At 43.2% G+C, this 260,063-nt stretch overlaps 6 protein-coding genes across 21 annotated transcripts; 4 read left to right on the top strand and 2 right to left on the bottom strand.

The window, feature by feature from the left end:
- The first annotated feature begins 1,854 nt into the window (after positions 1 to 1,854).
- On the top strand, positions 1,855 to 20,458 carry CFAP206 (cilia and flagella associated protein 206). Of its 3 annotated transcripts, none has more exons than XM_063330027.1 (13): positions 1,855 to 2,057; positions 2,455 to 2,563; positions 4,576 to 4,659; positions 4,979 to 5,069; positions 6,162 to 6,347; positions 6,615 to 6,773; positions 7,739 to 7,947; positions 8,779 to 8,898; positions 11,456 to 11,654; positions 12,367 to 12,504; positions 14,468 to 14,661; positions 15,751 to 15,894; positions 18,789 to 20,458. In XM_063330027.1, exons 1-13 carry the CDS (start codon positions 1,981 to 1,983, stop codon positions 19,017 to 19,019), a joined length of 1,941 nt encoding a protein of 646 aa, XP_063186097.1. In that variant the 5' UTR covers positions 1,855 to 1,980; the 3' UTR covers positions 19,020 to 20,458. The 3 variants fall into 3 exon arrangements, with proteins under 3 accessions (XP_063186097.1, XP_063186098.1, XP_063186100.1); XM_063330030.1 differs by lacking the exon at positions 1,855 to 2,057 and adding an exon at positions 2,098 to 2,279; XM_063330028.1 differs by lacking the exon at positions 4,576 to 4,659.
- Positions 20,459 to 21,478: 1,020 nt separating this feature from the next.
- On the top strand, positions 21,479 to 35,990 carry SLC35A1 (solute carrier family 35 member A1). Its single transcript, XM_063330026.1, has 8 exons — positions 21,479 to 21,580; positions 25,093 to 25,270; positions 28,185 to 28,344; positions 28,712 to 28,864; positions 29,670 to 29,736; positions 32,877 to 33,053; positions 34,008 to 34,142; positions 35,452 to 35,990. The coding sequence occupies exons 1-8, from the start codon at positions 21,565 to 21,567 to the stop codon at positions 35,580 to 35,582; spliced, it is 1,017 nt and encodes a 338-aa protein (XP_063186096.1). The 5' UTR covers positions 21,479 to 21,564; the 3' UTR covers positions 35,583 to 35,990.
- Positions 35,991 to 37,580: 1,590 nt separating this feature from the next.
- Positions 37,581 to 76,071, bottom strand: RARS2 (arginyl-tRNA synthetase 2, mitochondrial). Of its 3 annotated transcripts, none has more exons than XM_063330022.1 (20): positions 75,895 to 76,071; positions 74,636 to 74,709; positions 73,936 to 74,041; positions 70,485 to 70,568; positions 69,503 to 69,600; positions 68,362 to 68,417; positions 66,764 to 66,847; positions 61,092 to 61,168; positions 57,602 to 57,757; positions 55,624 to 55,730; positions 54,916 to 55,011; positions 53,070 to 53,130; positions 48,856 to 48,932; positions 47,414 to 47,538; positions 44,627 to 44,694; positions 44,423 to 44,532; positions 43,325 to 43,420; positions 40,080 to 40,154; positions 39,088 to 39,151; positions 37,581 to 37,702 (listed from the first exon to the last, which is right to left on the bottom strand). In XM_063330022.1, exons 1-20 carry the CDS (start codon positions 75,931 to 75,933, stop codon positions 37,616 to 37,618), a joined length of 1,740 nt encoding a protein of 579 aa, XP_063186092.1. In that variant the 5' UTR covers positions 75,934 to 76,071; the 3' UTR covers positions 37,581 to 37,615. The 3 variants fall into 3 exon arrangements, with proteins under 3 accessions (XP_063186092.1, XP_063186095.1, XP_063186093.1); XM_063330025.1 differs by lacking the exon at positions 75,895 to 76,071 and adding an exon at positions 75,521 to 75,636; XM_063330023.1 differs by lacking the exon at positions 37,581 to 37,702 and having other exon boundaries at positions 39,041 to 39,296.
- Positions 76,058 to 114,861, top strand: ORC3 (origin recognition complex subunit 3). 2 transcript variants are annotated; one of them, XM_063330020.1, is made up of 21 exons: positions 76,225 to 76,304; positions 78,378 to 78,432; positions 80,363 to 80,529; positions 81,157 to 81,254; positions 85,819 to 85,963; positions 86,803 to 86,907; positions 87,685 to 87,839; positions 88,773 to 88,909; positions 91,046 to 91,205; positions 91,982 to 92,095; positions 93,903 to 94,036; positions 94,498 to 94,561; positions 97,809 to 97,925; positions 98,810 to 98,889; positions 103,001 to 103,134; positions 105,581 to 105,663; positions 106,149 to 106,246; positions 107,160 to 107,301; positions 112,234 to 112,350; positions 113,428 to 113,507; positions 114,719 to 114,861. In XM_063330020.1, exons 3-21 carry the CDS (start codon positions 80,427 to 80,429, stop codon positions 114,822 to 114,824), a joined length of 2,172 nt encoding a protein of 723 aa, XP_063186090.1. In that variant the 5' UTR covers positions 76,225 to 76,304; positions 78,378 to 78,432; positions 80,363 to 80,426; the 3' UTR covers positions 114,825 to 114,861. The 2 variants fall into 2 exon arrangements, with proteins under 2 accessions (XP_063186091.1, XP_063186090.1); XM_063330021.1 differs by lacking the exon at positions 80,363 to 80,529 and having other exon boundaries at positions 76,058 to 76,304.
- A 5,760-nt stretch (positions 114,862 to 120,621) lies between these two features.
- AKIRIN2 (akirin 2) lies at positions 120,622 to 138,356 on the bottom strand. Of its 2 annotated transcripts, none has more exons than XM_063330019.1 (5): positions 137,655 to 138,356; positions 126,334 to 126,477; positions 125,597 to 125,731; positions 121,710 to 121,781; positions 120,622 to 121,379 (listed from the first exon to the last, which is right to left on the bottom strand). In XM_063330019.1, the coding sequence occupies exons 1-5, from the start codon at positions 137,857 to 137,859 to the stop codon at positions 121,369 to 121,371; spliced, it is 567 nt and encodes a 188-aa protein (XP_063186089.1). In that variant the 5' UTR covers positions 137,860 to 138,356; the 3' UTR covers positions 120,622 to 121,368. The 2 variants fall into 2 exon arrangements, with proteins under 2 accessions (XP_063186089.1, XP_063186088.1); XM_063330018.1 differs by having other exon boundaries at positions 125,597 to 125,746; positions 137,655 to 138,353.
- An 86-nt stretch (positions 138,357 to 138,442) lies between these two features.
- LOC134513396 (uncharacterized) lies at positions 138,443 to 226,780 on the top strand. 10 transcript variants are annotated; one of them, XM_063330016.1, is made up of 8 exons: positions 138,448 to 138,891; positions 143,767 to 143,851; positions 147,727 to 147,779; positions 149,197 to 149,528; positions 151,580 to 151,656; positions 159,226 to 159,345; positions 168,607 to 168,720; positions 169,814 to 170,280. In XM_063330016.1, the coding sequence occupies exons 4-8, from the start codon at positions 149,403 to 149,405 to the stop codon at positions 169,821 to 169,823; spliced, it is 447 nt and encodes a 148-aa protein (XP_063186086.1). In that variant the 5' UTR covers positions 138,448 to 138,891; positions 143,767 to 143,851; positions 147,727 to 147,779; positions 149,197 to 149,402; the 3' UTR covers positions 169,824 to 170,280. The 10 variants fall into 10 exon arrangements, 5 of the variants coding, with proteins under 5 accessions (XP_063186082.1, XP_063186084.1, XP_063186086.1 ...); XM_063330012.1 differs by lacking the exon at positions 151,580 to 151,656 and having other exon boundaries at positions 138,443 to 138,891; positions 149,197 to 149,299; XR_010070415.1 differs by lacking the exons at positions 151,580 to 151,656; positions 168,607 to 168,720; positions 169,814 to 170,280 and adding exons at positions 151,722 to 151,856; positions 160,976 to 164,799 and having other exon boundaries at positions 138,447 to 138,891.
- Positions 226,781 to 260,063: the final 33,283 nt, after the last annotated feature.

Here is a 260,063-nt window from a genome sequence, read left to right as displayed (position 1 = left end):
GTGTGGGTGCTTTGTTGGTGGCTGGGGTCAACCCACCGCCATCCTTTATGGCACCCAATGTGGGTGCTTGAGGAGGGTGTTGAGATAACGATGGATTTGATCGGCGCATGTTAGACTGAATTTATAGCTGTGTGGCGGTTACTTGGCAGAGATTACTAATGGCTGCTTCCAGCCTCTGCCCTTTGGAGTGTTGCTGTGTTTTGCCCAGGGAGACCTATGATAAAAATGGCCTTGAGCCTGGTGTTTGGCCCCTGCAGTGCTGCTGTCCCATTGCTCCGGGGACCATCTCATGGAGGTAATTGTTGATTTCACCTTCCTCCTCTTCTCCACAGGGGCACAGGTCTTCCCGACCATGCTGCAATGGACCCCCAGCTTCTCCGGCATCTATGCACAATAGGGACACTCGTACTGCTGTGTGCCATCAGCCCAGTTTGGAAGCTGCTCACTGCTGATGAGGGTAATGACAGTGTCCCCATGATCCCCCACTTTCACCACCTCGGACCCCCAACACAGCAGTCCTGCTTCAGGCCTCGGCAGTGCCTCTGGGGACCGCCCCAACGGAGGATAAGGCAGAGGGATGCACCCTGGAGCAGCCGATTCCTGGGTGGGAAGGGGCGGGGGGGGCTTGGGCAGGTGCCTGCAGCAGTTTTCACCCCCAGGGTGTGGGAGCTGGCACCCGAAAAGAAGTGGAGGCCTGCTGAGGTGGTGGAGCACCTAAGGGCCAGTTGGCTTGTCCACGCCAAGAAGAGACAGCAGCTCCCGGAGCGGGCCTGGGGCCTGGCCTGCTCCTTCTGGGCCCTCCTCCAGCAGCCTCATGGGGACAAGCCGGCCTCTGTGTCCAAGCATGTGCAAATGGACATGGCGGCCGAAGCACAGACCCGGCTGTCGGCTACCACAGGGACAAGGCTGTCATTGCTCTGCTCTGGGTGTGAAGCAGAACTATCCTTCCAAGGAGGATCTACCAGGGGAATTGGACCACCATGCAGGAAGGTGGTCTACAGTGACCTAAATAATGACCGGGTCTCCAAGGATGTGGATGATGTCTGGTGCTTGTAGGCATTGTGGTGGCAGCTGATGCAGAGCATGATGCTGGCCTACACCTGCACCATAGTGCCGAGGGACTGGCTGCCGAGAGACTGGCTGGCCACCCAGGCACCCGTCATGGAGGAGCTGTCCTGCCACCTCTCAGGAGGAACCTTTGCCTGCCGCAACGCCTCCACCAGGCTGCCCTGCCACTGCCAGCAGCTCCAGACCCAGGAGCTATAAATACATTGGAGAAGGTACACAGAAATAAATCATAATCAAAGTCCATCCCTGGAGGTGTTCAAGGCCAGGCTGGATGGGCCTTTGAGCAGCCTGGTCTAGTGGGAGGTGTCCCTGCCCATGGCAGGGGGGTTGGAACTACATGATCTTTAAGGTCCCTTCCAACCCAAACCACTCTGTGATTCTATAAAGCTGTGCCTGCTGCTCGTCCTGCTTCCACCTACCCTCACAAGCTTCTTCGGAAGGTATCTGTGTGTGATATACATATACATGTATATATACATATATGGCATATATGTGATATACATATACATACATATATACATATACATATATATACACATATATAGAGAGAGCATATATGTGTACTTTTTTTTTGTATATACACATATATGTTTGTCTGTATATATCCAGACTTACATATCCCATATATATGTTTTGCATATACACATACACCCATATACACATTTTCCCTATTCTCATATATATATATATTATATACGAGTCTATATTTAGGTACATATACCTATGTATGGTATATATGCACGTTCATACATAGTTATGTACGTATCTTTATATGTATATATGTGTATTTATGCATACCTACATATACCCATAGATGTCCCCATACATGGTTTGTATGCACATATAGATGTTTATGTACCCATATATCCCTATGTCTCTGTATACATTTGTTTGGTGTATATACAGGCACGGATGTATGTCTGTTTTGCACGTACACACACGTATATATTCTATATCAAGATGTATTTCTCTACGTGCACCCCTTTGTGGTAAGTAAGCTCGTGTTTTGCGTTCCCGGATCTGTACCTATACACACCCCCGCCATCCATAGGAGCACCTCACCGCTCCCCCGCGGCCAGGCCGCGCCGCGTCCCCATGGCAACGGCCGGCGCCTGGGCCCGGCTGCGGGCCGCCATCGCCCTTCGCCGCCGGCCAGGCCGGGCCGGGCCGGGCAAGGGAAGCCGGGGGGCGGCCAGGACGGAGGGGGGCAGGTGAGAGCGGGACGTTCTGGGGGCCCCCGGGGTGGCGGGAGCGCTGCGGGGCCAGGAGAAGGGTGCCCCGAGCAGCGGCCGGCGGTACCGGGGTGAGGGGGACCCTGCGCCACACAAGGGCTGCACCCCAAATCTTACATCAGCGTGAAGGCCGTTAACGTGTCCGTTTGTCCAGTATGTCTTGCGTCCAGGCAGAAAGCGTGCTCAAGAAAATCGTTCGCAAAATCGGCCAAGAATGTGCCGCCCGGGGACAAACCGTTTCTGAAACCTTGGTGGTGTTCATGGTAAGCGCAAATTAAATGCTTAGGGTGGGTTTTTTTTAGTTATTATTTCATCTGCGTGTTTTTCTAATCACGTTCAAATTCTGTTGTCATCCGTAAAATATTAAGATAAATATGTATTGATAGAATCATAGAATGGTTTGGATTGGAAGGAATATTTAAGACCATCCAGTTCCAACCCCCCTGCCATGGGCAGGGACACCTCCCACTAGACCAGGCTGCTCAAAGCCCCATCCAGCCTGGCCTTGAACACTTCCAGGGATGGGGCATCCACAGCTTCCCTCGGCAACCTGTGCCAGTGCCTCACCACCCTCACAGTAAAGAATTTATTCCTGATATCTAGCCTAAATTCACCCTTTCAGTTTAAAATCATCACCCCTCATCCTATCACTAGACTCGCTGATAAGGATTCCCTCCCCATCTCTCCTGTAGTCCCCCTTTAGGTACTGGAAGGCTGCTATAAGGTGTCCTTGGAGCCTTCTCTTCTCCAGGCTGAACAACCCCAACTCTCTCAGCCTGTCCTGATAGGAGAGGTGCTCCAGCCCTAACTAGCATATTGATCAGGAGTTTCAAGCCTGGGTGCCCATAGCTTGGCAGTTCAAAGTGGTTTTAAGGCCTTTGCGAGGCCGGGGCTTAATTTTACACATGGTGAATAGTTCCCCCGAAGTCACTGACTGGCACTGCTCAGGCTGAATGACATGAAGCGAGGACATCGACCATTCCTTTGGTCTTAAAAGTCAACAAACTTCCCTGCCCAGGCTGGGATGGCGGCAGCCAAGGCTTTCTGATTACCCGCATTGAGAAGTTTTAGAGGGGCATTCAGTGATATTCGATATAGGGTCCAAAAAACCTGAACGAGTATTTCATTCCTCTGAAATGCTATCCATGCGAATATAAGGCCCTGAAAAGGCTCCAGATCCTGAGTCCTGGGAACTTTTTGAACCCCAACTTAAGAGTTCTCCCTCAGCTTTCTCCCACAGGCAGATAAAGTGAAAACGAGAAGTGTTCTCAAGTTTTAATAACATTTCTTCCCACTCTCATAAATGAACAAAAAGGCATGGTGCATAGGTGAATATTTATTGCAGCAGCTATATTTATTCTTTGATGTTTACTTCTTCTCTCTATTGTGATGGATTCTTTTGTTTGTTTTTCTCTGTGGGCAAGGCCAGGTAATATAAATGGGCTGAATATTTGAAGGAGCGGGCTTGGATCCCACTTAAACTGAAAATGAAATGGAATCAATCTCAGTGTTGTCCTTGGTAGACAACTATAAGTATCCTATTATCCTACCCTATTATATGCTATAATATAGTCTGAATGCATCTGCAAAGCTGTGTCTGAAGAAAGATGGAGCTAGGTTCTTTCTTTATTGATGGTGTAAGAACAGAATCAGCTCTTGGTAAACTTATATGTGAATGTAAATGTTTCACAGCAGTACTGTTAGTCTGCCATTTGTTTTTCCAAAAGGTGACACTGTGGCTTTAAAAAATACATTCGGCTCAAAAGCAGTATTAATTAATTAAGCATGAAAATTTTAATGAGTAAAAAACTTGTATGAGTGGCTGGCAAGATACCTAGCATGCATACCAGTTGCAAACATGCATATATTTCCCTGTATGCAGAACACTATGATTCTTTTATCCAAATGGTAAACATTTAGACTGATGCATATAACACCAACTGAGAAATTTTTAAACGACCATGATAGTTTTTTATAACATTTTACTTAGAAAAATATTTTTCCAGGACATTTCTAAAAGCGCTGTATTTAAATATTTCTCTGCAAAGTTTGCCTCACAAATAGATTTTTTTTTCCACTTACATCCGAGAACTGAGATTGAAACTGGCAACACGTGAAATGAAGTAACTTTGTGTCACTGTCAAAGATTGAAATGGAAAAAAAAGAATAGTAAAGAAATATTGACTGCATCTGAGATTTTTCAGAAAATAAAAGGTTAGTTGCAAAGAGTATATGTTGAGATGTAAATTAATAGCTTTCTTTTGGCAATCTCTAGGTGAAAGCTGTTGTTTTAGATCCAAGAAATGACTTTAATGTGGATCAAACCCTTACAAAAAAAGATGTGCAAAATCTTATCCAGGTAATTCTGACATGATGTTGAGAGTCAGTACTTAGCTAAGACTATAGCATTATTTGCTACCTGTTCCTGTAACTAAAATGCCGTTTTATTTTGATATGAATACTTTCAAAAATTTAATGCTACTTTATTCTCTTGGTTTTGTAGCTAATGACTGGACTGTGTGTTTCCTCATGTTTGCTTATACTTATAGATGCCTTATATAGAGAGAATGGTAGCGAGGGAGCTCTACTGCTGTAGTGAAACCTGTAGCACAGCTACTCTCGGTTCAGGTGTTTCCACAGTGATGACAAAGAACTCACTTGTCTGTCTCTCTTCTTAGCTCTGTGTTACCAGACTGCTTGACACAACAAACCCATCCCTGAGCACAATTAAGATGCAAGTTTACTTTGATATGAACTATGCAAATCGAGGTAATTTCAAATATGTTTTCATAGAAGAATTTGATGCCGAGCTTAGGTTTTAATATCTCTTTCTGCGGGGATAATAGTGATTCCTGTTAAATGACTGCTGGCAGTAAAGCAAAATAAAAAATGCTGGAAAAATATACTATAGAGGAGTATGGTGTTTCAGTACGGATATAGTAGGGAAAAAATGTACATTAGATTTGAGAGTACAGTAATCTCATCCTATCCAATGTACTGAATGTAATGTCAGATCAATTATGCTTTCAGGTGCAGTGGCTAGCTGCCTTCAGCAATAAAAACTTGCGCTGCACCTTTGTGTCTGAAAGAGAACCAGTACCCAGAAGTGCACTCATGAATCTGAAAGAGAACTTGATGTTTTATCAATATCCCTAATTGACAGATATGAGCAATCTTGAACCATCAGTTACAGTTTTAACCAAGTATGCTTTGGTCTCATCAGTGGTAACTTCATATAGCCTGAGAATGGGAATGTGTAAGAGAACTGAGATGGGGAAACTGTCTCTGCTGTAACTGTAACTTCAGATCTCAATGGGACAGTGAAGACTGGCTGGGACACAGAAGACATAGAACAAGAGTAGACAAAAAATAAACATTTCTGTGCGAGGAGGTCATGAAAACGTTTTCTTGTTAGCATGGATTAAAACCAAAAATTAGCAACACTAAGAAGCTGCTCCAAAGTCTTCTGGACACAATTAGCTCAATGACCTCAATAAATCCAGTAAGATTCTGATTCAGAATTTAGGCATGTAATTTCAGGTGTGTATGAAATAGGTGCGTTAGGCCCTATGGTAGTCAGAGGAGTCCAGAGAGCCACAGACTTGCTGCTTAATTTGGCCTGAATAGTTCTCTGGACTCTACTATGATGTTGACTTTATGATGTTAATCATGCTAATTATGTTAATGGTCAACTCCACTGTTGTTAATTATAATGGTATGGTACCTTGAATATCTCTTCCACATATCTGTGCTTTAGAAATGTTAAGTTGGTGCTCTGACGGTGGAAATTAATTGCTCCCTCTGTATAAGCCAAATTCCAAAGAATTTAGATAGCACTTTCTAACTGTCCTTCTTTCCTAGCTGAATTACTCAGTGAGCAGCACCGTGTTCTGGAGGGAAGGCTGGCTCCTGTAGTCAGAGATATCACAGAGAGTCGCCCTCGTGTACAAGAAATAGAGAGTGTGTATCAAACGATCGTTAGCTATGTGCTGCTGAGCTCCGGCCTGGGATCCCCAACAGATATTGAAGTTGTCAGGGAGGTAACAGGTCAGTAAACTCCCAGATGTGAAAGCGGGCTTTTCTTATTGAAAAATAAAATTTCACCTTCTCTTTGCTGATCTTTAGATACAGATATGGTAAACTGTGATGAATGTTTACTACTCAAAACTGTCACCACTCAGCCTTGAAGTCTAAATTTGCCATGGATTTCCTACTTTTTGCAGTTGTTCAGGAGAAGGTATTTTTGCTTGTTTAATGATTTTCTTTTCTGTTCCCTCCTATTGAGGGTTTTCTCACCCTTTGTAATGCTTATAGCTGGCCTGCAAAGTGTGTTCCCCCAGAGAGAGATGATTACTTTCATCTCACTCAGTAAGAAGAACAAAGAACAACAGCTGAAAAATCTTGCCAAGCTAGTCACAGGAATTCGTTTGTACAACAAGGAATGCGGGAAAGGAGGAAGCAGCATTGATGACTGTAAGTAGACAACTGCATTTGGGCTGTGTATTCCCAATTAATTCTTGTGGCTTTCTTCACTGGAGCAGCTCCAATAATATCCCATCTCTCTAGATAAACAGCTTTGACTCAGGGTCTGTAAACCTGAGGGAAAAATACATATTTGGTATTTAATTATAGGTTTCCATGTAGGCTACCACGTTTTAGCTAAGCGGGAACCCAATGTGGTTGATATGGAACGATTACATGTATTAACCTAATGCACTAATTTACCTCATGATAACTTGTTCCTTGATCCCTTGCCATTAAGTGAATTAAATATGTAATGTTTACCTTTAAAAGCACTTAATTAAAATCTTGGAAGGACACTGTCAATCCAATTACAATTTTCTGTTGCATACGTGTAATGAGGAGTAATAAAAGTTGCTGGTGCATTATCTGTATTCTGATAATTTAGTGTAACCTCTCCTGATTCTTAACATGTTCTCAAAAATCTTTTGCATTTTGAATCCTCATCAGCAGAAATGTTTTTGTGAATATGCATGTAGTATTGAAGCTCAGACTTTGTAAGGAAGGTCTGCAGCCCAGTTTTAGAGGAAACGGAGAACTGAAAATTGTGCTAATTGCCTCAAGTGTCTCAGGAAACCCACGTCAGAAGTATCAACTGAGTTGTATCTACTATAAAGCAAGTTTTCTCACAGTCCTTGACTTGACTGTGGTATTTCCTCACCTTTAATTCTGACTATTTATGAGATGATCTTTAAGGTCCCTTCCAACTCTAACCATTCTGTGATTCTATGATTCTATTTGGAACCACTTGACTAGTAAGATACAGTGGCTGAATCTAGTATGCAAGCATTTGGAAATGCATGAATATAAGGACAAAATTTAGAAATTTTATTGGAATTCTACTTTGCTTGAATACTGCACTGTAATCTTTTGCTATTGATTAAATTAATGTTTTTATATGTATTCCGTATAAACAGTGCCAGCCATTCTGAATGAATCCATTCCATCAGCTACGCAGACTGTTGATGAAAGACTTAATACTTGCCATAGGCTTGCCCACCAGTACACAGCTCTGTTGGAATCCATGCAGGAAGACCAACACAGATATGCACAGCTTAGTTCTTTTAAATTAAAAGAAGCACTGTTCAATGTGAGACAATACGAGGCCTTCCTTTGCATCCTTCTGGTGAGATACCATCATGTTATATCCTGTGGGTTTTTATTGCAGGTGGAATGTATTCAAGTTACCTACTTGTACAGGACAGAAATATAAGAAAAATGATTCAGAAATAAATGAAATAAATTTAATCTCAATATATGAGAGCCTATATCATCTGTCATGCTGAACTTTGTACCTAATTTACTGGGACTGGTTACTGTCAGGTAAAAGACAAAATCTATTGATTGTTTGCTGCAGTGTAACTGTGCTTCCATTTCATTTCTGGAGGTTTCCTTTTGTGGTTAAGTTCATTAATGAAGGACTGAAAAAAGTAGGACTTTTTTCTTGTTTGCATACTGATGCCAAAAGGCATGAGAGAAAAAAATCTCCTTGCTCAATCTATAAATCATATTAACTTTAGTCTGCAGACATCCCAAACACATATGGAGTTATCAGAAGTCTTTGAAGAATACAATTTAAATTCTTTAATTTTTTTTTTTTTAATGAAGACCTTTTCATTTGTCTGTTGAGAAACCACTGAGTTTTATTGTTTTTTCCTGTATATCATAAAATTTGGGAAAATATTTCTCTTTTACCTTTTTCATTTCTCTTTGTTATAAAAAACATAGAGGTTTTCTATAGAAATTACTAGCATATGTTTGAGAGAAGCACCTGGTTTTACAGCTGAACACTTAAGTAAAAATGTATTTTATGGAAAGTTAGGGTGCATTTCGTTCCTTAAAACAGTTGTCTGAAAATAGTTGAATGAAGAGGGCGGAGTAAATACTTATTACTAAATACTAAATAAATTGATTTTTTGACTGTCATACTTCTTACCTGAAGTAGTTCTCTTTGCAGTCTGATGCAATTACAAGTGCTCAAGAAGTGGAAAACATGAATGTGCAGTTTGCAGCAACAATGGAGCAGTTGAAAAACACAGTGCAGAATAAGGTTTCCATAGATACCAAAGACGTTTTTGTAAGTGTTTTGAATGGAAAATGTATTTCTTGTTAATTATAAAGAATTACTGAAGTATTACAAAGTACTTTACCAGTGTATTTTTGTATAGTTTGTGTTAAGAAAAGGCCTACTTTATTTTCTATTTTAACAGCATCTGTGATTTTTGAAGGGGCAACTAAACTAAAAGACTTGATCTCAAGATAAAAGCAAAGCAAGGTACAAAAAGGGAGAGAAGGAATTAAATAGTATTTTACTATAAGTGTCAGTATTTGTAGATTTACAGTGATATTTTCCATTTTGTGCAAATATTCTCTCCTGTTCCTTGCAGAAATAGTAAGAGCACAATGATGACAGATAACAGCACATCAGAGTGTGATTCTTTTAAAGACCCTCCAGAAAGCAATTCCTGTAATTATAGTATGACTCCTTGATATAATTTTTCTAAAGAAATCAGGTTTCTGTGATGGAGGTTTCAGCCTCTTTACCCCTCCCAATAGCTTTTGAGCCTGTTGGCCAGTTTCAGTCAAATTTGTCAGGCTGGAGATCTCAGAGTATGTTATTTTCTGCAAGTTTTGTGAAAAACCAAGCAATTAGAGAGGCACAATTAGAGCCCTCCTAAGATGAGGTCTGAAGTGGGAATGCCACAGCTACCTGCTGGTTTGTGTGCTGTCTGGCCAGTGAGTGACCTCTGCGCAGTCGATGTTCCGTACTGTTTCACCCTTAGTTGGGAGCTACAGGACATGGGAGGGAGGAGTTGGAGGAAAAGGGAATGAGTGATGTGAACTGCAGGTATTGTGAAGGAGGGTGCTAGGTGACCTTGTGAAAACCTGGGATTATTATGATGGCATGGTGTAAAGGAAATGGGAGAGAAATGTATCGAAAATCAGCTTCATTTAATTTGCTTGTCATGGAAGAGCTCATTATTTCGTGTGATATGTCTATCATTTTGGTTCCTTGTCGTTAGCTGCTGAACTAGCATGCAGTTAGGTATGTTAGGTTATATTTCATCCTTCTAAACAAATAATTAGAAAGCAAAATAAAGTCTAATATGGAGGCGGGAGGAAGGAAGATCATGCCCCTGCCACCTACTCAGGAGTATTTTTTACACTTCCTGTAAGGGCATCTGAGCTGGAAACTCTTGGGAACAGAATTTTGACTGAGGTGCATCTCAGATGTGATCTGACACTTCAGTTTATGTGCACTTGTGATTTTGTAAACCAGATATTCTCATTTGGAGAACATTTCCCCCTCTTTTCCAGCTTTTTTTTCTTCATCGTGGGTCTTAAGTCACTGATACACACATTACCCTTTTCCCTACAATCTGTCTGCTGTTGTCCTCCTCCTTCCTAGCTTTTCTTCTCTCTTTGGGTTGGTTAGTTGTTTTTTCTTCTCTGCTGAGGACAGAATATGTAATGTGTCTTTCAATTTCAGGTCTTTTGGAGGTAGAGATTTCCCTATTACAGCACTATTTAAATAGTTCTTTTTTTTTGGCTAGTTGCTGAGAAGCTGGATCCTGAGGGACTGTAGAGAAGTGGGTCATTCTGCCATCTAAAATCTGTAGGATAAGGCCTACATATGTTGTAAACATTTGTTTTAGGAACCATAGTAGATTTCATTAATATTCTTTGTTTATTCTAGTAAGAATGATTTTGATCTTGCTGCCTCTCCTTTAGTTTCTTCCATTTTTGTAACCATAACATTTCCACAATGTTAGTGATGCAGATGAATTACAGAGCTGACTCTGTTGGCTGTTCTTATAATAATGTTGTTAACATGCATAAAATATAATGTTGTTAGCTTACATTTCAGGTTTGTTGAATCTCTTCCCATAAATGGTCTGTGTGTTTAGATGTAACAGGGCACATTTTATGTCACTGTCATTGAAATCAGCATTTATACTCAAAGCTCATAGGCTTCTTCTATGTTGTGGTTAGAAAAGGCTTAATTGAAAAGTAAAATTACGGAAAAGAAAATTGGTTCCATTTTACCTCAAACCAGGACATTCTGTATGTGTGTACACCTGTATGTCAGCATCGCTACTGGGAATGGCAGCTTCCAGTTTTGTCCCGAACCCTGTACCATTCTGAAGAGGCTTGCACACCATTAATTTGACACACATGATGGCCTGGGGGCCGTAGTAGCCAGTCACTCTGGAAGCAGGGCAGACAAAATAACAAAACCTCATAGTTCGTGTGGTTTTACTTCATTTGGTAGTTAAACAGGTGCATTTCTTGTGGTCCTTCTCATTCCCCTACACCTTATTTTCAGTTATAAAACTGTACTGCCCAATTCCAAGGATGGTCTCAGAGTAACGTATTTGGGAAGGGCTTTGGAGTAAAATGTAGAAAAGTACCATTCTGGCCAATGGCCATACATGATGGACATACGTGCTTTGGGTGTATGTGATGGGAGCTCCTCTTACAAATCCCAGGAGTTCCCCTGGAATTTCCAGGTGCTGAAAGCTTTGGAGATCAGCCTCACTTTGTCTGTAGCAGGTTTTGTTGTGTGCAGGACTTGAGTTATGCTGCAGACATAAACTAGTTCTGGATTTCAGATCATTTTCTTTATTTTCTAGCCTCTCTTTGTTGCACTTTCTAACCTCTGGAGTGGCTTTCAGAATGAGATACTACTGCTAAGCTTCCTCACAAATATGACTAACAATCTGCAACAGTTCTCGGAAATCCAATCACAGCTTTTTCCTGAGGAAGTGCTAACATCTCTTCTGGAAGGAGTGACTGTGAAAAGCGACGAGGAAAGGATAAGAGAAACCATGGGTACTGAAAGTTATTACTTTTCTGTTTTCCTTCATTTTCCATGATTCTGTGGTTTGAATTTTATTTACAGAAGGTGCTACACATTGATCTTTTTTAATAATCAGAATTTACACAGTAGATTGAAATGGGTTTTGTAGTGTGTGGGTTTATTTTCATGTAGTGTAGTTTGGGCTATTATTTTTATACATAAAATTAAAATATAGCTACTAGATACAAACATACCTTATGAAAATGGCAGAATGATCAGAGTAGAATATTTCTACATTATTTTTTTGTACATTTCTTAAGTTTGCTTATGTCTTTTTATGCCTTTCAGAGCTTCTGAAATGGAGGGGGGGGGATAAAAAAGCTAATTTAATGATGCTTTGGTTACCAGAAGTATTTGTTCATAAGATGGTATCCCTAGTAACCAAGTTGTACTCCAGGGTGTTTGTATTGCGTGTGTCAAAGCAAAATAGAAGAATAAGATACTGCCTTCCTGTTCTTGCCCCCTGTTTCCAAAGTAAACTAATGCTACTAAAGAAGGCTCATGCAGGACTGATTTTTCAGTAGGATCTCTCCTAAGGCAGGGCTAACGTTTGGCTTTTGGGATCTGGGCATTGCAGGTCATCCTGTGAAGACCACAGGAATCCATTCATCCTATAACATTATTACATTTTAAACATCTGATGTTTTGTTACTGTAATCCTTCCTTTGTTAAACCTTTTCTTAGGAACCAGAGTGAATGTTTCTGATTTCAAGAACCAAGAATGGCTTTTTCCAGAAACTACTGATAATTTTGATCAGTTGCTAATCCAGTACCATGGTTTCTGTGCACATGCGATTGGTGTGAAAGGCCTAACCCTCCCAGGTACGCTTTGCAGTTAGGTCTTTTTCTTACTTTATCTGTACAGAAGTACTAGTGAAAATGTAAACGCATGTTCTGAATGTATCTTCTTATGTCAAGGCTGGAGTAGTGTATTTTCATGTTTGTAATTTTCACCCCAGCTAACTTATTTCCCCTGTTAGAGCATTTTTCTTTTAAAAATACCCAAATAAACTGTCCTAAATAGAAGGTAGAAGGTCTTCAAGAGAAAGCAGGCATGAGCAAGCGGAGGCAGAAACAAGATGGGATGGATAAATGTTTCCTCCTGGTATATGTGCATCTGTGTAACCGACACTGCATCTGAATGCAGGTTGTTAATGTGTTTTAATACAGGAAGAGGAAAATGGTCATTCCTTCTATTTTGCGTGTCTGCCTGTTGCAAACACACCCATTCATGCCTATGTCATATGTATTTTTAAACAGCGGTTATAAAGTACCAAAAATCTCTGAAAAGAATGCGAAAGTGCACTTGATTAAGTCAACTAATCATAGGAAATTTTTTGGTATCTTTGAGGGTCATTTGTCTTGAAAAACTTATTTCAGCTACCCCATAAGTTTGTGTTTTCTGTCTCCCTATCCTTTAGAGAACCTATATAGAATTTTTTTAAACCTACAGGACGTTGGAAGAAAAATATTGCCATTACTTGGCAGTATTAAAAAATAGGTATTTCAACAGCAATGTAAATTACTTGCACTTATTTAGTATTGCATATGAGAACAGCTGCCCTGTGTTGGACTGAAGGCCTCTCTAGCCCTGTATCCAATTTCTGGATGTAGTCAGTCATGAACACATGAAGATTATGAGAAATCAAGGAGGAATGATCCTTCCTTAATTATATCCTTCTCTGTTCTAGCAATCAGTGGTATGGGATTTCCTCAGGTAAATATTGTGTCTGTACCCTTCTGTTGAATAATCCTTGATAGAGGTTTTTCATTTACCTAATTGCTTTTTGAATCCATTTAGAGTTTTCCATGGGATATTCTTATTGTCAGGAGTCCCACAATTATACTTATATATATTATGAAAAGGTACCTCTTTTTGAGATGGTTTTAAGCTCTGGCTTGATAATTTCATCAAAGACCTGATAGTCTCTCTATTAGGAAAATTAGCAAATAGTAATTTTATATTGCACACAATTTGTGGTTTTATAACCCTGTATCATATTATTTCTCTTCAATTGCTTCTTTTTAATGCTGAAGGGGCCTCTTTCTTCAATTCCTTCTTCTGTGAAAGGTATTCCGACCCTCTCATCGCTCCCAGCTCCCTTCATTTTACTTTTTCTTATTCTGCTGTGTTGGAACAAAATGTAGTGTTACAAATGTAGCATATAGGTTGTTATAATGTTGGGGTTTTTCTCCCCCTCTGTTTGCGTCCTAATAATTCCTGACATTCTTTTTACATTTTTGATTGACACTGAGTAGTGCCATTTAATATTTTCAAGGCACTGTCTATGATGATTCTAGGTCTTTCCTGGGCAGTGACAGCTGAAGCAGAGCCTGCCACCGACTTTGAGCTCAATTTGTGTTTTCCTGTATAAGTTATTTGGCCTTTATTGACATTTAATTTTCTCTCTTAATTTATTGTCCAACTTCTCAGCTGCTTCATCTGCTTCTTCAGTTAATTTCAGTGTTATGCCCTTTGGTGTAAATGGACTGCTGACCTGCAATCAAATATTTGCTGGAGATTATAGGGGAAACATTTGTGGGTATGGGCTGTTTTCCTATGCCTTTGCTATAGGTGTTTTATCTGATGTTTTTCTGACAGACATGACTGACCTAACGAAATAGACTTTTCTGTATTTAAAAAGCTTGCTTTCAGGGATTTATTATGATTTCAGAAAAAAAAAGGAAGTGAAACTGACTTGAGGGAAACATAGAATGTCTTTTGTATTGGATATCATACTGTTCAGTATTTCATTGTGTGGTTTGTTTTGGGGTTTTTTTTTAGGAAATCCTGCTATTGGAATTTTAAAGCACAAGGAGAGATGTTATGTTTTCAGTTCCAAAGAAGCTGCATACGTCTTTGCTCAAGATCCAGATAAGTTCATTCAACTGAACGTAGAAAAAGCAAAAGAACATGCAGAGCTAATTCTGCTGCTTGAGCTTTATCATCAGTTTGAATACCTTGCTCTGCATAAACAGGTACATATTGCCCATGCCTTTTGCTGAAGAGTTGTTGGGTCACTCGTTGTTCTGTCCTTTCTAGAACGTAAAAAGAATAGATGATACCCAGCTTTAGAAAAGAAGTATAATCATCTGTCTATCATACTGAATATCTGAAGGTCCATCTTTTCCAGATCTTCACAGTGTTGATAAGAAACATTTTCCTTAAGGAAATTATGTTCTCACCTTATCTCTTCACAGGAGACTATGTAGAGACAAAGGATTGTGGCAGCGATAAAAGCTGTTTGTCCTTAGTCTAGAAAGATCCTGTGTCCGATGTTTCTTTTCCTCGTTTTTGCAAAAGTAACTTAAAGAAACAGTAAATAAATGCAACAGAAGATAAGCCAGATACCATATTAACCGGAGCTTTAGCTCAGCAGTTCATCAGTATGTGCTGGATGAGGGTGTAGTGATATCTGGGGACAGGAATTATGGAATATATTACAAAATGAAAGGGGACTCATTAATAATGAACACGACAATGCTACCATGTGAAATCCAAAGACTTGATTTGGATTCATAGGCATTTCTCTGATACATTGTGAATTCTAGGTCCCCAGCAATGGAAAGAAGGTAGTCTTGAACTGGGCCTTGGTGAGAGAGGTATAGTTTATATCCTGGCTCTGGCAGAGATGTACCCACTTCTCCCAATTATGATTTGTGATTTTTAGTCCATCCATAAAGATAAACTGAGGTGCCTGCATCATAAAATACTGATGGTGATAGTGGGATCCCTTTTTACCAAAATCCAATGACTGAGCACTCACTCAGGATATGAGAGTCTGAAATTCACCTGTGGCCTCTGCCTAAAGGGTTTTCTGTCAGAAATTAAATACATCAAATACTTAATGGTTTCTTCTTTTTAGCAGGGGGAGGGGGAACAAAAATATTGTTGAATGTAAAAGTCATTAGCCATTTGTGGTTTGCAGGTTTCTATTTGCTTTTAAAAAGTAGCATATTTTTCTACGTATGTATGTATTTTTTCTAAAAATATGCTATTTTTCTTAGATGCCTGTATTCTTCTCATTAATGCCTTGCTTGCTTTTGCGTTGTTTTTTTTTCATCCAGGCCAGAAATGCAGGCAAATATTTGATGAAACCAACCACAAAATGTGACAGTAGTACTCAAACTGATACTCATATCTTGCCTCCAACAATTGTGACATCCTATGAATGGAATGAATGGGAACTGAGAAGAAAAGCTATAAAACTGGTTTGTACTGTTATTACCGTATTTTCGTTATTGGATAACAGAGTTCAAAATAAATTATTGTAAACTTTTGTTCCTTGCATACATCTGATTTTATTAGATTTTAATATTAGATTTTTAATCTTATTTGAAGATGCACACTTCTGTTACAACTGGCTCAATATTTTTTTTCCAGGTATTTTCTCTCCTTATTTCTAGACTTTCTTAATCTCACACTTTTTCCGTATTTTTCCCCAGTTTTATGAGCAGTACTTCCACTGCTAAGTCTATTAATTCCAAATTTTTCAGTTGCGTTCTTTAAGTAATAAGAGTTTGTTGATTAGCGTTTGAATTTTAAAATTGTTTCTCTACGCTGAAATAAATTTAACAGGTTGAAGATATTGCTATATACTTTCTTTGTAAAAAAAAAAAAAAGGTTGCAGAAAGGTTTGCATCAGGCAAAACTTTATTGCAAGTTGAGCAATTTCTATTAATATTCCTCACCATCAAGTTAGAGGAGGAAAAATGTATTAACTTGCAGACAGGATGGTTAAGAATACCTTTGGAGGTGTTTGACCCTGCAGAAGATTTATTTATCCATCCTTGAAAGGTATCAAAGCATAAGATTGTTTCCTTTTTTTGTGTAATGAAATATTTTTCATTTGATCATGATTCTTCATGTTTGCTAAAACCAATTCTGCTTTTTTTTTGGAAAAAAACCCAAACCAAACCATAACAAAAAACCCCCAAATTTTCCCTCTTTCCTGTAGGACCAATCTGGAGAGGTAAGAAACAGAGCAAGTAGGTTTTGTGTTGTGTATATAATCCAGAGGAAGCGTTTGTTATACTATCATGAAGATTTTCTGCGAGACTGGAATATCAACTGGACGCAGAACACTGCAGGGCTGATTTTTTTTTTCTGTGAACAGATGCACTAGGCAGGCCTGTGGTCTGCTGTGCAGCCTATTTCCTTTCTGTTGTCCTTTTTGCCATGAAATCTCCAACATTATAAAAGGAAACCAAAATTTTGGACTGAGAAGTCTTGCCAGTGTTAACTGGTTTATAAAAGATTCTAAATAATAGTTGTTACTGAGGTGTATGGAGAAGCCAATTAGGTTTACAAGAGGCCTAGCTAAAAGCCTCCTTTGCTTCTGTAATGGACAAAAGTACATAAATAAATGTAAGATGTGGTCAGTGGTTTACCTGTAGCATAAGCAAAGATGGATGTTTATTAAGAGCTGAGCATGAAGACCATTCACAAGCAAATTTGTAGCTCATTAGTTTGAAATATTTACAGAAAGTACTTTAAAGTACTGAGGGTGTTTTAGCCTCAGATGTCCATATGGGAGATTAGCGATGCTGAGTTGAAACAAAAAATCCCAGATGCATGCAGAAGTGTTTTGTCTACGGCAACTATGCTGAATTTGTAATATGGAGGTGATATCAAATGCTAAAATAACAGAAACAGCTTACCAACGCATCTGTGAATTTTATACTTTAAGGGGAGCATCGGACATACTTGTGGGTTTTGTTAGAGGATGAGCTCAGATCCCTTGGGATTTTTTTCCGTTGTTCATACTTGGCCAGAAAACTTGTAGTGATATGAAGTGTTAAAATGTGACTTTGTTGGAACACCTATTTGATGTTAGAAGTAAAATTTTCAGCTCACGTTTGTTTTTCTGTGCAAGCACAGTTCCTTGCAATAGCAGTCATTCAGTTCTCAAGAGGGACAAACTTAGCAGAGAAACAATACCTCATGCTTGCTCTTGTTTTAATTCTCAGCAAAACCCTTGGGAAAAAAAGACTAAAATATAGTCTGTCTTTCCATGCCATCTCTTCTGTAAATTCCTGATTGTTCTTTTCTGTGTTTTCCATGATGACACTGTGCATAAGATTCAACTGTAGATTAAGATATCAAAATGTGTCTACATATGGGTGCTTCAACTTCCATTCCAGGTGAGAGAGACCGAGCTAGTGGAGTCTGGAGAGTATTTTGGCTCACACTGATATAAACACCGAATTTGGCCAACTTAATCACTCTCTCCAGCTTCCACTGACTCCAGTCTCCGCCGACGGGACTGGACTCCAGGGACTTTCTCACTTACATGTATGTAGGGGTCTGAATCCTACCACATAAGACTGGATTTTGTATATTTTGATGACAACTACACGTCACATGATTTACAGTGTTTTACCTCATTGCTGACATAGAAGGCTCACTGGAATAGGGAAGATTTTGTTGTTTCAAGTGCTGACTTCGTAACTTTAACACTTTGTGAGAAGTGGGAGTTTTGTTGTATCTACAGCAGTTTCTGTGATTAAACAGAGCTTTAATCCTAAATTACCTTACCTTTTGCCCCTTGCCAAGGGGTTAATGCGCAATGTGTGGAAAGAAGGCTTTTTTTTTTCCTTTTTATCTGATACTTTGTGACACCAACACCCAAACATTATCGCATTCGGTAGAAACCAGTCCAAGGCTTGATCCTGTAGTTTGGTTATCCACAGTATTCAGGATCCTCAAACTTGTTTTAGGTTGCAGATGCCCAGAGAGATTTATCCACCTACCACCACATTCAGATTGACTAAAATTAGTTTGAAGCACTGGAAGAGCTTACCATGAAAGCATTTTATTCTAACAAAACAAAGGCTTCAGCATTTAACAGAACATGAAGCACAGTGAACAAAGGAAAATACGAAAGCAGTAAGAGGCTGATTTAAAATTGTGTGTTCACATGTCCTATTAGTTCAGGAGTTATCAAATCACAGTTGCAACCGTGTACTGACAGTAGGGTGAGGTGGGCCGTGTGCCAGGTTTGTGAAGCCCATAGATCTAAAATAAATCAATGCAGCGATGTACACACTAGTGCTAAAACGTTCAAACAAAATTTTGCTTAATCTGATTCTTTTTGTGTCTTTAGGCCAATTTGCGCCGCAAATTAACTCATGCCATGCAGACTGATCTCAGCCATATGAGAAGAGAGAACTCCACCCAAGTGTACTTGCCAAAAGATGTCAGCACCCAGACGAAGCGTGACAGCTCAAGCAATGTGCCCAGACCACAGGTTTTCTTGGAAGGTCTCCGAGGAGGATCATCACCTACTACTCATATGGTCAAAGTGGACTTAACAAGACCAGCAGATGAAAACTAAGCAAAAATGAGAAACCTAAAGATATGTATTGAATGTGTATATAAAAATCCCTGCATATATCTGAATTAAGATACAAAAGATTTTACTATGTCTGTTGATTCCAGGAGCAGTTGATTTCTTTCATTTATCTTATCTGTTAGGGCTGATGACAATTTAGAATCAAGTGCAACTTAGAATCAAGATGTTCCCAAAGACTTTAACTTAAACTAACATTTAAATGTAAAGTGTGTGTTCTGGGGTTTTCTTGAAGTTTTAATACAACGATTGCTTGCTGAAACACCGTCCTTAAGAGCCACGTCTTTGGTACACGGAAAGGATGATGTAAGATAAATAGCTTTTTTAAGATACGGGGCCGACACTGCAGCTCCTACAGAGGCGTAATTCCCATTGGTGTGAAATAAAACTGACCCCAAGGGGGAGTCACAGGAATGTCACAGCTCCACCCTTTAGAGCAGAATCGTCAAGAAGGTCAAACCAGCAAAATGAAATCCATCGAGGTCCTTGGGCCTGTCCATCCGTGCTGTCTCTGCAGGGTAACAGGCGTCAGGGTAATAAGCGTAGGCCAAGGCAGGGAGCTCGAGAGGAGGGAATCCGTCTCGGGTGGCTCTGGCAGCCTTTTAGGTCTCCAGTAATTTCTGTATTCATTGGCTAACCAGCATGCTGGTGGGAACACTGGAAACCACCGGAACTTGACATTGGGCCACCTTTTTGACAGCTCTGTTTCACTTGTGTTTGAAAAACTAAAGCACAACAGGAAAAGGTCTTTAGCTTTATTTCATTGTGGCAGGGAAATATGTGCCAGCTCTGATAACACAACCTGAACCATTTGAGCTTTAAGATGAAAGTTCTTCCCAAAGTAGGGAGTACTTTAAACAGAGATACTTTCAAAACAACAAAGAGCTCCACAACTTATTATCTGCAGAACGTCCAGGTGTAAACTGTGATTGCACAGGGTGTGCTACGCTTTCTAAGTCTCTTTCTTTGGCCAGGTGCAGCGTGGTGCATCGTGGTTTCCTGGGTCATTGTTACACAAACTTGTGATGACGAAGCTTGAAGATTCAAGCTGCTGGGTGATTTTTCTGCAGCGTTGTGTGAGGTAGCATTCTCTTTCCGTTTCGCTGTCTCCAAGGCTCCACTTTTTATTTAAAGTTATACAACTGGGACAAATCCACAAGGCGTTACACAATAAAAGGACCAGGAGAGGAGCACAGCAAAACGTTAGCTAAAGTAGTTTCCAGCAGGTGATTTTCTGTTTTGTAAAAAACTAATCAGTGGCAGCCAGATGTGCCACTCCTCCATGTTTTTCAATGATGAGCTGGCACCGATTTTTAGATTTATTAATAAAAAACCGCTGTTACCAGCTGCAGCGTTTTTTGTTCAGAGAAAACACCCTGTTGGTGCTTAATGAAATACTTTCTGTTGCTGTCATCTCCATGTATTTTTATCATCATTTGCTTTGAACCTTTTATGTTAAAGTTCTTACTTTGAACCAACAAACTGGTGTTTTAAGAATACATAAACGCATTGATTTAAAAGAAAACTGATGAGTGACAATCCCTTTTATCCCACTTACTCTTTTCTGTCCCATTTGGAGAAGCTACTGCAGTATTGTAAAATGCTGGGGAATACAGTTGCAACCCACATCTCAGTTTTGTCACGGCAGAAACACATCAGTACCGACGGGGATTACTCCGGGCAATGAGAAACGCAAGCGTGAGATTTCCGGGTGTTTACTGCAAATAAAATAGTCGGGGGGGAAGGAAAAAAAAAAAGAGGAAAGGCTACTTCTCAAAATGGGTTTATTCATGTGAAAGGTGAGACAACACTCAGTTGACGCCCATTTGAACTTGAGTTTTTCTTTATTGGAATCTGGTTCCTCTGCTCGGTGTGGATGTACGACGGCAAGACCACGCGATGTATTGCCAGGGGCTGGGTAACAAAGTGCAGCGCCTGCCATCGCCTGGCTTTAGGGTTATTAAGCGGGTGGCCGAATGTCGCACACCGGCGTCCTCTGCTTTCGCAGCTGGTTTGGGGGCTTTCTCCTCTTCAGATTCTGGTTTGGGGGGCACCGGGCAGGTACACAGAAGAGACGCATTTGAGGTGAATTCCTTAAGCTCTACTCAATAATTTGCGTGCATCAGTAGAGTCGTCAAAATCACCCTGTGGTTTTATGACTGTTGCTGCACAGACTATTAAGCACCGCTCCGTTTCCAAACCCCCACCGCCCCCTCACCCCGCCGCAGCCCGACCCCTCACACGGCCCCGGCGTCGCAGTGAGGCCCCCCCCACCCTCATGGAGCTGGGGCCGCTCGGACACACCGCCGAGCTCCCCTTTTTTTCTTATTTACAGGTTAAAATCGGCAAAGCCTGAGAACAACCGTCTCCGACTGACCCCGGGCCCAGCCGCCGCCCTCCGTCTCGATGGTGAGAGGAGGGAGGCGGGGCGCTCTAGGCGGCGCCGCCGCTCTCTATGGTGTGATGGGAGGAGCGGCGGGGCACGGCGGGCGGCTCCGGCCCGGAGGTCTCGGCGCCTTCTGCGGGCACCATGTCGGCTCCAAAAGGTGAGGGCGGCGGGGCGAGGCGAGGCGAGGCGCAGTTAGAGGGGAACCGTGGCGCTCGGAACGGGGTACGGCCGGAGAAGGCCGGCGCGACGAGGCGCGACCCCCCGCCTCCCCCTCCGCCGCGGAGGGGGTGGAACTGTCCGCCTCGCCGGGGGCCGCGGCGCCGGACGCCACCACCATGGGTGCGGGGGGGGGATGGGGGGACCGTGAGGGGGCGCGGGGCCGCGCCGGGGAGGGGCTCTGCCCCCCGCCCCGCCTTCCAGCTCTCTGCGACCGGCCGTGGCCGTCGCCTGTTCGCCGTGTGGGACTACCCTCGGCCGTCTCCGGAGCGGTGGCGACTCTGTCGCTGGTTCCCGCTCTGGGGGCGCCTGAACGTGGCGCGACGTTCTGGGGGGTTTGGCCCCAGGCCGTGGGGCCCAGGTCGCCAGCGCAGCCGGGCACCCGCCACCCCCGCACCGAGTGGCGTCCCGAAAAATACCGCTGGGCCCCGGCAGTGAGTGCAGAGATGGTAAAGCCACCGCCGGCTCCGAGCGAGAGCCCTTGGGCAAGCCGGGCGGGTGTGAACGCTTCAGGAATAGTGTGTCCAGCAGGAGCAGGGAAGCGATCGTCCCCCTGTACTCGGCACTGGTGAGGCCCCACCTCGAGTGCTGTGTCCAGTTTTGGGGCCCTCACTACAGGAAAGACACTGAGGTGCTGGAGCGGGTCCAGAGAAGGGCAACAGAGCTGGTGAGGGGTCTGGAGAACAAGTCTTATGAGGAGCGGCTGAGGGAACTGGGGTTGTTTAGCCTGGAGAAAAGGAGGCTGAGGGGAGACCTTATCACTCTCTGCAACTACCTGAAAGGAGGTTGTCGAGAGGTGGGGGTCAGTCTCTTCTCCCAGGTAATAGGCAATAGGACAAGAGGAAACGGCCTGAAGTTGTGCAAGGAGGGGTTTAGATTGGATATTAGGAAAAACTTCTTCACGGAAAGTGTTGCCAAACATTGGAACAGGCTGCCCAGGGAAGCGGTGGAGTCACCATCCCTGGAGGTATTTAAAAGATGAGTAGACGTGGTGCTGAGGGACATGGTTTAGTGGTGGTTTTGTCAGTGTTGCGCTGATGGTTGGACTCGATGATCTGAAAGGTCCCTACCAACCTAGACGATCTATGATTCAAAGACGATGCCTGTCCCCACAGCGGGCCTTGCACGAGGCTGCTCAGCTCTTGGCTGGGTGGGGAGGAGAAGGGCTGGGGGCAGGAGCTGCCGTCCCTCAGCGTGTGTAGGGCTGGGTCTGAGGTGCCCAGTGCCCCAGCTCCTTTGGCAGGCTGCCGGGCTGTGCTTTGGGTGCCGGGCTTGGCCTGGGGCTGCCGTTGGAAAGAGCCCTGGCAGGGCGGTGAGACGAGCAGCGGCGATGTGTGGGAGGCCCGCGTTTGTATCCTGAGGCTTTTGGCTTCTCTGCTCCCTTTTGCTGGAAATCGTTTCATTCGAGTGGGATTTACTGAAGCCAGTGAAAGAAACTGTGGGAGAGAAACAACAGCTTCTTTCAGCTCTTTTTTTTTTAAGGCTTTTTTTTTTTTTTTCAGGCTTATCAGCAGAAGGTATGGGTGCCCCAACTATGCTTTCCCTCTGCCCCCAGTGCTGCACTGGTACTGATGCAGACGCGTGAGCCAGGCTGGAGAAATATTCTGGCTGAAATCTAACTACAGATAGCTTTTAACGTAACACTAGGACTATCTAGTGTACTTACTTGATTCATTATCATGTCCTGCTGCGTTTGATTTGCCCAAGTTTGCAAACTGTTGCCAAATTGGAGCATTCACTTATTTTTTTAAGATTAGTCAATATAGGCAAGTGTTTAATTTAGTTTTAGTTCAGTAGCACCTAGACTTAAAATCTTAATGTGTAAAAGCACATTGTTAATGATATTTTAGTGCTGATGGAAACGATACGAGGAAATACACTTTTGTAAAACTGGACTGGGTTAATTTTATTTCTTGGTTGTTATGTCCTCGGATTCCCACCGCCTCCGCCCTCCCCGCAATCCAAACTTAATTCAAAAATGGATTACAGTTTGTAAGTCTCTTTTAAGCATTGTTAGTCCAAAAACTAATTGGCTCTACCTTTTAAAAGTGGTTACTGACGTGGGTAAGATTTTTATCTGTAAGGAAGTAGCTAATTTAAATGATTACAGCAGCAGGAGGTATTAACCGTACCTTGCAGAAATGTTATGCAATAGAAGACATCCCTGGCTTGAAAGAAAAATGAACCAAAACATCGGTCGCACTGGATTCGGCAATTCATTCTCATATTAAATGAACAAAGTTATTACAAATCTGGCCGGAGCTTATCTGTTAGCTCATTCCCTAATCAACTGCATAAATCCCTAATCTCTCTAATCAGAACACAAACTTAAACCAATTAAAGTACACTTCTTTAGGATATTCAGAACACAACAGATAATGCCCCAAAGATGCTGCTGAATGACCAACATCCACCCATCAGGCACCATGCATGACGAAGAATAATTCACCAGTTCGAAAAATAGTTTTGTAGACACCAGACGCTTGCTGATGTCTCATGTTGGACCTGCCTTCATGCAGAGCCCTGGTTGGAGTCATGCCCTGTTCTCTTTGCTGGTACAGTTGCAGCTCAGCCATTCTCTGACGTGGGGCTGAACTGGCCTGGCCACGTCTGCCCGATGAAGCTCTCAGGCCTTGGAGGAGGGCGGCTCTGGGAAAAACTGCCTTTCACCAGCGGACGTGGAACAGGCCGACTGCCAAATTGTGCAGGATAGTAGTGGGTCCAGGGCAAAACAGTTGCAAGAATTGCTACTGTTGTAGGAGGATAGGAGGGGGGAAGATAGAGGGGATAACACAGACGATACGTAGTCCTTCCATGGTTTAATTTACTTGGAAGAGCATAGTCTTGGTGTTTTCTACAGAGAATTATTTTTCAAGAAAGCCCTTTGTGTGAAGTCCTATCACCATTCTGAGCAAGACTCTCTTCTCTTACTAACTTAGGTGGAAAATAAGGCTGAAGGAAATGCTGCCTTATTTATTCAGATTTACGACATTGATTCCCTTCTTTGCTGATACTGAATTTTTCCTCTCTCTTTGCTTTTACTAGTCTGCCAACGCTCTTTGTGTTTGACCTTAGTATACTACGTGGAGAGGATCAGCTGCTGTTGTGAGCAGTTACTGTCAGCTAAAGAGCAGGAAAGCACAGAAAGACCTTTTGATTACTATTAGATAAATATTAGTCTATGATTAGTTTTTCTTGAATGAAGGATGATTATGAGGGCAAGAGTATATCTTATTTTCAAACACCTGGCATTCCTCTACAACTTTCTTTGAGAAGAGGCTTTAAAATTTAACTTAAACTTTTTATAGCAAGCATTTCACAACATTGTAATTATTGTATGCTGCCACAGTAGTATTTGATACAGTCCTCTGGTTGGAGGACACCCTGCTTCAGTTCTTAAATTAAAACCAACGGCACACTGAGTCCTCTGTCCTCGTCTTTGTTTTCTTTCAGAAAATGTCAGCTTACTGTTCAAGTTGTACTGCCTCACGGTGATGACCCTCGTTGCTGCAACGTACACGGTGGCGTTGCGGTACACAAGGACAGTGGAGACAGAACTCTACTTTTCAACCACGGCTGTGTGCATTACTGAAGTTATCAAGTTGTTCCTGAGCGTGGGCATCTTGGCTAAGTAAGTATGGAATGCTAATCAGTATTGGGAAAACGAGTGCCAGCTTCTAACCTCAGAGTCTCAGGCACTGAAGTACAGATACATTCGAGAAGGTGGCTGGATAGTCATGCTGTGGAAGAGTTGTTTTAGAGCGGGTTAGAGCTTGTGAGTCCTCCTCAGATGAAACTGCTTTGTAAACACCACAATGTTCAGGTGTGTCCTTTCTGCATATTTTCTGGTTTTGTGTGCTTTGGAATAGGTTCAAAATGTCAGCATGGATTATCAGTGATTTTTTTGGGGTCTTTAAAATACTGGTGTATACGAAAGCTGGACTGTGAGCCATTGTCTGCTGAATTATATAAAATTGTAATGTTCCTACTCATAAATTTTTCCCAAACAGTGCTACAGACACACATTTTGCTGTCTCTACTAACCTGGGGAATCAAAGCTGAAAGGCTGCGTGGTCAGAAAATATTAGAGTTTCTGTAATCCCAGGCTGCCTCTAAGAGCTAGAACTTCAGTCCACACGTGAGCATCTGAAGTAGGGAGGCCATCAGTCCTCTGTCTTTCCTCTCAGCTTCCCTGTACTACGTCCTTCCTTGAAAGAATCTTTATATTCTGGACTTTTCCAAAGCCCAGTTCTTGCTGTTGTGGTAGAATTTGTTCTTTTAGGGTCTCTGCCTATCTCTTTGTGGCAACTATTGAAAGTTTCCTTTTGGTTATCACATGTGCTTGAGTATAATCAGCAAAATTTGCCAGTTTCCTAGTAATCTCCCATTTTAGATCACTTGCGAATATGCTGAACAGCATAAATTCCAGCATAGTTTCCTTCAGTATCTCCTTTACAACTTCCTCCAGTTCTAAAGTCCTAACCAATTTGTCTCACCCCAGGCAAGGTGCCTTTGTAGTTTAATAACCAGTGAGAAAATAGAATACAATCTGGTTTTTTTTCTGTACAGCAGGATATATTTGGGTGGGTACCTTTTCTTTTTGAAACAGCCAGCATTGATTAGTGCAATATGCAGGATACTGGAGTATGACTCTCGCATTGTTCTGGCTGCAGAATTTGTTTTCTTACACATTCTTACACTCTGCCTTCGCTGTGTTTACTTCTAACGTTTCTGCTGGAAGGCATATTGAATGGATGAATGCCAAAATATTGTCTGTCGAAAGAGAAGTTTATGGTAGTTGTGTTAATTGTTTACTCAACGTCTCATATTTAAAGTCCAGTTCACCATCTGATAGTTACATTGTCTACATTGTTAGATGGTACATAATTACTTAGCAATGGATGAAGAAAAATAGAGCTGATTTGCAAACTCTAGGTTCAACTTCAGCTTTTCTAACAAATGCACGTTTCTGTTGCATCACTGATTGTTATTACTATCACTTATTCAGACCTTTGAAGAAAACAGAATATGTTTTTTTAAGTCGAAGCTAGGCCAACATCAAGAATGGTGAATTCAAGCTAGATGTTTTTTTATTTTCTCATTTGATTTTGCAGTGTACATCTTTGGGCACCTTATTTGCATTATCAGCTGTACGCAGAGGCTTGTTTTAAACTCTTTTTTTTATGTAGATTTAAATCTGTCTCTACATGATCTTTGTACTGAATTCAGCTGTCAGTTAGAGATTCTTGATAAGTGCGTGCTTCAGAAAGCGCACCCACTGCAAAAATGAACTATTAGATAGTTACATCTTCTTGTTCTCAAAAACTCGATTGAAAATGGTGCTTACTGGACATCTGTTATTCTTCACTGCTAAAATTTCATGCTGGAAGTCCAAGTAGACAGATACTGCTGTGGAAGCTACTATTGCTGTTCTGGAACAGAAGCGGGTATAGTTTAAGTATAATTTTCTCGTTCGACAGCCCACCTTAGTATCAGCAAATAGAAGAATGATGTACATTTGTGAATAAGAAAGAAGTCGGGGTGCGGGCGAAATATGGGGAATTGGGCTCCTGGAGCACTGAGGAGGATGTGAGCCATTTGTTCATACACGTGTGTAGGGGAAGCCAAAGGAGTGTTAAATTCAAGAGTAATACAGGTGGCAAGTAGAGAGGCCTGTGGGAGGGGACAGGAGTGATTTTGGATGTTGGTATTTGTCAGTGGCCAAGCAAGAGAAGAAAGGAAAGGGGGAACATGGGACTTGGAGAGGGCTGGAAAGGGAACTGGAGGACTTGAGCAGCAGCCACAAGTAAGCAAGAAATGTCAGATTGATGTAGAAATGATAAGAAGAACTAGCAATGTAGAGGTCAGCTTTAATAAGCAGAGGAGCAAGCCACAAAAGCAGACAGCAGCAAGAAGCAACACGTTCTTCCCCATTGCCTGCTCTTGTGTGCGCCGTAATTACATGAAGGAGACGTGTGAAGGTGCGAGGTGACAGGGAGCCACCGCACACCCGCCAAACCTCTTCACATGTGTGCTGGTGCCGGTCCAGCATCTCCCGCAGCACAAGCGGGAAGAGGAACCCAGGGCTGGCTGAGGAATGAGAGGCGTTTCCAGCTCAGTAGTGCGCAAGGGCACAACCTTTCGGCTGCACTGTGAGGTCTAGTTTAAAGGGGATCTGGAAAATCACGGGCATTCGACATCACACACAAATATTAATAGCAAAAAAATAAAAAGGGACACACAGACACGATGACAGCCTTCTGTGCCGCTGCCTGTATACTTACCGACTTATCCCACTGTTTAGTGTTCATGGCTGTTTTTTCATTTGTTGCACATTAATGCATCTAACCTCCTGATTGCAGAATGGTTTCGACTTGTTGATAACCTCACTGTTATTCCCCAGTTAATTTTTCTTCAGCGAGCAGTAGGTACAACTGGGTGTTGAGAACAAATTTTCATCCTTCCCAAAGGATCCATTGATTTGATTGCTGTTTTCAAATACCAGTTGAGAGAGCCCTCAGTTATATTAATATTTTATTTTGCAGAGAAACTGGAAGTCTGGCAAGGTTAATAACATCTTTAAAAGAAAATGTGTTTGGAAGTCCTAAAGAATTGCTAAAATTAAGTGTTCCATCTTTGGTGTATGCTCTGCAAAACAATATGGCATTTGTGGCTCTTAGTAACTTGGACGCAGCAGTCTACCAGGTAATACAATTTTTTGTCAGTAAATACATTTCTGTCTACTGTTTCATGAGACGTGTGCTGGGTATGTGTCTGCCTAGCGTGCAGTGCTCTCTTTAGCCTCGGTGTTAAAAGCCAAATGATGTTTTGTTGTATTCAGAGCTTAAACTCTGTTGCAGAGCTCTGATTTTCTGAGCTAACCCACTCACTGCTATGGTCACTTCACATTCACTTTGTTGTAATTGGTGATGGTACAAAACCCCAAGGATCTGTAGGAAATCAATGAATATAATTTTTTGTCATTCTGTAGTTGAATTCTCTATTTTATGTTCTTGTTTTGGAGGAGTTTATAAAACCTCATCCTCTGTGCTCCTATTCCCACCTTCTTTAGGTGACGTACCAGCTGAAGATCCCCTGTACAGCTTTATGTACAGTCCTAATGCTAAACCGCACCCTTAGTAAGTTGCAGTGGTTCTCTGTCTTCATGCTGTGTGGTGGTGTCACCCTTGTTCAGTGGAAGCCTGCTCAGGCTACAAAAGTACAGGTAAGAGTTTACATTTTGCCGCTTCACGACGAAGAATAAACTGCCTTGTACTTTGTATTTCGCTTCACAGCAGCTGGGATTAAGGTAAGGTCTCTTATGTTCCATACAGCAGTACCCGTTTTCTATTTCCAGACCCTCCATCTACAACGTAAACAGATCATTCACTTTCACATTTATTGTACACCAGTTCAGGCAGGCTTGCGGTATTGCTCCAGTCTCACTTGTTGGAAAGGCACCTGATTGCTACAATTAGTATAAATCACCACAGCCGTCATAATCAGTCTAATGCACCGTCGTAGGAGTATCTGAGTAATATATTGTTTCCAGCAGTTGGCCCTGGTATCATCGTAATTGTTGGAGCAGAGAACTTGGAATCGAAGCACTTGGGGCGGAATTAGGAGTGAAGCTCCAATGCCTTGTGGGTGTGGGTATGTCATTTCAACACACCCTTCGGAGGCACTGACCTAAGCCTGTGCTAGGAAGAAACATGTGTCTTCTGTTTCTTGGGTCTTAGTTGTTGGCCAGCGGCATTAGCGGGCAAGGCAGGTCACGCAGCTGGGAGGAGAGACTGGCCACAGCCAGGCAGACGGTGCCTCTGAGCACTGCAGGGGTTGGTAAGAGCACACGCGGAACGCCACACAGCTACACCCAGCTAATCTGAAGGGCAGCTCTAGCTCAGCAAGTACATTTTATACTGTAATGAAATGCTAATAATTTTGCTGTACTTAACGAAGTAGCTCTGGAATTGATTATTGTAAATTACTGAAGAGTTGCATCCTTTTTAAAATAACGGTTGGTGTTGCAGGTGGAGCAGAATCCATGGCTAGGGTTTGGAGCGATTGCTGTTGCTGTATTATGTTCAGGATTTGCAGGTATAGTATTATTTCCGTACGCAGGTCATATCAAAAGGAATGGAGAACTCATGATGTTTAAAATAGAACATTCTACATTAGTTAACTGTCTTTGATTATAAGATAAAAAAGGACTTTATCTCCTCTGCCCCTAATTACCTTGTACTTATAGAGATTATGACAGATTCATGACACAATTACTCCAGTTGTCAAGCAAGTGACTAGGAGCACATATTGCTGGGTTTAGGTGATGCAACTTAGAAGTTTGGTTTGCAAGTGGAAGTGTCTTTCAAATGCTTAGAGTAACACTTGGGGAACATCCATAATGACTCACTCGGTAAAATTAATTAATGTACATCAATTTTATAAAGTTGGCTTTACAGTGAATAGCTCCCTTATGGTGATCACGTGAAATACTTGCATTTTTCCATACGGGGGACTGAGCTCCTCACTCAGTTCTTGCGCATGCTCATCCCCGAAATATACATTGCCATAGTCCTGTAGGTGGTAAATCTAACTGAGATGCAGAGGGAGCATAAGCAAGGCAGAGAGGAGGATGAGTAGCAGGAAGCCTAGATAAACTCCATGAAGGACTTTGGGGGTGGGTTTTTTTTATTTTGTTGGGGTTTTTTGTTTGGGTTTTTTTACAAACAGCATTTCCTCTCAGAGTAGTTTTTCTCTGGCTTCTGCAGAAGGAGACCAGAAATGGAGGACAAGTGATCTGGTACTAAGAAATAAGGAAACGTAAATTACTACTTAATTTGAAACTTGGCTCACAGGGGCATATTTTCCGGTCTGTAAACTGGATTCTTCCCCCCTCCCTCTGTAAGAAAACAAGGTACTATCACCCACCTGCAGTACCATAAAATCCTGCAAGAATAATCTTGTGCTGTGCATACACGCTTGGTATTCTTCAAAAACATTCTGGCTGGCAGGGAGGAAAAGGAGGAGGATGTCGTTCTTGTTTGGTGTCTTTTCAGTGAAATGGGCACTTTGAAGCAGAAATACTAAATAAAACTGTGTGGAGCTCCGTCAGCTTTTCCTGGGAAGTTATAAATTTACTCATTTCAATAAATGCTCCCAAGCCATGAGGCAAAATACAGCATTCACAGTGAAGCCTTCACAGTTTCCAAAAGCTCTCCAGCTTTCTCTGATAATGTGGGGAGAGAGCTGTGCTTCTAAAGGCCTGCAAATTCAGGCTGTTGAACGGGCTGATGCAGGCGGCTCTAGAGGATTTAGACACACACGGCTTTCTTCTCCCACAAAAGGATCGCAGCTTGTGTGTTTCCTCACTGACAGCTGTAGCTTTGAGGCAGCTGGGGGGACAGAGTGTTTCATCTGTGGAGCTCCTTGTGGCCTTGGGGCTTTACATATTGAAAACATAAATCCTATTCAAACTCTTTTCCTCTTCTTCCTTCCCCCACCCACATGAAGAAGTTATTTTGGCATTAAACCTTTCGTTTCTGGACTGACCATGTTAAGTGTTTTATATTATTCCATCAAAGATAAAAAAAATACACATTTTTGTCCCTCGGAGTTGGAAAAAAGTTTTTTCTTCAAACTGATGATCCTGTGATAATTTCCAAGTATCTGGGAGCCCAACAATGGGGCTCCATATATATAATGGCAGATCCTTTGTGACTCGAAACAGTACTGAAGAATAATTTCTCCTAAAGAGCACACATTCTTTCCTTCATGCTGCCTAGTGGAGCGATTTTTATGCCTTTTTGGGAATCTGAAAGCATAATTTCATTGGCTTACTTGTTTTATAACAAGTTCTAGTTCATAAAGTTTACAGGTACACTTCATACTCAAGCCAGATTTCTGGTACATTGGTTACATCTGGTTGTGCTCTGTGGGTCTTCCCAGCGGGCAGAAGACTCGAGATCAATTACTTTGGGTTCTTTTAAGCACTGTCATTGTCAACAAGACTGTTTTTTGTTGATGTTGTTGTTTAGACTTTAAAAATGTATATTCGTATGAGAAAAAAACCAAGGAAACTCAAATTATTATTTGAACACCTCAAATATAAATCTCTTCTCTAATTTATTCACTATAAATATTCTATATACTGTATTAAATTATAAATTGTTTTTCATGAATAAAAGAGTAGCAAGACTTTCCTTGAAGCTAACTCTGCGATTTCAGGAGGAGGAGTCTGTGCCATGGGCTTCTAACCCACAGGTCATCTTTGTCAGTTCCATAGACTCTTCTCATACCGTATGAAAGATCCTGGGTGACATTAATCAGCAATAAGCATTTAGTCAGCAGGACTCAAACCAGGAAGTCACAGAAGTGGCTGAGAAGAACCGGGTCCTGCAAACTGTTGCCTGTGTTTTGAAATGTGGAGGAAATTCCAGAGATTAGCAGAGTCCTGGCGTGGGAGCGATGGTTGAAAAGGCAGCTAGTGATGGCCTTGTCAAATGTCGGCCTTTTTCAGTGTGACATACACCTCCCGAGTAAAATAATGAAAAAGTATTTGGGGGATTTCAGTAATGCGAAGCGTAAAAGTAATGCTCGTCAGCGCGGCACTGTGCACAAGAGCTTTAGATTAAAATGAAATCCACTTCCTCAAAACCAATCTGTAGTTTCAATTAGCAGAAGGCATCGGTTTTGATGTGCTCTTGTAATCCCCTGAAGCTGTAGTTTCAGAACGTCGCCACTCTGCCAAGTACTCTGCAAACACAAGGGTTCTGCGGAATTTTCAGTCTCAGTACTGAGGTAATATAGTTCCCACCCCTCTTTTTAATTTTTTACTGCTAAGTATCCCAGTGTGGGGAAAAAAAATTCTACATCATACTAAAATACATAAATACTGTCCTGGGTATAAAATACCAGGTGCTAAGGTGAAAGGACTGAAGCCAGGCAAATCAAACAGAAATGAGTAGTTTCAATTGTTGATAAGGTTTGTTGTTAAAACAACTGTAAAGAAATAGAATCTATTTTTGATGTTATGTACCCAATAAAATGATCCTGTCCTGGAAGACACACATTAGCAGGATATGTTTTTGGGCCTTCTGCATTAAGAACTTCGTGCAACGTAACAGTCTGTATGACAAGATGATTCCAGTCTTGTCTGGCTTTAAAACACTGTGATCCATGAATCATTAAGGATGACAGTACATCTCACTGAAACCTTTTTTTTTCTCTTTTTTTTTTAGGAGTTTATTTTGAGAAGGTCTTAAAGAGTTCAGATACTTCCTTGTGGGTGAGGAATATTCAGATGTACTTGTCTGGGATTGTGGTGACTTTATTTGGTGTGTACATGTCAGATGGAGCCCGAGTTCTTGAGAAAGGGTTTTTCTATGGCTATACATACTACGTCTGGTTTGTCATCTGTAAGTATCTTGTGGTTTTAGGGTCTTGTTACATGATTTTGCTTTTTTAACTATGATATAGCTGATTGCATGAAGCTACAAATTCACTCTGACCCACTGTTCCTTACTGTGTTTTGAGGTGGGTTTTTTAATGTATTATTATCTTAGAAATCATTCATAGAATCACAGAATGGTTTGGGTTAGAAGGGATCTTAAAGATCATCTAGTTCCAACCCCCTGTCCTGGGCAGGGACACCTCCCACTAGACCAGGTTGCTCAAAGCCCCATCCAGCCTGGCCTTGAACACTTCCAGGGATGGGGCATCCACAGCTTCCCTCGGCAACCCGTGCCAGTGCCTCACCACCCTCATAGCGAAAAATTTCTTCCTGATATCTAAATCTACCCTCTTCCAGTTTGAAGCCATTAACCTTCATCCTATCACTACATGCCCTTGTAAAAAGTCCCTCCCCATCTCTCCTGTAGGCCCCCTTTAGGTACTGGAAGGCCACTATAAGGTCTCCCCGGAGCCTTCTCTTCTCCAGGCTGAACAACCCCAACTCTCTCAGCCTGTCCTCATAGCAGAGGTGCTCCAGGCCTCTGATCATCTTCATGGCCCTCCTCTGGACCTGCTCCAACAGGTCCATTGCCCTTCTTATACTGGGGTCTCCAGAGCTGGATGCAGTACTCCAGGTGGGGTCTCACCAGAGCAGAATAAAGTGGCAGTTCAGTTGTTCAACTTAAAATTGTGCTGAAACAGCAGTCTAAATGACTTGAGTAGTGAGTAGATCATCTTTAAATGCATCTTAGCTACTCTACTAGATGCCGTGTAGACATCCCATTTTGCTGAATGTTGCATTAAATCACTAATTAGGATGACGTAGCCCAAACAAGAAGTACACCAGTGGAGTAAAATACATCATTTCAGGAGTAACCTACTGCACCTTTACTAATAGAAACACATTATCTGCTTTCCAGTTCTCGCCAGTGTAGGTGGCCTCTACACTTCGGTCGTTGTTAAGTACACAGATAACATTATGAAAGGTTTTTCTGCAGCGGCAGCCATTGTTCTTTCTACTGTGGCATCAGTCATCCTCTTCGGCCTCCAGATAAGTAAGTGCCTTTTTGCCTTTGATTTGACCGTACACGCGTGTTTCCCTCCTGGCTACCAGCTGTACGCAGTTCACACCAAAGCCAGCATTTATACCTCCTTTGAATTTTTCTGGTTTTAACTCCAGGACTCCTATGCACTAATGCGTCGTCCCCCTTGTGTTACATAAGGTGCCTGATGATGCCCTGCTTACAAAGGCATTCACAGTCTTCTTTCAGAAACACCACCCTACAGCCTCAAACGGAAAAGTTCTTTCCAATTTAAACAGGTTTGGAGTTTGTACAGCTTTGTTCATGAACCGCTTCCTGATGCAGTTTAGCATGTGATAGAGCTGTTTACCTGAGACTGCTGTTGATAAGTTATCATTTCTTGTTGGTTTTAGTACAGCCAGTGCCAAATTAATTCCTCAGCTATTTCTGCAAGGACTTTACACATCCTTGTGAAGTTATACCCATGACTGCCTTAACTTTTACCTTCCCTATTTGCTGGGGCCAACGTCACACGAGAGCGAGTCAGACAGCAGCTGGGGTCGTGACTGATGGGGTGAATTTTTGAGAGGAAACGGCAGATTGCTTTGGCCTGTTCTACAACTACAAAGGACTCAATTCTGTATCTGGTACTGCGCCCAGTAGCTCCTGTTCAGTCCTTAACTGTTTAGTTTTAGGTGTTTTTTACTTTTCTACTGTAATCCAAAGATGGTATGGTGCGATGGCGGAAAAACGAGCTTTCTGATGTGGCATTAGTCAGATGAAACTTAAGGAAAGTTTACGTAAGGAGAAAATCATCAGTGTTTGTCTGAAAAAGAGCACCTTAAAGCAAGCGATGAAAAACACAGCTGGTGTTCGCTTGGGCAGAGCGTTTTCTTGATGCTTGACACAAATCAAACTGGGATCTTTCTGTGAAAGCCTCATTAATGGTATTTCTTAACCCTAGGAGTGGAAAGGCAAACAAAGTGTGTTATTGCAGGCTGCTTTACCCCATCCCCTGTGTCGTTATTGTTAAGTTTATTGTAACGTAAGCCTGTTGGACGGCATCTGGAACTCCAGGAGATGTTTCACGCTTGCTTTTCTGACCATCACCATGTTCTTCCTGATATGAGACTAACTGAAATGGTGTGGGGATTGTAAGCACTCAAGGGTTCTCAGTGACAGAGGAAGTCTAGATTCTGTGAATTATTAACATCTTGTCCTGTTTAGTTTTCAGTAACTTTAACACCGTCATTCAGGTATCATCATAACTTATACAGCTTAGTCTTCTGGAGGTTTCTTCTTATACAGAGGTGTTTATTTAAACTGTTTTGTCTCCTTTCAGCTGTTACCTTCTCCCTGGGTGCTTTCCTGGTGTGTATTTCTATTTACCTCTATGGATTACCTCGACAAGACACCACAAAAATCCAGCCAGCAGAGACTAAGAGCTCAAAAGAGAGACTTGCTACTGTGTGATGTTGTCCATAAAAATGGATAGACAAGAGAAAAACATGGACTTTAAAAAAAAAATGCATTTTTTTAAAATTAGCCTTAAGCTAGTCATGAAATGGTTTAAGTGGGATAGGCTAAAAGCAGAAGTTAGTTCTGTTTTACATGTGAAGTTTCCAGTGGCTGACGCTACGTTACGGCCAAGGAGCTGGACGGGCATTTTACTGAAGGTGTTCTTCATTCACATCGGACAATGAAGAGTCCCATTTACAAGGAAAGCAGAATGAAGGAACTGAACACTTAATTGTATATAATGTACATAATGGAGGGGAAATTGGTTCTTTGTGTATTTGATAAACTGTCTTGCCCTTTGAGGGCAGAAATGATCAAAAGCTTCATAAAAATATATTAAAAAGAGCAATTGCTGCCAGCATTTCCTCTTAAACTAGTTAGCGATTGCAGTGTGATCAACGACAGGAAAAGTTTCTCTTCTAGGTGATACATGTGAGATGAACAGAGTACTTCTCCAGTGTTTTTATGATGACTTAATAGTGGGTTTTTTCCCTCCATGCAATCAAGTCTTGCGTGTCCTGACACAACTCCACCAGGAGTAATGGTGCTTCAAGACTCACTTACTGGACGTGATTAGAAGCAGCACTCGCTCTTTGGTTTAAAAAGTCAGAATGAAAGACTGTTGCAGATTTTTCTTTCACTTTTCAAATGTTTTTTTTATACCTGCTGTAGCTGGTATAGGGATATTTTATTCTATTCTGTGTGTTTTGCCAAACCCCAGTTGTACGGGGGCAGGTTCATATGTCATCTTGTATCTCTGGCTTAAGTATGAGTGAGTCAACTCAAAGTGTCAGACCAGAAGATTTTTATCTGTACATTTTATCTCTAAAACTTTTTATGCGTAACAGAGAGATGCTTGAAAAGAGTTCCTGTAACACGTTAGGCTTTGATTTAATTTATGAGTGACAACTGTGTAATTTCAACCTCCTCCCTCATTTTCTAAGGCCTCACTCAGTTCAACCCTTCCAGAAACTCCAACTGTGCATTGAGGGAAAACTTACTTTGGTGCTTTGGGCAACTCATTTACATTCAAAGTGGAGTCAAGAATGTGACCAAGTTTATATTCTGGTGAGGTTCCTTCAGCCATGAGTTAACCAGCTGGGTTTTTACTTGAAAGTGGGGCATGTTAAATGCAGCAATGACAAACATGCATAAATTCGCTCCTTTTTGCCAAGTGCTCTGTGCATTTAAACAGCATGTCACCATAGTGCTGCTCTGGTGGGTATTGTCAGGCATTTTAGTGGCTGGAGTAGCCACCTACACTACCTTACAGATGATGCTCTACCTTTCTTCAGCAGTATGATGGCTCAGGGGTGTTGAGCAGCACCTACCACGTCTGACTGTGTGTACAGTGCTCAGGGAGCACCGCAGTTCCTGTTCCACCAGCTGGGCAGCAAACCCTCTTCTCCCCAGTCATCACACTGGTGGGACAGAGAAATGGGCGAGGAACAGGATGCGACAGAGTTGGCAGTTAGTCTTGGCTAGTGTTACTGAAAGGGAAGTGCAGTACAAGACGCAGGAAAAAAAATTCCTCTGGCATGGTCTAACTCAGTTTGTTACAGTCTAGAACCCGCCTGTAAGCTGTTTTACCATTAGGGCTAAGTACACAATGGCAGCCGCAGAAGGGGAGAACTTTGATTGCTTAGGGCAGCGCAGGTAACACTGCTTCCTCTACCAAAAGGATGTTATATTTACAAAGGTAAGCACACACCAGTTTGCTTTTATGGGAAGACACTAGTCTACCTGGTATTTAAGTATGCTACTCCTGCCAAGTGCCTGGGAGAAAGTGATTGCGACAGCCCTGGCCTCCCCCAAAGCACTGTGGCATGCGTGCCCTTCTGCAGTTGGTATGATGGAGGATACAAACCTCGAAGAGCAGACAGCGAGTTTCCAGACTGCATTAGCCATGACACACAGGAGAGTATTTATATTCTTTTGAAAACAATCCTTTTACTAGGAGATGTGACTTTACATTGCGTACGGCCTCGTTACATTTGAGTTACAGGTGTAATGCCAAGAAGTTCCATGCCGTTGGCTAGAACCGAGCGTGCAGCTTGAAAGAGGCAGAGCCTTGCCTGGAAAACAAGAATAGCCGTCAGCTTACAGTATCGCTACAGAATAAGGCATAGTTCTCAGGGCAGCAGTTAGGAGCAGCCTGTCAGAGGTGGGAACACCATGTGCATCCTCTGTCCCCTTGCAGGGCATACACACACACAGAGTCTGAATACTGAATAACACACCAATGCTGGCAGAATTCACACCTGCTGTTGACAGCCTATTGCTGTGTCAACAGAGGGACACTTTTGTCAATGAAGGGAAGCTGGAAAGCCCAGTCTAGTACCCTCAGGGCAGAGCGACCAGAGGAGATGCCTGCAAAAGAGTAGTGATGACTAAAAAGTGAAAATCTTTCATGCACCACAGGCTGCTACAGCCTGAGGATACTGCTGGAATCTCACTATGCCTGGGTTAGAGGCTGTCAAGGAACTATGGGCTGCTTTGAAAATTTCACTCTTCCTCGTCAATGTCTTAGCTGTTACACAGCCGGCTGTTTGGGAAGGGCTCTAACAACATTGCCCCAAATAAATAGTTTCTGAAAGCTGTCACAGTGTAAGATATTTAGAAATATTTTTTTTTACAAGATAAGGAAATGAAATTTTCCTTGTAGCTTGGGCTGTCTTAGTTGTTCTTCCCAAGAACGCATGGAACCGTCTTCAAAGGCAGGAATACCTGTAGCATCTAAGCTCAACTACAGAGCGCAGCTCCATCAATTCCACTGAAATTTTTTCCCCCCACAACCCACCTCAACACTTAAATGTGATTTCCTCCTGAAATCAGATAGGTAACTGCTTTTGAAATAGATGAAAAAGAAAATAAGGAGGGCAGTGCAATTAGTGGATCATTTATGGAGCAGTTAAGGGGTCAAACATTGCCCGAGAGATCAGTAGAAAATAATTTGCATCTATTTGGAACTGCTTATTAACAGTTGTCAGCCTCAGCACTTTAGAAAGGCAGTACAGACAACTTGGGATATGTATGTGGCGAGAGGGAGGAGAAAGAGTCAGTTACCTCCTAAGTCTCTTGTCTTCCCACATAGCCACTAAAGGAAACCATCAGAAATTAACCAGCAAATTAAATGCTCAAATGTTTAACTTTTAAAAAGCTCCGAAGGAAAGGTGATGAGAAGGAAAGAGGTTTGACTGGGTTTGGTGCAATTGTCCTTATGGAGTGTTCTGTTTCGGAAAGATAACGCAGAGCAGCCCTTTCCCGAAAGCGCATCCCTGAACAGCAAGCTCTGCTGTCCCGGAGCGGTGCCACCCACGGGACAGGCTGCTGTTGGCTCATTAGCCTGCAGGTGCAGATTCACCCCGTGGTTACACAGCTGGCTTGGCAAAGCCCTGCTGGATCATTCCTCTGGGGTGCCCTACACAGACTCAAGACACCTAACGATGCTGTGCCATACCTGGGCTACTTCAGAAGCGCTGCCTTTCACAGGAAGAGTTTTATGCGCCACGGCTGCGAGATGGCTGAAATGGAAACCAGGGTGAGAATGGTGAGAACCAGCATGTCTCCTGACAAGAGCAGCGCTACAGGCTACGGAAAGCAGCAGAACTGGAAGAGCCACCACTGCAGTGTGCCAGAGTCGTCTTTCCAACAGCCTCTTCCACCTGGCTGAAGGAGGACATGTTTTTCTGTAGCCTGCATGTTGTCAGGGCATGCCATCAACAACTTAATGCTCATAAAAAAAACCAAACCACAATCAATCTCTCCGCTCCCCCTCCCCCCAAAAAAAAACCAAACCAAAACTGGTCTGGAAAGATCCTTGAGAGCCTGCCCTGTCATTCCCAAGGTGCATGATTCCTTATACAATTTTCCTTAACTTGTTAAAGCCTTCCCCACACAGGCTCTATAGCTTCATCCAGCAAGTCTGCTCCAGCATTTCACTGTGCTGTTAAATCAGACAGGTCCCTGTGGGGACCCTCCCTACGGAGGTCACACGCAGTATGACTTACAGTCATAATATGCTTTGTCCATCTCAACACTTAGGCTGAGATCAGTGGTTAAAAGGGGTTTGGACAAAATTTCCTAGCTGAAACGTTGAGATTTGAGAGCATATTATCAACTGAAAACTGCTCTTTAAGATACAATTAGTCCAGCATGATTTTGGGTTCAGACACCGGGTTACGGCCAGGTGATTCTTTTTTCTTGAGAGCGATTCATTTCTGAGGAGGCTCCTGGCTCCTTTATTCCTGGTTCCAACCTCAATCTCTACTATTTATTATGTTATTTGCTATCACACTTTATACCTTTCCTGCTCCAGAGAAACCGTCCCACAAATTTACATCTTCCCACTATTTTTACTCTTCAAAGCAGAGCAGACGTGAGGGCTGCAGAGCCAGCTCAGGAAGACCTGTCCTTACCGGAGACAGATGCCAGTATCAGCAATCACCTTACCTAAGTGTGAGGAGGTAGCTGACAATGTGCTTGGGCTGCAGATCCTGAGAAGATCTATACAGCACCTCATCATACCTGTGAAGAAAGACAAGGGTTGTTTGGTGTTAAAGTGGTAGGAAGGTGTACTCATATGTAAGGCTCATCAGACTTGCTTCAGTCAGAACAAACGCGCAACCACAACTGCAGAATTTACAAAGATAATCTTCTGAACCAGACTTAAGCCATGTAATTAACACACAATTCATTATTTCTTCTTTGTTCACTTATTGTTAAAGGAGATTGCTTCTGCTCCTCTTCATGCAAACACTGTAGATAGCAGAGCTCAGAGAGGCAGGTTATAGCAAAGAGAACACAAGAGCTATATTTGCTCCTGGAACATTATGTCTGGTTTTACATTTCAACACTAATTGTAAGTTCCTAGGAGCAAAAAACATGTATTAAATAACCAAGGCAGTCAAAATAGTCCCTTAGAGGATGTTGCCTTTAGTAAACGCAGCTTAGAATTTTAAGTAGCTAAAGGGAATCTTATAACATTAGAAAAGACAAAAACAAAGTGGGTTTACATAATCCTGGAATAAAATCAACTTATGTAAGACACTATTAATTAAACTGGATAATACAGGCCGAGTCATGGAGATCCATGTTTTTTCTTCATGTGTTTTGGTGTCCACTTGTGCACACCCTCTTTTTCACAGCCTGCAAGAAGTTACCAACGCCTCTGGGGCTGAATAGATTTCAAATTCAAAGTGGGGAGTGGAATTCCTGGTCTTTGCTCAGCTCCCAGGCCCATTCCCACCAGCATGCCCATGCTGAACTTCCCGGGATCTTCCTTCTTTAAAGGCAAGCTTGCAGGAGAACTGGGGAGCACCATCAAACAGCAATAAAGCAACAAAGTTGGTATCAAATGAAGGGTCCTTCTTTTGATACCAACTTTGTTGCTTCATGAAGCTGCCATTTCAGTGTTGGCTTATGACAGCTTGTTAGATTATTTTATCAGTTAAATAAACCCACTTTTGCAGGGATATGCATGCTACCTTCAATCTACTACTCATTAGTCTGAAAAGGTAACAGTATTCAGAACTGGTCAGCTAATTTTAAAGGAAAATGTTTGGTAGCTTTTCAAACAGCAGAAGCAGAGCCATGGGAAGTGGGCTTCTGACAACTCAGGAGTGTTCATCGTGGAAACTTTTCAAGAAGCATCTACTCATGGCAACTCACAAGGAGGGCTGAACACTAACTGTTACTCACGAAATCATGGGATATTTAAATGTGAGTTTATTAACCACTGAGTACCTGGTCTAATGGATAACCTAAATGCTGCTTTCTGCTGGAAGTAAAGGCCCCAGGAGACGTTTCATGCAAATTCTATATGGTGCTTGGTCAGACTTTGCAATAAGCAGACCTGAAGCTCTATAAAAGCCAACAGCCCTGGAGTGCAGCAACAACCTCTGTTGGAAAATGGACACATCTGGGATGCAGTGATCCCTGCGAATCAACCCGAAATACATTAACCCTGTCAGTTTTCACACATAAGACAGGCAGCTATACGCTAATCTGATAAAAGCCAAGAAACAACCCACGAGCTTTCTGTGAAATACAATTGCATTGGATAAATAAGACACTACTGGTCTTATTTAGAGTGCTGGCTGGTCTCGCTATCCCTCAAGAGAGCACGCAGCATACGATAAATAACAGGCAGCCCTTGAGATAATTACAGTTAATGGTAGGACTCTCCAACCTATAGTCGCAGGCTGGAAGGAGCCACCTGGGACTCTGACAGGAATTTTCAAAGTCTGAATTTTAAACACACGCCCTCAAGAAGGCCTTAGCGTGGCCAAAGGAATTAATTCTTCAGCACTGTGCAGTGTGCAATGCAGTATACGGGACCTCTCACTAGGAATTCTGAAAGCCTCAATTCCAATTCCATTACGGGCTGCGCAACATGGACAACTCCCCTGCCTCTGTATTTTAAGTATTTATCTATCTATGTGATAATGAAAACAGAAACTGCTGAACTTTAAGACTGAATTAATGAAGAACGTTACTACTATTGACAGGTATTAGTTGTGCATGTTCAGTAGCTCTGAAGGATGTTGAGCTACTCAATGTTCATGCACATACTCACTCCATTTCACTGCTCCCAGAAGCACTTCCTCTCCCCTTTCCCACATGACAAAAGCAGAACAAGAGGGACTGCGATGATGTGCTCTCCCCCCATCCCCAACCTGACCTTTATCTCCCCTAACCCTGCCCAAGCGATAACCACCCATGGTGGTCATCATGGGTGCATCTAATCATGATGGCTGCATCTGGACTCAAAGGTGGTTTCCGGGAGACATATAACAACACAATAGCCAAGGACTAACTTGAGCAACGCTGGTACTGTGGCTGATACGCAAATATGACTATAAGTCAATCTTACCCCCATAAAATGTGAACAGCCCAAGAGCCCTTTGAGCTCTCCTGCACGGAAGTGGGCGCGCGCCAGGATCTCCCCTTGAGTAGGGACACATCTCAAGGTTACTTCCCAAGATAAGAGGTTCCTTGCCACAACAGATCCTCGGTAAGTGGTTTATAGCATGCTAAACTTTAAAATCTTAGCCAAGTGACATAAAGGATTGACTGCCCATATATAATCCTTTAGACATAAATCGTTGACCGAGTCTGGGACTAGGACGGGATCCAGCCACACCTAGACTCCTCTCTGAGAAGGAGTTCAGAAAGCAAGGGAGTCTTTTCTGAACCTCAGCTCAATGGGAGGGTCTCCCTGACAGCTCTGTCTGACCCTCTCCCCTCTACAGTAAATAACCAAGTGTGCCTCACCATTGAATCTTGTTAAAACACTGTCACATTTACTATGAAACTTTGTTAAATCCCTGGTTTATAACACTAAATGTCTTGCTGCTTCTCTCACGAGTGAAGTGCATCACTCCATCCATGACAGGGACGGAGCAAATCTGCAGCTAGTATTTGTATAGAGCTTAGCATATTTTTGTGAAGAGGCTCATGTATGCAGAGTACATTCCAAATATTGCCTTTCCCTCATATGGCTTCTAGAGTCCATGAAGATTTCAAGGGAGGGCTACCGTTGCAATCAGTGTGACCCAATAGACAAGCCATTGCCTGAAATAGCCATTTTTCCTCCTATGATCGTGCAATCTGTGCCTGGCCTGCTCAACAGGCTGGCAGCAAATCCAGAAATTTATTTTAAGGGAACTGGTATTTGGAAAGAAAACTAGACAAACCTGAGAAGATGCTGAAGAACAGAGATGGCATCTGGCTCTTGCAAGCACGCCACATTAACGTCAGTTAGCTGCTTATTCCCATGCATCTGTTCTAAACTAAAAGGTAAGCATGAAAAACAAAGCTTGAACAAGAAAAACAGACATTTGTGTTCTTAAGGAAAAAGGCTAGGCATCTTCTGCTCAAGCTGAATGGAACACTGAGACACACTAGCTGACTTCAAAAATTAAAATCTGTGATAGCCATTCAGTATCAACAGGATTAGAGAAATGCATAGACAACGGGTTCAGAAGCTGACGCTAAAAGGATTAGGGAGGTAGTTAATACCCTAGTAATGGTACCCGAGTACCATCAATACCTAGATGATAGAGGCGTACAAGAGGAACAGACTACAGAGAGGGCTCAGGCTTGCACGCTCTCCCTGAATACCATCTCCCTCTTACCATCGCCTCGGACAGAATACCAGGCTGTACGGACCTTTGGCCTTATCCAGGAAGGTATCTCACATGCTTTTATGCAAATACACATCCATGTGTGCATTAAAAATGCTCTGAAAGATCACTATAATTGCTAAAACTGTTCAAATTGGGCTCTTCTAAAATTCTTTTAAAAAAATAATTAAACATGTCAGGTGTTTGACCTGATTCAACAGGAAGGGGTCTGCTTTTAAACTTGGGAACAGTGGGAAGTAACAGAACGTTAACAAAAACCCACGAGCCACAGTGGTAGCCAAAACCATCTAAGTTCTGTGATTTGGTATATTTTATGAGTACGGGCATTTTGTTTTTTACATCAGTTTCCTTAATCCTAGGGCCACTGTTCTTCATCACTGACACCAAACACATAGAGAGGCTGTTCCTAGAACTGGGAAAGTACACAGTTAGCTCAGCCCTGTGGAAATGAGGTGGAAATTTCATTTTAATTGGCTTGCTCTTCTGGAAAGTCGCAGTGATTCCTATCATAAACTCACACCTCTGCTGAAAACATGAAGATGTGTCATATTTAGGGAAGGAGTTAACACTACTACTTAACTAAGCAGTAAATTAATAAGGTTAAAATACCTGTCAAATAGTACTTCTGCATACAAACACTCCTCTTACCTGTGGAGTCTGGCATGGGTGTACTGCAAGAACACGCCTGTATCTCCACGACTTTGAAGAGCTCGATCCCAGCTAAACTGATAATCAGATGACAGAAGGCCCCGGAAGTCCTGGAAAAATAATGTCACCTAAATATGGCTCTTCATCTCAATTTTTAACTTTTCACAGAAGATGCAAACATCTCACGAGGCAGCTCAGACTCACCTGAATTATTAGTGCTGCAAGACCAACTTTCTCTGCTGTCTCCATAGGGTCTTCTATCTCTTTGGTTGCTGAAGAGAAACAGAGAAAAAGAAATATTAAGTCTGTAATAGCATAAGGACTCCCTTGCTCAGACTTGGAGATGCCAATAAAGGTCCAACAGGTCCATGTCTTTCCTGTGCTGAGGGCTCCAGAGCTGGAGGCAGAACTCCAGGTGGGGGTCTCACGAGAGCGGAGGTGCAGAATCACCTCCCTTGACCTGCTGGCCACGCTTCTTTTGATGCAGGCCAGGATACAATTGGCTTTAAAGGCTGCAAGCGCACATTGCCAGCTCATGTCCAAGTTTTCATCCAGTAGTACCCCTAAGTCCTTTTCGGCAGGGCTGCTCTCAATTCCTTCATCTCCCAGCCTGTACTGATACTGGTGGTTGCCCTGACCCAGGTGCAGGACCCTGCACTTGGCCTTGCTGAACCTCATGAGGTTCACACAGGTCCACTCCTCAAGCCTGTCCAGGTCCCTCTGTATGGCATCCTGTCCCTCAGGCATGTCAACTATACCACTCAGCTTGGTGTCCTCTGCAAAGCTGCTGAGGGTGCACTTGATCCCACTGTCTATGTAATTGATTAAGACATTAAATACTATTGGTCCCAGTACGCACCCTTAAGGGACACCACTTGTTACTGGTTTCCACCTTGGACATTGAGCCACTGAAATCTAACACTTTGGACATGGCCAACCAGCCAATTCCTTGTCCATCTAACAGTCCATCCATTAAATCTGTATCTCACCAATTTAGAGGTAAGAATGTTTAGGGGGACCATATCAAAGGCCTTACAGAAGTCCAGGTAGACAACATTCATAGCTCTTGCACTGTTCACTGATGCAGTTACTCCATCACAGAAGGACAGTAGATTAGTCAGGCATGATTTACCTATGTAATCTATTAAATCTGCAGAGTTCAGCTTACGATTTGCTGTCCCAGCTGATTTCTCACTAACAGCAGAATTGGAGAATTCAGCTGTTCTCTTAAGGCACTACTTAAGCTCAAACAGTTTTGCAGTACAGTTTTAGTATACTTAGATTTCTGTCTTTCACTTTGCTACTTCTTTGTGCTAGGTCAGCAATGCCAACTGACACAACTTTGAGTACTTCACACACTCATACCTTTGCTATTTACAAAATTCAGAAAGGATTAAGCTTGAAAAGTGTGGGCATAGTTTGTAGCAGCCAGTCTCAGACTGGCTATTCATTCACAAAGACTTATGTTTAGATTACATGGTTACATTTCATAACTGAGATTTGTTTCAGAACACAACAACTGTCTCAGAATTCAGGCTTTCGTTTAGATGCTTGATGAGACGCTGACAAAGCTATCTAAGAGAAAGTAAAGCAGCAAAGGAAATAACAGACATTATAGAGAGGACTTACATGGACTGCAGGATTCATTGCGAAGAGTAGAAAGAAAAAATATGCCAATAATGGAAACTTAAATAGCAGAAGAGCTGTGTATAGTTAACAGCAGAGTTTATACAAAGGTATTTAATGAACCAGCTTGAGCTCCACATAGGTGTGATTTTCAAAGCTAGCATTGGCTGTTAGATGCCCAGCTCCCAAAATCTTTTCAATGAGAGTGAGGCATTTTGACGCCACACACAAGTTTGTAACATCTTCCACTGTGTATCCAAACACTTTACAAACATTGAAGACATTGCTATGAGTCGGGGATTTAAGATTTCTAATTTAAGAAAGGCAGGAGTTCAAACACAAGGGGGGAAAATTCTACAAGCACAGGTAGGATTTAGGATCTAATGGGTAAGCTCTGGGGAATACTGCAGTGCCATCTGAACGCATTACTTCTTTTAGCTGTTCTTCTGCCTATTGCTTGTGCAATGGAACATGGGTCTGTACCTCTGCCTTGTCAGTTCACTCCAGCATAAAAATAAATTTGCTTTGCACTCAGCTACAATACTGACCTTTAAACTGAAGCTCTAAGCTCCATTCCTCTCTTCACTAAAACTGGTTTGGATCGAGGGTTACCCTTCTATCATTCTGCCTGCCCTCCCTTCTCCTTGTCCTATCTACAAGCAAAATCACCTGGATTAAAAAAGGTGAGGAGGCAGAGCAAGGAAGACGCATGCTACTTCACCTGATCAGTTCATTGATTCAGTTCAGCACCTAACCCCAGAAAGCACAAGAGGGGGCAGCATTTCACCGGGAACTGCTTGAATCTTTACTGCCTCAAGAGGAAACAGCTCTAGAGCCACAGCCCGAGGTGCAGGTAAACATCCCCTTCAGCAGATTCTGCTGCAGAGCAGTGACCTCCTGGGGGCTCTGGAAACAGTCATGAAGCTGGGAGGGTGACAAGGCAGTAGCTGCAGACAAGCTACAGTCAATTTTGCCAGAGAAAACTGTCAGAGCTACAAATCCTTTGGATAAAATCTGACTGTTCCCTGAACTTAAGTCTCAAACCCACTATCGACTAGTTTGTCCCTCCAGAAAAAAGCAACTGTTGTTCCCCAAAGGCAGGTACTTCTTTCCCAGGGCAAAAGCATGGTGAAATAATTTCACTGAATGTTAAAATTTGCAAATCTGTAACTTAGGGAAGTTCACAGAGTTGCAAAGGATTATTTTAAACACTTGTTTGTGTTACGTGAGACAGAAAAAGTGCACAGATCAGGGCATATCCCTGTGGTCAGTATTATGCAGGGAGAAGTGAAAGGTAGAAAAGATGACACATTTTTGATCAACACAGAACATCAAAATAAATTAATAAGACCTGAAATAGCTAACTTTTTGCGGAAGCCATGTTTTGTAACATCCTTGAACGAACTTCATTTAAAACATCTTCCAGGAAAATTACTTGTCCTCTCCGAGTCTTCATCCCTTGAACTAGACCAAAAGACACATGCTGGCACCTGTGTTGAAAAGCAGCAGGACCTAAAATTACATTTTAATCAAGAGAAATGTTTGCAGTGTTTGTTCAGAGCTGGATTCTTACCAGGAAACAGCAATAACAGCTGAATAAATAGTGCGCCAACGTGGGAAGCTTGGTGATATAATCAGTAACTCTCATTTCAGCAACCAAAGCTCCACACTTATTATATAATGGGAAAATTATGATCAGAATTATGATAACCTGGTCATTTGCGTGCTCTTGGGAACCCCTCTTGCTACTAGCTTTAGTACAGAGGACTCAATGCAATAAATTGCAATAAATTGAGGAGAGGCAGGATGTAGACAGATCAAATTACTGTGGCAACGCAGATTTGTTAATAACATTAGAAAGGGAGTAATAATAATCCTATTGTGGCCACATTATACTAAAAGTGTAATTAATCATTGCTAATAATAAAGCATTCATTGCTTCTGCTCACAATAATCCCAAGCATTATTTTGGATCTATAACCTAAGGTAATTTTAGTGCAACTTTAAGCATTGTGAAAGGAGGCAGACTAATATTCCTGAAGGCTAAAATCCTATATTTAACCACAAAAGACATGCAGTCTGTCAGAGAGGAATACAATTTAGTCTGCAGATCCATTATTGACCTTTGCTCAGATTGCTAACAAGACTGGTAACGACAACGAATAAGAGTGGGGATACGTTTCCCTGCAAAAGATATTTCAAGCCTGAAGCGTGACTCAAACTTAGATTCAGATCTCTGCTAAAATATCATACTTCAAGAAGTAATTGTTTCATATGTGATCACAAAATACCCCAGAAACTATGCCATAAAGTCTCTGAAAAATTGTTTCCTTTTTCCCATTTTTACATCAAGCAGCTATGAAAGACCCGTTAAATGAGAGACAGGTCTGTTTTTCACACCCTGAACACATGGCATGTGTCCCTTTGCAAATAAAGCAGGCCAGCAGGAGCAGACATATAGAGTGAAAAGGTTGATGCTGAGGACCTGAGGCCCACATTGCACACAATTCTGAGAGTTTTGTTTTCTTATTTTTTCCTTCTTATTGGACTAGCATTAGTTGGGTCCTACAGGCCAAATATCTGCTTGCGCTCTGGCGTTCATTAGCTGCACACCAGCAGCACATCTTGTAGCATGGTTTCATCCAAAATGCCTACATGATGGGTGCTATGGTGTGGTGGCAGGCAAACACAATCAGGAGATTCTCTTCAAAAGACCACTGAAAGAGCACTGAAATTCCAATGTACATATTACAATGCTTAAAAGAAAAAAGAAAAAAGGTATATAATTATGATTCATAAATACATACCTTTCTGCCCAGTCATAACCCATGAGCTTCAGTATTTGGAACAACTGTTGGAAGTGATTACTTTGACTTTTATCTGTCTAAGGAATAGAATTGGTGCATGTTAGAAAACACTCCAAGTTTGACAAGGATTAGCTTTCAACACACAAACACGCACCACTGCAGATACTGTGCAGTAAGTCTCTGCAAGGAGAATTAAGACCTATGAAGACAGGCAAGACTTGAAAAATGTAACACCTGGAATCTATGGCAATGGGATTTTGCATCGTGTCAGAAAAAGTAATCTACCTTTTCAAAAATGATTATTCCTAGGTCATGAGTGTAAAGCCATGAACTGAAATGAAACCACGATGTTCTTTAGTTTCACATAATCTGTGAGCTGCCCATCAAACAAAATGCCTCCACTTCAGAACTTTGCTACTCTTGTTATATTTCCATGTTTTACATGACCAAACTTTAAGGTTCCTTTGGCTTAGAAACAGAACACCTCTTTAAGCTCTCCGTCTCCAGAACCCACTAGTTTCTTTTGTCTCCAGCATGACTTGTGGAGCTTTATGTCATGAGTCAGGTGCATCATTTTTAAATAAAAAAAAGAAGTATACATGATTACATTTTCATATTAATGATGCATCTTGTGCTCTCTTCCACTTCCAATTACTCTCTCCTATGACTTAAGAGTGTTTCTGATGGAAGTTTCTTTATGTCTAACAATGATCTTCGTTTGTATGTCTAGCTACAGCTGTTGCTATGAAATTCACTTTCCTACCTAGTTGCTTTGACTACATCACTCAAAAACTCCTTCACCCCTCCTTAAAAAACACTGCAGTGACAACCAAATAACCACTATTTCCTTATTTGCTTGGTGTTCCAAGACAGGGAGTGAGCAGCGAGTGAAGTGCTTATCTGCATTTCTTTCTGAACTCTACCATTGTATCAAGCCTCAAGCACCTGCCTCCTCTTTCGCAGTTCCTCATAGCCTGCTCCGCTTCTATGCATCCCCTCTCCCTGTGCCAATTCACAGGCAAGGCTGATAAATGGACAGCAGTGGTCATCATTTCTAACAAAGCCTTCCTTTCCATGCGCCCTACCTATGAGAGAAGCTCTCTGTACCTGTAAAACAAAGCCTGATCTCTCTCACTAAAAGATCTCACAATAAACTTTATAAAGTTTAGATTAAGGCCAGCTCACTGTACTGGTCAATGCTGCCTTGCTGTTTCCCCTCCTTCCCTCTAGGTCTGAATTCATCTCTATTCTCCTGTTTTACAAGAGATTATACATTCTATGACAGAAACTGTTTTTGTTTTGCGCGCACAACAGCATGTCCCTCACCACCTGGACCACAATCACAGCATTTAAAAGCCTCTTTGAAGGACTGCAGTCTTTTGAGAGTAGATATCATGACAAATCATGACAATACTCACTGACAAAAGACTCCATTTCTTCTGAACTTAATTGCTTCTTTGCAACTGTTCACCAAGCAGAATATTCAGCTAAAACTAAACTAAAAGCTGACTTAAATTTGTAATTACTTGTCTTGACCAACATATATAGAAATAGCATACAGAAGAATATTTAAAATCATTAACAGAAAATAATCTAATAATAATCTAATAGCTTTTTTTTTAATAATCCTTTAAACTCCCATGGAAATAAGAACATGAAAAGAGAGGCCAAGATAAGAATACCAATCAGGCAGTACAAACTGAATTTCAGGCTTCAGCTGGCCACCTGAAAACTAAGCATCAACTCCTGTGGTTTTGGGATGCTGTATGATACTGCGAGAAGCATAACAATGAGTGTTTATTATGCTTGAACAATCCAGACAATTAAAATTGTATGAAAACCAAATTTGTTAAGAAGGACGCAAATAAATACTAGGAGTACCACACAACTTCATCTCTGCCTAAAAGCAATACTCAAAAGATGGATGTGTAAGTAGGTTAAAAAAGATGAACCTGCAGACACCACCATTTTGAAAACTACTTTTTTTTCATAGCATGGCAAAAACAACACAAATGCTCAAAAAGAAGATTCGTATTGTGAAGAATGCCAGGTTTTTTTCCTTACAGGCCCCAAAATTGTATATGTCTAAATGCAGTCTAAGTAGTTAACTTTAAGAGAGAAGTTTGCAGTCTGACAGCGTGGATTATATTTAACTCTTCATATTTAAAAGTGTGTTCATCTCCTATTTTCAATACAACATCCAATGGAATCTTAGAACCTCTTTAATAATAGCTGTCATACATTTTTAAATGTTTTGAATATTTTGCTCATATTGCTGCATTTTTATGAAATAAGTAGGATATTTAAAATATAAATTGGTGAATGCACTGACTTACAGCATTACAACTAATACACCAATTTAATACTCTCTTAAACAAGTTGATCCGATTAAAATAAGATGATCTTATGAAATAAGACTCAAGAGCCTCTAAATAATTTTCTTGTAACAAGGTCAGGATTCTAAAATACATTTGAATTTAATAATTAAAGACTAAAATCATTGGTGTTCTCACTTAAATCCATGAAGTCTTCCCACCTCTTGTAACCATGAATAAAGTCCTAACCCACTATAAAACACTGCCACAAAACAGCAGCAAAACTCAGCAGGGCTGGCAGAGTTTTGCCATCCCACAAACCCTCTTAGCAGTTCATGTCATCGCCCTTTCATTTTATGACCCACTTTCTCAGTCCTCAGAAAGTCAGAAATGGTAGAAATACTAACCATGTTATCCAAAAACTATGCAACCTTAGCAAGGTTGAGAGAACAGGACTAGACAGGCTAATCTGTCATTTCCAGTTTGAATGGGACATTGATTATAATGGTCACATTGATCACACCACAGTCCGGTTTTGATGCCTATCTATTTGGACTAGGAGTAGATCAAAGAGGCCCAGGCGAGGAAGTGAACAGTTACTGGAGTTCATCTATGAGCAGCCGGTCAGCTCAAGACTATGGCTTCTGTACTTGCTTTAGCATTAGCTTAACATTCAGTCCCCATCCTCATTTGTGCAAAATACCCACCCAGTGATTTTCTTTCTCTCTAACTGTTCCTTCTGCCTTTGTCCCTACCATCTTATGGTATAAAAAATACAAATAATTACCTACCCCCGTGAACTAGGCAGGAGGCTTCCTTAACTCCTAATGCATTGCGCTTTCACAGCCACACTGCTCTTCAATGCCAGCAAATCTACTGTGTTCCAGTCAGTAGTGGTAACCAACCCCCAAAAAACACAACAAAACACCCGCCCTGTTCTATGACCACCTGTGGGAATGACAAGTTAGTGGAAACTTCCTGAAGACTGAAAATAAAAAGAGGAATGTGACTTAACTAAAAGTCAGACTTTAAACTACCTGGGTATTTAATTTTATGCTTACTGATTCCTTCCCTCAGTCATGGTATTTGTAACATTAGAGTTGCGCTGGAGAAGATTTATGGGCATTACCAAACGCATCACAAAGAACATGCCAGAAACCTACAGATTTTTTCCATGGGTCATTAATTGACTTCACATGACAGAACATGAGTTTAAACATGGGTTTTTTTTTCTAAATCTGGGAGAAAGAAAATTTAAAAGCATCATGTGATATGTCCTTGTTAAAAAAAAGTTTCACACAAGTGAGGAGATAATCCTGCCACTCATTACTAATACTGCTGGAATTGTTAAAGAGCAAAATAATCAATCCAAGAAACGATAAAAAGATTCCCTGTCTACAACTGCTCGAGATTGATTAAGCAGTACTTTATGTGTGATTTCTACGTAATGAAATCGAGACATTGTTCAAAGCCATGAAAATTTACATTTCAGATAAGATACCAGGACTTGAGAGTAGACTTAGATTCATTTTAGAATATTAATTTCTAAATTAAAATTTCACAACCCCTTATAACACTAACAGCTTTTTCTGACTTTTTTAAATATTAATTACAACATTTATATAGAAAATACAATGTCAATTGAGTAAAAGTTCATTTAAAATGAATTGTAATGAATTTTTAAAACAGAGAATAACTCCAGAACTGATTTTTCAACTGTTCTGTGGGTCATGAACTGAAACAAAACCAAGAAACACTGCCACATTGAGGCACAGTTTCTGGCCAAATATTTTACTGCCAAAAATACCATGTGCCAAAATCATAAGGGGAGTAAGAGGCTCCCTGGGTTATTGGCGAGAGTCAGGCTCAAAAGCGTTTGGTGAATCTAGAATTACTTACCACATAAATCATAGTATCCCAGCTATGCTTATTCATTCGGTCTATAGCAGCAGCAAGATCTCTGAAAAAGATAACGAGAAACTATTTGGACTTTCACTCAAACATACCTCATTATTTGCCTCTTGGGAAAATAATCTACTCTTCTGGAGGGAAGAGGACTGACAGATTAGAGGGATCCACATATGTCTTACACAGAAAAGAGGACATGTCTACTTTGTTCATGACGTGTTTGAAATGTTTTTTTAAACCACCAGCTATGAAAGTTACTGAGGAAACAATTCTTATGCACAGAGTAAGTCTGGTTTCTGTCAGCCTACTGGGAGAATCAATCAGCTGGGAGATCTGAGAGAAACAACCCTCTCCTGGAAAACTAACCCAGTGCTCAGCACCAGGTTATATGATAAAAAGCTCATCTTCACACACACAAAGTAGCACAGAGAAAGAACCTGCTCGAGCCCCTCCCAGGGCTGTCACAGGAAAGCCATCAGCCCCATGTCCCCATCTGAAATCAACCTCAGGGGTCACCAGGAACCACCTTCTGACCGAGGGAGGTTACTGCCTAAGGCACATGGGACACACGGGATGCAAGGGAAAAGCATTTTGCAACTGCACAAGATTTATTACGGGGTGCTTAGGGGAGGAACCAAATATGGGAATAGAGAGGGAGATGACGATAAAAGGGACAGGTGGCTTGTAAGCCGATTGCTGGTTAGTATGTTTTTCCGGTTGTGCCCTGCACCTGATCAGCGCAGTCTATCCTGTCTTCTCATTAAAGTCCATTTCAAACTTTTCCTGGGTGAGGGCATCTCTCCTCTGCATGCACGTAAGTTTGGAGGTCTAAGTATCAGTAACTGGAGCTGGGGACTACAGCCGATACAAGACACACACCTGTGGTGCCAGCAAGCGAAGGGACTGAAGGTCAGTGAAATATATACACATACTTATATATATGTATACACAAACATACATACGTGTATATTTCTTCACACTAATAGATCTTCATTCTAATCATCCGGAGGGGAAGAAAATGAGGCTATTTGCGCTGTCTGAGTGCAGAGGGGTTTTGTCTGCATTGCCCTGTTTGGTTGGTTGTGTGTATATACATGTGTGTGCCTACTGGAAACAGCCGCTCAGCCTTACTACTGGTTGGACCTGCGGGCATGCAGCTGTGGCAGTCTTGCCTCTATCTGGCTACAGGATTCAGCTGCTCCCTAACGTGCAGGACTGACTGCAGCATCTCTCTAATACTCTTGTGCTGAAAAGCCGTACACAGTTTACCCTGAGGGCTAGACATCTGATTTATTTACATTACTGGCACAAAGAAACCGTTAAGACTTCCATATTAAAATACCCAAGAGGAATTTTAGGATACTGATGAGAAGGCAGGAAAACAGTGATAAAATTGATGTTACAGTGCTGGTGGTCCACTGATTGAATGAAGACATGGCTGAACAAGCCATTTTTTTCTGCATCACACTGTCAATAACATTTTAAGGAAAGGTCTTTCTAAAACCTTCATTATTTGGCAAATGTTTATTAGATGAAGAGATCCTAGCTTTGTTTTCAAAGTCAATAGCTGGAGAAAGTATTATGATTTATGGAAAGAGAAGATTTACTAACAGACTTCTTAAGGGGAGGAAAAGTATTTAAAAGCAGTTGTTTTTCCTGAGCCATTTTCATCCCATGATAGTTACATTACTAGTTCCAGTTACAATTACTCATTCATCAAGGTGTTGCATCCCAGAAATAAAGAGCTTCAATATCTGTACTACCAGTTACAAACGTACTCATGTACAAAAGATAACTGGCAAAAAAAATGGCAATAAACACAGATAGACTTACTTGCCTTGTTATATAAAGAGATGTCCCATCACTACGCATGACGGTGGAAAACGATGAGAGGTCTTTCTTTTCTGAAAGATCCACAATTCCTGTCCCTTTTCTATAAGTTAAGAGAAAACACTGAAGTAACTGCAAGCCAGATCCGATATACAGGTAAGTTTACATATGACAGAGGTCAGAACCAAAACAAAGGCCCCTTACCATGGAACCCCCCCTTACTCTAGACAATCTCATTCTCTTCTTTGAATGACTGTCTCTAAGTCTTTTTGAAGACTGTTCCTTTAAGTTTGTTGTCACCACTGCTGATGCCAGGGAATCGCCTGTCCACGTTCTGGGGCGTTCCATGACTACAGCTTCTGTCCCAGTTCAGCCATGAAGCTCCTTCATCAAGGCAAGGATCTCATCTAACTCTGCTCGTTAAATGGAACATGCAGCTACCAAACTAATTAACAGCCTAAAAGGTCATTAGGAGTTGAACACTGTCATTGTATCTAATTTGTCATGGCCAGGCTTCTGTGCTAGCTACAGAAAAGGCAAACTTAATTTTTAGCTGTGAGTGCCCAAATCCTGTTGGACAGGAACAGCTACCAAAACCACCTAAAGAAAACTCTTCCCCTTAGATTACGTACAAACCTCACTCATCATATCTCATTTGAAATGCAACTGAGATGTTAAGTAAACTACACCAATAGATTGAATAATGAGTCCATACGTTGTTTTCTGAAGAAGTCCTTTATCCTCCAACATCTTTAGAACTTCCTGGGACTTCTCTTGGTAAAATGATTCTCCAGAATATTCATCAAAGCGCACTCCTAGACGCTGAAAAGTTCCAAGAATATCAAAGATGGGTAACATTGTTAAGATTGAGGCTGATAATTTCTTCAAATTAAGTCAGATGATAGGTCTGTGTCACAGGTCACACAGAGTGCAAAAATTAATTTTATTCCAGGAAATGTCACTTCATTGTTAAAAAGAAAGGATGTATGGATTTTGATTTAATTGATTTCTGCATTAAAATTAATCTCCCTGAGTTGAATACAGTGTTGGATACAATATTAATGAGAAATTAATTAGTACAAAAATTCTGAGGTAGGCACTTGCTGTGCTGGAGGCAAAACCAGTGGACTTTAGAGAAGTTACTTGGGCATGAACCAATCCTATTTTAAAAGGATGCTAAAAGAAATTAAAAAAAGCAGGAGCTCCTCACTGAGCATACAGAAATCACCATTACTTGAAAGGCTGAGAGTACACCTAGGAGAGATAGAATGACTTTAACTGTCAAAAATGAGTGAAACGTAATGGTACAAAAGACAAGGTTTTTAACTAAGGGCAACAAAGCTGTCAGTCCATCAGCTCGATACTTATTAGTTTGAAAAGGAATTGGGAGAGAAAGATCTGGCTGAACCAGTCATCATGTGATCAATGATGAGTAACCATTGTGATGCAGCTGCATACACAGCGCAATACTCACGTACCTTAACAGGGCAACTTTCCCCTAGAATTACCAAGGCCGTGTCTCACTTAGGAGATCTTAACTTAGAGTACTTGGCACGAATCCAGCGATATATTTCAGGGAAGAAATTAAAGCACAGCCAGGTTATCTGGATTACTGAGGAAGGGGCAGGCCACTTCTCTTTTAACTTTGCAATCAAGGTTGAAAGAAGACATGACCAATTTCTACAAATACATTAAGAGGAAGGAGATGGAAAAGTGGAATTTTAAGTGAAGTGGTATAAAACGAGTCACAAATTCTTCGGTGCAGCAAGTTAGGAAAAAAAGTCTAAGCCCATCGAAACTGGGCACCCATTCCAGAATTTTATTAAAAGAATTTGGGAAAGAAAAATACTAGCTGTTTTTCAGATGGACTCAGTTGGTTCTTGAGTAAGATTATATAGTATTAATACCAAGAGACTGGATTCAGTGACAGGTGTATCTCACTCCTGTTTCCCAAATTCATAAGATTCATTTTATGGTCAGTGGCATAAACATCTCACACAGAACAGTGGACACCAGCTCCATTCTCGAGATCACAGTATGCAACAGATGGCTGTACATTAGCTCAACTCAACCTGCAAGTAACTTATGCACTGATTACTATTATAAACTCCTGCTGCTATAATATCTTACACTCGATTTAATATGCAACATACACAGCTCTGCATTATAACATTAGGTCAGAAAAATGAAAACAGAGTTATCTCCTAATAAGATTTATTACATGGAAACTGTTAAATTTAGCTGGTTGTTGCTGACTTCAAAGATAAAACAAAACAAACAATATTTATCTAACACTGATTTGCTTTGTTGCTTAGCACCGTACTCCTAGTTTCAGGGCTTCTGAGAAGCGAGAATTAGTCTAAGGGTCAATTATATGGACTTCATCAAATAAAATGTATTCAGGGCATCAGCAACTAAAGTGACGGCCTGCTTGGATGTTAAATCAACTACCGTGGTTTTTCCAAACAGAATGGGGCACAACCTGGCATGTTGAGAAACATCTTCCCCACAACACTGTAAAGTTTACTGAGAAGGCAACAAATTGACAATGTTACAGCAACTTCTGTTCCTAGGTCAGTTTTGCAGTCTCTTGGATGAAATGGTACTGTGCACTGTCAATTTCATTGATGGAGCAATAGATAAAAAGAGACCATTTTACCAACAACACAGAAAAAGCAGTGTATGATTTGTACCTTATAAATTCGGATGTATTCTTCAATACTCAAGTCTCTAAATTGTTTCCAAAGGGACAATGTCTGCTCATCATGTTCCTCCAGTTTTCTAAAGAAATCCTTAGCCAGCTCTTTCGTGTTTTCATCTTCTGCTGCTTTATTAATCTGCACATACACCTAAAATATAACAGCACCAAAAATGTTGAAGTATAATCCTCTCCAATAAAAATAAGCAAAGTTCCACAAGAACAATACAAATACATTTAAAGATGACATTTCTAACATCAAAATTTTAAGGATGTTTTAAAGGAACACATTTCCCATTTAAAGGATGAATGAGTAGTTCAAACTCCAATAGGAAAATGTGCCTCTTATCTTGAAACAAGACTAACGCCGTAATTCCTTACTGCTGTCGCTATCGTCCTCTTCATAACCTTGAAACACCTGCAGCAGCAGACGATGGAAGAACTAATTTAGGCATAAAAGGGAAACTATCAGACTTTTAAACCACAGACTTTTCTTCAGAGGACTACAAAATTGATACTTATAACAACCGCATTGCCTAAAACATGAGATGACAGTTGAAGAAGCAAAATCCTAGATAGACTCGATATTTTACAAGCTCAAAAGACCTCCCCCAGTTCTGAGCCAAAAGCCACCTATAGTACTCTGCACCCATACTAATACCTGCTGTCTCTCTGTGGCTGAAGTCAAGCATATGAATGGCAGCATCTGACACACACACACACACACACACACGTGCGCTGTCAGTTTGCCAAAAGCATTACAAACTCTTGTATTAGCCAACTTTACCTATGTACAATTTTGGCTCTCCTGTTCACTAATGTATTCCTTTATATCTAAAGGCCAAAATATTCACCCAGGTAATGATTCCTTGCTTTCCACATGTAGCATCTTGAAAGCCCATGGAAGAATTTAAAAAAAGTTATAGTACTATGTAAAAATAATTAAATTAACTAGTGGTTATGCTACCTATTTAGACCCAAATAATTCAACGCTGTGTAAGTCTTTGTAAGAGTTTTGATCCCCAAATCATTGCAATCTTGATAAAAATAAGTAATTATAAAAATTTAGCTCCTGCAATGTTCAGACAATGAGTTTGCCAACAATACCTTGCTCAAATGGGTTCCGCCTATTGGAAAAAAAAAAAAAGAAAGAAAAAAAAAGAGCTTCCACAGCAAAACTCTTGAACTTTTCCCCTTTCTTTTAGGTGCCAAGATTTTTACAGATTTTAACAGGCGGTACTGCTGACAAGCATCAAGATTAACGTTTGCTTAGTTCTGCCACAAAAAAGACATTTAAAGTAGAGGGAAAAATTCAAACCTTTCCAAGAACAATGTTCCCCTTCCCCCATTAGTAGCTTCACACATTATAACACCCTTCTGCCCCCAATCTTTGATGTTATAAAGCAAAATTAATGCAAAAGGCATATTTGCATTTGACTCTTGACCAGAAGTGCAAATATGTTTGGAAAGGTACGTTTGTCTGTACATTTATTTATATAGAAACTGTGCTATGAAAATTTTTGTTTTAAACAAACTACTGGAAAGACTAGTTTCACACAAGAGCAGAAAAAACACCATTTTGAAACACATCTCAGTTTTTGATATAAACTATGAATACAGCTGAACAAACAATTAAAAATTTGAAATATTTGAGAAACTAAGTTCATCTCAAACAACTACTGTTTTAGAACCTTTTGCAGCTTGACTGAATACTGTTCTCTATACTTGAAGGCCATTTTTTAAGGTCATAAAGCCTACATGCTACTGCAATATATAGTATTTTAAAGCTTTAGTGCAAAATTCAAGTATTTGAAATTTAAATTTTAAGAACAGACTGAAATTATAAATAAATTTAAATAATACACAGCAATGCACAACCATGAGAACATGACTACTTTTTCTCATCTCTTTAAATTGTCCTACAGCTCTAAAACACCTCCATGTTGACAATCTATTGATTTTATTGAGCAGGCCTCAGGGATGAGGGAAGAAGCGAACAAAATTTATCTATATCGAAGAAGCTGTCAAACTCAGAAAGAAGGAGCCACTCTGCCACATAAACAATCTGCCTAATATGCATTCAGCTGTAGAGTATCCAAGTATTCAAAGACAGTTTGTTCCTTTGCCAGTAAACAGATTTATGCGAAACAATTATCCTGTGACATACTGTCTGAACACCAGCATTAGCAATAGTTCCCATATTCAGCTCAGAGGGTGAAGCACAGCTCAGCTTTGTAGTAAGTGAACACTTGAGAGCGCCACACAAGAACCCTAACAAAGCCCCATTAACACGTGAAATCTTTCTTTTAATGGATGAGGGCTTGAACATTAGCCATTCAGAAAATTTTGTCCACTTATCCTTATGGCTGTTGGATTTGTGCAGGTGAGTACATAAGTCACGTTCTCTTGTGCATCATATGCGCATTACACCAGCACAGTTGTCAACCAAAGATCACTTAGAAGTATCAAAACATTGACAAAAACCTTTTTTGCTCATTGCACTGTATGAAACAAGAAGTGACATAGGAACTGGCAACGAAGAAGAAATGAATACTAACTCAGATGTTATTAGGTATATTTGAATGGAGTAAGCCAAAAGCCCAAACCTGGAAAAACAAAACTTCTTAAACTACCTCAATCTTTATTGCTAACCTGGACAGTCCACCAAGTCGGTTTTGTTCCTGACACACAGAAATGCAACATATAGCACTTGCATCATGCTGGTGGGCATGGTGGGCAACCGAGAGGGCAACCTCCTGCAATGAAACAACCTTCCCTACGGCTGAAAGGCATTTCCTGAATGCCTGTCAGCAGAAACTGCACCTTCTAGTGCTCCTGGTTCTTTCACACTCATGGAAGAAAGGAGAGCATTCTGCAGAGCCAGAACAGTATTCTGGAAAGTGATGGCCACTCCTCCTTAACCATATATGCTAAGGCTCCATATTAGATACAAAACACTTTAAAGATCCTTATCCCCAACCACAGTAAATTGTGTAAATTCCACCAGCAATGGAAATTAAATATTATTTATTCTAAAAATATTAGCAACAAGAGGATTTTTATACCATACATGCCTCTTCTTTTCACAACTTTGGTAACCAACATCCTACAGCATCAGATGTGAGACTCCATTTCCACTGCAGTTAACACAGTGAGGTCAGTGGTCACCTACGCCCAGTTAAGACAGTTGATATCGGTCAAGCTGGCTGTGGTGGTAGCAGCAATCAATGCAATCTAAGTATCCATATGATTACGTCCCTTATGGGGCGTATTTTTCAGCCTAATGAAAACTGTCTCTGCTGCTGCGGCCTAGTGAAAACTGCCTCTGCTGCTATGGCCCAGGCTAGCACTGGTCCTTCAGGCAAGGTCATTTAAATCCAACATGAGTCTCATGATGTTCCTGCAGACATACCATTCTGTACAAAATTTACAGCTAAGTAATGAAATGTCCTCTGAAGTCCCTAGTTAGTCTTCTCTGAACTTACCTCAAAAAGATGTTGTAAAGGACTGGATTTTAGCTTTTCTTTGTTGCCAAAGCGTTGGAAACCAACACCCAATAAGCCTTGAATAACAATTAAATACAGAGTTAGACAATAGCCCAGAGTACATTGTTTTGTTTAGTTGCTTTCATAAGCAAGTCTAATTTTAACACGGTATGTAATAAAACAAATGCCTTACATTTTTAAGCAACATAATAGTGCATGCTACAAAACCAAATCCACTGCATGGAAAAAAAAAAAACAACCACAAAACTATAATAGCTAGAAACTAGTAAGAAATACTGTGTTGATTTTCTCAGTTCCTCATAAATGGAACTTGTGTTTCTGGACTCATAGAGAAAATTATCTATTACACAGCAACCAGCTGTAAATGAGAAGCCACACGGTGGAAACTGTCCAGCAACAGAACATGCTCAAAACTCCTTGATTTGCTTCCTCCCTTAGTAGTATTGTCATTTCAAGGACAATAAAAACTGGGACACAATATGGTATTCCACATACCACTCGCAATATTTTCAACGAACTTTTTGCTGCGCACTGAGAATATGCAGCTTTTTTTCACGTATCCAATTTGGCTTTAGCACATTCCAAAAGTCACCTGAAAAGGCAAAAAATCCAAATCCCAATCTTTTTGTCTAAAACAGAAGAGCCCGTTAACTCCTTCAGTAATATAGCAATATTAACCCTGCAGGCTCTTAGATTTTCTGAGGCTCCTTTTAAGGCCATCTCATTCCTCTGAGCTGACAACGAGCAGGACTGATGAGGCAACATCCAAAGAATAGGGAGGCAAGTATCCCCTTTGAAAATCCCACTGCAACTAAACCAATAGTACTGTCTCAAGAACTTCCCCCTTACAAACACTGAGTGCGATAGAAGCTGTGTCAGAGTTAGGTAAGAAAAAGAAGTTAGAGTTTAGGAAATAAAATGAGTCTAATCCTATTGAAAGGGAGTTTATTTAAGGACAGCTTGTTCTATAAGCAATCAGAGCTTGATTTCCTAATGACTTCTCCTAGATATTAATGTACCTACAGATTCCACTTTTCAATGCTGGCTTCACACTCCAACCTCCAGCAAGACTGACAGTTTTTATCCAACCCAAACACATCCTTCCACACATTTCTGTCTTCCCTAAACTATCTCCAGCTCTTGTTACACTCACCAATTATTGGCAAGATCCAGCATGTGTTGGGACTGATTCTGACTTAGATGCACTGAATGGTTAGCCAGAAGGCTAAACACACAAGTTAACTTTCCCATAGGGCATTACATTGTATTTCTACTCTTACTCAGCTGCCAGCTGCCACAATATCAAAAGAAATTCGTTTTCTTGGACACATTTTTCTTTGTCAGATCTGGATGAAGTTGGCCAATGGGTTCAAAATTTATTAGGAGCAGAGTGACAGGAAGACAGATGGACAGACACTGTGACTGCATAAGCTTTGTTACCTTAAGAAACCTGCCCCAGAACTGCCTAAAGGTTGAGGACTTCTCTGCCAAGTTTCAGCAAAATATGTTTTCACTTACTACGTTTCAAAGCCTCTGACAATAGCAGTTGTAATAGAAATGCTGACAGATCGTTAATTATAGCACTGCTTCTGGGAAAGGACCATTATAATAATATTCCTATGCTATAATTTTGTGAAGCATGACTATATTATTTGCCGTAAAACCTGTCATATATTTGAGCTGAGCCAGCCCAAATAAAGAGGGGAGCACCCATTTTGAAAGAAACAGTTGGAACCACTAGGTGAAAAGCATGACTCTGACAGCTGTGAGCTGGACAACAGGTACACATGTAAATAACAGGCAATGTGATTTTTATACCTTCTGAAAACTTTGTATTAAAATCCATAAAATTCCTGATATTCAGACTTAGGAGTACAATTTAGTATCTTCAAAGACAGAGTGAACGAGGTCAGTTGAGAAGCCCTTTAACCACATTGCATTTCATTGCTTAATTGTCATTGCCACATTCATTATACAATAACATAGTGATAAAATCATGTCTAAGGGGCAAAAATGAATGAAATATACAATGATGAAACATATTGAATTTTAGGTGAACTCATTCTGAATTCAGTTCCTATGAAACAAATCCTAAGTGAAGAAAAGCTCTGCTACAAACTACTCTCTGATCAGAAACAGGATTAGGAAAGATGAGCTGTGGAGGAAATAATTTAACAAAGGAAAAAATATTCTATTACTGTTCTCACAGTCATAAGAATGTTTTACTCAACTGTCTAAAACCCAGGAATTTACTCTAGAAGGAGAACGAGTAGAACTGAATACATTTTAATTATGTTATCTACACTGCTGAATCTCAATACACAAATGGAGTAGAAGTACAGTATTTACACTAAGGTTCATAAAGTTTCATACAACTCTGTCCCCATAAACAGCGGTGTCGGTGAAACTGAAGGGGGCAGCATAAGGGTTGGAATGAGCAAAAGTGCTTAACAGACATTGTACTTTGTGTTTGCCATTTAAAAGTAAATATACGGACACTGTTTTCAGAATGTACTGCAAAAGATGTGGGGGAGTTTTACAGTTTTCACAGGTGTACCAGATTTCAAGGATGAAGTGGGCATGACTGTATTTTTTTAAATGCCTAAAAATATGTCAAAATCAGCTTTTGAGGGGAAATTTGAAAAGGTGAGGAGAATATGGATCAATTTAAAATGCAAGACTAACGACAGAAAACAACTAAGTTGTGTCCTATGGACTGGTCAACTGCCATATGAGAGGAATATGTGCAGATCCAGTAATTGGACATAAATCATCTCTGGTCAAGTAATAAATATCAACCCATGCTGGGCTGCACATGAGATTTTTCAGTCCTCACTTATCTGATGGACATTTCAGAAGAGCTAGGAGTCTGTATATGTGTGTATGCAAACGCACAAGCATGCAAGATTGATAATCTTCTATGGCCTATTCATTTGCACATTCTCCACCTACACATCTCTCTTTTGCTACATTTTAAAGGAAAACAGTATTTTGTGGTAAGTGTTGGGATATCTTTAAAGATAAAAACTCTATGGGCATCAACCTGCCAAAATTTTACCACCTTTGGAAGAAGGGACAGGCAACTCAGGAGGAGTACAGAGATCTCGTTAGGTTATACAGAGAGAAAATTAGGAAGGCAAAAGCCCAGCTGGAGCTCAACTTGACCACTAACATTAAGGACAACAAAAAAAGCTTTTATAAATACATCAACAAAAAGAAAGCCAGGGAGAATCTCCATCCCTTACTGGATGCGGGGGGGGAAAGTTGCAACCAATGACAAGGAGAAGGCTGAGATACTGAATGCCTTCTTTGCCTCTGTCTTCAATAGTCAGACCAGCTATCCCCAGGGTGCTCAGCCTCCTGAGCTGGAAGATAAGGATGGAGAGCAGAACAACCCACCCATAATCCAGGAGGAAGTAGTCAATGATCTGCTTCTGCACCTAGACGCACATAAGTCTATGGGGCCGGATGGGATTCACCCAAGAGTACTCAGGGAGCTGGCAGGAGAGCTCACCAAGCCTCTCTCCGTCATCTATCAACAATCTTGGTCAACAGGGGAGGTACCAGATGACTGGAGGGTGGCTAATGTGGCACCCATCTACAAGAAGGGTTGGAAGGAGGATCCGGGGAACTATAGGCCTGTCAGCCTGACCTCGGTACCAGGAAAGATCATGGAGAGGATCATTTTGAGTGAGCTCTCACGGCAAGTGCAGGGCAGCCAAGGGATCGGGGCCAGCCAGCATGGGTTTAGGAAAGGGAGGTCCTGCTTAACCAACCTGATCTCTTTCTATGACCATATGACCCACCTTCTGGATGTGGGGAAGGCTATGGACGTTGTCTATCTGGACTTTGGTAAGGCCTTTGACACCGTCCCCGACAGCGTTCTCCTGCAGAAGCTGGCGAATCATGGCATAAACAAGTGTACCCTTTGCTGGGTTAAAAACTGGCTGGATGGCCGTGCCCAGAGAGTTGTAATTAATGGGATGAAATCCTCTTGGCAGCTGGTCACCAGTGGTGTCCCTCAGGGTTCAGTTTTGGGGCCGGTTTTGTTTAATATCTTTATCAATGATCTGGACAAGGGGATTGAGTGCACCCTCAGTAAGTTTGCAGACGACACCAAACTAGGTGGGAGTGTTGATCTGCTTGAGGGTAGGAAGGCTCTACAGAGGGACCTGGACAGGCTGGATCAATGGGCCAAGGCCAGCTGTATGAGGTTTAAAAAGGCCAAGTGCTGGGTCCTGCATTTTGGTCACAACAACCCCAAGCAACGCTACAGGCTTGGGGAAGAGTGGCTGGAAAGCTGCCTGGCAGAAAAGGACCTGGGGGTGCTGGTGGACGGCCAGCTTAACATGAGCCAGCAGTGTGCCCAGGTGGCCAAGAAGGCCAACGGCATTCTGGCTTGTATCAGGAATAGCATGGCCAGCAGGAGCAGGGAAGTGATCGTGCCTCTGTACTCGGCACTGGTGAGGCCTCACCTCGAGTGCTGTGTTCAGTTCTGGGCCCCTCTGTACAAAAGGGACATCGAGGTGCTGGAGCATGTCCAGAGGAGAGCTACCAGGCTGGTGAGGGGTCTGGAGACCAGGTCATATGAGGAGAGGCTGAGGGAGCTGGGCATGTTTAGCTTGGAGAAGACGAGGCTGAGGGGAGACCTCATTGCCCTCTACAGCTACCTGAAAGGAGGTTGGAGAGAGGTGGGTGTTGGCCTCTTCTCCCAGGTGAATACTGACAGGACCAGAGGAAATGGTCTGAAGCTGCGGCAGGGGAGGTTTAGATTAGATATTAGGAAGAATGACTTTACTGAAAGAGTGGTCAGGCACTGGAACAGCCTGCCCAGGGAGGTGGTTGAGTCACCATCCCTAGAGGCGTTTAAGAAACGTCCAGATGTGGCACTTGAGGGCATGCTCTAGTGGCAGAGATTGTAAATTGTTTGGTTGGACTCGATGATCTCAAAGGTCCTTTCCAACCATGAAGATTCTATGATTCTATGATTCTAAAATGCAGTTGCTGAGGAAGTTAGTTATGGTCTATGAATAATGAACTAGTTTCCAGAGCGAACAAAAACAAAACAGATAAAAAAAATGCCACAACACACACAAAGACAACCAACTACAAAATATACATTTTCATACAATTATTATATTGTTATGTACAGGTATGGCATAGGTGTTAGCAAGCTTACTCTTCCACCACTGTTAGAAATACAAAACCTGAATAAGGAAGACAGTATCACAGTAGACATGGAGCAGCTATGGTAATATGTATGCATTTTGTCTGGAGGCAGCAACAGAAGTCAGTTCAGCTATGAGAGCTCCACAGGTATAACCAGCACACTCAGAAAATATTTATACTGTCCTTTAAAAACTACACATACATAATCTGAGAGAGGAGCTACTGAGGGACTGAAGCACTGTTGGCTAAATTTTCTCCTGTCATTTCTTGTACAGTAGTATAGGTCACACTGCTGATGAATCAGTCTGGATTGTTTTGTTCATATTTTAAGGAGATTAACTACACTTCACATGCATGGAAACACAGCATTACCCTTTATGAGCCCAGAGTGAATCCAATGGGCCTGCAAAAACTGAAGCTGGAAACCTAAACCATACTATACAGTAGAAAAGGGATCAGGAGAAACATATATCAAAACATACCAAACTGCATGCCCCAGTCACCAAGGTAATTTATTCTTGTTACTTCATGTCCCAATGCAACTTTGAGATTTGCTATAAAATTCCCTGGTAAGGAAAAAAAAAGGTATTATTATTCAGTTGTAGGTATCAGAGAGAGGTTCAGTCTCTCATCCCAACAGAACATTTTCAGTTTGTGTATGATCTGTATTCAAAATGAAGAAGAAAAGCAACCAGATGAACTACTCCACAGAATTTGCTAAAATAGTTCACGACTAAAAGCAATAGCATTCTGAGTAGGAAAAGAAAGGCTGGGCATTTGAAAGGCGCCATAAATGATAAAAACATATACATGTATGTGCATGCACATACTGCAAAGTATATGAACATGAAAAACACTTTTTAAAGTCTTCTTGCATTCTCACTAATATACATAATTCCCATACACAAGTATACATAATTCCCATTACAGTCAGGCAACCTCATACAAGGTTAAGCAAGTACTCAAATTCACAAACTGCTATGTCGTTAAGTAGAAAACAGCAAGTCCTGAATCTCTATATACTGTTAGAGCTGTACTGAGCTCTGCACTTATCACACTATGTGTCTAATATGCTCCAAACTTACCATATCGCATAAGCATGTCTTGGTTCTAACTGTTACTACAACAAAAACCCTTCATCTTTCTCCTGAGCTTAGCCACAACCATGGAATTACAAAGATGAAATACCCGCATCATTTCCTCTATTTTCCTCTGCTTCATGGGTACCTTTTAATTACTGACATGAAAGGATGCAGAAAGCTTTCTCTTCTTCTGTTACTATAACACCATATTATAGCTTGCAATTACCATCCATTCTCTTACTATTGGACAAACATTGATGTACAGAACTATTTTTGAACATGTTTTTTTTCCTATAGCAACAGGTCCAGAAATTGAACCAAAGAGCCAAAAATATGTAATTTCACTCAGCTATCAGCCCATGAAGAGGGAGAATTATTAACTTTATGTAATTAATAATTATACCTGATACATTAAATATAATTTAAAACTAAGACATTATTAGCTGCACAGATGCTGTAGCATCTTCTGGTAATAACCTGTTGGTTTTTATTGTGAGAGAGAGGAAGGAAGGAAGGAGAAATAATGTTTTTCATTAGAGTACTGCACAATAAACATTCATTATTCCATTACAAAAGACAGCTACTATGTTAATAATACCGGCATAAAGTAATTAACATACAAAAGCACGCTTTTTGCAAGACAGCCACCAAGATATAACTATCTGACTGCTCTGCAGTCTGGTGCAAATTGGAAATTTAAAATTCAAAGGACTCTCATAACACCTCAATGAAAACTGCCCTGGGTGTCTTTGTCAAACAATTTTAAACTACTTTATTTAATGTTCACAGTCATAAAACTATATTACGTGTGACTTAATAAATCTATCAGCAACACATCACGCTCTTTTCTTCACTGTGTAATGAGCAAAAGGTTTTTAATTAGCAACTCAAGCCTGACGCAGCCACTCCACTAGAGTGAGAGGTTAGCAATGTTCCCCAGTCCAGTGAAACAGGAAGACCAAGAAGCCCTTTTAGGAGGCAGATAAACACATACTCACCTACTATTGTGGAACGCAAGTGTCCTATGTGAAACTTTTTGGCAATATTAGGGGAGCTGTAACAAATTTTCGCAAATAACATTTGTTCAATGTACCAGACTGTCAGATCAACAAGTCAAAAAAGAATTCAACTGATGCATATAGCAGAACTGAAATAAACCCACAATTTTCAATTTTCCCTTTAAAATTCCCTGATTAGCTGACAGCAAATTTTCCTATACAGCCAGTTTTTCCTCCATTATCAGTTAACAGCCAGCGTTACAGGGAAAGAAAATCAACCCCACACCAAAGAACTTCCCAAAACCCAACTATACTAGTGGCAAAGGACTTACACTACCTTCTCACTCTTTGCATGTTTTGGACATATGGATCATTCTTATACCTTTATTAGAGATAAATTTCATACCAGAACAGAAGACCTTGTGTACAAGAATCAGTAACTAAAATCACATCTTCTTCTACCAACAGTTGCCCCCTCAAAAAAACCCTGTACCCACAATTATTCACCGCTGATAATAAAATGGAAGTTCAGCTATGAAAAGTCACCCTCCAAATTAAAGACAAGTGCTTACTTTCTGTGACTATGGAAGCCTGCAGGAGTATAAGTGAATAAAAATATTTATACATAAAGAGGTCTGAGTCAGCCACTTTTCATTCCATGAGCAGATGACCATAAACAAAATTGCACTGGACAAATTTTGGAGCCAGCAACTGAGAAGATTTAGCAACACAAATGCCTGGCTGCCTTAGCAAGTTAGGGAGAAAGGTATTAAGGTGAAAAAAAGAAGTGGGTTAGTGGCTGAAAATTCAGATGATGTTTCTTGATAACGAAATAAAAGAAGCCTACTTAAAAACTGAATGCTGTTATGCACTAAATGAGAATATTCTTAGTGGAGGGCAGTGTGAGGCGTGAACTCTTTAAACACCAAAAATATATTCTGCGAAAAAGCCTCAATTCCCTAAACATCACTTATATTCTATACTTGGCAAATGTATCAGAGTATCAAATACAGCTGAATATAATACTGTAAATATGGTTTCACTTCACAGGCATCATGTATTACAGCAATGAATATCAATCAGCAAAATATCAATCAGTAGACAAGGCAATTTTCTCAAAGGACTCATCACATGTGCTTACCTGAACTCAATCACTGTCTTTTGTCTAGGCACTGTAGAGAAAAGTTCACTTTTCACTCCATACTCTGAGCCATCTTTCAAGACCTGCTGCAACACTGTCTAAATCACAAGGAAGACATAAAAAAAAGGAAAAAAAAAAGGAAAATATGTTTCAACAACAGAAAGCGTGATCAGGAAAACTGTTTAACAATCACACCAAAGTCTGATCCCACAGCCTTTATGCACATCAGCAATTAGGTGGCTGGTCTGCCAAGCAAACAAGATCTCATATGCATATGAAAATGCCATTAACTTTTGAAAGATGCATCTGATCACTTAAAAAGTTAGAGAAATTATAGGCAGAGATTTTGGTGGAAACTTAAAAGGAAGTGGAAAGGCTAGGATTTATCATTTTTTAGTTACATAACATGAAAGGGCAAGAGACTAACCCGGGGATAATTGGTGGGAAAGGAAACTAAGTCCAAAAGGGTGGGTAGAACAGTGAACTCATGTAAAATAAGAGCGTTCTCATGTAAACAGGATTCTACCCAGGACCCTCTGAATTTAAACTGCTTTCATTGTTCATCCAAGAACATAAGGTAGATTAATGTTTCAACCTTTTCCCAGCTTTACATCACTGTCCACTGTATTTCTTCATTAAGCCTTTTTAGGAGTAGTATCTGTCTAATATTCTTTTGAGTTGTACACTGTAGAAACTCAAAGCAGGTGCCAAGCCTGCCTTTTAAAGCAGAGAGAGAGAGAGAGGAAGAAGAAGAATTACAAATTATCAGTGAATGGTAGATACTTGTTTCCTCATAAGGATAAGCTTTTTTGAGCCTCATTCCAAAATGCAGGTCTACATAACAAATCAGCAACAGGGATCCTCAAGGAGAAGTTACAAAAGTCTTATATATAAAATACTTTTCTAAGACAACGTAAGTGTTCTATAGTTTTACATTGAGGAATTTATTTTTACCTTAATGCATCTGAAATATAGCACTCACCTTTGCTAATAATTCCCTGTTTATTGTAAAGTTCACTGTTCCTGGACCAGCGCTGATTTCACTCACTACGGCATCACATTTTAGCTAAAAGAACAAAACAAAATAGAAACTCTACATGAAAACAACTAAATTGGAAAACTGTAATTCAATCCATTATAAATATTAATTTAATCCACTACAAACATAAAATGTTATTTATTGGTTTGAAGCAATCACAAATGGATCATTTAACTAACCCTGTTGGAAAAGGGATGATTTTATTTTTTCCAATCCGTGCTTAATAGCTCTGAACGTAACTCAGCCTGAAATGTCACACATGTTTTACTTCAGTCCCTGCATGTGTAAAGTCTGTTTTATTTTCACTGGGAGCAGTAGTTGATCTCTTTGTACACAAAAAAGCTGAGATACATTTGGCAACTTACACAGAACCTGATAGCACTTAAAAAAAAAAAAAGAAAAAAAATCAAGATCAATGTTTTAAAGAAAAACTGAGACAGTTTTGGACTGCTGTTTCTTAATGTTTCTGACTTCAATTACAATGTTCTGTAGTACCCAGTGATAAAAAATAAAGGTGTTAAAGGCAAATTTATTAAACATTTCATTTACAATTTCCAAAATGCACATGTTTTGAAAATTCTGAACCCGTAAGAAATATTTGGGCACATATCCCCTAATGTCAACCTCCTCTCTACACAAATTTTGTTCTCTTCACAGGCTGAGTTTTGGATTTCAACCTCTCAGGTTTGAGAGTGTCTTATTAAACTAGCTGTCTTTCATAGCCAAGAAATTGTCTCAAAAAAAAAAAAGGGGATGGAAAGCACATAAAAGAGGACACAATCACTTTATCACTTGGTTAATATCTTTGAGAGAGGCAAGTTATACATTCCTACTGAAGCTCAACAGCATGAAGAAATTCTACCCCCATGCTAGGTCTCCAGCTTAGACAGTAACTTAACCAGGAGATGAAATCATAGTTAGCCTTGAAGTTCTTTAACCTTCACAAGCTACAATAACAACAAATTCCAATGTTTAATCACAAGTTGCATGAAAAAATATTTCTTGTATTGACTCCGAATTTCACACCTTTTCATTATATGAAAGGTCCTTTTTACTTATGTTACAGGGCAGAGAGAAAACAGAAATTCCCACTGGATTTTCTCCATACCATTTGTTCTGCTAAACGTTTTTTCTACATAATCTGTCATTTGTCATCTCAGTGTCTTTCACCTCTCTTATGAGTGCTTATCTGGCCTCTCCATAACTTTAAGTCTCCTCCAAGTGCCCTGTGGTTCTTTAGTAACCAGACCTCCCTATGCCTAAGGCTTGGACCAGAATGCCACTATGCTATACAGGGGCATAAAAACCCCACAACACAATGTTCCCTCCACAAGGAACTAACAGTCCAGAGATGAAACAAGAATCAGCCAGCCAGATGAAATCAAAAGCCCACGGAAACACAACAGTTCTGACCTTTCTGACAAGCAATTCTCATCACGTTAGAGCACATTATGTTTCATGTAGTATCATGTTGCCTTATTATTTAGGCTATTTCAGTCAACAAGAAATATTTCCATCTTTTCTGTCTAACCTAAATATCTGTATTTCAAGTATTGTGACCTATTTCCTCAGGAGCGACTAAGAACGTACTGTTGAACCTTGAGGCACTCATCAACTGTTTATCATGACAAAAACTGATAATTGCCTACATTTTTCTCTCTGCTAGTTTTTGATATGTGGTCATATTTTGCTAATTTCTACACTACTTACCTTTTTTTTGGATTACATGACCAGTCTAAACAAATTATACTAAATTCATCTCCTTTATCCACTACTCAACAAAAAACATTCTAAGAGATTAAAGTATTTTTTTTCCTGTGTCTAAACAGCATGGTCTATTCAGTTATGGGACTTATATTGATGGTCTGCTCTTCTTTACTGCTACAACTGCTCTTCCATTTAAACATGTGGGGATAAGTGCCCCAGGTTTATTTAATGAGCCACAAACAATAAAGGAGAGAGACAATTTATTAGCTTTCTAACCACTGGGAACAGCGACTGTTTTTAAAGCGACAGACTAGACACACACAAAAAATAAAAATAAAAAAAATTGTTACTGTGATGTTACAGTCTTGAACCAGACTGCTCCGGGAGGCTGTCAAATCCTTAGAAGCTTTTCAAAACCTGATAGGATTTCAAAAGCCCTGAGCAACCTCATCCAAACGCCCTCAACAGCCTGCACTGAGGAGGAGACTGGAACAGGTAACTTCCTGAGATCCTTTCCAACATGAATTATTTTCAGGTTCTAGATCAGGTACAACCTGAGCAACCTGATCTAGTTGAAGATGTCCCTGCACATTGAATGAGGGTTGGACTAGATGACCTTTGAAGGTCCCTTCCAATTCAAACCATTCTATGATTCTATCATCTTTAAGCTGTTTCAGAACTTTTGATTGTACATCTGTACACCATCAGTTCTTCTTTCACCTGAGTCAGAATATTCATCTGCTACAAGAATTCATCTAAAATAATGGATCTTTTCAACACGTCAGCAGTGAAGAATGAAATGAAGAAATAGTTTAGCTTCTCAGTAGTATTATAACCGGTTTTATTTGTCCTTTTTAACTCCTGATCATATAGCAACCCAACTGATTCCTTCTCAACCTTGCTCTTTCTGATGCAGATGAAGAATCTTTTTTGCACTTTTATTATGCAATGTAGCTCCACTTTGTAACTAACTTTGCAACAACTTCCGAGTTAGTACTCCTCCTCTTTGGCATCAGCAATTTTCAGATTGTAAAGGATTTTTTTTCAGCTCAAACACTCCCTTAAACCTCAGCATGACCTTTCTGATCCCACTTTTGTTCAATTTTATGCACGCCAGCTCCTCCAAATTTTTATTTCCTTCCCTTCCTTTGAGGTTTATGTTACTTCTGTAGACCTTGTTTTGCATGCTGCTTCTTTTTTATGCCGTAGTTAGTCTTAACACCTCAGCTACTACCATTTCCCAGACTAACATACCTGAAAAAATTGCTGTTCTAAGAAACCTCAATTTCAAGCATTAAGGATTTGAAAATCTGGCCTGTCTGACCCACAAGCTAAATTTCTCCATTGCCATCCTGGTGCTGGATTTTGCTGTCTTTGATTTTTCAAGCCAGTACACACTCAATTTTTTCCTGAGTACAGACCATGGCATACCCTTTAGATACCCTCCTAACTTCACAAATATTATTTACTCTCAAACTATTTGAAAACAATAACTTCACAAGAACCTTACCTAAAACTGCTTCTCCAATTCCCTGTGAAGATTCTGTGTACAATTATACTAGGTGCAGTCATTAAGCTACTCTGACCCAAGCAGATGTGTGGAGAAAGAATATACCATTTCTTGTTCAACCTCTAGTCTGTAAGTTTGTTATTTCATCAAATATGTAAGATTAATGCATTAGCATACCCTTTCAGCTAGCTTCTGAGCTTGAAGCTGAGGATCTTGTGCTAAGCAATTTCGAGAACTGTCTTCTGTCACAGAAGCAATGGAAAGCTGGAAATCAGCAACTTGCCTGAAAAAAAGAACAGATGAAAATCAGAAAAGAACCCTGTTGAAATGATGGGGAGATTTGGCAGATTCAAGCTCACTCTGCATATGACAAGTCTACTTGGCAAACATAAACCAGTCACAGATACCTAAAAGTTCACTATGTTTAGAAAGCTATAATATAAGGCCAAACATTACATTTGCTTTAACTAATACAATCAGGAAATAGATATGGTAGGAACACCATTTCAGAATGAACAAAATTTATGCTCACGAATAAATGTAATTTACTTGCTAACACCATTACACCTCTTAAGCAGGACACTAAAAAAAAGCCCATAATAACTTCACATTGGTTCCAAGCAGTTTTACAGCCAGATCTGAAATATCTGCCATTCAACAGCTTCTTAAGCAATTATTTGTTTTGAGCTTGGTTTAAAAAAATACATCGATTTAATTAGATTTAGATATCTTCTTATAATTGGATGGCTACATTTGCTTTGGTTTGTTTTTTCTGTATTTCTTTTTCCCTAAAGTCCTGTTAAGCTCTTGCAATAATAAGCTGAACAGAAAATAATAAAACACAACATAATATTGTATGATAAAGTGTAAACACTACCGTTTTTTGGAGACGGGAACTGCAGATATGGACTTTATTAAATTTTCTGGTGGCAGATCCAAAACCTTTGAAAGCTAAATTCAAAATAAAGAACAGAGTGGCATAAGCAAAAACATCCAGGAAAAATACTGCTCCCTGTTTAAATACTGATGGGGGATGCATCATTATATCTGAAAGCAAATTTCAAACCAGATGAAAAAGCAAGTATTTATTAGCTATTATAAGCAAGACAATAAAAAAACCCATAGAATGGCTAGATTTGGAAGGGACCTTAAAGATCATCTAGTTCTGACCTCCCTGCCATAGGCAGGGACACCTCCCACTAGACCAGGCTGCTCAAAGCCCCATCCAGCCTGGCCTTGAACACTTCCAGGGATGGGGCATCCACAGCTTCCCTGGGCAACCTGTGCCAGTGCCTCACCACCCTCACAGGAAAGAATTTCTTCATAATATCCAATCTAAATCTACCCTCTTCCAGTTTAAAGCCGTTACCCCTCATCCTATCATTATACTCCCTGAGTCCCTCCCCATCTCTCTTATAGGCCCCCTTTAGGTACTGGAAGGCTGCTATAAGGTCTCCCTGGAGCCTTCTCTTCTCCAGGCTGAACAACCCCAACTCTCTCAGCCTGTCCTCATAGGAGGGGTGCTCCAGCCCTCGGATAATCCTCGTGGCCTCCTCTGGACTCCAACAGGTCCATGCCCTTCTTATGCTGGGTGCCCCAGAACTGGACTCAGTACTGCAGGTGGGGGTCTCACCAGAGCAATACAAACCCAAGAGATGTTAAAGGAGCCTTATAAAAAGCGAGACAAAACACCACACATATAGCTTGCTTTTTTTTTTTTTTTCCTTCCCTCCATGAAGGATCCCATCGAACCCTCGCGTGCCTTTATCGACTTATCCAGCCGCGGCACCCCACTTAAGTTTTCCCGCACGTCGTAAGCGGGGGACGAGGAGGCACCACACCACAGCCTCACTAATAGGCCACGAACGGCCGGATTCTTGCCAAGATGAAGGGGAAACCGCATTAAGTCGGTGAAGAGACCACCGTCCTCCCACGCCGGTCCCCTCACGCCTCCCGCCAAGGGCTCCCCTCACCGGCCGCCAGCGAGGGGCGGGGCGGAGCAGCCCACAGGCCGGGCCCACTGTAAGACGCTCGGGGGGGGCGTTGGGGGAGGGTGTCCGGGGGAGGTTGCAAATGGAGAAGGCTCGGTTATGGCGCACCCCTCCTCCGAGCAAGCCGAGGGAGGGAGCGGCGTACCTGAGAAGCGATGCTCCTCCGAAAGGAACAGGCTGCCATGGCTGCGCCGCCAGGCGGAAGGTCGCAGCCGCCCCTTCCCCTCGCCCGTCCCCCCCCGGCTCGCCGTTCCGCCCGCCCAGGGGCGGGCTGAGCCGTACCATTCTCAGGACGGGGGTGGGAAGGGGAGGACGAGACTGCCTGTCCCCCTTTGCGCCCAGGAGGTGCGCAGAGGCAGAGGGCTGTCCCACCGCGCAGGGGAGGGGGGAGAGCGGCGAGGCGAGCCCAGCAGGCCGCGGCGTTTCACTGGAGCCGAGCGGCTGTTGCCGGTGGGTCCCGCCCCCTGCGGCTCCGGCGGCGGCGAGGCGGCCTGTCCGGTACCGCTGGGCCTGCGGCTCCAGAGAGGCGACATGAGCACGTGCTCCGTCTCCAAGGTGAGGGGGGTAGGGGCGCCCTCCAACCGCCGCACCGGGAAGGGGAGGTGGGGGGTGTCTGCCGCCGGGTTTCGCTCCAGCCCTGCCTCGGCGGCCCGGGGCCTCGCACGGCGGGCGGGCGGGCGTACCTAAAGCACTGGGTGCTCCCCCGCCTCGGCGGGACTGGGGTCTTCGCCCGGCCTCAGCGGCCCCTTCGGAGCCGTCCTCACCGGGCCGCCTGAGGGGAAGAGGGCGGTGGTGCGGGTGCTGGAGGAGCTGACCCGCAGAGCTGCCCTGTCTCTCCCGTCGCGTCCTGCTTCTGCTCCGCTCCCTAATCCCCATCCGCTGCCGTTTCCCTCATCCCCTGTGCCTAGGCTTGGTTGTCCTATCCCGCTGTTTGTTCCTTTCCCTTGCTGTGCCAAGTCTTGGTGGCTCTTCATCCCTCCTGCTTGACTCAGGGCACTTTTTCTCACCGCAGCCAGGCCTCCTGCCTTGCTCCTCTGTCCTGCTGGCAGAGGAAAATCGCTCGTACTTGAAGGGAACCGCACCTAGAAGTGAGCAGTAGCGTTGTGGCTGTAGGTTTTGCCACTTCTAGCTGAATTCTGGCGGCATCGCTTGCTGCCACTTTGCAATGCTCATTGTGTCTTCTCCCAAAACAAATTTAACAGAGAAATAAAAATAGAAGCCCTGTCACTCACGTGTAATGTTAAAATATCTATTGTCACCTTAATATTTCTGAGCTGAAAAGCTTTTATCTGGCCTCTAGTCAGGGTTGGCAGTAGGTACAGCGCATTCGCCAGAGCGTTAATAGGTAGTGAGACTTAAAATGTTGTATTGGAGCGTCTAACTTCCTTTGACGCAGGAAGGGATGCTTTTATCATCGGAAGACTCCTCTCCTTTATATTGTTTTTCACTGAATTGTGACGTGCAGCTGGATCCTCCAGTGTGGAAGTCACTGTGCAGGTTATTACTTTTAGTAGTAAAGGGAAGTACTTCCAAACAAAGTTAAAACTTAACCCAAAACAAGTGGATTTCCCTTTCAAAAATGGCCGTTGCCATTAAGTAGTTAGGTAGTGAAAGGTGTGTCCCCCCCTTGTCTCCCATGTCTGATATGTAGTACTTTTTTGCCATTTTATATTCTGGTCTCTGTTGCATTCAGTGGCGTAGAGAAATCCAATGCTTGTAAAGCATTAAATAATATTTATGTTTCATTTGACTTAAGCATACATTGTTTCTTCTTTTATATATGTGATTTGTAGTTATTTTGGCCAGTTTCAGGAACCTCACAGTGAGAGTTGGGGAATGCATGTGATTTCTGATCTATAGGAAATTATTATAACTCTTCAAAATGATGAGTTTTTATTGGAGAGGATGAGGGAAGAAATTTCAGATTTTCTAGAGGAAAAAGAAAAAAATCTTCAAGAACTCAAAGCTTAATACTTGTGTTTTATTTCCTCCTCCTTTTTGATGAAACTGATCTAACTGGGACATGACTTCTGTCTGGAGGACTTCCTTGGAGCCAGGGTTTTTATTTATCTGAACCTTTTCCAATCCATTTATCATTCTGCTTTGAACCACCTTTACTCTTTTTGGGATGCACTCGTCCTCTGTAGCTAGGGTGTGTCATTGACTTTTGTAAGTCACTTAATAATACTTGCATTATTCTGCCTCACCTTTTCTATTCCTCCCAGCATTTTGCTTTTTTTCTTTTGTTGTGTTTTTAGCTGAAACTGTACTGAGAAAACACTATTGATGTGTCCTCAGGGAATCGTTTTCTCTTAATTCTAAACCTGTTGGAGGTTATGGGAAGTTTAAAGAATCTGCTGCTGTTCTCTTTGATGGTTGAATTTAAGAATATATCGGAAAGGTGAAAAAGTTCCTACCAAATATGCTGGGATGCTGCTTCCACTAGTTTTTCAGCTTGAAACAGAAACATAAAGGGACGACATGCAAACTGATATCCTTAAGATGCTGGCAATTCAGTTCGAATTGTTGGTTTAATGGAGCACTGGAATTAAAGGAGACTAAAGTGGCCTTAGGCACCCATCAGATTGACACTTATGTTGAAGTTTATATTTTTTTGCTATTCTCTAGGGATGCTTTGTTTTTAAACCAAGTCCCAAGAAGAGAAGGGTGTCTCAGAAAACAGGTTAGTGCATTTTGATATGTGTTGCTATGCTTGGGTTAATCCTGGAAGGTTCACCGCATCTGATTGAATTCTGTCATAGTTGTGTGAGAATTTCTGTTGCTGCTTGATATCAATATTGCTGAAAACTCATTTCTTCAGAGGAACCCCAGCAAATTGTTGGCTAGTGTAAATGTGGGGTTTTTTCATCTTCATCAATCAAGATCATATAGCTATGTTTGTCTTTGCAGCTACCATAAATTGTTTACTGACTGACAAACTATTTATCTGAAGAGTCTGATTGAGCCACTTCTAAGCTATGGTAGTCAGAAATTATATCCCATTCATAAGTCTCATCATATTCTCAGTAGTTTGCCTAAGTTTCTTGAGGAAAAGAAGAAAGAAAAGCCATTTGTGAAGATTCCATGGCTTCTGTTCAGTAGTGTTTGTTATATATTTTTTCTTTTCTCCAGCATATATGCTGTGCGTACAGGTCTCTTGTCATTAGAGGATGGCTGAACAGGAGTGACTCTTATTGGAGACACAAATAACGCTGCTTAAATAGTTGCTGTTTGAGACTCAGTTAGGAATGTCCTTATAAATGTCCTCAGTTAATGTCCTTATTCCCAGGTTAAAGTTTCTTGGGCAGCACCAGAGCTGTCAAAAGGTGTGACAATTTGTGTAAAAAAAGTGGAGGGGAAAGTAATAAGGACAGATTTTTGTGGAAATCACCACAGGCTCATTCATTACCGTAGGGATTTGCTGTAACACCTGCTTTAAAATTAATCCCAAATTATTTTTTCTGTGAGAGTTGGAACATCTGTAGCTCAGGGAATGAGAGGCAGGGAAATAGAATCCAGTCTGTTATTCCAAGTCACTGCAAGTCACAACAACCAACACCTGTGCACTTAAACCCCATTTAAATTTTACCCCTTACTGGATATTATGTTTTCATCTCTGCAAGATCAGTAATGCTTGTATAAATCCTACTAAACATGTTGCTCTACTTAGCAAATGCTTTGAGACAGAAAAATAAATTTAACTGAACTACCCCTAAAAGAGAGGCAGAGGTGAGCTAGTCTGGCTGCTCACAGCAGTGAGTTAAAAGGGTGTTCTAAATAAACAGTACTTTGACATGCAGCTGTCCAGTTTGGAAGCCCAAACCTGTCAAGTGTGAAGTTTCAGTTGTGAAACTTCACAGCATTGATAGTTGATAACACTCTTGCACCCTGCAAAAAACCTTCTGCGCGCATTTGCACCTGTAGTTTGAGTTTTGGTAGTACAAAAATAATATTCTGCTTTGGTATATTAGCAGTAATGTGGTGGCTGGATTTTCTTTGACTAGAAGCCTGGGACCTGTGTAATCAGAGTGGGTTATGTATTTAAAGTGATTTTTCTTAGGAATACAAATGAGGTGTAAGTTTAGGGGAGACAATGAGAATGGAGGATGAGAAGTGCCTCTTCTTTGTCATTTAAAGAGCTGTTTTGGGTGGTTTTAATGCTTTAGGAGATTGAATGCATGCATCAACTGGCACTTTTGTAGAGACCAGACCATTGCTGATGCTCCATTTAATGGCCACCAAATGAACATTAATGGATAGCAAATTAAATTTTTTATATGCATATGTTTAGAAAAAAGCAATTGTTATGTTTAATGACACCTTGTAGCAACAGTTCACAGGCTGTTTACTTAATCTACAGTCTTTATGTTCTTACAGGTGGTGTTAGTGAAGCCTTAAAGTTACACCAGGCCTGCAAAATGTATGCTGGGAGTAGAAGGATGGTTCCAAGCCCATGCTTTTCTTTTTTTTTCTTTTTTCTTCTTTTTTTTTTTTTAAGGGAAATGTAGACTGCGTGAATGTGGGAGGAAAAAACAGTAAGAAAAATCTCACTCAGTTATACTAGTTTCTGTTTAGTCTCCCATTTTACTCCCAGCTCTGTCTTTCCTTTTTAGTTGGAAGCTGGTGGAGAGATTCTGTACGCACATCTGTGAGGCAGAGCAGCACCTGGGAAGACAGATGTATTCAGCAAATGTGCCAAGACACTGTTTTACCAAAAAGGATCTGATTCTCCCTTTCTTTTTCATAAAGAACACTTATAGAAGTAAGAGGCAGTTTAGAGGTTAGCCAGAAATGTAGGCCTGGTTTGTGCTTAAAAGTTTTGCTGGCGTAGTTGTGTCGTTTAAATGTATTTGAAAAAAAATGACTAAATCTGTATTTCATGTAACCTGACAGTCCCTTCCCAGGGACTGGGAATAATATACCTTATTATTTTCAGGAAATGTGTCTTAGCTACATCGTACCTGGGGAACAGAAAGGATTTTCATGTATCTGTTCTTGCAGGCGTTTATGGTTCATATCTGACTGTAGTAGTGAAGGAAGATGGAATATTTAATAGGTGAAAGAAACCCACAAAACTTTCTGAAATAAGGGAAAGATTATTTTTTTTTTTTTTTAATTTTAATAATAAAGGCTGTTTGCTCTGATTTAGTCTTTAACTAATCTGGGATTTGAGATGGAATCCAGTTCTCTTGCCTGCATATGGCAGTAATAGATTCTCCCTGTTCCCTCACTTATTCTACCACATACTAGCAGTTAATTAATTGGGAAAGAGAAAAGTCATCTCTCTCAAATACATAGGTATATTAAGGTATTCTCGTTTCAGTCAGGTACTTTGTTTTCTTCTCAACAAAAAATGTTTTGTTTTAATAATCTTATTTGTGCTTGCCTTTGCTTGCTGTCTTTCTAGTTAACCATTTTGGAGAAAGGAAAGATGATTCAGAAGATACTGAGTTGCGATATGTTACTTGTCAGTCTTTATGGAATGAGATCAAATTGGAAACAGAGGTGAGTCCTGCACCTAATACTACAGAGGTACTAAAGCATTTGTAACAATGCTGCTTGCTTCTTTGTTTCTGGAGATCTTTTTTTACACGCTTAAAAGGCAATTAGTTAAGCAATAAAAGGGCCAGAAATAATTGACTGAGACTGAAATCCCTGGCCAGAATAGGAAATAGGAATGACAAATCCATCAATTACACATTACTCCTAACCACAGAACTACATGCTTTTGCTGTTTCAAGCTGCTGCTTCTAAGCTTCTCTTCTTACTAATCGTCCTTTTTAATAATTCCTGGCATACTACTATTTTCTACCTTCAATTCAGTTATGTGCTTGCCAGTCCTCTGAGGATTTTGGGCTGCTCTTGACTTCAGTGTTACAGAGTTCACAGCAGCTCAGGATTCACAGTGGATTTATGAATACAACTGCATGGATGTCAAATACTGAATGACACAGCTGCAAGCATAGTCTATTGAATTAGTTTGGACAGTGTCAGTGGGGTTGTCTGGTGAAGGTGGGAGTTAATTTCATACTGAACTGTGGCCTCCTAATTGTTATACGTTAGATGGCATGCTGTTGTTGTGTCCCTATAGCCAGCTGGCTCACATTACAGTATGAATAATTGCTTCTGTACAGCAGGGATTTCCTCCTCTATTCAGTGTCAAGGATTCTGGGCAAGTCTGTTGGACTCTAGATATTATGAGAATTTTTTTTCCAAAGTTTGTTTTGGGATGTAGCGTAGAAGCCAGCTGGATGTAGCTTACAATCTGGACCCTTGGGCTAAACTCATAAATTCCTCTGATTCTGTTCCTACTATTCCAAGGTCCAGCTCACTTTGACTAGTCAGCACCCTTTTCAAACCATAACTAGCCAGCCTGTGCAAAGCAGTGAGCTACATTGTGGTGCTGATTATAGAGAACACACAGAAGTTTGTGGAGGTATATTTGATATCTTCCTGCCAACTACTTCAGCTGGATGGGTTAGCTACCAGTGTTGGCAGCTGCACCAGAAACTGCCTTGTCAGCTACACAGTGGACTGTAGGAAAGATGGCATTCTGTAGCTGCTTATGGAAGACCTTTGCTTGGATCTTGTTTCCTTGGCACAGTGTTGTCAAGGCTTTTGAGACAATCCTCCTACATCGCCAACAATGGCTGCAGGATTTTCAGGTTGAAGAAGTGTTGTTGATTTTTTCCCTAGTGGTCTGGAAGGAATTCTCCCAGAGCAGCAGGCACAGCCCGTCATAGAGAAAGCCTGCTTTAACTGCACAGAAGCACAAGAGCCATTGCCATTTGGAAAATCATCATTCTTTCCTACGCTTGTTTTCTTTGAGGCTGCTAGAAGTTTGCCAAATACTTTCTTCTGTTATTCCTCCTCCTAGTGGAAGACAGTTCATCCTACATTGACAAATTGATATGAGCCTTGCCTTAGAGTTTGATTTGCCCAAGGACAGATTATCTGCAGTTACTTTTGCTGCTATACATAGAATTTTCTTTGTCCACCTTCTGGATAAAAAGTATCTCTGATATTTTTTCTGCTGAGCTTTGAATTACCGTTCTTCTGTCCCACTGTTGGCAAACTTGGAGGTGACGATTGTTCTTATATATAAAATTGTGTGATAATTCAGGTTGGAAGGGAAGTCAGAAAGTCTCTAGTCTGAATTCCTGCTCAAATCAGCCTCATCTGTGAGGTCTGACCAGGTAGGTGAGGGCTTTATCCAGTCAGGATTTTATTTCTTATATATACATATATATATATATATATACAAACCGTGGTGTAGTAAACATGTTTCATGGCAGAATACTTGCGAAGTGCCTGGCTTTCTGGTTTGGACTTTTAGTCTAGGGCATCTGGTAGTGTGCTAAGGGAGCCTAGCAGGATGTTCTCCAAAGTTTTTGCCAGGGTGCTGCTACCTGACAATTTGTTGGCAGGCCATGTGCTTGTGCTGGTGTTTTCCCACTTCTCTGGTATTTGCTTGAGGTGTTGAAGAATGAAGAGGATATGACCTCCAAGCACCTTGTGGCAGAGCACTCCTGGCCTTTGTATGTCCATTGTAAACTGTGCTGTGATTGTGGCAGCACCATCTGTTGACTGGTGATGATGTCCTTTCAGTCCTCTCGCAACATGAAAAGCTGGCAAAAGTACTGCAGGAACTGCCCATCACTCTTGAAAGATGAATTTTGGACCATTTTTGTTTCAGTATTGCAAAGTATCCCAGTTTTGACCCCTGCTGCCAGCAGTGGCCTTGCAAATGTCTTTATTATGATACATCTCATCAAGGACTCTCAGAAACATTCCCTTCCTGTAAGATGAGGAGTTCCAGTTGTGCTACCAGGATCCAGATTAGAAACAAAAAGCCTAAGTGAGGGTGTAATATGGTAATTTTAGCTCTAATGTGGAGTCAATGGTTTTCAGACCACTCAACAGATAATCACGACCAAACCTGGTGTTGTAGCAGGGACTGAACTTCCCGTTCATATGACTTTTCCAGACTAAGCGGTGTCATGCAAGTAAATGAGTTGGTCACTTGAGATCCAGAGCAGCCTAGCATACTTTCTGGAACACTACCAAAATAGTGCCAGTTACAAAGTTGTTTTGACAAGAACAGACTGATGGATTTAGGGACATTGAGGTGTTGGAGCATGTCCAGAGAAGGGCTACAAAGCTGGTGAGGGGTCTGGAGGACAAACCTTACGAAGAATGACTGAGGGAGCTGGGGTTGTTTAGCCTGGAAAAGAGGAGGCTGAGGGGAGACCTTATCACCCTCTACAACTACCTGAAAGGAGGTTGTAGAGAGATGGGGGCTGACCTCTTCTCCCTGGTGACAAGTGATAGGACAAGAGGAAACGGGTTCAAGTTATGTCAGGGGAGGTTTAGATTGGATATTAGGAGACATTTCTTCACTGAAAGGGTTATTGAACATTGGAATAGGCTGCCCAGGGAGGTGGTGGATTCACCATCCCTGGAGGTGTTTAAAAAAAGGGTAGATGGGGCACTTAGGGACATGGTTTAGAAGTGGCTTTTGTCAGGGTAGGTTAAAGGTTGGACTTGATGATCTTAAAGGTCCCTTCCAACCTCAGCGATTCTATGATTTTAGGAAAGCTAAGTAAATGTGTAATGCTATGGCAGACTGAATTCCGTCTTCACAAATGCACACTGGAAGAAATAATGTATGCTGTAACCATGCGAAGTATGGATTCGGGTTCTTGTTTTCATTAAGCTGTCTTAACATGTACAATAACGATCAGAGAAGTCCAAGATCTGATGGATTCTGAAGCAGAAGCTTGGAGGATTGTTATGGAAGATATAGTAATACAGGAGCTGTTACAATGCTGTTACAAAGCTGATGGTGTAAACTCTTCTTTTTAATATGCCATGTTATAGTTTCTTCTGAGTTTCCATAGAATTTATCAGGTGGGAGCTCAGAGGTGCAAAATCAACATCAGAAAGGACAGAAGGATATTTTTTGATAGGGTGAAAAGAGTAAGATTATGAGTAAGAGTAAGATTACTTTGTGTACAGTTTTATCAGTTGTTCAGGAGAGCAGGAGGAGCCCTTCTGTATAACGGAAATAGAGCTCACGTTTTTGAGCAGGCATCATGCAGTCTCCTGGAGATGTGACCTTGACTCCTTTGATAGCTGCCTCATCAATGCTGCTAGAGATGGCCTTTGCCACTTCATTTAAAATCAGTTTCACTGCTGCGTGTGTCGCTTCTTGTTGCTAATAAAACTTAATGTTGATTTTACTGGGGGAAGGGGTTTAATCTTGTTTCTAACATCTGTGTTCCAGAATATATATTGATATCCTGAACTTCAGAGTACAAGTTTTTTTGGTTGTTCTAGCAGTAGAAGATCTATCTTGGATTAGAGACAGATTGTCAAAGGCACATACATAATAAAAGAAATACAAAGTTCTGCCACTATATATCTGCTTCTAAAAGTTTTGTCTCCTCCTGCTTTCTCTTACCTTTACATGTGTTTCAGCATATACGCATTCTTGCATGAAAATCATCCTGAAGGACAAAAGACAGTGTAGCAAATGTGGCAGTCATGGTTTTTTTTCCTATAAAGCATACTTAATGCCTTCCTTTATTTTTTTTTTTTTTCATCCTGAATTAGTTTTGGAGGAGTGGAATGTTTGCGCTCCTATAGATTTCTTGGAAAAATATTTACAGTTGTTTTGAAAGCCAAAAGGAAATAATAGGAATTTTCATGAACATTCTTCCAGAAACTAATTATATTGTTTTATTCCTCCTGTGTCACTTTGTGTGATGTTTTTTCAGTATGATGTTTTTTCTTCTTCTTTAAAGCATGTGGTGTGACAACACAGTTAAGCTCATTTGCTTTCCAAGTTATTGTTGAGGCATTTGACCAGAAGTTCCAAGATGGGAAATGTCTGTGTTCGCCACACAGTGAATAAATTTGCATGTTTATAGTTCACAGGAAACTGTAGTGTTACTTAAAATTTTATCCTGGAGTTTTAAGGATTAAAAATTATGCAGGAAAGGGGTAGGAAAATGAAGATATTCTGATGTTTCCACATTTCTATAAATAAAATATTGTTTGTTTACAGCAAATACAGGAAGACTTGAATAAGCAGTTATTTGATAACCTAGTAAGTTTTTTGAGGCGGTCTCATTCTGAGTTCCAAGAGAAGACAACAGAATGGACTTGTCAGATGAAGTCCAGAGAAATCCCTACTGCAGCTCTTGTCCTAGGTAATTTTTTTAAGATATATTTCGTTACGTACATCTGCTTAAAACTGACACAGAGATCAAAGAAAAATATATTGCTGATTTCCAGCAATTACTGCGAGCAATATCAGTTTCAGAAATGTTAACATAAGAGATTGGGCTGGGAAAAGGAAGCAGGATAAGACCTCCTTCCCCTTTGTCTGTATGCCTAATAGTGCAGTAAGGTAACACCTCCCCTAAAGGTCTGTCTTAGGCAGCTGGTAATGATTTGTTGGGGTTTTTTTCCTGATGCACTGGAGATGCTTTGATTCTATCTGTGTTTTTGCCACCAACATACTTGGTGATTTCTATGACTAACCATGGAATTACACATTCTGTATTTTTAATATATGTTCTTGGAGTGCATCTTTGTGTGTAGGAAAGCAGTGTCATTATCTTGGAAAAGGAGCAGAGGGTGAAGAAAATAGAAGGTGAATTTCATCTCCTTGTCTGCAGGCCTTAGATGACTGTGGGTGGCTTCTGAGGGTATGAGGAACAGGGATGTTAGAAAACCAATCCTGCTCCTTGCAGGTTTGCACCCTTGAGAAATCTTTCTTTTAAAAAAAAAATACAAAAAAAGCCAAGCCAAACTAAATGAGGGGTCTTTGCAGTGATTCCCTGTTTCTTTCAATCAGCTAGTATTAACATGTATGTTTAATTTTGTGCTAGTTTTTCATCTTTCCTCGTAGGTGATATGATGCTTTTCATTCCTTTCTTGAATATATGAGATATCTTCTGGGTTTTGTCTGCTGTTCAGTTTATTGTTCAATTATTGTGGTCACAAATCACAGCAGAAATGCCCTTAAAATTTGTCTGTCTTCTAGGTGTAAATGTTACAGATCATGACTTGACTTTTAGAAGTCTCTCAGAAGTCCTTCAGAATAACATTACTCCTTATATAGCCTTGCTGGAAGCCAAAGATTGTCCAGGTAAATACTTCAGTAGCTTTGCTTCTTCATTTGAGTAAGTTGTCAGTTAACTAGAAGTTCTAGCTTTTGTTCCCAAATGTAAGAATAATGGGATGGAGGTATCTTGAAGACTTTCTAAGGACTTGCTCAGTCCCTTGTTAACATAGCAGTAATGCCTGCTGTATTTTAAGAGGTATTCAGTTTTGCTTAAAACACTGAAGATTGAAACACTACTTAGTTCTAGCATAAATGTCCAGAGCGTGCTGCTTAGTGTATTGCATGTTGATGTTGCAGTTTGGTTTTCCTCATGTTTAAATGGACAGTGTCTGTATGCATTCCATTCTTTAAATGCTTACATCACATTATTGCAGTGAGGGAATGGGTAGAATAAAACTTTGTCCCACTCTCCTTACTCCTTTTTTATTTTTTAAGTAAAAAGATTAAAATCACTTGTGGCAGCATCCCCAGGTCTGGATTGGCTGTCCTATTTATTTTTAGGTTGCGCTAATAGCATGTGGCTGCAGTTCAGGAAACAGGCAGGGCTAACATCTTAACCTGAATTGTTGCTATCTAGGCAAATTAATAGGACAATTTTTATTGCATTAACAACATGCATATCATGAATACTTTCAAGCTTTCTGGAGCATGAGGTATGCATTCTGGAGAGCGAAGGAGAATAATTTAGAAAAGTGAAAAATAATAACTGATAACTTAGGGTAATTTTTTAGAGTATGAGTTGGAGAAGTGTTTCCAAATAACCAAATGTCTTTACTGTGTGTCTAAAAATGTGTTGTGAAGGCATAAAAAATCTGATGCAAAAGCTGATGGGGCAGCTGATGAACTGCTATATAGATGTGGACTCGTTGGAAGATGAGGACAATGTGCAGGTTTCGCAGAACAGAATACGTTGTTCGATGTCTTCTCTTATCAACTGGTATGAGAGTGTAACAAAGGTATGATTCTATTTTTTTTTTGTATCATCAATTTATAAAAATGCCTGACCTTTAGACGGTTTTAAAAAATAAATTGAATAACTTAAATTTCTGTGCCGTAGTGGAAAAAAAGCCAAAGGTTAGCTTTTCATTTAATACTAAGAATTAACTGAGATTGAGGTGATTTGAATATAAATTTGTAACACATAACAAACGTGGAGTTAGTTTCTGATGAGGTATGGCTGTCAGAATTCTGAAAAACAAACATAAAGTACTATTTTTATCATATGTTTAATTGGGATCTAGAAGCTTAAAATGCAGTATCAATTTCATGCCAGATGCTTTTCTCCCAGGAGTGCTGAGATATTTTGTTTATTAAAACAAAACTTTAAGAACGAACAGCCATCCAGGGGAAAGGCACCGTATTGTGCTAATATGCCATTATTTCACCTGCAGCCCGCACTAAGTAGACAACCAGTGAGAAAATCACTCTCAAAATGTTTTTGTATCTTTGTATTTGATAAAGCTAATGAAGTTTTAAGTTTTGTTTCTGTCACGAATAGAAGTTAGAACTGACTTTATGATGACTTCATCAGAGCAGTGCGTTAAATAAGTTTAATAAGTACATACTTTTTTTATTACTGGGTAAAGATATAGGAAAAGGGCAACGCTATGTACACAACTCAAATCTTCTCCCTCAATCGCAGTAGAATTTCACCAGTTCTGTCCCACAGAGCTATTTTTGTCTTTGTTGGAATGTGGATTTTAAAAATTCGTTTATACTTCCATCTGTGCCAAACAGAAGAAAAATTCCAATCCTAGATGCTAATAATAAATACAACTGTAGCAAAAAGTCAGTCATGTCACTCTGGAGCATTCTAATATCATAGACGTGATTCAATCTTTTTATTTTCTTGTCTTCTGTTTATTAATGCATAATGAATGGCTTTAAAGAAAACAGATTCTGAAACTCCAAGAAAAAAAAGAACTTCCTCTTCTAGACACTGGCAGTCTCCTCCAGTTGTAGTTATATTCAAAGACATGGAAAGTTTCACCACAAAAGTACTTCAAGACTTCATAGTCATCAGCAGGTAACGTGAACTGAAGTTTAGTTCTCCACTTCTTTACCCATTTTCTATTTGCAGCTCTTTTGAAGTGGAACAACGAGGCCAGGGAGAGTTGGAATCAAATATTGATGCTGCTTCTTTGCAGAAGTGATTGATCAAAAACCTATTTGCTAGGTTTTGGGGATAAATTATCCTAAAGCTACCTTGGGACTCTGAACCAGCATACCTAAGGGCTAGATTGAGTTATTGAGTGGCTGATTCAATTCTTTACATGAGAAGATTTATTGGTACTAGTTATTAAAGAATCTGTGATTGTGAAACTGATTTTTTTAAGATGCCTAGATCTTTCTTCTGTAGACTTTTAAAATTGTTTTCAGAGTATATTTTTTGTATGACAAGTGATGTAATGCTGCTTAAAGGTCACTAGCTTACTAATAGGACTATATAAAACTGCCCAGAGAATTTCTTAGTGTTTTACAGGATCTGTAATGAGTAGCTGACTACTTCAGGTGCTCCTGTGCTTCTGTCCTTCCTTAACCTGTCTTCCTTAATATCATCTCATGCATTCTAATCAAAACCCCATCCTGCTCTCCAAAAGAGCATCTTGCACTAAGTCCCCAGGTTGAAACTACAGTTGTAACAGAATTGGGACTGCAGTTGTACAATTAATTCAGCTGTAGCGTGCATATCTGACATTACCTCTAAACAAGGCTAGACAATTTCACTTGCTGAGACACCCACAATAAAAATATTTTTCTATTTCAGGTCTGGCAGATGGGTTCTCTGGGGAACACTTCAAGAAGTAAAATCAGAAATGCACACTTACTAGGGTGTAAGGCAGGGGAAAATGAGATTTTGATTTTTTTTTTTAAGTGTTGTGTTTTATTTTACTTTTGTGGCAAGCATAAATGCCTAATTATGAGCATGTGGAAAGTAGATGAAGTGCAGTTCAGGTCTATCAGTCTGCTATTTGCAAAGACACTTTTTTCATAGGCTGTGTGTCTCTTCAGGAAAAAAAGGGTTTAGAGGATTCAAATCATCTTATAATTAAAGATTGTCTTGATTAAAGTAGGGTAGAAGATGGGTAAAATAGAAGCTCAGCAGGACTGCATAATTGTTTGAAAAAGATCTTTGGGATAATTGTAGAGATTGGATTTATCGTCTCCATTTCAGTCTTAAACATGTTTAATAAGAGTGAGAGGTTTTTCTAATTTGTTAATCACAAGATTCAATTTCTCTCCAATATTCTTTAGGTTATCAACACTGGACAGTAATATATCAATTTTATTGATTATATGTTTAAGTCTCTAGCAATGACTTTTGGGGAGTTAAAGAAATAAAAGAATTATGTGATAACAATTAAGACACAAAGGTCAAAAAGTTGCTGTGGTGAAAACAGAGGAAAGGAATAAATCATCAGTTTTAACCTAGAGATATTTAAGATAGCAGAATTTGTATCTCCTTGAAACTAATAAAAAATGGAAAATAATGATGAAATAATACTAAAACCACCACATTTTTTATAATTTGTATGCTGTTCACAAGAAATATGGCGTTCAGTCCTGGTTATCCATTCTCAAAGCATATACTAAAAAATTAGCTGAAGAGGAAGACTGAATCTGAAGAAGTTGGAATTCTTTTTTTTTTTTAAGTATAATGGGAACATATTTATTTTAATATTTTTCATATTTTATTTCATAAACATATTTTATTTCATATTTATTTTAAATTTATTAAATAGTGTAAAATTTGTAAATTGTTTTGAGACTGTTAGCTGTTTAGCGTGTCTTCCTATTTTCTCTCTATTTCTTTGGAAAAAAAAAAAATTATAAGATTTACTTCTCTGAGTATAACGTTTCTGGAAGATGGGACCAGTACAACACCCTAATTGAAAAGATGCTTTTTATGCCACTTCCTGAAGTTTCAATCCTAAAACATAATTTAATTTGCATTTCTACTTTAGGGCTTTAAATAGCTTCCTTTCTTTTTTGTTTTATTCCACATTAGAACTCTTTTGGTTTACTGGCAACTAATATTTTAGCTTACCCCTTTCTGCATTTAAGCTCAGTGTTGTAGTAGGAATATAATGCATTTGTTTCATGATTTTCTATAATGTAACTATTATGGTTTGTTTTTTTTCTCCCTTCCCCCATGATCTAGTCAGCATATCCGTGAATTCCCTCTAGTACTGATTTTTGGAATCGCCACATCTCCAATGATTATCCACAGCTTACTTCCCCATTCTGTTTCCTCTCTGCTGTGCATAGAGCTTTTCCAGTCCCTTTCCTCTAAGGAGCACCTGTCTACTATAATTGACAAGGTAATTGCCTTTCTGAATAGGAGTGTGTGTGTATTCAAGCACAGTGTACATATGTGGCCTTTAAAAGTAGGTTTGTCTGAAGCTTTTGAAATAGAATCTGTTCCTGAGAGCTGTGGATTTTGGATATTTCTACTCATGGCTGCAGAGTAGCTTAATACCGAGAGCTTCCTTCTCGCATTGAGACACACTCACACACCTGCTTTCATCTTTAATTTGCACTGGCACCTGTGCATACATATTTTGTCAATTACACTTTGATATTCCCACCTCTTCATTAAAGTAGTGCTTTGATTTGACTTTTACTTTGTTCCGGAATAAGATATCTTTAAACATAAAAATATTCAGAATTTTGCTGCCTGTCAAAAAATCAGCAGTTATCCAAATGGGCAGTACACCACTTTGTGCAGGATTTCCAGAATCGCTGTTACATGTGCTGAAAGTAGTGGTATCCCTGGTTGTTACAGCAATCTCTGTTCTGTTGTTTGTAATTTTAAAAATAAATACAAAAATAATGTTAAGCAAAACTAACTTCAAACATTGCATATTACTAAAAGGTACTTACAAAAATGTGGTGAAATAATAAACTGAAAATCAGTTTTTGTGTGGGTATTTTAGTAGAAATACTGTCTTTACAAGTCGGCAGTGTATTTAGTATCTTGTTTAGTTGAATGCTCACACATACTGAGAGTTGTATCAGATTGTATGTATAAATTTTGCTGAGTTGAATTCAGGAGAGAATTTCTGCTATGGCTATTTTTCTTTTTTGTCTCCCTTAGCTGCTTCTGACAGCCCGGTTCCCCTTTAAACTGGGCGAGAAAGTTCTGCAGGTTCTCATCAACATATTCTTGTACCATGATTTTTCTGTCCAGAATTTTATCAAAGGATTTCAGGTAGGCAATGATAACAAGAACTCAAATTATGGTTGTGAAAACAACGGGTAATTACTATGCACTGAAAGATTTCTTAGGTCCTAATCTTGCTGTCACTGAATTGGATGCAAAAATGTCCTTTGGAAACAGATTGGTTCTGAGAACAGGTGGGTGTTTTAAAGTTAAAACCTTAACTGATAAGGTTGTAGGACGGGTATGAAGAAGCATGTAAAAGCTTATTCCGCCACAAAAAAAAAAAATATTTAAAGGTTACATTTAAAAGGGTAACCTGCCTTAGTGGGTAGAGACACCTGTGTTTTGCTATAGATTAATTTGTATCTTCTAACACCCCTGTCAGGTCTCTGATCCTCTGTACCAGGTCCTTGTACTCTGGTTTGTCATGGTGTGAGTAGGCTACAGCAGTGTCTCTTCCCCACTTGAACTCTTCTGGCACAGCTTCTGGATGCACACTTCTTACCTTTTCAGGGAAATAGGAGCTATAGGGTCACTTACTTTGTGCCTGAGAGTGGGTGGTGCTTGTGTTCCAACCAGCTGTGCAGCAATGTAGGACTCATGTTTACCCTTTCAGGAGACAAAGTGGAAGACTTCAAGGTTTCCAAAGATAGCCTATACAGAGTATGATAATTATATCTTTATTTGCTTGTATAGTTCTTCATATCTAGATGTATTTCTGTGTCTGAGCCTCTTTGTTGCTTTTGTGGATTGCAGACAAGAATTCTCCGAAGAATTTGGCAGTCCCTGTAATTTGTTTTAGTGCAGGATTGTGAAATGGTTTCTTTCTTGCCTGGTTCCACGAGCGAACCTGTTAGTAAAACATGCCCTTTTGGAGTCATACCATTAAAGTGTCTCAGATTCTTTGATATCTAAGATTCAATGATTACGTGTATCCAGGATAAATAACCTGGCTGTAGTGCCTCTTTCTACAGACGGGCCTCCATGTGCTTTCATAGGTTTCAGCTCCTCTTATTTGGAAGAGTCACCAGGATTTAATTATTCCCCATTGTCCCGATACAAAAATACAAATCCCAGCCCTGACAGTATATTGCTTGTCCTTGTGCATTAAAAGTGTTCAAGGATGAAGCAATTTCATATCAGATTTCCTAACTGATAGATACAAGGGATCACCATTATGTCTAGGAGTGATGTTAACTTTTCTAACAGGAAGTGTCTTTCCCCTTTGACAGTTTTTATGTTTTAAAAGTTTTTAGTGAGATAGTCTGTCTGATTGGAGTTTTGTTTTGTTTTTAGCAATAGATGTGATGAGTATTTGCTACTATTCTGCAAGGCCCTGATGCTACAAACTTTTAGTGCAGCTGAAATTGGTGATAAAGCGCATTTTTACATAGGCATTGTAAGAGCTTAGCAGTGTGGTGTATGTGAAACAGAAACTGAAATTAGGACGTGTGATAACTTTGCTTCTCTACAGTAGTTTCTTTTCATATCTTTACATACACTGTTTGTTATTTGTGAGCATTGGAGCTGAATTTGTAGCCTAAAGAATACATTAATTCACATAAGCGAATAGAAAATATTTGAAAAGCTACAGTTATCATTATGTAAGAGTGGGGAAAGATGAGGTACTGAATATGGGTAGCGCATACAGCAAAAAAGGTAATTATGTGACTGTATTTAAAACGGAATAATCAGTGTCCTGTAGTGACCTATGCAATATTTATGAACGGTAATGAATTTTTTTAAAGGAATGCCATTAATACGATTGTACTGTATGCACTGCAGTAATAAGAAAGCATTAAAAGGAGGGAGGATGAATTTTATTAACATCACTGGTTCTTGCTTTGTTTTTCAGCTCTGTATTGTGGAGCACTTCTATTCCCAGCCTCTTAGTATACTGTGTTGCCAACTGGTAGATGCTAAGAAGAGAGTAAATTCTTTATCACACAATCAGTGTGAAAACATTCGAAGGCTGCCCTCTTTTAGAAGGTAAAAGGGGAAATAAATTTTTGGACAATCTTTTACTTAGCTTTAAAAAAGATAAAAGGAATCTGAAAACTGCAAATCACTAGTTCATATGTTTCTATAGCAAAGGTAAATCGATCAAAAGGAGACAGTTCTAAATAATTTCAGGAATCCTTAATCTTCTAGTCTAGACAGTACAGCTTCTGTGATGTGTAATCACTTGAATTTTTTTTTCCTCTTGTTCTTAATACAGAAACAAGCTGTTATGACAAATAACTATAAATCACTTTTGAACTTGTTAAACTGACTTGGAACATGATCTCTAGGGTTTTGGAGTGGCCTTTCAATTTGCTCGATTTAACTGTCCCTTTTTGAATCTTTCCAAAGAAATCCTTGTAGCAGCATAAACTTTTTGAATTTTTTTAACCCTATAATCTTTAATCACACTTTGTAATTTTTATGGGTTTGGTTTTTCTTGCCATCAGGTATGTGGAAAGTCAAGCATCAGAGAAACAGATTGCACTGCTGACAACAGACAGCTACTTGAAGGTAAAATTATAAGAATGTCTTTGGAGAGCAAAAATAACTTTCCCGATATATTAGTTTCTGAAGCATAATAAAATACAAGACTAGGATGTATAGTTCTATATAATGTCTTTCATACAGTACATACTGTGCGTCATGTCCAGTAATGGAAAATTAGGATCGGCAGGTCAGAATTCCAAATCTCTAGATTTGATAGTTATACCTTTATACAAATCTGCTTGACTTTTCTTTCATTAATTTTTAGCTATGTCTAGAAATATAACTGCTTAAAAAGAAGGTTGCAAGGTTACTTATGGTCTGGCCTTTTAATGCTTACTCAGACTGACTTTCTTGGAAAGTCAGTGAAGTGTTTGAATAATGAGCAAGTAATCTTGGAGGTTATTTCATAAGCTCTTAATGCTCCATACCCTCTGCGTACTTTCTGATCGAACTCGGTAGGGCAGTCTGGGTCCCAAGGCACACGTTCACACTAGATGTCATATAGGATTAAGACTTTAATTTATGTTACATGTTTATCTGAAGGTTTGTCAAGTGATTAAGCTCAGGCTACTACTATGTGAGCCCTTTAGGAATTCACCAACAAAGATCTGTTGGTTATTTTCACCAGTTGAACCACTCCCAGTAGAAGCATTGCTGAGAGTAAAGGGTTTCTCCTAACGCTTCATCACAAATATAGTTAACCTGTAAGGCAAATGGTACTGCTAGAGATAAAGCAATTTATCCTAGCAGAGCTTCCTGGTCTGTAAGGACTTGCCAAGTGTGAAGAACAATGCCAATGGCTGGAAGAGAGGCTGGTAGCAGGCAAGTTTGCAAGTGCAGTGCTATTATATTAGTCAAGGCAGGATGTGATTTATACATGATTTTATGATCCATAGTCTTCAGTGGCAAAAATAGCTTAAGCTACTGTTATTCCCTTGCTGTTTATTCACATCTCAGCAGATGTGCCAGCACAACTACTTGTGTGGCTGTGCAATAAGTGTAATCAGAGAAACAATATTGTTAAGGTAACTTGACCAAAAAAAAAATAAAAATACAAGACATGGGATTTTTTTTTTTTACTGGGTTGTTTCTGCAGAATGATTTTCCCCAATGGAGTTCACTCTGCAGATGCATAAATGCTTCTGTCGAAACAATAGGAGGAGGGAAGGAGTGGGAATGAGCAGCTGAGACTTTGAAAGCTGAATACTTGTCAGCTTAAACATTATTTTTTTTTAATTTTCTATGTTTAATAATATACCCTTTATTTCATAAGCCTCACCCTGTAAGTTTGGGAAAGCCAGGATTCTTGTGCTTATGTGCATACGATGCTTCTGACAAATTTTAATTGAAGGCACTTGTTCTAATCCCTGCAGTAGGGGTGGGGCTGCTGTTGCATTGCCAAGCTGGCAGTGTAGTCTACTTGGGGAGAAAAGGCCCTACTGCTGCACTGATGAGGTGCTGTTTATTCTGTATGTCGTACTAATCTACAATATCATTCCGAACTTTAGAAACACTTTCAAAGTCACTATGGTACTGCTTCATATAAATTTACTGTTCAGGACCAGGTAAACTTGCTGTTCAAGTTTAGCACCTAAATCTGCAATACCCTTTGTCAGCTGCAATTTATATTCCATGTTGTTACCACTTTTTTTTAATGACTATGGTAAGAGTTCCACCTATTTAGAATAATCAGTTTTGAAAGCAGTTTTACATCCTAATTACTTGCAGTTCAGTTCTGAAAGTTTTCATGGCAAATTCCATTTGAAATTATGTGAATGTGGGTATCTGTATTTATGGAAATAACACTGCATAGTTTCTAATAATCTTTTCAAACTCTTCTAAATGAAGATATGCATTTCCACTCCGTTATTTGGCAAAATACATAGTCCTACTGCATGTTATTTATGTATACTAACTACATCATTCTTGCGCTGGGAAACAAGATGAGGGAAATACAGGTGCTATATTGCCCTGGGTTTGGGGGAATAAGATTGATGTAGCAGCATTAGCGAGAACTTGTTTTCTTCTCTCAGCTTTTTTTTTATGGTGGGGATAAATTTTTTTTTAACGATCCTGCTTAGAATTAAAATACAAACCTGTGTGTAAAATTTTAAAATACAAATTCCAAGGTCTTAGAAGTCATTTAAACAATTGTTATATCAGTGACCCATAGAATTTTATCTATTAAAATTTAAGGTGAGAAATGTTTTTAATCATCTCAAACTTTTTAACATCGGAAAGCTCTCTGCAGCACCAAGTGTCTTACTTTCAGTCTTTGCAGTATGATAATTAATCTTTCCACATGTCAATACTTCCTTATATCGTCTGCAGATAACGTTTTGCTTTTTTTTTATTAAATCTTTTATACCCTTTGTTTCAGTTTAACTTTAGAGAGCTTCAGTGACCTGTTCTATTTTTCTCATTCCATTTGAAATAGTGTGCTCAGAGTTCAGTAAAATGGCAATAAAATATGTAGAGAATCCTGTGATTTTTTTCTTCTTTATCTTTGACTGAAGACAGGTGAGAGAAAATCTTATGATTCACAAACTTAAATGTAATGACCCCGAAGTATTTTAATACAGCTACCAGAAATTTTGAGTGTGGTTTTCCAAAAGTGTTACATATGCTTCCATGGGAGGCCAGTGATGAGATGCTGTCCAGTAAATTCAGTACCAGCAGTTAATAATTTCTTTTTCCTAATACATTATTTTATATTTTTTTTCTGCAGTTCTCAGTCTATGAATAAACAGAAATCAAATTAAGAGCACATAGGAGCAGCAACTGCATATTTCTTTATTTTTCTGTGAACTGGTCTCTTTACATATACCTGACTAATAAGCAGCCACCCACAATATAAGAAATAAATTTTATATGCATTTGTGATATAAAAGTGCAAATAATAAGGATTTGAGTAAAAGAAGCTATATAATTTCTCTTTGTGTATTGAAGGTATACTGAATAGTCTTGTTTTTGTGAGATGAGATACCAAATCTAAAGGCTAAATACAGTTGCAAATGGTAAAATAATAATGTTAATCAATAACAATTCCCCAGTCAGATGGATGAAGAAAGTACAGTTAACAATATGTAACGTGATTCCAGTGAACTGTTGAAATACAGCTTTCTTGCATAGTGGTCTTAATTTAACACTGGTGATTTAAATCGTAGCACACCACAGTGTCAAAACTTCAGAGTCATTTGAAGTACCTTATGGGAATTTTAAATAAACGGATGTCAGAATGACTTATAAAACAATTATTCTGTCACTACAGGAAATAATACAGAAGTTGCTGGAGGACTTGCATGTTTATCATGAAAATTATGTCTTAGTTCTGAGATGTCTTCACGTTTTCACATCTTCTCTTCCAAAATATCCTTTGGGCAAGCAGGTGACGTACTGTTATTCCATTTTAGTGAAACATGCCTGTTGTTTTTTTTTTTGTTTCAAAGTGTGACATCTGAATAAGTATTTATTCTTTCTCTTTGTTTACTATTCTGCTGCTTTGCCCCCTACTTCTTAAAATGGAGACAGATGCTTTCTTACTATGGGGAGGGGGCAACAGCATGTGGTTTGTTTCATGGCATGGATGATACCTCGTCAGTCAACAGGAAATGGTTTCCAGGAGGAGGCAGATGCACAGAATCCACACATTGACTTTCCCACATACGGGATTATTTGCATGCATTGCACACAATGTATATTCTTCTACCACCTATTAGTTTGGTAGTCAGATGAAGAGATTGAGTTTTAGCAATCTTCTGTACAGAATAAAATGATAGTAAGGGAACAGTGATAATTGCTTTTACTAGCCATATTGCTCTAATGTCATTAAATCCACCTTCTCATGCAAAGTAATTTCTTCTCCATTAGAAGAGCAGTATACTCTGTGCATGTGCACTTGTCTGTCAGTTCTCAATGTATTCCACACTGTTATTAGAATCTGTCCCTAACTACAAAATCAGTATGAACTGTCCCAGTATTAGCAAATAAACAGATGTTTTAGCTGGGACATTTGATTAGAGTTCCTCTTTGTTCTCTGCATTTGAATGTTAGTTGTTTGAAACCTGGTGCAGAGCAACACGCAGACTCCAGCAATACTAGGAGCTTAGTTCTGCAAGACACTAAATGCTCTCATTTCTTTTGCAATCATTCTGCATGTCTGGAAGACAAGCTGCAAAGGAATTACATATTACTTTGAAAAGCTTCTTGTAAGAGTTCCGTGTTACTTTGTTTGTAAAACACTTCATCCTTTCTTCACCTTCTGCGTAACAGATCAGGGAGCTGCACTGTGCATGTTTGGAAAACCAAGTGTGGGAGACGGAGGAGTATGAGTCATCTCTTCAGCTAGCAAGGTGATTATTATTTTTTTTCCCCATTTTGTTTTAATACCACTGCACACATGGAGAATATCAGTCATCAGTTATTCTGGAACTTAAAGCTGAGGATATTAACTGTTTGCAGCTAGTTGTAGGATTGTTTGCAAGTATAATTGACTGCTCTTTTCATTTTGTCTTTCTACTGTTTTTCATGAAGCTCAACCACGTTCTAATATCTCTCATGCCCTGAGTAGTTATGTTGAAACCACTGAGATTACTGTGTGTGAATGAGAACATCAGTTGGGTTTTGTCTTTTAAAGTATGATTGCGTTAGATATTATCAACCAAATTATTAGTTTTAGTTGGCCTAAATTTTAATCCGTTGTGAGAATTAGAATCTGTTCCAAGTGAGTAGCTGAGGCCTTTCTTATTTTTTTATTTTACTGATTTCCCCCTGCCTCCTTTGTCTAACAGTTTGTACAGGGGCTGAGTTAATTTTCTGTTATTGCAAGCTTAGGACTTTAGGAGAGCCTACACTTGTGTTGTCTGCCAGCGTTTAAAATGGAAAAGTCATCTAAGCAAACTTTCTTAATAGAAAACCCTTCAATTGCAATGTGGCAGCTACAGACTTTTAAACATACTTTATCACGGCAAGTGGCTGTTTCCTGATAGCTGCATTCATTCAAATAATACCTTGGTTCTGTCTCACAAAGAGCCGATGCAACACCATTAACATAACTGCCTCTTCAAGAGCCTCTGAGCTTGTGAGGTTTGATGTGTCTGACAGTAAAATTGCATAGAAAAACCATGTCAGCGGTGGGTGGAGGATAACTTTCTGGGCTCATGTAGACAAAGAAACATACTCTTCAAACTGTAGCTTTGCCATACTGAGTGGTTCTTATGTGTTGCCACCACACTATGTTATTTACCCTCATCCCTTTGAAAGGATTATATGCTTGATTTGTCATTCTACGGTCTTTCCTTCTTAATCCTTCTCTCACTGTCCTGAATCTTGACAGCACTCAATCACCTGTCAACCCTTGCCCACAAATGTGCCATTTTGCTTTCCTGTACTGTCTGTTCTGTCATCTTTAACAACTCTTGGCCATTTTTCCTCTCCTTTTTCTCTTCCTATGTTTAATTTGCTTTCTTCAACTCTGAATTCATCTGCCTCTTCTCCGATCTCAAAGTTGATGCTGCCATTAGATCCTGGCTTTGGCTTGCTCTCCCTTCATTCTTATCTGTTCATCTCCCTCCTGTTTCTTCTCTGGCCCTGGCTTCCACCGTGGGAGCTTCTGATAGAAATACAGTGATCACGGTCATTCTTTTCACAGATAATTCTTCTTCTTTTTTTTTTTTTTTAGATAGGAATTCTGTAATTTTTCTAATAAAACTCCTTCAACGTGATTCCTTCAAATACTTGAGATTCTAGCTGTGATTATAATTTTTTCAGCTTTTAACTTTCTCTTTAATTCTCTTTTCCATTTTACACATACTTCCTCTTGTCTGCTTTTTCTACATAGAGTCTTGCTTCAGTCTTTTAGAAGAAAATGATAAAATATGATCTTTCCCTTCTACTTGCAATCTTCTTTTTTTTTCCCCTTTGCTCAGACGTGGAAGTTACTCACTGTTCCTTAATATCTCTGCCTTTCCAGGGGCCACATCACCTGTTGATATCCTTATATTCACCCTTTACCATCCCTTATGCTTCTTTTCAATGTTTTTCTGGAGTCCATCTTTTTTTTTTTTTTTTTTCCTTGCATTTAGAAAGTAGAAAATAGAGAAGCTTTTGATCAGCTTATTTCTCGAATTGTAACAAAGTCTCTCTTTTGCCCTTCATGAATTATGTTTGAATATGGGGTTTTCAGTTGTTGCATTGAGTTTCTTTTGTGGTTGTTTGTTTGTTTCTCTGCTTCAGCCTTTCATTGTACTGGCTTTTATCCTTTCTGCTAAGAGTGCTCTTCCTAAACATGGTGTTTCAGGTGATCTAACTTTAGCAATCTAGACAGTAGTTATTCTACTTTAATCTAGTCTATATCTAAAAAATAAATAAAATCTATAGTCTAAAAAATATCATGGGGAGACAGGAAGAGTGTGTGAGTTTTAGTTCATGTTGGATTAATCCAGTCAGAAGAGAGATAAGATGTTGGAGTGTGTCTCACTTCATTGGTTATGGAGAGCTAACTGGCTGGGACATTTGGTCAAGCTTTTAGGTGGCCAAACTTTGAGGACTGTCTGACCTATTGCCTTCTGTCTAGATACTGTACTCTGTTTTTGTCTCTAATCATTGATGCTATTCATCACATACTGCTTATCACAGTCCTGTCCCTCCGTGACTGTCATCATTTTGTTGTTGACCAATCTCTGTCATCACTTCTTCAGATGATTCCCTACTTCAGCATTCAGAAGTTTTTATGGACTTCATCCTAGCTTCCTTTCTTCTCTTTCATAACTTGTCTCTGAATAATCAGAGACAGATTTATTTACTGTCTTTGGGTGATCTGAGATCTTGAAGATCTCTGCTTTAAGCCTGTCTCCTAGCCAAATTAAAATCTTAACCCTACTACTCTGTGATACCTGGTGTACCTTGCAGTAATCTCAAGCCTAAAATGTTGAAAAGGATCCTTTGCTGTTTCCAGATACTTGATAACCATCCTCTTGTCTGTTCTTTGGGCCATATAATCCCATTGTTGTCGTAAATAAGTTTTTCTAGCACTTGCAGCTTCTTTTTGAGTAATATTACTAAAATAAATTTGTTCTTTGCCATTCACAGATCTCCAAATCTGGTTATCCGCTCTCCATCTTAGGTGTTTAATTATTGCAGTGTTTTGTCTGGCCTGGAAGGAGGCTATCTTGTTTATCCATGATATTCTACAAGGCTGTTTCAAAATGTTTTTCTAGCTTTTTGTGTCGTCAGAGTCACCCTTTCTGTTGTTAACTCCTTATGCTTTTCTGTACTAAACAAGCGTATCTGAAGGCAACACCTGACTTGCAAAAATGCATAACCCTGAATCAGATAAACTGCAGTTTCAAATCCTAGGCTTTACAAGCATTTAGAGTCAACTGCCAGTTAAAAACTAGAGCTCAAATTGCAATTCCCCCTCCAGACATCCATAAAGCTTTCCCAGCCTCTTCTAATTTCTTCCTTAAATCTCTCTTAGTCAACCTTGCGGTAGCTGCTACAGAGACCCGCTGCCCGACACACTGATCACCATCATTTCATTCTTTTGTCATACTCCCTTTTTTGTGTATTTCTGGTTTTTGTATCTTCTAAAATCCTTAAATTGTTAACACCTTTGTTTTGTATTAGCATCTTTGTCTTGTATAAGACAAAGCAAAAACACAATAGACTGGGAAGGGCTCTTAGTAACAGTGGGTATTACAAATGTGTGATTGTTCAGAACCAGAGTGTTTAGCAATGGGAACCTCTCACACTCCATAAAAAAAGTTACATGCATGCGTAATGGTACTGGCTTGATGCAATGACTGTAATTCTGGATTTCATTTATGGATATTTGCAAGGATTTGCTTTGATATCTTTTAAATTAAGATTCTGAGACTGAGCAGTGCTTGGTGACATTTATAAAACACCCTAACATATAATTAAAAGTAAATGCTAGGCTGGAGGTTTGACTAGATGATCTCAAGAGGTCCCTTCCAACCTAAATGATTCTGGTATTCTAGTGGTAGTTAGGTTTATAACAAATACAGAAAACAGCAATTTGGATTTTGTTTGAGAATCCTTCTGAATCACAGAGAATAATGGATTTTGTGGATGTGTGAATACACACTAATCTGATTATTTTTCCTCTTACCATTTCATTTACCATTCTTGGGCATGAGTTATGAACCCTACCATACTTTTTTTTTTTTAATCTGACTCATAGATTATCAGAAAAGCTTTCACTGTCAGTTCTGCAGGAAAATGTGGAGGAGACATCTATCCAAGTTGATTTGTTTCTTTCTGTTAATGACAGCAAGGAAAAAATTTGACTATACTGCAAGACGGAATGCTTGAAATCTTGGAGCTTTTCTCTTTTAAAATGAGTTTTTCAAATTATTTTTTGTTTTTTTTCTTCAACTGAGAACATTGAAAGTTGTTTCATCATTCTGCGTTTCAACTTCAGCCAACAATTGTGTCTTTTAGAATGTTGAATAAGTCTGATTTGGTAACCATGCTTCAACAATGTGTGGAAATTTTTGTGTCATCTTCTGGAAAGGAGTTTGATAAGACACTAGAGAAGTTGAAGGAGTTCTTGACCCAGTTTCAGAAACTAGAAGGTGGGTGTGTACCATCATACATTCCATTGCAGATTATATTAAAGCTGTTTTATAGTCTAACCAACGGGTATAATTTTCCCTGGTGGTTCCTGTCATTGTGTCAAACCATCAGATTTTTTCAGGATTGTTTTTTTTAAATACATACACAAAATTAGGAAATGCTTTTATTCTTTATTGGTATGTGGTTCATGCTTTTTATAATACAGAAGAATGATGTAAGATAAGAAATTGGACAGATCAGGAAGCATTGCTCACTAAATCTGTCGTATGTTTATTTTGAGCTTCTTACCAGATGTTGCAATCATTAAAAACATTTAACAAATAAAACCAGATATTGAAAGATAAATAGGAGCAGACTTCCTTATGACGTGGTACTTAATCCAGATGTATATAAAGTTCTTTCACCTGCACCTTCAGTTAAATTCATAGAGGGGGTAGGACATGAAGTGCCAGTTGTCAGGGCTCTGCTGACGTGCTGTAACTTGTCAGGCCCATATATTTGAGTGTTCATGGTAGAGGACGTATTTGAAAGTTTAGTAAGGCAAATGAGTAGCAGCCCTCCATCTTTCAGAGGCAGGTTAACAGAAACTGCTGTATTCCTTCTGAAATAGAAATATCACATATCTCAGCATTCTTCTGGAATAGGAATTTTGTTGCTTCCCCTGAACTATGGAGAAGGGTTCCCCTATGATTCCCTTTTGAAGACAAAGTGGTTATCATCTGGTCTGTTTTATGCATATTAAGTGAAGTTCATTATCAGTGTGGTTGCCACCCAGCATTTTGACAAGTAGGCAGTAAAACACCAAATGCAGTCTAATATTAAGTAGTCATGTAATGCTCTAGGGTTAACTGAGGCTTGTTTAGAAGAATTGGCTCTTTCCTGTACCATGTTTTTTTGAATAGATGTAGTAATAGCAGGGCTGTGATGCAGGAAACAGATGATCACTTCGAAAAAGCCATATATGCCACTGAAGATTCTGATCTATGATGGAAAACCTAAAGGTTCATCTAGTTTGGAAAAAAAGAATTGAAGCCAAGGGCCTTTAAGTAGTTGGATTTTTACCTTGAGGGAATAAATAAAAAAGAACAACTCTGGGAATTCAGGGACATGGAGAACTATAAAACAAAAAAGGCAGTATTTATTTTCAGTTAGGATTTGAAGATGTTTTTTAAAGAAGAGAAGGTCTAATGAATTCATGAATGATCTTAGTTTGTTTTCAAAGCAGATTTAAGCTATAATGAAAATGTGAGAAGGGGAAGTTAAGGTAAACTTCACGTGAATAGGTTGCTGAGTTAGGTGTCGTCATCTTGTATGTTTCTGTGACTGTGTTGATCTTCAGCGAGTGTTTTCAGAAGTCTGCCAGAAATGTTATGTACCCAAGTCCCAAGTCTCCCACAGAGCCTGTAGAGTGAAAGGATAGTCCAAAATTTTTTTATTTTTTTTTAACAACAACGAAGTCCATCTTCCCAACTGCTTAATGAACTGGAAAAAATAAAAACATGAAGCACGAGGAAACAAAGTATCTTTCTGTTCAGGCTGTTTTGAGCTGAAGGATTTGATTAAAAAGTATCTCAAAATAGATCGGTGTAGTAGTGAGGAGAGGAAGTTCCCTGTTTTTAAGTCTTCAACACAAATACAAATGTCCACAGGGCACTGGAAAATACCAACTCATTCTATGTAGGTCACCAAAAAGCTTTTATATATCATGATTGTTAGTGCTGATTGGAGCTTTATCTGTGATCTGTAGGTGGAATGTCCATCTTATTACCATCTTCATGAGTAAGGCAAGAAATCTTGTTACCTTTTGTTTTGATTTTGGTTATCACTTATCCTGGCATTGATTGTGCTTTTGTAGTTTTTGTTTCTTTGTTTTTACCTAAAAATTACTAATTATTAGTGCAATTGATCAACAAACTACATAGCTATGCAAACAAAATTTTGTTATAAATTAAGATCAGAATAAAACTGGACAATGAAATACTTTAGCACACCTTTGGTTTGCTGCTCTCGTTGCAGTTTCTGGGTTACGGAAGGGAGAACTCATTTCTTAGTGGTTTTTTGCACACGAGAAGGAAAAAATATGCAGCACGTGGCTTTTTGAACACTCCTAAAGCATCAGTAGTATCTAGTACTAATCTGTCCAATTTACAAATATTGAGAGTATGACCTAGGGTGACGTAGGCAGAGTTCCAGTGATGTGCAAAGCTTATGCTGGATCGTTGCTCAGGGCTGAATTGCTTTGGTTACTTAATTGCTCTTGGTTAAGCTGCACTGCAAGAGCCCTTTTTTAACAATCTTTTACAAGGTGCAAGACTCAAAAGCTGCCTGTGTTTGGGTCTGTGTGAACAAATAACTGAACGTATCAGATTGCTTGGGTTAGGGGATTTATATAGGTAGTCAGGAAAAGTTTACCCCACATATCAAACGTTAGTTTTGTTCTAGTAGCAGATGCTTTCCAAGAACGAGATGTGTCCGTATCATCACAAAAGGAGCTCCAGAAGAAGACAGACCTTTATCATCTTCAGAAGGTTAGGCCTGCGTAGGCTTTACTGACTAGTTCCTTAACTGAATCTCGTTTAAGATGTAATTGTCCATGGTTAGTTCTTCCCAGCTTGCTGGAGCTCTACATAAAGGTTGTGCATAAGTAATTCTTCTTAAAAATGAATGAGTAAATAACAACTATGTATGTCAGGCCCACCTGAAGCATAGAAAATTATAGAAAATATCTGTCATAAACTAAGATTTTAAAATGCAAATTAGGAGTTTTCTTCTTATTTAACTTGTAAATTGCATATTCTACCTAACACGTATTTCTTTGAATTTCCCAAACTCCTACCAGTTTGAGAACTGAATACACTGGCCTAAATAAAAATAACTGTGTGATCACACTTTCAAACATCATCAGTGAAGACATGCCAGCAAAAATGAATTATACATGTTAAACATATAGATTGTGTTCTCTAGAGAATAACTACCTCCCATGTAGTTTTATGCACCACTTTTTTTTTTAAAGACCTTGTTGGAGTTGAAGGAATCAAGGCGGTCTAAGAAACTGACAAAGTTTGAAATGCTTCGTTTTGAAGTTGTTGACTATATAGACAGTCTTGTAAGGTGAGCTTTCCTGTTTTATATTCCTGCATTGGTTTGCACCATAAGTTGCAGCAGAAGTTTTGCTAACATGTTAGTCTTGTCAAAATTGTGTCTTGGTCTCTATAGTATGAAACACACCTTTTTTCCTTCCTTTTCTTTCTTTAATGAGAGCTCTAAAAATAATATTTAAAAAAAAAAAATCTCTCTTCCGTAGATTAGTAGAAGTAATTGGCCCATGAATTGACCAACTTATTTTAGCTACAGAAAATAGTTGAGGCAGGACTGGGTATATGTGGTAAAATAAAGTCAAGAATTTTTACCCTAATCTTTGCTGATCTGTTCTAGTTATGAAACTATAGAGATGTTAAGTGTGATATCCTATCTGTTTTGGGAACTGTTTTGGTGAGCAAGGCATAGCAGATAGGGTTTTAGAGGCAGCTCTGTAGCAGAAAACGTGAAAGGCTTGGGGTGGGGGAAGAGGTGAAGGCACTTGTTAATTATAAAGCCTTGGGGTGGGGGGGAGGCAGAGAAGCTAATAGAAGTATGACTGTGCCACGAAAAAAGCTTCAAATATGAAGACAAAGGTGAGCAGAGATTCATCAGGAGGCCTCAAGATGGATAAGCATGATCTGTGGAGAAGAGAACATGACTGGTTTCAGCATTTCAGTTGCTGCCTTTTTTTTTTTTTTTAATCTGTCAGTGGCCCAGCTAGAGTTCTATGCTAAATCCATTAGATGTAGAGTTGATAATACTTACTTCCCTGCTTAAAAGTTGATTTCAGTGCTGTTCGTCTTGTTTTTTCAGAAATTTGTCAGTATTGGTTGGGAAACATACATTCCTGTAGTCTCTGACTGCAGTTAACTTCTGTTGTTTCCCTTAAGGTAAAAGCTTGTATCTCCCCTCCCTCCCCCATACCTCATGTGGCTTTTTTCAGAAATTACCTTGTTCCTGCAGACCACAAGACTCTGCATGAGATAGTGTATTTCAACACAGCCAGTGTTCTCCGTGAGCACTTGAATGCTGCCCCAAGGATTGCACTTCATACAGCTTTAAATAACCCCTACTGGTACCTGAAGGTAAGAAACAAGTGAGTTGTTTGTGGTGCTGGAGTAGCTTCTGAAGGCTACACATAAGGATGATGTGTAAGGCTTAGTTTTGCTGTTTCATGAAGCTTGGCACACATTCAGCTGTTTTGCAGAGAACCAACAAGTTAGCCTTGATAAGCAACTGGGGACTTTGCAAAGAGCTAGGGAATCTGTCTGGCTGAAATAAAGAAGCTGATTATGGAAAGAGTTCTATATGGCGAATCCATTTTCCAGAGCCCGTCTTAGTCATGATCTTTTCTTTCTCCTGTAGATGTAGCAGAAAAGTCATTTTGTCCTCCATTACAAGTGGGATGATTGTCCATGGGGAAAAATACAGTGTATGCAGCTCTTTCCAGAGACTTTCTTTACAGGGTTAGTGCTTAGTCCTCACCATGTAGACTTGCTGTAAGGTGAAGGCTCTCGTTCAGGTGGAGTGATGACAATAACAATAGCTTAAATACAGCGTATTTAAAGGAGTCCTTTGTTCTTCTTTGTATTTAATTTCTGTAGTGTATTGAAATCGTACCTTTTCTGAGTCCAAGAAAAGGATTGTCATTGATTCTATTAGTAAACCCTGCCCTTTTCTAGAGAAGAAAAGCAGCCGCTTTTCCACTTATTTCATAAATCAAATTCACAAGATGACCGAAAGAAAGAAAGAAAGCGGGATTTGGAAAAGGAGCGAACACACACTTCTTTGTTTTGTCCTTGATTATAGATGCTACTTGGAGTTATGCCCTAACATTTCCCTTAAAAATATGATTACAGCTCTGAAGAAAACATTGATTGTAGCTGTATCTGAGTGATTATATGTTACTTGAGTCGAAGCCAACACTTATCAGGAATCATACTTGATAAAGATCAGTCTTTCAAATCTACAACCCAATTCGTATTGGGTTTGTTGGCCTTGTGCCTCTATTTGAATGAGGGTTATTGGTTTCGCTGTGTGCAGGAGTTATTTCTAAAACCACTTAAAGAGCTTATTTGTGAAAATAGTAGTTAGCAAGTGGGCTGCCATTAAAGAGACCTAATATGAACCTCAGTGACTTATATTTTTAGAAAACCTGTAAAAATATAGATTAGGAGCAAAATCTAGCTGCTGATGTGTTTAAGTATTCTCTTTGACTTGACGGGATTTAAAGCCCTCTGTCATCCTGCACTTTGTTCTTTGACATACTTTAACGTATTTCCGATGTTTTCTGAGTAGACTGTGAAAGTTTGGCATAGTTTCTAACAGTAGCAGTATTGGCTGAGTACCTTGCTTAGCATTTTAATCCCTGTGAGTCAAAGAAATATTTTTTCGTGGTTGTATCCATGACTTCTGCATGGCTTGTACTTTCCTGGGCCATGACCAGAGCAAAGTTCTCTAGAGCTGTTCCTTCCAGAAGCCTAGGACAGAAAAGGATCTGCTTCACTGGAGTACCAGCAAATGATTAATATATGATGCATTTCTTACAGGAATCCAGTTGTTTATTTAGCAAAATGCCAAACGAGGATCATACTTATCCTGGAAAAAAAAACCACACAACTCCCAAAAAAAGGTTTCATTCTGTTTTGACCGATCCCTTGAAAATTCAACAAGTTGTAACTTGGAATACCAGCAAGGCACTGTATTGTGTCAGCACAAGGAAATCTGATCTTGGATCTTCCTGGGGTTTAGATGGTCATGCAAATTTTGCTCTTGACCTTGGATAAGAAGGGTGGTTTTTCACATTGATCTCAAGGAATGAGCCCTGTTACCCATGAAGATGCTTGGATTGCTATGAAGTGAAAATCCTCGAGTTGCAATTAAGCTCCTGTATCAGGGAAAGGGGATACTAGCGTTTGGTCCTTGGGAAAGATAGTAACATTGATTGCGGAGCAGGCTATGAGTCTGTCCTCTGTCTGGCCCCTGGGGGCAGCGTCAAGCAAGAGAAACCACTCATCAATGGTGTTCTGGGTTCTCTTTCTGAGACAGCCCCTCTGTGCTGTACAGGTGGTTTCACGACTGGCTGCTCGTTCTAGGGCAGCTTCCTGCTTGTCAGTCTAGTTATTTCCTCTCGGGGATGATGTGTGTGCTGCCACCTCAGGAAGCTGAGGTTTCCCTGCCCGCAGCTGCAGCTCCCTCCCGCTATGCTGTGAAGACTTGGCCTAATTATCACAACTGAGGCTGAATTCTGTCATATTGTCATGTGAAAAGGGGTGAAGCAGTTTTGGCAGAAGATAAACCCCCTTGCGTTATAACACTCCTGACCAAGGTGGAAGGTTAGGTGTGGCTAGGTTTAAATTCTGAGTGATGCCCAGTTCAGCACTATCAGTCCAATCGCGTTTAATATGTATTAAACTATTACAATTTGGATACACTAATAGTGGACTGCACCTTCAGTCTAGTCGTGCTCATGAACTAGCACGGCCTCTCTTGAGTCTTTGGTTGCGTTCAGTGAGAAAGCGAAACAACTAGCTATTTAACAGTGCAGTTTATTTAAACAACAGATATATAGGTTCTTAGGATTGCCAGTGATAAATACACTGTCTGCAAAGCATGTGCAAATAAAGATATTGTTAAGTATACAAAACGCGCGGCAAAGTTATAAACAATACAGCCTGGCTATAAATGTAGGATAGAGGCTCTCTAGAGAAATTTTTAAGTTCCCTGAGGAAACACTCAGTATAATCTAAGTCCTACCCAAGGGCGTCCCTATGGGGGGGAAGAAAGGCTCAGCCCGTCAGCTAGTCCCAGAAGTCAGTGATGGAGTTCTCCTGACTTGTTTGCGATAGTGTCTTCCCTGATATCCCCCCTCTCTCTGGCTATTTTTATACTATTTTTTTTATCTTCAAAGTGAAGTTTGAGTGACTTTAGTCATAAATGCTTTTATTATGATTGGTGTACTCAAGGAGGAGTGGTCGCACCTTGGGGGCGGGTAGCCTCGGGGATGGAGGTGTGTTTGGTACATTGTAATGAGCAAAGTTCGCACAAAGGACAGCATTTTATCAAAATTTGATGAAATGTTGGCTCAGGTAGCGAGTAGTCCACTTATCTGTTTCGAAGTAAGCAAGCAGGCAGCTTATCAGTTCCGTAGTACCATCTCGTCCCCATATCTGCTATTCGTCACAAGGGAAGGCCACGGAACAATCGCGTTCCATTCCATCCCTCGTGTAGTTTCGCAAACAACCTTGTACAGGGAATCGCAGATGTTGCATTCTTCACGTGCCAGCTGCAGCTGTATTCTACCTCAGAAGCCTCTTGATTTTATGACTTTCCTTAATGTGTGAACAATGCTGTACTTTTGTATTCTTGGCCAATTTAGTAATTATTCCACACAGGTGCTGGCAGGGACCCTGCAATGCTAATCCGTAATATCTCTTCTGGATCATTCTCAGCATTGACATGTGGTCCAGCTAGATATTCATTTCTATAGATGAACCTGTTTCATGAGAGTGCGGTTGCTGTAGAAGTTCCATCCTCTCTTGGTTGTGACAACTGTTCTGGCTTTAAGATTAGAGAATCAACACAAAGTGTCCGGCAATGCCAGAGTCAGCACACGGGCGAGTGGTAGGAAGCCATAGAGTTAGGTGGAGTAGCAGAGGGGAAAGGAGGAAGGCGTAGGGTTATCCCTCTGTGCAGTGGTGAGCCACTGGATCAGTCAGAAGGTGTAACTTCATCTGTGCCGGTTAGTAACAGTAGTGTTTGAAACTATTACGGTATGATCCTGAATTATATTCTGGTAAATTAACGTCTGGATTGTAAATTAATGTCTGGATTGTAACATTTGGAAGGTTTAGGCATGTTACTCTGAATTTATCCGGAGACCATCTGGACTGAACTGACAGACATGAACCTAACGACTGCAGCTTTTGTGTTCCTTGTACAGAACAAGTAAACTTGGAAATTGTTAGGCTTTCTGGAAAATGTGAAATGACTCCTAAGTGCTAGAGTCAAAACTGAATACGAGTCTCACAAATTGCAGGGATTGAGATCTATGAAAGGTAAGCTAGAGATTCTTGAGCGAAGTTATATTCTCTGCCCAACCTTCTTTCCTATCTTGAATAGCATTTATTTATGAAAGTATCCTTGCTAGGGCTTTATAGACTTCCCAAAAGCAATCTGCATGTTTTACTAGCATACAAAAGCATTTTAGCAAAAAATCTCATGAACTGAAAGGAATGATCAGTGGTCGCTCTCATGTTAAGAGAGCTGGCTTTGTAGAGTGCGTGAAACCGAAACTGGGAAAAAACATTATGAACTGATATGAAATGTTGTACACTTCTGCAGCTCTAGAGACCTTTGCCTCTGCCTCTAGTGGCTTTTTTATTTCTCAAGTAAATCGTTCTGTGCTGATGACCTGAATTTCCTGACGTATAGAATAGTTTGTGAGAAATCAGACTTTTGCTTTTATAGGTGCTGAGTTTCAAGTCAAGGAGAAATGATTGTTATGTTTCAAAGATAAATCTCTGAGATGAAAGAAACAATTTTGCTTTTTAGTACATCTGACAAATCTATACTAAGATTTCCTCCTTCCTTTTCGGGGGGTGGGGGGAAGGGACACTTTTCTGTTTTCTGTGTAGTACGGTCTGAGGCAAATCATGACTAGTTTCTTTTCCTGAATCCATAGATCTTTGATATGTAAATAGAACTAGCAAAAGAATTGGGAAAAGCCTAATCAGATAACACTCATTAGAGTAGAGACTGCATAAGCGTACAAAATCGTAGAAAGAGCAGGAGCTGGGTGTTTCTTTGTTGTTTTGGGGGTTTTTTTTAATGGTATGTTTTCTTATTTTCCTGTTTTGTTTTCCTTTGTACCATCAACTTGCCATTAAACACACAAACAGTTAGCACTTGGTTAAAATACCTAACCTGAATTTCCTGAAATAATGTTATATTTAGCCCTTAAAATTGGTCAAGATTAAGAACTGATCAAAGTTACTACCTTTGGGTTTTTTCACCAGAATCAAGCTTTGAAAAGTGATGGAGGAAGCATCTCTAATAAAGCCCCTGATATATGCATAGTGTATAAGCTTCATTTGGAGTGTGGCAGATTGATCAATCTTGTTGATTGGTTAGAGGTATGTGACAATGCGAACAGTGCCTTTACCTGCTTTCACTATTCTGATTTTTCTTTTTGCTGCATGTCTGCTTTTCTTTAGTGCCCCTTTTGACAGCTTAAATCACTGCACACCTCAGTCCCTCCTGTGCAAGAACACACAGTAACTCCCATCACCAGCCTACGGTCTTCCTCTGACTACTGTGAATCATTCATTTACAGCATCATTACTCTCTGATGAAAATCTTTTGCTTTTGCTTCTATTTTATGCTTGGCACAGATCAGATTTTATGCTTCACAAAATTACCTTTCCCCCCTGCCCTTTGTTTTTAAGTGTTCTGTGACACTTTTATGGAAACAGGCAAGTGCTGCTGCTTGGCGTGTGCAGGGTTCTTGGAGAGAACGCATGTGCTAGGGAAAAGCGAAGGTCCTTCTAGCCTGATAACCTGTCTCATACCGTGACCAAAAGCAGAGAGTACAACAACAGAACATACATTAATATAAGTTCTTCCCTCATGTTTTAGCTCTAGTTTCCTAAACCGGAATGGCTTCTCTGTATTTCGTAAGCCTACCTGGATGACATTACCAATATAACTTTTCAGCAACCACAGCACCCTCTGGCAAGAAATTCTGTAGCTCAACTACATGCAGTGGAGAGCACACTCCTTTTACTTGTTCTGAGTTTGTTTTGTTTGTGTATTGGAAATTGGACACAAGACTCCTACCCAGGCTCTTGTTGTCCCTCAGTTTTATAGATTTTCTCACAGCCAGCTATCTGTTTTGTTTTTCCAGAATGTTTAAGCAGTCTCGGTTTGAGAATGTGTTCTGTATTTTTTCTGAGAATGGGTCAGGGACCAGAACTGTACTGGGATTTAAAATGTGGGCACATGAGTGATGTTTTTCATTCTGCATTCCTGCCATGGTAATATGTAACCTTGCTTGCTCTTTCGATTGCTGCTGAACTGACATTCTCCTGGAGTTACCATTCCAAGATGTTATTCCTCCCAAGTGATAGTCATCAGCTCAGAGCTTATCATTTTATATGCTGCTCTGTCTGTCTCTGAAATGTGTTAAATCTGGGCTGCTTTTCTCTTTCTAGGCTTTCTCAACTGTGGTGATGGCAGTTGAGGGACCAAATGCAGACGCAGCTTCCTCAGACCAGGTGGATGATGTTATCCAGTATCCTTTCCTATTTCTCTCAAGTTTGACATTCAATGCTTACAGGAGCAATGAACCAGGACTCTAAGACACAGCTTCACGTGCACTGATAACTAACTCCAGAAAAATGACTAGTTTAAACAGCCTTTTAATGTACTGAAAATGTCACAGAAAGTAGATCAGCTGAAATAGCTGGGCTGGAGGTGGTGAGGTAAGAGAGCAGCTTTTGTCCATCGGAGCTGCCTGTAAAAGTCTGTAAAACAAGTTGAAGCTATTCTACTTGGTTAAATCATCTGAGAGTTGGTACATCTGCTGTACAGGGGGAGAGCATTACTGGGGAACAGATGATAGGATAGCTGCAACCTAGAGAGCAGATGGAGAGACAGTAGTTCATTATGAGGAAGGTGGAAGCATTAGCAGAGGAAAGGCTTACAAAAGTGGTGTCTCTCTAGAAGCCATGAGTTCTAGTACTTTAGAGCTGAGAATTTTAGCTCCCACAAAACACCCATTCTGCTTCTCATCTGGTCCTGATTCTTAAGTGAGGTCTGCAAAATACTTAAAAGGATGAGCATTAAAACCAAAACTCATGGCTACAACGGTCGTGCTGCCACAGAGAAGAGATGAATTGTTGTACAAAAGGAGGCTTAACTACAGGGAGAATATTTACATGCTCTAATGCTACACCTAGCTTTCCTGTAGTATAAGGCCGTTCCTTTTTTACAAGCTCCACTGGTAATACAAAACTAAGTTCTCTATTTAGCTCAAGGATATATAGTTGTGTGTCACAAAAGCAGCAAGAAACATTAGTGAATAGTGAGTAAAAACGTGATGCTGTTTTATGAAACCTCAAAAAAAAAATCTCTTATAATTATCTATCTACCCATTTTTTTTGTCACAGAGCATGAAAGTGTACATTCTTTCTTCTGAGAGACTACAAAATTAGTATCTTTGCAGGCCTTAAGCTTCTCTTAGCTGTGGGGCAAGAAAATCTGCCTTCATTGCCACATTTTATGTATGTAGCAAAAGAAATACTGATTATATGATTGAAGATTCATGCTTCTGTAGGCAAATCATGCTCTGCCCTTATTTCCAACAATTTTAGCATGCAACACAACATTTCGTGTGATCTGTGCTTACTGTGACTTACCATTCTTTCTAGAAAGGGAAGATTTCTGTCTCCATCAACAAGTGTCATAAAAAGCACACTCAATTTCCTTTACTGAACTGGCCAGCGCTCGTTTTATTCGAGCGGTTTCTGAACTGGAACTCTTAGGCTTCATAAAGCCCAGCAAGCAGAAAACGGACCACGTGGCAAGGTTAACGTGGGGAGGCTGTTAATGTGCCACCGAGATCTTAATAAACCTGTTCTTTATAACATTGTGCAATGGCTGTGTTCCCACTAAACTAGTCCTGGCTAACTGCATACTGAGTCAAAGTCAACGCTGACTGAATGGCGAGAGATACATTCGGAGTGCCCGGATAAGACTTGAATAGCAATGTTGTTTTTTAATACTCTGCCTCACGGTGCACTGTACTGCTCTATTAATGCTCGTGTTTCAAATACTGTATCGTTGTGCCAGTTTTAATCTTCTTTGATGTGTGATATTTAACACTATACTGATATATTTCAGACTAGCAAGCCAAAAGCACGACGCTGGCTGTGTAAGCTACAGAAGTGATGAGGCAGTATTAACTTTCTTAAAGCCGATAGGATTTGTGTCATCATTATAAAATGCCTTCCAGATCCTTGAACTACAGATTTAAAAATAAATAAAACCAGTATGCTAAGAAAGACAGTTTAGCTTCTGCTGCATGCTCTTCAAACCAAAACTGGTCTTACTCCCTTAAAACTCCTTCACAAGGAGGAAAAAGGGACAGACTAATTCCAAAGATAGATAGAAATTTTTGCTCTTTGGGAAGAGCAAAAGCAAACTGTTCAAATCATTCCCTTTTTCTAGTGAAGTTGATCAGTACTAGCTGACTCTTGCTGTCAGAACTTGTGTCAGCATAGACTGAATGAGCACATGGCACTCGTGTGCACTGGAAGAAGGCAGCACAATCCACAGGTAAAGTGCACACGGTAACTTTTCTCTTTGCTGAGGATTCGTACTGTACACAAGCCAAGGAAACAGCTGTGTGAAAATAACAGCTATTGGCCAAGTGTTAATGGGCTGCTTATCTGACAGCTGGTGGGTCAAAGAACCTTCTTGGACACTTGGCCCCGTGCAGTAAGCAAGCCCAGGATGCACCCTCTGAGCTTCTGCCACCACAGAGCAGTGCCTACACCTGAGCACAGGTTACCAGTGCTGTCCCCTTTGTAGGAACAAAGGACTGGAATGGCTCACCACCACTTCTGATTTGGTCAGGACAGACCAAAGCATTGCTATTCTCTGCCTGATACTGTGACAAAAGCCACAGGTAAAGTACTGTGCCAAAAAGCTGGAAAAACCCAGGGCCATTGCTGGAGTTCTGGTCCCCAAGGAAGCTGAGGTTGTTGTTAAGAAAAACCTACACCTGATTCCAGGTATGAGAGTAACGTGGGTACGTCCTAACCAGCCTGGTCTTTTCTTTGGCACTCAAAAGCTGCACTGCACATCTTCCAGCACTGAGCTTCAACTTCCCCCAAGACTTCGTTTGGGCAGCAAATGTGTTTATGCTGATGTCAATGTCCCACGTCTTCCAGCCACAGAAAAAGCCTTAGAAACCGAAGGGGAAAAGCTGTATTTCCCTCCAGAACAGCATGCGTGTCTGCCATACATTGATAAACCATCCCAAGGGCCTCAACACGTGCATTTCAACAGTACGGGCGGAGACTTCAGGTCAGTCTTATCACCTAGGAAAGGGCTGCAGTTAAAGAGTTTAGAAGTGTTTAGACTTTGTCCCTCCCAGCCTACTTAAAAGCTGAATGGTGATTACTTTGTTTATTGTAAAAGACTGTATGTACCTCCAAAAAAACTCCCAGATGTCCTCAGATGACTGAGAGGATTAGAGCCTTCATTTTGAGGCATTTAAGTGCTGCTCTTAGTGCATGCGTCTATCACTAGAATCCAGATGCTCCCCCTCAGTTGCACTGGCACTTCAGCCTGCTCAAAACAACTGGAAATGAGCAACAGAAAACAACAGAGCCTGCAGCTCTGAAGATTGAATCACTCGCATAAACCAAGTCTGTAGTAGGAGGCGGGGGAAGTCCTATTACAAGAACCTATAACTTACCAGGCTCTTTAACCAGGAATGTATGTAAGATAGGCTCGGCTTGTTTTAAATACCCTCAGAGAGGGTAGGAGTCACGTATTTTCCAATTGCTGTTAATTGCAGACACACAGTAACGCTTCCTGCTGTACTTAAGGGAGGGCCCAGGTCTATGTTGCCAGGCAAATTAAGAGGCTGAGGAGGACGAGTCATTTATTGGCCTTTATACTGCCTGAACATACAACTTGGGAAACGTAATGGTGAAAACTCAGAGCAAGAATTCTTAGGATCTCAGTGGGGCAGTTGCAAAAGTTTCTCGCTTCCACCAAGCCACGGGGGTAAACAAACACAACTGTTCTTCATTCCAGAGACCAAGGCAGGGCACCCATATCATCGTGGTCTCTGTATGTAAGGATTTCAAGCAGCAGAGAGGCAAGTGAGACATTTCAGCCGGAGGGGAATGCTGAATAGCCCTCCTCTGTCCCGAACCTCACCTATTTGTCCTCCCACTACACTCGACAAATGGAAGGGAGCAGCAGAACACCAAATGTCTCACAGATCTGCGAGAGGTCACGGAGCAAAGTGCTCTGCGCAGTGGTCCTCTGCCACCTGCCTGCAGCCTCCCCTCCCCTCCCCTCCCCCAAGGCAAGATAAGCCCACACCATCTGACTTTCACACCTTTGCAGGGTAAAATAGTTGGAAATAAAAGAGAAGCAAGCCCCAACGGTGTGTGGCCTTTAATCCCCAAATGTGCAGGTAACATGACATTGAAACAGAAAATTCATAGTTAATGGCTGTTTCTTAATTTTCTCCAGCAAGGAGGGCAGGAAGGCTGGACAGTTAAAAACACTAAAAAAAACCAACCTGGTTATAAATTTCATTCAGTTTGCCTTTCTTCAGAGGCTGGGCTTTGTAGTTAAAGTCCTGCAAAAAGCTTAACATCCCTAAATTCTGAACCAACATCAGTAACAGCAGATACTACAGCTATGAAAAAACACCTTGCGCTTTTCCTCCTTTAATGGAATTCTGGTGCCAGGGATCTAGTAACACCAGGCTTTCTGTTTGCAGATAATGTGGCTATATAGTATGAATTTTACATTTGGCTCCTCCCATGTAATTTATTTTACTACTTTTTGTTGTAAATATTCTAAACTCACCCTCACATACCTTAGCTGAAATACACAGGAGATTTCAACTGCACACATATATGTAATTTTTAAATGATAGTTTCTACAACTGTCTGCATAGTAATAACGTTCTGCAGAGACTCCAAGAAACCTTCTCTGTCTGCAACGTTCACCGAAATCAAGTAAGACACACCAAAAAAAAAAAAGCCAATGGTTGTATTGTGGTACTAGCTCTGAAACTCTACCAACGTAAAGCCTGACCTCCAAACTGATAACTGTTTTATGTTATTCAATAGCCCCAACTTTCAACAAAACTACTGCCAAAAATCAGACCTGAAAGTAAGTTCACTCTTGTTTGAACAGTTTACCGTTTTTCTCTGTTAGAGATGCTGTTCTTTGACACCTCTTTACACTACTGCACTACTGGTTTCAAACACAAACTTGGTAATTTTTCTTTTATCTCAGAACCTATAATAGCAGTAAAATATAAGAATTAGCCAGGTGCCTGTAAAAGCCAAACATTCATCCTCACATTTTTCATCTCAAGAGAATAGTTTCCAATACAAAGGTCACGAGCACTGGTTCACATCAAGAGCAGAAACTCTTAATACTTCACTTGCCTTGGTTTTTTTCTCCCCACTGTGGGATCACAGAGCTAAATCCTTCCCAATTCCCAACTCAGGAATGAAGAGAACTTTCACAAAATAGGTTCTAACCAGAATCTGCTAATGGTCTCGCTGTTCAAGAGTACACAGGCAGTTTCTAAGCATCGACACACAAGATTGCTTGAATCTCCTTCCTTTTCGACCTTGATAAATGCTGAATAATCTTATGGCTATATGCTTTGCTTTCACATCTAGACACAAAAATCCACAGTCGAGATGTACATCCTGCTTTCAGTAACCAAGACCTGCTTGAAAAGAATTTACACATCACTACCTTAAAAACAGGTTAACCAAGATCTTTGGTTTCACTCTGTTAAGTTGCAATTAACTGTCCTCAGCTTGCTTTGCTTTTGGATAGACTGCAGTTACATACAAATTGCAAAAATATTCTAAATGTGGCTACCACAAAACGTAGTGCTAAGAATTCAGTAGTTATTGAATCTTAACCCATTTCTACTTGACTCAAAAGCCTTTGAAAAGGCTCTCCAAAGCAGTTTTGTTTTTAAGCACCAGCCTGCTCCTCGCAGCACTCCAATTTTCCTCATTTTTTCCAACAGTAATCAAGCAGCCAGCCATTTTCCTGCTCAAGAATAAGTCACCTGTTAGAACAAGCCTTTCATGTGAAATTCATCACATCAGATATTGGCACTGAGAGTAGGAAAAGGAGCCAGTTTGAAGTCCAAGACAGAACAAGCAGCAGGTTAAAAACCGAAAAATTTCAAAGAATGCAACCTTGTTTTCAAAGTGGGCACAAATTAAGCATACCACAGCTGTGATGCATAAGCACCCATGGTGGCATTATATTTCATCTACCAGAAGACTGCTTATTATGCATTAACTTGGAGCAGCACAGGAGTTGCTGGGTGCTAACATGACATCACTTCTTATTTATAACAACTCTTAATATCCCAAAGGAAAAGATAAGCAGAGACAATCACAGTGGCTGGTATCTTAACTCTACTCCCATCTCAAATTATCAGTTAGGCATACATGCATTTCTATCAAGTCAGAACAATGATTTTTTAGAGCACAGGAGATACAGGAAACATATCAGGATGCTGGAATTTGGGTAGTGGTCCACCTAGAAGCTGTAGTTTTCCTACCCTGGGCAAATTAACAATAAAATGAGGTCAAAAAATGAGGAGCAGGCAGGAGAGGGACTGAGAACCCTGAGGCAATCAACAGAAATTACAGCCCCTGATAGTTTTAGCTTCAGTAGCAGGAGACTCAAGAGTGGAGTCTGGAGATTTCCCATTTCCAAGATTCTGAAAATACAGTAAAAAGAATCCAAATATTTGGGTAAGATGGGTTTCAGGAAAGTGAGCAGCAAATAATCTGATACTGTGGCAATGTACCTAATTCTGAACTTGTCACCTCACTTCTAAGTGAATAAAAGTTCACTAAGAGCTAGAGCTCATCACATGCCTTCTCTGAAATCTTAAGCATCAGCATGAGCCCATTAATGCACGTATCTACTAGCTGAAGTTTCAATTACCTTTCATCTAAAACTCTCCCATTAATTTGAAATGGTACAAAGACCTATTACACAACAGACTTCCACTTAACCAGAAGCAGACAGTAAGTTAGAGAAGGCAACAGTTCACAATCAAAGGATTACTCTGAAACTACTTTAAAGTCCCCAAAGCAGATAACCCCAGTCACTTGCTAAGCACCACTTCTACCCCACAGCACACAGACCTGGACTTGCCACGTAGAAAATTTTCAGTGATCCACACCGAGCCCCAGAACGGCACAGCCAGTAGCAGCCAGCACTAACACCGCAGTCTGGAAACAGCTGAATGCATCCAACAACAAACTCCTCAACCCCGAACACGAAGATTGCACACCTTTAGCTCTTCCAATACCTACACAGTTCCAGCTTGTGGGGCAAGCACCTGCTCTATCTTATGAACAGATTTCCTTTGACCTATCATTTACATCTGAAGGGGCATGAGCACAACTGTTTGAGTCAGCTGCAGTGAGTTAAATCAAGAGTTACTTGTCAGTTCTGTAATAAACATGCTGCCACAACAGCAAACAATACAGACAATCTAAGGAAGATTTCTCCGCCTCTGAAGAATCACCTGAGATTTTTGTCTACCTCCCTCTCCTGATCTAAAATTCTGACCCACCCACTATTGCTAGTAAATGAAGTTTTCATTTAAACACTCAGATTTAAGTTTATTCGTACACAGCAAAAGTTCCACCTGCATATTAAAAACAAACAGATTAGAAGTAAATGTTTTATTCTTCCAACTAAATTCCAGTACTACAAGGGCAGTAAAACAATGATACACTGAAAAATTGCAGCAATAAACATTTGTTAAAGACTGATAGAATAAATAAAAACTACAAAAATGAGAAATCATATAAACCCATTCTTAACCCCCAAAAAAGTCATGGAATACAGAAATGCCCTCCTTCACTATTTCACAGGCAGTACTGTGGGCTATTTGCTTAAAATTGTCCTGGGATTACATTCTAACTTAACTGTGATTACAGCTTTGTTGTAGTGCACAGTTATGAAAACCACACTAACTTCAGTCAGAAGTGTCATTCTACATTTTTATTTACACAACCAGTGAAGGGCAACTTCTAGAACACCAGCTTTAATCCTTTACTTTTTCAAACTTATTAACATAAGAAGCCAAATTGTAATGATACAGCAAATGAGGCCACTGGTATTGTTACAGGTAGCAAAGGTCCACATCCAGGTGGTACTGACATCAGGGAGCACTCCAAAACCAGTTGCTGCATAAGAGTGGTTGCCACTGACAAAAGCTTGAAATAACCTGTGTTCACAGGGGGAAAAAATATGGCATTGCTGCAAGTCTTTACTGGGACGGCTTGCAACAATAAAACAGGGTGTATAGGGCAGCCCACATATGCAGAAAGTGTGATTCATGAAACATCTGGAAAAAAAAATAAAAACAAACAAGAATTAATGATGGAGTTAACAAATGCCAGCTCTATCACAAACCTGTTATGGCAATATCAAAATCTGCTTCAGAAATAAAAACCCAGCATGTTACGGGAGACAGTTTTAAATGTTTTAAACAAAAGCTGCATTTTTTTCTCATATCTTCCTTTCAACCTTGGTCTTCCCTATTGCCCGTTTAAAAGTATTATAACTTGGGGCCTAGCTGAAGCTTAACAACAAACAATGGCCGCTTAAATTATTGAACATTTAGTAATTTAACGCTGCTACAGGAATACAGGAACCAGCAGAAACAGATACTCACAACTGGCAGGCTGTTCTCCATATCGTCGCATGATCTGATCATGCGTGAACTTCACAAATGCGTCGTATTGTTCTGCAAGCATGAAGCATTAGAAGTGTGAGTATATTAAGTTAACTCAAGCTGAAAAATATTCAAGGCTACTTTTTTAATACATACAAATCATATAAATTAAAACACACATCCACTAACAGTAGTTTTAAGTGACTTCACACAGTTCATCGCTGCCGTTTCCTTTTCATCCCCAAGAACAACAATGCAGCACATGTCCCCTTAATTAAGACTTTCCCTTACAAACTTCTGTAATGGGAAAGACGGTAATATGCTCAAAGAGAATTATGCTGCACATCCACAAAGACCTCAATATACCTAACACCTGGCTAAGCATCAGACACTGTATTTTGAAGCAATCAAGCGTGCCCATTTCACAGATCCATAACGGGGGCAGAGTGGTTAAGCAAACATGGCATTAAGGTCAGTGCTAGGGTTGGAAACATAACCTCCCTCTGCTCCTGTCACTACCAGATGCAAGGAAATTAATTTAATGAAATGGAAACACAGAAAAGTGGGACACAAGAAAGGGACTTGCTACGGAGTTAGAAATTCTTTTTGGTGACCACCAGAAAATCAAAAGCAAACAACAAACTAAAAGGATGAAATGCTAAGTGACTAACACTTGACTAATTCCAATCACGAAAGTAGCCACAATAGGAGATATAGAGTTGATTGTGGACTTCATGAAAACAGCTACTGCGTAATCTGAAATGAAATTTAGATATCAAATGTATTAATATTGGCTTTGAACTAAGCATTGTTCTTTCCCAGAAAGATTATTCTTTCTATACACACATACATACAAGTACATTCGCAATATTTTATTCAGTTTTAATATTGCACTCATCAGCAGGATATCACCTTTCAGAATTAGGAAATTGAACAAGGAGAGTAATATCTACCAGATGCCGCTCCTCTCCATTCCCCTTCCTCCCTTGTGGAAAAATACATGTGCAGCAATGTGGGGTGTTCTGAGAAAAGGGCAAGGTCAAAGAAGGCAATCTTCAACCAAAAATGCAGTTAGATTTGTAGTGGTTCCTAGTCCCACAGGTTTGCCCCATTAAAGTCCCCATCCTCTTGCAGGGATGAGCTTCACCTTTGAAGTAAACAGGGTATCAGTAATCAGCAAGTAGTGCAGCAGCAGCCCAACGTACGGACCTGACCCAACGATCTAAGGACATTCATCCCTGACTGAAGGGCCCCAGGGTCACGGCAGCCAGTTCCCCTCTGCCCACAAGCGGGACCTCTGTTTCACTGCAGTTCTGACTGATGGCTTTTCATCAGCCACGCAAGGATCTTGGCCAAACAACAAAATAACACAAAGAGCAGATTGAAGGATCTGTTGCCCAGAAACCATTTCCAAAAATAACAGCAACTAGAACTTTTCCTAAAAGTATGCATTAAAAGCCAGAAACCAACTTGCAAGCTTGCTTTCTTCTGTAAAGGTTTAAGTCAACATACACAGCTACGCTGTAGCATTATCTTTGTTAAAATTATGGCTTTGGAAATTTAAAGAATCCACGGTTACCAAACATCTCCTTTCCTGTGGCATTCAGATTGGGAAAGTTAAGCAATCCAAAGGTAAGGGCAACCTACAGGGAACTGCTTGAAAATTGTAAGTGAACACTGGTAAAGATACTTACACCACTGACATCCCGTATCATACGTGTTCTAAGTAGCTATTTTAAGTCAAAAGGTGACTAAAGGCCACAAATACAAATATGATTACTATACTCTACAACTTGACTTTTAGTATAAAAACCTGGTTTTCACACACAGATTCTAGAAAGCTTTTCACACTGAAGTTTCCCTTAACCCCTTACACTCCTCCTCTGGTTTAAAATCTGCAAAGGATCTTGCAAACCCAAGTTTATGCTACACAGCGGTTTCAGGTAACAAAGACAGGAGGGGAAATCAGGGCATGACAGTGATCCGAGTTTTCCATTTATCAAACACTCACTCTGCATGAAAGGCAACTCTGCTCACAAAGAACATGGGAGAGGAAAAAAAAAAGGCAGTATCTGGCTAACTACCTACAAGAAAACTGTGATTCAGAACAGAATGAGGAAAATATCTGAGATCCAAACATTCAGTTAAGTCACTTGAAAGGAGCTATTCAACTGAGATCTATTACAGAATTTCCAGTTACATTTCCATTGACTTCACTAGTTTATAAGAGTGAGTATCACCTTACTGTACTAAGTTTAGAAAAAGATATAATCATTCTGTCAGTAGAAAAATATAAATGTCCTTCTATGTAAGGAACTTCTAGATTCTTTTCAGTCTCTTTCTAAATTCCCATGTAACACTGAAAATTTATTATTGGCTTGATATATGGGATGCAGTAACATGGTCTTTCTAATAGCTCTTTTGGTCACCACCATCGTAAGAACAAGTAAACTTAACTCATCTCTCACTGTCAACCACAACCCACTAAACAGAAACCCCCCCTCTCCCTTCCCAAAACCAAAAAATTTTCTCTTTGGAATTGACAGATGGAGTACAGATAAGGAACTTGCCAGAGCGGCTTCTGCTGTAAAGAACTACAAGTTTGTACTCGGAAAGTGTCTAGAGCAAAGGTAAACATATCTGGTCTTCAAATGGTTATTATGATCACTGCTAACTGAAACACATTCAAGAGAATGCAAGAAATGACCCAATTCCTAACATAAATAAATTAGAAGAAAAAAGCTCTGGGGTCCTAATTCATCAGTCTGAAGCGGGTTAAAAAGAAAAATGCAGAAACAGAACATTAGGCCCAAAGCAACAGAAGTACTTAGGGCTCTAGTTATAGTTGTAAATAGATGTAGACTTAAGGGGGACTTAGAACTGTGGTCATTTCTTACATAGCAATGGCAGATCAGCAACCACAGAACATGAACAGAGAGGCTCAGGTGCAGAGACAATACTGTCACAGGCAACCCGCAAGCCTGACACGAGCAGTCTGGTGACTTTCGGCACGGGCTTGCCTGTAGAAGGTTTTATTCCCACACTTGAAGAGATCTACAAACTTCAATTCTGATGTGTTTCCAGGGGGGAAGCAGAACAACCGTGGGTACTCAAAAGCAGGTTTGCTGCCAAAGAGTGAGCTCAGATGTTCGTTATCATCACACTAAATATTAAATTAGACACTGAATCATACTGTGAAGGCACCTACCTCTGAATGGAATAGAAGTTAGATGCTCAAATGCTAGCAAGATGCTTAGAAGTAGCGAACTTCAACAATTAAAGGTCATATTTACAATGCTGACATTAACATGATCCTTATGAAAAAGTAAGTTGGCATAAGGTGCCAAAAGTATCAGCCGAATGATGTGAAATACAACAATTCAAGACAGAGCATCAGAAATGCAGCTAAACTACTGACACTCAGGCAGATACCAAATACTGCTGGCAGCAGCGTAATGGTAAGTACTGGGATAGAAAGGGAAATCTTAGGTACTGTCTTCTTGCCAAACTCCAGAAAAAGGAAGTCAGTTCCCAAGCAGGAAAAAAAAACGTCCTTCACAAAGAGCTCTTAAGCCAGTAGAATAGAAAGCCTTTCTGGCAAAAACTGAGGAGGAAATGATCAATTCAAACATGATAGCAAGAGAAAGTTCTATCTGAAATAAAACCACTGTTTCCATTGATTAGTAATACCCAGGAGTCATAGTTTCTATACAAGGCAGCATGGAAGAAAAGAACCTATCAAAGAGACTACACATCATTTTTTCTGTTCTGTATGCAATCTCATTACTTAATCAGATTAGGTCAGAAAAAACAGCATAACGCAAAAACAAGAAAAAGTTTTAAGTTTTCGAACTCATTCTAACACATTATTTTGAACTATAATATACCTGCAAGTTTTGTGGTCAAAATTTCTTCATACTCTTCACGGATTTTCTCTTCACGTTCTTTCAGCAAACGTTCACAGATCATTCCAACTTGTCTGAGAGTAAACAGCGGCTGTTCTTTTTTCAATGGTGATGATGCTGCAGATGAAGTACCTAAGATTAAATATTTGGGCATAGCAATTTAAACTTACAAGTAGTTCAGAACCATTTTTGTCAACAGTTTTCTTCACATCTTTTACATTAAAGGAACTTCACAGAACACTTGGAGAAGTCTTTCTCTGCCACGTGAGCACTTCTCATTACCATTAAAGTAAAATTGAACACTCAAAAGGAAGACATCTACAATGGACAATACACATGGCTATCAAAACATGAAGAGTGTTACACAAACCCTGTGAATATCATTTACATGGCAGTTGCCATTTACAAATTTAAGCTTCTATTTTATGTAAAAATTACAGTACAGTATATTTTTGCAAAGACAGCTGCTTTGCAAAAGCCTATTACAGTATCAGTGTCAGGGTATGCAGGATGCTCTCTTGAAAACAATGCAAGCTTTGTACCCTACTGATTTTCAAGATGAGAAACTACAATCTTCCAGATCAATGCTAGTATTGCCAAAAAAACCCCAACAGTAACTGGTGAGAAGGTGCCATAAACCAGCAGATAACTAGGGAAAATTATTTATGCAAACAGAGGCTTAAGAACACATAGTAGAATTACACAGAATTTTGGGGTACCTGGCAAAGCTGGTCCAGTAAGAAGAAATGCATGTGGCTGTGCATCAGTAGAACAACAAGGATCTGTCTGCTGGAAGCTATTTTCTAAGTGTCTCCTCTTCTGCATGCGTTTGTACTCCTGTTTTATGTTGTACAGAATTTGTTCTAAAAGAAAAACAGTAAGAAAATTAAGCCTAAGATAATTACATTTCAGTATTTCACTTAACTTTATTTCCACTCAAACTCCAAACACTGTAGATAATTAACAGATGATAAAGGTAGACTCTTAAAACATGGCCTGCAAAACCCACCATGTTTTACCTAAGAGACATACAGTGAAACTAATTAAATGAAAGGTAACTCCAGATTGTTTTCCCCAAAACACTAGCAAAAATGTTGTTAATTAAGGTCAGGTATTGGTGACAAAGTACTGCTAAAAAAGAATAAAGAGCATAAGGTTAAAACTTTGGAACTATCAACCATACAATATGCATGTATAAAAATTAGGCTGCAGAACTTCTACTAGTATTCATAATCTTCCTCTCATACATTTAATTTGCAATCATCATTCTCCGCCAGACAATGTTTATCTTTCATTTAGTCAAGGGTAACAAAAGACTCCAGAATAAAACAAGTACATGAAATACCATCCCTCTCTGTATAGTTACTGCTGTATAGGCAAGGTGGAGAGGAAAACAGAATTTAGACAGAATACGCATATAGCAACTAATGCTTAAAATCTCAAAGAATTGGAAACCAAAAAACAAAATACAAAAGCCTTCCACACATTATTGACAGCGTCAGATCTAGCTAAATAAACACAATGGATGGATCAATAGTCTCTATGGCAATACGTAGTTCAGAATTGATTGCACTGAATAAAATGTAGCAAATGCTTTCAAAAATCTCATTTCCATTGTAGAACTACAAGGAAAGAAGTAATCCTTGCAAGGAAACTATCAATCCTGCATGCCTTCTCCCTGAAATTCCATATACCAAAAGCCTCCCAAGTACAACAGCGCCTTAATTGCATATGCTCTGAAAATGTATAATATTAAAGAAAAAAAAAGCCATTTTCTATTTTTATGGGAGACTTTCACAGAAAGAGACTTCAAAGACTCCCTCTTTATGAGAATTCTTACTTTCAAATGCATTTAAAAAAAAATTCCCTAAAGTATCAGCTTCTACTGAGACCTCTAGACTTTTGGCAAAGACAGGTTTCCAAAGCTCAGATACATACAAATCAATGCGATCATGTCAGAGCTGCAAAGGACTCCACTCAACTCAGTACCTTCCTACTTCTGTTTGGCATTTTGCCAATACAGTACCATGAAAACTCAATTAATTTTCAAGTTTGTAAACAGTAAGCTATTGAGGTTCCTTATTTGAACATTTTCTAGTAAGCAACCATGTGAAGCAACTAACTTCAGCTACCAGCTTATTCAGTCGGTAGCTGAAGCCTATGCTAGACCAAGCAGAAATAAACATTTGCCAATTCCTAGTTCAGAGGTTTAACTATTGCAGTGATTCTTCAATTCCATAAATCAGTCTGGGAGCTTCCAACTCATAAAAAGAGTGTTTCTAGTGAACAGGAATGCCAGCATTTTCAGCAAGAGTTTCTTGTTTGGATTTTGTCCATTGATGAAGGCATTGCAGTTTAAACCTTTTCAGTCCCATGGCCACAGTGCTTGTACAATTTTCAGCTCCCTAAAGGGTGACCGGTAACTTGGCTCAAAGAAGCAGCAAATGCAGGAGACATAATAAAGAAGCACAGTAGGGCAACGAAGAGAAGGAAACTATGAGAAAGTGGCAAAAAAAGTACTCAAGGGTGGCTGGAGGATTCATACTTTTTTTGTAGGGCAAGATCCATACTACACTCCAGAAATACATAAATCAGGTTAAACCAAGATGCAGTCAGGCTTCCAAAATTAAACAGAATCCCATACAGAATTTGTCACGTGCATGCAAACTGCATCAGTCAGAAAATGGTCCTGCAACATTTTTACTCAATAGCATTATGGTGGTAAAACCATACTTTTTCTCAGAACCAAGTGCTGTTCTAGCTAAAGCAATACTGGGTAATTTTGAGTGGGAACCAAATTAACTCATAACATCTGTCCTAAAGCCTGTCTACACTATGAGAAATGTGACTGCAAACATTCACACTGTATTTACATTAACTGAAGAATGTAACAGATCGCATGCATCCTTCACTATGACTACTTTGTCCTGCGCATACTTTCCGAATTATGCATGAACTGCAAAAACATCAGCAAAATTTCAGGTGTGACAACTTTGATAAAAATCTTCTCTACAGCTCTCCTTTCCATTATCTTTTTGCAGAAACATCCTCAAACCACATAAATCACCAAAATCATTAAGGGGGGAAAAAAATTAAACAGACTCTGGTTACTGGATAAAACTCCAAGGGTTAAAACAACCATCAGCCAGGTTTTCTCCAGCTGTAACAACTTCTGAAAATTAAATAGGGAAAAATTAAGAGAAAATGTTAAAACACCAGCCAGAATAGAAGGAGCAAATGCAACATACAGGGGAGGGGGGGTGGGGAGGGACACACAACAGGGAAGGTAGGCGGAGAAATCAGGTAATGACTTTGGAAAACAGTAACAACTGAGATAGAAAATTAAGATCTGCGCACCAAGGATACATGATTCTATTCCAAATGATATTGAATTGTGGACACAGAAGTCTCAATGATACTACAGTAATTTCATCTGCTTCTAACCTAGCAACACTTTTTAACTTGCAATCCGAAAACCTTGCTCTGAAAATCAAAAATCTGAAGAAATGCCACTGACGGATACATTGGGAGATCCCCGTCCTGAGAAAACCACTTTGACAGTCTGCATACTACAACTTCAGGAAAAGCTGTAAAACTAAGCAGAGCGGGATGGAGGAGGGGACTATTTAAACATGACAGTACACTGTCTACATTGCAAACAGCCACCAAGAGAAAAAAGCCTGAGATCTGCAATCCTGACTGAACACTACTTGAGCATGTACATAATCTGATTTCGTAAATGGTGTTTCTCTATTTAGGCTGACTTAAGAGATTTAAGGCACTATTGCTCAGTACAGGGAACTGGACGAGAGCTCTACTCAGCACTGTGCTGCTAGTAGGCAAGATGACTGCGAGAATGACTCATCTCGTACTTCCCGATCTCCACCATTTGTGAAACAGAGATTAATAGTCAAGAAACACAAGTTTAACACAGCATCGAACTATTCAAAGACTTCTCACATGAATGATCAGACTGGTCTCAAATTAAGCAGGCACATTTTTGCAGCAAAGCAGCAAAGACTGAGGAGACATTTGTATTAACATACAGTGACATAAAATCTATGCCTTTAAACAAAACTACTTCACTGTGAAGTGAAATGTAAGCTTGCAAATATTTATGACTCATTTTAAATGAAAACCTGAATACCAAATTGAATTATTTTGTCTCCTTTTTTTAAAACAATCTAGGAGAGTACGGAAAGTTGTTAAAACGCACGAAGTTACTTCTTACAGTTTTGCTTAATAAATCCACAAAAATAAATCTGCTGATCAAACATTCCGTTCAAAACAGTTTTCATAGCATCTCAGCACTTGAAAGAGGCCATGAAATATTAAGGCAGTGCAAACCAGACAACTTTTGAACAACACCTATATTGCAGACATCTAACTGTAAAGCCCTTTAAAACTCTGTCCCAGTTAAACAAAAGCTTAAAGTTAGCAGATCTTGTTCTCCAACCTAATTTTGATTCCGGAAAACCTTCCTCACTTTTCAAGTTCAGTTTCTCAACTTCCTTTACTTCCAATTAGCTCTGACTATTCTCTCTGCAGATGACAACTGAATTAAAATGTACATTTAACTAGCATCAAACACAGGACAGCTTTTTTTATGTGTTCCTCAATGTGGAGGCCCAAACTGTCCTTTTCAACAACGACATGCATTTTAATTAACAATTTATTTTATATATAAAAATTTAGAATCTGAAAGCGCACTCATTAAAGAAAACCTAATCTAAGTGAGCTTCTCTAAGACTTTAAAACTGAAGTGAGAACTTGAATCATGTATATTAGAACTCACTAGATGTTTAAAATAAAGACTTGCAGCCATTTTATAGGTGCTGAAGTTCAAATCAGACATTGTACGTCAGGCAATAATTTCATTTATGAGATGACAAAAGGAATATATTTAATATGATCAAACATACATCACTCTGGCCTATCCTCAGTTTCTTTTTAATTTCACTTCATCCCCTGTACTCAGTGTTTCCTAGAGGTTAGAGGTACCTCTGAAGGTACAGAGCTAGCTAACACCAGGCAGAGGTGCTGAAAGTGAAAATTAGGCTTGCTGAATTTAGGGTAGCAGCAAGAAAAAGCCACGCTGCCAACACACTGAAATGAATTAGTACTTCATAAATGACAAATTCAAGATGAGTCTAAATCCCAGCCAGTTATGCAAGACTGTATTATATGCCCCCTTCTGACCCTTCAGGTTCAAGGCTAAGATAAAGAATGACAAATGAAGACTGCTGCTGTCTCACAACTACTAAAGGCACAGGAGATTCAGTTAGATACACCTGAATGTAATGAAATGCACAGACACTCTTTTTTTTAATCTAGAGCTCTGTGTACTGAGAGCATGAAGTTGAGCACATATGTTCATGAAATACTGCATTAAGACGAAGGACAGCTTTCATGCCAGTCTTTTTCAGAATTTTTGAAATTATTTGGGGAACCAAAATTTCATGTTTCAGCTGCTTTCACACCCAATGAAGAGTGGATGAAACATGAAGGAGGCAATTCAGAATTCAAGTTTGACATCTGGAATATAATCTGTCACACTAATGGATTACAAAGCCAAATATTCATTTCCAAGGAGTGATGTCGTCTTCTCACTTCCTTTATTCACGATAAAAAGGCAAGTTATTCTTTTTCAAAGTTCTGTCATCTAATTATTTCATCCTGACCTGTAATTACCTAGAAAATATGTACAAGGGAAACAGCAGTTCAACTTGAAAAGGTAACAAGGCAAACAATTATTTTCTCCATTTTAATAACTGCTTATCAATTATGAAGGTCCTGATTGTTTCCCCTGAAGGATTTTTTTCTTCTTCCTTTTTTGGAAGGGGGGCGTGATTTTTAAACTAGCAATCTTTCATCTCAGTTCCTGGCTTCTCTCATTTTGCTTAAGGCAACTTTGGCAAAATACATAGGAAGGTGACTCAATAGGCTGAAATCAGAGTAGCAGTTTTCCTGGCCTGAAATGGAACCTAAAGCTCAGGTTTCAGTTTGCAATGTCCCCATTCAACATATGTATTCAAACTTGAACCATGCCTGAGATTTCTTCTAAGTGAATCAATCAAATGCTATCCTGATGTCAACAGCACGCATCTTCAGGGATTTCAGCTCCTGCAAAAGCAAAACTACTTTGCTGTCCTAGCTCAAATTCATAACATTTCCATTAGGCCATCACCCTTATTCAGCATTTAGTTGATGCTACCGCGTTCCCAGTTTGGTCTCCCTACCAGACTACTGACACGCAACATTAATTTTAAGAAGCTAGCTTCCCCTAAGGGCAGTGCTGCAGCAGAGCAATGGGTAACAGTATTCTTCACATTTTATATCTACTTAACCAGGGAATCCACAGGCACAGACAGAAATTAAAATAATCCAGATATTCCTCTTACTCTCTTGCTTTGGTCACCACAGACATCAGTCACTCTAGTTATGTTTCTTAATTAGGCGTGGTCTGTGAGACTTCAGTAATAGCATGTATACTTTTGGAAATCATGCTCACCTCAGAGGAGCATGCTCTACGCGCCAGAGAGAACAGTGGTAACGCATACATGGTGACACTTCACAGCCAGCATCTATAGCTACAGAACGGAGAGAAGCAGCTTGTAATGGACTCTGTGGCGCAGAGCTGGCCACCTCACGAGATCCAATTACTCAAAGTCTCAGGTTGATGAAGGTTCTGGTTCTCCCACATATGCATTAGCTCATCCTGCAAATGTGTTATTTCAGGAAATCCCAGTTCTCCTGATCAAGGGGTTGAGGAATGAAAAATAAATCAAGCAATGCAAAATGCATTAGACACAGCAATTAGATCTTTCTCTTCACATAAAAAAATGTCACACCGCATTTATCAGACTTGCCACTGAAACAAAAAACTGCTTCAACATTTTATGACATCTACGACCAAGGATATTTAACATTTATAGCCACCACAGGCATCTGGATAGAAATTTCTCATATAAATTAAAGTATCATGTCCAGATGCAGTCATTATGTGTTTTTTCTTTCTCTTTTTTTTTTTTAAGGGGTGGGAATGTTTTGTTTTTTAAAATCCTAATGATTTCTGCAATACTGGCGCACAATGAAAAATTTGGCATCTTGACAAGATAATTTAGCAATAAATACACATGTGGATAAATGTTAACAAAACAGAAATTAAGCAGAAAGAGATGCAGCACTACTGATATGTCACATTCCAAAGCCACTAGATTTGTTCATTTAAAAGGCAAACTCATACTTGGTCACTGTCTGACCAAGTTTCAGACAGAAGTAGTTAAGTTTGCTCAAGAGGGCAACCAAAAGGTCACAGGAGGACAGCCTATATAGGGAAGAGTAACACTTCTTCCTGTTCAAAAAGGTCAGTCATTTTCTTGCATTAACTTTGAAAATCTGTGTTAATTAGATCAATCTTTTTCCCCCAGATTATTCTGTTCAAGAAAAAGGTACACATTAAACACAAATTTATCTACCTGTAAAGAGTCCTTCATGAGAGGAGACTCTTAGAACCAACTCCATTTGCCATTTTAACTAGAGACATTTGCCATAAAACTTCCATTAGAGCAGCAATACCAATTATGCATACTCCTTACTAAATACTGCATATATTCAATAGTTGCCATATTCTGTCAAACATTTGACATTATCTCTGCTTGGATTTCAACCAGTGACCCGAGTTGAAGGACTGTTCTCAATAACCCCACCCACTACAATTTTTGGTTTGCAACATCAGTTAGTTGCTGGGGAAGTGCTGAGGCAGACGACTGTTTCAGAGGGAGGAAAAATTGCATGGGCAGATGCAAAAGTTTGTGGATTTTTAAGCGACTCCACAAACTTTTTAAATACAACATTCTTTTTGATTCTACAAAGTTCCAGCTGCAAGTTAACAACTGATTTGGGGTCAGGAGCATGGAAGAAAGCTACTGATCTCAGTTTGTCTTCTCAGTTGCTATGTATCATGAATGAGGAGATTTAAATCCCTAAGGTCAACATTATCTCTGCCCGCCCCCCCCCCACCATTTCTTTGGAATGTATTTCCCACTGTAGCATCAGTCTCAGAAATATCCAGACACGCAGGCTTTCTAACACTAACCTGCCTTTGAATTTAAAAAGCAACGTAAATGTAGTTTATTCTTACACACACACACACCAAGAACATAATCTTTCATCAGGGCAAAGAAAACTGCAAATAAAGGTTCTAAAACATCCGGCAGAGAACAGAAAAAACTGCCACTGCTTCCTCCTTTCACCCTCTAGAATTCATTTAATAGCTTCAAAACAGGACAGTACCCTTAGGACTTCACAGGAAACCAAACATCTATAATGCATTATGTACAGGCATCCAGACTCAAGTGCAGTTATTCTGATCATACAGAACAGTCTCATTTCTAGCTAGAACTTACATGAAAGTAAAACTCATCTGTAGCATTCAAGCAGTAGAAAGGAGCCACTCTTTCAAAATTGAGCCAGGCAGATATGTTCTGCACTGCTTACAGTGAACGCAGCTTTAAAACATAATTCTAGATGCAAACAATCATATCAAAAAATTAGCAAACATACTGAGCATATGCTCAAGCCAGTAAGCACAATTCAACAGAAAGTATAGATGGTAAAGCCACAATTAGAGTTTGGCTGCCAAATTCATTGAGAAACTGGAAGTGACCTAACAGCTGTTCAAATAACCACAAAATATTAAAACACTCTTGTGAGAGATAAATTTCATCTTGAATAAGCCTACCCTCTCTCCAACAGACGTATTGTTTATTTGTCTATGACCACTCTATAAAGACAGCTGTTTTCTCATCTGACTGACCACCAGACTGTATTCTTAGTTCTCAGCACCCCCCTCAATCAATCCGTACTCTGCTTCCAGATAATTCATTTTTGAAATGATTAACCATGTGGTAAGAAGTTCTGGTGCTGATATAGTCTCCACTGGGTGAAGTTAAACACTACCAGGACAGAGGATCAGAGAGAAGAAAAATGCGTAAGTGTGAATAAATTATACTTAAAATAAAGTATCAGCATTAGATTTTATATCCGGAGCTCTGATTTCATATGACCATTTATTTTCATTAAACCAAATTCAGATAGACACTTTTTAAGTGCTGGAAACCTAAGCATCACAGTAACACGCTGAGAAAGCCATAAATGAAGTCAACTGAATTCTGGATATTGTTACTAAATTTCCCAATATAAAAACTGAACAAAATGGTTGGCTCAGCTGGGAATACTTTTAAAATCAGACTGGAATTCTTTTCACACACAGAGCAAGATTTATCTGACCCAAATGTAGACATAGACATCTACATCAGAAATAGTCATGCAAATTAATTTTACAGTCAATGGAAAGCAACACATATTTCTACAGCATACTTTGCCTCATCCTAAGGCACAGCTCTAGAATAAACCATCTGTTTCTTCCAACTGACTATCAAGAAAACCACAAATTATTAGGTCAGATGTACATTTACAAAATTACATGAGATGAACCGCACACAATCTTTCAAGTGGCCCCTTTAAAATGATAAGCTCTACTTTGTTTGCTGATGGTCAAAATTAAACATACCCAGTGTCATAAATTCAACTGAAAGTAAAAACTAAGCAAGCTGCTCAACAGTCGCATTTGGACTAGCACTGCATAAAGATTTTTTTTCTTGTAACAGAAACCATAGAGGGAGCTTTTAAGCAAAACCCGTGGAAATGTGCACAATTTATAAATGATTCAAGTTTTGCTCAAGAGCATTCAAGTGCTGTAGGAGACATTTCGATTTACTGGCCTTCACTTTTCATTAGATTACACAAATGGCTTACATAAAACACACCCTTGTCAGTACAGAATCACCCTTTCACATGGATTACCACCTACACCTCTGATTTTCTCATAAGAAGATGAGGCCTGTATTTGCTCAACTTCAGAACCATTTTAGTTTTTAAGAGCTTCAGAATCACTAAGATAGGAGCTTAGGTATTACCTCAAATATTGCTATAGATTATCTCTGCTGAAAATTTTATTGATTTGTCTCCTTTCAGCAATACACATTTACTGGCCAGACAATATTTATATTAAATATTCATAACCTAAGCTCTCCAAATTCCAAAGAAAAAAGCAAAAAGAAATCCTTGCAATGAAGCAACATTTATCTTCTAAAATTAATCAAACAGATTCTGGTTTTAAACATCTAGCTGAAAGTATACGTAATGCCTCACTGTACCAGGGAGTGCCATCCATCACAACGCTCATCCCAGACCGCTGACTCATTCAAGATCTTTTCCTAGAGGTGCAAAAAAATATCAAGGCACTGATGCCAAGTGTAAGTACTTTGTATGCCCTCTTATATATTTCCTCCATAGCATTTTTTTTTTATTTGATTAAAACCTGTGAAAAATATATTCCACTGTACAGTTTTCAGAACCAAGAATATTGAAACAAGGCACTGTCCTCCTACATGGAGGAGACGGCAATTTGAAAACACATTCAAACCTACTGCTTGGTAATACTAGCAGTAATCCGGGGCCAACTTTTGTACAAAAAGGGAGTACCAAACGCAACAGCAGAAGGAATTCAGCTGCAACAACTGCAGAGGGCTTTTTTTCCTGCACACAAAGGACACAGATCCATACCTCAGAGCTACAGCCACTCATGGCTGTGAGCTTAACCGTTCTTAAGTGCATTACTGGAAGCTACCCACTAGACTAACCGTACCAAGGGCCAATCAATCCTGCGTGCCCAGCCAAGACTCATTCCTTTCTTCTCTCCCTGCTCGCTGGTAAAACGAACTCGGTTCATTTTTAATTGACAACAATCACACAAGCAGACCTGGAGCTTTTAGGGCCACCGGTTGACTCATCTCTCACACGTTAAGAATGGAAAAGGGTTTCTCCTCCTCGCCCAGCGTCCCCCAGACGAGGAAACTGCCCGATTCCATTTTATCTGCCCTAAAGGCAGCTCTCACCCTCGCACACAATCGCCTTCATCGCTCGGTTTTCCTACCAAACTTTAAGGATGCCACAGAATGGGTTACCCGGGACGGAGGCACCGCATTAAGGGCCTGGAAAGCGGAATCACCCCTTTGTTTTATCTGCTTTTGCCTTTTCCCACAGGCGTTTTGCGGGTGATTGATGACAGGCCGCGCTCCCGCCCTCCCCCCCTCCCTCCCCCCCCCCCCCTTCCTCCCCGTCGTCGTGCCCCCCGCCCCCCCCGCGATGTCTGAGCAACGGGAGGAGGTGCCGCCGCCTCGGCTCGGGCAACGCTCGACCCACCGATAATGGCTGCGGGGGATCGATGGCGGGGGGGGGAGGAGGGGAGAGGTGAGGGGAGGCCCCCTCCGAGAGGGTCTCCGGCTGGCAGCGAGCCCCAGCCCCGCAGACACCACGGTCACACAGTGTGTCGCCACCCCCCCCCCCCCCCCCGCCGCCCCCAACGTTTCCGCAGCCTGACTCGCCCCTGCGGCTCTCCTTGCCACATCCAAGCACTCACGGATAAAGGGGGGGGGGAATAAAATCCTTCGTGCGCGACCCCGAGGCGAGGCAAGCCGCCCCCCCCCTTCCTTCGGCACCGGATCAAGCCTCCCCCACCAACGGCCCCCCCCCTTCAACCGCCGGCTCGGGTCCCCTTCTCCAGTCTCCCCCCCGCCCCACTCCGACCCCTTTCCTATGGCCACCCGCCCGCATCGGCTCAACCCGCCCCCCCCCCCCTTCCTCCCCGTCCCTCCTCCCCCTCTCCTGCTGCAAACGGCCATTTCTATTGTGTCTCCGCCGCGGCGGTGCCAAGCCGAGCAGGGATCGCCCCGGCCCCCGCCGCTGCCAGCCACACAGCCCGACAGAAAATGGCTGGAGAGGGACATGAGACCCACCCAACACTCCCCTCATCTCCCGCCACCACTCCCCGGTCGCCTTCCCGGCCCCTTGCCTCACGTACCCGCCGCCCCCCTCCCTCCCCGCCGATGTCTCCCCGCCGCCGCCCCGCACCCCCAATCTACTCCCCCCCCCTTCACCGGGGGGCTGCCGGGCACGGCAGGGCCGCCTCCCTCACCTGTGGTGAGCCGGGACGACACCTCTCCGAAGGGCGAGGGCTCCATGCGCAGGTATTTCTGCGGGGAGGAGGCGGCGGCGAAGGAGGAGGAGGCGGCGGCCGAGGCCGGGGCTGACAATGGCGCACATCGCCTCCGCTTCGGGGACGCCGGGCTCAGCAGCGGGTCGAAATCCAGAGTCCTTTTCAAAGTGGCGCCGCAAGCCATAGCGCCGGGCGGCGGCCGGGCGGAGGAAGGGGGCTCGGAGCAAGGGGCAGGGGAGACGACGACGGCGGCGGCGGTGGTAGCAGCCGGCCCTGCCCAGAGGCGCCTTCCCCGCTGTCTGGGGCGGGCTGGGGGGGAGGGAAGGGAGGGCGGCAGGGAAAGGAGGGGGCAGCTGCGTCAGGGCCTCCGCCGCCTCCCCGTCGGCCTCTCTCTGGGGAGCGGCCCCGGCCCCCCCAGCGGCTCCGGCTCGGCCGGCTGGATCCCCGCTCTCGCCGCTCGCCCTGCCCTGGCTGGGCCAATTCCACCCGCGGCCGGTGGCGGGGCGAGAGCTGGGCCGAGGGGCGCGGGGCCGGGCCCGGCTACCCGGTGCGGGGCCGCCGATGACGAGCGATGGCGGCGGGGCCCGGGCGGCGGCAGCGGCGGCGCTTCCCTCTGTGACTCCCACACCAGCAATATGGCGTCAATAACAACGCCGCGGATTCAAAAACCAACCCTCCGCACTGCGCCTGCGTTCCTGGGGCGGTGGCGGCCGCGGAGGCTCAGGGGAATTGTGGTTTCACCGCCCCGGCCCCGCGGCTGGGCGGCGGGGCACCCGCAGAGCACCCCGGGACTACGAATCCCGCCGTCCCCCGCGCCGGCCGCCCCGGCTTCCGGGTTCTGGTTTAAATCCCCCCTCGGAGGCTGCGGTGCGGGGTGTGGGTTAAAGGACGATGCTGTGGTGGGGGACGGGTCCGCGGGGAGCGGGACTCAGTGCCCGGGCCCCGGCTTCCCTCAGCGCCATCGGGGAGCGGCGCGGCCCTGGGGAAGGGTTGAGGGGGTTCCCGTCAGGTCCCGGGGACAAAGGCGGGGAGAAGCCTGAGCTAGGCCCCGCGGCCTGGCCGGCTGCGGCCCGGGGCCTGCTGGTTCTGCGGGCGCCGAGCGGCTCCGCCGGCGGCCGTGTGTCCGCAGGGCGCTTGACTGTATGCGAAGGGAGGGCAAAGTGCGTTTAGTGGCCTCCGTGGCGAAGGCAGAGCAGGGAGCGTGCAGGAGCCAGAGGTACGAAGTGGGATGGAGGTGACAGTTAAGGACATGCCAGAAAAGGCCCCGGCGATGCCGGGAGTTGTGTCTCGGTGTAACCGACTGATTTCCGCGCAGTTGCGTAAAGGGCTTTCTTGCTTAAGGAGGGCGGTGAGGGGAGAGGTTCAAAGAACTATAGCTGCTTGTGGGAAGAGCAGGGTTCTTTCCTGTTTGGCTTCCTGATTGAAATAAACTGTGTCGCAGTTCACCCCGGTGGAAAAGCTAACAGGGGTTGATAGGCCCCAAATATAGGTAACTTCCAGCTTTTCTATATCTAGTCCTGTTAGTTTAACTATAAGCATAAAGACAGGTTGCTTTTGGAAGGAGGAATTTTATCATAAAATCTTAATGCTTTGGTGGGCTTTTTATTGTCTTATGAAATATAAGCTAGCCTTTCTCTAATGACATTAAAAAAATACCAAAATAAACGTTACTGCCATTTGTAAGCAAGTTTTTGCTTTATGTGCTCCATGTGTGGCATATATTGTTAATTAAGCCATGACAGCACCCAGTCAGTCTAAACACAAATCAGATGTCTGTGCTGGCAATGTGGTTGTGCAGTTCTTACTGTAACTGACGTTTCGAGCAATGAGGTGACCTGGCAGAGCTTTTCTGCCCAACAAAAGTAGAAATAGTAATTAATAATTTGCTTTCTGTAACAGATAGTTCGTGATGATGTTGGAACAATTAGGTGAAATTCTCCTTAGGTTTACCTGGCTTGCCTTGGCCTAAAACTAATTACAGAAGATAGCAAAATTATTCCTCTGCTGTTACCTTTTTCTCTGTAGAGGAAGTACTTGGAGTATTTCCTTGATAAGGAGGATGCTGACAAGCTTTCCTAAAGCCAAGACGAGTTCTGGTTCTCCATAACAAGGCTCAGGAAATGTACTGATGCTATTACAGTGTTATAATTGTCCTACTATTACTGTACCGGTATAACTCCTTCTGTGGATACTCTTCTTTGGAATAACGATGGCTGGTTTTCCATTCATTTAATTCTTCATTTCCATTACATTTCCCTAAGCAGATAAGTTTCCCTGTGTTAGTGCAACAGTCTTAAGTGTTCTTACTTCACCTAGGAAGATTGAGGCAAAGTATTCTTGCAGGCTTTGAATTAAGGAAATCTTGCATGTTTTTCAGCATATGTGTGAGTCACTTATTTAGTTTGGAATGCTTTGTGGCTATACAGGACCGAGACAGCCACTTCTGCCCTTATCTGTGTGCTGATAAGTGCCCATGTTTGGGTGCAATATTAGGAAAAAAAAAATTAGAATAACCAGCACTTTCCCACTGAACTTAATGTTTTGCATATATTCTGCATTCAAGAGCAGAAAAGATTCGGTAACTCATGTGACACCAGATCCTAAGGACCATTCAGGCACAATTTAAGTCAATTAAACCAATCTGAGGAATCAGGCAAAACTTCATCAAGATAAGCTACTAGAAAGCAAGTGTTTGCTAGTGCAGGCAGTGCTATAATTGTAAGCAATTGATTAGAACCATGATTGTCCTAATCAACAGAGTTACTCAGGCTTTATCTGACCTTTAATTTGTTGAGCTAAACTGAAATAAGTCTGATTTAAGTCGAAATAAGAATTCACGCAGCCCTTTGCAGCAAATTAAACCCAGCTAAACCAATGTAGCTTTGCATGTAGACAAGCCCTGAGGCAGCAAAATGTCCAACAGCAGTGACAAAGTGCTTGATGGTTGTCAGGGAACATGTGTTTTTACTTTCATTGTGGCAGGAAACACCATAGGGTCAGGGCTGCAAACCACTGTTTATATTGTTCTTTCTTCTACTTACTTATTATATAACCAATTTGCAGCGTCCCATTATGTGCTACATGGGGTGCCTTTAAAATTATATATTATACGCGTATTTTAAAATTAAATAGTACCCACAAATTTTATTAATACTGGGAATGGGGGAGCTTATTTATAACTGGTGTTGTGCTAGATTTTATTGGATCTGCGCTTCGAGCATGACACCTGTTAAAAAGACAAGTCCGGATGCAGGACAACATTTTGACCTTTGTACAGCTCTGAATGGGGTGGGAAAGTAACTCTTTCAGGGTATTGCTTTGGGACTGTGATGGAAACGTCGTAGTTGACAAAATGTTAGTCTTTATGCATTCTCTTTTCTTCCCCTTCCTCTGCCATTGCTTCACTCCCCCATTGTTTTTCATTTTCTTTTTTTGCCGTCTTCCTCTCATTCTCTTTATATACCATCTTGACTTTGCTTCCTTTTCCTTTTCCTTGAGACGTCCTATTCATTTGGTGCAGGGTCCACCTCACAGCCCTTATCTTTTCTTTTATGCCATCTAACCATATTCCTCCCACTTCACACAGTGGCTTATTTCTCATCAACCAGTAGTGCTCGCAAACCCAGTCACCACCAGTCAGCTGAGCTGTTTTCTAGGACTTGTTCCATCTCACCCCGAGTGAGTAAAAGTCACCTTAAGCAGTGTCATTCTACTTGAATTTGGTCATCTACTTGAACCGAGGGTTTCTTACTGATGTATCAGGCACACACTGTAGCTGTAGATTTTGTAGACAAAATGCAGTGGAGGTATCTGTCAGGACTTCAGTGAAGTGTTTGTGTGGTGCCGAGTGAAAAAGGATTAGTTAAGGTGAAAAAATAAGGATTAATGCAGGAATTGTAAGGCAGGAAAAACAGCCAAAAGAAAAATGGAATAAATTTCTCAGTCTGCTTTGCTATACAGTCACACAAGTAGTGCTGGCAAAAGGGAAAGGATACACAGGAACAGGAATGAAAGCCAGAGGTCAGTGAAGGTCAGCTGTGCTTCTTTAGGTGCTGATTTAGTGCTGGTAAACTGTACCAAAAATTGTGATCTGAACCTGCAACATGGAGTGACCTTCAGTAGGACAGACGTGTTTCTTAGGTATAAGGTATTTCCATCAGAAGTGTATTTGCCAATATGAGACATTGAAAACACCTATTTAATCTGAAATACCGTATATAATTCCACTCATGGATATTCAGGAAAGATTCATTAAAACCCGAACTTATCCAGAAGAAGGTGACGGGGCTGATTAGGAGAATAGAAATGGAAAATTTACTTACTGCAAGAAGTTGAAGGATGATTGTTAGTTAAAGGTTATTGGCCCAAACAAATAACTGTTGAAGTCCATGATTTTTCTCTAAAAGGGCAAGAAGGAGGTAAATTCAGGAGATTTTTAAGATCTATTTTAGTGATGTAGACTGTGTTAATACAGGAACTGGCAGTTACCTCACCCAAATTGGAAATAAGAGGAAGATTGATAACTGCCAGGGGAATGACTTTCCAGAGCATTCTTCCAGTAGCAGCAGTATGGGTGAAAATAAACGAAATCAACCCCAGATCTTTAGATGAGGATTAGGTGGTCTTTAGTTAAGGTCTAACATTTTAAGAAAAGGGATTGTATGGTATGGTTGCTTTCAGTGGCACAAGACTGTCATGAATGACACAGGAAGTCCTTGCAGTCGTTTTGTAATATAAGGTGACAACAACGAAGTCACAGTGAAACTAAACTTTGTACTTGCAAAGAGGTGAAGCAGTAATAACCCATTTGAGTCAGTTCACCTATATTCAGGGCAATACATCAAGGCTATAAAAGGAAAATTGCTAAACTCACTGGTGTATACGCATGAATTGTGCTAATGGACCTGGATATAGAATAATTAGGAAGCAGTGAGTAAAATTTTGCAGCCCTGACTACTGCAATTACCTCGACAATTTCAGGAGAGCATCAACACTACTGAAGTGTGGATCAGTGCACTTTTACATCCGTTATCAATCGCAACCTTGAGTAGGTTCACCAAAAAATAGTAATGGGGTATAGGGAGGGTAGTGTCGTGAGGTACTGGAAATGTTCCTGCTACCTAAAGAAAAAAGATCTTACATCCCCATGTCCTGCACAAACTTACCCTCCACTGTCAAATGTTTAAATACAAAAACATTTACATTGTGCCTATCTCTTACCTTCCTTCCTTTTTCTCTTATAAAGAATTTGTGTTTTTAAACTTCATATATAATGTTGCCTGCCTGAATTTTTAGAGAAACACCACACCAAACTAAATTCTGCTTTGTGCTTGATCTTAAAAAACTGCTACAGTGCCTTAGCAGAAAGGAAAACTACGCTTCTTATACAAAGATTTTTTCTCCAAAAGTTCTATGACATCTTTGTAGGGCAATTTTTCATAAGTGATCACAAGGGTAAAAGAGCAGTATGGTATTACATGTTAACTGGAGAGTAGAACCGAGTCAACCAAAAATTCATTGAAATGGAATGGTGAAAAAAATTACAGGGCAAATATTAATCATGTGAGTAGTACTGAACATGTGAATTAAGGGCCATTGAAGTCAAACACCGTGGTGAATGTCTCAACTGTTGCGGTGGACTGGAGCCTGGATCCTCTGCAAGCTTTCACAACTGTGTAGCGAAAATCAGGCTTTTCTTCCGTGCCAGTATGGTAATGAACAAACCAGCATAGGTCACAGTGGCGACTGAGACATATTAACTATTTCCTACTAATTTACTCAGGTGTAGGAGGAGGTTTGAGACACCTTCCATTGTGTTCATTCGCAACACGTAGCCCTGTAGTTCGGTGTGCACATTGAAGAAATGGACACTTACTTTTCATTGCAGACCTGTTGCTTCTTTGGAAATTTGCATGTAGAATCAGTGGAGGCCAGCTGAAAATTTCAATGTTATTGAACACACTTTTCTACAAAGAACAATGAAGAACTGAGGACTTGAATTAAAACTCTTATTTCCCCAGATCATTTACTAAGGATTCAACTTCTCTGTTGCTATCTTACCTGTCCTTTCTATCCTTCTCTTTTTTTTCAGATAGTATCCAGCTACATTTTGTCCTCAAAAGCCTCCTCTCTCCCTCTGCAGCTGACCTCCAGGACACTCCCTGGTTTCACAGATGGTACGTATGTGCACTGTACCATGTATACCCACCTGCTGCTTAACCTGCTTCTCCACCTCTGATTGGTCCACGCCTCCACTTCCCCGTCTCTGCCCCCCTCTGCCAATCCCATGCAGTACCTCTCACTCCAGGTAACTCTGTTGTCCTCCAAGCTCACTTGCTCCCTTTTCTGCCCAATATGAACTCTGGGTTTAGGCCGTCCTTGTTCTTCTGTGAAGTATTTCCAGCAACCTGTTTCCCCACCTCAGACCTTGTTTCTGAAACTCTTCCCTAGGCTTAGGTCACCTTTAGCCTGAGTTGCTCATAAATTACCAGTATTCTAGAATTTTCTCCTGGGGAGTCTTTAGGTTCTCCTTTCCACTCAGCTCAGGGTCTCTCTGTTCCCCATTCCAGCAGATAAAGTTTTCACTACCTTCCTCCCCGTTTTTCCCTCACCAAACAGTAGCATCTCTCCACCATTGCGCCCCTTCTTGGGCCTTCTTGGGTTGTTCATCCCTTTGGTTTCAGGCCTCACCTTCTGGGCCCAGCATTGTTCTGCTGTTGCCTTAATTTGAGATTTGTGTCTTTGCTCTCACACGTTCTGGTCCAGCCCAGCTTTCCTCTAATCACATCCTTCCTTCCCTTCTCCTCTTTGCTTCTGAGGGATTTCATTCATGCTGCCCTTTTTGTTTAAGCCTGGAGCAATTGCACCCATCTTGTGAACCAGATCCCCTCTGTCTTCATTCAAATCTCCCCATAAAACGTACTTCTGCCACAAAGCCTATCCAGCTCAGATTCCTCTGCTGAAATATATCCCATTCCTCTATAATAAAAACAAATCCTGTTTCATAACAAAACAAAAAGAACTGAGCGACTGACTGTGCAATTAATTTTTGCCAATTGCTTTCTGCCAAGAGCAACATGCTTGTTCTTATCCCACTCCTTAGGATTGTCCTCCCCATGTGCCTCCTGTTTGTCCTTTTGTTTTGTTATCGGCTTTCGAGTCCTTCCTGAGGGCTCCTGGCCTGATCCTGTGCTCACATTGGAACGAAGCGAGCAGTAACTCCGCTGCAGCAAACAGTGCTTTGCCAAGGTGAAATTTCTCTGGAAGGCGAATCAGCCCTTTGTTTTAATATTAGCTAATAAAGCCTGTGCACAGCTCCAGCACAGCACTCTGGTTTTAATTAATAAGAATTAGCATATACATCTACATACACTCTTTTTTTCCCTTTGCGGGCTCAGCTGCTTTGAAGAAAACCTTTGTATGTCTTCCTGGTTGTTCTGTATCTTGACATTAAAAAACCCCCAAACGAATAAAAACCCCAAACCCCGAGTAACATCAAACTCCCACGCAAACAAAAGGCTTAGCTGCTGCCGGTGGCGGGGAGCGCTGGGAGCAGCCCTTCCCGCCTGCCGAGAGGAGCCGGCTTCCAGCCCGAGCTCCCCGCTGCTGGGGAGCCGTCCAATTCCCAGCCCGCCGTCCCTTCCTCCGCCTTTGCACAATCCCACTGCAGTGACTTCCCAGTCCTAATTGGAGCCTCTGGGCATTATTGTATTATTATTATTTAATAAACAACCACATAAAACACTGGTTGACATTTAAATAAGAGTAAAGAAAGGAAAGCTCTGACTCCTAGACTGTTTTGTTTTCCTGTTGACTTGGGTGGAAGCAGGAGCAGGTTTTCTATACAATACCCACACTCGCTCCACACATGCTTACCTTTAAAGTTTTAAGAAGGGCATTGCTAACGTGGGCCCAGTGCAGATGAGAGGGCCAGACCTACTGCAGCTGTCAGTCCCTGTTGCAACATAAGCTGTAAATACAGAGCCATATCCTGGACATTCCCAAATAAAACACACTAACGGCTTTTCTTGCCTGAGCTACACAAGCGAGGATTCAGCATCATTTTCTGCATTGTTACCCCGAGCATGTCCTTTCGATTGGTTATCTGAAATGCGCAGCCGTCAGGATGCTATTGAGAAGAATAAATGGAAGAGAGAGTTTTATTTTTGCATTTGATTATAAGTTTGAAACATTTCAGAGTGAGAGTTATCATAACAAAAGAAAACGTGGTGTCCTTGAAGTGAACGCAGAGGAGCACAACTCGTTCAATAAGGTTTTGAAAGAAAACAAAGAGCTGAAGGCCAGAACTGACTCCTTTAGAAACAAGTATAAAATGAGACAGGATTCAAAATGCTTAAAATACTTTGGTGAACAAGCAACAAAGAAGTGTCTGTTACTAGAATTATTCAATTAAGAAAAGGGAGAGAAAATCTTGAGAACTTTTTAAAAAGTAGAGATTTGATGTGTGGGGAGTATAGGAGCAAAATTCTTCTGGGCCACGATCAGAGCCCTGAATCAGCATAACTCTTTTCCCCGAAGAAAGTGAAAACTAGACAAGGGTGAGTACATACACCCTTATTATTCTTTTTCATTGTGGATCAAAGAGGAGAAATTCTCGGGGCTGCCAGCTCTCCACTTTTCCCTCAGTGAGTCTGGAGTGCGGGCTGGGTTTGTTTCTCTCGGTTAGGCAATGCCTCTCTAATACTGTAAACGATCAGGTCCTGTAATGGACTTCTTGTGAGATCTGAATCTTATTTACTGGTTTGTGTGTGGTATAAATGTTTTTAAAGTATTCAGTAGGAGTGAAACATTCTTGCTGTTTATAAAAATTATGTACATATATGCTTTAATTCTAGGGAGTTCACCCCTCATTCTTCCCACCATTTCATTACATGTTTGTTCTCCTGTATTATATATTAAAAGCCTCATGCAGTGGCTCACTTGCATTTACATATGTGGACTGTAATACTTCTGTGATGTTGCGTGGAACTTCTGTATGAACATGTTATATAGAGTCAATGTGGGCATGACAAATGTATTGCAGATTTTTTCGTAGATAAACAGTCAGTGAATGCAAATATGAATGAATTTGTGTGCAAGTTTTAATATCCAAGCGGAGCTTCTAAGTGCATAACACCTGTAACCACAACTGTCAGTGCAAACAGGGAAACTAGTTTTAAGGCATTTACGCTGATTTAAAAGTGCTGGACTTTGAAATACTTCAGCTGTAATGGTGGAGATGTGTTCATCCTCCGGCAGGTATTTAAGTGCATAAACTGTGTTATTAAAGAATATGAACTTTATTAGCAACTGATATGCCAAAGTCCTTGTGAAAACAAGTACCAGAATGGTGAGGACTGCCTTACAAAGCAACCTGTGGCTTTTAGAGACATTATGGAAATCTGACTGTGAAATGGATTAAAAAGTGCTGGTTGATGATCTCAGGGAGATGGGTGGTAATCATGGAGAAATTTTGTTGAAAGCAAAATGGGAGCTTAGCAGAAGGGTGCTGGATTTGCATGAATGGCCATGTAGCCAGTAATAGGTTTGGTCTAGAAGCAGGGAGCTCGCTTAGGAAACGCACTGCAGGGATACAAGGAGAAAACGGAATCTGATTGAATACAGAGTATAGTAATCTTCCCCTGAAGGGAGACTGAGTGACTGCTTTTTGTGAGAGTTCTGAGACAAGAATATGTTAAATTGTTACCAAAGATGTAGAGAAGTATGTTGTGTAAAGTTTTCTCGTGCATTTTATCAAAACTGTTCATGTTACAAAAAGAAAGAGATACATGCAAGTCCAAGACTTTAATCAACAAAAAGGCAAAATGAACCTCTTTCACCCTTTTATTTATGAATCTTTGCTTGTTTCTGTATTTCATGGAGGTACAGTTGACCTGAATTGGTATGTGAAGGAAATTTGTTCTGAATTCACTGCAAGTCCGCCTGGTCGTTCTAAACACCACCGTATTAAGTAGCTGTTGAACTGCTATAAGAAAAGTTATGTTTTGCAAAGAGAGGAAATGAAATTGTCTTTGTATTTGCATTTCTTTAGAGCTCAGTCCGAGTGGTTTATTCATGGAAAATCGGGAGACAGTCTTCAAAATGGTCAGTAAACTGAAGAAGCTGGGCTGGGAGCATCTGTATCTTCCCATTTGAAAACTTCGCCTGTTGCTTGCCTCCTACTGAGTACCTGGAAACATCGTTAAAAAACAAATTGCATTAGTCCCATTGTATTTTAGAAGCTCTTTTGTCTGTATAACATTAGGATGATGTCAGAGGTTGATTATGTGTTAGGTTGTTCCAATAAGAACAATTAATTTGGGGGCAAAAGCCAGTGAGGACCCTGTCAGATGCTGAACAATGTTTTTGGTTTTCATGCACTGAATCATCAGTGTTTATAGGCCTCCAACATGTAAATCACCCTGAGGTAATCTGGAAGGGAAGGATATGAATAAGCCAATTAAATTGGCAAAGAGCCTAAGGAACACCCTGTTTAGGGATAAAATCACATGCCTGTCCTAGTGCCAGTAGTTTTGGAGAAGGAAATAGAGTTAAAATCTTTGTAGTTCATTTCTTTGCAGAGAGAGAGGATTTAGAAGACTTTGGTCTTCTCCTTTTGTATGCATGAGCTCAGGTGACTGAGATAAGATAGTAAGTGGGGTGTTTTCTGCAAATAACTTGTATTTTGATGACACAGAGGGATGTCATCCAGGTTGCAGAGGGTGTAGGAACTAGTTGCCTCATTTATGGTAATTATTTCATATTCAGTCTTAGGATATAAGCATTCAAAGGACTGAATTGCCCTTTATCTTTCTAAGTACCTGTATTTGGTTGAGGGTTTTTTTGGAAAGGGAGGCACAGTTTTCCATCAGGAAGCCTTCTCTACCCGACTCAGCAGTTACTAGCATACTTTAAGGTGCTCTATATCTAAACAATAACAAAAACAACTGCTCTCTTCTTACCATCTGCCAGGCCTATGCCTTCAAAGGTGTGATGCAACAAGGAAAAAAGGCAGAGGTGAAGAAAACTTTTAATTGAAGTTTGTGCAGAGGAAAAAGTATTTCTATTCTTAGTTTACTTCTTTACAGTATAAAATGGATTCCTTTTGCATTTTTAAGAGGCTTGCCGTATTTGCTGGAAAACTAACTATGCATTTCTGCCATCCCATCTAGATCTTTGAACTTGTAGGCCAATTCCAACCAGGAAAGTAGCTGGATCTCTAGAAGAGAGATACCCTGTATATGCCTTCACTGAAGGAAAGGCCCAGACAGAGCTCGTGGCTGACACCACTTTACGTGGGAGTGGATCATTATGACCTCTCCAAGTGCAGGACAAGCTGTAATTGGCATTTTTATGTTATTAAGCATCAGAGAATTTAACTGTAAACAGAAAGCCATAGGAAATCAGGAGTCACCAGTTACACTGCTCACAGAACTACTCATTTCAGGGCAGCTTTTGGGCATTTTTCAGACACCATTAAGAGTGGGGGAGATGTAACCTCCCCTTTTTTTCCTCCATATAGCCCATCATCTTTGGACTTCTAAAGCTGCGTTCCTGCTTGAAGGGAAGTAACTTCCTGAGAAGAAAACCAGCCAGAAAGCAATGGAGACCTGGGGTCACTGGAGGTACCTAACAGCCCTCTGGATGCCTTGGAAGTAACAGCTTTGGGAGGGCTTAGATACAAAGGCACAGACTGGCCTAAGACCCATATAAATATAGTTGTTGAAGATGGTTTTGATGCCTCTCAACTTACCCCAGCTATCTGATAGCTCAGCATGTAGCCCACACCAGTCTTTCCTCCCTGTGGAGACAGAGTGTCACCTTCCAGGAACAATTTCTTCCAGACCAAAACAGGTATGAAATGGACATGATGAACCCTTCTTTTTCTGTCTGGCTGCTTTGTGTGCAGAGGAAGCCTAGATGACCATCTGAATTTTTTAGACAGCTAATGTTCAGTGAGATGAATCTCAGCCTTAGTGTTCAGCTCCTGTGCAGCCTGACCATGCATTGCTGGCTGCAGAGCAAACTCCCATTTCTAGAGGAGGGCTAGAAATTTTGCACCAGAGGATTAGTTCAAGGGTGCCTTTTGTTTTGAATTGCAACTGGAAGTTCGTTCAGCCCCTTGGACGCGTCTCTGGCCCTTACTCACTTTCAGGCATTAAGGTACTGCTCAGAGCAGTGGAAAGAAACAGAAATAGCTACTTTCACTTCCCTTGGTGGTGTTTGGGCCCTCCAGAGAAACAGGAACCAAAGTAAGGTTAAGCAGGGTTTAAAGGAACAAGATAATGTTTGGTAGAGGAAGGGAAAAACACGTAAGCTGGCCAGGCCTTTAACTTCAGAGCAGTGTACATAAACTGTTGCCATGTCCCCAGGAAAACAAGGGATTCGGGAAATAGTCTAAGGCCAGGCTGCATGAAATACAGACCACATGACACAGCGTGAGTGCCTTTGTCTCGATAGACAGCGCTCTAGAATCAGTATGACCTTACTCCTGCCCTTGTTAGTCTGAAATATGTAGCACAGCTGTAGGACATAGTTCATCATTTATCAAGGGTAAATACAGCTCTGGATGGGAACATGGAGTTGAAAAGTGTTCTGCACACAGCGTTCGCTTGCATGTTGTAACTTGCTGCTCGGAAAAAAACAGAATGCTTTGTCTTCTTGTAACACTGGTGAGTGACTCCTTATCATAACCTTGTAAGAGGTCTCAAGTGCATTCATGAATAGGAAGATGATTAAGGTGACACATCAAGGTTTTCTGAATACTTGTTTCTGTTTAGCCCCATCCTCATATTTTTCTTAGTTATCATTCCAAAACAAGGTGTTTCTAATCTCCAGTGTGATTGGTAGACCACATCCTTTCACTCTTGGTGGCCCAGCTTGCTGTGAAACTCAAGCAGAGCACTAAGAAAGTGAGTTTAAATGAGGGGCTGTCAGAGCTAAAGCAGCTAATTTAGCTGAAAGGCCCTGCAATGACCTCTGCAAAGGAAGCCTCTATTGCTCTGAGCAGTTACTGTGGCAAAACCTGAGGCTAAAAATTAAGCAACCTGCCTAAAAAGTTCAGTGGGAAAGAAGCTAAATACGGGATTTAGATGATCTAGTTTGTAGGGGAGAAAGGGGAATATGGCTGTGTAGCTGGAGAGCAGTTGAAAGTCTTGCTCTGAACACATCCATAAATCATCATGCCAGGTAGGGTATTTTTTCTCCTCCCCTAAGTATTTCCCAGGCTGGGAGTCTGCTTTGGCCACAGCTGCTTCTCTTTCAACAGTCCATTAGAGCCCCGAGACTGGGTTTTGAGCAGGCTGGGTAGGGAGGATGTAATACTTCTCTCTTTTATGCAGCTGAAGAGTTAGCTCTGTACTCTGATGTACCTTTTTTGAGGAGAGGACTCATATTAATTACCCTACATCTAAGGAAATCTAATTTCAGAGCACAAGGACACAGAGGGAAAAAGGAAGCCTGATTTTTCCAGTGATTGTATCAGTGCAGAGATTTGTGTCACGGGGGGTGCCTCTAGGCCTTCTTGCCACCGGCATTGTTAGCAGAGGGCAGAAGTACAACTGAGACCAATGGCTTCAGTGACAGACACCAGGGGATACAGGTGGTATCTTTGGCATTAGGCTGAGGGGCCTGCAAGAGACATTGCGAGGGCTGAAAGGTTTACCTGCTGTCTCATTGCTTCTAGGGCTGTAAATGAGTGCTGACCATACAGACCAACAGCATGAGTTTCACCACACTTGCAAAGTGAAGTAGCTCTGGTGGTTCCCTTTTCTTCAAAGTGTTTTACGCTTTCTGCAATGTCATGTTTGGGGTATGCGTGGTATGGGCATGCCCAGTTCAGAGGAGGCAGAAGTAGAGGAGGTAGGTTAAATTTACATTGTAGCCTTATTTTCTTGATTTGACAGGGAAAAGAGAAATCCCAGACGCCGTGTATCTTGAGATGTACTCCAAGTCGTTTACAAAGAGCAAGTGAAAAAAATAGGTATGTTTCTTAACATAACCATCCTGACCATCATAACATACAGCCCTTCCTGTCTACTTTTCCAGCTCAGCTGGTTAACACCTGCTCCTTGCTGTCTGGTGCCCTCTGGTGCTGCAAATACCTGTCCAGGCAACATCCCGTCACACCCTTACGCAGTTGTGGGAACCAGCGTGTACCCCATCAGGAGCACCCGTGAACTGGTATCTGCTTTTTCCCCATTGCAGCCTGTCTCTGGCAAGGGCCCTCCGATATCCCATGGCACAGGTGGGACTGGCCTGGGAGGTAGGAAGAGCTAGTCCTGCCTTCTCTAGTCCTGTTCAGGTCCTTAAAGGGGAGAGTGGGAAGTGGACAGGCTGTCACTGGTCCTCCCTCGACTTCAATATTGAAGTCCCCTGCTTCCAGGTATCTCTCCCTTGCTTTACTCCCTCCCCTTCTCCAGCTTTAGCCCTCTAACTTCTTTCACCTCTTCTATCATCCATGCACTTTTATTACTGTTATTGTCACATAGTTGCCTGGTCTTACTGCAGAAAGCCTTTCTTCCTCCTCCAAGATACAGCTCCTCTTCCTCTAGGATGCTATTTCCACCACGCAGTCTCAGACCCCACTCCAGACACCTTATATTGCAGGGCCCATGTCTCAGGAACGCTTGGAGTTTACACACGCTCAGATTCATTGTTCAGAAAACAGGATTACAGTATCTTCACTGTCCACTGTCCTTCATTTCTCCTCTAATTAATCAATGCTAATTGATTGATTGATGGTGGATCTCTGGCATAACAATCTCCCAAGTCCGAGAAGCAGCCACATGCCTGTCGTTCTCACATATCTACCTGGAGCATACGGAACGTATTAACCTCCAGAAATTATTTAGAGCCTCTTCTAAATTAGTTTGTACAAATTGGCAGGGCTCATTTCTCTGGACTAAAAGAAAACTGATGGCAGAGGTGGATAGCAACAACAGGCTCACAGGTCGTTCTCTTGGTTTTGGTCCAAGTAGATCTCACCCTCACAGGGAACGAGTGGATCACTCGGTGACCAGAAACTGCACACTGATGGTAGGTTCTTGCCTGCAAGCCTGCTTCCCCACGCCTGATGCCTGCGCCCTATTCAGTTTAGTGCTCCCTTCCTGAGATGGTCAAACCCTGTTCATGATGATGTTGTCATAGTGCTGCACAAATAGGCAGTAGGTGCCATGTGGTAACAGGGATCAATTTAGAGGGGGCTAAGACTGACCAGTCCCTGTTGATCCCCAGCCTGCTCTGTCTCCACATGAAACCCCGAGCGACTGAGCCCTTCTCTTCTGCTCTAGTGCTCGTCTCGGATTCCTCAGCCTTCTCTCATTAGGCTCTTTTCAGCCAGACTAGTTCCTGGGCTTTCTGAGTTGTAGGCAGATGATGGTGCTTCCATGCTGTCAGTGTGCCTGGGAGTAGCTGCTGTAAGGAAGGAGCAGCTTCACCTACTGTGTGGGCTGAAATGTGACAAGTTGCTTGTTTGCAACCTGATTACCACCACGAGTCCATTTGGCATGGACTTTCATGGCAGATTCATGACCTGAGGACCATCAGCCTGACAAATTTCAGTTCTCTGCCAAAGAGCCATTTTAGGAAGAAAGCTACCACTTTTCTTTTTTATTTTTCTTTTTTTTTTTCCCCTGTTTTATTTTTTCTTTTTTGACTAATCTCTCATGGAAACATCTGAACTGGTTAAACAGAAAGTAAGATATCTGCCCCAAACTCAACCAAAGCAAACCCCCAAGCCCAACAGACAGGCAGTGAGCTGTAGGCAGGCACTAAGTTTGAAACATGTGAGCTGGAACTGATAAAGTGTTGGCAGAGCTGTGAGCAAACTGAAAATGGGACATTATGAAGAGAAGTTGGGCAATCTTAAAAAAGTGGTGCTACCAGTCCTGTCAATGAATACTTAGATATGGCCCTTGCAGATTGCAAGTCCCTTGATGAAATGCTCAGTGATGAGTCATTTGGAAGATCACTAATTGAAGGATAGAAAATGGCCTGCTGTGGCCTGCAGCCATTATGAGCTGCACATTTTTTTAGGAGATGTTTGTTGCAATCTTCTCTATTTTCTGCAGATGGGGTGTGGCTCTCCCATTCCTGGCAAAGTGTCCGATGCAGCCTTTGGTTGAGAAAATTTGGGTGCTGTTGCATGACAAACTAGGCTTCCCCTGGGAGGGAAGTCACCTTCTTCCTCTCCAGCACAGCATTAGGTCTGTGACAATTCCCTAAAGCGCAATGGAACTGCACAGAAATCTGGCAGCTTTATCCAGTTTGTAGTTATAAGGATCTGGCCCATAAAAACATCTGAATCGCGTTTCACACTACCTACCTAGCTACATAAACACAACCTGATCCTCTTCCTAGGATCTCAGACTTACATTTTCAGACTATGCCTCCTTTTCCTTTTTTTTACCAGAGGTCTTTTGACCTTTACTCCTTGCATAATTATTTGGGCTTACATGAATGCTGCTGTGTTCAAATTCCTCAGCCTGCAGTCAGAAGTGGCACTGTTGCTCTTTGTTCACGTTTAAACGCAGGCACCCAAAGTTTCTTTGGCTGTGATGCATTAGGCAACTCATTCTTCGTGCAGGATGGGAGGGACACCGCACAGCTGACAGAGTATGGATAGGCAAAAATCCTGCAGCTGTGCCTGTGGTGGGTGAGACAACCCCTGTGCCGCCTTGTCTCATTTTTGCCTTTCCACCACTCTTCCTTCCTGGATCCACTCTCTTTGCCAGATGAAGACTGCCTGGTTGGCTCTCCAGGAAGAGAGCAGGTCACGGAGCAGGGGACAGACTGTGGCACAGTGCTGCAAGTATGGGAAGCGTGGACTTGCTTTTGTGGAGGCTGCAAGGAGGAAGCAGTCTGGTGACACTGCATCCAGTCTGGCAGGCAGAAGAAGAAATGCACTCTCCTTCTTTGTAGGAAGCTGGAGGTTGCTATGCTAGGTGAAACTGATTAAGTCTGGTATCCTGCTTCAGACACCAATGAACACTGTCTGGTAGAGGAGATGCAAGAAATGCTGTAGTAAAACAAAGATAAAATCACTCGACATGGACATTTCTCAACGTCCTATTGATACCTAGGTCACTAGTTCACTACATCAACAACTCGTGACCCGCATAAGATGGGAAGCATGAAGACTTTAGAGTGAACTATTCCAGTTGTCGTCTTACATGATTTGTCTCACTTAGCTGAAACAAAAATGAAGAAAGAATGATACCCCCCCATCCTGTTTCTTCTGAAATATATGACAAAGCCTGTACTGTTCTCAAAGGTGCAGGATCAAACCTGTCATCTCACACAGAGCGCAATAAATATCGTGAGTAAGAGTTAACAGTGCATCAGAAATTATCATCTCTAAGTCTTGTTGGCAGGCTTTACATCAACTCAAACAGGTTGTCAGCTGCCGTCTTCAAACACAACGCAACGACTATTCTGTATAATAATTTCCTGTATACTGTAGGTGAAAAACACAGGTGAATGATATCGTACACGCACAGATACTGATTACATTACAAGGAACTATAAGAACAAGGCATTTATTTGTCATTTTTAGGAATTTGAATGAGGAGATCTCATTATCCAGAATCAGGGTGCATCTTGCTCGATGAATACAAAAACAAATGGCTTCTTTAAATCCCTAATTCACAAGCATTTCAGAGGGAGACAATTCAGCAGCACAAGAAAGATGTACTATTCCTAGAAATCTCCTGACTCAACTCCTGTCCTGTTTCTGTCAGCGATTCAGTAGCATGGCAGTTACAATTGAGCACAAATACAGCAAACAGGAAGAAGCTGGGCAGAAGCACCAAAATGGAAATGGGCTGTGTGGGTGCCAGGGTGGGTGGTCACACCTGGTCAGGGCTGTGAGATCAGTGATATGGGTAAGGCGATCAGGCTTGCAGAGAGAAAATCTGAGTTGCCTGTCACTGTGTGGTGATAAGAAAGGAGGATGCACAAGGAGGATGATAAGCTTGATGGCACTTAACAAGGCAAAGCTGATAAGCTTGATGGGCACTTAACAAGGCAAAAATGAGAGATAACAGTGCTTCATTTCAATTTCTTTAGTAATTCACTTACCTTTTCCTTTGGATTGAATACTTTGTATAACAGAAAGCACTGGCTGCAGCACTTAGACGTAGTTAGTAGACTTCTGTAGATTTACAGACATTGTGTGGTGTGACATGGTTGGAGAGAGGATGGTTTATCAGCAGGTAGCCAGCAGCCTGGGGAGAGGCTCTTGAGATTTGTGTGGCTTCCATGTGCATCTCCTCAACTCCATCCGGTCTGCTGGAGATTTGGAAAAAAACCCAGGACTGTGCTCTATTTATGAAAGCAGTAGTGACATCAGGATGAAAATACATGATCTGTGTAGCTCCTGAAGCTAAAGATTACTCACAGGATATTGCTAGGGCATCAGATAAACAAGTGGGTGTAAAAATTTCATCTCAAGTCTGTAGTTAGGAACTTAAAGAACTGCTCCTATTTTCAAAAGTGTGGAATCTCTGACAACTTCAGCTCCTTTCTTCTTCTTGCTCTTATTTTGTGAATGGAGAAGGCTCAGTCATTCAGTCTTTGTGGGAGTCATTCTACTTGCCTAAATTGGTAGTATGCATAAAAAGAATGGTAGGATGGGTCGGGTACTTTTCCTGTCTTTTATTTAGAGGGTTTTTTTTTAAATGATCAAATCTCTGCAGATGCATAGGCCATCAAAATATAAATAAATGGAAAGGAAAATTTCCTGTTAAATCCTCCTTCCCCACTCCAACTTCCTAGTTGGAGGTTCCTTCTTATCAATCAGCTCCCTGCACCAACCAGTGTGTGGACACATCCCTCCTGCCTCCTAATGGCTCCTTGGGGAGAGAAGAATCTGCTCAAATTATCCTGAAGAGAGATTATGGCTTCACTGGTTAAACTCATTGGGATAGTCCAACAAAGCTGATGACTGCTAGTGATGCTTCATTTCAGGCATAGTTCCAAAGGCAAAAAAGGCTCCTCCTGCCAAATTTCATTAGTTTTCCTAGTTGAAATGTTTGCTGATGACTTGCATGTATGAATAAGTCTTGTCAGTAAGCTGTCTTCCTCAGACAATCATCTCAGTTGCATGGGTTTTATTGCCCAATTCTATTAACAGCCTTTTGGAGGGAGGAGAGGACGTCATGAATGCAGAAGTGCATCTCCATTAGTTAGTTCTTTTTTCTTTTTCCCAGCACATGAATATAAAATGGCCCTGCTGCCTTCTTACTGTAACTTGATTGCATGGATCAGAATTTAATTCACATTAGCTTTATGGCCCTAAATATTTTTAGTTTGGAGCTAATCCAGAGAATAATTTTATTTTCTAACAAACAGCCTCATTTTCCCCATTGCTTCTTTCTGTCTGTGCCATGAATGTTACTTGATCATCTCTATTTCAGCCATGTAGAGGCACATACCTGAGCTATTCTTTGGGTAGCAAAATAGTTTCTGTCAGACAGTGCTTGGAGACTTGGAGTAAGATAATTTGGAGCACAGAAAAATCAGGAAGCTTGGGAGCCCATCAGGGACCTGATTACAAGACAATGTTGTCCTGATTCTTCCATTTTGTAATGTGGGGAGATCCAGCTGTATGACAAACCCAAATCACACTGAAGCCTTCGGCAATATAGCTGATTTCCTGGTGTGCTCAGGGTGATCAGTGACCTGCACCAGACAGCCCAGGACGTGGCTCTTCTCCCTGTCTGTGCTTTGTAGGGGTGTGGGCTTCAGGGAGCTCCTTCTCTCCCACTGGAAGTATCGACTGTATGTTCAACAAGTTCAAAAGAGCTTTCAGCCAGATGTGCTCATCTGTGGGGCACGTTTGGGCGTATGTGGCATGACCAGTGAACAGAGGCTGTCATCTATGGGCCTGTGCTTGGAAAAGAGTTGTAGGAGTGCTACCAACAAGCTGCTGTTGGGGACAGCCGTGTCTGTGCAGTGCTCTTGGGTGTACACCCACTCTCTCTTAAGCAACTGACCGAGCACTCAGAAGGACAGATGGATACTTCACTGTGTATATCACTTCCTAAACATTGCCCTGTCTCTAATCCACAGCTGCTGTGGACTTTCCTTGCAGCCTAAGGTCGCTTTGTCTGAATAAGCAACAGCAGCATCTAAAGAAGCAATAGATTTTGAGACAACTGGAGCAATCATACTTTGATCTCTGGCAAAGCCCAGGGGTTTGATTATTATCCAGTGGAAGGAGCTGAGATAAATGAGTTTTCAGGAGTAGGAAACTCAAAGAGTTCAGGCTGGAGGTGGATTAGAGTGAAGGGCGAGGGGGTGCACACTCCTCGCAGGATAACGAGGTCAGTCATCAGCGAGCCACAGGGTCTTCTGGGAGTCTGTCACTTTACAGGCCTCACATGCATTTCCTAGGAGCAGGCAGGGATGTTTCTTTCCATAGGCCTCCGCCACCTCCTTGGAAGCTGATCAAACCTGTTTTATTAAAAACCACCATTTGACTTCTAATGTTTTTATACTGATTAAGAGCATTGACTTGGCTGACTGAACAAGGGAACCGATTGTAGCTCAGCTGCTTCATGCTGGAAGAGCTTTGATTGGACTGAGTGGGAGTTTATGTTTAAGGTACTCTATAAAATTAATTTTGGTGATAAGCTTATAAACTGAATTTGAACCTTGCACAGGCTCCAGAGAGAAGGAATAAACAGCTCAATTTATATTCTCTACAGATACGCACCAAGATGTCCCTTTAACCTTCGGTTATTTTACCTAGGGGGTCAAACTGTTTGTTAAACTGTTTGAAATTATTTGTCCAGATTAGCTGTCCATGCTGAAGATTGAGAGCTTTCAGGGTGGCTCCCAAGAGCCCTGAAGCCAACTATAATGAATGAGTTCGGTGTTTTACTCGGAGGAAAAAAAGCTGAATGAGTTACAGAACTGCCAAATAGCCCCAGTTCATTCACACAAACTTGAGAATAATGTGATTCTCCTGATCCCAATATGGTATCATTAGAATAGCTTATTTCAAGGGCATTCATGTCCGACATCTTCCCTCTCTCATTACTTATCAGCCTCTGTAGTTAGACACAGCAGTGAATTGCAATTAGAAGACACCAGTATCTGACAGAAAATCCTGGGGAGCGTGTAGGGTTCATCTCCCCTTTTTGCTGAAGCAGGTGACCAAACTTGCAGGGGATCAAGTGGAAGCAAGGTCAGATGGTCATCCTGTGAAATCGTCCGGTCCAAAACATCTGGGAAGGGTGTACAAGCATAGGAGTCGGTCTGACGAATTTGGTAACTGGTCAAGTAATTATTCATCACCAGTGGTGCGTGCAGCACGGATCCCAGCACAGCCATCACAGAGAGTCTGCGGCCGCCACAAACCCCAGGCACAAGGGAATCGCTCATTGCAGCAGCGATGGGGTCTTTGCCCGGGAGGGATTTTCTTTAGGCAGTGAGGTTGTGATCTGTCTGAACAGATGTCTAAATATTTTATCAGAGGAGTCATCCAGCTGATGTGTAAGTCTCACAGCCATAGGAAAAGAGACACTTTTGTTTGTATTTTCTCAAGGTGTAGGGCTGGAAGTGAGAAACCTGAGGTCTGGCTCTGTGATGGCCTTCTGCACACCTGCGAGCAAGTTACTTCCGTCATCTTGCTGCTCCTGCAGTCTCCCCACGCCTGGTACAAAAGGTAATTGCTGAGACCCGGCAGCACTGTGAGCTTCCACAGTCGTTTTCCCTTCCCTGCTTCCAAACAAATCCACTTCATTTTTTTTTAAACCTAGCTTACAGTTCGTGCCCTGTGTATGTGCGTGTACCTCTTCATCCCTCCCAGTGACTTTTACCCTGATGCTTTTACCCTGATGCTGCTTTACCCTCCAGCTAAGTGTAGAAGCCTCAGCGATACCAAAGTTACATTAAATTTCTAGCAAATTGGGAGAGCAAATAATTCAAATATCACTTCTGCTGAGACAGAAGTCTTATCAGAGGATTCCAGTGGGGAAAGGGAGAGAAGGGGAAAGAGGGACAGAGAGAAAGACATAAGAAATGAGGCTTCATTGGCTCAGTCTGTTGCACACACTCATTTTGTTTTGGGTTTTTTGTTCATTTTCTCGTAACTCCTAGTTATCTAAAGCTTAGTCGGGATTTGAACTGTAAGTTAGTATGCTCCAACCAAAAATTCCTTGCGTTAGCTGTCGGTTGCTCTCAGCAGGGTATCCAGAGAAGACTAGAGCTCACTCGATGTTGACTCTCCACCCCTGAGAGGAGTAAAATATAAGCAGCAAAGACCCTGAACATGGCCAGGGAACAGGTCTGCTGGGAGCTGGAGCAAGCCCATTCATCAGCCAGTTTCACCATATGCTAAGGGAACGCAATAATATATGTTTAAATTGGAGACAAATTGCAAAGACTAATTTGTGAACTGGAGCCCCATTTCTTGGAGTAAAGGTCTTTTGCTTACAAACTATCCCCACTGGCTTTGCCTGTATAGAAATAACTATGTGAAAAGACATCACAAACAATCAGGTTCTGCGAGCCTTCTGAGGGCATTATTGACTTCTTCACATGCTCCCATTCAGGAATCATAGACTCCCTGAACACTCAGTTTACATCTGAATAGCTTTACTCTCAGCCTACTCTCTTCATCACACATTATTTTATTCATCTGCCCTGAAGTAACAAGGTTTAATTGGCAATCTGGCTCTGATTTACTAATATCTCCTTGTGCATGGAAGGAGACCTCAAATTCTATGCACTCATTCTCAATCAACGTCAGCATCGTATTAACTCAATGTTATTACATTATTGATTTTATTCATCCCAGGAGCTACATCAATTTATCATGGAATTTACACTTCTTTAACAACCAACACAAATCAAGAACATTTGTTAGGCTTGCAATGTAGACTTGAAGGTTTTTGGAATCCGATCCTCATTTTCCTTTACATTTGTTTAGATTTTCAGTTAATCTGAATTCCTATCTTGCCCCTTTGAACTTTCAACCAACTGTAAATACTTGTGATAAATTTCCGTGCTAAAAACTATATTGCAACATAGTTCTGAGAAAAAAAATGAAAACCAACTGCAAAATACCCAGTGACGTCTGATGTACTGATGTAACTGGTTTGGGGAAATAAATGGTCGGGTGCTTTATGTTACACAGTGGCCACATGTAAACGATAAAATCAGTTTGTAACCTCAGTCATGCATTTGGTTCTGCTATACAGTATAGTCATTTGTAGATTTAACTCATGTCTTGAAGGTGTGTAGCAAATTAAAAACATAGCAAGGAGTTTGTCCTTTTCTGTTGCATTTTACAGGTTGACTTATTTGCAACAGATGAAGAAATTCTGGGACAGTTCATTGTCTGCTTCTGCATTTGTTCAGTCTTCCTCTCTGGACTCTGTGATGGCTGCAGAGATACTGAAAGGATGATGTCAGAAGAGTGGGAAGTGAAAGCTGATGGGAATTTTAGTCAGATGCTTTATACTGTTGACTTTTAAAAAAAATAATCATAGAATCAATGTCTACATAGCTGAAATGCTGATTTAGCATTTGGGAGAAAGAATGTGGGACACCAGAGCAGTCACATCACTGGCTGGTGTTAACAGAGGTATTTTTTAGAGGGCTAAAGCACCTTTGCTGTCTTTCTTCACACCACAGAGACACCCCCACTGGCTGAGGTGCAAGGTGCAATTGTACGTTTGCTATCCTGTACAGTAATTTTATCACTGCCTCTGTGTGTTGAGCTTGTTGCTTGTGTCTGTTACCTGTGTACGGTAAAAATAAAACTTTAATAATATACTGTTGCTTAGTAGTAAGAGGATAGAGACCAGTCAGAAACACAAAGATGCACTTTACTGAAAATGGGACTAATTCAGCTGCATTTGACTTAAAGTGCATAAGTAAGCTCGAAAAGGGAGGATTGCAAAATCTGTGTGTCCATGGCAATGCCATCCTTCAGTGTTACCTAACAGGGTTGGGATTACATCATCAGAACAAATTTCATCACAGTTTGGTTATGTGACACTATTTTGAGCTCAGCATGGAAGTGATGCTTTTATGCAAATTCATCCCCTGTGGAGTATTGCAAACACTATCAGAAACTCCATCCAAGCATAGCTTGCCACAAGGTGCCTTGGCAGAGAAGGCCACACCACCCAAAAATATCAAATGAAAAATTCGGGAGCTAGGGGATCGGGTCAGACTTTCTCTTTGAAGTCACCAAAGCGGGACTTTCTTGGCCACGTTGCTCGGAAGAGTTTCAGGAACAAATAGTACCAGTAGTTCCCACATCAACATCCTTCTGTTTTGGGTCTCAGCATTTCACATGGTGGTGAAAGATGGATACCTAGGTACTTGAGTGCTTGTAAGGTTTGAAATAGAGGTGTGCTGCAGGCAGGGGAGAGAAGACCAAGAACTTTCTTTGGTTTTGCCTGGGTAGACAAATGTTTCTATTATGTTTTCACTACTCTGGTAGCACATCCAGCTTGCATCTGTGCCAGAAGACTTATATGTGGGCTGTTTGCCTAGTGGTAGTGGTGATGGTCACAGGGTTGTAGCAAGATGCAACGTTTCTTCTCAGGCTGAGGGATACAGTGGAAACTGTCCTCCAGGTCAGGCCTAGGATCACCAAAAGGCCAGGGAAGCCACGAAGCTTCTGCGGCCCGAGCAGCACCGCGGGGCTGGGGGCAGCAGGAATAAATGAGTGACTGTGAAAGGTGTGACCTGCACCTGCTGTTCCCCTTCTCCTGGCCAGGGGCAGGGGCTGAGTGAGAAACTGCCGTGGAACTGTAGCAAAAGGCTCAGTGCTTGTGCATAGAGACTGGCCAATGCATGGAGTTTGACAAGAGCTGAGATGGTACATAGGTAAGCAGGCTCTGGCCTTTGGCAGCTTCTCACACTAAGCCACAGGAAGCACTGAGCACTTTTATGAATCCATACTGGAATTCCACAGGCACTGGGCAAGAGCAGACGCAAGACCACATTGCTATCAGATGAGCTGCTGGCTTTATGGTGCCTTTATGCCACTCGGGAGAGGACGCGATGCAGCAGAGAGGCAGAACAGTACGGGAGAGTGAGTGGTGCCTCATTGAGCATCCCTCACGCTCATACGAGGTTAACCCACCCACGATTTTAAACAAGCATGAGTAGCCAGAGCTAACTTATCAAGGCTTTGCACCGTGTGGCATTTGGCTTGGCGCTAGGCACCCTAATGCTGCCTTCAGCGCATTGCTGGATCACGACTCTGAGCTGTGGCTTGGCCAGGGTGTTTGGATGGGTTGGTAGAGGCGCCTGGCCATGCAGTGGAGGTTTTGGCATGTTCTCCTTCGTTGCCAGCACTGCAGCAGTGTGTGGGGTCCAGTTGCTGGGGCTACAAATCACCGAGCCCCCTGGGCCGAGCCCTTGGGCTCCGCAGGGGTGTTTGACTCGCCGCAGCTGCTCTGTGCAACCTTGAACATTAAAATATCTTTGCTTGTTGCTCAGACTCCCTTGTTTTCCTTTCGCTGGGTCTGCACATCGTAGTGCCGTCTCAGGAGTCCTTCTCAGCAAAGGTCGCCCAAGTCAGGTTTCCATACACAGGGAACAATTTTCTCACCCTACACTGTAACCATGGTGATTTGTTTTCTTTTAAATTCCTTTCCCTTAGGTTCAATGCTATCTTTAGATGTCATCCTGTTTTGACAAATGTCGGTGTTGTTCCTGATACTATCAGGGAACTGTGGCATGACAAGGACTGGCTTAAGTAACAGCTGCATAACTGTGTCAGGAATGAAAGATACGGCTGGTGCCCTTTCTGGAAACACTCCCGTTTTTGGTGATTCCTGCTCTGATGCAGTGTCCAGCAGCCAGTCATGGCCCATCTTGCCCGGGTTTTCATCTTTCCTGTTCCCTCAACCTTCTGCAAGCAGGTCATCGTTGCAGAGTTTTGCTCACACTTTGGGCTTCACAGCCCGAGAGACTGGAGAGTTGGGATGTACAAGGCTGGCAGGACAGGTAAATGGGAACGGTGAATGGGAATTGAAGCCTGAAATGGTTAACGCTGCCGAGAGCTGGGTCTCGACCCAGAAAAGTCCCAAGGCATGTGTTTCCCCGAGGATGACGGGGCTGGAATATGGGCCTAGAAATGCTCTCCCTGACTCGCAGCACAGGCCAGTTGTGTTCTGGACACTGGTAAAATGGGCATCCGAGCAGTTTTGTTGGCTTTTTTTATTCAAAGAGAACTTTAAATTTGCCGTGCTGAAGCAATGCAAGCATCTTTTTGTTTTTTACAGCATTTTGTATTAAACCTCAGATGCTCTGGGTGTAGTTGCCTGTCTCTCTGCAGACCTGTGTTTACCAGGGGTAACTCTACCATACTGCCTTTGCTCATTTCAAAGCCACAGTTTTCCTGCTGGTGTTCTCTCAGTGATGCAGATGTGAGCAGGAGGCGCACCTATTCTCAGGCTTCCTATCATCTGTTGCTCAGTTCTTGCCCGTGTGCACCCAGCCATTACCCGTGCAAATCCAGCAAATGCCACCCCAGGGAGCTGTTTTGGCAGCTAGAAGAGGTGCATGGGGCAGCAGAGGGGCAGCAAGGCTGAGAGCCTCTCCTCTGGCATCTCCGGTTCTTTAGGCACCCTGTGTCTGACCATTCAAGTTCATACTTCAGAGTCATCAAATCAAAATATTATTGGAAATCTGGCCTAAATTATAGACCATACAGTCTGACATCACCTTCAGCTAAATCATAAGATGACATTTCCTTCCTGTAATGGACTGTATAAACCTCAGCTTAAAATGGCGAACAAAATTATCCCATCATTACCCAGCTGATTTAATGCCAGTGTGCATTCAGAGGCACGGAGGTGATCTTTAGCATCACACATGAACTTTATGTTTCTTTAATTAACTGCATCATACTGCATGTTGGCAAGAAGCCCTAATGATACTTCATCCTTCCATCGACCGAACAGCAGAAAGTCGCAGGGATAATACTGTCAAGAAACAGGCTAGGTCTTGATTTAAGGACTACTCTAAATACCACAAAAGAAAAGCCTTTTTAATAGTTCAATATTATATACTGAAAATATTTATGCTGTGTGCATTAGAGTTCCTTAGTATAACCCATTGGGACAAAAATCAGTGCTATAGCTGGGTCAAATGTAGCCTTCCAATTTTTTGGATCCAAATAGCTGCGGTGGTGCAGGTTGTTGTAGGTAGGAGGTGCAAAGTACAATAAAGTTAGGTCAATTGTGTTTACTTACACGAACATGCTTGGCTTTTTGTAAGACACAGTGAGGGTTCGGGATGTGTCAGGCTTCCTCTCCAGGGATTGCCCACATGACAATTCTCGGCGTTTTTTCTGCCTTGCAACACTCAGTACATGCCTGGGTCCAGCTCCTTGCCCTGTCCCCAGCCTTCCTCCTGCCTCCACTTTGCTGTTCTTCACTCAACCCCAGACGCCCTGCTGCTCTCTCCTTGTGTATGTCCCAATGCTGAGGCTGGGATCAGGATCCCAGCCTGTCCCTAAGCCCTTAGGCATTTATGCAGGCGCTCCCCTGGGCTCCAGCGAGGCGGTGATGAGGCAGCCCAGGCTGGCGCTGCGGAGGGGCAGCACAGTTCTGGCAGAGCTCCGTGCCTCACTCCCCCCGCAAATCTCAGGGTGTAAGACCGACATGTAACCCACGTCCCAGGAGCCGAGTGCTCCTGATCTGCCCTCGAGTACCAGGCATATGCAAGGCTGGTGTGGTGGCAGTGCAGCCGAGGGGTCCAAAAGTGGTGTCTGTGCTACAGCTATCGACTATGATCTCCTTGAAAATAAGCTGACAAAAGGTCTCTGCTGATGGAGTAGTTGTGTGCACACCCCAATTTGCCCAGGATGGCTCCATGGGCTGGGGAGCACGATGTTTTCTTCTCACCCTGAGCCAGCACAGCTATATAGGCAGTTCCATTTTCTGCCGTGAATCCAACAGGTCTGCTTCCATGTGCTGCCTCCCTGCTCCTTCCCCCTGTGCACGCCCCGTGCTCAAGACGATGTGCAGAGTGCAGCAACCTGCATGTTCCCTTTCGTAGCAAGCCAGGACCAGAAATTCCCCTGCCACCCCTGCCCCTGGTGGCTCATTCCCCGTAAAAACCCCAGGCCGATGCCCCAGGGGCCACCATCACCAGCCCAGGGCATGGGAAGGGAGTCTCACCCTCCCAGAAAATGCACGGGCAACTCCACCCTCGGCCCATTTTCTCTGCCCAGAATTTAGAGCAGCTTTGTGTGTTTGCTTTTGTTTTGGGTTTAAATATGTGCTTAGCTATCTCTCAGAGTTATCTCAAATGCAGGGGTGTGGTGAGACTGCCTAATTTAACGCAGCCTGTCACATCTGCGGACGGATGGCCTGTCTCCATAAAGCTGTTTTATCTTTTCCATTTAGGTTGGTTTAAAAGCTGATCATTTAAATCCTTTGTCGGCACTCTTCTTTTGGCATGAGACATAGTGTAAGTCATCTGGCAGTTGGGACAAACGAAGTAAACCCTCTCAGAAACAGAAGAGCTTATCTTTCAAAACACCGCTTCAGTTGTCTTCCCGGGAGGGATCCGGTTGCAAGCTGGGTCACACTTTTAGGAAAGAAAGAGAAATGGCAGGATGTCCTGGGTGAGGGCCCAGTTCTTCCCCAAACTTTCATCACCCCCCTCATCGTTTCCTGTCCCGGGGTCCTGCAAAGCCCTGCGGCCAGGCACGGTGCCTGCCAGGCCAGCCACCTCCTTCACACGTCAGTGGAAACGCTCAGGCACCGAACGTGAGGAGCCGCATCCCCAGCCCACTGGAGTCACTGGAAGAATGCCCTTGGTTTTCATGGGGTTAGGGTTTCACCCTAACCAGCGCTCTCTAGTTGAAAAGCTACAGGCCAAACACACCCACGGGATCCACAACATACGTCTCTAGTAATATGCTCCGATTTTAATGTATTTGCATATATCTTCTTGATGAGGGTTTTCCCACTAAATTCTTGCTCTGACATGACGAGGAATGTTTAAGACAGCAAAATGGAAAACACAGCAGGGAGATATTAACATCTGAACAGAGATGAGGAGGGCAAGCGCGGTTACCTTTTTCTCCACCCTGCTTTCCCTCCTGCTGGCCTCATCACTGTGGGTTTTGGCTTCCACAGTTACTCCCTGGTGGCCCCAAAGGGAACGCCTGTGGCAAGTGTGCGGCAGCATCCTGTTCCTCATGCTTGTGCTTTCTCATTGTACATCATGATGTGCCGCATGTCGGACGCCAGCCCATTGGCTCTGCATGGGACTTGTGTGCATATCGCTGGCTGAGAGCCCCAGGGCTATTTTTCTTTCTCCAGGACAAGGTGGATCTCCAGATCTCCAGAAAGGGGAATCCCATTCAAGAGAGCTGCTTGCTGCCAGGGACTTGTGAAGTGCAAGGGAAGTGATGTATTGTCTGTTGGGGATAGAAGGAAGGAGGATAGTTACAGCACTGTCATTTTTGATAGCACAGGGCAGTATGTCACTTAAAGTATGTTTTTAGTCCTCAAGAAGATGATGTTTCAGTCTTTTATGTATTTTATGTATTTACCCCTCTGTGAGGTAGAGAAGTGCAATTACCCACTTCTCATGGGGTGAGGTCGTAGAGCACATAAAATGTGAGAAACTGAGCTCTAGGTTAATGGCATAAACATGGGTCTGACCATCCCCCTTCAGTACTGGACTCCTTGGGAAGAGAGAAGGAGGTGGGCACCCTTTCTCAGGTGCAGTCAATCCCACCAAGCCAATGGCAGCTGCACATGTTTCTTTCCATCTCTGATGTGTTTTCTCAGGATATATTCAGTGGACTCCTGAGGAACAAGGATCCTGGCCACATTACGTCAGTCTGTGGCAGGCAGTTGTGTTGTGGGTCCTGTATGGGGATCAGATCCTCTGCAAGGTGCTCTGTGAGCACCACAAGTGCTTCTGCGAGCCCACCACAAGTGCCTCTCCTTACTCACAGGGTTGCCAAGTCCCTGCATTGCTTACCAGATGTGTGTCAAGTCCGGTCTGGAAGAACCAGCTCTAGGTGGGAATAGACTTCGAGGGCCAGCTGCACACAACAATACTGATTGATGCCTTTTTCCCCCCCAGGTACAGCCCTGTCCAAGATGGACCAGACACAGACCACCAGCAATACAGACTGTCTATTCATTATATCGATATTTTTTTTTTCAAAAGCTATTAATTTGGGATATATTTCAACTAGTGACCTCGACTGGAAAAGTACCAGAACCCATGCTGTGTATCTTGGGGGTACCCTGTCTCAATAATAAGTACCTTCATTTCAGAGTATTGTCTGTTTATTTTGGAAGGTTTACCTCCCCTCCCTGAAAAAACAGAGATGAATTGGGATAAATACAGGCAGGAAATGGTTTCCCCAGCAACACTAAGAATACATAAGAACAACCTCATCATTCACTTTTATTCCTTAGATACACTTTTAAAAGAAGTTTGAGCTACATTAAAAGACATCTCCTGTTCACAGCACAGCACCCAAGTCAACAGAATTATTCAGCCCTGATTTCACTTTCAGTGAGACGGGAACTAAGTCCCTTTAAAAAACAGGGACATAAGGCCTTAGATTCCAGGGAATGAAAGCTGAGTCAAAAGAGGAGTTCATTCAGATTCAACACTGGTCAAAAAATAGGCGCTTTATGCAACATTCAGCTTTGCTGAAGTGTAACTTACACTAACGAACTTCCAGCATGTCCTATTCAGAGAGCCTTAGGTTTTGGTGAAGCCTGGGTTGGATTGTCTGTAAGCAAAATCTAATCCAGTTGTGTGACAGTGCCGGAAAGGAAATCAGAAAAACAGTTTCTGAGAGGTTATTAGGGGAGACATCAGAGCTTGGTGCCCTGTAATTTCTACTCCTGTCACGTTGCACTAACACATCCCCTCCTCCCTCCCTCCCTCCCGATCTGCTTGCCATTCCTGCCAGCCTCCCCACACGCTGTAAGGTGGAGGAGAGGTGCAACTTGGATGAATTCACCTTCTATCTGGAACAGCGTGTCCAGATTCAGAAGCCAGGGGAGACCTCACCGGGCACGTCCAGGTTGGTCTACAGTCTGTAGGTAGGAGGGGTTGTTCCTGAGGGGAAGCCATTTGGGAAGCAGGATTTCAGGCTTAGCCCTGCCAGATTTCTACCTCCAGAACAAGCAAGATCTGCCCTTTCTCCTCTTTAAAGGGGGATCAGTTTGGCCAGCTAAGGTCACGGCATCCCAAAGACCCTGTGTTCAACCTGCTTCCTTGTCTCACGTCCTGTCTGGGATCACTGCTTCCCAGACAAGATCCTCCATCCTGTATGTAAGATCTACTCTCCTAGTTCTGATCTGCCTAAACAGCATTAGATTTGTGTTCAATGACTGCTGGGGATCAATCTATAAGCACAGATACAAATCATTATGCAAAAGCTGTGTTTCTCCTGAACATGTTATTGATATTGTGGAAGGAGAACCCATTGCTGATGACATCTGCAGATGATAACAGAGAATGTTTAAGGTCAGGTCATAGGGGGGTTGGCTGTTCAGCTGGTGCAAATGAACAACATGTGCTTCAACACACTTCTAATGTGAAATCACAGATCTGGGAACATTAGGAAGTCTCCAGGGCCTCCCTCTATCTGGCTTATTGGAAAGAAGGCTGAGAAGAGGGTTGGTCACTAGATGAGGACAGATATTTGATGGCAGAATGCTCTTTGTTCTAGCAGATGAACAGAAAAAACAGTGGGTAGAAGCTGAAGTAAGGAAACTCAGATAAAAGTAAGATGCGTTTTCTTATTGTGAGCGTAATAGTCATTGGATTTCAATGTCTTCAACAAAGGTTGAAGTAGTTTGTCCCTCACAGGAAACTTACCATTCATGGCATTTTACTTAAAGGTGGACCTTTGATCACTTCCAGGACGTCCACTGAGCCAGGTTATGTAGGAGATCATAAAAGACAGTTACAGTGGTACCTTGCCGATGTGAGACTCTAGCACATGAGGAACACAGCAGCTGGAGAGGGCAGTCTGATATCATGGCCAAGCTAGTAGGTTTAGCCTCTTGGAAGGACTGGTGGGAAGAAAAGGGAATATATGGTGCTTCCACATCCTGGAAGGGCTTTGATATTAGCAGGAGAGTGCTGATACATGTTTTCTTTTTCCTCAGGCCTGTTTGAAGTGAAGACCCTCAAGAAGGAGAATGTCTTGCTTTGTCAGTCCCACTGGCATAGCTCTGGTTTGTTTGGTCTCGACATCAACCTAACTCCATGCTCAGTGCCTTATTGCTGCCTTGTATCAGAGGAACGGGTTGATGGTCCCTTCTGGGGTGGAGTAATAGCATCTTTCTCTGAAGTCACTCCATGTGGTCCAGTTGATGATGTGCAGAGAGCACACCATGGCAGCTGGTGCTGGAGGAACTTGGAAGAGGATGGTGGTTACTGGGGAGGTTAGGGATTTGCAAAGATCCCCAAAATTTGTGTCTGGTTCCCACTGATGTTGTGCCACTCTGGACTATGTCATAATAGGAAATGATGCTGTAGCCAAAGACAGCCCTAGAAACTGATGTCGTCACTTCCTCATCTTCAGGGGTCTGATTAAACTCAGAAATGGTTTCTAAAGCTGGTTCTGCATTTTCTATCTACAGTATTACTAACCTCAAATTAAAAACAAAACAAAACAAAACAAAATGCCGCAATGCTGTAATGATGAAATATGACTGAGGTGTGGATGGTTTTGTTCTGTAAATGAGCATGCATTATTCGTTTCGAGATGAAAATTCAACAACCATATCCAATAATATAATTTCTGCTCTGTGGGCTGAGATTCTCCCATGCACAGTACTCAGTCTTGGTGGTGGGCTTTCCTTATCACCCCACTCTTCTTCTCACATAAAAGCCATTTCTCAAAGATCCTTTGTTCAAGAAGGTCTCAGTCCTGGGAGGCCCAATGAAGCAGGTTATGGAGACCATATTGGATAACCACAGCACTCTCTTTCTGTTTTTAAGCTGCATAAGAAGATTTCCTGAGCACGAGAAGCGGGGCAGCTAAGAGAGGTAGCCTAGCATCATGGCCAAACACCTAGACCCATCTTCTGGGAAGGAACGATGGGAAGAAATGACAAGGACTCCCTAGTGGAGGACTTTGTAGGGCTTGTGTGCCACAAAGGGCTCCTCAATGCAGCGTGCGAGCCAGGCAGCAGGCCAGGAGCAAGAGACAGCAGAAGTGATGGGGCATGGCCCAAACTTGCATGATCCACGGTGACAAAATGCGTGGGGCTCCTCTTTTGGGAATGAGATCCCTAAGGGCCTGGCTGTGTCCCCGCCTGCCCCAGGTGTGTGGAAGGAGGAGGTGGTGTAGACGCTTTCCTGGGCTAAGATAGAGCAGGGTTTGGCTGGAGGATCGCTAGTGCCTCCGCGCCTGCCCTAGCTCTGCTCCTGCCCTGGATTAGCTCCATGGCAAAACCCTCCCTGATTTCAGCAAGTGTTGCCTGAGCCCCTCTCTCCATGCTGCTGTGCTTCCCTGCCACGTCTAGCAATTAAGCAAAAGCCCCAGACATCCCCTTGCTCATACGATGCTTTAATTATAAAGTAGTTTGCTTCTGATTGGCAATTACTCTGCCTGGGAATGGGCCTCGCAAGCGGGTGGGCCTTTGAGACCTGGCTGTCGCTTTCATCTGCCTCGTCCCCTTCTCTATCTGGCTGCCGAAGCATAAGGTCTCGCAGGCTTTTCCGTGAAATAATAGCACTAAAAAAATTAAGAAGTGGATGGGGTTGGCTTTCACTGAGCCTGTAGATTTGGTTTGTTTCTTTGTTTTGTCCCTTTCCCTCTTAGTTGTTATTAGGAAACGTCTGATTCATTACTGCTGCTGGGCTAATCCCATCACACTGTGGCACTCGGTTTCTCCTGCCAGACGTGCTGTAAGCAGAGAAATGAGATAGTGGTGGCACACAGACAACCTGCCGCTGACCTTTTTCTCCTAAAGGCACTGGGACTACCCTGGGAAAAGCACTTCTTGGAAGCACATTGTTTATCCCAGGCGCTGGGGCCTACATGTGGTCTGAAGGGCTGCGATGGGGGTCTCCGCCATGGGAAACAGTGGGGCAGGGACTGGGTGCGGGCAGCAGACTGGATCTTCTCTCTCTGAAACCCCGAGGCTAAAGACCAGGGACAGAAATGCAAATGTGCAGAAATGTGGCAGTCTCTTCTGTATCCTGACATGGACTGCGCAGCTTTGGAAGGTGCCCTGGGGTCAGGGGTGGGTGCGGGAGCCTGGGCACCGTCTGTGGTCCTCCTCCTGGCCTGGGGAAAGCTGCTGCCCACTCCTGCCCTCGGCTGCCCCCCAGTCCTGCGCTCTCCCATCCTGTGACATCCTGGCTGGTGGTGGCACAAGCCAGTCACAGCTCAAAAATGCCGTGATGGATGGAAGTGCGGTAGTGCAGGGTTGGCCTCATGTGGTCAAAAGCCACATGCCACCAGCAGGAGTCACCCACTGCCACAGCGGTCTCGTCATAAGCTTTCTATTGACCAGTGGCATCTGAGTTGTGCAGCGTGCTCTCCCATGCCAGCTGACCCTTCAGACTCCATCCTAGCCCCTTCCCGCATCAGGAAGCATGTAGAGGCAGAAGTAATTTCCTTTTCCAACTAGAAACTCCACAGGATTAGATCTTAATACCATGCACTTTGGTTTTCCTTAGTACAGTCACACCGGTCATAGGTAGTTGTTCAATAGTAAATATTGGCAAAGAGCAAATATTTAGTGGCACAAAGATTAGGAACTGAGCACGTTTTGGATTAAACTCTCCCTTTCTTCAGTAGCCTGTGGGTTTTTTTGAGCTATTTAAATTCAGCCACTAGAGAGCAAACTTCTTCTTTTTATCAAATAGCAGTTTATATATTTCTTTGAAAAAGAATTGTACAGTTCTTCAGGCTAAAAACCATAAAAATTGAAAACAGAGTTTTTAGTATACAGAAGGGAAAAGAAGCTTGCTTGGTTGCTCTCTTTGTCTTTCTTTCTTTCTCTTTCTTTCCTTCTTTCTCTCCTTTCTTCCTTTCTCTCTTTCTCTCTTCACTAGCTGTGTTTTAGGAAGGGAGAAGAATAGACGAGTGTGTTTTGTTGTAGTGAAGGCCTCTGCTAATGACTGCCGAAGCTCTCTTCCTTCGTGTCAATCACCAGAGGTAACTGTCCGTCGTGACATTTGGCAGGCTGTGTGAGGAGCATCTCAAAAGGAGGCCTTGGCATAGCAAGGGTTAGAGAGGAGGAGATCTCCCGACCAGCAGGATTATACCCGTTAATACTGGAGACTGCCTCTTTCTGGAGTAGTGCCGCAGCAGCTGGGCTCCTTAGACCACGTGGTTTAAATGCCCTAGAGATTTTAACGCAAACAGGTTGGAGAATTCAAACCTTTCCAGAGAGGAGCCTCCAGCCATAGGCTCTTCTTTGCCCCTTGGTCTCTCAAAATTTGGAGGTGCCCCCGCTCTGAGGAATCCCTTGCAACTGTGCTGGGGGAGTGGGACTGGGGGTGGCGTGGGTGAAGGACTCTCTTGATGTGGTGGGATTGGGAAGAAGAGCCCTTCTTGCCGGTTCTTTCGGTGAGCAAATGTATGTGCAGATAGGAATCTGAAAGCAATGGCATTTTAATCGAAGGGCAATGGCATTTTACTAACTTACTTCATTGCTTCAGGAAAAAGTCCATACAAGTTGCTTCTGGGCTACAAAGACTGTGGGTCCAGGCTCCGCAGAGTCCTGTAATTGCTGGCCTACAAATATATGTCCTTGACAAGGTAATGGCTCATGTCAAGGCTGCCTGCAAGTTTCCTTTAAGCCAATTCTAATAACAACAAACCCTGCAGAGGTTCTGAGGTGCACAAAGAGGCTTCCTAACATGATACTGGTGGCAGAGACAGCTCAGAGCTGGTGGGGACAGCCTGGGAGATCCATGGTTTAACAGGAGGCAAATCCCAGGTATGGGCTGGGACTGTGCTGCGTGTCTCGGGCTTGCCAGCCCAGGTAGCAGCAGCAGCAGCAGCAGGGAACTGACCTTCCTGGAAACCACCTCCAAATGGCCCAAAGCACAAGTGGAGCAAATGTTGGTTCAGTCGAGATCTGGAAACCCTCCCCACCACCTGATCGAAAGCAGCTCTTCCTGGGAAAATGAAAGGGGATTTTGTGAAATACTTAGTGTTGTCAGCGTTGTGTACACAGTGGGTTATCTCTCTGCCTTTCTTTTTGAACTGGCCAAGGGACCAGCTGTAGATACACGCGTGTTGCCTAATGTTCAATGAGGTGGTCCTTTACAGGAACTCGCAGGCATGATATTAGGGCCCATGGCCTGACATGGACCTTTACAGAAGGGCACTCCGATGGGCTCTGGGTGGCATGTGATTTGACTGCTAAGAGGACAAGTCCTACTGTTTAATGTCCCATTGACACTATGAGTTGCCCCACGGGCCAATGTGGCCCAGATTTAATCAGTTTAATCTGTTGTTCCAATCTGGGAGCTAGTGTTTTCGAGTGAAGCTGCTTTATTATCTTTGTGCTGCATTAGGCACGATGAAGTGGCTATGAAATGAATTAGTTGTACCCCTACAGCATGCTGTGACAGACTCTGCAAGCCAGATGTTTTGCCAGCAAAAAGGGACCTTAGGATTTTGCAGTCAGTCAGAGCAGCTATGAAAGTCACGGTTGGCAAATCTCACCAGGTCCATCTGTTGCTATGTAAGTTTTTATATTTTGCTGTGAGGCCGCTGATCTTGAGACCAAATACAGCTTGGGCAAGTGCTGTACGAGTGCAGGCAGCAGGTAATAAAATCCTTTCTCTTCTGTTTTGGGAATATCAAAGAGGTTGAGGAGATGACGAGTCAGTTTAGAGAATGGGGTCCCACCATCCCCCTTTTTGATGCAATATAGCTACAGATGTGACCTCAAAGAGCCATGCCTTTAGGGACTTGGATGTGAATGACTTCACTGTAAGGTCACAGAGATCGCAGAGATACAAACCCTGAGAAGTGAGGACATAAACAGGGTTGGAGCATCCCACGCCACCAGACATCCAGAAGACCACAAAGGGTTGGATATTGACCTGGCTGAGCAGCAGTCAGAGCGGGTGTGACATCTCCTCTGACCCTCCACTAATGCCTGCTTTGGTCTCCTCTCAAAATAACTGATAACCCTTTGTGAAATGTGGCTTTGGGCAAGCTCACTTCACCAGAGAAGCTCCCAGCTGGTGCATGCTTAGATAAAAAACAACCACTGGACAAAATAAACAGCTCCCGGGGCTCGTTGGCAGCAGCTGCATAGCTCATGTCTTTGCTCTGTGCCTGACAGCACAGTCTGGTGTCAGCATAAATTCAGCCCTGGGCATGTTCAAACCTCTCGTACACTCTTACCTGCCCAGCTAGCTTTTAAAACTGTGTTAGGAGCAAAAGCTGATTATCAGCTTACGTAGTGCTGTCTCTCCTCTTTGGCTGTAAACACCATCCACAAGCAGGAGCAAAACGAGCACCTCAAACTTTGTCTGGAAGAGGCTTCTGGATAGGGTCTGCTCAGTGTTCAAGTAATCATCACCTACTTCATTAGGGTACATTTAAACGTGCTTTGTGCAACTTCCATATAGGGCCAGGGACTGTTGCCTCTTCCTTTTTTGAAAAACAGAATTATAGTCTTGATGATTTTTATTTTGTGTCTGAAAACCAAAAAATTTTCTGCAATGCCTCTGAAATTAGATCCCATGAACTCTGAATGGGACAGCTCTTGCACATTTTCCCCAGACAACTTTTCTAAACCCCCTCATAAGATATTGTTTCCAGAAATGCTCTCTGCTTTTGAGTATCTGCTGGTATTTTCCGTATCCCCTTTGGGACAGGCTTCATTGCTGTTACCACGCTGTAGTTGCTGAGGTCCCCACCTGCAGCGTGTGTTGGTGCTGACCCACCCTGGCACCCACGTTTGGTGCCTCCCACGTGTGAGAATCTGTGTGCGGGGATGGGAAGGAGATGCTTGGCTGGCACCTTGGGGGAAGGACCACGCTGCTCAGCTGTGTCGGGGAGTCCATCTTCCTGTGGACTCTCTGGGTGACTTTAAACTATGGCTTCCCTACTCAAGGCCCACAGCTAAAGCACTTCCCTGTGTTTCTCTTGTCTTTTTTGGCTTGGAAATTCATTGTATGGAAAATTCCATATGGAAAAAATTAAGGGAATTTCTTCCTAAGTCCTATAGAAAATATTCTGCCAACCGCTGGGTTGTACCCAGGGACCAGGATTTCATTCTTGGCTTCTGTTCACTCTAAAGAACTTTTTTTACCTTCCTTCTTTTCACCCAAGAAATGTATCGATTTTCTTAACTTTTCTCGCTGTCTCTCTGCCTAAAATTAGACAGCCGCTTTCCTTATCACTAACCAGCTCTGTGGTGGTATACTTTTCCGTTTCTTACCTTTTTTTTTTTTCCCTTCCTCTCTGTGAGTTCTTTCTGGAAAATTTGGCTTGCAGTGAATATTTACTAATGCTAGAAAGGAAGACAGGACAAAATACAAACTGGACTCCATCTTTCCTTCTTTACTCTGAATGTTACAGGAATGCTCAGTTATTTGCCCTTCAGCCAAACCTGTAAATCTCTTCCAAGGCCTTACCTGTTGTTTCTTAGCCCTGAATGAAAATTAGCATCTCTGGGTTGGAGATGAAAAGCAACATCTCGCTGCCTTCTGACGTGCCCAGGTCAGCCTGGGGTCTGCAGCAGGGTGCTCTTCCTGGTGACATTTAGCGTCCTTCCCGGCTTCAGAGGGGTAAGGCTGGTTGTACCCGACCCTGGGCCTTGTTTAGCAATTCCCCTGTGCTGTTTTAGGCTTAAGCTGGCAATTAACGCCGTTCTCCTTTCAGTGCATCAGCACGCTTGTCATGCAGAGAACATCACTGGCTTGGAGTGGTCCCAGCCCCAGCCCCGGGGGAGCACAGGGGGAGAAGGAAAGGGACGCTGAGGGTGGGGGGAGAAAGGGCCAATCACCTCCGGCATTTATGAAACTTACGCCCTATAAAATACTGCAATTATATTGTTTTCTGAATCCAGTGGGAACCGTTGTTTTTCAAGCAATAAATATCCTCCTGCAGCGCTGGCAGCCATAATATGGCAGCTCTGACAACCTGAAAGTGAAACTCATTCCAGTAATATGAAACTGATGCCGGTGACTTTCCATTAACCAAGCTGAGAGAAACAACAAAAAAAAAAAGGTAAATAAATTGCACGTTTTAACTTCTTTCCCTTTTCCCTTTTAATAGCCCTTTTCTAAGGGATAAAGCCCAAGACCTTCACTAGCAATGTTTTTGTTAACATTTTGATTACAGAACCTTGAAAGATGTAGAAGGAACCACTAATGACTGATAGACCCAATACAAATAATTTTTGTTAAGATTGATGTTCAATTTTTTTATGGTTCAGGCATTTCAAGGCAAGATTGTATAGGCAATCATTCATTCTTTGCACACCGACAATATTTCCTTTTCCCATCTTTCAGCTGTTTTGGTCCGGGATATATGGGATATTCTATTGATGTTCCTGTAGCAGAAATTAAAATCAATAACAAATACATAATAATGAAAAACAACATGCCTAGAACGACAGGATTAAACTGAGGTCCTAATGCAGCAAAACCTTACCCAACGCTCAGCAGAGCAGCCCTAGACTAGGGTAGGTGCTTCTTGGCACAAATGGGAATGAATGTCCAGAGCATTTCACTGTAAGCTACTGTACCTAAGCCACATGCGCTACTGCACTGTTACAATTAAGACATTTGGTATGGAAACATGTTTACGGATTGATCTGTCATTGGTTGAATGGCAAGATCTGTAAGCTAGGTTTTCACATTTATGGAGAAGTGTCCTCACACAAAATATCCCTAGTTTGGTGCAACCTTGGACTTTCAGGTGAACCAGTAGGGTCTGTGTGTACAGAAGAAGCCAATTCACATATGTTAGATCAGATGATAAAAATGCAATACAAATATAACTGGCTCCCTAAGGCAACTGCATTGACATGTAGCATTCCTTGGGAAAACCCTTACGACAGTGCAGGTGATGTGGAGAGAGTTATGATGGAGAGATGTACAGGGCCTCTCTCCTCTTCCATAAATGCTTTCGTCCCCTGTTTATTAAATCACCTGGTTAATATATTAAAGACTTTTAATTCTTCTGGCTTGACACATAGTTGTCATTATGTGCCAGTAAAAGACAGTGTGATGGAAATAAGCCACCTGTGAAGGGCGGGGATGTAACTGGTGTGCCCCAGTGCCTTGTGTTGCAAACCCAGGTGGATCCCACAAACCAGATCCCAGTCTGGGCAAGGCTACCCCACCAAAGGCAAGGGTAGACCTAAAGGAATATAACATCATATTTTCTAGTTAAAAGGGATGTATTTTGCTCTCAAACCATTTTTCTCTAGCCTTGAACACCAACCGAATGCTATTGTTACCTGGGCATTTGTGAAATATATCCATAGTTCTCACGCTAAATCCTAGTCGACAATCTGTGTGGTGAAGTAGTTGATCCCAAATTAAACCTTTGGTTTTTGTTCCTCTGTGTCCTACAATTTAGAAGCCACAATTGACTTCGAGATGTTCTTAAATGAGAATAAAGTTTGCAGCAAAACCTTCCCTGTTGCAAGAACCTTGCATACATGGGTAATTATTAGCCCATTACCGGAGATGTTAGCATAGACATAATAAAAGATTTATTTTATTTTCCTGCCAGCCCATGTGTATGCCTTAATTGCATATCGAAGATACTCTTAGAATCCTCTCTTTCATGTAAATATACTTATTGGCTAGTAAATATTAATGCTGCTCTCTGGCTCCAGCTGTGAGAAGATTTTATTTTTGTGTTAGAGGTTTTGATTAGCCTCCAAAAGGTTTCACAGCGTCTACTCTATTTATCTGAAACATACAGAACTGCTGCAAGCTAGGGTTGCTACAAAGAAAATCATGCACTTTCTCTCATTGTTTTTAATTTAGTCAGTGCAAGTGTAATTATTTCTGCCTGTTTAATGCTTCGGAGTCACCATCTATGAAATTCCAGAGGCAGGGAAGAAGCTGCCTGGTACCTTTTAGTTCCAGTTTTCAGCAGACAGTGCTGAAGTAAAAGAAACATATGTCACATCTTCCCATTATTCTCCTTAATTGTCACGGCAATTTACCCACAAGCTGACATGATAGCCATGGAGGGAAATGGAGCAAAACCTTTTGCATAACTCTGGGCTTCAGGAAATTGCAGAGGCAGATGGAAGGGGGAGCTCAGTGTCTGCTGGGCTATGCTGCGGGGGCTGTCCCCCATGAGATCAGCTGATGAGGTCGGTGGCCTGTCTTGACCTCCCTTCATCCAGCTGAAGGAACGAAATCCTCCTCAGCTGTCCCTGCCGTATCCCTTACAGCAGGGTATGTTGCGGCTGCGGACTTACCCGAGCTGCTGGTGCCAAGTGCCTCCCCGGCCGCTGGACTCGTGTCTGTGGGACTGGTGTCCACCTTACGTTAGGACCTTGGTGCTGTGCCCATGCTCTCAACAGCCACATCCTGTGGCTCCCAGTTTTTGCAATGAGAAGGTTGTCCTGAATTTCCATGTCATGAAGAGTGGGAAAACTTGTGTTGCACCCTTCCTGGCTCCGGAGGCACTTTCTGGGGGAATAAGCAGCCATGGTGTGATGACCATCTCCATTCCCTCACCCAAGTCACCACAGCCAAAATACTGTGCTGGTGTGAGCTATGGTCACATGGGCAATGAAGGTGGTAACGGGTCTGGAGAGCAAGTCTTATGAGGAGCTGCTGAGGGAGCTGGGGTTGTTTAGCCTGGAGAAAAGGAGGCTGAGGGGAGACCTTATAGCTCTCTACAAACACCTGAAAGGAGGTTGTCGAGAGGTGGGCGTTGGTCTCTCCTCCCAAGTAACAGGTGATAGGACAAGAGGTGATGGCCTCAAGTTGCTCCAGAGGAGGTTTAGATTGGATATTAGGAAAAAATTTTGCACAGAAAGGATTATTAAGCATTGGAACAGGCTGCCCAGGGAAGTGGTTGAGTCACCATCCCTGGAGGCATTTAAAAGACAGGTAGACATAGTGCTTAGAGATATAGTTTAGATTAGTGACAGTTTTTGTCAGTGTTAGGTTGATGGTTGGACCAGATGACCTGAAAGGTCCCTTCCAACCTAGGCAATTCTATGATTCTGTGGTCTGTGCTTCTTTATTGTGAGCTCCAGTCTGTTATTCTTCACAGGCCACCCCAGAGGAAAGGGTTTTGCAAAGAGATGTCTTTGAGCTGAGGCAATGGCTTGATGAGGCAAGTCCAGTTAACCTTGTAGTGATGATGTGCCTTTTGCCCTGTGATTTGACTTTAAAACCTGAATTAAATATACCCAGCAGGGCTTAACTTACCCAGCAGAGCTGGTAAGCCTGGCACTCTCCTCTGTTGATGCAACATCTGGGGCCATCAGCAGCATTTTCTCCGCGGGGAGCTCAACCCAGGTCAGCTGAGGTGCACGCTTAACCTCCGGCTTCTGCTGAGACTGTCAGCCAGGGCTCGTGTCCGTGAGAAACTCAGACCATCACGCCCTGGCAGATAGGCCACTTGGAGCAAACAGCTCTCATTTACTCGTGACTAGGTCTGGATTTGAGCCAGTTGTCTGATGCTGAATTGCCAGCCCCCAGTGTCTGGTAGTCCCCTTTAACCTGTTGGATGTTAATCTTCACCCCATAGGCTTTTTTGGGGGGACTTTTCAAAACTCATTGGCTAAGCTTTGTTAGTAAGTCAGTTCTCATGTGGAGGTCACCAGCATCTCTAACCTCCACGGTTGCTTTACATAAACCCGAAATATAAAACCACAGTAGCTTTGCATGTTGAAGAGAAATTACCATGTTTTCAGCTGATGTTTTAAGTGGCTCCTAATAAAATTATTAGGCGACTGGAAAAACTTCAATAAGATTTTTAAATACAGTCCAGGTTTACAGTAATAAACTCATCTTTTAACAACCCTCGTTTATAACAATTCCAACAGCAAGAACTAATTTTCCCTTTGGTAATGAGGCCTATTAGAAGAATTGTTCACACAGAGCTGACCTGGATTCAACAGTCAAACGCTTTTTTTGCTGTTTTCAAGGCACACTGTGTTTAGCATGTAAACGCACAGCTTTTCCTCTTGTACTTGCCTCTACTTGTCTCTTTAAGGATTGTTTGAAGGTTGCTAAATGGAAAGAACAGCAGTAAAATACAGTGATGTTCTATGCAAATAGCAGGTTTCTTCATTATTCTGACGCAGCTAATTGCTGAACCCTGCTACAACGTGTACTTTCACAACGGGAACATTTATCTGGTTCCCACTGGGGTTTGTTATGGTGAGAAAACACCACTTCAGCTTTTAATATGGGCAAAGGATACAATTATTTTGATATGTTGACAGCATTTATCATTCCACATGCCTGTTGGGTGTAGGTTGCAGAGCTAGAAGTTTTTGTCTCCTGAAAGCCGTGGTGAAACTCTGATTGCTTCCCATGGAGTAAGGAGGGCGAGCAGTTCCCGAAGAGATTCCTGCACCAGAAATGGTGGTGTCCCCTCCTCGCTGGGCCACACACATGGCCAGGGGAGCAGATCAGCACGGGCTTTCTGCCTGCAACCTGCTCATGGCTCTTGAGTAAGGCCAACCTGGCTGGGGGCTGCAGGACCAGATTGATGCTACTGGTCCAGGGTTGCATCTCCCTGACTCCAGGCAGCTCTGCGCAAGTGTCCTTCTCCAAGCGCCCAGCATCTTGCAGGGATGAGCTCGGCATGTACCTACTTTCTGCTGAATGGGACATCTCAGCCAGGAGAAGCTAGGTTTGGTCCTATTGCCCTCTTGTGGCTGGCCAAAAGAGGCTACAACACTCACCGGCTGACATTTGCAGAAGTGGTACTTGCCCATTCAAGCTAACATACATTTCCTATAACTTAAAAGCACCATGCTGGTCCCCTAGGTACAGCTGCGTAAGGTAAGGTGGAGCACCAGCCGGGAGACAGTGACATTTTTGAAAGGGAGACAGGGGTGCCATCACTGTTGTAGCAGGAAACCAGGCACAAGGACATCTCTGGCCAAGCCTTCCTCCCCTCTTTCTCCCTCACCCTCATGGTTGCCTCCTGCATATTTTTCAGCCACATGGAAATGGGAAAAATGGTTTTGCAACATGCCCCAGGGCCCTCACATCTAAATGTGAGCATTAAAAGTGCCCTGGTAGCCCTGAAAGGACACCCTTTCCTTACTGTCTGACCTGGAGCCCATGCATTAACAATAAGACATATAGGGGTGGCACTTCTGTCCCTGACATGATGTGCACAAGTTGAGAGGATTATCGTTGAAAGGTTTCACCAAAAAGCTAAGGTTTGAATCAAAAGAAAGAGAACTGGGAGGAAAGGGAGCAGGAAAAAAATGACCGCTGTAACCCTCACAAAGCCTTAACACCTTTCCATGCACGCATGTGGATGTCCTGGGTTCAACCGCAGCTGAACTGCTTTCTCTCTGCTGCTTCTTCTGTCAGGCCAGCAGCATATGAGGCAGCCTGCACACCTCTCTGGTCCTTCTGCTGGTGCTTACACCTACAAAGAGCTTGAAAAGTTACTCAGAGATTCCTAAAAGGACCAGCAATAAAAATCAAAGTAGGCTTGCATGCAAGTTAAATCTTCTGATAAGGAGAGGTAATGTTATTTGGTTTTGGCTAATCAGGGCAATAAAAGACAAGATTTTAATGAAACTCTACCTGGTGTATATTGGCCTTGACACAGTATTTTTACTCAGCATAGTCTGCACTTAATGGAAAGTCTTGGCAAACAGTCAGAGCCAGGACTGTAATGTTTGTAAAATAGCTGTTGCTTTCAGCACGATTTCCCCCAGTGAAAGTCGTGCAAGAATAAAAAAGGAAGATTCAGCAACAGTGTAATTGTGTCACATAAAGGCCAGCCCTGGGAAGCCATCTGAAGTTTTAATGTTTTAAAATGAATACTGAATTCAGTCATCTTTGATAAAGCATGCAGATCCTTCTGCTCCCAGGCACAGATGTGTGTGCACACCGACGGGCTGCCGAAGGAGAGCAGAACAAACACCATTTGCAATTCAAGTGCCTTTAGACCCCAGATGAGACTGTCTCGTAACTGCTTGCCTGCTATCCTGTAGCCTTGATTAAGGATGAAAATTATCCCCTCCAGTCCCGACTTTTGCCAGTGACTCCCGAAGACCTGACTAATGCAAACGACAGCCCTCCTCAAGGCAGCGGAGGCACAGATTGACATCGCACCAGTGAAATGACACCAAATCTGGTTGGATTGGAAAGGGGCTGCTGGAGTGGGCCATCGCATACTCCCGGTCTCACTTGCTAAAATAAGGCATTCAGATCTTGGGGGTTTGCTTCTAAAATCATCAGCACAGGGGGCCGAGAAAAACTTCCCTCTGGGACCAGCCGTGGCTGTGTTTGTCTGTATGTGAAACATGCGCTGCAGGGACAGACATGATGCATGGGAGTTGCTAGGCTGAGCTTTGTGTGCAGCAGATTCAGCATTTCCAGCCTTTTGGGCAGGTTTGCTTTTTTTCAGGAGAGACCTGGATCTTCAGAACTTGTGCCTGGGGTCTGCTCCAGGCTGGGGTCCCCTTGCAGACTCCGTGTTCTGCCGGCAGCACCCCATAACTGCCTAATACTTTTTGGGCTCTTGGTTCTCTTCTTTTCAACCAGACATTTCTTTTCAGGGGAAAGTTCTGTAATAGAGAACTTATAAAAGGAGAGAAGCCGTTGTCTGCCAGGCAGGCCAGGGCTTCCCCAGGCATTCCTGGAGCATCAGATGATGTGGGGGGTGGAACAACTGGTGTTTTCCACAGCAGTGTTAGTGCCTGTGTGTGATTTAGTAGCATCCTTTTGAATATGAGCTCTGTGTGACACACAGAGCATTTTATGAGGATTCATAGGCCACCACAGACCAAAAGATCACTGATGAGGAATCCAAAGCTGGCCATTAATGTTTTATATGAGCCAGCAGTGTGCCCAGGCAGCCAAGAAGGCCAACAGCATCCTGGCCTGTGTCAGGAATGGTGTGGTCATCAGGACCAGGGAAGTGATTGTCCCCCTGTACTCGGCACTTGGTGAGGCCCCACCTCGAGTGCTGTGTCCAGTTTTGGGCCCCTCGCTACAGGAAAGACATTGAGGTGCTGGACCAGTCCAGAGAAGGGCAACAAAGCTGGTGAGGGGTCTGGAGAACAAGTCTTATGAGGAGCAGCTGAGGGAATTGGGGTTGTTTATCATGGAGAAAAGGAGGCTGAGGGGAGACCTTATTGCTCTCTACAACTACCTGAAAGGGGGTTGTAGCGAGGTGGGGGTTGGTCTCTTCTCCCAAGTAACAGGCAATAGGACGAGAGGAAACGGCCTCAAGTTGTGCCAGGGGAGGTTTAGATTGGGTATTAGGAAAAATTTCTTCACCAAAAGGGTTGTCAAGCATTGGAACAGCTGCCCAGGGAAGTGGTGGAATTGCCATCCTTGGAGGTATTTAAAAGACAGGCAGACATGTTGCTGAGGGACATGGATTAATGATGGTTTCTGTCAGAGTTAGGTTGATGGTTGGACTCGATGACCTGAAAGGTCCCTTCCAACCTAGACAATTCTATGATTCTAATCTGTGTCTTCTTTGGATTTGTAAAGCCCCTAACACAATGGGGTCTTGTTCCAATCTGTGATACTTTTCCTTGTTCCTGACTGGTGCTTTTTCAATATTACCTCTAAATAACCCCTGAAAATGTAAATATATAAGAAAAAAGTGACCTTTCTTGTGGTCTCTGTCTCTACATGGAGCCTTTCAGCTGTGCCTGGTGTCCTCCTAGGATGGAGTTTGGTAGGAGTTCTCCTGCTGGCTTCACAAGAGACAGAAGGAGGCTTTTTGGTCAGCCCCCCAAAGTCCATCCTTTCCACACTGGACAGGAACTGAGGGGTCCCCATTTGATAAACAGGAGGACCTATCCTCCCTGGCAGACTCCACCAGGTGCTGGCTTTGCTGCTGGCTCTGTATGTACACAGGGAGGTGATAGAGGCGCTTGACGACCCCTAGCTCTTATGCCTTCTTCATGCTCCTGACGTGTTGGAAACAGCAAAGGCATCTCCCTCTCCCTCATCTCCAGATGTGTTTTTCACCGTCATCTTCTGAGGAACAGACTCGCGAGGTGTACAGGGGGGTGACCCCAGGCTTGCGTTTGGGTGAGTATGATGTCAGAGATGAATTTTGCAACCTCAATGACCCTGGTAGCCCAACCAACCTCCTGGTAGCCCGAGATGGTGCTAATCCACACCAAATGCTGTGTGCGAGGCACAGATACATTTTAGGGTGCACTTGGAGCTCTGAGCCAGCAAAGCTCTCCATGTTGCTCATGATGCATGCTCACGCTTCTCTTGGTCCTGCTGCAGAGCCAGCCTGTGCCCCATGGCTCCATCTCAAAGGCGGCAAGAAGTGTGCCTGAAAGGGGCACAGCCCTTCCTGGGGGGAGATCCCAGCGTGCTTTCCTTCTTCTACCTTGCGTGGCTGCTGCTGGGGGATCCCTGACATGGTCTGTGTTGGCAGCCCTCTGATTTTGTGTTGTAAGAGGGCTGGGGGTTTAAGAGGGAAGGTTAACCTAAGCTATACACTTACTTTGGCTGGGTCGCTTTAGAATGTTAATGTGAATATTAAGGTCAGAATATTAATATTGTCAGCTGTGCAAGTGTGCTGCTTGTAATTCATGATGAATACACTGAAACGCAGTGCCGTTTCAGTGCCACGGCAGAGCCATTTTCTACTGCAAATATCCCATTTTCTGGCTGCATTACTTCCACATGGAGTGGGCAGCTTTCCTGACCAGGCACGTGCGCTGTCCTTCCCTGCCCATGAAGGGCACACAAGTGCTGAACATCCCTGAGTTTTTTGCATTTCGGAGCCCCGATGTACTTTCAAATCAAATAACAGCTCCTTTTTTTTTTTCTTTCCTTTTTTCTTTTCTTTAGAAGAAAAGAGTGTTTTGGTTAATGTGGGCATGAATAATACCTTTTTCACAGTCATATTTGCTTCTTCTGTTTAATTTCTCTGAGATGACTAATTGTTTTAAAAGCTGCATTCCCAGAGCAAAACAAACAAACAAACAAACAAGCAAACAGCCCCCCTGTGTTTCACTCCCCAAAGCTTAAACCAGACCAAATAAGGACAAAATATATTTTGCCCTCTGTAACTGTAAGTTTTCTCTTCCATCAGACTTTATGCTTGAAACAGATAAGGTTTTCTTTGCATAAGCAATTACGGAGCTATCTCTTTTTGGACAGATCTGAATTAACCATCATCCTAAGCCAAGATCAGAGACATAGGTAGGGAGGCTGAATGCAAGTTCAGCAAAGGAGGAATTTCAGTTCAAGGAGCTGTTTACGAATTCAGACCTTCTTTATTAAATTAGAAAGAAGAATTCTCTTGGGATCTAGCAGACTTCAGGGAAAAGCCGTTCAAGTCATTTTGTCTGTCTACAAGTTTCCTTTTCCTTTGGCATTACTATAAGGCAAAGCAGGCTAACAAAACCATTTTGTTTTATAAGGCTGTATAAGCTGTTCCATAGGTGTCTGCTTTGGTAGCAGGATGTGTATTCATTATTTATGATGCAAAGGGCTGTCTCCCTGAAGAATTTCTCTTTAGTCCATAAAACCTAGCATTCCCTTCCTTGTGGTGTTGGCCCAGCTTCCTAAATTTGTTTTCTTAATTCCGCTGTGTTTTCCAGACACCCTGGCTCAGACAGATGTTATTGCAACGTGATGGGCCTGAAGCAGGTACCGGCATCCTGGGGGGATGGCAGGTGATGGAGCAGGATGTGGTCCCAGGGTGGGCAGTGGAGCCACCTGCTATAACCCTCACATGGCAATAACCCACTGGCGTCGCGGTGGGAGTGTTGGTGCACGGACAGGAGGAGGTCCTGCTCAATGTTTTTTGGCTCTGGTGTGTTCCTGCCTGTGAAGTGACAGCAGGGCAACATGGAAAACCTGCATCAGTGCATCCAAGCTGGGTGAGGTTTACCCCACATAAAGTCACTTTTGCTACCTAAAGATGGTCTCTCCGGTTGTCAGTGGAGGGAGGGGGGTATCTATAGAGGAGGATCCAAACCACCAGCTCAGGCCCCTCACCTCTGTCACAACCATGTTGAAGAACCTCACTCTCGAGGGGCCAGAGACAGTGAGACACCCAATTTTTACACAGGTAGCCTTAGGGGAAATGAATCCTGCCATGGTGATGAAACTACTTTCATGTCAACCACACTGCTGTTTCAGAATAAAACCTTCAGATTTCTGCGACTTTTATGCACTAGGAAGCAACAGGATTAAGGGGTTTGTGGTCTAGTTAAATAATCCGTATCATTCTCTTTGTTTTATCCCATTTCCCTCTGGTTTGTTTTTTTTTTTTGCAACTCAGTGACAGCCATTTCCCAAGTGCTTTCCGTGAGGAAGTATACTGATGTTGAACCTCATCAGCCTGCTGCAAGCACATTGGTATTCATGCAGCGACTTCAGAGCCACACTCCTGAGGAGGGTGAGACTAAAACAAGCAGGCACTTCTCCCAGATTTGTTTCTGCAGCAGCCCATCTAGGGACTGGTTTTGGGTTCTGACATGTGAGACCAAATGCTGCTGCTTTACAGCTATATATGTCAAGCTAAAAAAAAAAGCAGAAGGCACCGTTGTGAAAAGCTTTGGTTTGTGCAGTTGGGTTGTACTCTCTCTTACTAGGGGGCACCTGACTGCCCCTTCTTTGTGCCCCCTGGGAGGATTTGGACTTTCACAAAAGAAAAAAGGATTTCACAAGGGTGCTGCAAGGTGATCTGCATCGTTGTTGGGGTGAATTAACTAATGTGAATGTTACTGAAAAATCACAGGCAGTAGGGTATCAGCTACTTTCTGAAACGGGCGATGTGACTTCTGTGCTCACGTACTGTGGACTTCAGTGCTTTCCCGTTGTTCTGTTAATTTTACAGAATCTGGTTACTCTTCTAGTTAACTGAAGCCTTTGGCCGTTTGGAGAGGAAATAGGGATCTCTTTCCCCATACTCTGAGTAGCTGGAGAATGACCAGAAGGAAAGATGGATGGAGACTGATGTGGGTTGTCAGCCTAAGGCAGCAGCTTCCTGCGTGTTTTACAATCTAAAAGAAAGGAGTGAGGGTCCTTTGCCAAAGCGTGGAGAAGGCATATGGTGAAAAAAAATGTCTCTAGGAAACAGTTCCAGGTCTAAGAGCACCATGTCCCTAGTCAGAAGCCATATGTCAGCTAGGTGCTCGGCTGGTTTTATGTTAGACATGAATCATCATAACTTCCCATAAACTAGTGTATAACTGCAATAGCGCAAAGCTCACGTCATACTTTGTGGGAGATTGTGGTAGGTTTAATTAATCATCCTGAATTGTCTGATGAGCAGAACTATGAGGATATTGTCAGTTGGTTTTTTTTTGGTATGTAGCATTAAATACAGAGAGTTAAAATATGTGAGAAGTAAAAATAATGGTCAAATCCAGGGCTGGGCAAAGCTACAAAAGCTCTTTAAGGTGGTGTAGGGAAGTTTATGCTTGCACAGGAAGCCTGCTGTGCCTGTCTTCTTCAAGACCTCCCTCTGTGCTGGGGACAGGAGTGGCTCTACACTTGGCTGATGCATGCTGTTAGCTGAGTTAATGTGGTTTCCTCTTTTTTGGGGGGGTTATTCTCCGATGGCATGCACAGTCTATAAGAACCCTTGCTTTTGATTTTCTTTATGAAGAATATGTCCAAAGCTGCAGCAGTACCAGAGGCAGGGAGGTTCACTTGTAGGTCATAGGATGGTCGTGAGAAAGCTGTGATAATCTCCTTGCAAACCAACCAGAACATCTTATTGCTTCAGTGTCCTGGCCCTGCAAATGTGAACTTTGGCTTTGCCTTTCCAAGACACCCACTTATACCCTGGCTAGGATTCAGGGGAATCCTGAAAATTTTGCTCTCTCCAAAGGGGAAGAGTCTCTTGGTTTCCACCAGGGAAGCAAGCAAGAAGACAAGAGTTCCTGGGGTTTCTCAGGCAGGAGCCATGGGGAGGGGCTGGTTCTGCTCTAGCCGTGGCAGAGAGAGCATACAAGGCAGCCAGAAAAACTCCCAGAACATCACAGCACACTGAAAATCAGGCTGTATGATGCCTGTCACTGGCACAGCCCTGTATGAAAGCAGAAGGAGACTGCTGCAGGTGCAGCAGCTGTTTCTCAAGGATATTCATCCGTTTCCAGTGTGCATGGGGATGCACTATCCCTGTATCTCTATAAAGTTGTTTGCAGATTGAAGAACTGTAAAAGGGCAGGTGATTTTTGATAAAAATGATGAACAAGTACAAGTCTAACGTGATAGACCGCATATCAGCCTGCAACAGATATTCAGCGTAGGCAAGCCTTAGGTCAAAGATAGTGAGTAGAGAAGCGCCGCAACTAACCAAGCACTAGTGATAACAGAAGCTGAAGTTTTCACATATGGAAATCTCCAGAAATATTAAATATGGAGCCTGAAAAAATCCATAGGAAATTCTACAGATTTATGGATATTATTATACTTGAACTTTAATTACACTGACATTTAGAATGAACAGAAATGGTACTTTAATTGCACTGTAGCCACACTTTCATTGCATACATTTAAATACATTAGAAAGTAGTTAGAGCTGTACTGTACTGTATGGGACCAGTTCAGGCAGTCAGACCCTAAAAATATGGAAATAAAGACCTCAGAGATGCACCTCAGTGGGGAAAACTGGCTCAGTTGTTCTTTTTCAGTATCACAGAGTAGCAAAAAGAAGTCTTCTCCCAGCTTTTTGAAATTTTCCAAGGGACGCCAGGGCACTGGATCCTGAAATCAGCTTGGATGAAACTGCTTGCAGGCTTTAGATAGATAGCCTTCTCTGCAATGCTGTCTTCAAAACAGACAGACCCTTGCGTAACGCTGCACTATCGTGGCCATCAGTATAGGAAGGGACTCACACCCTTGGGGTGTGAAGTATCTGAGACAGCCACCCTTGGAGCTAATGGGCTGAATGAGATAGGTGGCACTTCATATTCAGTGAGGATCTGACATTTCCTATCTGTGAGGGTATGGTAGAAACCAGGATCCTGCTGCGTTTTAGTTTTTTGGTCGAGAATGCTGCCATATGGGGTCTGACATTGCACATCTTCCCTGCAATCTTTCTTCCTGTTTGTGGAAAGTTGTTGGCAAGGAATTCAAAACAAGACTTCTGCTCTTTGATGAACCCTTAGAAGACATGTCCCGTTAGTGTTTTCTTTCTGCTGCTCCAGCCACAGAACAAATAAAGCCTGTGCTAAAGCTTCAGCCATATGATCGCCCTGAATCTTCATGGTTCAGTCTCTGAACATTCAGTTCTTCAGTTTTTACCTGGGCAGGTTTTTTTGGGCAAGTGACTCAGTCTCAGCGGTCTCTGATTTTAATGATTGTAGAACAGAGCTCTCAGCCTCAGCTCTGCAGCTATAAATCCATTCTCTTCCTTAATTCATAAGCGTTATTTGTGATCAGTTATGCTGGCAAGCTGGACTACATAAGACAACTTCCTTGTTCAAAACTTTCAGAAATGGAAACCACTGGTTTGTGCAGTTTCTGCACTACAGGGTAAGACTTTGAAAGCTTAAAATGGATTATTGCACACTCCTCTGGGGACCGCAGCATTTTGTTCCTTGTCCCACACATCCGTCTGGTGCCTTGAAAACACAAATCTGAATTCTGCCCTCGCATTTGACAGCAGCACAAACGTCTCCACTCCTTCCATTGAGTAAGCAATCATGCTGACACTGAAGATCTTAGGCGCTGATATGCATATATCATATGCTGTCTTGCAGGTGGAAAGGTATCTGAAAGAACTGCATCGCTGGCCTCTTAAAAAAATCAATTGTCAATTTAATTTTAACTTGGGAAATATTTATGTAGGAGACATTCTGACTCTTTAAAAGATCCCTTCCTTGGATGTTTTTTTCTGCTTCATGATTCATTGCTTACTTATACATGGATTGTTGCTATGCCCTGCTGCTGTTTCGCTTCAAGATCCCTTTTCAGTGGTTTAAGTCTGAGTGTCACAATTTCCAAAACACACTTCCTCATCCCACAGGTGTGACCTGCATTCTTCATTTCCAAAGATGCTTGTGATTTGCATTTTGGCATATTAAAATTCATGCTTCTCAGATGAATCCAGTTTACAAAATTATCTAGATCTCTTTATACAGTTGACTTATTATTTAGTGTGCCACTGTTTGTACCTCCTGTAAATGTTACTGGTCATGGCTTTAGGTTTTCTTCTGGATTAAAATACTAGCCACTATTCTGTGCTATTAAAAGGTGCTATAATGACGCCATAACTCTGTCCTCTGGTCCCACTGGTGACTTGGATGATGAACGAGAATATGTATGCTTGTGCAGCTGGTATGAACCTGTGAGGGACTGCTAACATGCTGAAAGAAAGGACTGGAAATTCAAATCAGTCTTCACAAATGAAAGGCGTGTTCTGCAAATAAAGAGGATCATTTTCAAGAGGGAAAAGTGCAAGGTGGCAACTTGGGTAGAAATATCTAATCTACAGAAATATCTAATGGCGAGTACTTGGTTTTCAGCAAATCTGCAGAAAAGACTGGAATTTTCAATGGGTTGCAGGTTCAACGTGAGTCAACTCTGTTTATATGAGGAAAAAAAAAGAGGTAAATGTTACAGTGGGGAATATAGACAGCTGTTTAGCCTGCGACATAAATGAAATATTCCTCCTGCTCTGGTCAGCACTGGAAGGGCCTCTGCTGCAACTCTACGTGCGGTTTTGTATGCTGCACTTCAAAGAAAATGTGAATCAGCTGGAGGGAATGCAGAGGAGAACAACACGGCTGACAGATCTCAAAAACACGGGCTCCACAGAAGGACTAAACTAACTGGGTCAGCAGGGTGTAAAGAATGAAGGACTGATAACAGCCTTCAAATTTGTTAAAAGTATCTTTTAAGAGAAAGAGAACAACCTCTGTGCTGTGTCCGTAGAACAAGTGGATGGTTTAAATTGCAGCTACTGGAGGTTTTTAAATACACGATAAACAAGCACTTGTGGGGCTGGTAAATTTATCGTTGACTCTTCCTTGGAACGAGGGTGATTTGGATGACCTCTCAAGTTCCTTCTGTTCCTCTTTTATGCAACTGTTGACATACAGCTTGATTGTTGATCTATTTTACTATATTTGCTATAAAACTGAATTTTGGAATCATAGAATCATATCATAGAATGGTTTAAGTTGGAAGGGACCTTAAAGATCATCTAGTTCCAACCCCACTGTCAGAGGCAGGGACACCTCCCACTAGACCAGTTTGCCCAAATCGCAGCCAAGCTTTGCTACATGCCTTTAGAAATTGCCATTGGATTCTGGCTTTACATTTACTATTGATTTTCAAATCCATCAGTACATTTAATGTGTGCTGCACTGACGGTTGGGTGAAAATTCATTTGGTTTTGATACCACTGTCTTGCGGCACTGCCAGCGCACTTTTTTTTTCTCATGCTCTAGCATTGACCCTAAATTTCTTCTGAGCAAGGTGCTAATGTATGCTTGTACCTCTAAACACTGTTAGTAAAACCAGTACTTCCTGAACTACTTTGTATTAGGAGTTTTTTTTGTTTGGTGTTTTTGAGGGTTTTTTCTGTTTGCCTTTTTTTTTTTTTTTAACTTGACTTAATTTGGTATATTTTCAGGGCAAACTCCCTGATAGGTGGATTACATGGGACAGAGGCCAAGTTCACTTCTCTTTGGCACCTGTGAGTGTGCTTCTTTCTCAAAGCAGCCATTGCATCTGACTTGCTCCTGCTACCTTATTCTGGGACTTACGAAATCCTGACTACAGATTTCCATTACTGGAGGCAGCCGGGCACAGGGAGATGGGGAAAGTGGGATACGCCAGCTGAAGAAAACACCCAGAGAGTTTCAGACCTGAGATGGCTTCTTGGGCTTTCTAGAGCAGCTGGTTCCCAAGGGACTTTTTTGCTCTGCAAATGCCTGTCTCAGGAAGCATTGACGCTGTATGACTTTGGCCCTGTGCCCAAGGCGCTGATGCCCACCAAACATGACCTGGAGTCCCTGTTCCTACGACACAGTTTGCCCCCACCCAAGCTGGAACGTGGCCTGGAGTTTGCTCCCGTACTGGCTGTTCTTGACCGGCCATTGCTGTTTGAAGCATCAGGTGGGATGGGACGGTCTTGGAGGCCCCTGGATCAGTTTCTTACTTATTTGCTCCCTTGCCAGGTTTGCCAGCTCCTCAGGAGTGAGTTGTTTCAGGCGTGCCTGTTAAATTGGCAGTGACTGACATTTATTGCTGGCACCCAGGGATTCCCTGTCATTCGAGAACTACCGGGACCTGTCTAAAAATCGTACTTTTCACACGCACCTTCCCATCCAATCCTTCCTTCAGCTGGTGTTGTCTAATGTGATCAAAGCCTTTACCCATCACATACTCCCTCTCCACTTTGTCACTGGTGGGGTCTGATGAATCGCCCTCGTTATTATTCTGAGCCTGCAGGTCACCCAGACACAACAGAGTGCCAGCACAATGGTGACAACTGAATTATAACAACTTCTCAGCTTCCTTTGCAGCACAGATACAATATTTATGGCACTATTAATGCACAGCGCTGTCAGGATTTTTAAAACGAGAGTAACTCACCTGTCCCTGTCATACATGCATGTCCTCCGTGTTTCAGAAGCGTCAGGAGAACCCTTATCAATTTTCCTCTTTTAATAGTCTTCTGCCATGAAGCCCAAGTCAAAAATGGCAGGCTCCTGCACAGGAAAGCCTGATGGATCTTTCTGTGGAGACAGCCAGGATAAAACTTTCAGCTGTGCTACTTAAGCAAGTGACATGGCCTTCAGGCCATGGGGATGTATAAGCACTTTTTTTGGCTTTATCTCCTGATTTTAAGCAGAATTTAAGCTCCTAACCATCTTAATGGATTTGTCCCATAACCTTACAGGGCACCGGATACTTGACAAATCCAATACGTGATGCAAAACTCACTCTGCTGAATCAAAGGGACCAAATGATGTTGAGAGGTTTATGCCAGGTTGGATGTCAGCTGTCTCCCCAGGGCCAGTCACGGAGCTGGCATCAACACTGCAATTGTGTGCTCTGGCTACATTAGCAGAAATATGACTGATTGCCCTTGACCGTGAGTGATCTGGAGCGTATTTATACTGCCAAGGGATGGGAAAACACCCACATTTGGCATGAATGAAGACAGCGCCTCAACTTTAAACTCCCAACACTTTTTAAATAGGACAAACTCGCGTGGTTACATCTACACTGCTGATATTGAAGTTAGGTGAGATGCACCTTTGCTTCTCCTTAGCCCCAGAGTCATCTAGCAAACACTGCTGATGATTGACGAGGTAATTTCTTAAACCTTAAACCTCCTTGCTGCTCTTCTCCTGGCATGTTGGTCCTGCAGCAGAGCCAGCAGAGCTGGTTTATGAACACAAGAGCACTCCAGTCAGGTCAAATCATTGCCCTGGCAATCGGACTGTTATTCTAGGCTGCTGCTTGCAGTTCACTTAGTACACATCTGTTTTTTAACACAGCCAGCTGATTTTGCCTGGAGTTGATGCAGAACCATGGTCATGAACTGCTCTGCAGCAATACAATGGGACCCCACACTCCAGCTGTCTGTGGTGGTAAGGACTTGTACCTACAGCCAAAGGCTCTCACAGTAACTTTGGGAAAAAAGTACACTTGACCATTTCCCGCTGTCATTGCTTTTCCAGCAGAAGTTTTGGTGACCAGTGACCTGCCTGTAGACTTGTAAGTCATTTAGGTACTTCTGGATTGCTTTTCTTTAGCCTTCTCCTGTGGGTTCATATACCACTCTAGGGAAGAGCCAGGAGAAAGCTGCAGAGGAAGGGGAGCCAACATACAACTAGCCTTCCTCACAATTTGTCACAAAAACTTGCTTTTATTTTTCTGCTTGAAAAACTGGTTATTAAATTTCTCTCCTGTCTTTGTGCTGACCTGGACAATAACCAACCACTATTATAGTCACTAAACGAATCTGGTCTGAGAGAGAACCACGTGCCAGCAGTGATGGATGTTTCATGGCACAGCCTTTCACTACCCTCCCCAGCCCATCTCTTTTAAAATTACAAACCTGCATTTAGGAAAAGGAAATTTACTGTGGCTTTTCTGTGCAGATGGTGATAAGCGTGAGTTAGCATTTGTAAGCTTATAAGCACATATGGTTTTGTACATATCAATTAAGGCAGTTGGCTAATCACTCTAATATCATTACTGATTCATCTGTATTCCTTCAAATAGACATTTATGCTCAGCCTGCTCGTTTTTATACGTATGGACTGGATTGTGCAATTCTCCCTGTCACCATTTGTAGTCAATAACATTTCCTTGGCACCAAAGGGATTAAAAGGGTACATTTCAGAACTGTGTGGGCAAGTCGTTTGGCCCATGCCTTATGTATAAGGCATGCACATAAAATATTTGTGCGTGTGTGGTTTCTTTTTAAAGGCACTGCTAGTCATGCTGTGGGCTGAGTGACAACAGCACTATGTCTGTGCACATGGGACATACATGCAGACTCATGCATGCACTCATCCTGCTGTTTGCAAGCCTGCTGTGCACGGCCAAGCGTCTTGACCCTAACCAGCCTCACCTCACAGCCCTGACTGGGCACACCACCATACCACCACCACAGCAGCCCTGGCAAAGCCAATCTTTTCATCCCAACCTCTCTCTCCTCGATGCAGATACAATAGAGCCTCCAAACAAGATCCCAGATACCCACCACCACCTCTCTGGCTCTCTGTAGCTTACCTCCAAGTCAGCTGCTCCTGCTTGCTTGGCCGTGGTCTCAGCACAACATGCCTCACTTGCCTCCCTGCCCGTGCACAGCTCTGGGCTTGCACTGCTCTTCATGATGTTTCAGTTCCCGCTGCTGCCTGGATCAAGCTTCTCCTGTGTCCAGACAGCAACCCTGAGACCTGCATCATCCAGAGACAGCCTCAAGAGCTGGCAAGTGAGGCATGGTTTGGTTACCCCTTGATCGTAGATTTTAGCTATGCCTTCCCCTGGCGGACAACTACTCTTCAACACCCTCCCATATACTCTTTGATTGTGGGTAGATGTACCAGTACCCCTGGGATGGACGTATAGTTATCTCCTTTTACTGCTAGGGAAGTTCATCTCAGAAGATCAGGGCTTAAGTTTTCATATGTTGGGCAAATCACTGCAAATGGCAGCTATGTGCTAAAGTCCATTTGGTAGTCAATAGCAGTTAACAACCATGACCCTTTGAAAACCACCATCTTCTTGAGATAGGTATCTCATAGAATCATAGAATCTTCATGGTTGGAAAGGACCTTTGAGATCATTGAGTCCAACCATACACACACAAAAAACCCCCTACAATCTCTGCCACTAGAGCATGCCCTGAAGTGCCAAATCTACATGTTTCTTAAACACCTCTAGGGATGGTGACTCAACCACCTCCCTGGGCAGGCTGTTCCAGTGCCTGACCACTCTTTCAGTAAAGTCATTCTTCCTAATATCTAATCTAAACCTCCCCTGCCACAGCGTCAGACCATTTCCTCTGGTCCTGTCATTATTCACCTGGGAGAAGAGGCCAACACCCACCTCTCTCCAACCTCCTTTCAGGTAGCTGTAGAGGGCAATGAGGTCTCCCCTCAGCCTCCTCTTCTCCAAGCTAAACATGCCCAGCTCCCTCAGCCTCTCCTCATAGGACCTGGTCTCCAGACCCCTCACCAGCCTGGTAGCTCTCCTCTGGACACACTCCAGCACCTCGATGTCTTTCCTGTAGTGAGGGGCCCAAAACTGAACACAGTACTCGAGGTGAGGCCTCACCAGTGCCGAGTACAGAGGCACAATCACTTCCCTGCTCCTACTGGCCACGCTATTCCTGATACAAGCCAGGATGCTATTGGCCTTCTTGGCCACCTGGGCACACTGCTGGCTCATGTTAAGCTGGCCGTCCACCAGCACCCCCAGGTCCTTTTCTGCTGGGCAGCTTTCCAGCCACTCTTCCCCAAGCCTGTAGCGTTGCTTGGGGTTGTTGTGACCAAAATGCAGGACCCGGCACTTGGCCTTATTAAACCTCATACAGTTGGCCTTGGCCCATCGATCCAGCCTGTCCAGGTCCCTCTGTAGAGCCTTCCTACCCTCAAGCAGATCAACACTCCCACCTAGTTTGGTGTCATCTGCAAACTTATTGTGGGTGCACTCAATCCCCTCATCCAGATTATTGATGAAGATATTAAACAAAACTGGCCCCAAAACTGAGCCCTGAGGGACACCACGGGTGACCAGCTGCCAAGAGGATTTCATCCCATTAATCACAACTCTCTGGGCATGGACATCCAGCCAGTTCGATATGTTCCAAGGCATCCGAATTTCTGTTTGGGCTTTGAGAGGTGTTCCAGATCCAAAAAATTATATAAGCTGTAGCTGTAGGGAGGCTTTAGGAATCGGATTGCTTTTTCAGCAATGATGAAATGACCGAGGTCATCCCCTGTCACAGGAAACCTATGGGACCAGGGCGGCTGCCTGACCTGCAAGGCTACCCATCAACCAGAGAAGGTCCATCCCATCTGTCCTGACCCCGTGGAGTTCTTGGGGCTTGTTTCTGTGACAAAAAACATGCATACAGGCTGGAAAATGACCACTCTTGTAGCAAATCTTAAAATGGAGACATGGGGATTTTTCCGAGTTTTGCCTTCAGGCTACAGATCGTTTTCACACTACATAAACACTCTGTTCTTTTTTCTTCCTTTCACTTTTCAAAACTTCATGTCCGCTTGTATTTAGCTTGCAAGTGAATGGTGCCACTCGAGAGCCAGGAACAGATGCACTTTGGAGAACATTAGATTTATTTTTGGTACCTTTGCCTCTGTCTTCAAATTGTTTTTAAACCTCAACAGTACCTTTAGTCCAGGTTTTTTTTAAAGGAACTGGTTTTCTTCAAAAAAATATTTCAGGTTTTGATGCTGAACAGCTCTCACTATCTGGGAAAAAAACTTAAGTTCTCGAAAGAAAGAAAACTGAAAAGGACATAAAACTCATGAGTGGTTCGATCTCCCAGCTGTGGTCCAAAAGAAAATTTCTACATTAGCTCCTCACAAGAGATTATTTATAGATTTCTGCTAGACACAGTGTTAAAGCTGCTATGAAGAAGTTGTAGGATGGTATTTTTAGCACCTTACCTAGAACCTGGCCATGCGATTTCTCAATAATCCCCCCAAAACTGCATGATGGAAACTGCAATTTAAGTATAGCAAAGCGAGGATTAAACTGGTAGGCCTACAAATGCCCAGCACAGAGCTCTGCTTTCAGGTGGTTGCGGATGAATTTGCTTGTAATTGAGCTTTCCTTGTGTGCACAGCTTTTGCTTTACCTGTTAAACACACTTTATCTCAACCCATGGGTTTTCTCACTTTTACACTTCCAATTCTCTCCCCCATCCCACCGTGGGGGGGAAAGCAAGTGAGCGGCTGCGTGGTCCTAGTTGCTGGCCAGGGTTAAACCACGACAGGCCGATTGTATTACCCTGGCAGGGAGTGCATTTTTGTAGACAGATGAAATGCAAACACATTATTAGCAATAATAATTTAGCTTTTCTCACCCCCTTAAAAGTTGCATCATCTTCAGCGGGTGCTGGTGCATTAGCCACAATTTTATCATTACCAGATATTGAGAGTTTCAATCTTGAACTGGAACGTTTTCTTGACAGAGTAATTTGTATAGAGCGCTCACAGGAAGAGCACCTGCTTGCTTGAAACTGAGTCTCGCCCATGTGTTACTTTGAGCAAAATTAGTCTGGGGGAGAAATCCTGCCATCAAGAGATGGAGAACAAGAGGGTGCATGACCTCGTTTGCAGTTTCATTTTTACAGGTAAGGCCCTGTGCATCTCATACAGTTATAAAATACTCATTGGCACACCAGGGGCTCTGGTCAGCCCCCAAGGTGGCCCTTGTGATCAGGCTTGACGCAGCAACATTTTTCCGCTACCATCCATCCCATGGTGCTGTGGGGCAGGGGAGCAGCGACTGGAGGCTGGAGAAGCGTTGCCCACCTGCCCAGAGCTTGTCCTCAGTGTCTGCAGCGCCGGGGGGGAAGGACCACTCTCCATCCCCATCCTCCGTGGCGCCAGGCCAGCCCGTGAGAAAACGCGGCACCCAGCACTTTGCCTCTCTGCCATTGAATTTCCAGCTGGGATTGCTCACATTTGGCAGCTCTGCCCTTCTGAAATCCAGGCTCGCTCCAAAACGGCCATGAATTTTCATGAAAAGCCCTCAGAGATATGCTGTATAATGACCCGATTTCATGGCTAATGTATATTTCATGTTAGGGTTACTACACCTCAAGTTTCCACACAAAACCCCTGAGCTTTGTTCTCATGGTTACCAATGTGTCCACTGAATCCCTCAATAAAGTGCATTACAGTGGTGCCTACTGGAAATATTACACCTGAACTTTAGGAGACTGGGCCATTATCATGCTCTGTTTTCACCGACTCCCTCACTCTCCTCACAGGAAAAACAATTTCTTCTGACCTGAAACCTGGCTCAGAGGATCTCTCACAGAGACTGAATTTGATAATATTCACTGCAGACACTTTTGACTTAGAGAAATACAAAATAAAGCAGATTTGGATTTCTTGGGGGATGCTTTTATACACTCACAGCTCTTTTGTTTTGGAAAATTAGTTCTTTTGAAGAGATGGATCATTGATGTCTATCTTCTTTTATTAGGGAAAGAACTGAAGACATTAATGAGAATACAAAGATAAACAGATTATATTTTAATTGCTTTTATTTTCCTTCAGAAAAAATGAATTGTTCTGGAAAACAAAAGCTGTGCTTGTGTATTTTGCTGAATTTAAGTCGTGGAAACTTTCTGGTGACTCTGGCCTGCCATAAGCCATATTGCTAATGTAAATAATTTTGTCTCAAAAGCTGATTTTTCTTTCATAAAAATAATGCCATCTGACTGATTAAAAATACATATTTTAAAACCTTGGAATAAAGGTCAGTCATGCAGTGATGTGATTTTACTTGTAGAGATTCCACTTAGTATAATGTCTGATGAAAGAAATTCAGTTTAACCTTTTGAATGACTTTGGGAGCTTGAAGAAATGTCATGATGCCATTTCTTTAGGTGTTGTCATCTTCAGACTCTCCCATATCCCATCTCAGCTGCCTATTCTCCCTGTAACAGTTGCTCAAAAGAAATATGCCTGCCTTCCTTCATACTCTTTGCTGGCATTTAAAAAAAATTATTGAGCTTTAAGAAGCTCTTGCTTCTGTTTATCTTCATGTTTTGTCCATCTTTGCTTGTAACTCGTCCACTTCTCCGTCTCCCCTGCTGAGCATGATGGCCGTGTATTTTTGGTAGACAGAGCGTGCATAACTGCAAGGAAAACAGGGGTACAAAGGAAAGAAATTGGTTTTCAAGGAAGCCTTGCACTTCTCCAGGTGATGACACCCCCTGTTGCTTGTGGGTTTTGCAGCTTGACATTGTAATAGGTCTCTCTTCACATTTTGTTCGCTGTACCAGGTTTACAACAGGTTGTGCCAACAGAGTAAATGTTGCCTGAGATGGAGTAGCCCCTCATCTAGGCTTTGCGAGAAATGGATGCTGTTGCAGCCACTAATCAAACAAGGCCTTCTCCTTTTTCCTGTTTACCAAGAGGGTTTCTTCATAGGCGTAGTCCTCACAGGAACTTCAGTGCTGTCTGTTGAAGGCCTCCAATTTTGTGTTAAAACATTCTGCTTACCGAAAGCACCAGCAATGCCTTTAACACCTAAATAAGCGCACTGTAAGGTCCAAATTCTCTTGACAATACGCACTCATTTGTACTAGCTGAGCATCCAGCTCTTCATCAGCACAGCACAAGTGTGCCGAACAGCCTCGCTGTCCCTAAGCAGTGAAAACCAGACCACTGCTGTGTCCCTCCCGTGCTTTTGAAGCACGAGGGGCTTCAGTGGCTGTGAAAGTGGCCACTCAAGTGAGGTCGTCTCCCTTCTTATAGCTATAAGCAGTAATTTTTAGCCCATGGTCAGAGATCCTTGGGGGGCTGTGGAGTACTTCTAGGGGTATGGTAAAACTAACCAAGAGAACTACCATTAGCAGTTGGCTTACATCTGTCTTGTGGGTTTATGCACCTTTCTGGAAATCATATAGGGGTCTGCAATGAATAATACCACAGGCTGAAATCCACTCCCACTCAGCTAGCTGGTAGACAGCCCACCCCCCACCCCTTTATTTTTTTTTTTTGTTTCCAGCTTTCTGGTGTATTAGTAATGTATTTCTTCCTTTGTGCATGGGTGAAAAGTGAATCCTGACAGCAGGGAAAGTGAAATCCACCAAGACATTTTGAACTCTGTCGGGTAGAAACAGAAGAGCAAGGCACTTTCCAAGGGCTGGCCAGTGCTGTCCAACTCACTCCCTTTGCAGGATGGGATCTCACTGACTGGCTGGTTTAAGGAACCACTTGCTCTGGTTTATTCTGAATTTACCAGTTCTGAGGTGCCACTGAATGACCAGTGACTTAAGTGCGACTATAGAGTTGGTCTGCTCAAACCTTTGAGCACCTGGGGGAGTAAATGCCGGTGACTCCTGCCCAGCGCTGCCCGCAGCATTCCTCCGTAGGGTGGCTTCTCCCACACACCAGCAGTGGTCCCACGTTCCTCGGGGATGGCAGGCAGGAGGAGCACTGCCTGGGGGGTGGGAAGGCACCTTTGCTATTAAGTTGTCCACGACAAAAGAGCATCAGCCCTCTGATTCCTGTCCCGGGTGCCTGACCCTTCCTCACCCAAGGAAGCCATGGCTGTTCAGATTTTGGGAAAGGCTTCCTTCCCAAGACCTCTCCTGGTTCCCCTCCTGTTTCCTACAGATTGCCCCAAGGCACCCTGCTGTTCAAAGAGGAAGGACACAGAGCAAACCTTATGACCACATTTGTAGCCATTTCCTTCATATACTCTAAGCACTAAATCGCATATTGCTCCCACAGATGGGGGACAAATGGTGCTGCTGAAAGTATCGCTGACGTCGCTGCTGAATTTGGCCCAGAGACTTCCAAGAAAATTTTGTCTGCCTACTCCAAGCTACATTTAGCACAAGCCAGTCATTTGTGACTGTAGCTTATAAATACTCCTAACTACTGGCATATACAATGGGAAATATAATACATCTTATCTAAGGGCCAAGTGTTCATTATTTATTACAGTCATTATTCATTTCCATTGTAGTTACTAATGGGACTTTAACGCTTGCTGGACCATTAGCCCAGCTAAGGGTCCCAGATTTCCTTGGCCTAGCTATTATCTGTTTTATTTGATATGTGGTTCCTGGCTGGCACATACACAAAGGGGAACTGGGCACCACAAAAGGAAAAACACACTTATTATTATGTCCCACAGTTCATTATAATGTCATAGTTCATTCATTTTTTTCTGTTTTCATCATTGAGTTCCTTGTAGCCAGATGAGGATCATTAACTTCTGAAATGAAACATTTTAATTAGGCTGATCTGCTCTGTGCCTTCTAACTCTTCAGATAGCATTGCCAAATTAGGAAGGCACAATTGCTTCTGTGTTTGTGTTTAATAAATATTTCAGCGCTGCTTGATAAGGCTGACACTACTGCATTAAGGACACTTGGAGCCGTGTTCTACTGACTCACGGCTCTGTCTCTTCCCTTCAGAAGGTGGCGTGTGAGACTGAATCACACCACTCCAGCTGTATATACATGGAGTTGAGCAGGGAGACCATCGGCATGACAGGCATGTCCCTTGTTACTCTGATGAAAAAGTGAAAAAGTGAGTGATAATTAATCATCTTCATTCACTGCCTCCAAAACCAGCCAGTTTGTATCCTGCCCACGAAAGGAGAATTGCTGTGAGCTTAGCTCCTCTTCCCCTCTCTGAAAGTTCAAAAGATAAAGGAAATGCTTTTCAGCATGAATGTAATGGGAAACGGGACAGCTACAAACTGGTATATATTTTCTAATAGCAACTCCTGCCTACTTTACTTCTAGCCAGGGGTTTATGAGAGCTCATTGCCTCCTGAGGTCTGCTGCTTCGGCTGCCTGCAGGAGCGTATGTGGAACGTGCAGAGATGTATCTGACTAAAGAAATCCCAAACAAAAGAGCTGAGGACTGTTCTCTTTCTCCGTAAGCTTGCAAATAACTGCTCCAGAAGAAACGTGGGAGTGCAAGAAAGTTGGGATGGAGTGTCTGGGTTGAACTTGAAATCTTACAGGTTGTTGCAGCCATGCCTGAAGGCATGAATCCTTGATTCCCTGGTTGTGGAGAACCATTTCCAGCTGACACCCAGCCATCCTGATCTGTCAGCATCTTTAACTCATTTTGCACAGTGGTAGGGGGTTAGGGGGAGTGTACAACGATGCGGGCCAGGCCTTCACTTACAACCATAGTGCACAGTAAGGACTTGTACGATTGAGGGATGGCAATCAAGTTAGAATCAGGCCATGGCCAGAACATGAGTGGGACCAGAGAGCAATGGGCACAAGCCTGAAGACAATAATGAAACATCAAAGTGCTTTCAAGCCCAAGTGCAGACGTGACTGATATTTCCTATCTATTGAATCTAGGCCAGTCATTCATCTTTTGGGTGCCTCTGGGATCTTTTTTCAGCTGTACCCCTGAAACACTCATACATCTTGAGAAGAGCCCAGACCAAACTTTGGTGGAGTACCTTGCTGAGCCCAGAAAATAGCAGTCACACTCAGGGACTTGATGTTTCTCCCAGCTGCCAACGGGAAGCCTCTCACTGCTGTCACTCCAGGGGAAGGCAGAAGGAGCACCTGCTCCAGCGAACAGTGGTGTCGTAGCTGCACTGATCTGAGCCAACATCCCACACCCGGCTCTCATTGCTGCTCAACAGTGGACACAGTGAATTTTACCCATTCTGTCAATGCTAGTGTTTCCCAAGTGCTGCTGTTGTGCTCTAAGAGATACAGACCATGGAGGCAGGTGCCATATCTTCCCTAGAGACTTCATATCCTTATGCCATCATGTCCCCGTGGAAGTCGATGAACTGTTTATAACTGTCTTCAGAGGGAGTAGAATTAGGAACGTGCAATCACAGGACAGAAAGTGACTTCATGGCCTACCAAATCCAGTCATCTGCAATCACAAGTAACTACATCCCTTAAGTGACGTCAGACTCCACCCTGAAATCAGACAGGTTTCTTTGCCATCTGTTTTAGAATCCAGAACCAGTTTAATTAGAAGATAAAGTCTCTAGCTACTCCATGATGATTTTGTACCTTTACTTAATCATCTTTCCAATTCTCCGCACAGACTGGAAGTTCGGGTATCTTGCTACTGACATTTCCACTCAAAACTTATTTGCGGTGCAATAATGCAGGTGTGGTTTCTCATCAGCACTTGCAGAAATGGAGACCTGATTAAACCTCACTTGAAAGTCAGGCCCTGAGGTCCTAGTCCGCAAGCTGGCATGTACCAGGGGTGGAAGCTTGTTTACCAGCTCTCTGAAATGCCTCTTCACATTGACATTCGCTTAGCGTCTTTGTCACTCTGGCTCTGATTTTTTTTTTTCCTCTCTCCAGTGAATCATTTATGCACTTTGCTGCTATCAAAGAAAAGTCTTCATTTTCAGCACACTGTCAGGAGAAATTCCTTTGAAAAATCTTACTTAGGCAAGCCTGTCAAATGAAAGCAAAAATACCTAGCATCACTCCTGCTTCTCAGGTTTATAAAAAAGAAAGACTTTTTTATGTAATTTTGTCCACCTTTCTGCTGCTACAGGACTATCTATTTATTTGTATTTTCTCCAGGGTCAGTTCAATAGTTTTTCATGATGATGTCTCCAACACATTTCTCTGGGGGCAAAAATTACTCCATAGGCTGTGGTGGTCTGCTCTTTCTCTGCGTAGAGTAGTTGACAGTTATGATGTTTCCTTCCTAGGTAATATCTATTGCATACTTTATTCCTCTTTAGTCTTTGTCATCTAGCAACTGCCTATATAACTTTACTAACTTTCCCACAGGAGTCAGTACGTGCTATGCATAGGCTGTCATAACCATACCTAAGCTTGGGAAGTAACAAAATTGGCCTGGTTTTATTGGATTTCTCACTGTTTTCATAGCTCTTCTTTGAACTCCTGACTACTTATCAAAATCTTTCTTTTCTTGTTTTTTTTTTTTCTTCGAAGAAGGAGGGATCTTTGCTAAGGAATGGTTGCATTAAGAGCATCACTCTGCTGGAGAAATTGCACTTGGGAATTTTCTATGTGGAGAGGCCGTATGAGACAGAGTGAGCCCATTACTGTGAAAGAGAGAAAATACCCTGTCTTCCACCATAATGTCCCTGCTGAAGAAGCCCAAAATGGTATTAATCTTTATTTGTCTCTAAACTTCATTGTAGGTTAATATCCCCTGAGCATTGTCACTGCCTGGTCTCTTGGCATTGCTGCTGCTTCACAGACTGCTCCTTATGGTGGGATGCTTTTATTATGCATAACTGAACCTCCCTGAGTAATTGCATTCTGCCCATTCCTCTTGATTAGTGAAGAACATGGACTGGAAAGGACCGTGTAGGTCATTGAGTGCAATCCTTAGCAATTTCAGGCAATTGTGCTGTAAATACAGAGTGCCAAATGGTCCCAGAACAGGAGCTTGTGCCTTTTCATACATGTCTTCCAAACATCCTCCAGCTCCCTGCAAAAGGAATGTTTAAGCCCAAAGACCCATGATTGTTAGTGTGACTGGTGCCTGGCTACAAAAAATGCAGTGTTGGACACTATGGCAAAAGCAGTGCTGGACAACTATGCTTCCCTCCAAAACATTAAGCCTAAAAGTTTGTAGGGGTTCATGGACTGAATGCTCAAAACAAAAGGCTGCACGGGATGCTCATAGCTGAAACAGGACAGTGGGGATGTTTTTTGGTGATTGCTGGTCATACCAGCCTCTGCACCCATCCTAACTCGGGGGGGAATTTAGAAAAGGAAATAAAAAACCAACTTGATTACTCCTTCACAAAACAGGCAGCAATGCCAACGGGTCACTGGAGGTCCTCCAGGACGTGGGCTCCTGTGGTATCCACATACCATAGGCTCACTGTGGCTTGCAAATGGCTTTTCTGGTACTCGTGCTGTGGCCTTGCTGGCCTTGCTGCTGTCTTCAGCAAATAAGGAAATCTAGCACTGGGGAAATAAGTGGAATTGCTATAAAATCACTACTTACAGTCACACTTAAAAAATGCTCTTGACTAGCTGTGGTATAAAAAGCATGCTTATTACAAAACACTAATGCATTTCAGACTTGATGAGCCCTCTCTGTGCAGATGGGTCTAGGATGCGGGAACAAGTTTAACACAGGTAAAATTAGACCTCGACTTTGGGCTGAGAGCTCCCCCAGTTTTTTAGCTGGGCTGGTGGGAAGGTCGAACACAGAGTGTTGTCACTGCTTTGGACCTGGGCTGATTATTTACAAAACTTGCACAAAGCCTCATTAGTCTGAAGGCTGATGGTAAGGGTGAAGGTGGGAAGAGTGCTTCTTTGCTGACAGCTCCCGGCCTTTATATTCTTCTCATCCCAAAAACTTCTTGGTCATGGTGACTCTGTAAACCCTTCTCTGATGGGCCCTTGCCTTCGGTGCCGACTGCTTCGGTGACATTTCCCATCCTTCTCATGAATCTCTGTCCTCTCTGGGCTGGTGGGACTGGGTTTGCTTGGAGATGATGGGCAGAATGGCCTCTGCCTGCCTAAGGTGCCCCAGGGACCGTGCTTGCAAACCATCCTCTGCATCTGCTCAGCTTTCTCCTGACTCCTCCATCTGCTTCCCCTGCCTTGGTGCACAAACAGGCTCCCAGACACTCTACCAAAGACCCTGGCTGGGTATTTGCATTTGGCCATATGGAGACCTTCCTGCCAGCACCGCCGGGTCCTGGCTTTGCTGTGCTGGGACTCCCACAGTTTCAGCTATTTCAGCTCATGCAGGAACATTTCAGCCTCTGCAAAACACCTAAACAAAGCACGGCTCTTGCATCCACCAGCTTAACGGGGCTGTACCCAGCCGCTGGCAAAACAGTATCTTTGCTTTGCGGTTCATTTTTACTGCCCTCCTGATAACAAACGTAAACCTTAGTTGTGTATATTTGATTAAACTCCAAGGGAGGCTACGAGGCGATGGCTGCCCACACTTCAGAGCACTTGCAGTGGGTTGTTTATCTTCTGCAGTTTCTTTAGTAAACACGGTATAGTGTCAGCCAGCAATTTAATGCTTTGTACCCTAGCATCCTCCATTGCCAGTGAAAGCAACCTTTCAGAAAAATCACTTTGTTCGAGTCTTTTCTAACTTGCTAAGAACACAAAGTGACTTGTGTCACGGCCTCCCACTGCACACCCCAAACCCAACCTAAATACGGGAACACGGCGTCTTGGGAAATGAAAATAAAAGAGTAACACTAAATAATCACTCTCTCCATTTTCCCTTTCCATCCTCCAGCTAAGTGCTCTGACCTTCAGAGGAGGGTCATCCGGCTGTGCTACTTTTCTTATTTCTGGAGTTGCTGTTCCATCTTGTTATAAAGCCAGGCAGCAAGAGAGGGAACAAGATGGTTTTTTTTTCACCGAGCATAAGTAATTTGGGAGAAGAGGAAACAAAACCTTGGGAAACAAAGATAACCTATAATGACACAAAACTATTTCTGAACATCTGGTAACCTCAGGAAAGGCTGACCTTCCAAATTAGGAACCAAATCCTGAGGCATTTGAAGCCAGTTAATGATGGTTTTGTACTCCCACTCCATGAAGATTAAAACAATTATGGATTAGAAATAGTGCATTTATTTACTACCATTTTTAATGATAATGTCCATAACCTTGTTTGGTTTAAAATGCTGTTTAATTTAGTTGATTACATTCTTCTAAGCCTGCGATATCCTAAGGTTTAACAACCACACCATATCTTCACACTTTTATATCCATAATGAATTTTTGCATGAAAATAAAATACCAGTGCTTCAGCTTCCAGAAACCTCTGAGGCAAACATTTTATTACATCATGAAATTAATTTTTATTGCCCTTCTGTTCTGTGAAGCAGAAACACAAAGCAATATGAAAAAAAAAAAAATCCACCAAAGTGGCCTTTTCAGCAGCTTTGCAGCCAGAATTTCTTTGCTAATCTCCAAGGCGATATGCTCTTCAGATCGATGAGCAAAACCGAGGGGGTAACGACACATTGTACAGACTGAATCTACTAAAAAACTCCCCACGGTAAGGGAGCATTAACCATTATGGGACCTCATGGACCATCTTGCTGACTTGCTCAGAATCACGACGGCGTCTCTGCCTCATAAGCTAGCGGGAGATGTAGATGTTAGCGTCTGCTTTTGGACATGGTCAGAATGAGACCTGACCAAATAACTGCATTACTTTTTGGACCAGCAGAGTTGGAGTCCTGCTGTAACATCTGCTGCAGTTTTGTGGTCTGACAGCTGCGGCGTAAGCGCTGAATTATTGGGTTTAAAAGAACTGCTTGTGGTTTATCCTCCCCGTTTGGAGGAGGGCGGGAGGTGTCAGCCAGAGAAATGCATCCACAGCCACCGGGGCAGCACTGGCATTTCATAGGCAGCGTTTGGGGGATGCCGGAGCTCTTGGGGCTGCCCAGGGGCTGCAGTCAGGACGTGGCATGGACAGACGGTTCAGACAACCAGCTGGATGCTCCCGGGAGGTGATGTCCTGCGGCTGTGGCAGACCGGGAGCTGCTGCACTTCCAGATGCGGCCATGTGCCGCCAGGTGAACTGGCTGATTATGGAGCTATTTGCCCTTATTTATGCAGCTATTTGCCGCAGACCGTGGCTAGGCAGGCGAAAGGGACCATGTGTTTGCAGTGTCTGAACAATTAGATGTCTCCGCATGCAAATGGGAGCTCTGCGCGTCCTGAGCTGTAAACAGGGCGATTTGTGTGTGCTCACGCATGTCCTGTCAGCGTTTGTTTAATGCTTCAGTTCCACTAGCTTGTTCCCTTTTAGTTTGTATTTTAATGTGCAGGCACTTGCTGAAGTGTATCCACTTAGTGAGCATCTGGCTTTGCTGGGGTTTTAAGCTGAACACACATTTTAACGACGCCTGACTTCTCAGTCGGCACCAAGAAAATTAATAGACCCGATATCCTTCCCTTCCCTCCTGTGCAAGGTCGGCTGGTCCTTCTTCCCTAGCAGGTCCTATTTTGTGTGTCCCACCTGGGCCTGGGGGTCCCAGCTGGCACCTCGCTCTACAGCACACGGTGCTTCATAACCCTGCAGGAGCCCTGGAGCTCACTCGTGGCCTTTGGACATTATGAGCTTCTAAGGTCAATTGATTGAACATGGGAAGCCTGACTCATCTTCAATAGACGTGGTGCTTTCATTTGTTCAGTGCACCTTCAAAGGCCCACCTGAGATTAAGGATTTACTTAAGGATTTTAATTAAGTGAAGACCTAATTAGCACAATTATGCATTACCAGGCAAGTCACAGGGCTGAGGTAATTTGCTTTGTTGGGTTAGTATTTGGACTGGTTATGTGGAGTAAAGTCCCATTAATGAAAAAACACAAGATCCAGTGAAAGTCCATCAGGGAGCCTTCATTAGCCAATGAAAATCTCCCTCTCTTTGCTGGGTGTGATGTACCACAACCTGGCCTTTAGCTCTTTCTTCACAGATGCCTAAAGGATTAAATAGTTCAAACTTTTACAGCCTTTTGTTCACCATTATGAGCCGTTGTGCAAGAGATGACCCTGAAACACTCTGACTTCACCCAGAGATGGGGTAAGTGATATAAGGGCAAACTCCTGCATCCCCAGACAGTGCTGTCAACAGCAACTCTCAGCTAGCCAGAACAGAATCACAAAATCATAGAATTGCCTAGGTTGGAAGGGACCTTTCAGATCATCTAGTCCAACCATCAACGTAACTCTGACAAAAACCATCACTAAACCATGTCTCTAAGCATCATGTCTACCTGTCTTTTAAATACCTCCAGGGATGGTGCCTCAACCACTTCCCTGGGCAGCCTGTTCCAATGCTTAATAACCCTTTCTGTGCAAAATTTTTTCCTAATATCCAATCTAAACCTTCCCTGGCACAACTTGAGGCCGTTTTCTCTTGTCCTATTGCTTGTTACTTGGGAGAAGAGACTGAGCCCCACCTCTCGACAACTTCCTTTCAGGCAGTTGCAGAGAGTGATAAGGTCTCCCCTCAGCCTCCTTTTCTCCAGGCTAAACAACCCCAGCTCCCTCAGCCGCTCCTCATAAGACTTGTTCTCCAGACCCCTCACCAGCTCTGTTGCCCTTCTCTGGACCCGCTCCAGCACCTCAGTGTCTTTCCTGTAGTGAGGGGTCCAAAACTAGACACAGTACTTGAGGTGGGGGCTCAGCACACTCATTTCCAGGTCTGTTTTGTTTTATCGCCAAGCTTGTGGCTTCTTCTTAAAGAGCCCTGGAGTAGGATTTGCTGCTCCTCACCCCAGCATCACTGCCCAGTTGGGGGGACCAGACCACGGGTGCTCACCACATGTTTGGGCACACACGGACTTTGAGCTCCACCACCTGCATGGCCCAGTTTCAAACTCTGCTTCCTGGGAATGCTCATGTGTGCAAGCCTGTAAACGCTGCCTTTAGAAGGCTTTGTGCTGATAACAGCCCATCATATGAATATGCAAGAAAGCAAGCACCAAGGGAGGTTGCTGGCCTAATTCATTAAAATCCGTGAGTGACTGTGTCTGGAAACATTCTGGCAGGGCTCATCTAGCTCTCAAACGTGTTAATCCTTCCAGTGCAGCCATTAGGCAGGGGGCTAAGGGGGGACTGATGATTTGTTTTATCACTATTTAACAGTTAGATGAACTTTGGCAATGTAATGCAGACTTAAAGACTCACTGCGTGCAGTTTTAATGGACCCAGATGAAAGACTTCAACAGGGAACATGGTCTGGCTAACCCCTAAGGCAGAGAAGACGCCTAGCTTTCCCTGCTGCTAGAGATGCCCTCTTTCGTGATCTCCCGTGTTGCTGGAGAGGACCCTGATAACCAGTCTCCTCACTCAGGGAAGGGCCCCTGTCCTGTGCCTGCAATTAGCTGAGAAGATGCTGGGCCAAAACAAGCATTATCAGCTGCATTGTCACTGTTTGAAGTGCACTCTAAAAGCAGAGCGAAGAAATGAAAATCCTGGTTACCCATGGCCCAGGATGGCTACTATGGATGGATGATGTAGGAGTCTTTACAGGCATGGTGCAGTCCTTGGAGGAGTTTGGAGGGGACTGAGCTCTAGGCAAGTGACAGGCTCTGGGAACAGGAGTTAGTTTTCCTGATACAATGCATTAACTGGTTTTACAGACATCTTCAGGAGGTGAGAGCTTTTAGAGTGCAAGACAGACATTTCCAGTTCACCTGCATGAAGGCCTTTTCATCAGCAGCAAGGGAGATGAAAAAGATACTTTTGATTCAAACACAAGATGAAGGAGGTTAAGGCGGAACTGTAGCAGGAAGGCATGCATATGTAAATCAAACAGACCTCCAGGTACTAGCGGCTTGTGTAACTCTTGAGAATTTCATCCTTATCGTTCTCACAAGTGGGTCATAGAAAGTTGCTGATGGGGTTAGCTTTCAGCTTGATGTAACTCAATATAATTGATTCTAATGGGTTTGTTAGGTCATAAAAGGTGATTTCCTTTAGGTCTTCATCCCGTGCTCCCTGGCAATATTTCCAAAAGCCTGGATAAGTAAAAAGCGCATACTGAAGTGATTCCTAATACTCAAGACTTTAATGAGACTGCTCTCTATCATTTTTACAAGATGATGATGAGCAAGCACTCCAATTCTGTCTACTTCATTTCCCCTTCATAAGTAGGGGAATATGGCATTATAGCTACACAGTAGTTTCCAGCGTATACATTTCTTCAGTGTGTATATGTAAAGGAGATTCTGTCTACAAAGGGGATATCTCTGCTGACAGCTCAGGCTAGCCCAAACCCACCCTTCCATTGCAAACACAGTCATGCAAAGAGCCTTTCTTCGCCCAAGCTGCAGGGCTGACTGACGAGAGGGACACCAACCCGGACCCTGCCTGATCAGTGGCTTCCGTGGGGATGGGGCACGGACAGGACCCACTGCTGCAGCCCCCTCCACCATCAGTGTCCTGCTTGTCACTCTCCCAAGGCCAGAGTCGATACTTTGGGTGAGTGAGATGCTCAAAAAATAACCCTTCCTTCCTCTTTGGTCGGAAGCGCTGTGATGGGAGGAAAAGGGCACAGGTCACGGTGCTCTGTGTGCTCAAACCACCCTTAACACCCCCACAGTACAGGCAGGGCCAGAGGGACCCAGGGCTCGTTCGTGCCTGCAAGTCATGGAGGACAAGCTGAGATTTTTTGCAGGCGTGCCTCCACACACACGAACTCCAGCCGTGAGTCCTCTGGTGTTTTACTTCAGGCTGTTGACATACACTGGAAAACAATCTGCTAAGATGTGGGATGAGTGCGTGCATTCCCTATGCTGAAACTACTCATTCGTTGTTGGTCCTCTTTGTGATGCCTCACAGTATTTTTCTTGTAACATAGATCAACCTGTTCATTTGCCAGAGGTCATCTTCCTGTTAAGCAACTACATACACTCAAGTGCAGTTCTCTGCCTGGTGAGATGCAAAAGTAATTTTTTTAAAACTTTTTTTATCGAAAGTAAAAAATACCACACAGATTATCAAAAAGCCCCAAATCAAATGTAATGCAAACTTGCCAGCCACCAAGCAGAAGAAGGTGCATTTGACAAGGAGACACAGTAATGAGCAGGTCTACCAGCAAATTAACAGGGAGAACAAATTCAGAAGTCGCACCCCTCAGAGACTAGGACCTCTGTAAAGGAAGGAGGATGCTGGTGGGATAAAGGCAAGACTTCTGTAACATCCGTTACCACTTTGAAGGGAAGATGAGTTAGTGCCTCAAGGAAGGATATCTCTGGTGCAAGTTCAGAGGATCAACATCAGGATCATGGTCTCGAGGGGCTCTGGAGCCCCTGTTGCATGGAGGAGCAGAGGCAGAGACCAGCCTGGCAAAGGAACAGCATCTACAAGCACTTAGTGTTACCTCAGCATGACCAACCCCTGAGGTTTAATCAATGTCACGCAGCAGTCCTCTCAAAGCATCAAGGGATTAGTTTAAAAGCCACGAGGTATTTTCCAGGGAGGTTATGACATTTATTATATGCTGTCTCTCTGCCTGTTAGACTGATCCACAGGTGTTAAAAGAGAGAAGTGAAGCTAAAAATAGTAATTTCTTCACAGACTGCACAGAAATGCAGCTCTGCCTGCACCTCCCTTGGAGCGAGCTCCTCTCCCGGTGCTCTCCCGTGGTGCTCAACACCTCCCTGGAAGCAGGGGTGCTGACCATCTCCCCAGTCTGCTCAATAATACCAACTATCCCCTGGTGCCTTTGGGGACCCATTTCGCAGTAACATCCTTCAAAGTCAGAGCAGCCTTGCAGAGGTTCCCGTGTGGTTGCAGCCTGTCTCTCATGGCCTTCTCCATGCCCTGCCAGAGGCACACAAGTAGACCACAGCCCATCCTTGCTAGCCCTCCTTCCATCATCTCCTCGCTGCTGAGTGCTGCCTGAGTATGCGTGCACGCAGCTGTCACTGTCTTCGTGGGCTACTGCCACAAGCTTTCCCACCGTCCCTTTTACCTTTTACTTCACCTGTTCCAAGGAACAAGGCTTTTCCTTCTAATTCTGCTCTTCAAGGCACCATAAGGAATGGTGTAAACTGAGCAAATCTCTGGATTTTTCCTCATAGTAAAGTACTCAGGCCTAGGGGAACATTCCCACGAATCTTTCTTTCTCTGGCATATGCAAACCTGTGAATGTGAAAGTATACACTTGAGGACACGTATTGTTTTCCTCTGCATCCCTTGCATAGTTTTCTAATTGTAGAGCATGCTGTTTTCTCCTAGAAAAATATTTAGTATTCCAAAATTTTAACTTATTCCGTTATTTGTGTTGGTTTGGGTTTTTTTGTTGTTGTTTGTTTGTTTTTTTTTTTTAATTGAAAGTGCATTGAATATGCCACATTGTTCGGAAATGTCTTAAGCCCCTTGTGCAGCACATAAAATCTCTATCTGCGTCTCAACACCCTGTCTTTATTCTACCCCTACTCAGAGAACAGTGGAAAAGTTGTTGTCTTCTCTGCAAGCGTCCGGTCCAAGGCCCTGGGAGTGGGAGAAGCAGAGGGTAAGCACTCAGAAGGAGTGGACAACGGGCTACAAGTGCCCATAGTGGTCTTAGGCCAAAAGTTTCCCTTCTCATCCCTTCTCAGAAAGCTAGCCTGACCTTCCAGGGTCCAGAAAGATTTTTTCTCATTGGTCTTACTGGCTCTGGGGTTGTCATCCAACCATGCAGGTTCCTCAGGCACCACCTCATCATGCCCCTGCTTTCCGACCTGGGGCAGCACGCTCATCTCCACAAGAGCCCACCCAGTGGGGCTGGCAGCCTGCAGTGAGCTGCTGGTGGGGACAGGGATGTACCTCCACACCCAGACAGCCCCGCAGCCAGGGGGCCAGTGCTGCACAGACCTCTGAGGCAGCGGTCCTTCTCCTCTGCTGGGCCCCCAGGAACTGCTGCGTTCTCCTGTGCCTGCAGTCAGTGCCGGCTGGCCAAGCACTACAGTGACAGTGAAAGGACTGAGGGGCAAGCTCCTGCCCATGTTGCTGCTTGCTTTCAGGCCCCTCTGCCACATCCAACCTCTGCCACATCCTCTCGAGCTGTGAATAGAGATATTTACTCTGCCTATTGGCAGCACTGACCATGAACACCAGGGCAGCTGCCTGTATTTTCCTTGTGCCCCCTAAGAGTTTTTTGCAGAGTTGACTTGTAAAATGAGAAGGGGTGGCTGAGTTAGGTGAGAGGGGTGATGGCTGTAAGGAGTCCTGGGGGCTGACATCCTTGCATGAGGGCTTGGACAGAGGGGATGCAGCAGAGCCACCAATAACAGCATGAGGTGAGCCTGAGGGTGGCGATACTCAGTGGGGTGCTGAGTGTGGGGGGACAGAGGTGACAGCTACAGCTCCCCAAACAACAGCCGCTTTCCAGTAAGTCCTTGCCTGTCTTCTCACAGGCATCCTGCATCCCACAGCAGGAGGCACCCCAGAGGGATACGAGCCACGTGGTGTGGCAGAGACATGTCTACCCAGAGCAGTGAGCTGACTTTTCCAACAATGCCGCCTTGACGGGATGTGGCGGTCTCCAAGGGGGGAGAGGAGATTAACTGTGAATAGCAATGCCGTGTGCTCCTGGGGCAATTCTTCCGGGTCATTTAATGCCTATAAACAAAACCCACAGCAAAGTTAAAGGCACCCCTGTAGTCTGGCCACAGCTGTGAAGGCAGTAGGTTTAGGAACTTTTTTGCTTCCAGAGCTGCTAAGGGTTTGGAGAAATTAACTACAGTATGTTGATGTGAAGATTTATGAGAGGATCAAGGAGATATGAAAATGAAAGAGTCAACAATATCAGAGCATGACATGAGATAGTGAAGTATTTTATTTCCATTGCTTTCAATATTATCTCTTGGTTGGCAGGAAATAATCTGAGCAGGGAGACTGCATAGCAGAGGTACGGAAAATAGATGCGATCATTTTCCACAGACGCAATGAGCACCACTCTAGATATTTTATAACTTGCTAGTGTTTTATGTCATTTCTTCAGACATCTGTGCATTAGAGTGACTGAGAACTGCAAATGATGTATAGTTAAGATATCCCCCTATAATTAAGCTGAAATAATGCTGGATTATTCTAGCGTAATTATAGGGGGCTATTTTAACTATTAGCTCATTAAAAAGCTATGATGCAAATCTCGTTCTGAAAGAGACGAAAAAATGAGGGTATCTGAACAAAATGTCAGTGGTCCTCTGCTGAGACCAGATGGAGAGGTATAACTACACTCAATTTATCAGTCAATATATTGAATTATAGCCAGGCTTGGATGGAGCCTGCATTGCCTTTTATTATGTTTGGTGTTTGCAGATGGATGTGGTGATTCAGAAACACTTGGGAAGGGAATGCCGTACCTATGCAAAAGGGTGGACTTCGGCTGAAATCAGCCCAGGTTTCACATGAATCCCTGCCACATGCTCCTCTCTAGATGGGAGCCCTCCTCTCGCCCACCTTGCCCTTCAGGTGCGGCACACGGGGTCACAGAAGCTGGCACTGCGAGACTAAAATCCATGAATCTGTGACAAGGCCAGCCCCAGGAAGCGTGCAAGCAGTCGCAGCCGGCACAAGCCCCGCTGGAGCACGAGGCACTCGTCTGTGTCTAATCTGCTTGGGGTCAACGTTGGTCAAGTGTTATGGAGCAGCAACGTTGCCTGGTTTGGGGTAATAAAAGCGAAGCAGTATGCTTGGCTAGTCCGGTCACTGACAAAGGGCATCCTGGAAGGGACCTGCCTGAACTCACGTGTTCTCTTCCAGTGACCAAAATGTTATTTCCCATCTCATTATCTCCCCTGAAGGACCCCAATGGGGCCAAGGCACCCCAAGCAGCTGGAGGGAGGAGGTGCTGCCTGGCTCCCCGCACTCATTTGAGCCCCGACTAGGCTGTGCTAACCAGCAAAAAGCTGTCCTGGGATGAAACTCCAGTCCCTCTGCACTTATAGAGATAAGGGGATCTCTTGCCTGGCTCTGCCTATAGGGTGGGATACAGCTGGGGCACAGTGTAAGCAACGAACTCCATTGAGACTCCATGTTTTGGGCTTTCTGAGACCTCCAGGATCCTTCCCGCTGGCGGAGGGGATCTGTGCATGTAGGGGTCAGTCCCTGCCGTCGCTTTACAAGGGTCAGGTCTTCCCTCCCAATTCAGCCATTGCTGCTGCCTTGCTCGGGGTGATTAAGAAAACAGTTTGCTTTGCAAATATGGTCGGGTGTGCCTGTGCTGCCCAAAGGGGCATCTCATCTCTTTGGCATCCGACAGCAAGCAGCAGGGCAAAATAATAGAGCAGAGGCTAAATAAGAAAAATGACTTCTTGCCCTCGAGCGTTATGGCAACAAATGGTGAAGAACATGCCCTCAGGGAACAGCGAAATGAATGAGATGAATGTGTAATGTCCAATAACTACATGTCGAATCAAAGAGCGCACTCTTAAAGCATGAAGTTAGCAAGGGCTGGTGAATGCAAGAAGCAGAGTCAACTGGGAAATTTATTGTTGCACAGGATGGCACAGTATGTAAATCTTGCTGGAGAGCTCTTTGCGGTTGCTGTTGGCTTTTGAAGGGGTAGGTAATGAGCATAAGACTTTGTTTTATAGGAAAATAATGAAGGAGGGAAAATCGACAGAAAGGCAGGAATGGCAGCTCAGGCAGAACTGGAGTCCCACCCAAGTCTCTTTGTGGTCCAGGCGTCAGCTCCGAGGGCTGGAGGTATGGAAAGGGGGGGGTTTCTGTTGGAGAAGGAGGGGGAGGTGGACTGGGAGTGGGGATGGAGATGGCTCCAGCTGTACGTTGGTATTTCTCCTTTTCCACTCAGCTTTCCCCCATAGCTGCTTGCATGGAAGGGCAGCATGGACAGGGAGACCCGGTAACGAGCTGGGGGCCATTGCACAGACTATTTTCATGCTTTACCAAAGGACTCGTGGCTAGACGTGATTGGGAAAAGATGTTCCCAAGTTTGGCCTGAAGTTTTTTCTTTATTTATTTTAATTTGATTAAAGGCTGTCTGAAAACTAAGAATGTGGCCCAGGTGAGCTGGCAGAAAACGTTCACTGTGCATTAAGGACACGAGCCACTGGCAATGGTGTACATGCAGCTCTCCTCCGGCTTGTTCTGACTTGACGTTGCACCCCGAGACTGCAGAACGTGGCGAATGAGTGATACAGTTACGCGAGCGAGCAAGAGATGTGGTTACTTGCATCAAAGTCTGGAAAGAGCTTCACAGGACGTTGCTGCCTGTCACCCCCGGGGAGCACGGCTCCGGGCTGGCGTGCCCTTGCTGCTGGGAAGATGCTCTGCAGGCAAAGGGGTTTGGGCACCTGGAGGGACTGTCACTGGTGAGATCAGCACCCAACGCCTCGGGAGCCACTGGGTGGCGTATGAACACTTACATACATAAAAGAGCAGGATCCGTGGAAAAAACCAAGGCAGAAATCTGTGTAGATAATTACGTGGCCTTTCTTTGGACCAGGGCGAGAGCCGGTGAAACCAACCCGGTGTACATTAGGAAAGTGGTTATATGTCAGGCCTCCTTTAACAAATAAAAGTCCCGATGATCAAGTATCGAGGAGTAAAGTTCAGGGGCTGTAAAAGCAATCAGCTAATGAAAAATCACAACGCAGCCTCGCCTTCGCCACGCAGGGCACGAACAGGGGACCACAGGGGTGACGGCGGCTGCAAAGCCCCTCGGCAGACAGCTGCCCAAAATCATTCCTGGTGCTTAAATGCCATGCTGGCAACAGTCAGAAGTTTGTCTTGTTTGTGCCTTATTCAGCTGGACGCTGGTCGTGCCGTGACTGAGGTTATTGCGGCCACCAGTCCCTCTGGTGCCGATGTGGCAGGAGGGCTGTGGGTCCCTGGGCACAGCCCCACTGCTCCATGTTTTCCTTTCCTACAGGGACAGCCTCTCCCGGGCTGTCACTGTTGCCCACAGGGGCTGAGGACATCTGGCTCGCCAGCATTCGGCCCTGCAAGCCGGCTAAAGCCAGGAGGGGGATTTCAGCAGGGGTCAGGAGCCAGAAATACTGTATCTCAGCACTCTCCAGACTCCTCACATTTTCCTCCCCCAGTCTGGGTTGTCCCTGCCTGGTCTATAACCATTTCACAGGGCTCCTTTCCCTCTGATTGTTTAATGCGATTAAGAAAATATTTGTGGTGTTTCTGTCTCAGTTTCGCTCGTTGCCGGCAATTCCCCCCCCGCAGGAGAGCGAGCTCTCACCACCTGGTGCAGCTGGGGCTGTGAATATTGCAACGGAGGGCCGCTCGGAGAAGTCACTTGTTCCCTGGCAGGGTAAGGTCCCCGAGTAACAGAGAACAGGGGACACTGCCTAGCTGTGATGAGTGTCTTGAGACACGTTTTATCTCCTCTTACCAACTGTCAATACAAATGAGCAAGAAGCTCGTTTTAGAGGATGTTTCATTTACATGATGCCAGGGTTGGGACAGGGAAGGGGGGAACGGCACTAAGATAAATGATACTGTTTTCAACTAATTCAGATCAGCATTTGCTCTGAAGGCAGCAGCATCGCTATGAATGCTTTTTATCAACTCCAAGAGCCCCCGTATTTATAATATGGGAACCACTGACATGCTTTCATGGTGTTCAGGCATCAGGACAAGCATCTCGCAAGTGGCAAAAGGCGGGAAAATGGAGTTATCAGCCAGGCTGGGACTGTGTTTTCTCGGGTATTAGCAACGCTCAGTCATCCACCTTCCCTCCTTTGTGTGAGGTATATCTGCTTTCAGCTACCAGTCGTTCATCACTCACTGCCCACCACCAAGTCGCTGTCAGGCCGTGTCTGTCCCCTGCCTGTGGCCATTGCAGGGGCAAGACAGGGCATCCAGGGGAAGAGAGGGGTGGGTTAGCAGATCAGGGCAGCGATCGCCTGGAAGCACACCAGCTCTCCTCTGCCAGCTGAAGGAATCATTTTTCACCCAGCCTGGAGCAAAGAAGGAAAGTGGAGGTGAAGACTCCTCTGCAGCTTGTCCATCCCCCATACCCAAGGTGTCCTGCCTGGCCATGGGAGGTTCCCTTCCTGCCTCCGCGATCCAGCCTCCCCCTGAGAGAGGGAGATCGCTCCCTCAAGGAGCTGAAGTCCTCACTGCCTGTGACCAGCTTGAGGTCCATGAAGAAATGGTGCTCTGTGACTTTCGGGAGCCTCACCAGTGCAATAGGTTGATGCTGTGGCTGCTTTTCAAAGGGATGCCTGGGAAGGGGCCAGGTTACTGGGAGATGGCTGCCTTTCCAGAGCAATAGCCTAACATGCGAGCCCTGATGGAAGAGCAATGATCCTGCTGGGAGGGGAATACCTCTCATCCCTGGGAAAAGGGTTAGGAGGGCATCCGCACCGTAGTCCCCTTCCTTCAGAGGCACAAAGGTGCTGTTTTCCCTGGGCTGCTGAGGCAAAGATCCATTTTCACCCATTGCTGAGGTAGCCCATGGTGGAACAGAGACCAGGGCCTGTGTCTCAAGTTAATGCCCTCAGTATCTCCTCTTCACTGCAGGCTCTCATGAACACCCCTGTGGTTTTGGGGAAAGTCACTTCATCTGGATCGAGATCAGGAAGCACCACAATGGATTTCGACTAACGAATGGCAGCAAAATAAGAGAGAGCGAAGCCTGGCCCCTGAGCAGACAGATATTCACGCACGTCCTTATCTGTAAAGGTTTCCTCAGCATTTAGCGTGGATGTAAACTCTCTCCTCTGAACGGCACCCAAAACGCCAGCTGGCTCCGGCAGACTGCAGGAGGCACACGAGTGAAGTCTAATGAAAGCCCAGGCACAGCATCCCAAAAGTGACAGTCGCTCCAGTCTCCCATAGGGTCATGAGCTGCTGGGGTTAGCAGAGGGTGGCGTGATTTCAGAGGGCTGCTTCAGTGTTGGGGTGTCACTGTTTAGCTGAGCATCCCCTCCGACTGACGCCTTACCAGCAGCCTGCCCATGGCTGCAGGGTTGACCACGCTGTATGATCTCGAGTCAGCAGGAGAAGAAAAGATCATTACTTCTTGCTTTTTTTTTTCTTTTCTTTATTCCTTCCAGGGTAATAGAGTCCTCCCCTCCCCAATTTAGTTATTCACGCAAGATCATGCAGTCCAGGACACTGTCCTTAAAGACAAAATGAAAAAAATAAGTAGAAATACTGATATAAGTCACCGAATCTTACAGTTAATGAGCAAGACTGCCTGCTTTGCCTCCCCCTGCACTGCCCAAGAAAGTGCCGATAAAACTAGATAGATATGTGACTTGATGCTGGTGCCTGAATACATTAGTCAATTTTAATCTTTTCATTTTGCAATAATTATGGCATCGACTGTGCCCTTTCTGTCTGAGGGAAAGTTTATAATGCTTGGAAGCACCTGGGTAAGAAAAATGGGTTTTGTTGATGTCTTCGCAGATGATGCTTTGCCACAGCGTTGCTTAGAGCCCCGGTGCTCCCAGAGGATGCATTCCCACCCAGCGCCAGCCCCGGGCTCCCGGCACCTTGTGGGAGAGCAGGGCTGGCCTGGCTGTCGTGCTCATGTAAAACAGGATCCCCCCTCCACTCCCACCGTGAACACGTGGCCTTGCTTTCCGCACACGTCTGAAAGTCTCCCCATTCCCATTCTGGGGGGAACGCTGGGATGCTGAATGTAGCCTCGGGAAAAGGTGCTCTCCAAAGGTCCTGGGGCCCAGAAATGGGCATAATTTTAGGTGAACCGGTGGGAAATCTGAGTGGCTTCGTGTGCACCCTTAACTGCTAATCTGAGCTGGGCATTGTCCCCATTCACCTGTATTTCTACGCCGCCACACAGCACTAGCCCTCCACCTTTGAAGAATAGAGATCTACAGCTCTAGGACTGTAGAAGGAGATGACGGTGACACCAGAGTTTCTATTTGCGTGTATCACGAAACACGCAGCACAGCCTCCTGTTTAAATAGCAAATTTTTACCGAAGCACGAACGCCTCCTACGAGGCTCGGGGTGCCCTCAGCTTGCACTGAGGCGACTCGCAGCCAAGGGCACTTGCCACCTCCCGGGAGGTGCTGGGCGGTGGGTAGCACGGCACCGGGAAAACCGGGCAGGGGCAGCAGAGGCGGAGCTGGTCCATGCTGGAGGGTGTTGTGAGTGCCGGGTGATGAAAGTGTGGTATAGCACCTGTTTCACGAGGTCTGGCTGAAATCAATGGTATTAATCCCCTGCTTTCATGAGCACTAAACGCACCCACACAGTGTAAAAGCGTCATCTCGCCGCTCAAAGTCAGCTCCATCTCTTTTGCATCCACTTTGCTATTATTCATGCTTCACAGCTGGATCAACGCGTGACACATCGCAGTCCTTCATTTTTCTTGCTTGGGATTACAAGGATTTTTAATGTTTACCTGCTTGGAGAAACAACACATTTTACCTAGTGATAAATGTACTTCATATTTATTTAGGAGGCCAGCTTAGATTATGAATCCAATGCTGATGAATAAATTAACTGCGTGATGGATCAAAGCAGAGCAATATACTTCGGGCATTGGTTACACCAGGGTGCCTAGCAGGTCAGTCCTTCAGAGATGTTGTATTTATTTTATTTTAACATTTCTTGATTTCAAAACAATAAAATGTTGCTCATGGGTAAACTTACTAAACAAAGGAGACTGCCAATGGGCCTGACAACGTTTCCTTGGTAACATTTCTTAGCTTTTACCCCAGTGATTGATATCCAAGGATAGCCATTTGCTTTCTGCAGAGGAGCAGGAGAATATGGCTCAATGATTCTCATCCTGGCTCCTGAAAGCAGAGAGAGGAGAAGCAATCCATTACAGCTGATGTGGCTTTACTCATTATTTTTAAAAAAAAAAAAAAAAAAAAAAAAAAAAAGAAAAAACCCAACAACCAAGGAAAGAAAAGGAGACAAATTGCGCTTGGAACTTGATCCAAAAAACTCGCTGCACTTGACAGAAAAACTCTTTGACTTCACAGGGCTTTGGACCAGACTCCTGATGTGTGTTTAAGACGGACCGTAATCTGAACACACTTCTCTGCTGTGCTCTTTGCTTTGCTTGATTAAAAGCTTTTTGTGCAAGCAGCACTTCTTTTTCTGTTTGTGCTGCCCAGCCCCACTGCTCCTGGGGAGCCCCTAATACCACCTACCTTGGGAAATAAGCAGCCATGGGGGGCTGGGTCCTGCTTTGATGTCGCAGTAAGATATCCCCACATTGAATACAGCCGAGGAAAACTGCATTTGCAAGTCCAATCAGAGCTAGTCAAAAAGTGGTTTCAGATGTGTGAGGGAGACAGGCTGGACAAGCCACCCTTCACAGATGAAAACCCCTGCGTTTCTCTCACCCCCCATTGCCCTCCCACCCCTCTCCAGCAGCTTTGCAAGCGTCCTCGCTCTTTATTTGCAGAAATACCCAAACGGCGCTGCTCGTGCCAAAGCCCTTTGCAGTCACCCAAATGACAACACTTGTGCAGTGACTGCGCCCGCTGACAAATGTGCCCGGCTGCCAGTGCTCCAGCGGTACTGCCAGCTTCAGTCAATAACGGCTCCGTGTCAACCACCAAAATCCATATCAGATCAGTCCCGAAGACCTAGGAGACAGCTTTCCCTCCTCTGCAGGTGTGCTCCCGGCGGTGGCTTTGGCTGATTGGAGGAAGAAGACTGTGTGTGACTTTGCAGCTCCTCATCATGCTCCAGGGATCTGGAGAGAGCTGGGAGGGCAGCAGTGCTCAGGGGCAGTGATGTTTTGGCTCCATTTGCTTCTCCTGGGCCATGTCCCCAACGCAGTCCCATTTTCAGGGGGCTTGAAGGGACTTGTCATGCTGGTTCTGTGCTGTTTGTCATGTCATCCCCTCCCCAGGTGTCTCTTCCTTGCTAAGGATTTTTCCCCATCTTTCCCTTTTTTAGGGTTTGAAGGGAAGGTAGTTGCAGTTCTGCCCCCCAAGAAGAGGGGGGGCAGCAGCAATGTGCTCCTTCCACAGGGTTATGGGAAGAAATGGGATATGGTTGTCTGAACACCTCAGAAATTACTGCAGACAAGCAAAAAGAGGCAAATTCATGAAGGAATACATCTGGTTTTTGGATGGTTGGATACCTGAGAGGTTCATCCTTCCTTTCTTTCCTGCAATTTATCCCTTGGGCTTCTATACCCCAATTTTTGCTTCTTCCAAGCCTCCTTCAACCAAATGTCCCTTTCTGCTCATGTCTCCTAAACCTGTCACAGTACACACAGCCCTTCCCCATCTTTTCTTTCCCTCTGCCACAGGACCCTGAGGTCCTTGGTCGCCAGCAGGAGAGAAGCAGAGGCCAGTGTGGCCAGCTAATGGCCCTTCCCCTCAGCCCAAACACCAACCGCCGTGGAGGAGGTGGCCTCTGTGGTCCGAGTTGTGTGTGGCAGCCGGGAGGCTGGGGGAAGGACTGATGGACGGGTGAAGGACAAGCAGTGGGATCACAGCACGTCTCGCTTCTGTCAGGGAAGGGGCGAAATTGATGAACACACAACAAATCAATGCTGTTGAGGTTTTTTTTTGGTAATGTGATCTTTTCCATTAGGATGCTCACCACTGCTCCATTAATAGTCCACATTCAGCCGCCAGTGCTGGGTGGTACCCAAGGCCCGAGGAAATGCAAAACTAAAAAAATATGGACAGTAATTGATCCAGAAAGTTGTATAATCATATGATACAAGTGGGAGATTTTATTTTTGTAAGCCGAGTACCTTATTTTCTGAAGCCTGAGATAGATTCACACACTACAGAAGCATTATATTGCTTATAAAATTATCCAGTCCTTTTTATAATCCAGCACCAGTACAGCCTGTCCCGAATAACTCTTTTTAAGATGCACTCCACAGGCATACTCTGTACATAATTATTTCTTTTTGTTTTTCTCCACTATTTGTTTCATCCAGCATCTCCCTCTTTCCAGTGATGGATCGTCTGTACCTGCAGACATAAATAAAGCCTGTTAGTCCTTTAAGGACACCCTCCATGTCCCAGCTTCAGCACTCCTCTTGCTGTTTCTCTTTCTTTCCCAAATAGAGACATTTCTGTGGATGATTTTTGAGGGTTTGGGGTACGAGGCTGTGCCCGTGGAGGAAGGCAGGGGGGTCTGTGCACTCCCTTCCTTCCCTGTGCAGGAGAGAGGTGGCCAAGGCTCTGCACCCTGTGGGGGCAAGGAAGGGCCAGGATGCCTTCGGAAACAGGGATTTGTGCAGGGATCCCCCCTGCACAGGGAGGGAGGATGCCTTCTGCTCAGAGAGAGGATATCTTTTCCCAGGATCCAGGGAACGGGTGTCTCGGTGGGCTGAGCTCTGGGACATGCTGCCGGGCAGCCAGCCTGGTCCTGCCCACTGACACCCAGCATCCTGCTTGGCACCGGGGAGAGAAATCTCACTGGGGTGACAGGAACATGCGCTTTGGGGTCACCTCCTTCCCCTTTCACTGAAGCGCTCTCCAAGCACCACAGCAGCAAGGGCTGGATCTCTGAAGTGGGGTTTTGTGTGAATCCAAACAAGAATATGGCAACTCCCAGACTAGGGAAGCTCAGAGCCCTCGGGAGGGCAAAATAAAAAGAAAAGCAGTGGAAATCAACACCCCCTTCCTGACCAACCGGTTCTTCCCTGCAGGCCTGCTGTAAGGCCAGCAGCTTTCAGGAGCCTCCTGCATCTCTCATCTACAGCTGAAGTCTCTGTCTAACCTACCTCCATCCCCTCTAGAGCTCACCTGTGCTCTGCACCCTCCACAGGATTACGTCCCTGGTGTCACTGCCAGCCTCTACTGCCAGCTCTCTGCCATATGCCTTGCCTCACCTTTCACTCCAGGTGTTTCTCCAGCTAAGCTTTTCTCAGAAAAGCCCTTTTTTTCCCCTCCTGACCCCAACTACAACCACCAAAAGAACAAAAGCAGCCTCCTGCTCTGCCACCCAGCCGCCCTTTTCAGCATAGAGCATAACACGCACAGTCAAGTGCAGACAAAGGCATTGCAAAAGCTACATCACCCGCTGCAGACAGTGTCTATCCGCTTACAACACCAAAATGAAAGTATCCTGGTGCCACAGAAAAGGAGGAGGCTGCTGAAAACCTTCTGACTCTGCAGATCCATCCTTGTTTCGTTAGGTCCATGCTTCATGGCTTTACCTGCTCTCATATGGGTGGGAGAAAAATTAGCCTCTAGGAGCAAGGTAGCGTCTTCAGAGAAGATATTCAGGATCACCAGCTTGCTCCAAGCCCAGCTAGAACTGATGTGGTTTTGTCCCATGGGTTTAAAATTACTGCTGCCACTAGTTTTGAGGGGAATGTGCAGCCACTCTCCAGAGAAGGCAACTCAGTCTTCAGTGACCTAGTCCTAAACATTGCAAGGCAGAGAAGAAGAACTTGGAGAAAAGGCGATAACCCAGGAAGGAGACTCCTCATTGTCCAGGGCTTTGCTGACCCGGAAGCGGGGGGAATTTCTAGCTTAAGCAGAAGGTCAGACTGACTGTTCGGAGTGAGGAAATCGAAGTTAGGCAGGCCCTATTCATATCTGGGAAAAAGGATACATGCTCTCAGCCTTGTGTGTACAGCCTGAATTAGTGAAGTAAGTACACTGTAAATCATCCTCTTCCTTGCAGCACTGTTTTTCTCCAAACAATGGAAAGCAGAAACTGGAAACGTGCTGATGTGATAAGAGGGTTGGAGGAGAGGCAAGGTCAGATGTATTTTTGTTGCTGTCTTCCTGGCTGTAGACATACACTCCTTGTTTCTCTAAAAGCCAAGGAAGGACTCAGATACCTTAAAAAGCTAATAGCTGTGTCAGACCCTTGCCCTTTCTACCTGGATGCATGTGGCATGTAACTAAGGAAACTGAACATGCTGCAGATGCTTTGGTTTGAAGTATCTCTGCCGAGAGCTGGTTGAAACGCAGGACTCCTATTCTGCAAGAAATCCTGACATTTGCAAAAGTTTGGTTCAGCAGAAAAATGAGTCATTTTCCCCCTGAAAAAGAAAATCTGTGGGGAGGGAAGAAAAGGGAAAAAGAATTGCTTGGAAAAATCAAACCATTCCTATTCTTTACTTTTTTTCTCCCAATGCAGAACAGAGGAGCAGCTGCCTCCGTCTCCTGAGGATCCCCCCAGCCATGAGCTGAGCAGCCTCAAATCCCAGCGAGCCGCTGCCTGCGCTGGAGCTCCCGCGGCTTTGGGCTTCCTGAGGATGAGCTGATCCCAGCTGGGGCCAGGAGACGCCGTCCTCGCAGCAGCATCACCTCAAGCCGGTGCGGAACCAACCCTGCCGCAAGCGACCTGCTTCTGCAGCCCAATTTCGGTTTTACCTCCCTCTTGGTTTTCGGGCAAAAGTTTGTTTTGCTGGAAAATTCCTCACAAACCTTTCTTGATATATTTGCATGTTACACGGTCACTCCCAGGTTTGTTACTTTGAAAAAAAATAGTATTATTTATCTGAAGGGAGGAAAAAAGCCCCGTCAACGCAAACTGCCACATGGTTGTGTCAAAGCCGTGAGCCTCACTCCTCATCTGCTGAAACAGGCCACGGTGACAGCACTTGCGTATGCTGAAAGGGATTGTACTGACATGCTGGAAAAAACAACCTGTTAAGATGACTGGCTCACTGCTCTGCCCGAAATGGCAACATTCGAACACACAATACGCTCAAAGATGATTAAGCCGGGGAAGTGTAATGATATGTGAAACCAATTTTTATTAATACCAGACTGAAACGCACAGTCTTGTATGAGGGAGAGAAATCTCCGCGCTCCTAGTAATGGAGATCAGAGCCTTAATGATCATTACACTACTAAAACTGTACACTGATACCACAGCAGGTCACGGGGGTCAGAGCAAATGCTTCTTTCTTTGTATTACATGCTTTTATGTCTTCATTTACTCCACCAGTTCTCTCATTATTTCCTCCTCATCTGCTATTCACGGGCGTAATTTCTTTGGCTGACATTCCCCTCCTCTCTCACTAAGAGACAATCGATATTACATCATCTGCCGCGCCGCAATGCCTCATACGCCACGAGATAGCTTGGAGCGGGTTCCTCCGGGACTTGTTTTCCAGCCCCGCTCCGTCTGAATCAGTAAGGAAACGAGAATGCTGTGCACAGCCCTTAGGTGTGGCTGGAGCGCAGCCTGGGCAGCTCGGTGGCCACTGCTCCAACCTCCCTGCCCGTGAGAAAGCCATATGCTGCCATTCGCTCTCCTAGCCTGCCTTAATAAGCCGTTAATGAGGAGAATAACGTAACAAATTAATCGAGCCCGTCCACGGCTTAAAAAGGTCGATGGAGTTACTGGGGATTCACCCCAATGTAGCAAAGCAGAATCCTTTCCTATTTGTCCCCCAGACAACAAAAAATAAATCTGATGATCACGTATTAGTCCTTACAGCCTCAGTACAAGAGCAGCAAAACCTGCCCATCTCTGCTCGGTAAATACATATCATCGGAGCGGCATGACTGTTCTCACGGCTCCGTCCTCTTGGCTGTGTCACAGTAAATCATCGGGTGACTAAAGCCAGCTAATTTCCTACAGCGCTGTTTGGTTTTGGGGTGTCTTCTGCTCTTTCACATGCTGCCGTCTTGTAACAGGGTCGTATAAAACAGGGACCTTGTATCATTTTGAACCATATTGTCAGCTGGTTCAGGAGGGGGAACTCTACCATGTTTTTCTTAGTTTTTTTTTTTTTCTTATGTTTGATTATTTTTTTTCTTTTCATTTTGTTTCATGATTCAATACTGCCTGCCTTCCCTTACTCTTAACTAGCCAGCATTTCCTACTCCTGGGCTGTCTGCAAAGGAAAGCTATCTAACTCTGAAATTTAATAAAAGCCTCTTAAGTGATTTGGGAGTGCGTAGGAGAGAGAAAGATCTTTAAAAGCAAACATTACTGCTCGAGTGTACATGTAGCTTAATAGGATTTTCTTCTTTGTGAATCTGAGCTCTTAATAAGACAATCTGAGATTAAGGAAGAATGGGAAGATTTTATTGATTTAGGTATCCATCTAAACAAGTTTTGGCTGTTTTCAGTGAAAAGTATGTCAAAAGATGCCCTGCATCCTAATAACATTTAGTTGGGATTGCAATTTTTTCCAGCAATTTATTGCAGAACACCGTTTCCCCATCCTCTCCGCTGTTTTGCCTGTAATTTTGCTTTTTCCTTTACGCAGTCTCTCCTACAAATTTCTTTCATCCATCTCTCGTTTTTATTTTTTTTTTTTTAATCCTCTGAGACCAGGCTGCTTCTTTCTAGAGGATGACTGAGAAGAGTGTGAAAATGAGTCGCCCAAGTCTTCTTACTCACGGTTTCCTCTGTGTTTGCCCTGCATTACTGGGACAGACCAAAGCTGTAAAAATGAAAAGATGCCCACAAGCTACTCTGAGTAAGCTCTTGTTTAGGATCCTTCAGTGCGTTATATGTTTTTTTCCTAAAACAGGATGCTCTAAACCAGCAGCCCCTGTAAAAGATAAGCAATTTAATTATAGCAACAAGATAAAAGCAGAAATGGCTCTCAGACAAAACCTCTGACGATTAGATCAGAAGTGATGTGAAAGGACACCCACCAAGGAAGAAGGAACTCGGCACTGATAACGTGGGGCACTGCTGCACGGACCTCAGAATATCATTTCCTATTTTTTTCCAAAAATAAAAAGCCTGGGAGCTCATATCAAAGGGACTCATGGCTCTGTGTGGCACATGTTTCTTCCCCTTTGTAGGCCCTCCCTTGCATCCAAGCCTGATCATGTTCTGATATAGTGTAGATGAAGTGTAAGAGAATAGTGGAAAATGCCATATTTTAAAATACAATTACCGCAGCATGTCAAAACTAGAGAGAATTGCAAGGAACGTCAGAAGGGTCTTGACACAACAAGATAACTGGGCAACATCACGGCAAATGAAATGGAGTGTAAAAGCTCCAGGAGGCAATGCAGAATAGAAGAAATAATTGACTGTAGTCACTCTGAGGAAAGAACATATTGGTATCCCCAAGGGAAGTGAAATGAAAGTGGCTGGTCAGTTGTGGTCCAAAAAGTAGTTGGAGAGATGCCAAACTGTAGGTGGAAAGTGCTATTGGGTAATGCTGATATGATGATGTAAATAAATGGTGCCATCAGTCTCTAGATGCTGCATATATATATGTGGTCATCCTACTTTGGAAATGATGTAGCGGCAAATAGAAGAGAGTTCAAGAAGGCTGGAGGAAAGGAAGGGCATGGACAGATTTCCAAAGAGACTGAAAACACCAAAATCACTTGGCGCAGAGTGGAGATAACGATGAGAGAAAAGAAAAGAGAGAAGAGGTACAGGAGAGCTCTTATTCAGCTGTCCTCAAGCCTAGATACAGGAAGAGGGAGCACTCAAAGAAGTTAAAACCAAGCTGAAAAACACCCCTAACCCATCACACAGCTCACCTTGGGAATGAATTTGCTTTGTGGATAATCCAGAGTTTTCCTGATGGGGGGCCACGTGGTCCACGTTCTAAGCTCAGCGAGGAAGTCTCTTGTGCAGGGGTTTTCAGTTGGCGCCTCACCTACGGGACGACATCCATCCCAGCCCTGCATCACTGCAGCCCAGGGCGCAGCATTTGTCCCCCTGCATCCCGGGGCACAGCGCTGGACCTCTCCTGGAGCAGCCGTACCCGGGGCAGCGTTTGCCTGCAAGAGCTCAGCCCCACTGCAGGTTTGAACCTGGAGGGCCAAGCACACCGCGGCACAAACACTCTGGGGGACACATTGCAAAGCTTTTAGAGCCTGAAGGAAAGCCAGGCTACGAGTGCTCTGAGTCCTCTTTCAACAGGGGTGTTTCGGAAGACAACCCCCGATCTGGGCCCTGGCTCTCCCAGCGCCTCTGAGGTGGCTCAGGTGCAGGTGACACTGCTGACGTTGCACTGCGTGCCAGCCATCAAGCCTTCTCGCTGAATGAACGCCACAAGCTGATTACCTCTCCAGCAATTGCCAGCATTATCACAGGGATAGTAATTTTTGTAGCTGATTTTTTGATGAGCTACAGAAACCCAGGGCACGATTTGCCAGCAGTGACAAGCCAGGCTGTGACCTCCTGAGAGCAGTGTGGTTGTAAGAGTGTGACAAGGTGGAGACACCCAGTTCTCTGGCATTTCGTGAAGCACCAGCACTGGGTGTTTCTTCCTTGTGCCCAAATGAATTTGGTGCCTCTTTAGCTCAAGTTGTGCACGCATAGTAGCAAAGGGACTTTTACTCCTTAAAAATTAAAAAAAAAAAAGTAATGTCTGTGTCCTAAACCCTACCATATAAAAAAGGAATGGAGAGAGTGGATGCTTCAGTGTCAGTACACGGCTTAGGAGAAGGAAGTTGTGTTCAATCCTCTGCTATAAATTTCCAGCAATCCCTAAGACACATGACAGTTCCTCCTGGGATTTGCTTCTAGACCACAAACTGCGTTTTAAGATATGACCCTAAATCTCTTTGAGAGTGCCCATGCCACCAAGCTGGGTTTTCTATTTTGCACTGGACCCGTGGTCTCCCAGTCACCCACATGGTCCATTTGCACAGCAGCTTTGTACTGGAGCAAAGTAGTGCCCATGGGGAGGAAAACCCAGGCAAGGAAGACAGGATAATCTGTATTGGCATCAACTCTCCCTCTACAAGTATAGTAGAAATGGGGGTCACTTTTGTCCCCAAGGACACCCCAGCAGACCCGTAGCACGGTCTGTTCTGTTGACATTTGAGAAATGATGGGACAGCTCTTGCGATGTGGCCCATGCCTGATGGTGCACGCTGTGGTTGCACTCTGTTTCCTCCAAATACACCAGAGACCCCAGCAACATGACCCAACCGGTGTGTACTGCACCGCAGCAGCTGGGCAATGCAGTGCGTCCTTTGCCACAGCCACCGCAGGCACTGAGGGCTCCACCTCCACTCCTGGGGTCCTACCTGCAACATGGAGGTGATGCTGGAGCTGACAGAGCTGTGTCACTGCACAGGGCACTACGGGGAGAAACACAGTGAGATGTCAGATGCTGAAACACAGCTCCTGCATGAGGGCCATGGCCAGAGAGAGGTGCTGCGCTGATGGGCAGCATGCAGAGGACAGGTGTCACCCCAGACATATGTCCAAAAGCAGGCACCGTACTGGGTCAAAGTGATGCTGTGGGAGGAACGGGGAGGACAAAATCTCTGCCGCTTGCTTCTTAGAAGATCTGCCACCGTGCAGTCTTCTAACTGTAGTTTTGCTATCTGCCTGTCTCTTGAGGAGCAGATAACTCACCTCCCTGCCTGCCTCCTCCATCACAGATATTCCACTCCCTTATGCAATTCATTTGCTGGTCTCCATTCCTCAGCCTTCAGCTGCACTTAAGCAGTTGCCTTAATTTTAAGCAGTTGCCTTAACTTCAGTCAAACTATTTGCACAAGTGAGAACCACTCAAGTGAAGAGGAGTTTACCTATAATTTGCAGCAATTGCTCGCATTTCAACTCTGGACTGTGTAGCTTTTTGAGCCAAAAAGATTTAGAGGCTCTATATGCAGGATTGTTGCATTCTCCTAAAGCAATGAATGATTCATTCCAGTCGTGACTGAAAAGCTTAGGGCTTGCCTACAGTTGGAAATTTACCAAAATAGTTATTCTGGAAGAAGTCTTGGGGTAGCGGCTCTTCTTCTGGAATTAAAATGCCCACACAGCGTTTGATAATGTCGTCGTTATTCTGGAAGAGCTGTTATGCTACATTTGCAAGTGTTGACTTCCTTGTGTCAGAGGCTGCCGAGCAGGTTATCCCAGCCGTGGGATTTAAAACAAGGAGGTAAGAAAGGGTTTGTTTTGGTGTCTGCACATAATAGTAGAGCTGATCTGCAACTATGTTTTTGAGAGACCCATAAAACTAAATGGGTGGAAACAACATAGCAGATTATTAGCCGCAAGGTCCTCCACCGAACCGGAGGCGTAACAGTGCAATGGAACTTATTTTATGACCTAATTTCTAGTTTAAGTTTTCCATCAGAGATTGCCTGGGACATAAGGACTCATTGCTATATTTTAGTCATATTTCTTCCTAGTTTCGTGTTACAGTTGGCAGCAGAGAAAAAGATTTGTTTTGGACCTTGCTACTTCTCAACACCCTCATTTCACCACATGCCCCCCAAAACTGACGCAGTGCAGGGCCAGAATACCATCCGACCAACATGCTGCTTCTCTGGGAACATGAAATCTGGCAAGTCCCTCATGCTTTATTTCCCGTCTTTTTCACATAGTGCTAGCTGGGGGACTGAATCCAAAACCAGCAAGGCTTGTCTTCCCTGTGAATGTGTTTGCATGGGCCACTTGTGTTGATGTGGACCATCAAGAGGACTGCTTCCCCGTTGCACCCTGCGCCGCGTGGTCTTCATGGGCACCAGGGTTCTCATGCTGGGACTTCCTTCAGGCTAGGTGAGGACCATACACATGAAACGTTGCTCCAGAAAAAAAGCTGTGCAACATCCCCATACCTGAGGGTACTGTCCCTAGGCCCCTGCCTCCCAGCCGTGTGCAGACCTGCAAGGCTCATGGTGTTACACACGCTAAAACATGAGGCATTAAATTCAGTGGGAAGTAATTTTGACCGGATTCTTTGAGTTTGAGGCATATGTGTGTGTATAGGAGTACTTTGTGGTTTTGTTAATGCCTGAAGATGCAGATGCTAGGCAGTCTCTGCTGCTAAAAGGGCTCTTGCTCCTGGGGTAGCTCTTGCCCTGTGGAAGAAAAGCATCCAGCACAAAAAAGGTGGTGGGGCTCAGCATTCCTGATATTTCCACAATAAAAATGAACAGTAACGAATAAGACAAAATAAAGCTCTTAGGTCCTCAAGTTACATAAAAAAAAAAGTGCCAGAAGGCACAATTCCTGCCTTTCCCAGACCCTTTCAGTTACCTCTAAAAGCCAGCTGCTGGCAGCGCCATGGCCAGATCTAGTGTCCAAGTGCCCTCCCCTTCCATTTAGTGCACACACCAGAGCAGACACTGACTGGCGAAGGAATGAGAAAGAAATAAACCACTTTACTACCTGTGCAAAAGCCTTTATTGTCTGGTACTTAAAACATCCCCGTGGCATAATATATGCCATAAAGGCAGTTTAGGCTCTTAACGGATAAACAAACATAAACAGCAATGCACAGGCAGGACTTAAGACCATCCACAAACAGTTCATTGTCAGGCATTGTAAACTGGCAGGAACACCTTAAAATCTATGCATATTGATGGAGAAAGTATAACTGGGAAGGGAGCCTAGAACATCTCGCATGTTTCTACCCCAAGACAAATGTATTCTGGGCAAAGATTACCAAAGTAATGACTAAAAATTACATCAAGGCTCGTGAGAGCTGTTTTCCATCCTCCAGGGTGGCAATGGGGACAGGAAATCTCCATGAGCAGAGAAAGGAGTGCAATGAAGGACTCAAATTCCTAAAGGTTGGGTACCGCACTGCCTACATTTTGTGCTCCGAAGATATTACACAGGAGATATGAGGAGCAGCAAAACCCTCTAAACGTGACCAAGCTTGTGGCTTCCAGGCTGCACGGGGGGTTTCCATGGGGCAGAGAGTGGGGCTGGGAGTGGAGCCAGCTCCATCTTCCTCCGGGCAGCAGCAGCTACAACAGTGCAGCACATGAGAAGGACAGTAAGGTCTGCAGAAAGCAGGCCATGATATTCAAACACAACAGCGGCAGGTGGGCTCTGTACCTGCAACCCAGATGCTGAAGTGAAACTGAAATCCCGTATTTGAGAGCAGCCCTGAGGAAAAGAACTTGGGGGTACTGGTGGATGAAAAGCTGGACATGAGCCAACAATGTGCACTTGCAGCCCAGAAAGCCAATTGCATCCTGGGCTGCATCAAAAGAACTGTGGCCACCAGGTCAGAGGAGGTGATTCTCCCCCTCTACTCTGCTCTTGTGTTACCCCACCTGGAGTACTGTGTCCAGCTCTGGAGCCCTCAGCACAAGAAGGACATGGACCTGTTGGAGCAGGTCCAGAGGAAGGCCACAAAGATGCTCAGAGGGCTGGAGCACCTCTGCTATGAGGACAGGCTGAGAGAGTTGGGGTTGTTCAGCCTGGAGAAGAGAAGGCTCCGGGGACACCTTATAGTGGCCTTCCAGTACCTGAAGGGGGCCTATAAGAAAGCTGGGGAGGGGCTGTTTGCAAGGTCATGTAGCGATAGGACGAGGGACAATGGTTTTAAACTAGAGCAGGGTAGGTTTAGGTTAGACACTAGGAAGAAGTTCTTTACAATGAGGGTGGTGAGACACTGGAATGGGTTGCCCAGAGAGGTGGTAGATGCCCCATCCCAGGAGACATTCAAGGCCAGGCTTGATGAGGCTCTGAGCAACCTGATCTAGTGGAAGATGTCCCTGCTTACTGCAGGGGGTTGGGCTAGACGAACTTTAAAGGTCCCTTCCAACCCAACACATTCTATGATTCTATGATTTTCCAAAGCCCTCCGGCAGCCTGCATCCCCAGGTGTTGTGCGCAGTGCAGTTCTTCATAGCGGCTCAAAGTGGCCCTGATGCTCTACATCCCTTTCAGCAAAGTGTAATTACTTTCCCTCTCCTCTGTCTCGTGAGGGCTGGCAGCACAGCTGTAGCATTTGAAATCCAGAGCTGCGCCTGGCCTGCAGAGGGCCAACCGCAGCCCTGGAGTACTCGGGGAAAACTGTGCTCATTTTAGTTAAACACCATGGTTAGATTTGGTCATGGGGCTCTTTAGCAGACAGACTGCAGAGACCACTTTTTCTCCTGCTCTGTTGTCAGGTCTCCGGCGTCACTACTGCACATCATGATGAAAACATGCCTTCCTCATCAGATGAAGGCTGGCAGAGTCTTACTTTCCAGATATACTTCAGCTGATTGTATTTATCTGTAAGCCAGATACGAGCATGGCAAGAGAGAATTTGAGAGAGAAAATGAGATGCATTTCACCGGTAGATTGTAAGAATGGAGATTTAACTTTTTATGCATGCATGCATTCCAGGAGCCTGAATTATCGGAGCTAGTATTTTCCTAATCACCACTATTCTCTGTGTACCCTCCTTCAGAGCCCTGCATTCCCTGGAAAACCAATGCTGGCTCATGAATAGGCAATTACTTGTTTCCTCCTTCCTGCCTGGAGGAGGAAAAGGAGGAAGGTGCCCCAAGGATGCCTTTCCACTTCTGGAAAATGGTAGCTTGCAAATGCAAATGATGCTTTTTTTGGTTTTTATCCTTCAGGAGACTCTAGGTAGAAAAGGCATCAAAAAACAACCTAGTATAGGCTTGCCTGCAGAGTTAGGAGTGAGACGTGTGCCGGCTGATTTGAGGGTTTTTAGCAGCAGTCAGGGATTCATCAGGTCTCAGGAGAAGACCATTTGACCTGAAGGATGTCCCTGGAGGTACATTGAGAGAGACCAACCCACAGCTCACTAGAAGAGTGGGATGGACAATTAACAGGTGATGAGGATGCTCTGAAGGGCTGGAAAATACAAATAGATTTCTCTCCAGTTAATAACCTGAGTAAAGCACCCGGATCCTGTCCGAGGAAATTTGTGGGAGAGATGGGGTGGCGCAGTGGTGGCCGAAGAGGGGTTTAAAACCACCCGTGCCGGGAAGAATTTACTGACATGGCAAGAAAAAAGGCCTGTAGGCTCCTGAGCTGATTTGGTGGTTAGCAGGGTAGCCCATGGCTAGCCCATGGCATCGGCATCAAAAGGCTGGTCGGTCAGCACAGGGAGAGGGCACATAGGCGAAGCGTTAACAGGGGATAATGGCTGGATCCTGGGGACTGTACGGGCTCCCTGCGCCGCGCCATGCCTGCTGGCTCACAAGGGCACGGCGCCGGGGGCTTACCCTGCCTTCAGGCAGCAGGTCAGGGGAGAGGAGCATCTCCGCACCTCACCATCAGCAAGGCTGCACGGGGGCTAGCTGCTTCCAACCTGCCGCAAAGCATCTTGCCCTGGGAGTTATGATTTCCCTCCGATGGGTGCTTTTATTTGCGTTTTCTGTGCAGCCAGCTAGCCAATGTGTGGGAACGATATTTTCTTCTTACTTGCAGGAGCTGGTATACCTGGAGGTTTGACTCCAACTTGCTTTGGTATTCCAATAACAAGATATTAAAGCTGTTATGTTTGTTACGTTAACAAGCCGTGGTGCTTGTTTTAGTTTAAGGCGTACATTTTCTATAGTTCAGCATGAGGCTCACTGTACTTGATGAAAAATTTAAAAAAAGCAGTCGGCTCTCAGTGCTCTGTTTATGTATTTCTCTTTCAATCCTTTATTAAAGTGCTATTAAAAAATAGGAAGTTACATAAAGGAACCTGTATCTCTTTATTGTAAGTGTGCTGAATGGGTTTACCAACTCAATGAACCTTTAAAATACATTTACTGACCCGTTTACCTTCCTGAAATTGATGTATGCTTTATATCCAAGCTTAATTTAATTTCCATATTAACACTATTATCTGTAAATACAAAGGGCATGAAGTCTCCCTTTAAGAGGGAGAAATAGATCGAATTGCATGAAATGGTAGCAGATGTTATTTTTCTCCAAGAAATTCATTTAAATGAATTGCATAAAAACCTGCAGAAAGAATTGGGGAACCGAGCCTATGCTTCTTCTAGAAAAATCAGTTTGTGGCAGTTGTGTTCTGGAAGCATGGTCTATTATAAAATAATTGAAAGCTCCAGTTTCTGTAGTAAGGGGCCCATTTTTAAATACAATTGATTTGCCGGTGATGTACCCAACAGAATGAAGAACAGCTGAAAGCAAAGTAATTTTCCCAACCTGCAGAGAGTCCTGCCCCGATCTCAGAGGCCATTTGCTGTCAGATGACTTCCACGAATTTTTAAATCTATCCTTGACGTGGCAAGGGAAAAATATGACTGCCCCAAGCACTCAGCCACAGCTTTATCAGCAGGTTCAAGACTGCATTTCCATAGCAGAACTTCTTTCTCCCCGAACAACTAATATATTTTTCGATGCCATCCGCACAGATACGTCCTGTGGTGGCTTTGCCAGGACGTCACTTCTGCACAGGTGAATATTCACCAGCCTCAAATTTTCCTATTCCTGTCTGGTCTCAAACCACAGTGACTGCTTTTTGTGCCTGAAACGGGGTTTCAAAATGATGCCTCCAACCTGGAAGAATGGTGGCTCTTTGTGCAGTCAGCTTTTCCCTCTCCCATCCCACAGCTGCCAAGCATCTCAAATACAACTGCAGCTCCAAGATCAATTAGTGCAATAAGAAATAAAAAAAAAGAAAGAAAGATCTGGTCTGCAGGTTAAAAAAAGAGGGGAGAAAGGGCAACAAGTCAAAGCAATGCAGATTATGTTGATTTTTTTTTCTTTTCCCACCATTGCTCCTATAATTTAACCCGACGTTCAAGCTGACAGGGAGGAAAAAGGCAGGAGAGTTGTGTGGTTGAGGAAAAGAAGATAGAGGAGCAGTTCTCTCTGTTCCCAAGAGACGTGACAACCCATCTATAGAGCACCAGAGAAGAGATCCCATCACCCTGCTCCTTGCTACCAGACTGCCTCCAGTCTGCGCCCGGCTCTCCCTGCCTGGCACGTCTCCGTTGATTCACTTTAAAAATCTCATCACCCTAAGCAGAAGCAGAGTACACTCCAGGAATATCCTCTCTGTCACTGCCAAAACAGACTGATGAGAAATTCACCCCTTCTTGCTTAAGATCGCTTTCCCATCCTCTTATCATTACAGGCAGATCCAGCCCATAAGCTCAGCTGTGTCAGCTTAGCAGTTTCTTCTTAACATCGGCACTTGTCAGGGAAATAGAAACTGCAGATTTCCCAGTGCTTACCACAGGAGAGACTCCTCCGGTAAGGTGCCTCAAAGGAGTCTCAGCATGGTAAGTATATCCCACAGCAACTGCCCTCCTTATGGGCAGGAGTCGGTGGTGAAGAACTCAGTCCCACAGGGGTAGGATGCACCAAAGCCCCCCAGACCCCAGCATTTCCAAAAGACAACAAAGCAGAGCTAAATAAGGTATTCCGTGCAATGAAAAGCATATGCAGTGGGAGTGATCCTCAGTGGCAATTCAAGAGAGCTCTGTTGGCCTCCGTGAAGCTTCTCAGATCTGGCCCTTCAATTTTTTTTTTTAATGTACACTTCTAGACTCACTTTAGCACTATAAATCACTCCATAAAAGCCTATAAGGAGAATTACACTTTTTCAGTAAATCAGGCCAAGAGTCATTCTGTGGATGTGCCCAGCTGTAGGCATGTTTGAAAGGACTGAGATGATCCCCAATTTCGAGGCTATCAAAGGGCACATATGGCCTGCAGGGGAGGAGGGATCACGTCGGTGCAGCCTGGTGCAGAGCTAAGCACCCCCGTTTCTATTCCCTGTGTCTGCCCATGCTGTCCTGGCCCAATGCAGCCTCACCAGGACCTGCTTGCCACCCTCCTGAGACCCCATGCTTAACCTGCAAGTGGCAGAGGAACTCTGAAAGCTCACCCAAGGAAGAAAATGCTAATTCTGCGGCAGCTGTATCAGCCACTGCTGCAGAGTTGGTGCACGTTCCCCTGGCTTAGTGACTGAGTTAAAGCATGACTGGAGAAATTCACAGAAGAAAAACATCTACTGAGGACTATTAAATACAAAAATGGGAAGTCCTCTCCTGACAGTGCTCCCTGGGCATGTCCTCTCTTCCCCTGTCAAGAGACCAGAAAGCATCAATGGTCCTTTCCCACCCTGAGACCCGTCTGCACGTGCTCTAGCTCACCCTGCTTCCCAGCACTGAGACTTATTGGCAAAGTCCTCCGGTAAATCTGAGGGGGAAGGAGACACATGGGGCAAGGGATGGCTGCCTGAGGCTGTGCCCTTTGCTGCAGCCTGAGACATCTCCAGATGCCATTGAGGGGAGGTGGCGGGTGGCCAAAACCTCAGCAGCTTGGTTGTAGCAGAGCTGGTGAGGACTGAAGAACAATGTCTGAGGAGGTCTTGGAGCTGAAGTGAAGAGGTTGTTCTCCATCTCCACCAGCCGTGGAAAGGGCTACCTGCTTCCTCCAATGCCCTGGGGATAAGCAAGACACCAGGCATTCCATTTTTGTCCCTTGGCAGTGGTCTTCCCTGAAGACCTGCCCCTCCTCACCTTTCTAGTTATGGCTTCTGGACAGGCTGGGGAAAATTGCTCCCAGGGCCAAAATAGCTGGTCACTTCTGCTCTAACTGGGAGGTGAGGAGCAAGTTCCATCTCTGGAGGGAAGAGCACGGGAGAAGCAACCCAACAGGACCATCACAGGAAGGCGCTGCCTCCTCAGTCACCACCAATTGACTTTCCTATAGGGACTGGGGAGAGATTTCCCATTCCTACTTCTGAGATTTGTAAAATCATCAAGGGCTTGCTATGTGGGCAGAGCCACCAAAAACCTGACAATCAAACATCCAGTAAATGCAGCTCCCACTCTTCTTGTCTCAGCTGCTCAGGAACAGACTACAGGGAGCATCACTTAGGTCCCATTAAGGGCACAGCTGGCAGGTAATATCTTGTCAACCCTGATAGTCTGAAAGTGCAATGGATCAGCTCAGGACACTTCAGGCTTTCAGAGCATGTAAAGCATTGTCTGGCTCAGCTTGTTGCACAGTGGCAGCAGTTGCATACAAGGGGTCAAGAGGTTAGGGATGCGGTTTCTGTTTTTAAAAAGTGATATACTTCAACGACTCTGTCCAGAAACGTGTCGGGTAGCATGAAACTGTGAATTGTCATTTATTTTCCCAACATGTTTTGAACATAGTCCCACGAAAACGGCTTTGGAGTTTAGCAGAGGTTTAAAAGCATTTTATTATATGTGAAAATAAAGATACATCTTTAGCACCTTGCCTCACATGCAGCGGAGATGGCGTCAACCTTGACTTTCCTTCCAGCAGTGCCTCCCTCCCTAATGGCACATTCTCTTTGTTCACATTTTAAAACTGAAGTGCTTAGCTGCAGAAGTAGCCATTCAGCAATGGACCATTTCAATGCCAAGGAGAAAGCAATGAACAGGCTCAAGGATTTGGATAGAGAGAAAGAGACCAAAAAGAAAAAAAATGTTTTAGTATAATTGAAAATAGGTTTACTGCTTTCTTCTCCTTGAAACTGGATTATCACATTTCAGAAATAAAATTTTCAGACCCATTTCTCATGATATTTTTCAGTCTTCTGGCTAGGAAATATGCCTGAACTTCAAGGTGGAGATTTGGAGGCAATATATATCTCATGTTAAAGGAGATATAAGTTAATTTGTCTTGTTCTCTGGTCCCGAAGCTCAGGTGTGTTAAATGGGAGAGAAAGCGGTATTCCCAACTAAAACTGGATGCCTAGTATCTAGTTTTCAAAAGCTCCTCAGTCCCTTGAAGGTTCAGCTCAAAAGACCTCCTCCAGTAAAGCCTGGCTTTAAAAATGTGAGTGGTTCCATTAACTTCAGCAGAACTCCCACAGGTTTCATCAGTGACTTCTGTGATTTGTTGAATTACGGCCTTCATGTGCTTAATATGCTACAGACTTTGATGCCACTACATGCTCCTGAAAATTAGGAATTGTTCTCTTTTCAAGCAGAGACATGGGGACTCAGTATCTGGCTAGACCTGTTATGTAGGAATATGATGTTCTCAAAGTCAGTGGTGCTACATGGACTCATCAGACTTTTCCGACTGCAGATTGTTCTGCCCATGTGCAACAATGAATTGACTTTTAGCTCCAAAACCATAGTATTCTTACATAATAAAGAGATCTCAAGGTTTCGGGGAGCGTGTCTAAGCCTGCAGGGCTGGTGGGGTACAAGACAGCGGTGGTCACACCCTGTGGCTCTGCTGCACGTTCCCCGGGTGGTGTGACCAGAGCTGGCTTCGTGCCTGAGGGAGAGTGCGGCACGGAGAGTATGGCAACCTAATCTGTCTCTGCTTGGAAAGAAGGGAAGGGGCTGCCCTGGGTTGGACGCCCTACTTGCCACCTGCCCTGCAGGCTTCTTCTGCCACCATGTGCAGAGCTGGGCAGGTCGAGTGGAGGAGGCATTGCCCATGTGGCAATACCCACTGCCAGCCCACATCCCTTGGAGCAGGAGTAGGGAGCCCTGCTGTATGGGGTCCTTCCCAGCCCCTGCCCCAGCCTGACACTTCCTCCTTCCTCTGCCAAGAGGCCTGGTCTGCCAGTCCCTAGGAGGAGAAGGGGAGATGGCACTGATACCATCAAAGACCAGGGGAGATGGGAAAAGCAGTGCCTTTCTCCACTCCCAGCTCCCTGAGAACCTCAAATTGGTTTTAGCATCTCTCCACCACAGTGGTCCTCCTGAAATACCTTGTAAGGCCTTGCAAACATCTGTTTTTCCCTTCCCTGCAATCTCTCTGACCCTCTCTTTGGCACAGGCATCACCACCCAGAGCCCACTGACTCTCCCCCAGGCTCCCCATCCCCTTTCTCAGTATTTCCAGTCTTCCCTGTTTCGTTTTAACACTAGCATCAAACCACATTTTTCTTACTCGTTGAAAAGTTATGGCTGGTTTGGGTAAAACCCATTATTTGTGCTGCTTGGGAAGAAATGCTCTGCAAATACTTTGTTTGCAACCAAACCAATTCTGCGCTGAGTTTAGGGCTTGGAATAAAAATCTGACAGCGTTCAGTGTGGTCCTCAGTCAAAGGCAATTTCTGCTCCAGCCTGGAAAGTGAAAATTCAGTATAGCCTCCGTGTGAACCTATAAACCGCCACAGGCTTACAGAGGAACTTTACGGACTGTTCAATCCACCTGGCTGCTGAGATAGATAAATGTATAATTTTACGACATTTCCAAGCGAGACGAGGTTCGTCTGTTTTGCCTACGAACCTCTTACACAGCTTTAGCAGTAACACAAAGTCCCGAACTGGTGAAAGCTGTTGCTGAAGGAATGGCCTTGTGCCAGTTTGTACCATCTGAGACGAGCTCTGTCCAGTATATGTAATAGCAATTACAGTGCAGGGTGCGCTGTACATCTGACAAACTGAGCTGTGGCATAATCAATAAACTTAATTACCTATCACAGCCTGCCCACGTAGTACACAATTTTAATTCAATTATAACTCCCAAAAAATGATACATAGCAGAGCAGCTATATTTATCACTGAGGTCTAAATCAGCCGTGCGTGTCAAGGCTGACACTTAAAAATGAAGACGTTTATAGTTTCTGGAGCCCAAAGAAACCCACATAAAAAAGCACATTCTTTTCTTCTCAAAATAACTAAAAACGATCTGTCACTGATGGAGGATTCTCTGCCCAGAAAATGAGTCCAGAACCACAGTATGTAGCACGTTGCCTCCCCAGAGCCCTGAGCACAAAAATCAACCCTCCCACATACACACAGCGGTGGGGGAAATTGCAGAATCATCTCCAATGAAGGGACCAAGAGAATCCCCCTGTCTCCAGCTCCCCAGCCTCCAGGACACAGCAAGTCTGGAAGATGCCTCCGAACCCAACAGGGCCAGAAACGGTCCCCAGCCTGCCTAGCACAATATTAAAAACCAGAAACCTTGGACACAGCTATCCCAAGTGCAAAAACTTGCCACATGTGTCCTCACCCGAGAGTTTCTGGCTTTCATCTATAGGGATCTTGTTCATCTAGAGGGATCTCGTTCATCTGTACATCTTCCCCTGCAGGTAAGCAAGTTTCAATAATGGCCCCAGTTTTTAATGTTCATGTAGCGTTTACTGTGAGGTGTGATTTAGGCAGTCCCTTCTCTTTTCTCTCCCTGGCTTTCTCTCACCAACATCAGGAACAGTTTTTCCCACCTCCTGCATGACTTGGGATGTGGGCAGGGGATGGGTTACGTGCTCTTGCTCTAAATATGTCTTTCCTATGACAGATACACTGGGATGTTACACCCTGAGGAATTAAAAATGACTAGCTAGCAAGGTGCATAAAGCTAATACAAGAAAAATGAATCAGGAACAACAGCCAGGGGATTCGCTGCACAACTTAAAAACCAGCGGGGCATCCTGGTCACCGAGGCAAGTCCTTTGCTATTGTAGGCACCATGTCCCCTAATCATATTCACAAATGTATTCATGGCCTGTTCATACCCTTTTGTTCTTGTGCAAGTGCTGTCCTTCAGCCTAACAGCTGTTTTCCTTCCCTGGTGCCTACCCCCAATATGTTTATAAGCAGCAATCAGATCCTTTGTTTTGCTAGCTTTAACAAGGCGAGCTCCTCCTCCTTTCTCTAAGTGAGGCTGCCTGTTCCCTGTAGCACGCCCCTGGGTCTGTTCCAGTTGATTTTGTCTTTTGTGGATGTGGGATACCAGGTTGGCATGGACAGATTGAGGTCTTACTGGTGCCTTCTACACCAGCATGAATCTTTCCCTTTCTCTTGTGCGAAATACCTGGTCTCTGAATTGCTTTGACTGGGGTTTTTTTTGCAACAGCACTAGGTGGTTACAATAACCATTAAATCAGGTTTGACAGACATTAGCCCATGCCATGTCTCCAGACACTTTCCACCCCAACTCCTGCCTATGTCCTTCCAGCGGCTGTTTGTCTGAGATAGAGTCTTGCAAGGATGGGCCCATGCCCAAGTTAAAAATGTCACCTTGGTTCTTTCTTCACCCTTAGGCAAAGTCTATTTTAAAATCTATTTGGGGTCTCTGGTCTGGAATTGGATGTAATTTGCTGGTCCAAGTTGTGTCTGTCTAGTGCCAGCGACTGTAACGCTGGATGTACAGGAGCCTGCAGCCATCCTGGAAGGAGCCATGGCCACCCCACAGCGGTGGGAATCCAGCAGGGCCTCTCCAAGTGGCATTGTCTTTTGCTCCTAGCGTCTTAAACCAAAGCCATTCTTCATCCGGGTCCTACTCCTATAGGCTTGTTAAGGCTCATGCAGCCCTGTTCCTCTGTCTGTCTCGGCGGAGAACTGCCTTTCCTACACGGGACAGCTGTATCTCGTTTTTTCCTGCTCATGCTCCTGATGTGGCTGTGGGAATGGGGGAACCCCAGCAGCCATTTCAGCTGGAGGCCTCTGGGTAGGGCTTCTGAGAAAGTCGGTCCAATGTGCCAGGAGCTGGGACAGCCAAAGGGCCCCTGAATAAATGAAGCCAAGAGAGGCTCGTTCCCTACAATCTCTGTCTCTCCAGGACAGAGGTGCCAAACACCTGCCCTGTTAGCTCACTGTGCCAGGGCGGTTTATGTGCCTTTATAAATTGGCCTTATCTTCATCAAGGAAAAAGACTGTATTCCTGCTATGTATCAGCTGTGGCTGAGGCTATCAAGACAGTTGGTAGAATTAAAACAAGCCACTAGGGCAAGATATAATTTTCTCCTTCCCCATTCTGTTAATTTTGACACATAAACAGGCACGAAAGCTACAGATTGTCTTGGCTTCACCAGGGTTTTACCTCAGCAGTATTAGATGCAGTGGCTGATGTAAGCAAAGAGCATATCTTTCTCTCCCTTGCAAATCCTCTACTTCTGCGGAATCTGAACTGTCACTAAACAAACAAAAAAAAAAGAAAAAAAAAGAAAAAAAGAGTTTCCAGCCCTTTTGATTACAAATTAACCCCCAAATGTGAGCAGAGCATAACTGATGCTGTGCAGGCTTCCTGCCGTTTCTGGCAGCCTGAAACAATGGCTCAGAGATGTGCGAAATCTGCTGCCCTTGTTAATGCACTGGCAGCACTAGAGCGAATCCTCGGCCATAACCCCAAGCCTGGCAGCATTATAATTCCACGTTATCAGGAGGGGTGTGTGTCAAAGAGGAGCCAGAGGCCTATGGCGCAGGGGGAATCCTTGCAGGGGAGGGAAGGCAAAGGGAAGAAAGAGAGCAGGGGTAGGTGTCTGAGGGATCGGTGTTGCCACCTTTTCTTTCGCCCAGCTCCTGTGGAGGCTGTCCATCTGGAGAGGCTCTCCTGTCTGGTTACACGTGGTCAGTGAAGGGGACCTAGTGCTAACAATCAGTTATTATGTGGTTGCCCTGTTAATTTGCCTGCCCCCGCTCCCCCACACCTCTGACACCAGCAGGACACGGTTGCACCTGCAAGGTTAGGACAAAGATGGATATTTATGGAATATCCCACACAGAGGGCTCCAAAAACCTTCTGAAATGGTACCTGGTGGCTCAGACTCAGGGTCTTCCGCATTTTTTGTTACACAGGACCTACATCCTGGGTGCAGACTAAGATCTGGAGGTAGGCATGGTCCTTTTTATATGCTCTAGGAGAGAGCAGCAGTAGAGACAGAGCAGGCAGCGAAACCCACAGGAGGCTTCTACATTGCCGTTTCTTTCATTTATTCATCTTTCACCTGTGGCAGGTAGCAAGGAAGGAGATGAAATCTGGGGGACGACCTCACTGGTGACAGACAAAGTGTGTGTGGGGAAATACTTCCCTGTACCACATGTTGCCCCAAGAGAGGTACAAGGAAAGGAAATGAAAGGGGCAAGAAGCACTTTGGGGAATCTGTAGGAACTGGGGGAAAGTTGGAAAAAGGGATGTGATTACTGCTGTGTTTGGAAAGATTTTGTGCTTGGAGAACAGCAGGAAGACTTTCAAACAGAATAAGAGAAACCAGCAGAAAGAGGATAAGGGAAGGGGGCAGATCAAGGTGAAGGTCTAGGAAATGCATCTTGTTGGAAGGATTTTGGATGGCAGGCGATATGGCCGAGAGGCTGGAGAATATGAGACAGTGGTGCGGACCCTGGGATGGCTAGTCTGAGATGCTATAAATCCAGAGGTGGCTGGAGGTGTCTCTCAGCTGACTTTGGACAGGAAGACTCAAAACCTGACCAACAGCAGACCAACAGCTGACCAACAGCAGAAAAATAAATATGTTGGATATGTGATGGGGGAGGAAAGAGGCAGATCTACACACAGGTTAATAGTCTGGTAGCAGATGAAATGGCTGGGAGACATTAACCAGGTTTAAAAGAATTAATGTGAAGCGACTTCTGCAAATAAAACTAACCTGGCACTTCTGCTCTCAGATGCAATGATACATTTACGGTGATTACGGTGGATGAGCAATGAATGTTCAGTTTTTATATTTTCTCTCCTGACATCTATTCTGATTTGCAAATGATAGACCAGCACTCTACTGATTACAGGATTATATGACTAACTTCCAGCAGAAAAAAGAGAAATCTGTCTTTTTTTTTCTGCTTGAGATGGAAGGAAAGTCATCAGCACTGAAGATTTGGCATCAGGGCTCTAGTTTATTTTCAGCTGAATATTGAGAATTCTGGGCAAACTCAGCACAGTCCATCACATTCCGATCTTTTCATGTGAGACTTAGCAAGACTCATGGCACTGACAGAATAGAGAAGAATGCGGGAATTATTAATGCCAGCAGTATTATGTAGTACTTGGTACCTACCTTCCGGGAATAGTAGGAAACATTGCTGACATGCAGTACAGTTTTATTTATTTTTCACTACTCAATCTGTTTCCAAATTGCATGAATCCCACTTGTTAAGGCTGAGATGCGAGGCAGGATGATCTGGGGAGCAAAGTGGGAGGAATCTGCCTGTGTGCAGATATTCTGCATAAGATGTGCCTCACTGTGATGTCCTGTGTGAGTCCTCGTCCCAGGCGGGACTAGCACCTGCTGCTTTGTTTGATATGTCTGCATCCTGTCCCAGAAGGATGTGCATCTGTTGGAAATCCTCTGGAGGTCCTGAGGACCGCTCTACTCCCGCCTCTGCATAGCCATTACCCAGTCATCTAGCTTTCCAATTACTTTTCCATAAAATTACTCTTAATGACATTTTTGAACATCGGGGCTGTGCTGTGAGGCTAAGCTTGATGATACTGGGAATATATGCTGCGATCACACAACAAAAAACAACTCCTGGGTGTGCCGTGGGTCTGCGTACCACGGTTAGGGTTAGACGCAGGACCACAGCATTGGTCTTTTAGCCAGAAAAGTCCCTGCTCCTGGATAACACCTACAGTCCCAAGAGCAATGGGGTGAATGAACTGGGGACCAGTGCGACTCCCCATGTGGGAATGTAAGGCAGGGGCTGGAGGGCAGAGCAGAAGGGGGAGCTGTCAGCCTTCCCAGTCCTTCTGATAAATCGGCGCCGAATATTCAACGCCTTCACAAGCCCAGTGTGGTGATGAGGGTTTGTGCAGTTCCTGGAGAACTAAATGTTCCAGGTAAGTGCTATTATTAGGTGTCCTGCAAGCAGAGGAGCAGAACAAGCAAGCAGCCAGCTTTGTAACCTACGGATACTGAATTTGAAAAGTCAGGAAGGACAGAAATGAGAGGGACTGCGAAAAGGAGATGCTCTTCCTGCGCACACAGAAGCTGCCCTGACAAAGCTGTGCATATAGAGTGGGCAGAGACGCAGGGTAACAGCAAGGTTTGAGCTTCGGCTTAAGTGGTTTGACTTTTGAACGTGCAGAGAGCAGCCTTGCAGAAAGAAATGCTTTGGGATGCCACAGAGCTGGCTCTTTTCCACCTGGGGAAAGACTCACACCTAGGAAATCAGAAAAGGTGCCCGGGTGGCCATGGACAGGGAATCATTATTCACTGTTTCTCGTAACAGAGGACTGACATTTCCCCTAAAAGAAGCAGGCAGTGGATCTAACGCTCACTGTGTGTGTCTGTTTTATCACCCAGCACATTGTTAACTCACTGAGTAGTCTTTAATAGCCATCACATTTAATATGAGATGATCCAGGTACAATCTAATGCGGAAGCTGATGAAGCGCCACTCCCTGGAGCCTGAAAACCCTTGTCCATGGAGGTAACCCTCTGTGTGTGCCCTGTTTTGTATTCGGAATAGACCTTCTGCAGGATGAGCCCTGGTGTTCACCCCCGGCATGTGTCAGAGTGAGAACGGGTGAGGACGGCGAAGCGTAGTGAGCAGTTCTGCTGGGCTTTCGGGGACCACTGCTTCCGTGTGCTTTGAAGCAGCTTCTCTGATGCTCTGTGCTTGCATCAGAGGTTGGCAGAGCTGGACCTAACGCAGAGCCACCTCCTCCCACACTGCCCATCCTGCATGTGTCACTGCTGAGAAACTGGCAGGAAGATCTGGGGTGAGACTGAGCGAGGTTACTTCCCTGCTTGGAAGAGAGCTTGGGAAAAATAAGACTGAGTGAAGGATTCAGACCTCCTCTGCCCAGTGTCTGCCCTGCCCTGCAGTGGCATAGAATCATAGAATCATAGAATCATAGAATCATAGAATCATAGGGTTGGAAGGGACCTCTGGAGATCATCTAGTCCAACCCCCCTGCCAGAGCAGGGTCACCTAGAGCAGGTTACACAGGAACACGTCCAGGTGGGTTTTGAATGTCTCCAGAGATGGAGACTCCACCACCTCTCTGGGCAGCCTGTTCCAGTGCTCTGCCACCCTCAGGGTAAAGAAGTTCCTCCTCATGTTTAGGTGGAACTTCCTATGTTCCAGTTTGTGCCCATTGCCTCTTGTCCTGTCCCCGGGCACCACTGAAAAGAGCCTCGCCCCATCGTCCTGACACCCACCCTTTAAGTATTTATAAGCGTTGATAAGGTCACCCCTCAGACGTCTTTTTTCCAGACTGAAGAGACCCAAATCCCTCAGCCTTTCCTCATAAGAGAGGTGTTCCAGTCCCCTAATCATCCTCGTAGCCCTCCGCTGCACCCTTTCCAGCAGTTCCCTGTCCCTCTTGAACCGGGGAGCCCAGAACTGGACACAGTACTCCAGGTGCGGTCTCACCAAGGCAGAGTAGAGGGGGAGGATGACCTCCCTTGACCTGCTGGCCACGCTCCTCTTGATGCACCCCAGGATGCCATTGGCCTTCTTGGCCACAAGGGCACATTGCTGACTCATGGTCATCCTGTTGTCCACCAGGACTCCCAGGTCTCTTTCCACAGAGCTGCTCTCCAGCAGGTCAGCACCCAACCTGTACTGGTGCATGGGGTTGTTCCTCCCCAGGTGCAGCACCCTACACTTGCCCTTGTTGAACTTCATAAGGTTTCTCTCTGCCCAGATCTCCAACCTGTCCAGGTCTCTCTGTATGGCGGCACAGCCTTCCGGTGTGTCAGCCACCCCACCCAGCTTGGTGTCATCAGCAAACTTGCTGAGGGTGCACTCTATCCCCTCATCCAGGTCATTGATGAATATGTTGAACAGGACTGGACCCAGTACTGACCCCTGGGGAACACCACTCGTCACTGGTCTCCAACTAGACTCTGTGCCCCTAATCACAACCCTCTGAGCTCTATCTTTCAACCAGTTTTCTATCCACCCCACTGTCCATTCATCTAACCCACACTTCCTAAGCTTCCCTATGAGGATGCTGTGGGAGACCGTGTCAAACGCCTTGCTTAAGTCAAGGTAGACCACATCTACCGCCCTCCCCTCATCTATCCATCTAGTCATGCCATCGTAGAAGGCTATCAGGTTAGTCAGACATGATTTCCCCCTGGTGAATCCATGCTGAGTACTTCTGATAGCTTTCCTTTCCTCCACGCGCCTTGAGATGACACCCAGAACGAGCTGTTCCATCATCTTTCCAGGGATGGAGGTGAGGCTGACCGGCCTGTAGTTCCCCGGCTCCTCCTTCTTGCCTTTCTTGAAGACTGGAGTGACATTGGCTTTCCTCCAGTCCGCAGGCACCTCGCCTGTTCTCCAGGACTTTTCAAAGATGATGGAGAGCGGCCCAGCAATGACTTCCGCCAGCTCCCTCAGCACTCTCGGGTGCATCCCATCAGGGCCCATGGACTTGTGAATATCTAGATGATCTAATTGGTCCCTCACTCGCTCCTCCTCAACCCAAGGGAAGTCGTCTTCTTTCCCTGTTACTTTATTCAATGCCTGGGACTCCTGAGGGCTGGGCCGAGCAGAAAAGACCGAAGCAAAGAAGGCATTCAGTAACTCTGCCTTCTCCACATCCTCCGTCACCATGACTCCTGCCTCATTCAGCAGTGGGCCTACAACTTCCCTGGTCTTCCTTTTGCTTCCAATATACTTGTAGAAGCTCTTTTTGTTTTGCTTGATGTCCCTAGCCAGGTCTAATTCCAAGGCAGCCTTGGCTTTCCTTGTTTCATCCCTGCACGCTCTGGTGGCATTCTTGTAATCCTCCCAAGGGGTCAGTCCCTTCTTCCACTTATTATAAACTTCCTTCTTCCACTTGAGCTTTTTCTGAAGCTCCCTGCTCAACCATGCAGGTCTCCTGCGTCCCTTGGCCGATTTCTTTCTCTTAGGGATGCATCGATCCTGAGCTTGGAGGAAGTGGTCTTTGAATATCAACCAGCTTTCTTGAGCCCCTTTGCCTTCCAGAGCCCTAGCCCACGGGATCTCTCCAAGCAGTTTCTTAAAGAGGTCGAAGTTAGCCCTCCTGAAATCCAAGGTTGTAATTTTACTTCTTGTTGTTGTTTTGTGGATAGTACCCATGATCCTGAACTCAATCATTTCATGATCACTACAACCTAGGGTGCCCCCAACCTTAATGTCCTCTACCAATCCCTCTGTGTTTGTCAGTACCAGGTCCAGGAGTGCTCCTCTCCTTGTTGGCTCCTGTACCACCTGTGTCAAAAAGTTGTCATCAATGCACTGGAGGAGCCTCCTGGACTGTGCATGCCTGGCTGTGTGGTCTTCCCAGCAGATATCGGGGTGATTGAAGTCCCCCATGAGAACCAGGGCCTGCGCTTGCGAGGCTACCTTCAGTTGTCTGTAGAAAGCCTCATCAGTCTCCCCATCCTGATCAGGTGGCCTGTAATAAACACCCACAACAGTGTCCCTCATATTTGCCTGTCCCTTAATCCTCACCCATAAGCTCTCGACCCGCTCTTCATCAGCCCCTAGTGAGAGCTCGATGCATTCCAAAGTTCACTTCTAAGTGTGGTCCTGAGTTTGGACCTACATTTGGTCCTGAGTGGTCCCTCGATATCCTCTAGACCCTCACTCTTGTCTCCTGAGCTGACTGGTGGGGAACTTGTCTACCACATAAGCCGCTGGTTAATCCAGAGGTACAATTTGGCCCCGGAGGAGCACAGACTGGCAAGTGTGCCACAAAAGGGGAGGGCCCAAAAGGACCTGGAGAAATTAAAGAAAGGATCCCCTCCCCCCGGCCAGCCTTATACAGCTGCTGCTGCCTGCTCAGCTGCTGCCTGGACAGCAGGCAGCAATGCCGGTGGGAGCTGGGGAGAGGGAGGGGAAGCCTGTCCTTCTCCATAGCTCTGAGGACGGCTAGCATGGCCCAGGAGTGCGGAGTCTAGTGTGCAGTGCCGCTGTGGCTTGCATGCAAAAACAGGACAGGGAGGCAGAGGTGTGAGGCTACCCTGCGGTTTATGAGCTTGCCAGCCAACCTGAAAGCCAGTGTCGACAGCGGGGAGCCCGACCTCAATGCCTCCTCAAGCTGGGCTCAGGGGAGTATCCCAAAGAGCAGCTGTAGGAGCCCAAAACAAAGCAAAAAAACCCCTGTCTGTAACCCCAAAGTGCAGTGCTGCCCTGTTCCCAGGCTCAGGGCTGTACAGACACAGAGCCACCATGCCAGACAGCAGAGATCCCCATCTTCTTCCTGCTCTCGGGAAGCTTCCCTGGGGACTGACTAAGCCTAATGGCAGAGAGCAATAATTACGACTGCTTAATCAGGACTGTTTTAGGATAAATTCTATTTAATGAGGATCCATTTTGCACGTAACAGGTAATTAAAGGACGCTTAAAAAGGAAAAAAGAGGCGTGAGGTTCTGAACGTGGCTTTCTGGAGGGACAGCGCAAAACAAAAACAAAGGCGTATATTTTGCTGAGTGTTTCCCTCAGTACCTGGAAAGATGAAAAATGCGTCCCTCCACAAGTCACGCCACTGCCCCTTCTCCAAGAAGTGTGGGTGTACATGTACGTGTGCGCAGCCGCAGCAGAGAGCTGCACCAGGGCTCCGCAGGAGACCTCACGCCTCACCTGGCACTGAGCGGCAAAAGGCAGCCCAGTGACCAGAAAAACCTGCATCCCACCCTTTGGCATACTCCAGGGAATCAGAGAGGGATGAAATAACTGTGAATTGAGGGATTATCTCACTATACAGGACAAATGGAGGAAAAAAGAGATGCCATTTCCAGTTTCATTATCCTTAATATCCCATTCACCCTTGTGCTTTCCTATGCCTCCCTGCCTTTTTGTTTGCATTTTCTCCCCAGGATAGGGTGTGTGATGCTCTGACTTTGGGGGAGAAAAGCCATCTGGCTTTGGGACCGTCCTCCAAGCATTGTGTGCACAGCTTGGCATCTCAAGAAAAAATGCCCTTCCTTGCCAACACCAATAGCCATAGCTACTGACAGAGGAAAGGAAAAACTTCAGGGAAGGCAGCGGCTTAAACGATACGTAAATAAAAATGACACATTCAGATGTCACTCGTCCTTGGAGCCCCCTCCTCCTCTCCTGGCACTGTCCTCCTGAGCTTTCCATATCTCTAGAGGCAGCATTTTGAAACCGCAGAAATAGACGTGTGGGAATGGGGAATGGCTCAAATAATTTCAGTTCCTCTCAGCTCACACTCCTCAGCAATCCCAGAGGCTTCCACCCCTCCCCAGCAGCAAATACCCCTGGAAGGCAGCTCATACCAGCTATCCTAGGCGTTTGTAGCTGAGGGAAATGACCAAGATGACAAAGATGTCTGGAAGTGGCTGTTTCTCTGTCAAGACGATGAGGGAAGGAGAACAACCAGTATAGATTAGACACCCAGAGAGATTTTCATCTCGCCAAACTTTAAAAGCCTTTATCGTAATGATAACAGTCTGGACTCTCTTTATAGTTGATGGAGAAAAAGCCGCTTCTACATGTGATTTGCTGGATCTCTTTTAGACATATTTTTTAGGATGAGATGTGCTTACGCATCAGAAGTGCCTGTTTCTCTTCATTGCCTATAAAGGAGTCAGTATGACTAGCTCAGCTGTTGACGTGTGCACTGTAGGAATCTAAATTTGGGCAGATGAATCCCATTTCCAACTTTCAGACTGCTGAAGTTAGGTAACATGAATTCCACTGTGGGCATGTGCTAAATATTTGAATAGATGCTATTTTTTAATTCACCCTCTCCTTGCAAGACGACCACATCAGTAGGGTTATCTGTGGGAAGAGGAAGCAGCGTGTGTCATTAAAACCAGAAAACATCCAAATTCTGTATTTTTTTCTGGCATAGATTACCATGTGAGCTACAGCATATTCCCTAATCCCTCTGCTTTTTAAGTTTTACCACTATTCAATTTTCAAACGTTACCTTACAATTTCATTCCTGAACATGTAGACAATACTTTTTCGCACTTCATTGTTCTGTTTTTTCCTCATAACATTTTTCACAGAATCACAGAATGGTAGGGGTTGGAAGGGACCTCTGGAGATCCTCTAGTCCATCCCCCCTGCCAGAGCAGGTTTTTGTGTGAACATATAATTTTGTGTCCAAATTCATTACATTTTGAGTGTTCTGGCTTTTTTTCCCCCCTCCTCTGGGAACTGCTATGCATTTCTTTCATAAATTTCAACTCTCAAGCCTGAATAATTACACTTGTCTTTAATATCAGAGCAGTACTCCTCCACATTTGCTAGTTGTGAGTATTTCATATTTTCTCTCGCTTCTAATTTTCTTATTTTCATTGAGTCTTCAGCTCTTTGCTGATGTGTAGGGCAGTATGTTCTGTTCCAGAAGAAGACTTGAGAACAAATGCCTGCCAGAGAAAAGGCTTTTATAATCTATTGTGTGTGTGCCATTGTGCTACTGTGCAGTTTGACACCTATTTCTGCTTGGCTCAGTTTCTTCTAGGAAAGTTTCTTTCACTTTGGAGACTTGGGAGAGAACCACGGAGGGCAACTATTGCTTCCAAAGATACAAACACTCACTCTTTATCCCATATGGCAAAAATGTGACAAGGGTTTTGTTGTTAGTGGTAAACGGTGATTAAAAAAATTGACAGATGAGGCTTAAAATCCACCAGAAAAGATGCTGTGCTTGTCACCATATTCAGATCATTTTGCCCAAGAGTCTATAAATTTTAAACGGGAGCAAACATCATTGCAAGCACCAGGAGGATGTTCTCCACCTCCGAACAAAGGAGCGGGGAAGCACTAACGGTTCCCCCAAGGAGCTCATGACTCGCAGTGCAGCCCAAGGAGCGGCGGTGGCTGCTGCACAGCCAGGGTGAAACGGGGAGGGAGGGAGATGGAGCATCTTTCAGAGGTCATGGCCGAACGGCTGAAGAGTATCTGAAGAGCTCGCGACTGCCTTTGAAATGAACAGGAGTATTCTTCTAAAGAATGCACACGAGAGAGCCACAAACATGGAGAAAGTGTAGAACACGCACCCACAAAGACTAAATTTAAAAGATGTGCTTAGCAGGGAACACATGCATAGCATATGGATGCAGCTGACGGAAGAGCTGTTGGACTCCATTCAAGATACCACTCACATAGCAGATGAACCGTCATAAATTTAAGCTACACATGTCACATCCTTACTGCTAAGGTTCCCTTTAGTCATGTGTGAATGCAGTTAAGTCGTTGGATTCTGGCTCGCGAGCTAACTTAGTCGCTTTTCTGAGCGCATAAGCGTGGTGGGCAGGACAGATAACGTGGAGAGATCCTCAGCTGTTCGTTACCTTTTCATGAGTTATTAGCCCGTGGGCTTTTTGCAGCCCCTACTTTGGGCATTTGTTAGTCCTGGTGCTCGCTGCCTCATGGGTGTCGCATGCCGTCCTTCGGCTCTTCAGCTGCTTGCTGACTGACAGGCCAACTTATTTAACATTTGCTTTGCTACATTTTCTCGTATTAAGATAAGCTCCTTGAGCTGATTAAAAGCCTTCCAAGATTATATCATTGCCAAGCCTTCTACGCACACACACTCACGCACAAAGACAATCATTCTGAAAAGGCAGACAAATAATAAAACTGATTCTGGATCTCTCCAATTAGGACGCTAGTAGCAAAATCTCTGTCCTCTGCCCAATTTTCTATATTACTGAGCCAATCCACGTCTCTGATGGATATATAAGAATGCCAGGTTATTATTCTTCAGTGATTACTTTCTGCTATCAAATTCTTTTAATACAAAATACAAAATACTGACAAAACTGGTAGAACAGATAAACATTGATGGAGCAAAAAATCAGACCTTCTTCCACTTCCATGCAGCACTGGAATTGTAAGAGATTCCTTGCAGCTGCTTGCAAGGAATTAAAAGTTTTAGATTTGCACTATCCTTTTGGAACCTAATTTTATAAGCAGCTGCCGACAGTCCATTAATTTGAATCCAAGATGCCCTCTGAGTTAGACTAGTGCTAAAGAAAGCATTCGTTTCCATTTCAAAATGTGCTTTATCACATTCCTGCTGCCCGTTTGCATATCTGTTTGACTCAAGGCAATAGCAGCATGGTATTTAAGCACCAATTACATTTTGGTAATCCACACAATATTTTAACAGTGAGAGGAAGACTGAATGACCTTAAACCTTGTCAGGATAAGAAAATGCCCCAGACTTAAGCATTCATTGGAAGGATTTTTAGGGAAGGCTTGCATATTTCTTGGTAGTAAAGCTTTTTAACATTATGCCTAACACTCAGATTTTGTGGATGTACAAAACTGGAACTAAATTTTCTGGATTTTCAGGTTTCTTTTTTCTCTAATGGGTCTAAAAGAAATTAAAATACAAACACATTCTTTTTTTCTATAGAGTCAGCTTTAAGCAGAATACTGATATTTGTCACTAATGAATCTATATTACGGCAGCAGCCGGTGATACCACTCTGTGATGGCAGTTTCTTTCAGATTTGGGGCTGTATGGTAGAAACACAGATGCAGAGGCAGTCATATGATTTAGGGCTGTATGGTAGAAACACAGATGCAGAGGCATCTGTGATATGATTTAGAGGATAACCTGCTGTTTGATGACGCTGTAGCTGGTGCAGGATTTGGAGGTTTCTTTGGTGGCAGGTTTTGTGCTGATATTACTGTTATTGACTTGTGGCAAAGAGGTAGTGAAAAGAAACAGCATGAATGTTTAAAGTAAGCTAGAATGGAAAGCATGGGAAAGAAAAATTATCACTGAGCCAACTAAGAACAGCAATGTTTTGGGTTTTTTTCAAGATATTATGCAGAGGTACCTCTGTGAATATGGAGATTTTCCCCAAAATGGATCATGGGAAGAAGATGCATCTTTTGGATAAAAAGGTAGTCTGGTGGGCAGAATAGTCTGGAACCATTCTGCAAGAAATGGCATGGTCGGAGTCATAATTTATTCATCTAAATAGAAATGGTGAAGCTAAGAAATGAAAGGCCCTACATGCAGAGGTGAGAACTTTTGACTAAAACATGGAATGCACTTAAGAGCAGTGGGTTGTGGCCAGAGATAACTCTGAAAGATGACCTGAACAGTTAATATTTTAAATTAACTCCAAGGAGCTAAAATTGCTGAAATGAAAGGCAACAAGAAAGGAAGTGTTAACGGAAAAAGAAATTGAGCTTCTGGGCAAGTATTATAAGGACGAAAAGGCCAAAATCTAGAGGTGATGTTGGAGGACTGAGTCAAAGGTAATACATTTGTGATACTGGAGAAAGATGTGAAGAAGGCAGAGTTTCACATAGAGGAAAAACAAGCATCGGTTTATCCATCCCGAGCTTAAGATTACACCTATGTGATGAATAAAGTCAGAAAGAAAATGAAAGGTGTGGTTTTCATCAGAGTCTGGATTTGCAAAGCTCACCTGAAATTTCTCAGCCCAAAGTAGGTAAAGGGGTGCAAGACTTGAGACTGTAGGAGATGGGACAGAAGGTCAGGTCCTTGTCGGACTCTTGTAAACCATCAGAAGTACAAGGTGACCACGACAAAATGAAGGAACGCCAAGAATCAATAAAGAACTCTGTCACAAAACCCTCAAAGTGAACAGGGCTTCGAGAGCAAAATGGCAGCAAAGTTTGAAAAGCAAAGGGGCAGAAGACGTAGTAACATGCTAAGGCATTGTATTGGTTCCTCATCTAGATAGTCACAAAGCTTGTTCTTGAATCATATGTATAGAAACTCTGCACCTCAATAATTTTTACTTTATTTTAAATTAACTTGATGAAGATGTGGGTATATAAGTTTCATAATGTTTTCATCTGCCTGGAACTTTAGACTTCCGAGCCCTTAAAAAGAAGAAAACATCTTGTATTAAATTTCCTAGGCATCCAAAATGCTGTTCCTTTTTTTTTTCTCCTGTAGTTTAAATTTAAATTTATGTTTCTAAATTTACATATTCAAAAACTTAATCTGAAACCTGTTTGGAATTTGGATGTCTCTTTTTAGCACCTTTCATTTAATTGCAGCTACTTCTCGAATTGAGGCATCACCCCTGCAGCTACTGGATGTCAAAGGACAAAAAAAAAATAAATTGCTTGAAAGAAAACTGAAGCCACATTTCTATTCTGCATTTGAGCTGCTGACATTTTCTAGATAACACCAAGAGATGTCAGAATACTGGCTGTTAAAGCAGTCTATGTTTGGAGCCTATTAAGTTGAATTCTGAGAGTGAAGGGAAATGTGAAGACTTCTGGAGGGACTGACATATACCATTACTTGCTTTATTTCAATTTTATAGGGAAAAAAAGGAGGTTTTTTCCTACTTTTTGCCCAAGACATCCTCTTAAAATGTGGCAGGTCACCGACAGTCTGCAATTTCACTCTAATTCCTCTAGGTATTTGAAGGCTCCACAATACAGCTCCTGCCCTTCTGATGAGGAAGGGCCAAGAGGAACTCCCATCAGAGCCTCTTACTCTCTCGTTACTGTCAGAGGCCACTGCTGACCTGTCTTCCTGTTCAGCACCAATAATTCTGCCTCTTTAATGCTCTCACATTATGTTGCTCAAAGGGTCCAGATTGCCTCTTCTTGTTGTAAAAGCTGCAGCTCCACCGAGGTCTTTAGAGTTACACCAGGGTAAACGCAGCTGGGAAGGAGGAGCGGGGCTCTGAGTGTCTTGCTCAGATCACTTGTGTGTCATGTAAAGCAACTAGAATTATCTTGGTCTTGCTTCTTGTCTTCTCACGCAGTGGTAAACTTAGGGGGGAAATTGGTTTCCTGTCAGCTGAATTCTCCCTGGGGCTCCTTGGCATGCACAGGCAGTCTGGCAAGACACCCCTCCAGAGACCACATTCCCATCCCTCAGCCCCTTGCTCCAGCTCCTCTGTCTCATGCACAGAAAGAGATGTTTCAGTACAGACCTTCCCCCATCCACTGCACAGGGCACTGAGCCTGAGGCATGCTAAGAAACAGCATGAAGGAGTGGAGAGACCACGACTCCAGGCAGCTATTGCTTCCAGAACATTATTTCTACACTGAAGGGGTTATCAAGCATTGGAACAAGCTGCCCAGGGAAGTGGTGGAATCGTCATCCCTGGAGGTGTTTAAGAGACGGGTAGACAAGGTGCTTAGCAACATGATTTAGTGATGGTTTTTGTCAGGTAGATGGTTGGACTTGATGATGTGAAAGGTCCCTTCCAACCTAGGCAATTCTATGATTCTATAACAGCTTCTGCCTCTGCATAGCAGCTGGCCAGAAGTTTTCTACTGAAGCTCCTGCCTCAGCCTACACTACCCTTAGCATTGATGTTCCCCATTTCTCTGCATTACCCGCTCTCATGGCACAGTCCTTCTTCAATAATACTGCTCTTGCCTGCCACAGAGGCAGTAAGGGTGTGCGTCAGCCTGACTGGGGCTGCTACAGGACCACGCAGACCCTTTGCCAAGCTATTGGAAACACAGAGCAATCTGAGCAGCGGAGCTGCATCAAGCAATGAACATCTCCGTCTGGAAGGCTGAATCCAAGCAGAAACAGCCCAAGAAGCTGAAATCCTTTGTATATGCCTGTGTTACTACCACCTGAAGCAATTTGCAGCTAGTTTCACAAAATTTAGCTTTCCACTGATGCTCTTCAGGAGCTAATTCATCATTTCCTCAGTTTGGATCTTCGTGTTATGACTTGTAGTGATGAAGGGTGCATGTGGGTGGGGGTAGATAGCTGCTGTCTTTACCAGCGCTTTACTGTAACTCAGCCCCTGGGAAGATCCGAGTGCATTATAAATGGCTCAAGCTTTACTGCAATAGCTCCAGAACCCTAACTAGCTACGCCAAGGTCAACTTAAAAGTCAACAAAACATGTGCTACTTCACAGGGAAAACAGAAGAGGTTGAATGCTTCTCACCCTAAGCAGTAATGTTTGACTCTTCCCAAGACCCAGTGATTATCAGCTTGTACCAGCGAGCTAGTCAGGAAAACAAGATGCCTCCTTCTGCTCTCAGACTGGAATCATGCAAGTAGATGGTCCACCAAACTTGGTTCACCTAAGAGGTACAAATGTAATGCAAATGAAGAATAAGGCCCACACAATCTTAAGGTTTTAACTCTTCTCTTAGTCTGAAGGAAAAAGATGGCCTTCAAAACACCAATACATTCTGCAGAGGAGATAAGAGAAAAATACATAAACATCCCAACCAGTACTGAAGGCCCTGCAGAAGGAAAAAGTATTGCTCAGAAAATTGAGATGATATTCCAGAGGACAAAAGAATGAAATAAACCCCTAAATTACTTTCAACCATGCATTCAGGGACATAATTACATTATTTTGCTCAGTCAATTCTTTCTTTCTAATCAGATTAATAAATATATACACCAGGAAACATTAATATTTTGTATATGTGGGAGCTGATTTTATTCAGCATTTTGAAAATCCTTAAGCCTGCTGTTTATTTCGATTATTTATCATTTTGCAAAGAGAATGCAGGCACCCAGAGCTCAAAAAAAGATCAGA

Source organism: Chroicocephalus ridibundus, chromosome 3 (genome assembly GCF_963924245.1).
Source record: "Chroicocephalus ridibundus chromosome 3, bChrRid1.1, whole genome shotgun sequence".
Lineage (NCBI taxonomy): Eukaryota > Metazoa > Chordata > Aves > Charadriiformes > Laridae > Chroicocephalus > Chroicocephalus ridibundus.
This window is presented reverse-complemented; position numbering and strand designations above follow the sequence as displayed.

Coding starts and splice junctions, on each gene's coding strand:
- CFAP206 (XM_063330030.1), top strand. CDS start 2,164: ATGGCAACGGCCGGCGCCTGGGCCCGGCTGCGGGCCGCCATCGCCCTT. Junction 6,348..6,614: donor AGTTGTCAGGGAGGTAACAG/GTCAGTAAACTC, acceptor TAATGCTTATAG/CTGGCCTGCAAAGTGTGTTC. Junction 14,662..15,750: donor ACCTTGCTCTGCATAAACAG/GTACATATTGCC, acceptor TTTTTCATCCAG/GCCAGAAATGCAGGCAAATA.
- SLC35A1 (XM_063330026.1), top strand. Junction 25,271..28,184: donor AGCGTGGGCATCTTGGCTAA/GTAAGTATGGAA, acceptor TTTATTTTGCAG/AGAAACTGGAAGTCTGGCAA. Junction 34,143..35,451: donor CCTCTTCGGCCTCCAGATAA/GTAAGTGCCTTT, acceptor GTCTCCTTTCAG/CTGTTACCTTCTCCCTGGGT.
- RARS2 (XM_063330022.1), bottom strand. CDS start 75,933: ATGGCAGCCTGTTCCTTTCGGAGGAGCATCGCTTCTCAG. Junction 70,569..73,935: donor CTCAGAAGCTAGCTGAAAGG/GTATGCTAATGC, acceptor TTGTTCTTTTAG/CTAAAATGTGATGCCGTAGT. Junction 61,169..66,763: donor TGACTGGGGCATGCAGTTTG/GTATGTTTTGAT, acceptor TTGTTATTCAAG/GCTTATTGGGTGTTGGTTTC.
- ORC3 (XM_063330020.1), top strand. CDS start 80,427: ATGTATTCAGCAAATGTGCCAAGACACTGTTTTACCAAAAAGGATCTG. Junction 81,255..85,818: donor AGATCAAATTGGAAACAGAG/GTGAGTCCTGCA, acceptor GTTTGTTTACAG/CAAATACAGGAAGACTTGAA. Junction 87,840..88,772: donor GGTATGAGAGTGTAACAAAG/GTATGATTCTAT, acceptor ATGGCTTTAAAG/AAAACAGATTCTGAAACTCC.
- AKIRIN2 (XM_063330018.1), bottom strand. CDS start 137,859: ATGGCTTGCGGCGCCACTTTGAAAAGGACTCTGGATTTCGACCCGCTG. Junction 126,478..137,654: donor GTCGTCCCGGCTCACCACAG/GTGAGGGAGGCG, acceptor TTTTTCTTTTAG/AACAAATTCTGTACAACATA. Junction 125,747..126,333: donor TACTGGACCAGCTTTGCCAG/GTACCCCAAAAT, acceptor ATTTAATCTTAG/GTACTTCATCTGCAGCATCA.
- LOC134513396 (XM_063330012.1), top strand. CDS start 147,750: ATGGAAAATCGGGAGACAGTCTTCAAAATG. Junction 149,300..159,225: donor GAGACCTGGGGTCACTGGAG/GTACCTAACAGC, acceptor TATTTTCTCAAG/GTGTAGGGCTGGAAGTGAGA. Junction 168,721..169,813: donor ACCTCACCGGGCACGTCCAG/GTTGGTCTACAG, acceptor CTTTTTCCTCAG/GCCTGTTTGAAGTGAAGACC.